Here is a 288,358-nt window from a genome sequence, read left to right as displayed (position 1 = left end):
GTGCTGGTGGATGAAAAGTTGGACGTGAGCCAACAATGTGTGCTTGCAGCCCAGAAGACAAACAGCATACAAAGGCTGCATCAGAAGAAGTATGGCCACCAGGTCAAGAGAAGTGATTCTGCCAATTTATTCTGCTCTGGTGAGACCTCCCCTGGAGTATTGCACCCAGCTCTGTAGCCCTCAACACAGGAGGGACATGGACCATCCAGGAATGGGTCCAGAGCAGGGACACAAAAACAATCAGGGGGTTGGAGCACCTTTGCTAAGAGGACAGGCTGAGGAAACTGAGGTTGTGCAGCATGGAGAAGAGAAGGCTTTGGGGAGACGCAATAGCAGCCTACCAGTACATGAAGGGGTCCTACAAGAAGGCTGCAGAGGGACTGTTTTGAAAGGCCTGCTGTGATAAGACAAAGGACAATGGTTTGAAATTAAAGAAGAGTAGATTTAATTGGATGTTAGGAGCAAGTTCTTTACCATGAAGGTAGTGGAACACTGGAACAGTTTGCCCAAGGAGGTACTTGAGACCAAATCCTTGGAGATACTCAAGGTGAGGCTTGACAAGGCTCTGAGCAACCTGATGTAGCGGAGGATATCCCTGCTCACTGCCAGGAGGTTGGACTACATGACATTTGGAGGTCCCTTTCAACCCAAACCATTCTGTGATTCTATGACCTCTACTATTGGTTGTGTTTTAAATGGTTTCCTATCATTATTGATGTCAGAGAGAAGAGATTTTCAAGTTTCAATTGTCCTTCCTTTGATGGCTCACAGTATCAACATTTATCATCAACACAGAAATAAAATGCTACATTGACACTTGCATTCAAACTGGATCCCTAACGAATTCTAAGTGATTGCTTCCCATACAGCTACAATCTAAGACAGCTCCAGTACCACAGCCATATCACTACAATTGTACCACATCCAGCTCAGACTCACAGCCAAGACAGTATTAGCAGATCCACTCCCTTAGTGGCACAGAGCTCTTCCAGCTCTTTTGAAAAACAACTTTTCAATTACAGGCATTTTACAAAACCTTTAAGCCCTTTTCTTTAAACTGATCTTTCTGACACCAGCTGCCAAGAAGGAAGAAAAACACCCAAAATAATGTTAAAGCTCTGGTTCTTGCTCTCATCTGCTGTGTGGTGACTGGGGCGGTGCACTGGCTGGATAATGCATCTCTAGGCTTGTCATGCATCGTGCATGAGTTCTAGGCACGAGGGCATATGAACCAGCTCTTGGGGAATACATAAGCTACTGTCCTACTCTCAGCTATTTCAGTGAACTCATTTTTCTGATAGTCAGAAGGAGGTGCAAAAGGCATTGCTGCACAGTGTTAGCAGAGCTGTGCATCACTGACAGACTCCCAGCCTGCAGGCTACAAAAGTTCTCAGTCAGTGACAAAGCCTCCAAGTTAATTACACAAGTAGCTGCTTTTTTGTTTGGTTTGTTGTTGTTGGGGTTTTTGTTCATTTTTCAAAGTCCGTTCTAAGAGTGCTTCATAATGAAAACCAAAGGGACAAAGTTTTCTGGTTTTTTTGCAATTTGGTTCCCTTAGATTTGCTAATTCTGCTGAATTTTTCCAGTAAGTGCTTCGCTATTTACCACACAGCAGAGGCCTGATACCTTCCCTGCAGAGAGAAGTAGCTTTGCCTTCTCCTTCAGGCTCTTCGTACTCCTCCAAATTATTCTGATTGATACAGCACTTGATCCATGCTAATTATGCAGAGCTTCTCTTCTAAAGTGCAGTTCCCATGGCAACAGCACTGGGCGAACAGGTGCGTGGAAAGCTGTGATACATGATACGACAGCTACCCTCTGCCTCCGCCACGCAGGCTGCTGGTTGCGGGGTTTATTTATAGCAGGTAGTAATTAAATCCATGTGATTCTCATTTCATTGAGAAGGGGGGAAAAAAGTTAAAATGCACAGAATGATTAGCAAAAGTCCTAATTATCCCCCCTACCTTTCCTACTGCAAATGTTGTCACCATCAGATAACTCCAATATGGAATTGTTGAATTATCATTAGTGTGGAGATGTCACTGTGAGAAACGCTAAGCTGCCACCTGACACACACCTTGGATTCTCATCAGAGACCTGCATTAGTGCTGCTGCAGTGGAGGGAGTCTTTAGCTGGCTTTTCTTGGTGGCCTACAAAACTCTGAGTCAAGCATGAATCAAGTGTTCAGCACAGGTCATCAAAACCTTTGATGGGAATGACAGAAACCAGATTTTTGCCCTGATTCCACCTCCCTCTGTGGCCTGAAGCAAGTCCCTCAGCCTCTCTCTTTCTCAGATAGAACTTCCATAATGCCTTTTTCTGGGACCAAACCCAAACTGTTTGAAAATATTTCAAAGATGAAAAATGAGTTATATGCTGCAAGGTAGGACAAGCTTTGCATTTGAAAAGCAGCACATGTAGTAGATTCATCTGCTCTCTGCCTAGCACAGCCTTGTGCTTTAGAGCTCATTGAGTAACACAGGCGAGCCTGGGAAGCCAGAACTCAACCACAGCATTTCTGTAGCTGCTGAGAGTCATGATTCACACTGTGATGCAATACCAGTGCTACAGGGAGTTCTTGGATCACAACTGTGTCTCAGTTTCCATTCTTTGCTTTTCTCTTGTGTGACTACATGAATAATCATGGATTGCAGAACAGGTATGCACGTGGTGTGTTGTTCCCCCAACACACGAAAGGAATAATGATAGAAAACAAACCAAAAAAAAAAAGAAGGTCAATACACATCTTAGATAGAAATGCACATTCTGGAGCATAAGGTAAGAAAAGATCCCTGCTCTCTGTTGTGGATACCACTATGAATATTTTTACAAGCAAATGTTACCCTCAAAATTACTGCAAAAAACTCTATATTTTCCCACTGGTCTCTAGCTTTTCTAAATAAATAAAAAGAATAAAGCCAGTGGGAAAAGTCAAGTGAGCAGCAGCTATGAGCCAGATCATTCACAGGCAGTACAGCCTGGGCTATCTCTCGCTCTCAGAGTATTCTGAAGCTGCCAGGTAAACAGAGCTACAGATGACAAGAATTAGCAGACAGAAGCTAGTGAGAAGGCTTTTCTCAGCCCTCCAGTCCTAGGTGAAAACTTTGGGAGTACAACAACCTGGAAGTGTTTGAACCTAGAGAGTGATTCCTCTCAAACACCAGCTCCACAAAGCTAATCGCTCCGGAGCAGTGACCAAACAGCCCTTGCAGCAGGACATGCCAGTGCCACTTCAGTCATCAAGTCCACTTGCCAGAACAGCATGGAATTACTGGGGCTATGGGGTCTGAATTTATCAGAGTTCAGTGGACTTTTTGCTATCTTGGAAGTGTCAGCACCTGCTCCTTTTGAAGTTAAGCAGCTGTGGTGTTGGAGACATTGCAGATTTCAGGTTTCACAGAAAGCAATCTAAGACAAGACTCAGATTCACCTGTAGTCCAAGGCAAAACATTGTTCTTGTTTTATCAAATTCAGATTATAACTTTGGAGGCAAGAGCTGAACTTGTAATTCTAAGAGAAAGCAAAAAATCATGACCAGGTAGCAATTATTCACTCCCTGAACAGACCCAGTTAAATCAGAGAATGAAAAATGAAGGCTGCACAAGTATGTGCCTAACCTACTGGGAAATCCTCCCATGATAAAATTCTTCTTGGGAATACAAATATTTCATACAAATGGGTTACACATGGTTTGATAAATCATTGTCTACTCAGACCCAGACCTAGTTCTGGGGCCAAGAACTACATATATGACACTTGCAGAAGGGTCTAGCCAAGCTTAGTTAAGAGGTGATGTTGGCTAGAATGGAATAGTACAAAGGACACAGTTTTGGCTTTTGAGAGACTTAATCCCCTTTTTCCTGTCTCATAATAAAGAGTAGGTACTGAACTCCCCTGCTGTAGCAGATCTAATGTATGTTGAAACTCATTAGTTGATTTTCTATTTATTCTATTCTAGAAAGCACAGTCTCAGAACAATTCAGGTGAATAAATCATTCTTGCACAGCAGATTAACTTTTAGAGCAAATTCTGCTTGTTATAGCTTTCCAGGTCCCCAGGAATATCTGCATCATTCTCAATTATATACCACACCACAAGACCAGGGACAGCTGGAAAACAGGACACAGTAGCCACGTTTCAGAGCATGGTGCAGGTACCATTTATATATGAGTTACACCACTTAAAATTCTGCTCAAGTGGACTATCCCAGCTGAAAAATCCAAGCAGACTTGAGCTCTATTTTACCATCTGAGAAGGAGAGAAAAGCTCAAGCATCTCACATCAGGTTAAGTTTACACTACTATCAAACCTATGCCTTTCAAGTCTTCTGGTTGTCCAAAACTCCAATTGGGACCACATTTGTAAGTGTTCTCTGCCTCCTTCAGGAGCCTAACCCAGATCCTGGATCTGAACTCCCAATGCTTTCCCAAACCTTTTGTAGTCCAGAGATCTATGACAGGATGCAGAAGCCAGCTTAATATTAGAAGCCCAAATCTACTGCATGTCAGTATGTAGCCTCCTGAGCTAGATGCATCCCAGCCACATGACTTAACCTATCTTTCAAAACTGCCTCTTTTGTCATCAAACCCTTAAATAACTGCCAGCAAAGAGGAGGAGAGCTTGTTGGCAAATTCTGAAATTACTTCAGCACAGGCTTGCTCCTGGAAATGAACTGCGGGGAGAGCTGATCTATGCAAACCCACTTTTTTGGTAATCTCTCCCTGGTGCTCCCTGCCACGCTGCGAGTGGAGTCTGGGTTTCAGTTTGACTGAACACTCTCCCAGCAGACATCATCTCTTATGATGTGTTTGTCTAGCACAGTTACAGTACAAGCTGTAGTTAATAATGTATACTTCAGTGCTGATGGAGCTGGGATATGAGGACACAGGAAACAAAGTCTGAACAGAACACCTTTTTGTGTTTTGCTTCAGGGTTTGTTTCTTTTTTCCCCACTTTGATTTGGAGATGTGGAAGAAGCAGATTAATTCTTGTATGTCCAAGAGCTTGCCTACTTTTGCCAGCTCTACCAGTCTGTTTAATAAAAGACAGTGCTTGTATTACCTAACGATTATGTCTTGTGTCAAGAGAGTCTCAGTTAAATTCTATTAAAGCAGGATTTCAAATTAAAGCATGCAACTTCACCCTCTTTACAGTGAGGGACACCTTGTGTGTGCGGAAGAGGGTGGACTGCACAGGTCACTACTAGAACTCATTTTGAAATAGCTGCTGGATTTTTCTCCTCCCATGTCAATGCTGTAAATATTAAAACACTATGCACAGTCTATCGCTAAGTCATCCTCTTTTTTACATCAAGCAGATGAAGCTGTCCAGTTTGAATGCTTCTCCAGGGTCTCCACTGCAAGGAAACATCAAGTAGATCTTATCTTAGAAGACTATAATGACTGTCTTCAGCAAATTCACATTCTGCTCATGATTTATGTCTTGCCTCTTTGGAGGCGCTGTCATGTTTCTATATCCAGTGGACAACAGGAAAACTCTTTTCCACTTACACTAGTTCCAAATGGACTGTTCTTGGAAACTCTTCTCAAAAATTACATTGGACAAAATTATCACAGGATATACTAATAGGAAAACAGAGAGTAAAGAAGAAAAGGGAGCTACTACAACCGGCCACTGTCTAGATGCCAGTAGATGGCTGTGGAAAAACACCAACACACACACACGTATAGCTACAACAGAGTTCAAACTAAACACAGATCTCCCAGACTGTGGAAAACTGTTAATCATCATCCAGCAAGCCTCAGGAGAGATAAGGGGAATTTGGAAGTCTTAGCAATGTCACTAATATCACACAGGAAACTGTCTTTATGAAAAAAATCAGTCTGCCAATGGTTGTCTACACAATTCCTTTTCTAGTGTAAATCATATTGGTTTTGTCATCCAGCCAAGCCTGCAGAGTTTCTCTCCACCTCTCCCCAATACATAACACTTAAAAGAAAGATCCATTTAATTTCTCTCCTTCCCTCAGCCTCAGAAGGAAACTTACCCTTTCCTGAATGAACACACTCCCACTGATATTGCTTTGTAATTCCCACTTCATAGCCTTTATCAAAACTGTCATCTTATCTTCTAAACAAGACTGTACCAAGAGGTGTCTGGGGCATGGCACCAGTGACACCGCGTTGACTGTGGACTTCACTGTCAAATAAGAGCAGTCTGTGGACCCTCACATTAAGTCTGGTACCACAGCAGTATTCTGCTAGATCTTCAAAGCAAACAAGCAACACAACAAAACCTCTGGTAAGAGTGGGAGAGGTGTCACCAGTCAGAGACATCAGGATCATATGATATGATTCATATGATTCACAGATTTATTTCTTGATCAGCTTCACCTTTACCCTGCCTTCCAGATCCCTGCAAAGCACAGCTCCTAAGCTCTGGAAAAGGATGGGGATTCCTAACAAGTATCTTTATCCTGCTTAGATAGTCTCAGCCATACAGTATCTCTGTACTGTACACCCTGAACCACCTAATCTATGACAGAGGAGAGAAAAGACTAAGTCAAATTTCAATGCAGTACTTGCAAGCACTCAAGGCAGCTGATCACACAGGACCAAAATTGTGACAGTTTCAGGCTATGCCTTTAAGAAAGGGGCAGTTGCTGGAACACTCTGGCTGAATGTTTTGGTGTAAAATGAAAACAAGATATTCTAAACGAATTTCATTGGTAGAATGCAACTTTAAATTTTAGTTCAGTTTGAGTCACTGTCAGTTCAGCCTGTCTGTTTCAGTCTGCCAGAGCAGCTGTCTTTCCTCTGTGCTGGCAGGAGCTGACCCTGAGCTAACTAGCTAACGAGATAAGAAACTAATTCTTTCCTTAGCACACGCTTTTAACTAACAGAATTTCCTCTTTAATAATTACCTCTCTCTCTCTAACCCTTTTTGGGAAAAAAGGGAGGAAGGGGAAGAAGGGGGTTTTGGGGGGAGACCCTCCTGGCTGGAGGAGGGAAGGTTTTCTCTGTTACGTTCTTTGCTGTATATTTCTGTATATATTGTAAATATTGTAGGTTGTGTATATACTCATCTGCAGCTCATCCTGCTTGTAAATATAGCTTTAATCCATTTTTGCTTCTCTGGCTGAATTAGCTGTGGTTTCTGTGTGTGTGTGTGTGGGGAGAACTGAACCAACCTCTCACCACCACGAAAGTCTAAAAGAAACAACTAATCAGAGAAACCAAGTGCACAAGTAGTTCGGCAAGGATAGAGTCTTGCACCTGGGAAGGAACAACTCCATGCAACCAGTATAGGTTGGAGATGGACCTGTGGGAAAGCAGTGAGGGTGAAAGGGACCTGGGGGTCCTGGTTGCATGGAAGGATGACCACAAGCCAGCAATGTTCTCTTGTGGCCAGGAAGGCCAATGCCATCCTGAGGTGGATTAGAAGGGGTGTGACCAGTAGGTCAAGAGAGGTTCTTCTCCCCCTCTACACTGCACTGGTGAGGCTGCATATGGAATATTGTGTCCAGTTCTGGGCCCCTCAGGTCAAAAAAGACAATGAGCTGCTTGAAAGTGTCCACCACAGAGCCACGAGGATGATTAGGGGAATGGAACATCTTCCATCCAAAGAGAGACTGAAGCAGCTGAGGCTTTTTAGTGTGGAGGAGAGGAGATTGAGAGGTGACCTCATCATTGTTTATAAATATGTGCAGGACGAGTGCCCAGAGGATGGAACCAGGCTCTGCTGGGTGATACGCAGTGACAGTACAAGGGGCAGTGGGGGACGCTGAGGCATAGGAAGTTCCATGGAAACAGGAGGAAACATATTTTGCCTGTGAGGGTGACAGAACACTCAAAGAGGCTGCCCAAGGGGGTTGTGGAGTCTCCCTCTCTGGAGATATTCAAAACCTGCCTGGATGTGTTCCTGTGTAATCTGCTCTAGGTGATCCTGCTTTGGCAGGGGGGTTGGACTGGATGAGCTTTCAAGGTCTCTTCCAGCTCCTGTGATTCTGTGAAGTATCTCAGGAGACAGAATTACAACAAGCTGGAAGAGTAAAGTATCCTAAAACTTTATTAAATAAGATACTGCATTGATTTTCCTTTTTTATGCTGACATATCAGAAACTTCCAGAGAAGAACTGAGAATTCTTGTACAATTTAGACCTATCATGTTAATCATACTTGAATAGAATAGAACTAACCAGGCTGGAAAACAACTTTGAGATCATCGAGTTCAGCCTATCATCCAACACCATCTAATCAACCAAACCATGGCACCAAGCACCCCACCAAGTCTCTTCCTAAATACCTCCAGTGATGGTGACTCCACCACCTCCCTGGGTAGCACATTTGCCGAGGGTTGAGGGGAAGGCCTCAAGCCTTCTTCCCCCCCCATAAGTAAAGGGAAGAAAATTGAAAGAAAAAAAACCACAGCCGGATTAGCAAAGGATTGTGTGCTGTATTTACAAAGCAGGTTAGGAAATTAAGGTTTATATACAGAATTTACAATATTTACAATATATACACAGAAATATACAACAAAGTAACACAGAATGAGATTCCCTTCCCCCGTCAGGAGGAAGGGTTTTCCCTCCAATACCCCCTTCTCTCCCCCTTTTCCCCAGAGAGGGTTAGAAAGAGAGAAAAGGAATAATTGTTAATTAAAAGCAGTTAGTGCAGGCCTTGCGGTTATTGGTTCCAAGGTCAGTCTGGCCGAAAGCCCAGAAGCTGTGAGCTCCAGAAGAAGGGGGAGAAAGTGCAAGACTGAGTGAGACCAGTCTCACTGGGAATCAAAACTGAAGGCAGTGCTCTGCTTCTCCACCAGTGAAATTAGTTTAGACCTGTCTTGTTTATAAAACATTTGGCCATGGTGTCCCTTTGTTAAAGGCACCGCCTCAAACGGTCACAACATTCCAATGGCCAATCTCTCTTTCTAGGAAGAACTTCTTCCTCACATCCAGCCTAAACCTCCCTGGCACAGCTTGAGACTGTGTCCTCTTGTTCTGGTGCTGGGTGCCTGTGAGAAGAGACCAATCCCCACCTGGCTACAACCTCCCTTCAGGGAATTGTAGAGAGCAAGAAGGTCTCCCCTGAGCCTCCTCTTCTCCAGGCTAAGCAACCCCAGCTCCCTCAGCCTCTCCTCACAGGGTTGTGCTCCAGACCCCTCCTCAGCTTTGTTGCCCTTTTGCTGGAACATGTCCAGAGGTCAGTATCTTTCCTAAACTGAAGAGCCCAGAACTGGACACAGTACTCAAGGTGTGACCTAACCAGTGCTGAGCACAGGGGCAGAATGACCTCCCTGTGCCCACTGGCCACACTGTTCCTGATACAGGCCAGGATGCCATTGGCCCTCTTGGCCACCTGGACACACTGCTGGCTCATGTTCAGCCTACTATAGACCAGTACCCCCAGGTGCCTTTCTGCCTGGCTGTTCTCCAGCCACTCTGACCCCAGCCTGCAGGCCTGTCAAAGGTTTAAAAATGCCTAAGTGATAGGTTTTAAAACACCACCAATGGCAGGGCACTACCTATAGTTCTGCAAAGCTGAGGAAATAAGCTCTAATAGAAGGGAACCTGTTCACTCCATAAAATGTTTCAGTCCTTGGGGTTCTTACTTGAGTTCAGCCTTGTGGGTGAGAGTAGAAGGCAAGAGCACTGATTGAACAGCATTTTTCCTACTGACTGCCAGAAAACACAGGGGTACTTTCTCTCCATTATTCAAACAATTTCACCAGAGAAGAGGCCTCCTGAAACATCCACACAATTTCAAGTGTATTCTAACTCCAGCGTTAGCTCTTTTCCATTCTGTATCTTAGACCAAACCTATCTTAGTTGGGAATTACAGCAGTACAGCCAAGGCAGAAACATTATAGCAATATTGTAATAATCCCTCAAACAAGAGTCATAAAGCTGAAGTCATCCCATTTAAGTGTAAACTGAAAAGAAATTCAAGTGAGAAGTGATGCATGGAAATGCATTATTAAGTCACACAAGTTTTTCCTCTTTGAAAGGTGTAATGGTACTGTTCAGAGTGATGTAGAAGAATATTTATGGTCCTACTAATTCTCCAAGACACCCAAGACCTGAAGGGGTTGGTTGTTGGGAAGGATTTTAGGCGAGACAGGAAAAGTATTGTTTGCTTTTTTATTCTTTACATTGCTAGCTGAAGCTAAGGCTTCTGAAATTTCCTTGCTGTGTATTTCCAGGCTTTTGGCTATGCAGGTCTGGCTTTCTTTTCACTAGTTCTGAACTTCCTGCATTGTAAATGCTTGATTCTGGATATTAGTCTCCTGAACTCTGTTCTTGGCATTCAGCACCAACATTAGTTACTGATTTACTCTTCTTATAACACGAGGCTTTCTTGGATAATTTCTCTTCTTCACCATAAATGAGAACAGCCTGTGCTTTCCCTTCCCCTCCAAATGAGCATGAGAGGACACTCTGCCCTATGAGGAGAGGCTGAGGGACCTGGGGCTGTTTAGACTGGAGAAGAGAAGCCTGAGAGGAGATTTAATAAATGTTTATAAATATCTGAGGGCTGGGGGTCAAGAGGGAGGGGACAGGCTCTGCTCAGTTGCACCCTGTAATACAACAAAGGTTAATGGATATAAACTCCAGCAGAGGAGGTTCCACCTCAACATGAGGAGGAACTTCTTCACTGTGGGGGTCACAGAGCACTGGAGCAGGCTCCTAGAGAGGTTGTGGAGTCTCCTGCTCTGGAGACTTTCAAGACCCATCTGGATGTGTTCCTGTGTGACCTGTGCTGGATTCTATGGTCCTGCTCCGGTGTGGGGGTTGGACTCTATCTCTGGAGGTCCCTTCCAACCCCTAAAATCCTGTGATGTGTGACACCTCTGTGCACAAAAGCCATGCTTCCTGCAGCCTAGGGCAGCAACAGGCAGTTAACTAAACTCAAACAGGAGAATAGTACAATATCAAGCCTAAACTGATACAGAAACATTTAAATGAGTTTTGATCCCTTGTTTGCATGACACCTATTTTGCCAGCACCACCCACCACACAGATGATAACCTGCAGAGAGGGCACAGAATTGCTGGGATGATTTGAGGCAAAGCCATCAGCTGCCAGCTGCCACGGAGCACCTACTATCCACAGTGACCCATTTTCCATTCATTTTATCCCATTAACTGATTTATTCCTGAACTCCTTGGAATACAAATTCTGTGCTCAGACAGCATTTCAGGGAGGACATGAGTTTTGAACTACCACTTGTTACATCTAAAACAATATTAACAGCAGTCACAACTAGCTGCTGCCTGTACTCACTGAAGGGAAAATCCATCTGAGGACATTTCAAACCTGGTATTTTCTAGCTTGCATTGGTGACCTGTCCCCCTCCAGATCTGACCTCACCCAAAATAGTGCCCCTTGTCCACAGGACATTCACTTTATCCCTTTATTGCTTCAGGGTGGTACATGCTGCTGCTGCAGCTCACCTTTCATCACCATCTCTCTATCTCTCTTTTCTCTTTTTTTTTAAAGGTGGTTGCCAGCATTAAGAGAGCATTTGGGATATGGAATAAATTCATACATTATCCTGTGCTAACATGCACCTTTTCAGGGCAAAACTACCAGAGTTGCTCTTCTGATGGAAGGAAATCAGGTTTCCTAATCCCCATTTCTTCACTGGTTTTTCCTCAGGAAACACTCCTGCAGGGCACAGCCCCCAGTGAAGACAGGAGAATAAATGGCCTAGATTTTATCCTCAACTCCATGAGACTCTCACTCACTAAAAACTAAATAAAACCTGAAATAATCACAAGGAAGAAACCTGTTGTCTCTTGCCCTGATCTATTTTTGGGACCTCTGTTAAAGGAGCCCAGAACCATATGCACAAGTTATTTTCAGGAGTGTGTAGAACTCCATTAAATCTACTTAGAAGCTTTTCCAGATAAATCTTCCATAGAGAATGAACTTGGTGAACAAGCTTTTCCATTTCTTTCCTCACCTCATTAATTAATTTGGGAGCGTTAGCTGACTCCCACATACAGATCTGCTGCTAAGCCAGTGTCTCTGGGCCCTTCTGCATATCAAGGCTACTGTCACACATGAACAGATGCTTCCCTCTAGTCTAGTTGTTTGGGTCACTGGCAGAGGGGAAAATGTATCCTAAATTAACCTTTCCTTTAATTTGACAAAGTCCCTCATCAAAGTATCCCATCCCTCCATGGCAAAGATGCACCCTTACCAAAGAGTGACAAAAGGAAGGTTCACATCCTCCTCCCTCTGCACACAAATTGTCCTCCCTGAATTTAGTGCTTCAGTCAGCTTTGACCCCAGCCCTCTTACAATCTGTACAGCATCACCTAGTACTCTCAAGCAGGTACCCTCTAGCAGCAAAGTAGAGCTCTCAAAAGTTATCTTCTACCCTGGTTGTCTCAGGCACAGCAATTTCATTATCCAGTGGCTGAGTATTATGAAACACTGTCATTTCCCTACAAACATTCATCTTCCTTCTCCTACAGTTCTTCCTTTGCATGTTCTCACAGGCATGCCTTTTTCTTAACAGGCAGGTTAGGTTATTCCAGAATTATTTCTAAATCCAAAACCTGAGTGTTTCTGTAGCACCATTCCATTTTCTCCAATAGTCAGGGCAACTGCCAAGGTGTAGGATTCTCTGGCACTGGTGATTTTAACTCCTGTCCTTTGCAGGCCCCCATAAGTATGTGCACAAGCAACTGAGGCAGACATCTACTCCCTTGCTCTCTCAATTGACTTTTCACATATTGTGCGTGAATAAGGATTGGTAGTGCCAGGGGGAAGAACATCTCACTCCAGAGAAGCTACAGGGCACTCAAAACCCAGCTAATACAGAAATATCCTCTTTCATGAGGTGCCATGGTGTCAAAAACTCACTGAAATAGCCCAAGAAATAAGTTTTAACTTACCCTTTTAACCCAAGTAACATCAATAGCTGACTTTCCAGTACGGACCTGCAAGCTGCAGCACCAGGGAGCTGCACTCCTTAGACCAGCTGCACTCCTGCAGACAACACATTGTAGTGGCAAAGCTTCCGAGAAAGGCAGCTAGACTTGTCAGAAAGAAGCAGAAAAGAGAGCACTGTGACAACTGAGTGATGCTAGAAGCCTACAAAGCTTTGGACAATTAGTTTTAATAGTTCTTCTTTTGATAGCATATTTAGTGTTCTTACAACTGAAGAGTTAAAATCATTTAACTTTGGTTACAATGAAATTGGAACAATCCCATGTTAATAAGCATAATCCTATATTCCTGCTAAGTAGAATTAACAGTTCAGGCTATTGTTCCCTCGCAGGCCATAATGGAGAGCATTACACCAGCAATGGACCATCTGGAACAATACACAGCCAGAGCCTTAGAGGATATCTGTTTGCAGACTTTACCTAGTTTTGGAAGGACTGAGATTTTAATAACAGCCCACTTGCATCTACCCAGATATTTCATCTCATTTGAACCATGACTTGGCTATTGGTACTTACTGCTTTACTAGAGCCAAGCGGGCCTGAGCAGTGTCTGTGCAGTTACTACTAAAGAGAAATAAGCAAATTAACAAGCCCATTTTCCATAAAGTTGAGAACTGGAAAAAGAATCAGCTTGTGTTGCATAAATCTCCAGCTAGATATTAAAATATCTGGACTTGGTTTAATTACATTTTTTAATGTTATTCCCCAGTTGGACTCAGTAACCTTTAGGGTTTAATAACTCCAGCTCACTTAACATCCTTTCATTACGTTAGTGCAACAATCCAAGAGCAAGGTTTGGAGACTGAAACCCTGTGCTTCCTCCTGGGCTTTCACATATGTTCACCATCTTCAGTTCAGACTCCCAAGACCCTCATGCCAAGTCTTACAAAATGGTCATAACAGAAAAATGTCTTCTTCCCCTCTAATTTATGCATTTATTCATGTAGGTGAGGGGGAAAAATAATTTACTACTACAAAAAAAAATACTCCGGGTGTTTACAAAAATGCAGCCTCATCTCAGGGAGTAAAGCTAATCCAATCTCCTCATGTGGCCTTAGCAGAAGGTCAGAAAACGTGACAGGGTCCACACCTGAGACTGAAAGCTGTTCTGTGATCTGGGTAGCTATTTATACACAGACCAATTCCCAGTCTGGCAGTAAGCCACACAGTAGGAAGACTTTTGGCAGAAGAATCGCAATAACCTAGGCTGGAAGAGTTCTTTGGAGGTCCCATAATCCAAGCTCTGCTCGAAACAGCACTAACATTCTCTAGGCTTACAACAAAAGGCCCATTTGACACAACACTGCCACAGCACCTCTGCTCCTTCCCTATACATCATGTACATTCAAAAGGATAAAGTTTAGCTTGTCACTTCCAGCACAAGCACAGCATTTGGAAACATCTGGGGACTCCACCTTCGTACTGACCACCAACTCTCATGCAGGGCTTGCAGAAGAGCCCAGCCCTTTGAAGGGCAGCGCTGAAGTCTTGTTAAGTGAGGGCACCCCATGGGAGAAACCACTCACTCTCTGTTGACGCAGCAGGTGGGACACACATCACCAATTTTCCATGTCTACAGAGTTGATGACTGCAGCTCAGCCACCTACTCTCCCTCTAAAAATCAGTGGAAAGAAACCATGCCTGAGAGGCTTATTTATCTGACCTATTTAAGTGCTGCTTTAGGACAGCAGGAATTACACTCCAGACTCTACTGACTGTCCTGATTTGATCTCCACTGACTGTAAAGGAAACTCTGTTGTAGGCAGATGAATCCTACCCTGTGGTTGCTTTGATTCACTGCAGACTTTTTATCCTAGAAATAATGTGTATGTGTGAACAAAGTAAGACCAGATTGCACCTTCTGAAACAAATACTGACAAAGGGATGTTGTAGAGATGGGGATTATATTTTCCTGCAGGGATTATTTTTATGGCTGTCCAAAAGATTATCTAAAGAAGGAAGGAAATACTTCTCAGATTCTTCCAAGTGCAATTTCTGCATCCTCAAGCATCTGCACACCTTCAGCAACAAGAGTGAACACACATTGAAAATCCACTGATTCTGCTCTCCTCGGGAGTAAACCAAATTCCTTCTGCTACTGTCCTGCTGGAAACTTTAAGAAAAAATGCATCAATAGTAAGTAACTATTGCTAATAAACACACATGACAGCAGCTGATGTGCTGAGGAGCCACCAGCCTTATGTTTCTCAGCCATACAGTGAAAATGGCACTTCCTTACATTTCCAAATACTCAAGTCATGAAAGGAAGAAAAGTTAGCACAAAAGTATTCTGCCACAGCTCCTGAAAGATGTCCTGTGAGAACAGAACATCTAACCCAAAGCCCAGGTGCAGACATAAAAGGCATGCAAAACCTTTCCATTCAGAAGTAAGCATAAAGAGACTATTTCAGTTTCCCATGAATCAAATAGAATAGAATAAACCAAGTTGGAAGAGATCTTTGAGAGCGAGTCCAGCCTATCACCCAACACCATCTAATCAACTAAACCACGGCACCAAGTGCCTCATCCAGGCTCTTCCTAAACAAATGGGCCAACACATCCAGAAGAAGGAATGTCTGCAGTGACCTTCATGTTGAGCTCTTCCCAAATATCACATAGCTGTCCAGAGAGCAGAGATGATTGAAATAATGAAGGAGACAGAACTACCCAGCTCATTACCAGTGTCTAGCCTTGCAGGTGACCTCCATAACTACAAACCCCAGTGACTTTAGCTGTTCTCTCATAGTGAAGCTTCCCAAAAGAGCAACCTCAGGCCACGGGGCTTTCAGCTGATGTTGGTTAAATTAGACCCATGAAAAGGCACATAGCAAGATACATACCTTTACAGATTCACAAATATTTTTTCTTACTTGAGGACTTAAAGAGCCTAAGGCTAAGTGGGAGTCTGCACCACTTTCTTTAGCTGCTGCTCATACCTCATTATAGCAAAATTACCGGGGCATTGATGAAGAGCTGTGTTGCTTTCCGGTGACTGCTTCAGGAATCCTGGTCCCTCCCTGCTTCCTCTCTTCACAGCATCATTTTCAAGTTTAATTTAATCCACTTTAAAACTACAAGTACAACACTTCCTTCCAGGAAAGCACAAGAAGAGTGTCCCTTTCAAGAACCACATTAGACATCACAGTTTAGTCTCCAGTGAGAGATTAAAAGATACATGCTGAAGATTAACCAGAACAAACCTTTTCATTATGAGTGGCCACATATAATTCTAAGTGGGTTTAGAAACAAATTGTTAACTTGTCTGGAAATGCACCTACAACAATTACAAGTTTATTACTACTGCTTGGTCTAATGCAAGAGCCCATTAAGAACATTCACCCTGATTCCAGATGAATTTCCTCTTCTCCAAAGAATTTTTCCATAGTACACTAAGAATAATCAAGGCTGCTTCATGGTCAACAATATTATTGAAAATAATAAGTTGTAAAGGACAAATGGCATTCTTCAAACATCAGTTGCACTTGAAGAACTGTATTCTTCAGGCTATAAAGGCTCTATCTCTTTGGATATGTCTGAGCAATAACACACTGCATTCTACACAGTCAAACAAAATCAGTGAACAGGGGAGAAAAGAAAATGGAAACAACCCCACCACTTTTCCACAATGTGGCCATGCAAGTCACTCATTACAAACAGCCCAAAGAACGGGGAAACTCTGATTTCCTGTCACCTATCTACATGATTCACACCTGCTGTGGACATGGTACAATCCAACAGACTTCTGCTTTTGCTTTATTGCAGCCTCACATTCTGTGGCTGCACCAGGGCTTCTCAAAGTTGCTACTAGTCATCTGCAAGTTGGTGTAATGTCATTTTGGTTTGGAAAAAAATGTCTGGCTGCACAATGAAATTAGATTCAATGTGTCCCTACCTTCAAAGGGAAAAGAAATCATACCTTGATTTCATATTTGATCTCTGAAATTATTTATCAGGAAAACCCAAAAGCTTTCTCAGCATGACTCACTTTTTATCAGAGTAAAAACTGTTCCCATTCTCTCTGTCACTCTTATCCTCAAGCTTTTGTAGCAACGTGAAGTACAAACCAAACCTCTGCATGCGATTCTCCTCTTTCACCTCAGGTCACCAGTTACACTTGGTGCTTACTGCCTGCAGATTTAGTTACATTGTACTCCAACTACTTAACCCTGCTACTGGTGATTATATGGAAATTCAGGACTCACTTTCTAATGACTTCAAATTTAAAGGTTATTCTGGGGTTGAGGTTTCTATTTATAGCAACTGCCTATCCTTTACTAACTGGCCAACTAATGCTAGTGTCATATAAGGTACCATCCAAAGGCTGAAAATTATTTGTTGCAATGTTCTGTCACCCTCTGCTTAGCAGGAAGAAAGGGGATGCATTCAACTAATGGATTCTTACTGAGCTGCTAAGTGAACTAAGACCTACCCTCAGGCCCTATTACATGACTGCAAATCTGATTCAAATCATAGAATGTTTTGGGTTGGATGGGACCTCTAAAGGTCATCTAGTCCAAATCCCCTGCAGTAAGCAAGGACATCTTTAACTAGATCAGGTTGCTCAGAGCTCTGTCCAGCCTGACTTGAAGATCATAGAATCATTTGGGCTGGAAAGGGCCTCCAAAGGTCACCCAGTCCAACTCCCTCTGCAGACAGCAGGGACATCCTCAACTAGATCAGGTTTCCCAGAGCCCTGTTGAACTTCACCTTGAATGTCTCCAGTGATGGGGCCTCAACTACCTCCCTGGGCAACCTGTTCCAGTGTTCCACTACCCTCATGGTGCAGAACGTGTTCCTAATATCCAATCTAAATCTACTCTTTTCTAGTTTGAAATCCCTGCTCTTCATCCTATCACTGCAGGATAATGCAGTCAGAAAAGTTTCAATCAAGAGAAGCATACAAGTACATATGGGGTCTTTTAATTTTGTTTCCACGGTGAATGTATCTCCCTTATCACCTACATCACATCATCTTCTGGAAGGAAACAAGCATGAGGACAAAGCCAGATCAGGTTTTGTCACATCAGACAAACACAGAGCGAGCAGCTCTGGCACAGAAGTATGTACAACCAAACAAGCAAAGGGCAAAGACCACAAATTTCAAGAACAAAGCTTATGCTATCTGTGTGTCCTCTCCATGAACCCTGTGCAGCAGTGGGGGTGCACGTGTATGCTCTCCAGCACACAGGATGGGATGCAGCAGTCAGAAGAAGGTCATGGGCCCGACTGCTGACAGCCACACAGCATATGGAGCACAGAGCCCATACACTGAAACCAGGACTCCCCCTCAGGCGTACACCACCCAGCAGTCTCAGTGCTAGCGCTGACGTGGGTCCTGTCAGAAGGAGATGATCCTGCGTAGGCACAGCCTGGGAAACAAATCAAGTGTTGACATCTGTATTTGGAGCACTGTCCAGAAATGTCTTTCTATATAACAAGTCCCTTGCCTGGCTTTCACAGAAGAACCTGAACTATTCATATCTCCATTACTGTTTGACCTTCAACACTGGCTTAATTTCATTAGGCTTCCTGGTGCTAAATATTAACTAAATTCTGCCATTATCTATCTACCTGTTTGTACCAGAGCTCTCAACAGACATTCCTCAGGGCTTCACAAAGGCCAGAATGTGCTCTGAACAGAAGCAATGCATTTTATGATAAGGGAGATGCTGTTCTTTGCATGCTGCACCTCTGAACCCTATGCTCTGGTGACTGTCACAAGGCTGAACTACTCTCTTTAGTCACAACCTTATTAAAACACAAAACAGGGAAAGGCTGAAAAATATTTGTTGCCATGTTCTGTCACCTCTGCTTAGCAGGAAGAAAGAGGCTGCATTCAACTAATGGATTCCTACTAAACTGTTAAGTGAACTAAGACCTACCTTCAGGGAGTTAGGTCTCTGCTCATCTGAAAGCCATGGCTTCCTCCTCGTCACTTACAAGTATCAACAGTGAATTCTCTTCCCTCAGGTCTTTGAGTTCTAGTATGCTATTACACACGCTTCCTTCAAGCCTCTTTTTATACCTAGTAAAGCAGCAGACCCTTACAATTCACCTTTAGCTCTTCCCTCTAGCCTTGAAAAAAAGCAAGTGGGTGCTGCCTACCTGTAAAACTTTTCCAGACTAGAGGCTCCTACTTATTTTCCTATTGCAAAGATGCTGATGCATACATTTTGGTAGTCCTAAATTGCCTACACTGATCAGCAATCCTTATTCATCTGTTCAGCCATTTGTATGGGGTGCAGCAGTTTGCACTCTGACACTGCGATGATTCAGTCACACAGTGTGGCCGTGAACCGCCTGCTCAAGTTCTCTGCAGTGCCAATACACAATCTGCCTCTTAGCTAACATTTAAGTGCTGCTGTTCATTATAGATTCTGCATCTACCTCACACGTTCTGAGAAAAGGCATAAAGCTGTAGGCACCATTTTACTGTGAAATGTAACTAATCTAAGGTTTTGCAAACTCCTGCTCAGTGGCAGGACTCAATTGTCCCTGTGCATGAAGAGGAAAGTCTGGTAACAGCTTTTCCACCAGCAAGCCCAAATGGGCTCGCTTGAAGGAAATGACTTCTAGGCATCTTCATGCCCTGAGTGTAGGATTAAGCACCAGAAATTCCTCATGTCTTTTACACGATTTGCTTGAATGCAAATTCCAAGCTCCTGCTTTAAATATTTCTAGCTGAGGTATAACCCATTGCTGACCAATTGTTTTCAGTGCTTCTCTCCTGATTTGCTCCATAGGAGATGCAGGTCTTTCTACTAGCAGCTGCACTTTTTCCACCTCCAGACATGGATTTGGGCGTGTTTGGCTGAGGGAGGCTCAAATCATTCCAGATGCCAGCTACAAGAACAGATCCCTCAAGGAAAAGGTCTGTGCCCCAAGCTGTGGCCTGCTTTCTGACAAGAGCCCACTAGATGGCTTTGGTGCAGGCAGCGTTTCATGGCTGAAGTGGCATAATGCATACCAGCTCTACATTCCTCTACAGAGGCTTACAAAGTGCCACCGAGCAGAAGTGCAGATCGGTGTATTCTGTATTCGGCAGAGATCAGCGCCTCAGGACAGGCAAGCAGAAACAGTGTTTGGGGAAGGACAGACAAGCAATGGCAGGACAGCACATGAAGAGAAATCCAGACTCTGCAGCAGGCTTGTGCACTGCGTGCCTCTGAAACATCACATTTCCACTTTAGATTTATTTGGAAAGCATACTCTGTCGTTTCAGACCTCGTGTTTCCACACAGATCTGGTCTCACATATTGCTTTAATTAGCTCTGCTGGTCCTTTTTTAACTTGGAAATTAATGATCAAGAAATGCGATCAAAATGCAGCTTCTGATAAACAGAACTTAATATCCACACACAAAGTCAGTTTCTGGCTCGTACTAATGCACCCTTCAGTCTTTGTAATTGATAGGTTCTCTCTCTCCTTCAAAAACATTAGAGGTGTCATCCAGAGACTACAAAGTAGGGTACCAAAGAAATCTCTTCTGCAAAGTAATAGAAAAAGTGATGCTGACTGATGGATAGGAATCAGTAAAACTGATTTCTGGGACACATTATGCATTTTTAAGTCTGAGATTGTGTGCTCACTGAAAGAAGTGTAGAAGGCATATTAAAAACTTTTAAGGGAATAAGAAAAAAAAAAAAAGTTAAACATTCTATTTCAAAGGAACCTACAGAAGGATTAGCACTGAGATCTTTTTATGAACACTAATACCAAGCACTTACATGAAGGATCAGTATAAAAATAGACATCTCCACAGGAATTCCTGCAGGTTATTTTTCATTTTAGAAGACATTGCTGATTTTCACTGCACTTAACAACAACCTTGTGCTATTTCTGAAGCTCTCTTGCCCAGCCCACAGCAAACCTATTAGTTCCAATACTGACCACCAATTATAACACTGTGCTAAAAAGATACCAAAAAATAATCCTCCTGTTAAGCAAGAACACAGCCCCAGAGACTTGAGAAAACGTCTGCACTGAAGGTGGAATCAAACAAGTGGCTACACCAGGGGTCTGAGAGGTGCACACATCCATGTGAGCAGGAAGAGAGGTTTGCATTTCTGAGACCTCAGGCTGGCAAACCATCTCAGTGCTATCTCTACTCTCCTAAGTGACAGGCTGGACAAGTGCAGTTAAAAAAGTTAAGGGGGGCTGGAGAGGGGGAAGAGCCTCTCAGCTCTGAAAAAAACTGGAGCCCTCTCAGGAATTCTTGTAACCAGGCTGTTCTTCCTCTACGTGCTGACTGCAGATGTAGGAATCTAGGAAGAAACTCCCATGTTTTAAAAACTCAGCACCCTTTGAGGTTTGCTTCACTCAGGCAAAACATATTTATGCTGCAGAGTGGTTGTTTTTAATTCCCCATCAAATGCAACAACAACCAGAAAAATGTTTCTTCAGATGCCTAGAGAGTGACCCTGCTGGTACTAACACATTGAAAGCACCAACGGAGGTTAGAATGCAAAATGATTAAGAGAGCTGGAGAACAGCTCTGTGCTGGGGATGCAATACAAAGCTGCACTGAAACCTGTGAACACAGAACATGCTGTTCTGTCAATAAACCCTTACCTTCTCTTCCCTCTTTGTTCCAGCTCAGTCACAAACATGCAGAATGGATGTATCATGGTAGAGTAAGTAATCAAGCTCAGGTTCAGCCATGAAAGCCTCCATGATTCAGTCAATTGGTAAAAGCAGAATGTCATTGTAATGTAGTTGAGTTACCAAACAATCCTCATTTAGGCAGCTGCAGATGCTGTTATTTGCAGCAGTGGGCACAGCACAAACCCACATATTCATTGCAAGTACTGCTGTTCCAAAAGCATCACATAGCTGTGGTCTAGTTTGTGCTGCAAGTTCATCTACAGCCTGCAAAAGATGCATTTGCTAGGAAGCTAGAAGTTAGGCAGCATTAAGATGAAGAGCATGGTGTTGTTTGAATATATCCTCACGTATAACTATGAGCTGGGATAACTAAACAAGAAATTAAGAAATAACATGTAAGGTTCATAAATAATTGAAAAGAGATTGTTCCAAAGTTGTGATGCGCTGGAAAAGCTAAGTTTAGAAGGTGAAGAAATTATTTCAATTAAACAGAACAAATGTCAGCAATGAATACAGAAGCATTTTAATGAATTCATCTGTAAAAGTATGGTGCCTGCTGAGGCACAGAGCCAGTGGGGGGATGCACATACAGACAAGTTACTTGTGACCATAATTTGAGCTGTGGAAGAAACACCTACTCAGACTGGAGAAGAGTTTCTTGAAACAAAAACTGCATGAGCTCCAGAAATGTCTCCAGTACCAAAGCCTGACTGCAGAATTGTGATAGACAAAGATGAAGGAGCAAACAGGTCCAAGCAGCTGGGGAAAAAATCCTTTAACATGATTCCTAATGTATTTAAATCAGTTTTGCAACAGAGCAGTTACAGTGACTTAAATGGCAGCATTTCCTACACTGCAAAAAGAACAAGAACTAAGCTTGCATCCTGCAAAATGACATACTAGGAATGTTCCTAATTAGCTGAAAGACAGCATTCCCCTCTACCAAAAAAATTGAGAGGGCAAAGGAACCATATACTCAAACACATCAGGTAAACAGAGCAGGTACCACAATTATTTCTCCTCAAAACAAAGGCACTCCGGAATACAACAGATCACCCACTGGTTGGCTAACTGCTCTTGAAGCCATCTCTTATTCCATCTCTTTCAACATGCCCAATTCCCTCACCCTTAGCTTACCAAACATTTCAATTAAACACCATGTTTATTGTAGTACTTGGTAAGTAGTAAATCTGTTACATCACTCCTGATCAAACAACTACCTGCAGATACTACACTGACTTTTCTCTCTCAGCACTATCTTCTCCTTGTACAGAGCCATGCAGGTCTTCCACAACCCATGCTTATTCCTTTGATGGATTACTGACATCCTGCTCCTTAACCCTTATTTCACTATCAGACTATCTCTAAAGATCTCTACTAACTCAGTTGTATAATAATCAGATTTGATAATTTTCAACAGCTTCCATTATAATCTACAAACAGTGCCTTAATCAGTGCATAGCTGCACTGACAAAAGCAACACCTTGGTAGCCTTAGGTCAGGCTTAACAGAAAGGACAATGTAAGCAGACACTCAGCATTTGAAAGTCTTAGGGATGCAATCTCTTCTAATCTCTGTACCCTTGGAGTAAGAGGTTCTGAAATGGACCAGCTGTCTGGCCATTTATGGCAATTCCCAGTCTTCTAGGAGTACCAAAATGGATTTTGTCAGTTTGATTCTCCTAACGACAATGTTAAATAAATATATAAATCTATGTATAAGCTTGAAGCCCTTCAGAGGAACTTTTAGCAAAACTATTAAGCCATTGGCAATATTTTCCAGTCAACCCAAAATTTGAGTTTCCATATCACAGAAATAAAGCCTGACTCTCCTGCACCACAAAGCAAGAATTAAACTGGACCATGAAGGTGTATTCAATTTTCAGTAGACCTCACTCTTCCTGTCTTCAAAAAGACTTTTGTATGACTTCCTGATGCGAGAAAGCTCCATTGTCCTCTTCTGTCCTTCAGACACAGCAGGAGAAAAGTCTTCAAATAACAGCTTCCTATTAAATTCTTTGGGCAAGTGAGCAATCTAGCCAGGAACCTCCTCTCATGAAGGTACAGACTTCCCCACTAAGAGACTGTCAGGCGAAATACAACGCATGAAGTCATGGAAACAAGTTTCCCTAGACAAGTTTGAGCCTGTTGGAGGCTTCACATGGGACAATGGAATAATAAAGGCCTGTAGAAGTGACAAAACTAAACTCTGAACACAGAGAAGACTAAAGTAATGACACATAGGGAATGGTGGAAGTGGCTAGGAAGTAATGGAATCATAAAATATTTCGAGTTGGAAAGGACCTTTAGAGGTCATCTAGTCCAACCCCACTGCCGTGAGCAGGAGCATCTTCAACTTGATCAGGTGACTCAGAGTTCTATCTGACCTAACCTGGAATGTTCCCAACAGTGGGGATTCTACCACCTCTCTGGACAACCTGGGCCCTCAGTGTAAAAGCTTTCTTCCCTCTATCTAGTCTGAATCTCACTTTTTTAGTTTCAAGACATCCCCTGTTGTCCTGTCACAAATCAATAAAAACAGAAAGTAAGAAAACACCCTGCAGTCATTCAGCAATTTGTAGGAAATTGGAACTGCTGTCAAAGAATTATTTTGCATCTGGCAGACCACAGATCAAACTCTCATTTCCAAGACTGAAGTGGTGAACAAGTGAGTTATATTTTCTTTTTGGGAAAAACAAAAAGGCAACTAAGCGAAGGAGAGGAAGAAATTGTTATATTTTAAAACAAAGAGCTCTGAGAAGCAGAGAAAACTAAGGGGGGGTGGAAACAAAGGGACACCTTGACAAGTCCAAAGAATAAGGAAACCAAACCAAATAAAATACTTGGAAATTAGGTATTGCAGATATGCAGCTAGAGGTCAAAGAAAAATACATGCTGGAAGTGACATCCACAGGTTATCTAGGCCCATCCCCTGCTCAAACCAAGCCCAACTTCAAAATTAGACCAGGTTGCTCAGAGCCTCAACACATCAAGGTTTAAAAGTCTTAGAGGTTAGATGGTTCATAGCCTCCCTAGGTCCTGTTCCTGTGCTTGAGCACCCCTCTGGGTGAAGAATTTTCCTTTAATCCCATAGGGATTCCTACTGCAGCTACATCTCCCCATTACTTCTGGGAAAACCCCATCTTCTCTACAATCCCCCTTCAGGGAATGGAAAGGCTGCCCGCCTTGGCTATCTCAAAGACTAAACCAACTCATGCCTTTTAGTCTCCCCAGCGGATTTCACAGCCCATCCCATTCCCTGACCATATTAACCAGCCTTGCCCCAGTCTGTCACAATTGAAGGGATGGGGAAACACCAACACTAGGAACTAATAATACAGTTGGATTCCCTTCCAAGGAACAAGGTCAACAAGTGGGAAGGGAAGGGAAACAGCATACCCAGTGATGTCTGTAAATTCATATTTGACTTCCAAGCTGCACTGCCTCGTTGCACAACTGTGCTTTACACAAGGATTTACACATTACAAAGGCAAACTGTGCTCAACTTGGCTGAAAGCCACAAAACCAAGCAGAAATGCTGGTCACTTTTAGGAATACAGAATAAATGAACAATAACTTGCACCTTTTCTCATGCACGATGGGTTCAAATTTTAACCAGACAGAAAAAAAAAACATCTATAGAGGACTTTCTGGGCTGAGTGACATTGTTCTAATTACACTGCACAACCTTGAAGCAAAGAAGTTTTCCAATATAATACCCTGAAGGGATTTAAAGAAAAGAAGAAAGGCACAAATTACCTTAAGAACAGAATCATTCTGAAGATGAGTGATATTTAGCCAAGAAAGACTTCAAAGACACAAAGCATGCTTCCAAAATCCAATTCGCCAAGCCGCCCAGGAACAAGCAGGTTGGTTCTGCTCTACAACTGGCAAAGATACAGATTTCCATATTTATGGCAGTCAAACATGAAGCTGAAGTCAGTAGATTTCCACAGCAATTTCTGTGGAGCTGACTTATCCAGAGGAAAGAAGCAGACTGGTATCTGAACTCCATGAAGAAAACAAAGCTGCACTCTAAGGGTAATCTCGAAAAACCCCTTTCCCAGCAGCCTGCTGCAGGTCACAGGTGTTGTTAGTTGGGGGGGTGGGGGTGGGGGGGTGCCTAATGCTGATGAGTAGCAAACTCCTCCTCCCCTCTGTCCTCAGACACCACCTGCTGAGGCAGCCCATGCAGCTGTGATGAGATGCACCTGGGAGCTCTAGATCTTCTGGAGGATTAGCTCAGGAAGCGAAATTCAGTTCCCTTTCTCAAAGCTGAGAAAACCCATGGGAACAGTACCAAAGCTTTAGTAGTTCTTGGTTACCTTGACACCACCCATAGCACAAGAGAAGTAAAAAGCAAAGAAATAATTGACTTACTGAAATCTGAAAAACAACCGCCCTGTTTCTAATGTTGTGGAGGAGAAGTGAACAGAAATAGAAGTGTGATTCTTCTCTTTTATCCACTCATCCTAGAATCAGATCTAAGAGGGCTTCTCCCTCTTGTTACACAGTTTTAGATGAAACAACCATGTGGCAAAGGCTCTACTCTTTGGTGAAGTCTTCAATCCTCACAGCAGGGAACACGGGCTGTGGAACATGCTTGCTGTGACACTCCATTCCTCTTGCATGGCCTCCATATAGATTCCCTTTCTCACCCTTTCAGACTACTGTCTTTAGCAATAGAATAGAATAGAATAGAATAGAATAGAATAGAATAGAATAGAATAGAATAGACCAGACCAGGTTGGAAGAGACCTTCAAGATCATCACGTCCAACCTATCATCCAACACCACCTAATTAACTAACCCATGCAACCAAGCACCCTGTCAAGTCTCCTCCTGAACACCTCCAGTGATGGTGACTCCACCACCTCCCTGGGCAGCCCATTCCAATGGGCAATCACTCCCTCTGTGTAAAACTTCCTCCTGACCTCCAGCCTGAACCTCCCCTGGTGCAGCCTAAGACTGTGTCCTCTTGTTCTGGTGCTGGCTGCCTGGGAGAAGAGACCAACCTCTGCCTGTCTACAACCCCCCTTCAGGTAGTTGTAGAGAGCAATGAGGTCACCCCTGAGTCTCCTCTTCTCCAGGCTAAGCAGCCCCAGCTCCCTCAGCCTCTCCTCATAGGGCTTGTGTTCCAAGCCCCTCACCAACTTTGTTGCCCTTCTCTGGACACACTCCAGCAAGTCAGCATCCTTCCTAAACTGAGGGGCCCAGACAGAACTGGACACAGGACTCAAGGTGTGGCCTAACCAGTGCAGTGTACAGGGGCAGAATTACCTCCCTGCTCCTGCTGGCCACACTGTTCTTGACGCAGGCCAGGATGCCATTGGCCCTCTTGGCCGCCTGGGCAACTGCAGGCTCATGTTCAGCCTATTAAGGGTGCAGTTTCAGAGGGCATCCCCCACCATCACCTTTTCCTTTCTTCTAATCACCATCCTCACTTGTTTAGGAATGTTTACAGTACAGACTGATGGTATCTCTATGAGAAAGATAGAAAAAGGGAAACAAATAATATTTGCACAGTCAGATTAAAGACTGAAGAAGTTAGGGCTGGATTAAAAGTACTTCTGACCTCCTAAATCTGTTTCACAGCCTACACCAAACATCCTGCTGTTCTGAGCCAGCCAACCAAAAGACAAATTGAGCAGGAGAAGGGAAAAACAAAAAACCCATATTGTCCAATTGCTAAATGGAGGAAAGTTGTAAATACAGCCACAGATTGCCTCTCCAACAATGCAGTTTTATGCAGATAAATTCATTTCCTCTGCACAATAGGGATCAGTGACAATACCTCAAGATAAATACTGCCAATGATCTGCCCCTCTAGGAATAGACCAATACATTAAAAACAGAAAGGATTATTTACATAAAAGAGCCACATTATTTATTATTATTTCATTTGTACAGCAGGTTCCTGAAGACCTCTGAGAAATTAGAACCTCTGCACATTTAAGGGCTGCTCATCTCTTACACCACTGAAAGGCAGCCACCCTGTGATCACTCTGTTACCTCCCTCAGGCTTTTTCACAGTATGTGGCATTCTTCTTAAAGCTATGGATGCAGTTTTCATATTAGAATCATAGAATCAATAAGGTTGGAAGAGACCTCAAAGATCATCAAGTCCAACCTGTCACCCAACACCTCATGACTACAAAACCATGGCACCAAGTGCCATGTCCAATCCCCTCTTGAACACCTCCAGGGATGGTGACTCCACCACCTCCCTGGGTAGCACATCCCAACGGCTAACAACTCTCTCCTCACCTCGAGCCTAAACTTCCCCTGGTGCAGCTTGAGACTGTGTCCTCTTTCTCTGGTGCTGGGTGCCTGCGAGAAGAGACAAACCCCCTCCTGGCTTCAGGCAGCTGTAGAGAGCAAGAAGGTCTCCCCTGAGCCTCCTCTTCTCCAGGCTAAACAATCCCAGCTCCCTCAGCCTCTCCTTGTAGGGCTTGTGCTCAAGGCCTCTCCCCAGCCTTGTTGCCCTTCTCTGGACACAGTCAAGAGTCTCAATGTCCTTCTTAAATTGAGGGGAAGATGAAGAAAAGCCTCTGTCATTCACAAAGTAACAAAAAACTTCAAAAGATGAATGTTTCTAGAAGGAAGAAAAGAACAAATCCAAAAGACCACACCCTTATTTCAGCTGCAGGAGTACAATGGTATAGCATCACCAACAAATGGCAACCGCCTCTTCAGCTGCTTCACCAAGGACCACGCAAGTTAACAAGTCCTGGCTTACAGTGCCAGTACAGCCAGGTACTTCCAGAACAGTTTCATGTGACACCAGCTATCTTCACAGAACAGAAATCATGTTCAAACTGAGTTACAGGGACTACTTCAGCAGGGTCCCTAGAAGAGTTTCCAGTGATGGAAATATCAGTTCTTTATTACAAACCAACTCAGCACTGCCTAAATGCACACACAATGCCAATGTTTCTCATTAATGGGGTTAAGCATCTCCAGCACTGTAAGAAATGCTGGTTTATAGGATGTTGGTCTTAATTCTATTATCTCAGGCTCTGCTGGAAATTAGAGACATGGTACTTTGACACAAAAGTTCTAACTGGGTGCAGCACACAAGCCTGGAGATGGAAATATTGGGCTTTTAGAGAGTTTCTACTGAAATTGCAAAATTCAATGAAAAATAGTACAGATCTTCTTTTTTGATAGGCACGAGGATTATCTTCCATCCCTAGAAAAAGCTATAAAGTGATGTTCTGTGAGAGTACCTTGAATTGATATTTCAAAGGGTCTCTTTTGAAAGAATGATTTATAGATCACAAAGACCAATGGGTCTTTTATCAGAGAAAATTGATTCCTTTTCTGAACCACAAAGAAAAGATTGATGATATCCTAGGCCACATCTCCATTTTTGAGAGCTGTGTAGTGTCAGAAGACAACACTTACAGCTGGTTAGCACTTTACAGTACCACAAATAACTCAAATACTAATTCTTGTGGTGTTTCATGGAGGCTAGAAACCACAATTATAGCACAGGGAAATTCACAATGCAGTTTATTTCATTCCCTCAGTACATATTAAGGATGACAAGAAGGACTTTACGTAATAAGTGCTCATGGCAAAACAGCCAAATGGATACAAATCAGTCAGTGTGTTGGTTTATTTTCTTGCCAGGACTAGGAGGCTGCATATAGGTAAAAGTATGCTCCGTGTATGAATGTAGAGATAATTCCAGCTTGATCGCATCCTTCCCATGACTCAGCAATGAAATTCCTATCAACTCTTTATTTGGAGCACAGCCTGCATGGACAGGTTCTCAAAATTATTGTCCAGCCAAAGCAAAAAACATGCAGGACTTATCACTTTCTGGGGTTTTTAGGAAATCCAAAGAAAGCTACCTTTCTCTTTAAACTGCCTCCATTATTACTGATCTTCCAAAGCAATACTTGCCCAGAGCCAGTACCTAACATATTAAATGACAGATAACATTTATTCAGCCTCAACAAAATATGGAATAGATGTGGTTTTCACACATACAGAGGAAAGGTAAATGCAGGACAGATGCGGGCAATCCGCACTGGCATTTGCTGTTACTTTTGTACGTGCTGCCTTCAGAAGACACGACAGATCTGTGGAGACCGGAAGCAAAGAGCTTCTTAGCTGGATGGGACTTGTGGAGGGCTTCAACTTTCAGTACTCCACAAGGTTAGTAGAATTTACCTAGTTTCATCACTCCATGCCCATCTGCTAAAGCCTTACACCAGAGGTGGGAGATTCCACCATTAGTTGCTAGTAGTCATTTCTTCCATGCCTCAAATCCCCAACCTCTTTCTATACCTTGTGAGCTCATGGCCCAGGCTCAGTCATAACCCTTGGCACTGAACAACAGTAAAAGGTCAGACTTAGCAAGCAAGAAGCAGTAATACATTCCAATACAATAATGTAACCCTGCAAAACACAGCGATTTGGTGAGCTTCATCTGCTAGACATTGCAATGAAGAAAATAAAATTCAGAGTAAATATCTTTCCAAGCCCCTCAGATGCCCAGAGGATTCAAAGCCAATGCTATTCCTCTTTCTCTGCCATTTCCTTTTTTTTTTCTTTTTACTGTTTTGTCCTTACTGTTGTCATCTCTCTGCTTTGTTGTTTTGGGTTAATGTGGCATGTCTCCAACACAACCTTGGAAAATAACTATAATGTGATTTGGGTTTAGTGTCATTAAACCCAGTTAGCAAGAAGTGCTCATGAAAAATCCATAATTACTTCACAAAAAGATTATTTTTTTTTCCCCCAGGAAACTACAAAGAAGTTTGCTTCCATTTAACTAGTCGGGCTACTTGAGAAAAGTTGTTTCAGCATTGTTCTCCCTCTGCAGTTCTCTGTGCCCTGTAAATACCATGAAATACCAAAGTCTGCTGAAAACATCAATCTTCTCTCAGAGCTGATTTCCAATATGAAACAAATATAGAGTATTCAAAGGAAAGGAAAAGCCATAGAGAGCATAATGCACCTTGATTGATGTGCTAGTGCTTTGGGTACAAGACTGGACTCGGTGATTAAGTCTATAATGATAAAACAATTTTCCAGCTGGCGTTGCTGCACTGCTACACCCCATCGAAAACAGGGGTGTTGCAGATGATATTGTCCAGTAGCTTGGGGACTGCCCTCAAACACGCTTCACCGTATTTTTTCTTTCCCTTTATTGGTTTTTGAGAAGAGGAGGATGATGGTCTGAACTTTGTGAACAGAGGCAGACAACTTCAGACACCAATATATGTTCTTCTAAACCATCATTTTCATTTAACATCTAGTAGAGGACAATCTCTGCCTGTAGGTTTTTCAGTCTGTTTTCTGTTGCAAATCAAGCTGAGATCAGCCTTTGACAAATTGCTGCTGGAAAACCTCAGTAAGATGCTGGGAGGAAAAGAGACTTTGTCCCCTACAGCATCCAGAGACGAGTCTGGGGCAGCTCCAGTGCTGTGCTCCATGGGCAATCAGTCCCACAAACCTGTGCCTTAAGCTTTGCCAAGTGCAATGGCATTCTTCTTTGATTTCTCCAGTAATACTGTCACTGGAGAATGAGCTTGCCTGTAGCTGGCATAAGAGCAACTCAGCTTTCCTCTGAGAGCAACGTAAGATGTTCCCAGTCTCTGTAGTTCTGTTCAGAGGCTTGTGTGGTCACAGCCCTGGTTTGAATCCGGTGGGTGTTCATGAGCTAGGAATATCACAGACTTCTTCCCATACAGTTCTCATACCTATAGCCAGAGCTGTGCACACAGGTTAAATATTTTTCCATCTTCTAAGCAGAGACGAAGCAGCAATGCCTGTGCCATTGTTGCATGTTGTGCCCACACTGAGCCCCCTTCAGAAGCTTAAGTGTCATCTGTACCTGAATGACAGTTGGGTGTGACCTGGAAAGCTGCCTTTTAAGTGCTCTAGCATGCAAATATAGAGATGGGGGTGGGAATATGTGCTATAAGATAGTATTTAAGGAACTGTCCAGCTCTAGGCAGTGAAGGTAAAAAGCACTGACAGCCTCAGTAGTAAAATGAAAAACCCAGGAAGTGAACCAAAGTCACCTTCATGGAAGTAAGAAGTAAGTAAGCTCTTTGTTGGTTATGTTAGAAGCAAGTAAAATTCCACTCACACACTTGCCCTCTACAGGCTGTATGGCTATAGTACCTAAATGGCATGGAAGGCTTGACTCTCCTGCACAGATATGTATGCGCAAAGACAACTGATAAAATACCTAGTTAAAATGCTGTGCTCTTCTCCTCCATTCTTGATTAACCCAACAGAAACTGAAATCTGCATACTGCCTTTCTGGCCAGTTTCTGGGTTGCTCCACCAGATCATATGCTTAACAACTGGGTGCCAGGTTACAGCTTAGAATCATAGAATACAGTGAATTAGAAGGACTCTCAGGAATGACAGAGTCTAACTCCATGCAGAGCAACCTAGAAGTCAAACCATCTATCTAAAAGTTTTGTTCAAAAGCTTCTTGAACACTGAGAAGCTCAGAGCTTGTTCCAGTGCTTGAACACCCTCTTGGTAAAGAGCTTTTTCCTAACATCCAACCTGAACTACTTCTGACATAGCTTGAAGTCATTCCCTCTCATCTTATCTGAGCACTAGACAGAAGAAAACAGCACCTTCCCTTGCTCCCCATCACAAAGAAGCTGTAGACAGCATTGAGGCCATACCTCAGCCTCCTTCTTTCTAAGCCATACAGACTTCATATGCTTATAAGTGATGAGCTCCAGACCTTTCACCATCTTTGTTGCCTGCCTTTGGACACACTCTAATATTTTTTATACCTTTATACAATGGAGCTTAAAACTGTGCTCGGTATTCCAGGTGAGGTTGCACCAATGCTGTGTATAGTGGGACAATCACTTGTTTTGACTGGTTTGCTATACTGTGCCTAATGCACCCTAGGACAGGGTTATTCCTGCAGGCCACCAGGACACACTGTAGAGTCAGATTTAACTTACTATCAATTCAAATTCCTCAAATCCCTTTTTGAAGGCCTTCACTCCAGCCTTTTGTTTCCTAGTCTAACCACAACTCTAGAATTCCTCTGTTCCATATGCAGAATCCAGCATTTGTTGATGTTAAACTCCATTCTGTTGGTGATTTGCTAGCACTCTGATCTGTCAAGATCTCTCTGTAAGGCCTGCCTACCCTCAAGGGAATCAATTGCTCCTCCTAATTTACTATTATCCGTGCTTACTGTGCACTCAAATATTAAATGTCACTAAAATGGAGCCCATAGGAACACCACTAGCAACTGTCTTCCAGTCAGATGCTACCACTTTTACTACAATTCTTAAAGCTCAACTCTGCAGCCAATTGCTCTCCCATCATGTTGTGTACATTACTGGCTGTACACTGTGAAACCTGTAAAAAGATTGCAAAGCAGAAGCTCAATCAGGCACTACTTTGCAGTATTAAGGTATTACAAACCTGTAGAGCTTTATCACACCAACTGAGTTGATGGAAACAGCTTTTCCCCTTGCCACTTCCCTGTCATCCAACAGTATTAGAAACAAATGAAAAAAACATCCACTGGATTAACGATGAACAAAGACAAGGGACAGTCTCAATTCAGTAGCAATGGAAAGTTTTAAACAACCTTCAAGTGTCATCAGCAAAGGCAGTGCAGAAATTCTCCCTCTTCGATGGCATCATTCTGTCAATTAGCTGAAAACAGCAATTACCAAGGCCTTTTCTTTAGTATTTGTGAGGAATCAAAGCTTTCCAAGAATGATAAATGGCTCCTCAGAAAACACAATGCTCAGTTCTGCTAAATTTGCACTTTTCTATTGGTTTTCAGTTTGTTTTGTTTTATAAACCATTTTTTCACACAGCTTATTAAAGTCATAGGGATTGCTGGGAAAAGAAAAACAAAAAAAGACACAGGACACATATCAGGGAAGGAAAATGCCAAGGGATGGTTTAAAGGAGAACACAGAGCTTTGCTCGTTTAACTCACTGACCAGGGCAAAGACGTGTTCCCACACCTTCATTCATTAAACAAGAAAGTTAACACGGCTAACAACGTTAGGAAAGAAACCTCATTTGAATGGTTCTGAAACAGCACAGAGCAAAAGCTGATGCATGCAGAGGATGACCTTTGAGAATTCTGGCTTCATTAACATTTCAAACAGCACAGCACAAAATTAAGACAGGAAATAGACTTGCAATGCTATTTGACTGCAAAAATATATCGTTAACATGCCCATAATTAGCTGGATACCAATGCTTGTCCCATTGTCTCTGCTAATAATGGTGTAATATGCAAATGGGATTCCTTCTAACAAAACTGAGGGGGATATTTGAGTTTATTCCATCTCTTAAACATACTGAGTAAAGCCAAACAAGCCCCATTTGGCTCACTCAAAGGGATGACCTCCATGCCTGCCTTCCCAGACTCATATCAAACAACTGCAGAAGGTAGATAAAAGATGCACTGAAGACTGAATCCAGTCACCCTGTCCCACCTTACAATATCAAGCTAAATAGGGAGCTAATGGTAACCACAGTGGTGTTACAGAAAGCAGTTCAGATGCTAACATCACCCTTTCCACACACCACCAACACATTAGTGGATGGCATTCTGAATTTTCCCCAATACATGACAGCAAAATTCTACCTATTTCTAGTTATCCTCCTCTACTCTGTCCTAGTGCAGCCACATCTGGAACACTGTGTCCAGCTCTGGGCTCCCCAGTTTAAGATAAACATGGAACTACTGGAGAAACTCCAATAGAAGACTACAAAGATTCTGAGGGGACTGAAGCATCTCTTGCAAGTTGAGGCTGAGAGACCTGAGGGCGTTTAGCCTGAAGAAGAAGACTGAGAGAAAATCTTAACAATGCCTACCAATATTTAAAGGGCAGGTGTCAAGAGAATGGGGTCAGACTCTTTTCAGTGGTGCCCAGTGACAGGATAAAGGGGAGCTGGGAACAAACTGGGACACAGGAAGTTCTGTCTTCCTTACTCTGAGGGTCACAGAGAACTGGAGCAGGCTGCACAAAGAGGCTGTGGAGTCTCCTCTGCAGAGATTCAAAACCCACTTAGATACTCTACTGTGACACCTGCCCTAGGTAACTCCAGAGACCTTTTCCAAGCCCGACCACCACTCTGTAATTCTGTATTCAAAGTGCTGAGCTCCTGTGATGTTTCATAGCGCCGGCCACATGCCAGAGATGACAACACTGAGTACAATCACATGCCTCTGACACTATCCCACTCCTGTGGGGTAGGTAACAAAGCCTGTTCTTCTAAATACTTCAGGATTTGGCATCTTGGAGCAGAAGAAACAGGGCAGACCACCACTCTGGACTTAATTTACTATGAGAGAACTTCTCTGCAACAGTGTCAGCACACATGAAGTTCAGAGCACAGTCTGGAAATGGACCACTTACCCAGTTGTTCCTTACATTCCTATGAACTTCAGGAATCTTTGTGAAACAGGCTTAGGCCCTTCCTTAGACTGCAATTAATCAACCAGCACTTAATTTGCTGCCCATATAAGGAAGCAAGATGGTTCTGCAGCACATGGCTTCCATCACCGCCAGCTTAGCCTAGGTCCAGATGGTGCATGTTGCCCAGGCAATGCCCATTAATTTCTAGTGGCATGGTACAGCACTTTATTGAGCCCTGCACAAGTTTTGGGGTTTGAATATTCACACAGAGACTGCACATAATAGTATTTCTGCTGCTGTGTTCCCAGGAGTGCTCTGCAGCCCATTAGACCTCACCACTGGGAAATATTGACCTGATATTCAGCTTAGTCCCAGTTTCATCCTGCGTTCCCACGCTAGATCTTCTCACACAATATCCACACTTCTGCTTCCAAGCTGGAACATCTTTAGGCTTCTTGGTCATTACGTGACAGGTTGTAGGACTTTTAATCTCTCTCCTGTCAGATCAGCTTGAAAACCTGATGAGAGCCAATCCTGCCTTATGATAAGAGTGAGATGTTCTTGACAGGGTCCTGTCTCTTCCCAGGGCAGAATGAAAGGTTAGAAGTGACAAATACTTCAAGTGCCACTGCTACTTCCAGAGTTCTGTGATTAAATCAATCTATGTATTTTCAATTGGTTCCCCTACTATCCCTTTTCTATGCAAAGAAGCTGAAGAAACAGGGAATGCAGCTGACTCTTTTAAGGGACTAAGAGGGTTACCTAATCTCCCTCTCTTTGTATTGAGATATCATTTAGATTAGGAGTGTGCTTACAAAGCCACAGAAGAATCAGACACTTAGCTGGGTGATGTTTTGGTCACATAACAAGTATGGACAAAAAAAATTAACATTATCTAGATATTATACAATTACTGCTGTGCCACAGATTATGTCACCAATCTACTAAGGGCTAAGGATATCACAACTGTGAGGTTGTGAGACTTAGTAAAAAGCAGTAGTTCAAGATTTGTCGATTGCAGAAGAAAAGTACAATTAGGATGTGGTATTTCCTGAAGTTTTCAACTCCACCTGCCTTGTTGTTTATCAGTGTTACAAAGGCAATTTATACTTGGCAGTTCTCCAGATCAGCCAGTGTATCTTACATGCAGGTAAGATTAAAACGTCCATCAAAACAAGCTGTCCTTTTCCTGGGTTTATATTATCAAACCCTATTAAGATTAAAATCATAAGAAACTGGATGAAGTACATTAATTTGCTTCAAGTACCGGGGCTTATGAAGGTAGATTCCTACACATCTGTAGTCATCTTCAAGAGATAAAGTAAAACTCCAGAAGTTGCCTCAATGGTAGACTAAATGTTTGAGAAAGGTCATATGCATTTGCAGAACTCACTCATAAACATCATAAAACATGTTCCAAAGATGCCCTAAAATAGCAGACAGTCAGAGAAGAAACGTTTCTGGGGCTGGTCTGTTTAAAGAGGAAAACTACTTACTGCACTTTGCAAGATCTAAGGAAAATTGCTTTGAGCAGCTTTCTCTTCCCCATGTCTCTCACCCAAGCTGTTCTGCACACAGCAGTCAGCATGGTCTGAAGTTTCATAGTTTCATAGTTTCATAGTTTCATTCAGGGTTGGAAGGGACCACAAGGATCATCTAGTTCCAACCCCCCTGCCATGGGCAGGGACACCCCACACTAGATCAGGCTGGACAGAGCCTCATCCAGCCTGCTCTTAAACACCCCAGGGACGGGGCCTCGACCACCTCCCTGGACAACCCATTCCAGGGTTTCACCACTCTCATGGTGAAGAACCTCCTCCTCACATCCAGCCTGAATCCCCCCACCTCCAGCTTCATTCCATTCCCCCTAGTCCTATCACTACCTGATATCCTGAGAAGTCCTTCCCCTGCCTTCCTGTAGGCCCCCTTCAGATACTGGAAGGCGACAATTAGGTCACGTCGGAGCCTTCTCTTCTGCAGACTGTACAGCCCCAACTCCTTCAGTCTGTCCTCATAGGAGAGGAGCTCCAGCCCTCTGATCATCCTCGTGGCCCTTCTCTGGACACGTTCCAGCACCTCCACATCCCTCTTGTAATAGGGGCTCCAGAACTGGACACAGTACTCCAGGTGGGGTCTCACCAGGGCTGAGTAGAGGGGGAGGATCACCTCCCTCGACCTGCTAGCCACACTTCTCCTGATGCAGCCCAGGATCTGATTGGCTTTGCGGGCTGCAAGTGCACACTGAGAGCTCATGTTGAGCTTTTTGTCCACCAGCACCCCCAAGTCTCTCTCCTCAGGGCTATCCTCCAGCCAGTCACTGCCCAGCCTGTATTTGTGCCTGGGATTGCCTCGACCCAGATGCAGGACCCTGCACTTGCTCTTATTGAACTTCATGAGGTTGGCCTGTGCCCACCTCTCCAGCCTGTCAAGGTCCCTCTGGATGGCCTCCCTTCCCTCCAGCGTGTCTGCTGCACCACACAGCTTGGTGTCATCAGCAAACTTGCTGAGGGTGCACTCAATGCCACTGTCCATGTCCCCCACAAAGATGTTGAATAAGATAGGTCCCAGGACTGATCCCTGAGGGACTCCACTTGTCACTGGCCTCCACTGGGACATGGAGCCATTGACAGCCACTCTTTGGGTGCGGCCATCAAGCCAGTTCCTTATCCATCTAGTGGTCCACCAATCAAACCCATGTGTCACCAGTTTGGAGACCAGGATGTGGTGTGGGACAGTGTCGAAGGCTTTGCTCAGGTCCAGGTAAACGACATCAGTTGCTCGCCCCTCATCTATTAATTTTGTCACCTGCTCATAGAAGGCCACCAGGTTGGTCAGGCAGGATTTGCCCTTGGCAAAGCCATGCTGACTGTATGTAAGTTGAGGGGTATTTCAAAATGCTTCACTGCTCCACACACCATCACCCAAAACACTCCACTTTCAACTGAGAGCCATCACTTTACTGTATCAATTACACACAATCAGTCACACTGATGGCAATAGTACATGTGCAAGGTGCTTCTAGATTCATTATTGGTATGCACCTTCAAAGGTGCGAAAACCAAGACAAAACCACTGGATAGTGCAGTCACCCTGTGTTTGTTCTACACTCCAATATTCCTATTCTCCATTCATTTCATTAACACTCTTCGAACTGCACCTATCATGCCAGCCGTAAATCGTCTAGGTCCAGAACAGCTACTCCTCCTGTGACATAATGCTCCCTGTTAATGAGTTGATCTGGAAAAAAAGTCTTTGTGCTTTCCTCTGAGGTTGAAGAGAGACTGTAGAGCCAGGGATGACCAGATTAGCATCTAAAAAAATAACAACATTAGGACTGTCAGCTAGCTCAGTGTAGCCATTGCCTCTTCACAGGCGAGACCAAGCACTCCAAAGGGGTTTGTATCTGTCCAGAAGCAAACTTTTGTGACTTGGTTTCAAGTGGTGTTGAACACCTGGGGTAAATCATCAACATCTGTGCCTTGGAGCAAGCCAGCTACCTACAGGTAAGTTAGTCAGAAGCAGCTAACTGAAGATGCAGAACTCCCTGGGATATCTTGACATCATGACAGTGGGAATAGTCTGAGTGACAAAGGAAAGAATAAATGGCTGCATGCAGAAAACTGCTGCCGGGAGCTCTGCGTGGAGCTCGGTGTCAGAGCCCAGGTACACCCCACTGTTTTATTTACAGTACAAATAAGATATCTCTTTTTCTGTAACCATGCTCAAAAGCAGAGAATTGACCCTTCTGAGCTGAGGGCAGTACAGGGAAAGAAGGCCCTCTAGGATGTCCACATCTTTGTTGTGCTGCCTCGACAGACCAAACTGGGATGCTCACTGACACAAAGCTCTATAAACACACAACTGAAGGAATTTAGGGGACTATTTTTCATAAAGCCTTTACTAGATACCCTTCACCCTTCCTAGACAAAAACACCTTTCTTCTTCTCACTAAAGCCCCCTGCTACTTAAAAAGCAGAACCGCCTCAGGACAGACGTGTCCCTAACAAAGAAGCAGCAGAATACAACCTTTGTGTCCATCTCTTCACTGATGAGTCATGTCCTCAGGGGTGACAGTCAAATGCAGAGGAATTAACAGCTTTCACAGCTCGGAAAACAGAATGAAAGGGCAGAAAAGTGAAAGAGTAAATACTTGCTCCTAAAAGGGCTGATCTTAAAATTCCCTGCTTCACCCATACTAAGCAGTGGCATGAAAACTTGTATAGTATGTTCAGATGCAGCCTGATCTAGTTAAAGACATCCCTGCTCACTTCAGGGGGGTGGACAAGATGACATTGGATGGTCTTTTCTATTCTATGATTCTATGTTTCAGTCAAGAGGAACAGGTGCAGTAATCCAGCAACCAAAAAACTGTTGAGGAGAGGGAGGCATAATTCCTTTGGGTCTTTCAGCCCCTTTCACTGAAGATAAAACTAGCTACACATCGTTACTCAACTCATCATCAGCTTTTGGCTGCAGGGAGGGAAGCCAAACTTGTCCATTTCATAAGCAAATTTGATCCAAGTGAGGATCTAACCCTGTGTTGTTGTGGTGTTATTTTTGTAAAGTGAGGCTTCCAGACAGCATCTAAACATAGGTGTTTCTGCTTTATAAATAGCAAATGTCACTGAATACAGCAACAAACCTCCCCAGGACCAACAAGGTGTTAGGAAGCAGCATGTCTTCATTTTGGCACTGGACACACAGGGGATCACTCCACCAGCAAAATTCAGAGACTACCTGCTTACACCTCATGCAGTGATTGGCATATTCATATTAGTTCATGGAATTCATTCCATATGTAAATCTCCTGCATGCATGTTCATCAGATACTGTGGAGGCACCGTGGTGGTGGTTTGGGGCATCCATCCTCTTCCTCTTGATGGCCTTTAGCTGAAACTCTTTGTGAATGCTCCCTGGGCTGTCTGATACAGTTGAGGAGACTGACTGCAGAATCAGACCAATTTGCCCTTCTTAAATTCTTCCTCAAGCCCACAGTTCCAATTTCTTTTTGTTTCCACAGCTAATGATTCTTAGTTGGCACAATAGATACAACCTTGTAGGATTATATATTCCTGAATATCCCTAAGTTAGTACAGTAACATTTTCCTTCCTTTTCTTTTGAGGATTTGTTGCTACTCCAAAGCTACAATCCTCATCAAATCAACTTAGAGTGACTTTGCCATAGGGTGATACAGCAATTACAGCATAGGAATATTATACGAGCCATTATGCAGACTGTTATGACAAAGATTATTAACACCTGTAGTGGTTCAGCAGACCAGGATTTTACATACACAAAGTCTCTGGGCTGGAATGGATGAGCTGGGGAGTCCTGGTGACAGTGAGTACTGGGAGAACCTTTCCCAGCAACTGGGCCATCCTACTCGTAGGTTGGCTTCCAAAGTCACTGCCAGAGGGCACAGCTTTTATATTGTTGAATGAACAAGTTTACATGATTCTAAATGTGGAAACCTCTGACTTCAACCTCTTCTTGGATTTCCTAGAGCCTGGCCAGGGCCCAGGGCAAAACCAAGGGAGTATCTTTATCTATTTGGCTTTGATCACATACCTCCTCTGAAAGCTGGACATCTGACTTCATGGTGTCAATGGTCTGTCCCTAAACGTTATAGGCATACTGGCCTCTTCTGAGAATTTGTGGCCATAAGTTGTCACCCCTGATTCCAGTGAGGACATTTCAAATCCTTCTGTGGTTCAAGGCTCCTCACCAGAACTGAGCAATTGATCTTCCTGGAGGCATTTGCTCTTTCCTATATGGTCTTGCCTCATGTGACTCTGAGAGCAGGCAATAGGTCTTAGCTTTAGTGTATAGGCCCTACTTGGTTTACTTAGTATTTGATTTTATAGCCAGGATAACTTGCTGTGGTGGTTTAGGCTGGGTGCTGGCCCGGATGACACTGCATAGACCACACCTGGGAGGTCCCAAGGGGTGGGCCCAGCCCAGGGGGTGGTCACAGGCAGGTATCTCAATCCCATAATGCCCTGCTCCCCTATAAAATGTCCATGCAGGGTCTTCACTTCCTCTTTCGTCCCCAGCTGCAGCCTAGGTAAAATGGCGTGAGCCGCCTCCCTTGGGCTTGCCCACGCCCAAGGCTGGGTTGGGGGGGAGGAAAGAGCCTGGGGGGTGTACCCCCAGGTGGGGATGGGATGTTCTTGGGCATGTTCTGGGATTTCTCTCTTTGTCACAGTGCTTGTTGTTCTCTGTAAAGCTTTCATTGTTGTTTGTTTTTAAATTGTTTTTCTATTTAAACTTTCCATCACTTTTGCAATCCCTTTGTCTGAGTTGTTGTTTCTGCCCTGTGGTGGGGAGGGGGTTTGCCCCAACCCATTACACTTGCACAATTAATTAAATCCTCAAGCTGTATTTAAAATGATGGTCAGCATCTTTCACTGCATCTGTAACTGCTGTTACATACTGCAGATCTCGCTTTGGAGGCTTGTTCTATTGCCTGTGGGTATAAATTAAATGTTAAAGTTACATTACGTGTGAGTGTAGCGGTGATTTCTGGGAGTGGTATGCACACAAACACAGCTGGACCCCACATCAGTGATCACAGGCCCATCAGAAATCAAAGGATACATTTTCATATTCACATCTGGCTAAACTTTGTTTTAAACTCATTGAACACTCATATCCTTTAGAATGCAGTTTGCACAGTCTAGTGCCTCCTGCTTGCTGCTGAACCTCCAGGAAGGTGGTTGTATTGCTCTTTCCACTTTTCTCTGAGAGGTTTGTTGCTCCAGTACAAGTCTCCCAGATACCAGGGATGTATTGGAATGTCTAAGGTCACTGGAGAAGCTAAAACAACAAATCTATGCAATGATGAGAGTACCTTTCCCAAATAGACCACTGCAGCAGACAGGTAAATTTAGTCATGCAGGACCTATGAAACAAAATTGTCTGCCATCTAGGTATTCTCTTAAATAACATTGACTGGCAGAGACATATTCTCACTTTTCTTGCCAATGCCTCGAGCATTTTTCCCAGTTCAGGAGGACCACTGGGTTGTTTGGCCTGTATTTTGTCCCTGCTATTGAGGTCAGTATTCATCTGCATCTTTTAAAGTGGGAGAAATTCGAGCTGGGGGTGTGGAAGTTGATTTTCTTGCTGCATCAAACCTCAGTCCACACAGCTGCCAGTTGCAACACGGACCATGAGGGCCACCATCAACAGCTGCAATCAGCTTTGCATTATGAATAATAGACTTTTTTCCTGGCAGGATCCAGCAAAGGGTTCCCACTGCAATCCATGCAATTGCTTTTACACCAAGCATAAACAGAAATGAGGCAAAGTCAAGAAGAGACTCCAATACAAAGTCGTGGAGAGCTGTCACAGGGCAGGGGAACATTGTTAACAGAGAAGCCAATTAACAGTAAATAAGTTCTCCAAATTCTCAGTCATGTCAAATCTGACTAGCAGAGGAATGCTGTAGCAGCAATCCACATCAAATCACAACAGCCAGAGTGCAGGATCCCAGGAAAAACCTCAGACCTCAAGGACTCATGCTTAGAGTGCACTGAAACATATGGCTAATCCTATCTGCCCATCCAACAGTTTTCAGCAACAATCACTCACAGTAGTCAGTCTACCTCTTAGAGTACACAGACAACTACAAGTGAACAAAGACAGGTTTCCAGGAAACACATTCCTAAAAGAAAGCCAGAAGTAATAAAACCCAATAACCACTCAGCCCTGTTGAGAACCAGTCTCCCTGCATAGATGTTAATGGGCAGCAATTAAGAGTTTTCATCCCCACAGACTTCAGGTGTTCAACCTTAATCGAGAATACTTACAGCAACATAGGGAATGGGAAAGAAAAACAAATCCTGCTTTGTGACAGACATCCATAGCACTGTCCCAGTTAGGTTAACAGCTGGACAACCAGCAAAGAAACCAGCTGGGAGGTAGCCAGGCTTGTTATCCAGCAAAGCTGCTGTAATTTAGCAGGCACTGAGATAAATCAGCAAGATTTGAGAGACTCGAGAGACCACAGACATTTTGTGACAAAGGAGGAGAAAAATCCTAATTTCTCAGGTGATGAATGGGAGGGGTAGGAGAGTGGTGCAAACACCTGCAGACATCAGCAGCTCTGCAGTCAGTAGCCCTTCATACCATTTGTGGGAGACACAAATTAATCCACAAGGAATCCATATGCAGGAGCAGTGAATCCACCCTGAGCTCTCCAGCCCTGAAATGAACTGTAAATGACTCATTAAAGGCCAAATAACGTTATCCTGCTTCACACTGCCTGGGATCTTACCCCATGAGTGGTCCCTCTGGCTTCAATTAGTTGCTATCCTGATGGGGGCTGACTAAATAGAAGCCTCGGCAAATTCTGAAATACTGCTTTACTGAGTGAGTTTTCCAACTAGATGCCTCGCTGCTTCTTGCTTTGCCCCTACTTCATTTACTCAAGGGGAGAGATTTCAAAGCTCCTTTTTGCTCCACACCTCCCTTCTTCTTGGAGAAAGTTTTGGTTTCAGTACTGTCCAGTGACAGGATGAGGGGCAATGTGCACAGAGAGGAACACAAGCACTTCTATCAGAACATGAGGATAAACCTTCTTTACATTGAGGGATTCAGAGCACTGGAACTGCCCAGAGAGGCTGTCAAGTCTCTTCTCTGCAGAGATTCAAACCCTGCCCAGATGAGATCCTGTGCAACCTGCTCTAGGAGAACCAGTTTTAGCAGGAGGGTTAGACCAGATATCTCCAGAGGTCCCTTCCAACCCCTACCATTCCGTGAAGCCTCCTATTTTCCTGGAGACAAATCCCGTAAGTGTATATGCACAGATCTCAGCAGAGCCTGGAGGAGCAGCTGGCTCAGGGGCAGCCTAAGCAGAGGGGATGCAGGGAGGGCCTTCCCTCGCTTTCTGATGAGGTGATTTTTAATAGATATGTTTTTTTTAAGCTCACATTGCTAACAAAGAGCCAGCATTTGGACTGTGACATGGGGGAGAAATCGCTTTTTTGCCTTTCAATTTTAACTTTTAAGAGAGGCAGGACAGCTGCCCTAATATCAATTCTGCCTCAGCACAGAGCCTGCTCAGAAGCCTCCAGAATGTTCTAAAGAGGCCTTTTGGAGCTACTTGTCTTACGTATACCTTCTGGATTGGGCTGTGTGAACATCAAACCAAGCCCAAAACAAAAGCATCCAAGGTATTTGTAAGTCCCCGGAAAGCAAAATCCCTAAGAATCAGCTGTTATTCTTTACTGCACAGCTTTGGAGGAACTTCAGCAAGAGGGGAAAGATCTTTATTTTTATTTTTTTTTTTATAAATGGCCTCTAGTAGTGGGTTAAACACAGCCTGGGTGTCTTGTATTTGTTGTGGAGCCATTCCAGCGTGCAAAGGAATAAGACAATGGCTTGCATTTATCCTTTCATCTTCCCCCCTAGTATCTGTATTTATATATGGCGCTGATCTTGCTCCATAGGAAGATTAGATTGACACAACGTTCTATCAAACATAATGCTTCTCAATTTCAGGAGACAACCTTATTACTATTATTTTGTTTTCAGTTTCTCTTCTTCTACCCCCTCCCCAACAGCCAGAAAGGTTTTTCTGTGACACCTGTGAGTGCAGGCCAACAGAAGGTCATCAGGAAAGCAAGCCTGGGGCAACAGCATTACCGGAAAAGTTGAATTATTTGATTAAAAGTTCCTCTTTTCATCTGTAACTTCAAACTGCATTAGTTGCTCAAGATGCTTTTGTCACCTCAGATGACTTTGAGTGTACATCTTCAGTGCCAGAATGCCCAGGATAACCCCAGAGGTCCACATAAATTTCCAGGCAGCACCTCTAAGGCAGGGGAGGGCCAAGTATGCTCCTGGGAGCCACTGCAGAGACCAAGCAGTCACATACAGCTCATTTCATCATTTCCAGCTTTGCCACTAGGCTTATCTGTTGGTTGGGTAAGAGGATTTGTCTGCTCTCTCTAAGTAGGGAAACAACACAGCTCAAGGTACCTAAGTTCTAAATATCTCATGAGCTTTTTCCCTGTAGCTGGTTGTCAGACAAGCAGCAGGTGCCTTTGCTAGCAAGATACACAGGAAAGAGGAAAGCATTGGAGTGAGATAAGGACAAATAAATAAATAAAAATAAGCCTGCCGTATGTGGAAAGGCTGAGAGAATGGGGTTTGGTCAGCCTCAAGCAAAGAAGGCTTAGGGGAGACCTTACCATCATGTTCCAGTATTTAAAGGGTGGCTACAAAGGAAGTGGAGACTCCTGTTCTGCAGAGAGTCCCATGGAAAAGGTAATGGGTACAAGCTATTCTTAAGGAGGTTCTAATTGGACATGAGCAAAATTCTTCACAAGAACAATCAGCCATTGGAATGGTCTCCCTGGGAAAGTGGTGGATTCCTCATTTAAGATTCAGCTGGACAGCGTGCTGGGCCATCATGTCTAGACTGTGCTTTTCCTAAGAAAGGTGAGACCACATGATCCTTGAGGTCCCTTCCAACTTGGGATTTTACAATTCAAACCAGACTTGGCTTACCCCACTCCACATTTCCCTTCCTCAGATCTCACCCAGCTTCAAGCTCACTATCAGAGGCCAGACTGGATCTAAACTAGGGACAGCAGCCCCCCCTGTTTACCATCTCCACCTTGAAGCCAGCAGCCAAGAAATCTCCCAGCAAGGATCTAAAGGTCACATTAGTTACACCATTAGTTACATTAGCTGATTGAAACATTAGATGCGTAGGTGCATCTGCAAAAAAACATTGGAATTTGGGAGCACGGAGGAGTTGAAAACAAATTATTCACAGAACCAGAAACTGCCTAAGCAGCCAGTCATGGAAACAAATGGATCCATTTCAACTCTCAGTCATTTATAATCAAAGAGAATAATCAGCCTTACTACTTTTGAAACCTCTAGACATTGAATCATGACAAACCTCATCATTCTGATAAAAAAAGGAAAAAAAGAAAACAAACCCCAAAAAACTAAAGAGCCAATGGGCTCCTCTCTTCAGCTGATTTCTCCCCAAGCCCTGAAACTTGGTCTGTGCACACACAGCCTGCTTTAGAGCAGTAAGACCTGAAGAGCCTCAGCCACAACAGAGCATCCTCCTTATTCACAGCGGACTTTAGATGACCCAGCAAAGCGCATAAACCAAGGCAGACATCACAAAGTTTTTTGCTAATGAAATGGAAACCATCAAAACTAATTTAAGTTTTTTAAGAAGCGTTAGTGTTTTTATAAAGGGAAGCTGATGCTGTTGAAATGGCTCCTGAGAGGAACATACAGCAGCAAGTTTGCAGCATCCAGAGTATGTTTGTCTACAAGACACTTTGTGATGTATCTATGTACACTTATTAAAAGTGAAAAGATGCACAAGCCTTGGCAGTCTAGACACCTACTGTGGCTTTAACACATACTGCTCCTAAGCCTATTTATTTTCTCACATGCCTTGAGCACCCTCGGTAAAGCCCAGAAGGCTTCAAGCAAAACCTTCCAGGGGGCAATACCGTGCCACAGGCAGAGGTAGAAAATAAATGACTTCAGGTGCTTTGGGAACATTAGTGGTGCTGCAGGCAGAGAGGCAGGCAATAGAAAATAAATACAGCTAAACAGCAGGAAATAGATTACTTTTGCTCTTTCAGGCTTCCTACTGGGGAAGTAGATGGCAAATGCAAGGTTGGAAAGGGCTCTTACAATTTTCAGCACCCCTAAATGAGAAAACTATCCCCTTTCCTTTTAAATTCTTCAGCTCCCCCTTCTAACACTGTGAAAAATTAAACAGCAAGCTGTGGTGGAACCCTGCACTGCTGCTGTGGTCAGCACCTGGGCTGCCTGAGAACAACCAGCACCCAGTAAGGCACCAAGTTAAGATTTCCTTGACTTACAAAGCAAATGCAAGGGGAGTGAGGGCTTACAGATGATTTGTAAGCAGCCAGCCTTACAGGCACTGTTGTTCTGTAGGTGAGAGAGACAAAGCACCCATTTTCCCTCCTCTTCTGCAGGGACTTCTGGACCATTCTCAAAAGGAGATCTCATTTACCTTGCTATATTTCATCCATGGAGACCCCAGAGAGAGAGCTTGTGAGCTTAGCTATCCTTGACTGCTAGCAGCACAACGCTTGCTATTTCAGCCTAAGCAGCACATGGCTGTCAGAGGGACAGGCAGCTCCTGTGTAAATGCATTGCACGGGCATACACAGGCTAAGGCCAACAGAGCAATCAGGCTAACACCACCCATGAAGACAAAGCAGTGCAAATCCCAGAAAAAGGCCTCAAAATACCATGTATCTGGTCAGATTTTCTCACCCTGCCTTGTGAAATGTGTTACCTACCTTTGTTTTCTTCCCATCCTCATAAGGCCTTTGGGTGAATCACAGAACCAACGGACACCAGCAGTTTCTCCATTAAAACCATGAGGAACTTTGAAAGCTGAGGGTTATTTGATATTTAGCCTCATTTATGGGGAGACTTTTGAAATAACTCTGTGAAAACATAGCAAGGAATCTTTAAAAGCAGCTGTTTGCATTATTAACATGCACGAATTTGAAAACTCCAGATTTACTTTTAACTTCTTAGCTTTTCCATTATTAACTTTCCTGTATGCTGTACTTGGTGTAACCTCCTGTAGCAATATGCTGAAGTAATTTAATATGGTGATGGAAAATGCTTGGATAGTTAGAACAAGTTCACATCCATCTGTAGGATAAAAAAAAAAAAGAACGGCCTTACAATATCTTCAACAGCTAGAAAAGAAAGAACATCCCTGCATCCATGCTTATCTGAAGATTTTGGAGCAACTGGGGTCAGGAGGAGCTGCCACAATGACCCAAAAGTCATTGCATCCAGAAGTGCAATGCAGTACAGCCCACCCTCCCAGGAGCAGCCAGCCCCACCTTACTCAGAATAAGGTACATTGCCTTGTGCAGCAGGACAGGCTGGGGAAACGGATGTCTGCAACGGAGAGCTGCACCAGCACAAGGCACTGTGTTTGGGGTTACTGCTCCTCTGGGAGCACCCAGTGGTCTCCTGTCCCAAACTGGTTCTGACTCCAGCTGCCCCTTGCCAGTGAGAGGTGTCAGTTTGGCACCTTCCACAGCCTTGAGGGTCACACCAGTGCACTAGTACAAGCCGTGGGGCGAATCAGCCTGAGTGTCATGTAACTGGTGCCCACTGCTTCCAGTTCATAAGCTGCCCCCAGCTCTGGAGTGAGGTTGGCTGCTGAAAAGTTTAGGCTTCCCACAGGCAGTGTGGTAGCACAGCACAGGCAGGGGAGAAGACAGAGTGGGTGGACAACCAGCAGGGTGCAAGTGAAGAAGACCTTCAGTAACTCAGAAAAATAAGGTTTCTTTGTGCAATGCTGCTAGCACTTAGTAGCAGCAGGGATGGAACAAGCTGTAAGTGTTTAAGGGATGAAAGAGATTTTATTTTGTTATGAAATAGAGACAAAATAATCAATTTATTAAAATGTGACTTTTAAAACTGCCTCTTATCTAGAAGTGGAATATTTAGCAAGCTAAGAGGTAGCTATATTGAAACAAAATGGCCAAGAGTAGGCTGAATTCTTCTGCAGCAGCCAGAAATTGTTTGTTTTCTGGATAAGAGAGGCTTAAAAAACTCCTTCATGTGGAAGCTGGAAGACACAATATTTCCAGCACAAACTGCAGCACAACTGCAGAGAAAAGGGAAAAATAAAAGCATCAAAATAAATGCATAATTAAGCTACCTGAACAGTGAAAAACCAAAAGGCTTGGAAGGTGTAAAAACTCCCCACATTGCAATAGCGTTAAACAAAACCACTCAAAAACAGATTTTATGCTGGTGCTATGCCAAAACAGACAAAACATTAATTCGTGGTTATTCAAGAAGGGTACTCTGAAAATGTTAATTAAAAGGGGCTTTTAATTAACAGAACACAGTTTGTAGGGAGATGCCTAGGAAAAAGTTTAAGCTTTTGCTTTTGGGTTTATTAAGGGCAACGAAGTTGGTGAGGAGTTTGGAACACAAGCCTATGAGAGGAGGCTGAGGGAGCTGGGGTTGCTTAGCCTGGAGAAGAGGACACTCAGGGGTGACCTTCTTGCTCTCTACAACTACCTTAAGGGAGGTTGTGGACAGGCAGATGTTGGTCTCTTCTCCCAGGCAGCCAGCACCAGAACAAGAGGACACAGTCTCAAGCTGCACCAGGGGAGGTTTAGGCTGGATGCTAGGAACAAGTTCTACACAGAGAGAGTGATTGCCCATTGGAATGGGCTGCCCAGGGAGTCACCATCATTGGAGGTGTTCAGGAGGAGACTTGATGGGGTGCTTGGTGCCATGGTTTAATTGATTAGGTAGGTTGGATTGGTTGATAGTTGGACGCAATGAGCTTGAAGGTCTCTTTCAACCTGGTCTATTCTATTCTATTCTATTCTATTCTATTCTATTCTATTCTATTCTATTCTATTGAAACAGTCACAAGGTCTGGTTTCAAAGCCATAATCAGATCATGTTGCTCACTCCTGATCTGCTGGAGCCCTTTTGGGTAGAAAAGGTGATCCAAGCCTTCCAACACCGGAGAGCTTCTGCAGATCCCTGTTCAATAAGACACTGTTCAGCTGAACCTGCAGCCCCCAGTGAGTCCCAGAAGAGAGCAATCAGCATTTACTACTCTGAACACTTTATCTGAGGCAGAAGGGTCATTTGCTTCATGAGGTGCTGACTCCAATCTGAAATACAACCCTGCTCTTCTGCAAAATACATCCTCCCTTCAGCCCTGACATGACTGCAGTATGGTGGTGTTCAGATACCACCGGACTTTATCCAAAAGTGAGTCCATTTGCAGATGAGATGTCATTTGAGAAGTCTCTCATTTGCTGTATGCAACGTGTAGGAGAAAAATACTTTGCAGAGCTAAGTTCAGGCACTGTGAACATGGTACATCTAATATAAGGGAAAACAGGGCAGAGGAAGAGAGCATCTCCTCTCACGGGAAAAGCAGTGTCACTGATGAATAAGATGATTAATAGCTAAAGGAGAGCAGATCAAAGGCTGAATGCTAAATTAAAGTATTAATACAAGTTTCCCAGGCAGGTGCCAAAAGCCTGGAGCCATGGTACACAGAGCGGGGTGGACAGGAATGCAAGCTGTAAGCTAGCTTGCTTTTGACTTCTCTTTAACACGGGAAAAGAAACCTGAAAGTCAGGCTGCCATGCAGGAGGGTGCAGGAAGAATCACTGGCCACAAAGTCAGAGCTAAGCAATTTTGAAACAGTCCTGTCTCTGCCAACCCAGAAAAGTGCCCTGGCTACTCTAGTAAAGGGATTACATGACCTGTCTTCAGGACAAAGAACACTTGAGCCTCAGGACACTGGCACACATGTGCCATGTTCACAATCTTGGGTCTTAGAGCTGATGACCTCCTGAAATAAGCTTTAGGAAGCTTGAGGACTTAACTGGAGAAGGGCATGAAGCTGTCAGCAGAACTTGCACCAGAGGGCACAAAAATCTTTTAAACAATAACACCAATATGCACTAGGCTGTTAATAACAAACACTCATCAGTAACAGAAAACATATCTCCTCAGTACTGCTGGGGCAAAAGGCTCTATGCCTGCCATCAGATGCAAGAACACAGGTTACAATGAAGTGTGCACCCAGTAAGGACAAAATGCAGCAGTATCTTGAAAGGAGAAACATGTTTACACAGCTTTGATGTGTGAAACAAAACTCACCACATAGGTCTTGCTGCTGAAGTTTCACATCACTGTTGGTGCCAGATGCAGCTGCTCAGTGGCCTTGAGTTTTGCACACAAGAGGCACACAAGCAAGAGAAATTGACTTGCCAGGTAAACATCCCTGCTAAGTAACCCTGATTAATCCATCAAATTATGACAGTGCTCTGAAAGGATGAGCAACACTGCAAACTTCACGGTTCAAGGCTTCACAGTTGAAAGAAGTCATCTCTTGTCAGCTTTCTGCAGGCTCAGTCAGATCCACAGGTACTGCAGCACACAGGGTGAAATCCCCTCTCAGCTAACAAATGCCCTTGCAGGCTGGGTCTAGAAGAGTGCCTGGGAAATTTATGAATGAGGTATTCTGTACTGAACGATGCCCTTATGCACAGTACTGCCTTTGAGGGACACTTAGAGAACAGAAGAAAAATATTCCACCTGTTGCAGAAAACAGGAGGTGAAGCTGGAAGGTCCTGGGTGTGGTCTAAGTCAGAAGTGCATGTGATGGGAATCAAAATATCTGCTCGAGGGAGCAGAGAACAGAGCAACAGGACATGTGGAACATGCTTGCAGAGCAAATACCAGTGTCACCTCAGTCTTTCCAGGGTGCTGGGTTTCCTCGCTGCTGGTGCGGCCCAGAGCAGCGGAACTGCCAGCTGAGCTGGTGACTTCAGACTGGGACTGGATAGCCAGGGCAGGAGAAGAAAGCCAGAGGGAAATGTATGAACAGAGACTTTCTAGCTGGGCTATGCAAAACTACAGAGTTTGGAACATGCTAATACAGTCAGGGAAACAGAGTCTGTTTGCATCTCACATCCCCTGTAACCTACACACTTTTTCATTAAGGTTCAGCTCATTGTAACAGTAGCACAGTGTTTGACCAAGCATTTCAGAGCATGGGAAGAGCACTAACAAGAAAGTTGGAGGTTCTTTTCAACAACACGATGACCAACAAATTGTTGAAACCTGCACTCTGACAAAAGCTTTGTTTTTCACAGAGGGAACAACATGACCCCATTGTGACAATATCAATGTTTCCTCATTGTGCCTGGACTGTAGACACCAGAACAGTTTTGCAATAGTGTTTATCTGGGTATCTTTTAGTCCACTGAAGCAAAAGCATCCCAGATTTGTCAGAGTCACTGAAGTTCATGCTGAACAGTCAACAAACCTTGAAGATAAACAAAACTTGGCCTTTTTTTTGTTTCCTGGCAAAGCAAGGGGGGCAAGTTCTTATACCAACATCTTGGAAGTGAAGTCACAGAAGCAAAGCATGACATGTGTAAAGGCAGACTTGACCTGTACTTGAAATTTAATGTTCTGCCAAGGGATTATTTAAGGTTTCTCTAGGACACCATTTGGCAAAGACATTACTGATGCTAGGGGTATAAGATGCATCAAGCTACAGCAAGGTGTTCCCATTAGCTGTACCCTTCAGATAACCCTTAACTGCATCAGGAGAGCGCTGGCCCACCCGAAGAGAGCCGTCTGTCAAAGGCACTCCAGGCTCTCCCCCACACTGGTGATACCTGCAGTTTATCAAGGTGACACACAGAAGACTCAAAGCAGGCTTTGGGTTCTCACTTTTCCTCCTTTCTTGATGGTTAGTTTACAGAGGCTGATTGCATTTACAGCTTTGATGAGCTCTGTGCTTTTGTGAGAGCACAAATTAAATATTGTTTCAGCCTGTGAGGGGATATAAGAAGCCAGCTTGGCACTTTGGTATTTCACACCCACTTCTATCTCGAGGACCACCTTTCCACCCCTCAGATTATTTCCTTTCCCAGATCATATTAGGAGCTCACTCCCAGATCTGTAGTAGCTTGTAACTTGCACATAATGAGAGACATCTGCTCTGACAGCTCTCTCAGATTGAATCTGCTTTAGCCTCCTGCCCCTCGGCCATCCCTCCACAATGATTGTGGGACAAAATGGTCCTATACCAGGCCATACATGCCTCCCCCCCCCCAGTAGAGCACAAAGCATACTCCCTGTTCTCCCATCCTGTTTTAGTGCTGCAGCTCCATACCCCTCCTCTGCAGTTTCACCCACTCAGCCCCTACCCCCTTAGCAATATGCAGAGACCTGCCTGAACCAGAGCACTATACGCCTTGGCAGCAGGACTTCCACCCCAGCTGGGGCATGAGCAGCACTCACTCATGTGGAGAGCCTCCTCCCGCAGCCTGACGGCTACAGATGGCTGGAAAGTACCTTCCTTTGTGTTGTGAGGAGGTCTAATTGCTGCTCTTGTGCTGCAGGGCAGCTGGCAAATGGGCATTGTCTAGAAAGAGGTACCTTAGATGAGGAGAAGCTCTTCTAAAACAAAAGTTATATTAAAAAAAAAAAATGTTAAAACACCTGAGAGATCCCAAAAGTGCAGAAAAGGAGGGGCAAAAAAAATGGGAGCCCAAAGACCACAGTGAGTATGTAAGCTCAGCTCAGTGTGTTGTGGTGAAGGCACATTATGCCCAGATACTGAATCTTGTCCCAGCATGTGGGCAAGTTCCCCCTCCTCCAGGAGGAAGGCAAAAGCCAAGGCATTAGCCAGGCCAGCACGCACCCAGCGCATGCAGCGCTCGTGCTGACACCAAGTATGGGCATAATTCTAGTGTCATGCTTTCTATAGGCTGAAGCCAGTTGTTTATGAGAGTGCCCATTGGTCAAGCCCAGCCTCGAGGAATCTATAAGTATCACCCCAGTTGGTAAACAAGTTGCCCCCCTCATTCACTTTGTCTCTGTGCTTGCTCGAGAGAGTAACTCTCGAGCTGCAGCCTTTGCCATTGAGCTTATTGTTGTTAGCTTCTGTTATACATGCACGCATACTGAAAGCCCCTGCATCGTTAAGAAGCTCAGAGGGAAGACCTTAGCGACGCCTGAGCTCAGCGTCGCTACAGCCAGTCGTACCAACCGGGAGAGCCCACCGTGCCACCAGAGGACTGGACTGACCCCCGAGGGTAAGATCTGCCCAGTTGCCGGGGAGAAGAGTCTTGATCGATACCGAGTCCACATTTGCCTAGCCCCCCGTAGCGGGAGAGGAGCTACCACGTGTGCCGCTCTGAGCCCTGTGAACCTCAGGGAAGACTAAGGCATTGTTCGTGCCTATACTGCACCGAACCCAGGACCACTCTGAGAGTCCCACTGCTCCTTTAAGCTCAGTAAATGAGAATCCGCTGCCTAACACAGCCGCATTCTCTCCCCGAGGCTGTTTGCATGAGCCCCGAGAACCGCCATGGTTGGGCCGACCCCCGTACCTTTGCCTGCTGCCACGTCGTCCGAGCCCACCTACTGGCCACCGTCGTCCCACCCTGCCGTGCAAGCTGACCCCGACCAGGACTGATCCCTGTCGTCTGGAGGGAATCGAATATCTTCCACATGCTTCCCATCCACTAGCACTCAGTTCAAAGTATCCGCGTCTAGCAGAGTAAGCGCTGACGCATAGAAAGATTGTAATATTGCTGTGTATAGCCAGGAGCCACCTGCGTCCTGGCGAGTCGCCATCTAGTGGCCAAGCGGCAGAACTGCACTCTTCATTATATAAATATAGAAATCGTCTGTAACTAGTTCAATTAAGTTATAGTCATAACGCTAAACCACTTGTGGAATCTATTTCACGAACGTGCACTAGAACATGTATATAAGTTGGTGATTCATCGGTTATTAATAGTTTGATAATTAATAAAAATAATATTTTCATAATTCATATTTTGTATTAATAAATTTAATAACCTCTTCACCACATATGTAAGCTCAGTTTTCTTATCACACATGAGCCTCCCATGTTTTGTCAGTAGAGCCTGTAGAATAGAATAGAATAGAATAAAATAGAATAGAATAGACCAGGTTGAAAGAGACCTTCAAGTTCATTGCGTCCAACCTATCAACCAATCCGACCCACCTAATCGATTAAACCATGGCACCAAGCACCCCATCAAGTCTCCTCCTGAACACCTCCAATGATGGTGACTCCACCACCTCCTCGGGCAGCCCATTCCAATGGGCAATCACTCTCTCTGTGTAGAACTTGTTCCTAGCATCCAGCCTAAACCTCCCCTGGTGCAGCTTGAGACTTTGTCCTCTTGTTCTGGTGCTGGCTGCCTGGGAGAAGAGACCAACATCCACCTGTCTACAGCCCCCCTTCAGGTAGTTGTAGAGAGCAAGAAGGTCACCCCTGAGCCTCCTCTTCTCCAGGCTAAGCAACCCCAGCTCCCTCAGCCTCTCCTCACAGGGCTTGTGTACCAAGCCCCTCACCAACTTCGTTGCCCTTCTCTGGACATGTTCCAGCAAGTCAACATCCTTCCTAAACTGAGGGGCCCAGTACCTGCAGCCAGCACAAAGCAAAGCCCCAGAAGTCATCTGCAGTGACACTAGGAACTTCATCACTTGAGTCTGGGTTAGAAGAGGCTTCATAACAATTAAAAAAAAAATAAATAAAGGACAAAAGAAAAATAAAGGGACAAAAGATAAGCGAGAGGCACTTCTGTCACAGCACACCGATGCACTCACAGGTCTCGCCTGAAGCCAAAGCAGCAAGCAAGACTATAGTAGGCAACCTTTTAGAGAGCCTTGGTTTGAAATGTGGTTTCCAGAAAAGGATCTGCCGTGCTCTGGAGTGGGCAGAGTTTACAAGCAACACCATTGGGAAGTTGCTAAAAACCATCTGATGCAACTGCAAACTGCCCACACACCAAAAGGGCGAGCAGCTGCCTCAGCCAGCTATAGTGAGGATTTCACATGACCTTCTCCAACACCAAGCAGGGCTCCCCTTACATTTGGAAGGAGGTGAAGGCATTCTTCCCCTGTATGGCTGAGCCTGAAGCAGTGACACTGCATTTTGCTTACCTTTAAGCTCTGAATCTGCCTCTGGGAACCAGGAAGTTTGTGCTGAGAAATAAAAACATTGGAAGAAGCTTCTGAACTCACATCTAAATATTTGAAAATGTTGATTGGGAAGTGGAGAGCACAGGAGCTCACAGTGCAGCCCCCTTGTCAGAAGTCTTTCAGAGAGAGGTGGATCTGGCAAATTAGTGTTACTGGAATAATAAAATTTGTATGGCACTCATCAGGAAAGGGAAATGGGCCAGTAGCAAAACGGAGATGGGAGAGCACTTCAGTTTCTTGCAATGTTTTCCCACACCTCCATGTCTTTTGATCTTTGTGTCATCCTCTAAGTCAGTGCACAGTGGGCTGTAAGGAGACATGTGGCGCAGAGCAAACCAACCAGCTCACATGCAGACTGCAAGGAGACCGAGATCCAGACTCCAGGGGCCAACACAGCAGGAGTAAAAGGTGCCTAGGCCTTTACTTACTGGTGTCTTGGTGCTGTCCTTCGCACAAAACCTTTGAACCAAAAAGCACTTTTATCTGCATTTAAGGAACACCTGAGCTATGATTTGCCCAGCTTGGAAAGCACCACGTAAACTGATCAGGTATTCAAATCAGCTACTGAAAGACATATTGGCCAAAAAGACAGAGCAGAATCGGAAAGTGGGGATGTTTCAAGGGAGAGAAAACAGCAGCAGCCCACCGACACTATAAGGCCATCTGGAGACAGGAAGAGGTGCTCCAAAACCCACCAATGCTCAGCCATCAGGGGACACTTACACAATGTTTACACCTAATGACAGCATCCCACTGGGAAATCTTGGGTTTAGGGATTTTTTTCCTCTCTCTTTCTCTTTTTTTGTTTTCCTGTTCTTTTATTTGGTAAACCTCAAGCAGTAACAAGCATATGAAAAGTAATTTCCAAGCCTGCTGCACAGCCTTACCTCACCTGCCTAGCCTTTGCCAACCTGTCAGCCCCAACAGGCTGCACAGGTAGTGGTAAGCAAACCATCACTCTCCACCAGCTACTTGTTCTTTTGTGTGCACCGTGAAGGTCTCCTGGGACATGTCTTGTTTGTGAGCTATAACCAATGAAGTAGGCAATCACCTCAGCCTGAAACCCAGACTCCTGTCTGACACCCTGTTTAGTGCTAGCTAACGCAGCTAATGACCCTTATCATGTATTTGGGAAAGGTGAGGAAAACCATAAATCAGGGTAGATGTACAGGAGGATCATTTCACATCTGATCCTGAGTTATAAAGAGTTGCAGTTAGCAGATCCTTGAAACCTTATAAGTTATGCAGGTGCCTGAAGAAATGGCAGCATGCCCTTGTGCAAGCGAGCTGCTGTACTGCCGATCTGGCAGGTGACTTGGCAGCAGACTGACCACTGCCTGAACCTGCTCTGCTGAGGAGCAAGCTTCAGCTGCTATTAACTTTGCCTTCAGCTTTCCACGAAACAGAGCCCTTAAATTCCAGTAGAGCTGCTATAACAAAGAAGAAAGTTCAGATTTTTGCTCAACCCCTTATTCTCCAACATGGCTGTGGGTTCAGACCCAGAGGAGCATGACTGGCTGCAGCGTTCTCTGGGCCCCCCTGCAGCTATGAGCATTCCTGGAAGCCTCTCACAACAGTGCTCAAGAAGAAGGACAGACCTTGTCCAAAATTAACTTGTTTTCTTTAGAATTAAACTAGTCACTTCCATTTAGACATGTTGAACATTTTTGTAGTCAATAGCAAAGGCATTTGAAAATTCACTGCAGATTTAAGTGTTTTAGCACCTTGAAGGTTAGCTCAGTGTGTTCCTCCCAAGGTTTGCTGGTGCAGAACTAACCAGAGCATGTATCTCTTTTACAAGCAGCATCATTTCTGACATCTTCAGAGATAACCACATGGATCAGGAGGATTAGTGTGGCATTAACTGCACTGATTACATTCCCTACAGTTTAATAACAAGAGCAGGGAGGCTGTGGGTGTATCAACAGAGTTTTGGGTTGGTGAGCAAAAAAAGTTGGGGGTTATTAGCAGAATGTGAGAAAAGAAAAGGTCACACACTCAAATGTGTCTCTGAGGACACAGCTGACATATTCTGTGGGGTGTGAAAAGTGATTTGTCACTATAGAATCATGAGTTTTCTGATAAGAAGCAATAGTGACTTTGTTAAGAAAGCTGTAGATCCATCTTGTCACATCCAGAGTGGTTTGGCTGTGAATTTAACCCATAAAAAAATAAGACAACCCCTTTTTGTCATATCTGTCTTTTAAAGCTATTAGCTACAGTGTGTGCATGCTGAACAGTCCTATTTATCTGCTGTTGCCTGCAGCACTGGTTTTGGCTGGGGTAGAGTTAATTTGCTTTGTGGTAGCTGGTATGAGGCTATGGTTTGGATTTGTGCTAAAAAGACTGTTGAAAACACAAGGATGTTCCAGTTAACTGCTGAGCTGTGCTTACACAGGGTCAAGGCCCCTTTAGCTCCTCACACCACCCCACCAGCACATAGGGCATAGGATGGTGGGAGGGGACACACCTGGGACAGCTGACCAAAGGGATATTCCATACCTTACGATATCATGCTCAGTGTATAAAGCTGGGGGAAAAAGGAGGAAACACAGGACAGTGGAAGTGATGGTGTTAGTTACCCATTAGGCTGTTGGAGCCCTGCTCTCCTGAAGATAGCTGAACACCTGCCTGATGACAGAAAGCGGTGAACTGATTTCTCGTTCTGCTTTGCTTGTGCATGTGGCTTTTGCTTTACCTCTTAAACTGTTTTTATCTCAACCTATGAATGTTCTCACCTTCATCTTTCCTATTCTCTTCTCTATCTCTCTGGGAAAACGTAAGTGAGCAGCAGTATGGGGCTGAGTTGCCAGCTGGGGTTAAATCACAATATAATTGCACTAGCTCCTGGATCAGTAAGAAAAACTTCATTTCACTGTAAATAAAAAGGCAGGAAATGGAGTATGAGCAAAATGGTGGCTCTTAAGTGCACTGTTGCTTCTCCTGTCTAATGTTTTCTCCAAGGAAGTATCTTGCCCCCTCTGTGGCAAGTTTTTGGTTGGTTCTTCAGGGAGGAAAGCAGAGACACAGCTGGAGAACCTCATGGCTAAAATTACAAGCTACCAATGAGATTAAATATATTTTTCCCAGGCCCATTTACTGAAGATTATAAGGAAGAAGTTCACAATTCTATTGTTCCAGTTCCCTGCGCTTTTTAAAGTGCAGAAGACAATCTGCAGTTGCTTATTTTGTATCTAAGCAACTGTCAGACTCTATATCTACTAATAAGAAAGGGTATAATTATATGCTGCTACTTTAATTAGCAGCAGATGCCTATGTTTATGAAATAAAATGTAAGATTTTTCCAAAGTGCAGTCTTGCCTATATGCAGATTGCATGAGCACTTTTGTACGCTGCTAAAGACTTTGTTTGGCTGGGGCGGCTTGCCTGGGGCATGGTACCAGGCACGCTCAGCCAGTTGCTGCTGCATGTTAGACCATGGGTTCAGAGCTGTCCTCCCCACCAGTTCAGGAGAGCTGCAGGGCAAGGATAAAGCAGTGTCTACAATGCCTTTCTGATGTTCCCAGTGCTGGCATGAAGCATGTGCTTGTCCCTGATCCAAAGACCAAGCACTGGGAGTGCACGGCCTGCTTGGGGCTGCCCATTTCAGTGCTCCAGGGATGGCTTTCCATGGGATGTGGTCACAGAGCAACCAACATGAGGGAAGAATCCTTAGCATGAATTTCTAATCTCATGGAGGTGCTCCAGCAGCATATAGTGATGCAGTGCAGCATATTCTTCAGAAAGAACAACAGGGGCTACTGCTGAGGGTCCTTTGTGTATAAGAAGAAAAGACAAACAACAAAACAGAATCTGCTGTCTTTCAGAACCCATGAAGGCACACGTAGACAGAGAATATAGAGGAGAATAACCTTGTCCAGAGTAGAAAACACTTGTCAGATGAGTCTCTAATTTCCATTATTCAGTATTTTTAGCTTTGTTTCCATGGAAACAGCACTTGTGCCATGATGCTGTCCTGCAAAGGAGTGAGTGGATGCACACTTGTGCACATACATTTGTATATTCTTCTCCTGGCCTCCAGCACCTTCCAACAAATTTACCACCAATGCTGAGGTACTGAAGATGACTAGATGAAAACAGTTTTGTGAAAGCATAAGGTAAGGGAGAAATGATCTTGTAAGTTCTCCAGCCAAAGAAATACCACTAGACAGGAGAGAGTTTGCATGAGGGGAGAACAAGCCCACCTCTGTAGCTGCCGTGTCTCCAGAAGGTGCCTCAGTAGGAAATACCATGCTTGCTCAGACATCAAACACCATGACACACTGCCTGCCACAAGGCACATATTCATGGGTTTGGAAGCCAAGGCTCCTGTTTAGAAACTGTCAAAATGCAAGACATCCTGCCTGAAGGTTTTGGATGCTAACAGAATAACTCACATCTGTCTTGCCTATTTGTCCCTCTTTTGGGCTGCTTTGCCACCTGCATCCTTCATAAAAACAAAATTAAGTAGTCAGCCATGTTTGGCCCATCTCTTCATTCCCTCAAAACGAGCTACCACACTGCCTCTCACAGCTGAGTACAAACAAGCAAAGACAAGTCAGATCATTGAGCTGAACTGGGGAGAAATTCTCATTCCAGGAAGAGACGAAATCCTTTAGCATATTCTTCTATCCACAGATTTAACAGCCCCCTCTCACTGCTGGTCATCCAATTACCAGAACTAAGTTACACCAGACTGCACCCTAGTAGGCTGCAAGGGCATGTAAGCACACAACTTGAGCCTTTCTCTTCTCTTACTACAACTTGTGATCTCTAACCCACTCCCTGCAAGAGCTGAGAGCCATTGCTCTGCTCGCTGCAGCAGAGGCTGTCAGCAGCGACACACACCAGATGCTTTCCCAGGGAGGCTGATTTTGCTCTCAACCACAGCTCAAGGTCATTCCAACTAGAGATTCCTGTCTGCAGTTGGTCTTCCTGACACACAGCCTTAGTGCCCAGCATGCAAAGCAACGCTTCCACCACAGGTACCACTCAGAGCACAGGTGGAGGCAGGAGGATCTGGTCGAATGAGACAGAAGCTCTCTAGAGCAAAGCTTTAAAGGCTGTGACATTTGTGGCAAAGCCTCATCTCGAATATGCTATAAGAAATCATCCATGCTTAAGGTTAGCTGCATAAACCCTCTCTGACCTGTATTAATAACAGTCTAGAAAAGTAACACTCTGCTTACACCTGCAGTCATTTTCAAAGCAACCTTCATGACTTTTGAGAACTATTCCAAGACTATCCTCCTCACAACAGGGGCTTTGTACCTCCTGCTGCACACAGAGACAGTTTTATTAACCTATGTGCAGGCAACATTCAATAACAGGTTAAAATCTACAGAGTGCTCCCCAAACATCAGCATGTTTTCTGTGCCATGTGGTACAGATATTACTGCAGCTGTGCAGGGAACAAATCTATCTTCCCACACCACTCCAAACAACAGCAAGTACAGCTCCAGGGAGCCATATAGAGAGGCATAAGAAGTTGCTACTTACCTGAGTATCCAGCTCACCCCTACATGCTCCATTCCATGGCAGGTGAGAGGCCACACAAAATGCAACTACCATGAAGCCATAGGAGGTAAAATATAATCCCAGGTAAATTCACCCTGGGACATGCCCTTCCTTTGCCATAACCAGCTCATAATAACATGTGCAATACTTAATGTCCTATTGCCAGAAACTAGTAAGTCTCCAGTAGCAGAGTCACCTCTGGGACACTTTACTTTTGCTACCCAACAACATAAGCAGTTATCCAAACTGCTGGTAAGGAGAGGAGAGGGAGCAAGACTTCTATGTCTGCTATTACCTTCAGTTCAGAGATTAGGAGAATAATAATGGCACCGAAGTTATTACCTGCTCATGTAGGTGATTGCTATCAGTATTTCACTTCGTTAAAAATAACGGGCAGGAGGTGTTATTCCACAGAAAACTGGGGCGGGGGGGGAGGAGGTTGAGTGGCAAGCCCCACTGACAGCCCTGTGGTGAGGTACCACACGCTTAACATAGCCAAAGACCAGGCGGGGGAGTATCATCCCAACTTCTCGGCTATCGTCACTACAATCTCTTTTTGTAGTACAGCAAAACTTTTTCTTCCATCGGCCTGCAGCATTTCATTTTGACCCTTAACAACGCTGTTCAAAATTTTCCACACACACCAAGCTGATGATGCCGCTGAGACGCAGAGATTCAGCAGCAGTGCTGGAGGAGTTGGGTTTATGTCTTTCCACGTAATGCCACCTAGTGCTAAGAAACTGCCAGGCACTCTTGGCTGTTTCTTGACGTTTGGGGATTGGAAGTGCACTGCAAAGTTTTGTTTACTTCAAAGCAACAAACAAAAGTGTTTCAGTGCTGCCACATGATAACACTAGGAGACAGCAATACACCAGGCTGGGTTTTTTCACGAGATCTACATCTGTTTCTGTGCTAGATCACATCCTCCTTTCCTGCTTGTGGAAACCGCTGACTGAATGGCACCTTCACTAACAGCATATGAAATGCCCCTTCACTAATGAAATATAACTTGTGGCAGCAAGAGGCTGAAGTCAGTCAGCTTCCTTACATTTGCTTTGAGATACTCCCATCTACCACCAGTTCTTAGACTCCTGCACCCTGACCTGAGGGCTTTTCTTTCCTTTATAGCATGCAGTATTCGTGTTACCCATTTTTGTCTACAACACTGGAGACTGGCCTGTAAGCACCTGCCTTGATTTCTCCACTCAGATTGGTCACTCCACAGATGATCCTACTAATTTCAAAGACCTTGCTTCCTTTACAGCCAGCCTGTGCCAACATTGTCAGATCCACTGATCTGCTGTGATTTTCCTCATCCCTCCTAAACACTCCCTGACCATCAGCGACCTCTACCTTTCAGCTAGGTCTTTGGATCTTCAGATTCACTGCAAATCATCTTCTGAATTAATTCCCCTTAACACTTTCTGCTCTCACCAGAGGAGGAGGAAAAAATATAGTTATCTTCTCCTTTAAATTCTTTTTCTGAACCCTCTCTCCCTGCCTGTATAGCTAAAGCTCCTTTCCCCCCTTCCCTTTAGTACCATTGCTCTTTGTGCTGCTTCAGTTAATTCTTAAGGCCATCCAACTCCGTTTTCCTTGTATGTTATGATTTATGACTTGATGCTAAGTCCTAAGGCCTTTCTTCCGTGCTTCCTCCTCTTCATAAAATCATTTGACAAACTCCCTATTCCCAAGCCACCAGCTTTCCCTCCATTTTCTCCTTTTCCTTCTCCTCTCTGATCACTTTCACACCTTCCCTCCCTACGTGTCCATCATCTCCCTGGTGCAACATCTGCTGTCACTGCCTGGCTATGGCAGAGCTGTGTCTGCCGACATACTGCCAGCAACACGTGCCCCTCACTTCTGCTCCCCCACACACAGTAGGCCACAGTAACACCCACCCTCCATTCTGCTCCAATCTCACATCACCACAGCAGCACTTGAAGCCAAATCAGGTCACTTTGCACAGCTATCTTAAGCTGCCAGGTGAAGAAGGTGATCTTAAACCACACTGGGTAAATTCAGAGAGACTGTCCAGGTATGCAGATTAAAGGTTGAAAACAGCCGAGAGCTACATAATTCTTGCAGAGCAATAAAGCAGTTTAGGATGACTGTGAAGTCTTACCTATCCCTTCACCTTTGCAGCACATCACTCCCAGGCCAGTTGGCAGCTGGTCAGGATGGAGGACATGGGCATCTGACGAAGCTGTCCCTGTGCTTGGCTGCTGCTGCAGTTCAGGCTCCAGGTCACCGACCACGGAGTGTTTGTGAAATCTACGTGCCCTTAGAATTGGCAATGCTCAATTAAAAGCGAGCCGCTTGTCCTTCCACCACAGGAAATTACTTTTAAAGGTCCCTTCCAATCCCAACCACTTTTTAACTCTGCGGTCTATGAACTCGGGTCTCTGCAGTCACGCCGAGGAGCTCGGGCCGCGCTTCGGCGATTGCAGCCTGCCCTCTGCTGGAGGCTCTGCGCACAGCACCGCGGCGCAGCCTGCTCGCTGTCCGTCCCAGCCAGACCTGCCGCAGAAATACAGAATCACACCAAACAGCTGGTTGGAAGAGACCTCAGAGCTCACCCAGTCCAACCCTCGACCCAGCACTGCAGGCTCAACACTAAACCATGTGCCTCGGTGCCAGGCCCACACGCCGTTTGAGCTGTTCCAGGGATGGTGACTCCAGCTCGGCCCTGGGCAGACCATTCCAGTGTTTGAGAAGTCTCTCTGTGAAGAAATATTTCCTAATACCCAGCCTGAACCTCCCCTGCCACAGCTTGGAACCATTTCCTCTGCTCCTATCCCTTGCCAGCAAGGAGCAGAGGCTGACCTCTCCTCACTCCAACCTCCCTTCAGAGAGCTGTAGAGAGCAATGAGGTCTCCCTCAGCCTCCTCCTCTCCAGCCTGAACATCCCCAGCTCCCTCAGATGCAGTTTAAACCAGCAAAATGTCAAGGTCCGAGAGGGTGTGAGAAGAAGGTGGCTAAAGAATCGTTAGCAGGAACTCCAAAGCAGGGAAGCCAGCCGTGGGGCTATCTGCAAGCACACCGCACGCAGAAGCAGCGCGGGGCCTGGCGCTGCTGGCCAGTGCCGGAAGCCAAGCAGCAGGCACAGGAAGGCACTCTGCACTCTCCGGCCCACTGCCAGAGACAGAGCAGTCTGGCCTCTGGCACAGCACACATCTTAGCGGAGCTCATGATGGCTTCAGAACAGAGCAGGGCTTACCTGGGGTCTAACTTTACTTCACATCACAGGTCAGAAGTTACTTGGGGTCAAAGATCAAAGGATAGGTGAGGCCAAAGGTCAGAGGGTAGAGGTTAATCTAGGTGAACATTTACTTGAGGGCAGAGGACAAAGGTTTATTTACATCAAAGGTTATTCAGTGTCAGTGGACAGATGCCACTTGAGGTCAAATCTCCCTTGCACTCAGAGGACAGATAGTACTCTATGGTAAAAGCTAGGTCTGGTCACAGGACAGAGGCATATGCAAGGTCAAAGGTCACTGAGGTCAGATCTGATGTTGGTGCCCTCACCCACACTAGACGCCAGAACCAAATCTCTTTGGACACTCAGCTGCCATCAGCTATCAAGGTGCACAAGCCATGCCCACAAGCACGGGCCAGGCCCACCTGGAGTGCAGGGCCTGTACCTTGGAACAGGCAACCTTTAACGCAGCAAATGCTCCAGCAGCCTCCTGGCACAGAGAATGGCATGCCAGTGCCCAGCAGCACTGTAACATACAAGTGTAAACGAAGTCAGACATCACCACCCAGAAACATGAATGGATTGAAGGTGAAAAAGCTGAAGCAACTGTCACTACTGATTTATGATGAAGACTTGGTGCTGATTTCACAATGGCAGTTGCCACTTCTCTAGCAGAAACCTTTTCTTTACAACGCGGTTCATGAAATTGTTGACCAACTTGTCCCAAGTTTTTAGAAACATCACACTCTTGAAAAACAAGAGTAACAACTGCATCTCAGCTGTGTATCAGGGACTCCAGCAGAGGGCTGGAGCAACTCTGCTATGAGGATATGTTGGGAAGAGCGCAATGGAGACTATGACAAGCACCAATGTGGTTAAAGCATAGCTCAACTTTATTCTGACATCTCTTGCTGTTATAGGCCTCTAAGGTCAAGCTTGTTTACACAGTGCTCCGCAGAGCTAGTTTCTGTGATTAGCAACTCCTCCTTTCCAAGGTCAGACAGCTGCAGAGCAGCTTTTATTCCATCAGCTGCCAGGTCTTCTTTTCTCAGCTTTCTGTGCTGCTCCCAGGGCAAGTTGCCCACTGCCCCAGCTCCTACACTTCCTCCCAGGCCTGATAGTGTGGATTGTTCATTATTTCCATTAGGTGCCCATGTTCTGCCAAGAAATCCTCCACAAGGACAGGCTGAGGGAGCTGAGGTTGTTCAGCCTGAAGACTCCAGGGGAACCTTAGAACTCCCTTCCAACAGCTGAGGGGATCCTACAGAAAGGCTGGAGAGGGACTTTTCTTAAGGGTGTCTAGCAACAGGACAAGGGGGAATGTTTTTAAGCCAAAGGAGAATAGGTTTAGACTGGATCTTCGGAAGAAGTTCTCCAGTATGAGGGTGGTGAAACTCTGGAATAGGTTGCCCAGAGGTTGTGGATGTCAGGTCCCTGGGGGCATTCAAGGCAACATTAGATGAGGGCTTGAGCACCCATGTCTAGTTGAGAGGTGTGCCTGCACATGGCAGGAAGCTTGAAGTAGATGATCTCTAAGGTCCCTTCCAACCCAAGGCACTCTATGATCCCAGACCTAGACAGCATGGCCCAGATCAATTATACAGCATCATTTGGCACTGAAGTTACTATAGTTCCAAATATGAGTCCAAATCAGAATTATCTCAACCTGAGTCTGGCTATTTTCAGAACATAAAAGCATAAAGAAAACTACTTAGGGTGGCTGAAAACAAAAATGGTCACTTTTAAAATGGAACAGTACTTGTTATGGCAAAGATGATGTCACCTTCAAAAAAAATAAACACTGCCCATTAAATATAGCTTTCAAAAGTCATAATAAACCAAAAAAGCTGAAACAAGTGACCAGTGCTAGTCAAAGGTGACAAGAACAAGAAAGCCCCAAATCCTCCTCACACAGACAAGAGCAATTTTGAGTGCTGTTCTAGTGGAATAGCTCCTCTTCTCAAGAGCTGCAACTTCCAAAAGTTTCTTTTAAACTAAACAGAGTGAAGTCCTAAAAATTCAAGTGTCTTCCTCTAATACTATACAACCAAAACTACAATCACTCAGCTCCGTCTACGTTAATGTTCTGTCAGGATAAACATGATAGAAAAGAGCTTCTGAGATGCAAGAACTAATTCAGAACCCAACACATTCCAAGCAACAAACAAGTGCATCTCTCAGCTGATACAACATTTTGCTTCCAGAAGAACTTTCTGGCCATTTTCAGCTACCGGGCAATAGGTGATGTTGCTTCAGAAGGTCAAGGTCCAAAAACACCCCCAACACACTTTGAAATAGCAAAGGCCTATGTGCAGTGTAACTGAGCCTAGATGGCAGATACCAGGGCTACAAGCACTCAATTCTCCATTTCATGATGATAGTAAGGGACCATCATTAGCTGGCAATGTCACATCAATAGTCAAGAACGGGACACTGCTATTTTTTGCAGTAACTGATGGGCTGAGCCCTCACCACAGCACAAACTTCACTCAGGCCCGTAAGTTGCTTCCATCCTTTCCAAAACAGCCAAAGGACTCAAGAGAATAGCCATGAAATCAGGTTTTCTATCTGATTTTTTTTAATAAACTATAGAAGAACAAGGTAACATTTCAACCAAAGTCATGACAGCTGCAGGTTTCAAAGCAGATACATAGAGATCTCTGGATTTTCTGGTTTCTTTAGGCAAAAAAAGGAAAAGAAAAGGTCATGTGAAAGCTGAACATAAATGCACAGATTTCTATACATATTTTTAAAAAGAGACTAAAGCAAGCAGTAAAACACCTGGGGGAAAAGTGTTTTAACAATGATTCCACAGCTATGAAACCATAAGGAGAAAATTTCAACTCTAGGAATCTTTATGCTGAACCAAGTTAAATTTTTATATAGCTTTAAAGTAAGTTCTGAAGAGGCACCAGAAACAAACTTACACAACAGCTCAAATGCATCTAATGTGTAAGGAAAAAAAAAAGAGAAAGAAATCAAACCTACAGGCCACAGTGTACTAGAAACTTAGAACTTCAAAGGCTGCACTAGGCTTGCACTTGCTCACACTGACACAGTGAAATTAGTGGAAAACTACTGTTTTTCCAGTCAGAGTGAAATCAGGTTCTGATTGTTGCTTCCAGTTGCCTTCCTAGCTTGTTCTCATTGTCCTCACTTGCTTCTTACGTATTCCCATCAGGGGAAAAAAAAAAGGAGAAGTTCCTGAGCCACCCCATTCAGAAATGTTTATAAAGAAAGCAAAGCCCCTGTCCTTATGTAGGGTTTTATCTGTGGTGCTGTATGACCTGGCTTCATCCTGTTGCCCCACATCTCTGAGCTGCTACAGGGTTACTACATTTATTTAGGGACTCCTGTTCTATGAGGGATGCATTTTTTGAGGGGAGTATTAAGGACAAGCAGTCTTCACAAAGTAACTGGAGTGATCAACAGCAAGAAGAACTTGAGATAGTAGGAAAAGAGCTCATATGGATGTATATGCTGTTTTCTGGATGAGAAAGAGTATTCAAGACCCAGTGAGGTTTCCACCCATATGCTACAATAACTGACACCCTCCAAACCCCTAGCATTAAAATATACCTCAATATTTTAATCAGGCACTTAAATAGAAAAACAGAATGCCAGAATATCTTGGATGAAGCACTCAGGAAATTAACTGCCCCTTGGAGTGAAGTTACTCATGCCAAGGGCTAAAGGAATGGAAAGTCTAAATGGCTGAAAAAAGAGGGGGGGTAAAAAAAGACTGCAAGATTGTTGCTAAATATTTGGTAGAAGCCATTAACCACAAACTTACATTCTTTACTAGCTAATGTAAAATGTAGTGCAAGGTTATCATCCCGTGAGAAGATGGATCCAAAAGTAGACATTCAACATGCTTTATTTTACAAGGTAAGAGCATTTTTTTCCCCACAAAAAAAACCCAAAAACGGTTTCTCTGCTGCTAAGAGGCTCCCTGAGGGAATGCATTCATTTTGTTCTGGTGAAAAAGCAATCACTTAAAAACAATCTGAAAAGTTCCAGCAATCACTAGTTGCCCTGTTTTGAGCCACAGCACATTTCTGATCAACATTTCTTTGGAAAATGTAGGTTAGACCATCAGTCACTGGTCCTGAAAGAGGGATCTTGACCTCCCTTCTTTTCAGTAGCATTCTGGAAATGAGAGCAACCGTTCTTTTAAAAGAGTCATGAGCATATTTTAACCCAACGTACTTCAGAGTTAAAGGAAAACACTACCTTCAAGACTCCATTGCCAGCATTTAAATGGTTAAGTATAGATTCTGTCACAAAAATACAGAATTAAGGAGAAAAGGTGGAAACTCAATTGTAAGGCTAACAACTTCACAAGTCATCTTTGTTATACAAGTTAAGGGGCAAATGAATGAAACTACAGACACACAAACCCCATTTTTATGGTAAAGAGAATGCCAAGTGTTTAAACCATTCTTAAAGTAATTTATTTGGTTTTACTGATGATTTACAAGGCCTTGGTTATTAGACAAAATAGCATATTTAAACTAAACTCAAAAAATACAAACCAATAGAGTATAGAAGGAAATGCTATAAGGATCTGTAGAATATATCACACAGTGCACACACTGCTTCATTTTTCTCATCTGAGCCCATTTGTTACTCAGAGGATTTTTGCAAAGAACTCTTTTGGTCTAGCCAACATGTAGTGTACAGTTCCAGACCACTGACTTAGGCTTTAATTCTGGCATTAGTCTACAGTCTAAACCACTGCAGCAGATCTTTTGAAGTCTTTAGTGTAATCAAAAACTGATCTAAGACATTTTGGAGCAGTTAACAATAAACAGGAGTTACAGACTGCATACAGTTCAGTATGGTACATTAACCAAAGCTAAAAGTTTTAGTATGCTTATTGCCAATTTCTCCCAAATTTTAACAAGCAGAGCTTCTCTGCAGATACATTATTGCTGAGGGTAGTAAGGCTGTTGAGGAAAAGGGTATCCAGGTTGCTGAGGTGGCGGATATGGTGCTTGTCCAGGGTTTGGATACACAGGTGAGGGAGCATATGGCAGATTATATTGACCATACATGTATGGATTATACCCCATTGGCATTGGCATCTGGCAATACCTGTGGGGAGGTGGGGAAAAAAGCAAATGTTAGTTGCAAAACACCAATGATGTTAATTTGCAAACAACTTGTTAATAGATACAAAAAGACATGTCACCACAAATGCTTTCCTCCCATTTCCCTTCTTGTGCAGCAGGAAATATGGGAACATTCAAGGATCAAACATTTAGAAAACAAAATCATTATGATGTGTGGAACAGAAATGCAGACAGAAGGTGGAGTAAAAGCCACTTGCTGGAACGAGAACTAATCTAAACGGATTCTCTTTGGTTTAATATAGTTGTACGTATGGTAACATTTGCTGCGCCTGCTACTGGAGGAAAGAGCAAGCTGTCTTCCATTCCTCCTGACTTCAGAAACACAAAGAAAAAGTACAAGAAGAAAGCACAAAACTCAACTGGAATTCTTCATCATCTTTGGCAAGATCCCAAGATTTGAAAAATGAGACATACCAGCACTGCTGAGATAAATAACACCAACTGATCATGCAAAGGCTGGCAAGGGTCCACAGTGCACAGTTAAGAAACCGCAGTCCTATCTTCCTTCTCTTTTTTAAAAGGCCAAGTTACAAAAGTTTAAAATTAATCCTCCCACAAATGGTAGCAGCAAATTATTTCAGTAAGAATTACATGATTAAAAGGAAAAATAATAATAATAATAATATTAAAAAAAAAAAAAATCAATCACTAAAGACTCCAACAATAACTAATTTCAAGATGTCACCACATGCAGCAAACAAGTGCTTTCAGGATAGCAAAGAACTGCTTAAGTACTCCCACAGCTTACCCTGGGTAACCTGGATAGGTTGGGTAAGGAGGTCCCTGTGCCTGTGAAGGTGCAGTGCTTGCTGCAGGTGCACTGGCTCCTGGAGCAGGAAAAGCAGTAGGAGCTGCAGATGTTCCAGAGGGTGCTGATGCAGAAGAGGGACTGCTTGCTGCAGAAATCACTGGTGGTGGTGGCCGTGCTGGTGGCTGTGGTTTAGTCCCCTAAAAAGATAAAGTGAATTAAATTGGCACTTGTTTCTGGAAGCCTTGGAATAAAAAGCTGTGGTTATATGATGAGTTGATTTTTCATTTTAAATAGACATTCTGTATTTAGTCTATACAGCAAATACTGCAAAGCATCTAAAAAGCAGTAAATTTTCCATTTCAAATCTGCACATTATGAACACCGATAGTACCTAACACACCCCTGTGCAAAGCCTTTAGACTTCACCTTCTGTTTTACTTCAACCATTTCCAAATACACCAATGTGTTATGGAGTGACAGAGACAAATCACAGATCAGGTATGGACTTTCTATTTCCAGCCCACTAGTTCCATAGTGCATATTTACCACCATGGTTCTGGGTGCTGGAGTAGGAGTCGATGATGCAGCAGGCTTACTCCCTCCGGCTGCGGTGGTCTGATACGCAGGCAGAGGAATAGAGGGCGCACTGGGTTCCCTAGCAATGCTTTGCTGCAAATCTCTGTTAAAAACAAACAAGGAAACATACAGCTGAAGTTAAGCAAGAATTGCTTGGTTTACACCTCAGCAAGCTAAGCTAAAAAGGTGCAGAGTAAATTTAGTACTTGAAAGCATGATCACTGAGTTAGCTCTAACTGAATTTGGAATACAAATCACTTCCCCAGAAAGCTACCCTCTAGCCAACCCTCTGATTAACAGTTATGTTTATTTCCTAACGTCTTTACATTCCAACTTTCTATTAGGTATGAAACACTGAACTAGCCAAAAGCTATGGGATCAGCAATCTGATAGTAGTCAGAGCATTTAGCAACTTGGAAGCTTTCCTGAGAACCTAAGGAAACTCCAAGGCTATGGGAAAGGAAAACAGTAAATTCTAGCAATTCTGACACATAAAGATCTGCTCAGATAAAGAAGAGAAGCAGCATCACATTGCTTATAGAGTGCCCTTAATTAATACCACATACAAATTATACCTGGGTAAACATAACTACTGAAAAATCCCTGACAAAAGTCTGAATAGCTCGGCACAGCAGCTTCCAGGTTCTCTACTCTGTTACTTCTAGTCTTGGAATTACTCTTGGTAAGATACTTTGATAAAACACAAGGCGGCTTCAGTGTCATGTTGTACTACAAGCTGCCATTGAACAGTGCAATTTACAGTCAGCGTGCCAGGAAAACCCCAAGGAAACAGTTTTAAGTTACACATTCAGAAGCATGTAGTGCATTTCTTAGCACAAAGATTCAGTATTTGAGACTGGGCAGCTTCTTTCGACAGACTTCAGGAAGCATTCAAAATTTCAGACAATTCTGTGTAAAAATGATAGATGATTAATATGTAACAGTGAGAAGTTGAAACCTGGCATTCTGAAACAGGACGAAAACAAGTAGTGACACACTACGGCAGGCTGCTATCATACAGCATGCAAAGGCAAGCTCCAAACAAGAACAAAACTGGCACCTTCTGCAGAAGCTTCTTTGTAGAAAAATCAAAACTGAAAACTTCCAGAAGTCCTTGCAGTAACAAGCAGTGATGGAGGAAAAGCTGGAAGTACTGTCTTGACGCTGTGTTACATACCCATACATATCTCTCAAACTGCTTCTTGCAGATAGTGACCACTCAACACTGCCTTACACTAAAACTAACAAAGCCAAAACTTAGATGATGACAAGAGAGGTGGAAGTAAGAATTTTCTTCTTAAAATCACAATGCAAAGACTGATGGCTTCCAGAACAGTGGTACCATTCAGAGTCAGGTACATTCTGACCACAAAGTGACTGAAGGTATTAAGTGAGAAGTTTAAAATCCTATCAAAACTGATCCCCAGTGGGCAATCATTATGTGGGGTGAAAAAAAATGTATCTAGCTCTAATTGAGAAACCACCTAAACAAATTTATTTTCACTATGTGAAGATGCAGCCCACAGTTGTATTTTATTGTAGTTGGGGAAGATGCAACTTCCCCAACTTGCCCCTAACCCTGACATGGTTTCATGCCAGTGAACAGCTGTCAGTAAAAGACAGCATAGCAAGATTCAGATGGAAAAATTTATCAACACTAAGTCTGTGTTAAGGCTGCAGGATGTTATTAGAGAGGTGAGGTACTCAGACTCAGTTAAAAAGAAGAGTTCTGCTAAGGATGAATTTAGGAAAGGCAAAATTAGAGGGCTGAGCACCCCACTCACAATATGGTACATGCACAGAGCAACTGCAGTTTCACCAACTGAAACTTCAGTAACAACTAGCCCTTTTTAGAAAAGGCTTTGTGCTCTGCTAGAGAACACCAATTACAAGGCAAGCCTCTTCACTCTTAAGAGTCACATCTGAAGCATGCTGTATACTAGCCCTGTCACATGTGAGGGATTATGACAATATCAGACATTTTCTTTCACATGAAGGACAAAAATCTGCTTCTCTCCTTACCACTGTAGGCAACCCACATATCTAAACAATGATGAAACCAGATCATACCATGGAGCAGAGGTGGAATACCAACATTTTTCCCTGCCACCACACTGGGCACATGGAAAGCAATCACATGCTAAAGCATTTATCCAGTTCCTCAAATCAAAATGACAACAGGAGCAAGTTACAGAAATCAGAAGTTCCTCAAAGGAAAGAATAAAATAAGAATACTAACAAACACATGCTAAAAAAACAACTGAGAGAAAAATCATGATGAATTGTATATAGGAACAGCAGAGCATACTTTCCAAGATTTTTTCCCATTTATTTCTATGACTTCCTTAGTTTTTCAGGGAAGAGGAGAGTGAGGTTAATATTCAGGCAAAGAGAAGATAGCCTTAACACACCTATTCTCCCTTTCATTTCATCAAATACCATAAAAAAGAAAGATGAATTTCTCAAATACTTAACCATTTCTACAATGCTTAAAGCACTGAAATCTTACTTGAGCAGTTCATCTCTTTCAGTCTTGCGAGCAAAGACAATATCACTGCATTTGTTCTGAAATTTCAGCAGGATTTCTGTCAGCTCATTGTAAAACTAGGGAAGAATCAAAATGCATAAACATGTTCAGTCAGTAATTTCAGACTCAATATTAGAGTATTTTTACATAGTGATCTGCTTATAGACACTGCAGTATTACAGTGCCCTGAACTCGCCATTCCAGTGAAGTTTGCTAGTGCACTTCAGTCTGCTTCTCAAAACCAAATAGTCAGCTGTTGCCCATCCCTGTAACATGACATTTTGTGGGCTTTTTTCCATATATATAGATTAAGACAACTAGAAAATGCATTCCAACAAGATCATTTCTTGTGATTAACTATTTTATAAGATACTTTTTTCCTTTTAATTTGACTGCTTTCAGTCAGTTCAATGCATTTTGTTTGTATGAACATGAGAGTTTGATTTTCTTTTTCCCTCTAGTGAGTTACCAGTAAAACAGCAAAAAGTACTTAATACAGAAGCAATAAGACACCTTCCAGAAGCCCAGCTCAAAAAAAAACCACCAAACCCAAAACCAACCCAACCTAAAATAAAGTCCTCTTCATCTCCCCTTACATATGCAGTAGCAGTAAATAAACCACAAATTTGCTAAGGTGATTAAATACCACGAGAAAACAGATGAAAGAATTCCTCAGATAAAAGGGCTCATCTGGGTACTTCAGCATCAGTTACTCAGCTGTAATTAACTTTTCCTATTTGAATATAAAGCAATGCTCAGAGAGGAACAAAGCAGCATTTCACAACTGTCAAACCTATCAAAATTCAAGCAACTTGCTGTCCTCTCTTCAGCAGTTAAATTATCAAAATTGTACATTTTTACCTAGCATGTCTGTGAAGTTTATGATGATTTTTGATTCACATGTCATTGTGTAAATAATACAGAAGCATTCTCCTGCTCCCTTCAGCCTTACCATACCTTTGTGCCTTCTTTTAAATTGGACAGAAGTTCCACAAAGTTGTCATTTGCTACAGCTAAGTTCTTCAAAACTTCTTCTCTTAAATTAGATTCATTGTTCGATTGTTTCATCTTTGAGAAATCCTGATGTGCATTCTTAAAAGGAAAAAAGCAGCAGTGAAAATGATGCAAACTAGTCCCATGTAAGATTCTCTGTTGTGGTTTTTCCCCTCTTATTCGTTGCTTCCCTCTGCTTTTCTCAATACCTGCTTCTCCTCACCTTCCATCCGGACCTTGTACTTACTGGTATTTGCTACCTGCCAAGTGCAGTGCGTGTTTCAGAACTGTTACGTATTGTAACTTACTGGCAGTAGGTATCAGCTAACTACCTGTTGTGGGCTACCTTCATCTTACTGTCAAGTTCATACTGCACTCTTTCAATGGCTACACTAATTAGGCTCTCCATTGATATTCATAAAATCATACTGAAAGTTAGTCTTTTTAAGAAGCACTACCTCAAATTTGGTTGACAATGGCAACCTACTGAAAGCCAGGGAAGTGGAAAACTTAATAGAAGGATCACTTCCATCCCATTTCTTTTGGGAAAATAAACAAATGAGCAAACTTAGAGACTATGTCAGCTGCTAGAAGCAGCCAAACTCCAGGACATTCAAAGTAGTATCCATCCAGATTTTTGAAGTATGTCATGGTGAGAGATCCAAATATAAAACGTGGGCTCCACGGTCACAAAGAAACAAAATTTTCCTTTTAGAAAAAGGTCTCTGATTCTTGCAAATCCCAGCTGAAGTCAGAAGCAGCAAGTAATCCTGTGCACAAATGAGTCCCATCATTATGCAAACCACTACTGCCTCCAGGCACCAAAACTTGCTCTTCTAGATGTTTTGGGTACCTGTCTGTACTGTTACTGACAAACTAAGTCTGCCTTCCTAAATAAACTTGGGGATATTCTCATTCACTTTTCCTTTGACAAGCTTTGCACATGCTGGAAGTCAAGCACATTGTAAACAGCAATTAAGAATAAACCAAAATGTACTTCAAAGACCCAAAGCGCCTTCCAGTAGACAGTAAGAACAGGTCTCCTATTATCCCAGAAAGAAATATTACGATGGGATGAGGAGAAAAAAAAACCAAAACAAACCAAAACAAAGCCAAAAACTTTGTAACACACCCTTTTAAGGGCAAATCCCTGCAGAGCTGGGTCAAAAAGAAAAAAAAAAGTCCAGGAGATTTCACAGTGGAGCTCCGGGAATCTGCTTAAAACATACCGCCAACATCTAAAGCACCCCTGTATTTCTCAGTGATCAGAAGAGAAAAGAAGTAAACTGGCCTACAACTGTGTGACAAGCAAAAGAGAGTAGAAAGCGAAGAGAGATTTCTAAAGCACTGGAAAGTTAGAGGAATCATTGTTCCTCAGTTTAAGAGGAAGGACAACATGGGTGATGTTGTACCTGAATGTCTTTGAGAAGTTCTTCCTGCTTTTTTAAGGACTCCTGCACTTTCTGTGTGTAACTTCCATAAAGTCTGTCCAACTCAGTCACAGAGATAGCCTCCTCATTTATAGCACCATCCTGTGCAAGTGCAGTCAGGAATTTGCTTGTCATGTCAAAATTGACAGATTTCAGGTCATTTTCCAGTTGTTCTCTCTCCTTCTTAACTTCATCCAGATTGGCCAGCAAAGTTCTTAAAACATTAACAACCTAAGCAATAAAAATTGTCGTAAGTTAGCACGTTCAAAGTCAGCATGTGGAAGTATACACAGCTGTTTCCATCTTGCATTCCTCACTGATGCCGGCAAGCCTACTGCACAGGCATTTGTTTATAGAGACGTTTAAGGTGAGAAACCAGGACAAAGTGCAACACAACAAAGATCTTCAAGTACTTCTCAAGCTATATGCTCCTGTAAAGATTTGCCTCCACTAACAACACTGAATTGCTAGAGAGATTTTTAAATTTTTCTGATTTTTTTTTTTCAATGGATCACTTCCAACAGGATATTCTACAAATGGCTGTCAAAATACGCTGACTTAAATCATGCTTACGAGAAAGAGAAGCATATTGCTGTAGATAAGTCATGACTCCCTCAGAAAACAAGTTGATGTCATACTAATACTTTAAAGCACTGGGTCATATCTTTTAAAGTGTTTGACTGTCCCAAGAACCCAAGTACTACATTCTACCACCCTACATAACAAAAGTACTCATCAGAAATTGCTCCTTTTATAACAGTTAACCCGTCCTGCTGCCCACAGCAAGGGAATTTGTTTGCATGAAGTGTAACAAAATATGAGCAAGCAGATTTTATACAAAAAGACAATTTATTTTCCAACCGTTACTTACCTCCCAGATCAACTGTGACGGAAACAAGAGCATCTAAGTAAGGATCAGCTTCCACACCAATTCACCTAAGTTTACTTTGTTAGACAAATAGCACTTCTACTGAAAAAGGAGACAAAATTCAAAGCTTCACCTCACTTCCTTGTAACGTTTTTGCCGGGTTAGCAGAAGGAATGGCTGCGTTGAGCTCCGACTCTGGCTTGCAGAGAAGTGCAATGGTATCCCGGTGGGACTGATAGCGCTCCTTCACCTGCCCATCGGCCTGCACAGCTTTATTCAACACGTTATGGTAATTGGCTCCCTCTGGTGATGGGAAGAGGAAAAACAGCTGTTTCATTTCAGAACACTTCACCCAAGCCTTGGAGCAGCATTTTCATGCTTTTCAGCAAGCCTTCATAGAATTTCATGAGCCTGCACTGCAAGAAGTTACTAAAACTTATAAATAAAACATCAGCTTCTAAGCTACGTTGCAAATAATGCATAAACTAGACAAAAAAGCAGACACTGAATCACAGAGAATATCTTGATAGGAAATATTTAAGATGTTACTAAATAAAGATAGACTATTTGAGAGCTAATTGCAAGCAGATTCTTTAGGAAGGCAACTGATTTCCATTGAATATGCTTTCTGAAACGTCTGCATGCATGTGCACTCCGGGGACGCAAAAGCAGCAGCGAATTCCCTACCACATCTCTCAACTCCAAATAATGGTGCAGGTTGTAAGAATATTTTGGCATAACCTCTCTTAAAGTGAAATTTGTATTTTTCAAGACAACATCAGAGCACCAAAAGGTACTTCAATTTACATCATGAAAATGGCCCTTTCTTGAGCACCCCCAGAATCCAATGCGTGAAAGAAGCAGCTTACCTGTCCTTAAAGGCTTATAGAGTTCACTGGAAGGCGTTCGCTGCCAGCGCTCCTTGAATTTTGTTCGCAGGTCACTGTCTGTACTTTCCTCTTCATCTAATAATCTTAGTGACTGCAAGAATGAAACATGACATGTATCACAAGCCATGCTAAACAGGAAACAGCTACAAAACACACAGCTAATGTAGAGAATATGAGGAACATTGAGACGTTCTTTATCAATTTTACTCAGCAAATAAACACTGACTTGAAAAGCACAAACCCCCCAGATTTCTTTAGAATGCCTTTTCCCCCTGCTCCCTCTAACCATTTTAAAAGCAAAACACTTGTTCAGGGAAACATCCACATGCCATGGCACCATTCTTAGAATAGTTTCCGTTGGAAAAGACACTTAAGAACAACTCCAACCGTTAACCTGGCACTGCCAAATCCACCACTACACCATGTTCCTCAACACTGCATCTACAGATGTGGCTGTATGGCCTTAAAGATTAAATGCATATTTATAAAGCGCTATTCAAGTTACAAGTATTTTGGGTATTCATGTACTTTATTGCCGTTTTAAAAGTTCAGTGGTGGTGTTTCTGAAGAATGTCTTTGTGTTAGTGGTTTGCTGAGCTTACTTCATCTAGAATTTCTTTGTTCCTTTGTAGCAGTTCAGGCAGATCTTTGATCAACTGATCAATAGTCTGAACTCCTCCCTGTTCAATCACAGACTTTGACTTGTTCAAAATAGACTGAGGAACGGTATCACCAGACACATCTTCGATGGCAGCAGGAAGATTGAGGGAAGCCAAGACACTGAAAAAGTCAACATGTTAGAGAGCAAGCTGTCTGCAGTATTAGATGGCTCTATCCTGCAAATAACACTGCTATCCAAACTAACAATCACACAGACAGTTGGAAAAGAAAGAGTACAAAGTACTCCCGGAAGGAAATTTCAAACTGAAAACTCTGAATTAATTTCTAGTGCATACCTCGCCTAAAAGATGTTTCAAAGCTCTTAAATGCTAAACCAATTCTAGTCTTTTAGCATTTACAAAATAAGGCAAATATTTTCAGTAGCAGCTATTTGCTACATAGAGAAGCAAATACCTTGAGTTACATCCTTATCTTTCAGCTTGATATAAATCTATTATTATTTCTTTTAAACAACAAGATTTGGGGGGGGAAATATCATGTATTGAGTCACTGGCACAACCAAGCTGACCACTGGAATATGAAAATCCTTCAGATTAATGGAATTGGGACTTTCTCTGAGCAACTGTCATGACTCCTAAAACTGAAGAACAACTGAAGAAAAACAAATACTGTTTTACATATTAGCACTTTAAAACTTAACATCTGCAGAAAAGTAGCAAGGGTATTTAGAACTGTAGCTTAAGTTTGCCAGCCTAGCATGCTGTGGTCTAGATGGCTGCATGCTGCAAGGCAACCAGTCATTCTAGGCTGTCCCAGAACTCTTCTTGTTAAGTCCAAGAAAAAGCCATACTTACCCATTTGCCAGATTTGTGGCTTCTCTCATCTGGGCTATTGACCTGTTCACTAGGTCTGCCTTTCTCTGGTTATAAACACTGACAGACTGCTGAACTTGCAATGGAACCATCTTCTCAAACAGATCTGCAATTAAAGCATTAGAAGTTACTCAAGTTGCACTGTGAAGGTAAAAGGACACAACCATCTTCACAGCTCTTTAGTACAGGTTGTACCACAGAGACCCATCTAAGCAGTTGAAGGTGCTCTTCCCCCACTCCCCAAGATGTCTTAAAAAAATAACAAAAAATAAACCTATTTCTACAGGTCTTTAGATTAGATTCCTGGTGTGAAGACTGAAATCGATTTAGAGCTCACTTAAAGGCACTATATTTTAATTGTAGGCTCACAAATCAGACTTTCCTTATGGTTCAAATTTCTGATTCTGCTTTTTTTGGAGCAAGAAAATGGAAAGAGGAAGACAAGATCATTTTTCGGAACACCAGCCAACAAACTGAGAATTGTCAGCTTTATGGAAGGCCAGCAACTAGGTTAGTTGAGGTTGTACAATTTGATACTTTTCCCTTATATTAGTGTCCCTTCTGAAATTAAGATTGGTTTAATATAGAAAATACAGTTGCTGAAAAAAATCTTTAAGGAAAAGGTATATTACAGATACTGATTTTCAACCTGTGGTTTATTCTCATGGTACTTTTCACTGTCAAATAATAGAACAACAAACTAGAAAAGAAAATGGTGTTTTCAGTGACACTACTGTGTCCTTAGTGCAAGGCAAGAGCAAATGTTAACTTTTTAATGAATAAACTTTGGTGGCTGTATGCTTCACAAAGTAACAACTATCCTGTGAGCTTCACACACCATCAGCTTACCAGTGAATTTCTGACTGAGGGGAACCACCACTGGAGTAGACTTCACAAGACTGGCTTTTCCAATGGACTCTAAATCTTTCAGGTCAGGAACCCGGTCATGGTAAATGAAGTCATTGTCTTTTTTGGCAGCTGTAAGCGCACGGTTGATTTTGTCAACCAGATCCTTAACATTTATATACTCATCATAACGAGATGCTACTGTTTTCACCAAATCTGCTGCATGCTAGAACAAAAAAAAACGAGTTAAAATTAAAATACTAACTTTTGTCTCTTTGATGGACACTTAGGTGAGCTTTTCAGTTAGCCAACAAACTACTGCCAAAGTGTATTATTTCATCAAGAAAATATTCTCCCTTCCACGTATCAAAAAGGAAAAAAGAGATTTTACTCATTAAAATAGTTTAAGCAGGGAAGTAACCAAGTTATTGTCTCACAATAGTTTCACTACAACTTCCCTGAAATCCAAAAGTTTTTAAAGAAAAAAATTATATATATATATATCTATGTCTCAATAGAATACTAAACCTACAGTTTAATTCTGGAAGCTGTGTTTTAGTAACTCTAGAGAAAACAATTTAAGTTTCACCTTACTAAAATGTATTAAAATCACCAAAACTTTACCTATTTGGCCTGAATGGATACTTCCTTGTAACACAACATGAAGACAGGTCACATACCCAAGCCAATTTCTTAGCTAGCTTAACAATGACAGTATCGATATAGCTAGCCCTGCCAAGGGTGCACACTAAAAAGAGGATGCTAATATTCTGTTACAATAGAGTGCTAGAAAAGGAGTCTGCTAGGCAGATCTGAAACTCATGACAAGAGATATGCCCTTGTCTACCACTTAGTAAGGTAGTCATAATACAACTTGCTATTAGATGACCATACAGGTGCTTCATTGCCATGCAAGCATATGAAAAGTTTCAAACTTAGTCCCACTGCAAGTCAAGAAATGCAAGGCAGAAACTTTGAACACGGTCACAGAATCACAGAATGGTTTGGGTGGGAAGGGACCTTAAAGATCATGCAGCTCCAACCCACTGCCACTACTAGCCCAGGATGCTCAAGGCCTCATCCAACCTGGCCTTAAACACCTCTAGAGAGGGAGCATCCCTGAGCAACCCGTTCCAGTGTCTCATCACCATAACTGTGAAGAATTTCTAATTCCCTCTCATTCTATCACTACAAGGCCTTGTAAAAAGTCCCTTCCCGGCTTTCTTGTAGGTCCCCTTCAGGTACTAGATGGCCACTATAAGGTCTCCCCAGAGCCTTCTTCACTCCAGGCTGAACAGCCTTGTGATACAGTCTCTCCTATCAATACATAGGTATTGCACATGGATCCTGGAAATTCAGTCAAAGCAGCACCTTCTTTTTTTGCTCCACAAAGACCAGGGAACCGGAAGAAAGGTTTTTTTCCTATGCCTGACTTCAGACATGAGAAGTCCTCAGTCATTACCAACATCTGAGTCCCTCTACAAATCAGACAAGAGGGCAAAAAAAATATATGAAGATTAAAAATCCAACTGTTTGTATGTTTTTCAAATATGATTTAGATTTAAATCAGGAGAGTAGGAAAGGAGTTAGGTACAGCCAGGCAGATTTTTACTATCTGGGGGTGGGTTTGTTGTTTCTATAGATTTTTGGTTTATGTTTTGGTTTTGTTTTCCAATAAGGTTACTCAGGAGAATTTATTAACATACCTGTTGGATTGGCTATTGTGGCATAAGAAGCCTATGCAAATTAAGATACAGACTTACACTATCAAGCAGTATCAAACTGCCCAAAAATCTTTAAAATATATCTTCACAGAGATCTTCACAGCTACTGATGATTATTATGGGATAAACATGCTCTGTCTTTTTTTAATACACTTCTTTCACAGTTACTTGGGACCCAGCTTTTCAGGATATTTTTCAGAGACGAAAAAAAAGTTACTAACCTGTAACCTCCCAATTTCTTCCCCAAATTTCTTCTGCTGTTTTGCCAGGATAGACTGATGATACTCTGCATTGGCCTGCATTATGCAGTGCTTTGCAGCCAGAACAGGAAACACCTCCTGGAAATAAAAATACTGACCAGGGGAAAGTCCAACCACATTAACCACCACAGACAACATGGGATGCAGGAAGAAAAAAGGAAGAAGAAAAGGAAATTAGAATCACCCAATTAATGGTTTAGATAGGTTAAAACATTAGAGGTAAATGTCAGAGACCACATGACTTTCCATGGATTGAATCCAGTCTTCCTTTCTTCAATTCCTTGTTGCAAAATTCTTAAGTGTCCATTATGACAATTTAAATTGAGCCATGAAGTCACAACATTTACTTCAAAGATTAGAAATGCATGCATATGTTAGAAAGGACAGCTGCAAGAACACACTCAAATGTCCTTGAGACAAAGAGAAGTCAAAGTGTTCTTAAAAGAAGGAGAGAGAGGAAAGACAGGCCTTTCTTATTTTAACATAGCAATTACACATAAAACAGTGGCAGGCCTTTCAGGAAAGCACCTTGAAAATTACAAATGTAAAGAAGAAAGAAAGAACCAATAACTATTGAAAGGGAAAACAATCAAGAAAGATGTAGAAGTAATTTTAGATTTTTCTATAAATACACTTATCTGTGCAGGAGTACCAACCGAGACATGAAGTGAACACTACGCTGCAGCCCATAAGGTGGGTGGTATCTGATTTAACCTTACTGTTTTGCTTCCTAAATGAAGCAGCGCTGTAAAACCAGAGGTGTGTTTTAAAGAACTCAGTATACAAAGACCTGCTTCTTCACAGGTCTGCAGAACTGCTGCCCCCATAGAGATGGGAGGGAAAAAAGAGAGGATAAATTGCTGAGAAAAAGGTGTCTGAAGGCTTTGCAACTGCAATCTGACCCATCAAGTCAACCTCTATTTCACACTCCTAAACATCTAACTGTTCTCAAAAGTTGTGACAACTCTCATGAAACGAGCAAACTTTTATCGTACTCTTTCAGATAATCAATTGACCATTACTGTGCAGCTGGAACAGGGGGCAAATCTATGGCTTAGGAAGGTCCACAACAGACAAAACAATGGCTTCATTATTTTCCTCTGCCTCCTGGAAGTCAACCACAAACACAATACCTAAGTGAAAAGTTGGACCAATCTGTAAAATGCTACAGAATGCATGAGGGGAAATATGTGCACATGTGAAAGAATCTATCAAGTCACAGCCAAGCAGGGTACCAATTAAACTGCAAAATTAAGTCCCTGTCTGGCCTACAAAGGCATTTGTACAAACTACTGCTTAAGAATGGATACTTTGGCTTTAGTACCATAGCCATTACCAGTACAGTTCCTACCGTTACCAAGATTCTATTCTGTATCAGAAAATGGGGAGGGGGGGGGGGGGGGGGTGTTACCTGATTTTTTTTTCCCTGATGGAATTTTAAGTGCCTTCAGCTACTGCATTGCAATTATTTGACTAAGACTGCATATGAAGTTATAGGACCAGACATCAAGCACTTCCATTTGTCACCGGTAAAAACATTCTCAGTAAGTTTTCCAGGGTAGTTTTTGTAAATCCAGTGTATTTCATGTTTTCTTTGTAAAAACAGACCACTGAAAGCTGGAATAGCTAACAGTTTAGTAACTATTAATGGAAATGGACAAGGGATGCCTCCCAGAGACATTCACGACAGCAGCACTATGGAACACAATCTCCTACTTAGCTAGCTATACATTTCAACTTTTACATTTATAACACTGCACAGAAGTTTTCTATTAGTTTAGGATTTGAACCTAACTTGTACTCCTGATACACTGAAAGCTTGCCCATTTTTCAAGGACTTGTTATACAGTATGTATTCCAAGAGCACAACAAAAGATTCTTCTGAAGCCTCTAAATGAGATGAACAGTCAAGAGTAAAGGGAGATAATATACAAGATTTCCCAGTTTACAAGATTGTCTTGGGACTGAGGAGGAAGAGAAGGCATGCTGAAGGACAGAAGACACACACTGAATTCCAACCATATTTTGCATAGTTAAGTGAACAGTACCAGTGTATTCATGCAGTCACCATTCCACAGGAAAACACTGAGATTAGAAAGCAGTTAAGTCCCATTAGAAAGTGTTTGAAAGCCAAACTGAGTAAAGCGTTAAGAAGGCATCCATAAATGCTATTGTAAACGTTTCAAGCTCACTTTAAATGAAACATCTGCAACTAAACACACTTTAGGTAACAAGTTTTCCCTTCTTTAAAAGATCCATGCTATCTTTTGCCTCCTAGATTCTTCACTGCTTTTCAAGTCACACATTTGCCTTACACATAGCAGTGTCAGGTTCCATAACTACAATGTCAATAGTATCAGTTATTCACAGTAACAGTAGATCCAAGATTTCCCTGAGAGTTACTAACCTTGGGCAAAGTATCTTTATACTGACATTGTTTGTAAGCATCGCCATAGTAATCTGCAGCTTGGTTAGCTAGTTTAGCTATGATACCATCTTTCATTTTATCTGTAGGGAAAGAGAGGGGAAAAAAAACACAAAGAAGGAACAGTTCTAAGTATTGTCAGTTTTTACAAGTGAACAGGTAAATAACTCCCATCTTCCAAACAGCCACAACTGCATTCTCTGATTATAGCTTTATCCTATAGCTCAAAGGTGGGATCCCATTCTTCACTCTTGACATCCACCAGCCATTTCCAGATGTTCAACGTCATTTGTGATGCTGAAGGTTCTGTCAGCTGTACAAGAAATCTTTTGGTAGCTGCTGGCATTTATGCAGGATTGAGAGAGATGCTTTACCTCAGACCGATGGCAAGTCCCACAACAGCTTGTTTCCCAGCTCTTCCTGTATGCCAGCACAAGCACTTGTGCAGCCATAGTCAGAGACTTCAACTGAAATATAGTTAGCTAAAAGCAGTTAATTTTCAGCAAGATCTGTTCCCTAACCCAGCTCCATGTCAGGACTCCCAAAAGTTTGCAACAGCGCAACAGAAGAGAAGGGACTGGTCCTTTCTATGGCAGTCCACACCTCTGTTAGCTTACAGTTGAGTACAGAAACACCATTCCTAGACATAAAACACCACAATCCCCCCAGGTGGTATCTGCTACTTCATAACAGAGCCCCATATGCCTAGTGGCAGTGGTATCCCATGCCTCATGTCCTAACCCTGCTCTTGAAGCTGAAACTATTCAAACAGGAACATGCTGCATCTACCTTTTTCTTTAATAATCACCTCTGCCCAGAATTAGAAACTCAGCCTTCTCAGAGAGGGCAGACAATGCAAACGTTGACTGTCCACTCTGAACAGCTGCCTTTACAACCAAGTACCCTCTTGACTTTGATCTCCTGTGTACTGACAGACTGGCAAGCAAAAGTGGGGGAGATGATGTCTGCAGAGTATGCTTCATTGACAGAACTAAATCAAAAAGCATTCCCAAATGGTCTGCTCACTCCAGCATATTGACACATCTACCTACAACACTTAAGGTACAAGCTATGATGACACTTACCTTCTATGAGGTAAATGCATTTAAGACTATTTCATTGTGGAACAGCATATAGATGAGAGAGAGAGAGGACCATAGAAGATCTAGGAAATTATTTCTTGGATAAAATGTTTCCGTCTGAAACACTAAGTATTTAATTAAACCAAAATCAACTCTACCTAGACTGTCCTTCTAGCCCCACCTGGTGTATGGAGTTACATCTTCCTTCATAGAGCTTGAGCTCCAAGAGAAGAAAAAAAAAATCTTGGCATATTAACTACATTTCTGCTAACAAAGGAGGTGTTAGCGGACACTCATTTGCACATGCAGGCAGCTCAGAATAGATTTTTCACCATCAGCAACTTTAGTTTCATTCACATATCTTTAAAACATTGCAGATATAATGCAAGCCTTCAGATGGAATAACTAACATCTGTAGATTTAGAGACAGTTAAAGAAAGCATTTAGAAAGGCTACATGGAGTGAGATTTGACCAACCAGTTTGGGTTCTGCCAAACACTTGCATTTTCTTTCAACTTGTGAATAAATTCAGTTCTATTAGAAACAGCATTACTAGCCAGTAAGCTGCTGAATGGCCTGCCTCACATGAGAAAAACTAGAAAATTGCACAACTAGTCACTGCAGCAAGAAGCTAAATTTGTGTTTTGAGATCAACTTTTGATGGATTCACACTTTAAAAACAGGTTTTGGAAGTTAATCATGTTGCCAAACGTGATTCTTCGAGTAATATCTTTCCTCCAAGGGAAATGAACTTCTCTGTACACCTGGCAAAACCTGCAGCCTCCAGAGTCTGATGATGATTAAGCTTACTGTCCTAACACTGGCAGGCATGTGATTTTGGGAGTAACCACAATAACATGGGCACATGTGGGCACGTGGGGTTTGGATCAATCTTGCTTAATGTTGCTTAATCCTGCTTAAACAAGTAAGCAGGAATCAAGGCAACAGAAAGATCCACTTCCCGCACAAGATGAGGTAGTTGGTGAAGCACCACATTATCTCTAGGTCCTTAGTTCTACTTTTAGGTACCTGTCATTCCTAGAGTCGCAAAGTTCAGCAACAATCAAACAGAATCTGTTTCCCCTAAAACCTTAGGAAATTTCTTTTGTTTCCTATCACAGCCATATCTGTCTTTCTTAATTCTCCTGAAATAGTTTACCAGACATAGGAGAGAAGTAGTGGCAAAACCCCTATGCACCACTTCCAGTACTCTCAGTTCTTTCAGAGAATGATTCTTGTTCTCAGGGAGGAAAAGGGGAAAACACAAACCTGCAAAATCCTTCGTAAAGATGCAGACTAACTGCTTTGGATATGAAAAGAAAGGAAACCTGATAACTGCCATTGTCAGGTGAACCTTAGATGAATTCTTAAGTGACATTTGTAGTTTGTGTTTAATGACCTGCAAGGGGGGGTGTAACCAGTGAAGGCAACAATAAGAACTTCTGAAAGGCCCTTGACAAGCTCTTTGTAATGTCAGCTTCCACTATATTTTGGACTGTAGCTGCATTTCTAAGTTTTTCTGGAAGGTCTCAGGAGCACATAAATACACAATCCAAAACCAAAGGTATACCTCTTGTAGCTTTCAAAAAGAAGACTTCTTGAGCTTGAGCCAACATAATCAGACTGAGAGTTCCTGCTGTGTCTGGAGAGATGTCCACGGTAGGTTCTCGACTCAAGGCTGACAAAACCGTATCTTTGATGTGTTGGAAAGCACCGCTTGCAAACTAAGAAAAACAAAATAATCTATGGTCATTCACGTTTCTTACAGATAACGCATACAACCATTTTAACTTAAAAAAAACAAAGAACTTTTTGGGTATAAGGTCTCCCACTTATTGCTCAGCAACTAGAAACAAGTCATGGTGACTTTTTATTCTTCGAGCTGCTCAGACTGAGGCATTTATCAAGAACTATAAAGAAAGGTATAGTGGCCACATGGCATAAGATGACAGAAACGTTAACACTTTCCACAGAGAAAAAAACTGTTGTTACTCTAACTTCTTAAGACTACAGTTTATACCAGCTAAACTAATGAGACCTTAAACCGAAGGCTGTTACCAACACATTTAGAGGAAGGGGTACAATGAACTGCATGGAATGAAATCCTTCAGAACCAAACCACCTCTGCAATTAAAAGTGGGAAAATATATATACATGCACACGTACATATAGCTTCAAAATGGGAAGATGCTTATTTGACATTTGAAGATTAATAATTTTTAATTCCCAAGCATAAGCCAGAAGCCCCTGTACCTGATAGTGCTTAGCTGCAGCTTTCAGACCTTCATCATTATCTAGATTCTGTTCTGCTGCAATCTGGCTTGCCAGTGCTCCACAGTTGAACAAAACACAGGTCTTCTCATATCCCAAACTTGCCAGAGCTGCAATTAAGACAGACAGTTAGCCACAACATTAAGAAAAATTTCAGTACTCTAGCATCCCACAGATGAGGCCAACACTACTAAAGATATCAAGTTTCAAGTGAGGAAAACCCCCCAAAAGCCAATCACACTGAACTTCTGAAGTCAAAGTCATCTTCACTCTGCAGGCTTAGTCTAATTCAGCACTTTCACAAAATCCTTCTACATGAGAAACTATAGGGTGGCATAAAGCTTAAAAGTGGTAGTATGAAAAGCTACACAACTGAAGTGCAGCTTTTTGAGTCCTAAAGATACAGAAACATACATTACTGAAAGATAATGTGAAATATGAACTTGCACTCATTAGTCACTTGGAGTAACTACCCACATACAAGTTCTTAGTGTATCTTCAACCCAATATTAACTATACTTCTCTGATTGAGGCCAAAAGATCTTACTTGTCTGTTACACCACCTACTGAAATATAGGGAATTTTTCTACTCTCGAAACTATTGTTTCAGATTAAAAATGCTGACAAATATCCGGGTGATACATGTGCTGAAAACAACTAAGGATTTACTTCATTAAAAGTTGTGCTCTCTGGAAAGCACTGTGGCCCATCCAGATTCAACTCCTGTGGTACTTCACAGCCTCAGAGGATGCAGACCACGCTTCCAGAAACAGTAATGCCTGAACATGAACCATTCTGAACCTATAAATTGTTTTCAAAAGGATGTTGGCCACATGCAAGCACTGGAAAAAATCTGAAGACCACAGATACTCACTTCCTACTACTGATAAAAAAGGTCCAGGCATTCCGCCCGGAGAAAACACAACTAGTCAAGTTCAATTTCACAAACCCAGGTACAAATTCCAAGCTATGCTTCAATCAGGAAGGTTACCAGAGTGTCAGATTTGTTTCATTTCCCTAACATCCAGCCTCCTTATACAGCTATGTATTTACCCAATGTATCTCTGAAGTTTCTCTTTTGGCACTCCAACCTGCACTCAATTTTCGGACTGCCGTAAATCTGACACGTCGCTCTATTTCCCTCAGGGAAAAGCGAGTTACACAGTCACTGTATCTCATCAAGATAATAGTCATTTATCTAGCCCATCTCCTGCAGTTCATTTGCCAGAATTTTTCTAAAAGTAAGATCTTGTATGAGATTCAAAAGACTAAAACAAACAAAAAATGAGAGAAAAATATGGCTTTCAAATGCAAGATTACTTTATACTCTGGATTGCATCTCAAGTATGATTTACTACAGTGAGAACAGCACGTCAGCAATATAGATTTGCCTCTGACTCATCAGTTTATAGCTCTACCTATTAACTTAAACCAACATATTTCAGACTGCATGCCATGCAAAATGGGTTACTTTTCAAGCAGACAGTACCTGTCAGCCACCCCTGTGATGAAGACTTGGGATTCAGGGGAAGACAGGAAGAAAAGTTTGTCAGCACACAGGAGTCAGAACCCTGAAGTCAAGTAAGCACTGCACCGAATTTCTATGTGGAGAGAGGATCACCTTCTCTCCAAGGTCAACAGAAATACTGTTCCCTTAGTAACTGAAAAGTCTGCTCTACACCAAGAAACCCCCTTGCTAATTCTGATCTGCTATGAAGAGCTATACACATGCTACAGTTCATCTGGAGATCAGCAGCTGGAAAATCTGTGATAAAGCACACTAAGAGAGTCTTTTTGTTAATCTCTTTCCACTAAGATCCTCTTTCAAGTTTCAAAATAAAATTTACTGCACTGCCTATTAACTGAGGATTACTCACATCTCAGTTCAGAATTTCTTTGATACTTCACATGGAGTGTTGCATAATCTCTGGCCATCCACCATAAGCATGTAATTAACCTGCAGACTAGTAAACTTTCTCAAGGTGCTGTAACATCACATCAATTCAGATTCTCAGGGCAGTCACCAATGTCACGATGCCCAACTCTTTCTCTCAATTACTCCACATCTCCGCTGATTCACAGACTGTGTTTAAATCATGATTAAATATTGTGAACTTTCCTGGGGAACTGGTTCAGTCAAAATGAAATGCTAATCCCAAAGGTGACAGAACCCAACAAATTCTGAGAAAATACAGCATCTTCAGGAAGGTCCCAAATCATCCAGAAGGAGTTGTTACAACAGTTAGGAAACAAAGCACAGACAGGTATGCACCAGGTGCTTATGCAGAGGAATACAGTGCATTGTTACAGAGTTCACACAAGTACAACGTCAGCAGATGTACTCTACTCACAACACAGAAAACTGCAAAGACTTCCAGAAGCTGCCAACAGAGAACTATGTAAAGGGTGCAGAAATCTTTTATAAAAAGTAACTTTTACTTTGAGGCTCGGTCTGGACCTTCAAGATCGCAATAGTCACTTTGAGGTGCTGGTCATGATGAGTACATATGACTGTACAGCTCCTCAGCTCAAAAGCACTTGGCCTCATTTCCTCTGTTGGCAAACGTTACAAATGCATTTAAGGACCCTCAATTTACAGTGCAGAATGGTCCCTACACAACTAAAATAAATCATAGGGTCAAACTCCTTATGTGTGCAGGAAACTTCTTGTTTTCCCCCCCAAGGTGTTCAAACCTCTAAAATTACTTTTTAAAGAAGTGATCAGAAAATCACTTCAGGGCATGGACAGATCCTTCTATTCTCTTGAACAAAATGTTATATCAGACCAGGTTACTGATGCCATCTATTATCAAACTGGTTTTGGAGTAGAACATCTTATGAGGATCTCATTCATTTAGAACAGCAAGAGCTGGCTTACCAAAAAACTACTACTGAACCTTAAAAGTCACCTCGAACAATTTTGATTAATGTCAGTTGGGGTTTCTCCCAGAAAAGTCTGAGGAGCTGAGAGCACAACTATTATCAGACTGCAAATCCATTTATGCTTCTGGAAAATTAATATTGTATCTCAGTCTTATAGAAATTCTTTGCATGGTGCCCAATTGCTCATTACCAACCGTGAAGCAGTTCATCAGTTACCAATTGCAGTTGAACTCATCTGATAGGTACGTTGGGAATACTACAAAGACTGCTAATAAATCAGTTACATAAAAATACTTTCAGAATTTAGTACCAACAATATTTACACTTTCGGTACACTCACATACCCAGTTTGGCAGATCCTCCAAAAAGTGACCCTTTATCAAAAGCATCTTTCCATGTAAATGTTACACAGACCTGAAAGTTGAGGGGAAAAAAATGTAAGAATCTTTATCTCTAAAATGGAATTAGAAATCTTCAGAAAATGTCCTAAATTCATTTATTTATCCTTTTATACTCTAATTGCATAGAGCTTATAATTCACTTAGAACACCATGAACATTCCAGAAGTTTCAGAAACCCATCAAGAATTATTAAAAACTACTGATTTCTTCTACCTTTTTTCCTTCCTGCTGGTTTGCTCAAAACATTCCAAGCAGATAAGTCAGATGCTTTCAAAATAATCTTTCAGCTCTGCTAATTCTAAGTAACAGATAAATTTGTTTCCAAACAAAGATACTCCTCCTACAAGAAGTTTGACAGTCTGGTATAGTCACAGTTAAAGGAAATCACCCAACATGGCAGTTTCCACTGTTCCAAATTACTAGCATATTTGAACACTCCTGTAGTACCAGAATTCAGTCATTTTTATGAGTGACTTGAATATAATGAGAATCAAGAAATGCACTCAGGAAAGAATGCAGGAAAAAACAGCACTTTCACTTTACACTTTACACTTTCAGTATGCATTTCATAGGAAATGCAAATACTTGACAGAGTATGCTTTGAAGTTCCACAATTTAATTCCTTACAAACTGGTTGTAGGCAACTGGTATCCAACCAGAGAAGACAGCAAAATTCCTCACTGCAAAGTGGCTGCAGAGAACAACTTCAGAAAGCACACAGAACGGTTTGATAATGTCTTTTCCTCTCACAGTAACACCAGTTCAGGAAGTTCTGGTCTCAAGCTGATCAGTTCTGCCTCCACCTGGTATTTCTTCCCTTTGATGGAACAGCTGACAGATCTGCAGAACTTGCTCCTTCAGTTTTCCGGTTTTACACGTCTCAGGGTTTGCAATCACCATATCAAAACATCTGTATGCTACAAACCCAAGTGCAGTTCTTGGCTACAAGTGATTGCAACTACATGCAAAGCTTAAATCAGTTTGAACTACATTAAAACATTTAGCCTGGAGAGGAGGTGGCTCAGGGGAGACCTTCTTGCTCTCTACAACTACCTGAAGGGAGGTTGCAGCCAGGTGGGGGTTGGTCTCTTCTCCCAGAAAACCAGCACCAGAACAAGAGGACACAGTCTCAACATGCACCAGGGGAGGTTTAGGCTGAATGTGAGGAAAAAGTTCTTCCCAGAAAGAGAGATTGGCCATTGGAATGTGCTGCCCAGGAAGGTGGTGGAGTCACCATCACTGGAGGTGTTTAGGAGGAGACTGGATGAGGCACTTGGTGCCATGGTTTAGTTGATTAGATGGCATTGGGTGATAGGTTGGAATTGATGATCTCAAAGGTTTTTTCCAACCTGGTTAAATCTTCTATTCTATTCTAAAACTATTCCCTTACTTCTAACCTGCATGCCTGAAAGAAACATTTTCTTTTAATTATAACATTACCATTTACATATGATTTGAGCAGGAAAGAAATGTTAATTCTGTCCTATCTGTATACATTCAGAGAATAATCTACATCTTTTTCCACTAAAATTCAGGAGCCTAAAGGCTTATTCCAGTCTCTATCTGAGGAAGATTTAAAGTGGCAGGAGTAAAGCTGAATTTCTCCTTAAAGACAGGACTCTAAAGAAATATGGTAGAAAAAAAACACACACACAAAACAAAAACCCAGCAGCATTTGCAGATGCAGAGGCAGGAATAGATTGGTAAGCTCTTAAGTGGCTTATTCTGTTTGCTGTTGTGAATTAAATACCCATTCTACTTCAGAGAGCAAATATCATGTACCATCCACTCCTACAGGTTTTCCCATAAAAACTATGTCTTAAAAAGCCTTTAAAACACAGCATGAAACAGAGTTGTTGGAAAAGGGAAGAGGAATCAACATAACACAACTCTGTGACCTTGGCTAGCGGTTACAGCAGTCTAAGTCAAAACATTTCTGAAACAAGTATTTCTGTAAATCAAAGGCAACTATGGCCTCAGGTGAAGTTCCAATATAGACTATGTGTGAGCACTGACTAGAAAATAAACATAGATTAAGAAAATAAGACTCAAAGAGATTAAATGCCTTGGCCAAGAGAAATACTGTTTAGCAGATGAGATACAGGAGTGGAATTTATCCATGGTTGGTGCTATGATTCAGTTTAATAGTTTGGAAGGTCGTCTTACCTGATTTTCAGAGAATGGAAACTTTGGCTCAATTGAACACAGCTGATCATAATATCTACAGGAAAAAAACACAAACAACAAAACCAGACAGCTATTAGACAAATCAAATTAAGAGTTTTGTTTCTTACACTGACATGCAAAGAAAAGGGTGCAAAATTCCACACAAAAACAAGCTGTGAAGCTCCTTCATATCGACAGAGGATTTGTGGGATGGACAGAAATTCTGCCTAAAGGGATGTTTCCCAATAGAGGAACAAGTACAGTAGGAGACAATGTTCTACAGACAACGTAGAAATCTTGTCCCTTTCAGAAGTACAAGAATATCTATTAGAGATGATACTGACCCATTCCACTTTCTGGAGGAGGATGGATTAGAAAAGAAAGCAGTACAGAGGAGTCCCGGTACACATACAGGAAGACAAGGAGTACATTAAGTCATGCTGCAAAAGTCAATTAAATATAGCATCTACCATTAGATAAACAAGCTACACTGCACTTTCTTGAACTGAACAAATCCCACTCCCCTGTTATTTCTGACTCATCTGTTGAAATTTAAATATCTTTGAAATAGATCAGAGGATGTCAGGGGTTGGAAGGGACCTCACTTGCCTTTTGCCTTGCACAGCATCAACTGGAGAACCTAATCCTTGAAAAAATTGTTCAGTTGTAAACTTGGTTTTCATTTGAGTATATTGTAACAGTTGCAGCAAAATAAAATCAGGAGTTTCACTGTGCCAATATTTGGTGTACTCACAGGGGAAGATATTTAGGAAAGCATGCCAGAAAGCTAATAGAGCCAGTATACCATAGTCCCTCCTACAAACTATCCAGGCAGCAGTTAGTAATTATTCCTGAGCTGTATCCTACGCCTGCATCACCTGTTAGAGATGACAGGCTGGACACAGAACAAAAAGCCTTCAACCTTCCAGCTGCTGACAGCATGCAACACATAAAGCCTGTTTCCTAGACTCCTTCTGTGGCACCTGCCATACGGGCACACACCCAACAGTGTATTGGTGAAATTATGTTTTTAAGAATTCATATTCCAAATTAACAAAATACCTTGTAGCAATGAGTTTCATGGTCTGTGAAACAGCACTAACATTGTTCCTGTCTCCTTACATTGCCTTATTAAACGTTAATTACTTGATCCAGATGGGAAGCAGATGTACATGGCCCATGTTCTGCAGGCAGTAAATGTTTAAAAGGTCAAGAAGCAGTTTTAAGTCATATAAAACAAAATCAGTGTTAGCATATTCTTTATCTGCCCCTGTACACACACTACAGGTTTCTGCCTTTGAATGAGCCACTGCAATTTAAGACATGATATATTAGGCCATTCCAAGAGCTACAACAATCTGCGACAGTAACCCAGGACCTTGCTAATCAGTGAAAGAAGTTGCTCTTAAATGACAGTAGTTTAATAAAGATTAATTTTTACTTTTAGTAATTTTCCAAGGATGTGAAAGGTACAGCAAAAAACAAAAAAAAGCCTCCAGCACTGAAGAACACTGCAACCAACACTGACATGTTCTTCCTTTACTGCTTTCAGCTGGTCTCCCCACAAATCCATGCAGTATAACATAGAAAATGAGACTTTCCGTGCCATCTCCTCCCACCTCAGTTCCATTTGCTAACCAAAAGCCAAGTTGCCTTCCCACATTCGACCCACCCTGTCCTCGTCTGCCATGAGGGTAGAGGCAAGATGCAAAGCTTGTGAAATGTCCTAGTGAAGTCAAGTGTGTGAACACCAGCTGCTCACAAACAAACTATTCTTTGGATATTAACAGAACCACCAAGAAAAATAAAATAAGCCGAGGAGGTGTGTACTCCTTACTCCTTCCAAACATGCACATTGCTGCCGTTAACATCCATGAATACCAACACCACAGGGCTTTGGTTGGCTGGCTTAAACACGTTCATCACTTACGTTACTATTTTCTTTACTATTTTAAGTATGTGATGTCATCACTTTTTATTAGAGAACTTGAAATTCTACTCAAGATTTAACAGCTCCTTAGAACTCTGCAGAGCAGAAAACTCGACATGTACTATCACTAGTTTGGTATAGCAGTAGCTAAAGATATATAAAGGTATATATAAACAATACATATAAAAATAGTACACAGCTCGAGAGTAGCAATATACAGACAGAAAATAACTAGCCCAGTAGAGGCCACACCTGATGCACAAGTCAATTACACATTGAAAGATGAAGGCAAAATAAAGGTGCTATTTACAACAAAACTGAGAGTAACCCAACTCTCAGGACACAAAGAACAGTAGTTGCCACTCCACACAGATTTGGCTGTGCCAGAGCAATGAACTGCAGAAAACTGTGCAAACATCAACTGCCAGATTTCCAACTATAGCAATGGCAGGGGCCATAGATGTCAACAGCTCAGATCTAGTTCTCACAAGTGCAACAATCTTTCACCAAAACGGGAATCACACGCTCCTAAATGCTTGTAAAAATTACTTACAGCAGCCAAATGAGTTGAAAAAGAAGGTTTAAATCTGAACTTCATGAAAATACGTGTATTGTATTAAGAACCTCAAATCCAGCTCCTCTTCCACAGAATCATAAAGAAAAATCTCATTCAAGAGAACATTTAAGTACCCAAGATCAGCCTTCACTTTTCTAGTTAAGAACTACAGGCCTGAACTCACAGCTGGAAACCAGAAGTGCAACCTTCAGCTCCCAAAGCATTACACTGTTCAAAATAAAATCACACACACACACCTCTTAGACCTCTCTTTTTAAAAAGAAGTGTAAGAGTTGCTAGCAAAACCAAACCAATTAAACTTGCACCACTATCTCATCCCTCCAGAAAATGGAAACGAAGTCCAGGCTACTTTTGATGTTAGGAGAGGAAACAAGGAACCCCTTGAAGCTATAATTATAGTGGGAGGGTGGGGGGTGGGGAGGTGGACAGGAACCACACCACCACCACCTCCCCCCCAAAAAAAAAACAACACAAAAGAACCCCAAGAAACAACCCACCAAAACAAATCTGCTGTGACAGAACTTAAGGGGAAACCTCTGTACCAAACTCACCTACACCACCTTCAGAGCACCCAGATTCTCACAAAACAAAGAAAACTCAGAAGCAGGCTGAGGTCCTTCCCAGTTATACTGTGCCCCTTTTCACTGGGCACCTCAAACACTTCTCCAAGACAAGCATCTGAGTTCATCAGTCACACCACATTATCAAAGCTTTACTAACCAGCATTTGCCTAGGAAATGGGGCTGCAACTGAGTTCATTTCTTCCAGAAAAGAAAAATACCCACAGCAGCTACTCAGCAAAACAAGCCTCTAAAGATTACAAAACTGTGGGTAAATCTTAGCTTAATTAGCAGATGATTAAGCTCTGATTTCTTAACAGTTAAATGGTCCACACTGCTCTGCCAGGTATTATGGTCTATAAAAAGCCATGAAGAATTATATGTATGCAAAGGATGTCCACATTGTAATTAGCTTTCCCAACCTTACTTCATTAACAACCCCATCTCAAACTCCAACAGAAGTCTTGCTGACATCATTACTAAAAGACTGAGCATGACTCTTAAATAGCAGCAGGAAAATACTGGAAGTGGAGAGGTAAGGGAATTTTCAGAGGAAAGGCAAGGCACTCGGATGCTTGTGATCCTCCCATCATAATCTGAGCTGGATACTCCAAACTTCTGGGTATGTAGACAGTCTGCACCTTGCAGAACATATGTCAGAATTCTTACAGAACAAGAGCACAGAACAACATACTTACAGAATAACAATGACTTGTTTTAGGGCAACTGTATGATGAATAAAAATCATCAGACAGGGACAAACCACTCAAAACCTGTCAGAGGTAAGGGGAAATGTACATCTGATTGGTTTATTTTTTCTAATTTACAGTTAATTCAGATGATCTTACCTTACTCCCACTGTAAAAGGAACAAATAATTCTCAACTGATACAATTTAAAATGCAGGTGTTTTATGAGAGAAGATGTGTGGTAGGGATACCACTTCATGTTCACGTGTAAGGCAACAATGACGGAAAGCCCCATTAAACACCTCGGAGTACTCAACAAAGCCTGGGACAGCTGAAGTCATCTACAGATCCACAGTAGCAAGAGTAGGTCACTGCACACAGAATTGGCTCAAAAGGAAAACTGACGATTATGCAACACAAGTGGTTTCCCTTCATTAATGGGAGAGAAAACCTGCAGTGAAGTTGCATTCTGTAACTTAATGACCTCCTGGCACTAAAAGGAGGTCCTGCTCAGTCCCCTGGCTTTCAGCAGTACTATATCTATCCTCTTTTGTGTCATCTCTGATGTTCATCTGACCTTCCACTGAACTCCTTTAAGTTGCTCACCTGTGAAAAAGCCACATGCACCTTCTGCCTCCAGAAATTACATAAAAGAGGGACAAGAAATGAAGAGAGGGTTTGCCCCTTTTGGCAGTGTAGCACTGTCAGATAGGGTGAAGTCATATACAGTGGCTGGGCCAAACAGGGATTTCACAGAAAAACTAATATCAGAGCTGACTGGTATGACCTGAAAATGAAGCTCAATTCCAATGTTTGAAGGAAAATAATCATACACCTTTCAGTATGGCTAGCAGACTCCTTCTTTCAGTTTATGGATGCTCATTATTTCCCTGATCTTCCAACAGGCACTCAGAGTAGTACCTGCACAAGCACTTACAAACAGGAATAGAACTGGAAACTACAGAGATACTGTAAAACATCTTCAGTACAGTCTAAGCTCTTATAGCCTAAAGATCCAGCGAAGAGTTGATAAGCTCAAAAAACATCAGTGGCTGATTTTACAAATCTTGCTTTCTTTTGGTTAAGTCACTTGTTTCTCTTCCTTTCCTCTTCATTATGTTTATAGATAAGAAGTTCCAGTGACCATGAAATGCATTTCTACTTGACATGTTTCTGTAGTATTGTGAACATGTTGACAAGTTTCATCACTTTTATATCTCCATCATTTCTCCCTATACCAGAAAGCCCCTCTTTTTATCTCTTAAAAAATAAAATTGCTGGCACTATGTAAAAACTCATCTTCTGGTGCTGCAAGTCTTTGGTCCCAGCTTCAGAAATAGATATGCGTACCTAGTATTAACCTAGTGAATGAAAGACAGGGACCTCAGCGAGTAAATAAGCTACAAGTAAGTGGATTCAAAGTATTTCCAACACAGAGAAATAGAGCAACGAAATTACCAGAACAAGGCAATGCTGCAATCCATAACTGTTCTATGGAGACAGGAAAGAGTGAGTGCTTTTGTAGGTGATGGAGCAGTTAGTCCTTGTGGACTTGTCGGGCTGGGCTCGATGATCCTAAAGGTCTTTTCCAACCTAAACGATTCCGAGTCTCAAGCAGGCTTACAAGGTAGAAGCCACAGACTAACCTAGGTTAACTCCAACACACAGGCACTTTCTGATAACTAAACGCATTACGCAGAAATTACAGACGCGACTTGGCAACACGTTAAGCTGCTAAGCACAAAACCGGAAAGAAAACATTAGAGTAAAAAAGAGATAAACCAAAACAGAATTTAAAAGAAAGCTGCCAACTTCTGCAGCAAAATATAACACTGAAACCAAAGACACAGGCGCGCTCCTCCGAGAAGCAAACCAGCCTGTCCTTTCTGCTCCAACCCAGCTGCGACTGCCTCGGTACAAACAGGCGGAGGGGGCACTTGGGTTAAGGCCTCCTCTCCCTGCCTCTCCCGCCAGCCTGCCCTCATACAGCACCCCTCCAGGCCCAACACCGTGCGTGCGGGGGTCCCGAGGATGCTGCTGCAAAGCACCGAGCGCTGGGGCGCCTGACCCCAGCCGCAGGGCCGCGCCGGGGAGACGAGCAGGCAACTCGCAGGCCGCCGGAGCCGGCCCAGCAGCGCCGGCCGCATCCTCCCGGCGAAACCACCAGCAGCCCCGCCCCGCGCGGGCCGCCCACACCTGGTCACGCCGGCACCCCGGGCCCGCAGCTGCCGCCGGGGCTTCTCGGTCACAGAGGGCACCGGGGGAGGCTAATGTACGCGAAAGCAGGAGGAGCGCGGAGGATATGGCGCCAGAGGGGGGCCCTGTAGCCGCGCCGCCGCGGCGCGGCCTTCCCTCCCCTACCTGAGCAGAGTCTCGAGCGCGCTCTCGTGCTTGTCGAGCGGGCGGCCGAGCGCGCTCTTGCGGAGCTTGCTGAGCTCCTCGGCGGCGCGGCAGTGCTCGGCCTGCGCCTCGCCGCCCGGATAGCTCTGCTGAATGAACTTGCACAGCGGCTTGGCCAAGTCCACCTCCGAGGCCTTCTTCAGCTGCACCGAGATGAAGTTCGTCATGGCGGGAAGAAAAAAAGGACAGCGAGCAGGCAAACGCCGCCGTCACCGCAGCTCCGCGCTCCCCTGCCCCACCGAGCGGCCCCGGCCCGCCGCCGTTCCGCCGCGCTTCCGGGATCAGCGCGCCCCGCCCGCCGGCCGCACCCCCTCTCGTGTCGCGCAGCCTCAGAGCCGGCGCCGCCTCAGCGCCAGCGCCGCCTCAGCGCTGCCGCCCTAGGAGAGCGCTGGGAGCGGCTGTCTGCCGGAGCGGGTTCTCATCAACTTCCCCACGGGGCTCGGCAAGTCGGCCTGGGGGTGCGGGGGTGCTGGAGGAGGTCGGGAGCGGGCCGGGGCAGGCAGAGAGCTGCAGTGGTGCTTGTCAGCAGGCGCGGTTTAACCAGAGGTAACAGTGGGGCTTCGCTGCGGTGGGGGAAGCATCGCCCGGTAGTAACAGTGAGGCCTGTGGAAGCCCCGGGTACGGGATGGAAGAGTAGCGAGATGTCAGGATGAGCGCCTTAAGGCGCAGCCAGGGGCCTCACGCTAGCCCACCCTAGGAACCGCTATTGACTGCGTGCAGCGTCCCACAGCAGACGCCGAGATGTCTGCATTGGCAGCGGAAAGTGCAGGCTGGCGTGGTGCTGCACCTGGGATTCTCTCATCCACATCACGCTGGCTTTCTGCTGACTCAGCCCAGCATAGCTCACATAGGTGAAGTAGGCAATCTGCTTGTCTGAGAACCAGCTAGGAATAGTCTACCCGTGTTTTCCTTTCACTCTTTCTTCTGCCACTTGACAGCTAGGCCTTTAGGACTGACATTTTCCTATGACATAAGCCCTGAGGTGATGATGCCTTAAAAAGGAGTGGTAAAAGTCCTTTTAAATTATGTAAAAACAGATCACAGGCTCACAGGATGTTCGGGGTTGGAAGCGACCTCTGAAGATCTTTGAGTCCAACCCCCTTGCCAGAGCAGGACCATGGAATCCAGCACAGGTCACACAGGAACACATTCAGACAGGGCTGGAAGGGCTCCAGAGGAGAAGACTCCACAACATCTCTGGGCAGCCTGTTCCAGTGCTATGTGACCCTCACAGTGAAGAAGTTCCTCCTCATGTTGAGGTGGAACCTCCTGTGCTGGAGTTTATATCCATTGCCCCTTGTCCTATCCCAGGGTGCAAATAAGCAGAGCCTGTCCCCTCCCTCCTGATCCCCAGCCCTCAGATATTTAGAAACATTTATTAAACCCCTTCTCAGTCTCCTCTGGGGCTCTCAGCCTCTCCTCACAGGGCACATGCTACAGTCCCTTCATCATCCTGGTGTTTTCTGCTGGTATCCAGGGAGAAAATTCACTCTTGGAGAATTTTGTTGTTGTTGTTAAAACTTGTTATTTTAATTCAAAAAGCATACATTTTCCTGCCAAGCAAAATTATACTTATGGAAAGTTTTCATTGTAACAGCCACAATTGTGCTTTATTTTATGAAGTATTGGTGGGTTTGTTCTTTTTTCAGGGAGACAAAGCAAACCATGAGCTGCAGTTGTGCATTATGGAAGATTTATGAAAAATAAAGTTATTTTCAAATCCCTTTCTTTCACCACCACCTCTCCTTTCCCACCATATCTGCCCCTTTTCCACTCCACCTGCCCCATTTTTCCCCTCAAATCTCAGAGCACTTGGGCTCTGTTGGAGTCTCCTCCCACCCCAGGTGTGGCCACTTGGCCCTCCCCACCCACTCCCCTTTTTCATCCCACCAGAAAAGGCAGAAGCCCCAAGCTGAGCCTATCTGGGCTGGAGGATCCTCCTCTCATCACCGGTGAGTGCCCCTGCTGCACACTGGGTGGTGGTGACGACAACAAAGGCTGAGGGGGCCTGGTGGCCCCCCAGTTGTTAGGAACAACATTGATTGCTACTCCAATATCATCTGTGTGTGTTGGCTGGGGCTGAGCTCCTCTGTATGGTGTCTTGGCTGGTTGGGGGTCTTGCCCCCAGCTCTGGGATGGGTGCAGGAATGGTGGTGGAGGAGCAGGAGCTGTTTAGGCAGGGTGTAGGATGGTGTAGAGGGAACAGGAGCTGCTGTGGGAAGATGAAGTGGGGTGGCAGTGGTGGTGGAACAGGAGTTCAGATTGCTCAGATCCTTGTCAAGCCTCACCTTGAATATCGCCAGGTATGGGGCCCCAACTATCTCCTTGGGTGACTTTTTGCAGTGTTTCAGCACCCTCACAGTAAAGCATTAAGCTGGGAAGTGGGAAACCTTTGCAACTGTCCTTCTGGAGCAGCTTGCTTAAAGAGGCTCCCAAAACCTTTCCTCAATACCACTTCAACCGAGGATGTTTGTGTGTAGCTGAAGTGCAGGTCCCAAAGGTTTCCCCTCTCTGGCTGTCCATAATTGCCCTTACCTTGAAGGAGTAGGTTGTCCTTGGGGTTTTTTTGGTGTTTTGTGGTTGTTTTTTTGCCAGAGAGTTCGTAATATCCTTCACTTTTAGAAGCTTGCACAGTGATATGTGGGTGGAAATACTGAATTTCTCAATACAAAAATATTTTGCCAGAACTTACATGCTCTGAAAAGCTCAGAAATGTAGGGATTTATAGATTTACTTGTTTGCAAGGCAATGTTGCAAAAACCAAACCAAACAAACAAAAAAAAATTGCTAAGTCAGTAGCTTTGGGGTTTTAAGTTTACAAATAACTAAAAAAAAGGGAGGTGTAGGCTGGATGTTAGGAAGAAGCTCACAGAAAGAGAGATTGGCCATTGGAATGTGCTGCCCAGGGAGGTGGTGGAGTCACCATCACTGGAGGTATTTAAGAAGAGCCTGGATGAGGCACTTGGTGCCATGGTTTAGTTGGTTAGATGGTGTTGGGTGATCGGTTGGACTTGATGATCTCAAAGGTCTTTTCCAACCCGGTTAATTCTACTACTTCTGTTCTAAACTTAAATATCACCTTGCTGCACAGTATCTCTTCAGCATTGCCCACACAAGAATTCATGTGGCATCTGTTTCAACATTCATTGGACTTCCCCTGCTCCTAACTGCAATGTTTCACTTCATACATCGCCAGGAGCCACAGCTGGTTCCAAGTGCAGCTGTTTTCCATTTGAAACTGCTGATAAGGAAAACACACTATCCCATAATAATATCAGGAGAAAAAATCTGAAGCTCACTTTACTTTCGGAATTATGTCTGAAAGAGTACCTAAAGGCCATCTGAAAGGATACTAACAATAGTTGATCAATACCATAAATGGCAAAAATAAAAAGTGCAGATAATTCAATTGCTTTTGTCAAGCGTGCTTTAACAGCTACACTGTGAACAAAAGAGCACTCACAGTCACCACACACTCTGCTGCACTCCTCCTGGCCAGAACCAAGGATTCCAGAATAAAAGCATATAGTCCAAACTAACAGGATCAGTGTCTAGTTAACACAATTACAGATAAAAATGTTTTCTCACTAAAAAGGAGAGAGGAGAAAAGGTAACAGCTGCTGGCTGAGAACAAGGAGAATAAGCCCCGCAGAACACTGAGGCGTTTGCATATTGTCCTGATGGTAGATCGTATTGTTAGAACATTAAGCTTGGTTCAAGAGCCTTTGGGGGAAAACTAAAGTAACAATTACCCAAAATCTGTACATCAAGAACAAACCACAGCTTAGAAATACAAGGTTTTGTGAGATGCCAGAAAGAGTTCAGAAACTTTGCTCCCCTTCCAGAAAACAAGTAGCAGTGAAATCAATGATTTGCAAGTCTAAACCAGTTTGGAATATTCAGAGAACAGAGACACTCCCATTTCAAATTTTCCTGGGTTCTGTGCAAGCAGCCAAGGCCCCTGTTCCCCCTCCATGACAAATGAAGCTTCACAGCTGATCCCACAGAAGTCTAACTTCAGAACTGAGAGTCTGCTCCTAGGTTTTCTTGCAGTGAGCCAGAAAGGCCTTCACATCAGTCTTAAAGGCTCTGAAAAAAGTTGTGTGTGGCTCCAGATAGTTTGACACTCTAGATGTGCAATCTTGCCATAGAGTCTGCAGTCACATCGAAAGGGCAGAATTCAGTTTTAAGAATAGGTGCCCAAAATGAGTAAGTAATGCATAAGTCTCTCGGTCTGGAGAGGGAAAGAGACTCAGCTCTTCTGAATATTCCCCCATTGTGAAATTAGAGGCACAAACGAGGCCAAAATATCAACAGCTAGACTATTTATTACATAAATAAAGTGGATGGATCTGAAGGGGAGAGAGAGAAGAGGAAAGGAATTGTATTACCACACCCCCAGACAGTTTGAGTCTGTGGAGGAAAGGTGCTGCAGGAGATGTTGGGTCTGTGCTGAGGCTTTGGCTGTAGAAGAGAGGTGGTCCTCTGGGCAGCCTCTTCAGCTCCATGAGTTGCAGCACGTGGAACTTAGGGCACGGAGAGGGGGCTCTGCTTCTTCCAGGCTCCATGATGATGTCTCTGTCATTTTTCCTCTCCTGGTATTCTCTCCGTTTTCCTTCTCAGCAGCATTGTCCTTCTCCTGCTGTTTTCTTCATCCGTGTTTTCCTTCTGTGTTTTTGGTTCTCTGTTTTTCTTCTGCTGAGCCAGTAGTTGCTCAAGTCTTTTATACAGTTTTTTAGTCCTTAGCTATGTGTCCAAGTATTGTCCCTCAGGAAATCAGGGGCCAGGTGGTGAATCCATTGTCTCACCATCCTCCCTTTCCGGGGTACTTGATGGGTGGAGATTATCTTGTCTTATGCATATTCCCGAAGAGGGCCTCGGTCCTTGATTTTTATCTTTGTTGAGTCACACCAGGAGAGACATGCTTTTAGTCTCTCACAATAAGTCATCTATTACTCCAGCTTTGTGAGTCAAAGGACTTCAGCACACCAGTATGGCAAACCATATAACACAACTTTGAATAAGCTGATCTTGGCCACTGCATTACTTAGGCAGATGAAAAATAGAGAACAAGTCCCTCACTCTTAAGTGAGGAATGCCTGTTTCCCAGAATTGTAGCACTGAAGTAAATGATGATGAACCAAATTTATACAGCCTGGCAGTGGGAAAAGCATGGAATGATTCATTTCTTTTCTGTCTAATGCTGTTTGTGCTGTTGCTGATTGAAGGTGTCACCTTACGGAAATTTTAACAAATGCACTGCAAGACTTTCCTTCAACTTGATTCATCCTTTCTAAACATAGCAAGCAGAGAACAGCTTGACAACTTGACAGCATACCATTAGCAAACAATGGCAGAAGGTGTGTTATCAATTACACAGGCAAAGTGTCCCGAGCACAAAATCATATATTCTCCCAACCTAGCTAATGCCAAAAATGAGTGAATGGACTCGAAACACACACGGTTATTTCACTTTGGTCTTACTCTTTGTAGACACTCATTCTAAGTCACATCCTTGTTAAGCACCTCAGTGATGCATCTCATTTGGCAGCCAAATCCTTTCCTCTTAGGTTCAACATACCGTGGATTCTGCTTCTACTAAACATACCACCTTTTAACATGTCTTACGTGTGCTCAGCTCAGCTTCCTCTTAAAGATGATTAAGATAAACATTAAAATACTGTTTTAGATTTCTCCTGGCATTGCCAGATACCTTCAGGCAAGACCACTAGTAATAGAAGCCTAGTCAAAGAACATGCCAAGCAGCATCTGACACAAATTGATTTAAATTTAATGTTGCTTCTGAAGACAAAAAAGGACCTTCCAAAAATTCTCAAAACAGTTTTCTAGGGGAAAAGAAAAATCCTACAAAGATTAACAATGTGAGAACTTGAAAGTGAAAAAATTTAAGACTTACTGACATGAGATAGATTGCACACCTTCAGCACAATGAATCACTTGTCCATCAATCAGTTTGAGCTCTTTCAAATATTGCCTCAGCTGTCTGCTCTTATTAAGACTCTTGTAATCATGTATTCTTTGGGGGGGAAGAGGAAGTGTGTGCATGTGGCTGTTTGATCTCATGTTGTAGCAGCCCACGAGCTTTGATGTAAAGTCAGATGAAGTACTGGAAGTGTCCTGCACTGAGCAGAGCCATCTGTATTGTCATCTGAGGCAAGTCTGAAGTGGAGCCAGGAGAGACAAGGGCCAAACCTGGGAAATTGTTATTACCTGCTCCAGTGGCAGCTGGGAGGGGCAGCTCCTCCAGTGTCAACCATCCCAGTGTACAATCCAGAGAAACAGTGGAAACAGTGGCTGGCACAGGCATCATGAAAGTGGTGATGGAGTTGTCCTCATGTTACTGCTTCCAATCATCCTTGGTGAGGCCAAAGTGGCTAGCCTTCAGAGCCCTGCTAGGCTGCTTCCATTAGAAACCTTTGTTGTCTTCAGAAAAAAAGTGAAGGTATATTTCAAGAGTTTCTTGGTGCACTCCTGCCTCCCTGTGCTGAGTAAACATCCAGATCAATTCCTCATAGTTTAATCAAAACCAAACAGAATATGACTTGGTTTTACATTTTTTTTAAATTAAACCAAACATATCCTATAATAAACAGAGAAAGTAAGCAGTCCTGCTATATTAATCTCTGGGTATGTGAGTTCCTTGCTATGTTGGTTTTTCCCCCAGGTGTTACTGTACACATACACCTTTAAATGTTTGTTCTCTACGCCTGAGTCATCCTTGCATGATTGCACTTCCCTGTACCAGGGAACAGTTCCACCCTCACAGGCTTAGACTCTGATCCAAAGATAAAGTCAGCTGGGCAGTTTCCTCCCTTTGCTTCTAAGGTCAAGACTTTATGGAGTATAGTTTGCCTACACATCATTACAAGATACATGGCTGTCTATGTATGGAAGGTGGAAGCCATCAATACCTTCCAGCGTAGCAGTCATAAACATGGCAAGGGTGTGAACAAGGAAGGGCAAAAACTGCAGCTATGAGATCATAGTTCTACTTTGGAGCTGGGGTGACCTTTAGATGGCTATTGCTTAACAAATGCAACAACTGATACTTTGCATTCCTAAAATGTCCACCAACACAGAGCAGAAGTTTCACTTTGTCATAAAACAAGCTATCAGAACTTCAAACGTACAGGTGATTTGTTTCTTTCCCACAGATTTCTTAGTAAGACTTGGTTCTGATTATTACAATTATAATATTATGAGCTGTAATGATTTGTCTCCTTGTTACCTCTGACTAATTCAGTGCTATTTCCCAATTTAGAGATGAGGAAGCTACATAGTCAGTGGTTATCAGTGAAGGGGCATAATCTACATCTTCTGACTCAGAGTCCTGTGCTTTAAACATCAGACTGTATTTCCTCCTTCAACAGATTTATGGTAGCATTCAAGGAAAACACACATTTCCCATAAAATGCTTGAAGTAATGTGGCATAAACAAGTTATGGTCACATTTAGGCATCACCAGGGTCTCATTTATTTAGCTTCACTGGAGACAGATCATTATGTGTCCCAAATTCTTCTCTTTTCCCTGGACAACCCTTATGTACATGTAGAGCACCACAGTTTTGCTAAAGCATTTTTAGGAGGTAGATTTGGTTTCAGTATGCAGACTGGCTTTTTGGAATGCTTCATGGGGTTTGTCTACCATTTTTAGACAGGTACCTTATCATTGAACTCTGTTTTGTTTTGTTTGCTTGTTGTTCCCAGATTCTGTGTACAGATGCTTCATTGGTGCAAGGTTTTATGCTGTCTTTGCTGTATTTTCTTCCATGGATTTACGCCATTTTATCCACAGCATGAGAGCTGCCCTGTAGCAATTGCATTCATTGGCATATGGATGCTCTACTAAAATAAAAGACCAGCAAAAGGGAGTGATAAGAGACCTAAGTTTTCATTTCATTAAATGTGATGTCACTCTTACCTAAAGCTTCACTTAATCTCTCAGATTTAAACCCATTTTGGCACTCCTAATACAGTCTTTTGGTGAAAAGACTAAGACTGAGTCATTTACCACTATTCTCTTTTGACCATAAGTTTCTGGAGTGATTTTCATCAGTTACCAAAATTAGGAAATGTGGAAAACAAGTTGTATGTCAGAAGCAGCTCTGACTGGATCCAAGTAAGTCATCTAGTCCTACTGCCCATTTAGAAGGAAAGGTAAAATTCTCATGACCCATGAATAGAATTTCTCCTGAACAGCCCATAATCAAACGCACCATTTCTTTCAAATTCAAAACCCTTTGCTTTAAAATTTAGAGAACTATTAATCTCTTTTTTCTCAATTTTAATTTATATTTCTTTACATTTTGTATTTCTCGTAGGTGATGAGGGACCTGAAGCACAAGTTACATTGGTAGAGCAAATTTAGCTGGGCAAGGGCCATGCTTATTCTGTGTGCTTGTAAAGCTGAGATTGATACACTCTCTTCCTGCTGTTCCAACACTAAAGAAAAATACATCTTCAGTCTGAATTCCAGCTGTGATAGAGGTCAAGATGAAGAAATGAGAGCCTAGAGAAGGGGACAAATAGGTCTAAATCAATATTGTCGGTGCACTTACTCAGGACAGATACTGGTATATAGTGGTAATCACAACAAAGTTGCCTTTCAGCCCCAAGCTAAATAAGAGTATGCCTGATGTTTACTTGAGTGCTGGCAGATTGGTCTAGAATTAAGGCATCAGATGCATAGCTAGTGGCACAGAAAAACTGCTTGTAGATTAAATAGATGCCAATCAGGAGAGGGCTAAAGAGAAGACAGAAAAGAAGCAATGCAAACTTTGGTGAGGTATGAGAGGTTATGCAAGGCCTGGAAATGGTTGACCTAGGTAAATAATTTTACCCACTGTGTTGTAGATGGACTGGAGCAGAGCAGACAGGGACTAATTCAGCTGCCATTAGTGCAACATTTTCCAGAAGTATTTACAAGAATATTAGGGCAATTAGAGCAAGGCTTAGAATTTTCCTCAAGTGTCAGCAGACGTCAGGAATATGCCTGTGCTGTTACTCAAATACACCACATCAGCAAGAAGAAACAGCTCTCTACCATCCCACATCCTGGTTTGTAGTAGTGGGTCTTCATAGCAAGCACCAGAAGCATTGCTAAAGCATGTTCATAGGTCCTATTGAAAATCTGTGGTAAAATCATGTCCCACTCCAAAGGATGTATATGATTTTTTTAAATGTTCTTATTTTTACTGGTAATACCATTCATAGCACTGTGGTTCTCAAAGGCTTACAAAGCAGAAAAGCTTGTATAAGTCAACAGCAACTTTCAGATCAGTAAGAAAGAGCTATTAAAACATGTTTGCTAAAAGCTGAAGGTCAGAATTAGTGCAGGATGTATAAATACAAACATGCATTGAATAAAACTGTTTGATCTTTATCTATACTACCACAGTCCTGTATACCATATAGGAGGACACAGTCCTGTTCTGCCTCCAGATAACAAGCTCTCTGCTTAAAAAGAGGCCAAAGAGGCAGTGTTTCCATAGGTAATCATCCTGATGCCAAACAAAGCTTAAGTGTGCAGCATACAAGTTGGGTGATCAGTAGCCCCCCAGTGGCCACTGCTACTTGGACTAGGAGTGTTTGTGAGGCATACATTTATACCCTAGTTCCCATCAGTTGGTTACGGAGCAGCTGTGCATAAGAAGAGGCAGATGTAACGGAGTCATTGTCAATTAGTCCCAGGCAGAGTGCACAGCTGTTTGCTGAATCTGACCTTGCATATAAGTTTCTTAAAACTCCCAACTCATGCATGAGTATTTGACTTCCATCTTGGCATGAAAACTCTCCAACTGATACATTTTGGTTCAGCATTAATGGTGCGTGGTTTGAAACGTGTTCAGAGCTTTCTTCTGGAAGTTCATTGAAAGGGAAGAGCTTTGTTCTACCTTTGTTCAGTTTTGAACCACTGGTGTTACTTAGGAATCATTAATTCTACTTTACCTCTCTAAATAGTGGTGTTTAAAATTATTTTTACCCTGAGAAATGGAAAACAAAGTACCAGCCATACTGCCTCAGAAGCAGATGGAAAACACACGTCTGCTCTCTGTGATGATGGACAAAATTTTGCCTTATGCTCTGCTTATTCTGGCTATGAACATCTCCTTGAACCAGCACAGGGTTTCACAAGCCCCAGGAGGACATGGGGAGTGTTCTAATGTTATCATACCTTTAATTAAAAGAAGAAAGGACTAATGACCTTGAAACACAAGTGTTCTGCAATATATCCATCCCTTACCTGTGTTGTGCTTTACTGCTTCTAATCTTAAAACAACAAACTGAAGCTCAAATGTGTGACTCTTTGTTCATTCCAAAAGGGAGAAGAGAGGGTTTTATTTTACAAATTGGTCTCACAAGCTTGGCTAATTAAGCTACCCCTTAAGATCTGAAAGTCTGGCATTTTTCTCTTACATGACTGAATAATGCAAATATATCAGTAATGGAAAGTAACAAAATAGATGAGAAATAACTGGGTAACTTTGAATTTCTTGACTGCTACAATATGGAATAGACTCCCTTGAGAGCATTGCTTTCCTGATTTAAAGCATTGTATTTCACATCTTGTGAATAATGTTTGCGAAATATGTCATCAATTCAATCCAAATACCTTTTGAACCAAAGGACAGAGTAACCTTCAAAGAAGCAGAAATGAAGGTTTGTCCTTTGTGCCTATTTTGCAATACATAATTACATTTTATGTTGCTTTTGCCTCTATATACAATGCAAGAAAAATACCTTTTCCTGTTCATCACGTTACAATTGCAAAGCTTGACTGGAAAATTCCAGGTATGCTTTGAAGACTTCCAAGTTTTTTACATTAAGAAATTAAATCTGGTTAATTGAGGAACATCCTCCATAAGTCATTGCTGACTTAGCATTTATTTCAGTAGTATTTTCTGTTTGGAGTGGGTTTTATCCTGAAATATCCCATAAAATATTCAAATGGAAGTAATTTCCCATAGCTTGAATTAGGTCCTAATGGAAATCTAGAATTAGGTAGTCAGTCATTATACAGCATAATGCTTGCTTTTGTAGAGGCATCCTTTCATGCTACATGGAACAAGCAGAAGGGGAAATAAGGTCCCAAAAGAAACTTGGTAAAATTCACTGCAAACCCTGCTGAAATCCAGATCTGTCATTCTACAGACTTCTTACAGCAAGTGAGAGGTTTGTGTTGAGGAATGGCTTGAATTTCAGGGACATGGTTCTATGGAACAACTGTTTGATCAGAGTGTATAGGCCAGACTCCATCTTGCTGTTTACTGCTCACAGCTTAGCTGGTATGCTGATGTAGCAAGGTCACCACAGCCCTGTGACTGTGCTTGCAGTTTCTCATAAGATAGCACCATGTGAAATAGTTACTTATAAGATAGTAGTATGTGAAACAAAGACCTACTGAGGAAGGAGATTGTGGAGTTGCACGTAGGCCTAACCGCAAGTAGGCTGGATATTCTGATGTAACCCTGGACTAATAGCTAATACACTAATGACACGTATGTATATTTAGCTGCTGAATATACTATATAAGCTGTGTTTTCGAACAATAAAGTTGAAGCCTGATTACCAATCATTGATTGTCTGCGCGATGCTTCCTACCACAACAGGTTTGTACCTCCAAGTAATCCTCTCTGTTGACAGTGAAGTTTGTGTTTTTCCTGCTTTTCAGACGGAGAGGAGCTTGTGGTGAGGCACAGCTCAAAAGTCTAGAACTCCCTTACTGCACAAAGCAGTCCTATTTTTTGAGAAGACAGTAATAAACGTTGTCCCTCATATGGGATGTGTGCATGTGCCCCAACAGAAACAAGCTGGTTGCTTGTGTGTGAGGTGGGAAGCATCTGGCTGGGGATATGTGGCTCTGCTCGCATTCCTGTGGTTGCCCAAACACGCAGTTCAGCGCTTGTCTCGTTGCTAGGTTCTCTGCCACCTACTCTCTAGTTCAGATAAACAATGGGGCGTGCTTTGCCTACTCAGTAAAGTGACACTGAGGGGGCTTGAAACAAGGTGAATCAAAAGCCAGCCTGCTGAGCACGTTCATACGGGCCCACCTTTTGTCTCCTGTCTGTGCTGTCATTCTCACTGTTTGGACGGAATCCGTTACAGCAAAGCGTCTGACAGTGAAGGCAATAATTTGCCATGATGCGCTGGAAAGAGCAGCATCACACTGCTGGAGCAGCCCTGGGAGACAACAGCAAGGGCCAAAGCCTAGTTTTAAATCCAAGGCAGGAGACAAGCATGTAAAGAGGAAAGCAAGGACCTGATTTAAAAGCTGGAAGTTCAAGGTTTCTCCTTCTAATGCAGGAATTGAGTGACTCGTTCCCTAGGAGTGCAGTCCAGGAAGAAAAGCTGTGGTCCTTATTCTCTGGAAACAAGTGCACTCCTTCTCCAGCACGCAGCAGGCTGAGACCTTAGGGGAAAATGGAAAGGGCAAGCAAAAGGCAGAAGGCCCTGAGATCAGGGTTGTTTCCTGATCTCTTCAGGGAGGGGTTTATGACTTTTCCCAGTTCAAAGCATCTCCTTAACACACATGCTGATGGGCTCACAAAGAGCTATCTCCAATAACAATACAGGGAACCCACTTCTAAAAGCAGCAAAGATCCTCTTATCCTGCAACTTATCCATTACATGAGGGTTTTATACTAGGTGTTCCAAACACAATGAATCAGAAGAAAGTTTCTCTGTTATGTAGTGTAACAAATGCCAGCATAGGAGCTGTTTTGCAAAGTTGGTCCCGGCCCCTTTGCAAAAAATGTGTGGGTAAAGACAGACAGGACTTGCCAACAGCAGACACTGTCAGAGGACTCCTCCTAGAAATGCTTGCTTTGCAATCTTCAAAGGCAAAAATGATAGACAAACTTGCACTGAAGCAGTCTACAGAATATGAGATGCAACAAATGTGGTTTAATCTTCTGTTTCATCATTCTCCTGCCTGTATATGAGTGTATGTTGTGCAAGAAGGCAACAAAATCCATCCCTGGCAGTGCAATTTTGCACCTGAAAAAAGAGAAGGAGAGGATAATTTGTTCAAGGCCATTTTTACAGTACATGCCTTTCACTAATGTTGTGGGTGTTTGGGTTTTTTTTTATCAAAGGAGATAACTGTGGCTCAGTTTGCTTTTAATTGTGGTAGGGCATCCATAGGACATCAGAGAGTCTGACTCAGACATTAAAGGGGAGAGTTTGGGAAACACTTGATGAGCCAGTTTGTGTTTTGAGACTGCACTGGAGTTGACACCTTTGCAGAAGTTACATGAATTAGGACAGATCTCAGTGCACTATTTGTCATATATGATTCATCCCAACATGAAGTATCTGGACATGGCCTAACTAATGCCAGTACTTGAAATGTCACTGTAAGGAATTTAACACGCAAATTATGTCCTACAAGCTCAGCAGATTATCTCTAATACTTACTTCATGAATTCTCAGGTTGCTCTGCCTGACACTGCCTCTCAAGTTCCAGGTAGTTCTTCCTGTCATAATATAGACAGGAATTTTTGTCACAAGTCACTTAGAAAAGAAACAAAGATCCATGCTTTTAAGTGATGTTTCATGCTGCAGAATCACTCAGCTCATTTGTATGTGCAGCACTTCCTGCATTCCCATTGACTGGTACAAACTTTCATGTCACATTGCTTTCATACTAGTAGACTCTAGCAACCTAACACTGCTTTCTCTCCTTTCAGATACAGAGTTGTCGACATACACAAATAGGATATTTCAAGGAACACAAGACAGTGTATTCCTGCTTCAAACACTAGGTTTAAATGGGTGCTTAATTACTGGCCATTCTCCAGGCAGGCACTGACAGGCTTAGCAACAGTCACTTTTGCAATCAGCTGGTGCTACCTACAAGCTACTTAGCTAGGAGTTCCTCAGTGACTGAGCATAACCGACATTAAATTGTCCTTGAATTCACTCTAGGACAGCAAGTGAATTTCACTAAGTAAAAAGCAAAGACTAGCCAATTCATTACCCACCAAATCCTTCCTGCTTCTGGGACTCCACTAACACCAATGTGCATCTGTCTGTTGACTATCAGGCTTGTGAGCTTGTGTCCTTTCTATATCCCTGTATCCACATTTGTTTCTAGCATCTGCTTCCCCCACTCTTCACGGGGTTCAAAGAATGTGCTTCAGACTGGTTAGCTAGCTGGGAGTCGTCAGAGCAGGTCCATTCATTTTCCCATGGTGTGTTTTGTTCCATCTCACCACTGTAATTTTTCCCACTTCAATCTTACTGGTGTTACCTGCTTGGCATGTCAGGTTATCAGTGACTAATGAGGTACTTATTTCCAGGGATGAAGCAGCTAAAGAATTTTTTCTTTACTATAGAGATGATTCCATATGACTTTTCATTCAGCAAACCTACTGCTTATGTGCTCATTATCCCAGTTTTCTATTTTATAAGCCAGAAATATATGCAGTGATTCAACGGCAAGCATCACTGTTTGTACAAAGCTCACATCAAGGCTAAACACAGGCACATGAAAATGCATGCCCAAAAGACAGCTCACAGAGAGAAGGGAGATTTTACTTGTGATATATTGTTGTTCAGAGCAAGAATGAAAATCAAGGATGAAAACGTAAGGCTCACCAGAGATTTGTGTCGGAAATGTGATATAGCTGTACCCAGTCATTTGCATGCTTGGGTTGCGGCAAGAGGCTGCCTCCGTATCTCATCACTGAGGAACAATAGTTTGCTCCAGCTCATTTGCCCTCCTGTTTCCTCATGTACTCACATGGCATAACAAACCACATTTGAGAATGGCAGGTTAGCCAGTGATACGGAGGAATTAAGAGTGGTGACTCTTTAGGAAATGGAAAAGGGAATGCTGTGAGGAATGGAGAACTGTGGGCAATTATTGCAATTAGACTGGGGGAAAAGTATTAAGCTCAGGGTGTCCCTTACTTTTAAGTTAAATGCAAAATTTTTAAGGTCTTTTACACATTGAATAGGAAAGAAAGGGAGTATGGCATTATTCAGCACAATGCCTAGTAAGTAACTCTAGGTGCATGCAAGGGCCTTGGCAAAGATTTAGGAACACTTCGTAAATGTTAATGAAGTTGGACAAGAGTTGAAGCAATCATATATACATATTTATATATATATTTATCTTAGATATAGCAGAGAAGTTTTTGCCAGAAGTCTCATGCCAAGCCCAGAAGAAGAACCAGGGATTTCCATTTTAGCAGAATTCATTAACACATCATGGCCCTTCGCTGTCCCTGTCTCCCCTTTCACTTATCTTCAGTCTCAAGATACCTATACCAAAAGAGCTCTTCCCAAAACACAAAGAAATCACTGGGCTGGTAGCATTTACTGAAGAGCTTTCTCTGTGTGATCCAGCAGGAAAGCGATCTGAGGTGTGGCCTCGGTGTTCTTCAGTACTTGTCATGCATAGTGCTGAGAAGTCCTGTGGGAAACACAACAATTATGGTACAAGTTAGAACAACTCTCAGGGTAGCTGGAATTTTTCCAGGGAGCAAACTGGCCTGTGGCAGCTTCAGAATGGAGATAAGTTTGTATTTCTTGCATTTATTGTCTGCTCAGTATGACACCTGAAAGGAGCTAAGCTGACTCTTTTCTCCTGTTGTCAGTGTGGCTGTGCTGCGGAGGAAGAATGCAACTGCAAGAAGTACTGTACAAGCAAATAAAAAACATGCTGACTGAAACAGCGTAGAGCCATGGAGTGCTAACAGATGAAGAGAGGTGGAAATGTACCAGGTTAGTTACCTAGCACAGTGCAGAGATTCCTGATGTAGCCCCACCAGAACTCCTCAAAGCAGAAGCCTCTAGAAGCACTGCCCCAAGCCTGTGAGCTCTGTATCACAGCACAAAGGTAGCTGTCACCTCAGACTATACAACACCCAATGTTGTTACTGTCAAGGGGGAAAAGGCACTTTCCCCCTCCTATCTTAAAAAATTCACTCACAGAAGCAATGAGAGAACTTGAAAAAACATTTGCCATGTAAATCACATTTCCACCCTTACCCTCCACACTGCCTAAAGAAGCAGGGGATACTGATAGAAATGATAGGGAGATCGTTTTCTGTAGCTACAAGATAAAGCTAGAAGTAATAATATCCGTGTCATGCTTTTGACTGACCTCCGAAGAGAAGCAGGGTATCTCTGGAATCTGCTACTAACTGTAAATGCCACGCTGACAAAACCCATCTTGGTGTCGAAAGATTACACTGCACAAAGCTATTATGTATTACTTTAATATCAGAGTTGCTCCTTGTGGCAAGATCAGCTCTCTGCTTTATGACTACTGACAGGTGAAATAAAATGCAGTGAGCAGAAGGCATGTGAAATTAAGTCAGATTTTATTGTATAATGGACTTCTATCAGAATGGGAGAAAAACAGGACTCATAAGACCTACTGCTAGTTAGTGGTTATGGAAAGAAAGTCAATCTGCAATTAAACTATAGTGGTGATAAATTCAATAGGAGTGAGTAATGGTAGCTAAACTTAATTAAAACTGGAAATATATAACATGTCACTAACAGTCTTTTGCTGAAACCATCTGACAGTTTGGGCTAGGTTGCTCCTAGAAGGCTCACTACTGTACTTCAGGCAAAAGACCTGCTGAGATCTATATCCTCACAGAGATTATAGACACAGCTTAAAGCTGATAGGACTGTCTGGATTCAAGCAATGATTACATGGCCATTGCCCAGCTCTGAGATACAGCTTACATGACCTTGAGAAGAGATGTGCCTCTTTGAAGAAAAACACTTCTTGGATGAAACATTGGTTTACAGGGACTACTGCTGGGTGCAGTTATTGCTTGGGAAAGCATTTTGTGATAACTGGGTTCTTACATTTTCATGTAATGATCGTGTCTGAGCATGGAAGGTACAGAGTATACCGCGACTGTTTTGTGATGTAGGTTCTGTGACCTCAGCTGCATTGCCTTATTGGGCTGTATGCTGCTGGAGGCCAGAAACTCTGACTGTCCACTGTTAATTATTTATGCACGCTCCAAGGCACTGAGAGAGTAACCTAGTTAAGCTGAAGAGGATCCTCCTGATGTGCCCACCAGTAGGCGCAATGAGGAGGTAGGTGTGGGCTGACCCGCTCTGGAGAACTGCTGTAGAACCAGCGGGTCACAGCACAGGCTCCACCGCCGGTGCTTGCCTTCCCGTGATGTGCTGCTTCGGATACTCTGCAGCACAGGCAGGGCACTGGGCTGCCTTGTTTGCTAGGGTGACTGCACCATCACACCACACACACTCCTGAAGGGCGAAGTGCTGTTGGAGCCAGAGACTGCCTTTCACCTGAAATGACATCAAAATGCAGTGCTCAGAGCAGGCAGGCACAGCCGCAGCAGCGGTACTTAGGTTTTCGCTTTGTCTTTTGCCTGCAGCTGCAGACCTTCCTCCAGCAATGCCAGACAAACACCAAACCCTGGGATGCCAAGCACTGCCTGGCAAGACTTTCTGGAGCTGACTGTGACAGGCTCTGGCTACAATTTGTGTCAGTATGAAAGCAAAAAAATATCTTGTATTGAATAGCACCTTTTGAGTAAAATTCCCTGCCTGGCCAGGCACGTGGTCATGTAACCGTAAAAATACCACGCTTTGGAGGCATGACCCACATCTTTAAACACAGCAGTATGCACCAAAACCTGCTCTCCAAGACAAAAGCTCTGGTTTCTTCTTCTGCCATAACTGCAGGTGTAGCTTGGAAGCACCTCACAATCTGCAGTGTGAGCATGGATAGAGTAATCTCAAATGCAGCATGGACATAGGCATCTTATCTGCTTCACTCTCTAGGCTCAAGTTAGCATTCCTTGAAGCTGCATCAAGGTATTGATTACATTGCAGTGAGGAAGGAAAACTTTGCCGGTCCAAGCTGTCCAGAGAAACCCGGAGAGCACAGGTTTTGTGAAGCTTCCAGGATCCCAGGGCAAGAAAAGAAGTGCTGCAAAATGTCAGGAATGTTGCTGCTTCTCTGAAAGTATTCTCAGCCAGAAAAAATTGTCTGAAGTGTTTGCTTGGAGTAATAAAATGGATGGTAGGGGAGCACTTTCCTTCCATCATGCACAGGGCAGAAAAATGAGCCTGGGAAAAGAATACATCCTTATCCTCTGCTGAACATCTCAACAGTTGCCTCCAAAGAGACATAACTGGGTGCTAGCTCTGAAAATGTCATCATGCCCCAGGATTGCTGTCATAAATGTGAGGCATTGCAGCCACTGCCAAGATGTGCTTCACTCCTATTTTGGGGCATATTTCGGAAGTGAAGCAACATTCACTGCACTCAAGGGAAATTATGCTTAGGTGAGGACTGACACTGAGCTTCATCATAACAGGATTTTCTGGATTTCTGAATCCCAGCCCAAGTCTACAGCTAAAGTTTCAAAACTAGTCCTTAGATTCATAATGGTCCACAGCAAAACCACAGAGATGAATAAAGTGAACTGTGGGTGGAAAATCAAATTCCATGGTGAAATTTCAGATGCTGTCATTCTGGTCCATCTCAAATTTAAATCTGTGGATCAGATGGACTGGTTCTACTGCTCTTACTGCTCCTTCCTGTGGCAATGCCAGCGATGAGCAGTGTGAGCAATCTGGCTGTGCAGGCCTAGAGCCTGACATGGTGGTAGGCCATGCTCAGCATAAGTGCAGAGCCAGCTAGCAGTGTAGCAAAACAGTGCTGTGTCTGGAGTAACTAAAACAGGGCACTGATAGCTATAAACATAGAAAGTTATCCTGGAACAACAGGACATGCACCTGCATCAACAAACCTTGCATGTCGTTAGTAGTTGGACCAATAATCTGTAATAGTGCGATGTGTGGTCACTCAGAGGGAACCAATGGAGCCATGCCAACGAGGCACTCCGAGTTTATACAAGTTGTAGAAGTTCCCTTCCTATGTGCTTCTGCCTTTCCTTTCTCTTCTTCTTCTACACTTTATTTTACTGTGCTATACTCGCACCATAGGCCTGCACCATCAGCCTGCAACACTGGAACAAGAAAGGAACAATAGTCGATCATATTGGTCAGCTGTATTGACTCCAATCTCCGTCGTCTATACCTTCCTCCTGTAGCTTTGTGAGAGAAGCAGGATACAAGTTCTCCTGCCTTCAGTACCAGATGTTTAAAGCATGTCAGGGAAAGGAATGCTGCCACTCTCATCCACACAAAGAAATGTCTGGTTTACTTTTCAGAAAATGGGAGACTACACATGGAGGTAGGAAATTAATTTATTCTAATTGCAACCAGACCACAAATATATCCTTAAATCCACAATATCAGGCCCTCAGCAGAGGTCTGAGTGCCTGTGCTGGAGGCCAGTATGGATGTGGTGTAGCTGTGTCACCTTGGATCAGATGCTTGTGAAAAGCTAGTGGGTGAGAAAGATCTGCAAGAAGCCCTGTTGGATGCCACCCACTGCTTGGGAGCTGCATTTGAGCTCCAGCTCTTGCCCTGGGCCCCTGCCTGAGGTACGTTGTGGCAGTGCCTGTACCCAGATCATGCCCCTCAATGAGGCAAACACCTGGCTTGACCTGGGACCAACATCTGGCAGCCACTGAGCTGACCCTGGACACTGCCAGGGGACCACAGTTCTCACCTTGCTCCACAACATGGCAAAAGGGGGCCTCTGCCCTGGCTTGCCTTGTTGTCACCCTCGGCTGCTGGCCTTGCCATAGGAATTCCCCATGGTTCACAGGATCTGATGTGAAGTTAGAACATCTGCTTGATGCCAGGATTCTTAAATAAAAGTTGCATTGTTGAGATCTAAGAATGAAGAATACTGTTTTACAAACCCAAACAAGCTACTGGTCATTATTATTTTAGCTGAGGTTGCATTGTCTTTTCCCTCTGGAAGGACTGGGCTATAGACTGGCTTTTAAACTAGCTTAAAATCAGACAAGATGTGTAACATAAGCAGGTGTCTAAACTAAATGCTATGTCCTTGATTTCCTATGAGTGCCTGGCATGACCAATCTGATCTCCTTCTATGCCCACGTGGCCGCCTGGTGGATGTGGGGCAGGCTGTAGATGCAGTCTGCCTGGACTTCAGCAAGGTCTTTAACACCATCCCCCACAGCAAACTCCTGGCCAAGCTGTCAGCCCCTGGCTTGGACAGCAGCACTCTGAGCTGGGTTAGGAACTGGCTGGAGGCTGAGCCCAGAGAGTGGTGGTGAATGGTGCCACATCCAGCTGGCAGCCAGGCACTAGTGTGTGTGTCCCCGGGATCAGTGCTGGGCCCCGTCCTGTTCAATATCTTCATTGATGATCTGGATCGGGGGATTGAGTCCATCATCAGTAAGTTTGCAGATGACACCAAGCTGGGGGCAGGAGTTGATCTGTTAGAGGGTAGGAAAGCTCTGCAGAGGGACCTTGACCAGGCAGACAGATGGGCAGAGTCCAACAGGATGGCATTCAACAAGTCCAAGTGCCAGGTTCTACACATTGGCCACAGCAATCCCAGGCAGTGCTACAGGCTGGGGTCAGAGTGGCTGGAGAAAAGCCAGGCAGAAAGGGACCTGGGGGTACTGGTTGATAGCAGCTGAATATGAGCCAGCAGTTTGCCCAGGTGGCCAAGAAGGCCAGTGGCATTCTGGCCTGCATCAGGAATAGTGTGGCCAGCAGGAGTAGGGAAGTCATTGTGCCCTGTGCTCAGCACTGGTTAGGCCGCACCTTGAGTCCTGTATCCAGTTCTGGGCTCCTCAGTTTAAGAAGGACATTGAGACTCTTGAACGTGTCCAGAGAAGGGCAACAAAGCTGGGGAGGGGTCTGGAGCACAGCCCTGTGAGGAGAGGCTTAGGGAGCTGGGGTTGTTTAGCCTGGAGAAGAGGAGGCTCAGGGGAGACCTCATTGCTCTTTACAACTCCCTGAAGGGAGGTTGTAGCCAGGGGGGAGTTGGTCTCTTCTCTCAGGCACCCAGCACCAGAACAAGAGGACACAGTCTCAAGCTGCACCAGGGGAAGTTTAGGCTGGAGGTGAGGAGAAAGTTCTTCCCAGCAAGAGTAATTGCCCATTGGAATGTGCTGCCCAGGGAGGTGGTGGAGTCACCATCCCTGGAGGTGTTCAAGAGGGGATTGGATGTGGCACTTGGAGCCAGGGTTTAGTTGTCTGGAGGTGTTGGGTGATCGGTTGGACTTGATGGTCTCTGAGGTCTTTTCCAACCTTATTGATTCTATGATTCTATGACAGTTGGTGTGAGTGGAGGAGTAGATTCAGACAGCCACTGCAAAGGTGGCCATGTGCCCTGCTGGGGCTAGGGCTTCACATCTGTCCTCACCTTGAGCACCAACACCCTTGCTGGCTTCTGCCTGGGGCAGATGTTCTGGAAAATTCCCTAGCACAGGGCATAGTTGTGTGCTTAAATACCCAAGTGCAAAAATGTTTATTCCAGTAGGAATTTACTTGTAAATAGGCTGCTTATTGTCTTTAAATGCTGGCAATGAATACAAGGATATTTCTGCTTTGAGTCATTCAATATTAAATAAAAAATAGAGACTTCATCACTGAGGCCCCACAGGCACTATGGTTACTCAGTTAAAGGCAAATGAAAGAGAGCCCACTGCTGCTGCCAGAAGGCTGCAGAGTATTTCTTGGGATTTTCGAGGGAAAAAAATAAATCAAATTTTATATTGTTGCCTACATAACAACTTAGTTCTCTTCATTTGTCTATTGTGACACAGTCTCCCAGACCTGCAGTGTGGCTGAGTGAGCTCTCTCAGTGGAAAGACAGGGGCTCCAAAAGGGGAACAAAGCCCCTGTTGATAACGTGCCCCTGAGAAGTTTTGTTTGTTCAAAGTGACCCTTTGTATCTTGCTTTCCATTGTGGAATGTAGAAAGGGTTAAGCAACTAAAATGTTTACTAATGCACTGCTGAACTGGCACCTAAGTGTTGTTTTGTGGAAGTCCTGCCTGCAATGTTATGGATTAAACCAATAGCAATTTCCTTATAAATGTGTGTCAAAAGGCATCTACAAACATTAAATAAATTAGCAGCTGTAGTATTTGCTGGGAAAGAAACTGAAGCTCTACAGGAGTTCAATAAATACCAACAATTACATCTGAATCATAAGAAACTTCTACTCATTTTTATTATTTCAATGACTTGTTGTTCCACATGTTTCCTTTGAAAGATTCCATCAGTGCACATCATGCTAGTACCGCAACCTCCTCCTGCAATTACAGAGCAAAATGGCAACCCCCATCCCTGATACTGGCCAGGTCCATGGGATCTGAACCCAACCTTAGCTTTAAAACATTGCTTGAACTTGAGATTCTTGGATTCACGTGAGCTTGTTTCTTGTTTCCCAGTTAGATAATGATACATGACCAAATGCTCTATTTTCTTGACAGTGAGCTATCTGTTGATCATTAAAACAAAATGAGTCCAGCTATGCTGAACTTAAACAGTCCACCTCCACAACACACATGCACAGAACCAACCTCACTGTCTTCATCCATTATCCATCCTACTTTTCCCACTGTTTTACTCGCTTTACAGCACTATTATTTTCAGAGCTGTATTTATGAGCATTAGCCCATTCCAGTTTTCACTCTAAAAGTGTCTCATTCATAACTGCTTGGAAGATCTGGACAAGTCATCACTTCAGCCAAATGGGGAGAATCAGTGCACCCTCTGCCTCCTTAAAAGCAACCTTCCCGTTCCCTTGCCTTGGCTGGTGCAGGGGTACCAAAAAGCATGACTCAGCTTCTCTCACAGGAGACACCAAGAGCCAGTGGCAATGACTCCACAGCGTTGCACAAGAGGTTTGCGGCATTTCTGGCTGCTGCTTCAGTCTCTGATGCTGCAGACACAGATCTTTTCCCAGGTGAGGCACAGGAGGTCAAGACTTGGAGGGGGGAAGGGAGAATGTTTGACCTTCTTTTTCCAAGCTATTAGTGGCACACCTTCACTGATTGGCCAACAAGCTGAGTTCTGAATGGCAAATCAAAGTAAAACCACATCCTTGTAAAGCATGAGAGCTTGTAAACTATAAGAGCAGGTACACAGTCAAAGCTGCTGTTGGCTGTAGTAAGTGCAGCCTGTTTTAATCTACTGTTTAATTCAGGAGCGCTAACCCAGATACAAGTGACAGACAAGGACAGTATTTTCTTCTCTTTAGGGTACAAAAAAACAAAATAATCATCCATGACTTGTTGGTTGTTGTTGTTGTTGTTCCCCCCCCCCCCCCCCCCCCCCCCGAACATAAATCATTACTTAGAGCTTTTTCGTATGCATACTCATTTACAGAAAATCACTCCAACTACCAGCCGGTATTTATACCTATACCAAACCGGCAGGCTTCTGGGTGAGAAGTGTGGTCAGCCAGGAAAAGAATATGATCTGCAACAACTTCGAGCTCGGCTTCGCTCCTTTGCTGCAGAGCGTTACCAGAGGTCGGTAAGGCAGGAACGGTTCACGCTACGTGCCCTTGGACAGGAATACTTGCGGAGCCCAGCCAGGAGAGCGTGGCCACCAGAGGGAGCTCTCCAGCAGCCAGACAAGATTCTTTCCCACACAGGAGGAAAAGCACATCAAAACTGAGCAGCAGCCAAAAAACTCAGCCAGATTCAGCTAATTAAAACATGTAAATGCATACAATTATTTGGGGGAGAGGGGGCGCGGCATTTTAAACTATATGTATTCAACTTTATGTATTCATTAAAGTATTTTTAGGAAGAACCCTGCAGCTGCTTCAAACCTGAGAAAACTTTTCTTGATCAATACTTGTAGTGTAGGAGTTAAGTAATGAAGGACTGCTGATTCTGATCCTACTTACAGCAAGCTTTGCATTACAGAAAGAGAAAGCAAGCCACCAGACACCAGCCAACCAAATCCCACATTTCACCCCTTCCTTTCTGATAGCCATGCAGTGAGAAGTTCTTCACCATGACAGTGGTGAAGCACTGGAATGGGTTGTGCAGGGAGGTGGTTGAGGCCCCGTCCCTGGAGGTGTTTAAGACCAGGCTGGATGAGGCTCTGGCCATCCTGATCTAATGTGGGGTGTCCCTGCCCATGGCAAGGGGTTGGAACTAGATGATCCTTGTGGTCCCTTCCAACCCTGACTGATACTATAAGTGGCTTACCTTACGCAAATGTGGGCAGGGTCACTGCACCAGTGTTGCTGGGATGAGTATCAACACCCCACCTGCTCTGGAAGGCTGTTTCTGTGGGATGAGCCTTACTGGGCTGTGCTGTATGGGCTGCCACATTCTTTGGAGCATTCACTGTGAGCTCCCTGCAGGTAATGGAAATGCCCTGACTTGTTTTGCAAGAGCAGAGGTTTTGCCAGTCCAGGGCCAAGATGCACCTCCCTTGACACTGCTGTGCACTGCGCTGCGTGCTCACTAGTTTCTACTTCTCAGGTCACCTGAATCAAGGATTTTGGAACCTGTTCTTCCCTACTCTGTTCCCAACAGGATGAATGTTTCAGGATGAATTATTTAAGTCTCTACACGTTAAACCAAATTTGCCAATAAGGAATAAATGAACGCCTTGGAGGAACCCAGTAACTGGGTATTAGTCTGATCCCCCTCACATCCCATTTTGGCAATTGAATTGGCTCAGTGCCTACAACAAAAATACCACAGCACTAGTTTCAACTTCTGACTGCTTTACAAACAAGATCTATAGCAAGTGGTATAAATTCAAGAACATCCATGGCAAGAGTCAAAATGAAGCAGTAGTAACTGATGACATCTTTAAGACAGCTACATCTGATTTCATCTTCAAGGCCTTCTCAGAAAAATGGGTAGCATTTCAACTAGCTTGCTACATCTATTGCAAGATCATCAGAACTTTTCTTTGTGAATTAATTGCTTTATATTCAGAAGATATTTATTACTTCAATATTCTGATGTTCTTAATCTCAGAGGAATTCAAGTTATTCTTAACAGTTATCAATAGTGATAAATTCAGCTTAAAAAGCTTCTACAATTAATGTAAGAAGGATGTGAAATAAATATCCTTGTGTCATGGATAACAAAAATATGCCTGATTTCTACTTAAAACAGCACAATATGACAGTATTCCACCTCCTGGCACAACTAAGAAAAACTTTGATGTGCTGATCTCCAACCTATAACCATACAAAAGGCTCTGGTTATTGCAGAATCCATTAAAAGGAAGTGGAATGTGACTGAAGGACACCACATCCAAGCCACAATCTGAACATTTGCTTCAAGCCACCCAGGGTGGAACTCCATGCAGAAGCACAGCCCCAGCTACTGAGGAATCCAACAGGAATGTAAGGATAACTTTCTCATAGATTTCTTCAGTGTCAACTTAGGCTACATCAAGAGACATTTACAGGAACTTTCTGAGTGACTCATGTTTAAATTCAGTCTGTTTTTATTAGCATGGCCTGTGCTTGCTATTTGTGATGGAGACCTTTTAATCAGAGAGTTTTAAAGGGACTTTTATGGTTCATTCAGTGATGGGATTACACACTCTGTATTGGAAGGATTTTTCAGAAGGGGAAGTCAGTCTGTGGAAGCAGTTTTTCTGCTGGAACAAAGATCAGTAAGTGGACTGCATGAGTTCTCAGCCTGTGGAAGCTACTGCTGAGAAAGGAAAGAGGGTAGAAACAGAGCCTGAAACACAGCACATGCTTTCCCATCAGCCAAAGAGTCCTGTGTCCAGTTCTGGGCTCCTCAGTTTAGGAAAGATACTGACCTCTGGACATGTTCCAGCAAAAGGGCAACAAAGCTGGGGAGGGGTCTGGAGCACAACCCTGTGAGGAGAGGCTGAGGGAGCTGGGGTTGCTTAGCCTGGAGAAGAGGAGGCTCAGGGGAGACCTTCTTGCTCTCTACAACTACCTGAAGGGGATTGGTCTCTTCTCCCAGGCAACCAGCACCAGAACAAGAGGACATGGTCTCAAGCTGCACCAGGGGAGGTTTAGGCTGGATGTTAGGAAGAAGTTTTTCCCAGAAAGAGAGATTGGCCATTGGAATGTGCTGCCCAGGGAGGTGGTGGAGTCACCATCCCTGGAGGTGTTTAGGAAGAGCCTGGGTGAGGCACTTGGTGCCATGGTTTAGCTGATTAGATGGTGTTGGGTGATAGTTGGACTTGATGATCTCAAAGGTCTTTTCCAACCTGGTTAATCCCCTCCTCTCCCCTCCTCACCTCTCCCCTCCCCTCCCCTCCCCTTCCCACCCCTGTACCACTGTTGCCTGTTTGTGAACGGGACACTGCATGGGGCAACTGTGCAGCATGGGATGGGGGTGTAGAAAGAGGCTGGGGGGGCAGCCCAGCTTGGGGACACACCTGGCTGCATTAGCTCTGCTTACCTCACCTCCTGCTCTAATCACCCTGGTTGTTAACAAGTCACATTCAGAAATTTGGATTCTTTGTTCATTTATGGGGCTTAATTGCTCTACAAATTATGATGCATTGTACAAATACACAAGAGTGGTGGATTTATACTCACATGCTTGTATATCAAATAGAAGACTGCATTCCAAAGGCAGCAATCTCCTTAACTGAGAATAAGACGCTTTAAAGCATCTCCAGCTTGAATGAAAATGCCTTCTTTTTGGGGCCCAGTTGGCATACCTAGGTACAAAGCCTGGTAGGACTTTGAGAGAACACCTACCAACAGAGCTGTGTACTTTGACCAAGCTGGGGGACTGCTCTAAATTCAACTAGAGTGCTACTCTCGCCTTGCTGGAAAAATAAATGAATATCCAGGAGCTGGCTTTGCCAAATCAAAATGCTATTTGTTTGCAGAGGAAGAAATGAACCAACATGTATAGATTTCAAAGACAAAAGAGAATTCTTTTCAGGGCCAGGACTGCAAAGGAAATTGCCTTGACCTTATCAGAACACCTCAGTGATGAAAACTCCCAATTTTCTAGTGTTATATCAATGACCATGCAGTACAGAGGCACTGGTGCTGGCAGGTAGTAACAGGGTGAGGTACATTAGTCTAACCCTCTGATTTTACAGCCAGGCAATCATTTTCTCCTGTGTTTTCTAAGAAAATATTTCATGAACTAGAAGGAAAAAACAAACCCAGTTATCCCAGCATGGGGTTTTGCCCTTAGCATAGCTTCACGATGTTGTCTTTGGGTTGACAGAAGAGTTTGGGCATTTCAAGTGTATATGTTATTATTCTCTACCCTTCTCCCCAGCATCAGTGCTATTCACAGCAGTTAGGTTACCTCCTCAGTACATTTGCTTTGAAGCAAGAGAAATTCAGAAAAGCTTGTGCCACGAGCCTGATGCTCTCTTTTTCCTGTCTAAGGAAACTGACAGTAATTTGGACCATGACAAAAGGGGAATTTGGTTTTTTTTTTTCAGAAAGTCTATTGCACTAAAACTGTTTACAGTTCTTGGGACTCCAGGAGTCCAGTGTCACCTGCTCAGTTTTTTTCTATTTAGCCACTCTTATCAGATCAACAGTTATTTTTACAACTATCACATCAAGAAATTTACTTTTTAAACTTGCAACACCCGTGGATCAGGTTCTAGCACACTGAAAAAACATAGCAATGCTGATAGTTATATATAGAATAATTTATACATAAATCATAATAAACCATATACTGTAGAGAATGAGATATATTACATATAACTGTATAGTGTTATACATATAATATACATAACTACATATAAAACCAATTCTGATATTTGTTTTTTCAATCTCCATCAGTTTCTTCACTCTTGTTTTCAATAACAGTGATTCCATACCGAGTTTTTATAACCTATCTTCATAAGTGGCATTGCATACACAGGAGAAGAACTATTCAGCTCCATCCAAAATTACAGTTCCTGTGCACAGGGAAATCCATTGTAAAAACAGGAGTTCATAATATTTTTGTACAATGCATACATTTCTGGTTGAAAGGCATCTCCAATGTTTTGAATCATCTCATCATTGTAATGCCTTGGACCTGATCAAGCACAGGATCCCGAATTTACCACATTGCACCCCGACCAACAAAAGGCCAGATCCATTCCCTGAAGCAGCCCTCTGCAGCAACATACTAATGTCAGTGCCTGGGACGGAAGTGCCAGAACTCCTGAAAGTGAGGTTTGTGAGAAGCAGGCAAGTAGCACCACTGTAGCACAAGTGTGATTTGGTCTCCACTGTTGTGAAGCTGCAATTTGCAGGTGTGGTTCCTCGGTCACTTTATACCTGTCTAGATCCTGCAGCCAAATGAAGGGAGTACCTCACTTTCCTGCAATCACCCAGCAAGTGACAGCCAGACTGTGCTGTCCCGAAACTAACGTCAGCTTTCATGACACAGCAGCTCCCAAGGGGTCCCTCCAGTCCTGTCTCCACTCCTTCATCTAGCTTCTGTCATCTGCTTCCACTTTCCCTGCTCCAACTTTGGCACTTGCTTAACTCAAGTGAGGCAATTTAGGAATCTGAATCAGCAAAAAGTTAATTTGGGGTGGGAGGAGGAGAGAAAAAAAGAGAAAAGAAAAAAAATGGTGATTTTTTTGCATGAAGTCAAATGAACAGCAGCTCTGGTGTAGGAAGGGGAAGAACTGCATACCTAACAGCAGGGCAAGCAAAGGACAGCAGCAGTTCAATGTAAGACGAATCCTCCCAGTACCAAAAGGAAGGCAGAACAGCAGCACCGCTGCTTTCATGGGGGATGTTACACTTTCTACCTCGAGTCCTGCGCTTCTTGTCCTTAGGTCCTGTGAGCCAGCCCAACTCACTGGCACCAACGCTAGCATCTAGTCCATTAAATCACCCCTAGCTGGTCAGCGAGTGCAGAACCTGGCACACGGGACACGACCTGGTGCAAGCAGAGCAGCTTGGGCGAGGGGAGGGAGAACACGAACTCTTCTCCTTTCCTTTGCACGCGTGTGGAAATCGCAATCGTGTTTTCGAGAAGCCACACGAACACCCCGCTAGGACTAGGTGAAGAGAGAGAGCAGGTCCGACTTCTCTCCATTCTAATGTTCAGGGGATTTGGGACAGTTTAAAGGCTCCTTGTGAAACTCCTCCTCACGTCGCAGTACTAAGTGTTTTAAATAAGGTCCGTTCCGGGTAGCCTGCAGGTGGGTCAGTAACAGCGCTCCGTGTACCGAGCTGGGTCCCGGGCCATCTCCCCACCTTCAATCACAGCAGAGGGTAGGGCGAAAGCCGAGCACAGCTCGACCCAGTCGGGACAGCGCTGGTGGCAGTAGCTTCCTTTCCCGCCTCTGCAGCGAGGCTCTTGCGTTTTACCGTCCCACAGAACTCTGCTTCTCTCGCTGCTCACTCTCGCACATCTTCCGTCCCCCTACCCTTCACCGAGCTGGGACGAGCCTAGGTAAAACCAGCCGGGGCAGGCACAGGAGCGCGGCGAGGCACAAGAGCCAGCCCTGGATGCCCGCCGAGACAGCTGCTCCCTCACGGCTCCTCAGCGCCGGGGCTGGGGAAGAGCTGAAGCCCCAGCACCGCCTTGCTGCCCTCCCTCTGCGGGCCGCGCGGGGCACACTGCGCACGCGCCTCCTGCTGCCACGGGCCACAGCCCACGGGCAGCGAGAGCCCACGGGCAGCGAGAGCCCGCGACAGTGCGCGATTCCATCAGGCCCGCCGCAGCGCGGGGCGGGACCTCGCGGGAGCGCGCTGCTGGAGGCGGGAGAGACGCGGCTGGAGGGGGCGTGGTCGCTAGAAGACACGCCCAGTGTGGCTGGCACCGGGTGGGGAGGCTCGCGGCGGGGCGGGGGAGTAACTTCCATGGGACGGAGAGAGGTGAGCGGTTCTGCGGGGGCTCGCCTGATCCTGTCCCGCCGTGAAGCTGACGGGAAAGGAAAGACAGAGTGGTACTGAGACTCACCGGGGCCAACTTTTCGAAGCTCCCCTGCGGGCGAGCACAGGAGAGGCGGGAGGCCGCGGTATCAGGAGCGTGAGAGGTCCCTCTCGGCCTCACCAGTGCTGCGTCCGTGGGAGAACGGGTCGCTGCCCACGGCGGTGAAAGGAGGCCGAGAGATCGATCCGCGGCGCCTGCGGGCAGGAGGAGAGCGAGAGGAGGCGACGGCGACGGCAGTTCCCGCGGGGACCCCCCTTAGCCCGCGGCTGCGCGTCCTCCGCTGAAGTGCCAGCGAGCTCCCCCCGTCCTTCAGGGCGAGCTTCAACGCTTGTTCTCGCTTTCAGTTTTCCTTCTGGGCGGGGGAAGAGCAGGGGCGGCGGCGAGGAGCCCTCCCGGGATCCCCAGGGACGACGCGGAGGCGCCTGGAAAGCCCCGAGCCCGTGGAGGAGGAGGCGGCGGCTCCCTCTTGACCCTTCCGCCTGCTGCAGTCTCCAAGCTCCGCGTGTGAGCCCGCGTCTCCCCTTCGTACCTGCGGCTTAAACTCGGGGAGGAGGCCGGAGGCGTGCGGAGCGTGTGCACATGGAGGCGGCGGGCGCGGGGCCGGAGCGGAGAGGGCGAGGAGAGGCTTCATGAGGGCAGCGGCCCTCCCGGGGACCGCCGCCTCGCCGGGCGTTTCCCTCCCGCCGCCGTCCCCCGCCCTGCCCTGGCTGCGCTCCCGACCCTGAGCCGGTCGGTGCTTCTCCGAAAGAACTTTGGTGCAGCGCCCGAGGATGGAGATGGCCGGTATGGATTATTTCTGCGACCAGGTGCAGCAGAAGGACGTGGGCCGCAGGATGCAGGTCGGCCAGGAGCTGTTGGAATACCTGGGCGACCCGGTGAGGTCCACCGATCTGGAGCAGGACCAGCAACGCCTTGATAAAGTGATCGACGAATTGACAGCATGGGTCAACTCTAGTAATTTTAAGGTAAGGCTGGGCGGCGAGGTACAGGAAGGCCATGATTCATCATGGTAGGAAGGTACAGAGCGCCGGGTTACTTTTTAATCAGACGCGAGAAGAAATAAAACTGCGTTTAGACCAGTTTGTGTCCCTCCCACCCACAAAGGGGAATTCGGAAATTTGGGGAGGGGTTGGTTAGCAGTTTCTTGTTCCTCTCCCGCTGTCCTGAAAGAAGCAGTAATGGGGTTCTTAGTTTTGCTTTTATCGTTGGTTGAAGGTTTTTGTACATAGTGACAAAAAGAAAACCCCCACAAATACTTAACAGACTAGGCTTCTGCTTCTTATTCTGAAACAAGATGGGTAGTGATGGGCTTTTTTTCTTTATTTAACTACCTTTCCCATGCCATGGTCTGCACTGGGCTGTAGTGTTTCATGGGATTGCTATTATGGTCTCTAGGCCGTAAGGAGCGCGGCTTCGCCAGGTCTGTAGCACACCGGTTGTGTTTTATGTGATTTAATCCATCATTTGCTTCTTGGGGCTCCCATTGTAAGTTTAAAGCTGTTTATATCGTCTTTAGGTGACTTTGCTGTAGGTGGGAAGTTAGAGAGTATCCCTGCAGCAGCCCAGTGATGACTCACGTTTGCTTCTTTTCCCTTTTTTTCTTTTTCGGTGAATCTTAGGCAGAGCTGCAGGGAAGCAGTGATTGCTCCTGCACACACCTCGTGCTGTAGGTGTGCGCCTTTCAGGCGTTGGCCAGCCGATAACACGATGACAACGTAGCTTTATGATCAAGGGCAATCGTGTTGTGGTGGTTTTTTTTTGTTTTTTAATAAATGAATTCCTTTCCGGTGTGCAGCCGGGACAGGTCCTTGCTGCCGTCGTGCGGTGGCAGTGTGGGTCTGCGCTGCTGAGATCCGCCCTCCAGCTGCGCTGCTTTCTGTACCTCCCCGTCACGCCTGGTCGGAGCCTCGGCTTGCGCTTTGGGCCTTTAAACTTAGTGCGGTGGCCTTAGCGTAGTTTTTATTCTGTTTGCTTACAGTCGGGAGGCAGGCGGAGGAGCACCTCGTGAGGGCACTATGAGACGTTTTGGGTTCTTTTTCACCTTAGACTGCTGTCTGTTTGCCGGTGTTGGCACTTGGCACTTCTGAGTTTGAGGTATGAAAACAATACGGCTTAACTCTATTTGTGTTTATGCTTTTTCTTTTTTTGGAGACGTATTTGTCCACAAAGCTTAAGCTAGCTTGAGGAAATACCTCGGACAAGTGCAGTTTATTTGCCTGTATATTCTTCATCCGAGGGCAGTTGTTAGTGATAATCGATTACTGTGAAGTCTAAACAGGTCTAAAAAAGTAACCTTTTTAGGTACAGAGAACTAGATACTTGTTTATCTCCTCAGGGCAATGTAGAAGTTTCTCCCTGGACTTCCAAATTGACAAATTTGGGCATTAATACTTGAAATTTGGTTTTCAAGGTGCATTTTTCATAACACAAGGCATTTCTGCTGCTGATGTAAGGTGACAGAACTTCTTGGCTGTCAGGACTGCAGGACAAACGAGGGATATGTAGTAGTCCTGGTCACAAGTCAGGAAAAACAACACCGAGAGTATTACAAATACTAAGAGTGTTTAAAATAGCTTGCTTAATAAATAAAATTTATTTGCTTTATGTTCTCTGCTTCCACTTACTGATAGCTGTTTATACACACAAACACTGTATTGAAAAGTAATGTCATCACTGTACTTGTTATAATTTGTTGGTTCCCCTTTCCTCTGCTAAAGAATGGGTACGTGGAGCACTTACATAGTTCTACTTATCTCTTCTTGTGTCCTACTTGCGGGTCTTCAGTGTCCCAAAGGAATTGATCCCTCCCTGCTGATGTGGCTATTTAACTGAGCAGTGATAATGACTGGCAATTTATGAGAACTGCTGAGCTAGATAAATTGGAGTGACAAGTGAGGAGTACTACAGGAAATTTGAGGGGGAGCATTATTTCCAGTGCAGGTGACTGATGTGAATAATGAAGGAACAATTGATGTAAATGACCCTGAATCATTCCTTTTGTCCGAAAATTCAGTCCTTGCATGCAGTGCACTCTCTTGATCATAGTGAAAGAGAAGATTGATGATCCCAGAGCTCTGTGATCAACTCTCTCTAAAGGTAAAACTTTCTATGCAATTCCACGCTAGAAAGTTTTTGCCTCATACAACCAAAAGGGAAGGAATCTGTAGGGAATAGGTGGTTTGGTTTGGCAGGCTTGATCATATAATCAGTCAGGGTTGGAAGGGACCACAAGGATCATCTAGTTCCAACCCCCCCTGCCATGGGCAGGGACACCCCACACTACATCAGGCTGGCCAGAGCCTCATCCAGCCTGGGCTTAAACACCTCCAGGGACAGGGCTTCAACCACCTCCCTGGACAACCCATTCCAGGGCTTCACCACTCTCATGGGGAAGAACTTCCTCCTCACATCCAGCCTGAATCTCCCCACCTCCAGCTTCATTCCATTCCCCCTAGTCCTATCACTACCTGAGATCCTGACAAGTCCCTCCCCAGCCTTCTTGTAGGCCTCCTTCAGCTACTGGAAGGCCACAATGAGGTCACCTCAGAGCCTTCTCTTCTCCAGACTGAACAGCCCCAACTCCTTCAGTCTGTCCTCACAGGAGAGGTGCTCCAGCCCTCTGCTCATCCTCGTGGCCCTTCTGTGGAAACCTTCCAGCACCTCCAGATCCCTCTTGCAATAGGGGCTCCAGAATTGGAGGCAGTACTCCAGGTGGGGTCTCACCAGAGCTGAGTAGAGGGGGAGAATCACCTCCCTTGGCCTGCTGGCCACACTTCTCCTGATGCAGCCCAGGATCTGATTGGCTTTGCGGGCTGCAAGTGCACACTGAGAGCTCCTGTTGAGCTTATCCTCCACCAGCACCCCCAAGTCTCTCTTCTCAGGGCTGCTTTCCAGCCAGTTACTGCCCAGCCTGTATTTGTGCCTGGGATTGCCTCGACCCAGATGCAGGACCCTGCACTTGGTCTTGTTGATAATGAGTGAGGAAAAAGAATGGGTGTTCAGTAAACAAGTATACATCTGTTATCAGCGAGGTTGACTTAACTTCTCTCCAAGATTTTGCTTTTCTGGAATTTGCAACAGTTTATAGTGGTTTAATAAGCAGTCTGGCAGTTCCTAACTAAGAAATCAGATGGGAACATTTTTTAGTTCATCTGGCTGGTTGAAGTGGAAAATGCAGTTGCCAGTTTTTAGTTACTGATAAATGAAAAAGACGAGAGGAAGAATGTTTTGAGTCCTGTGCAAATGGTACAGAGCTGTAGTGAAAGCTGGTTGCAGAACACTGGAAAGGACCAGGCAAAGAGATGAGTCATCTTTCAAGGCTGACTTCAATGGTGTATCATTGACAATGCAGTCATTGATAAATTGGCTTCCACAGACTGTGGCCAACTTTACAACACCGGGGAGTACCCAGATAATGTAAATAGTTTAAACTTTTATTTTGCAGCTCATTAGAGTTTGAGTCTATCCCCGCAGTGAAAATTGTTTACTTAGTCTCCTGGATCTGGTTTATTTCATATTGGTTGGGACTTACCTCTCTTCCCACACTACAAAGCCGTGGAGTTTGGTTTGTGGTGGGTTCTGGGGTATTTTGTGTGGTTTTTCTTTGTTAGTTTTTGGGGGGGTTGGTGTTTTTGTTTGTTTGGTTTTTTGTGGGTTTTTTGCTTGTGGTTTTGTCTGGGATTTGTTTGTTTGGTTTTTGGGTGTTTTTTTTGGTTGCTTGCTTTTTTGGGGGAGCAGGGTGTGGATTGTGTGTCTGTGGATGTACTAGTAGTAGTAGTATTTTTCCCCCAAATGATGCTTTTCTCAAGGCTGTAAGAGATAATGGATTAAAAAATAAGGGCAGTGAATTCTGAAATCTTTTTTGAGAGGGTAGGTTAGATACAACTAAAGAATTGGGTGATGGCATTATCCTGCTGATATTTGTTCTCCTCAAAGTGAAATATTTGGCAGTCTCAGAAAATTGGAACAGTGCTAATGTTTGCGCTCAGACTCTCAGGAGACCTTCAAGCAGTGAATTAATTCCCCATTCTGAGAGTATTGCTATTGATAGATCCATTCTGTGATTTGGTGGCCTTACTAGGCTTACCTGGGTTTTAATTAACACCTCTTCTGTCTCTCTTGTACTCAGTAGTCACTTGAAGTAATTATAAGATTAACTTTGTACAGGCTGGTGGCTCAAACTCTTCTATGTCTGACTTCAAAACAGATTTGCAGATTACTTGCCAAACTTCTGCTGGAAGCAGAAATGTCACTCTTCAAGCAGAGCTTTGCAAGCCCTACCCTTGGCTGTGACCATGTTGAGCTTTGGTGGTTTGTTTTTTTTAACCCCACCAAAATTGAGTAACTACCCTCAGAAAATGTATCTTTTGAAGCAGGGAAGCTGTCTTTTGCTTCTCTATGCAAACTGCACCTGATCAGCAGTGATAAAAACCTATGACTGAAATTCTCATGGTTGCCAAATGTAATTTTATAAGGGAAAAGTAATCAGTAACGTTTGACTGAGTTACCTTTGCATTTCTTACCTTAGTAGTTGATATTTTAGCATGTTTTGTTCCTGAGCAGCAGGAGAAAATACCAGCTCTTTTCATGTCAGAGCAGTAGATTGTCACAAAAAGAATCCCAGAAGCACAGAATGTTAGGGGGTTAGAAGAGACCACTAGAGATGGAGTCCAACATCCCCTACCAAAGCAGGGTCACCTAGGGCACCCTGCACAGGAACACATCCAGGCTGGTTTTGCAAGTTTCTAGACAAGGAGACTCCGTCAACCTCTCTGGGCAGCCTATTCCAGTGCTCCATCACCCTCACCATGCAGAAGTGTCCGTCCTGTGTTCCAGCTTGTATCCATTGTTCCTTGTCCTGTCACTTGGCACCACCCAAAAAGAACCTGGCACCTTGATCCTGACAGCCACCCCTCAGATATTGATAGACATTGACCAGATCCCCTCTCAGCCTTCTCTCCAGACTAAACAGCCACAGGACTCTCAGACTTTCCTCACAGGAGAGATATTCAAGTCCCCCAGTCATCCTTGTAGCTCTCTGGACTCTCTCCAGCAGATCCCTGTCTGTCATGAATCGGGGAACCCAAAATTTGACACAGTGTTCCAGGTGTGACCTCACTGGGTCACAGTGGAGGGGGAAGATGATGATCAGTTCCTTACCCTCTATTGAAGATAGCATGGGTAGGCAAATCTGGGGTTGTCTTTTGTTCTAAGCTTGCTGAAGAGTGAGATTTTTTTCATAGCTTAGTTTCAACACCAAATACTGAAAGACACCAGTGAAGTTATTGCTGCATTTTTGCATTTCCTTGGTTTGGCAAGTACTTATTTTGAGTTCAGCAGAAGCCCAGCAGGAGGAGCTTTTGGTTTCCAGAAAGGAAGGGGAGATTTTCAACTGTAAATTTGCAAATAGGTACAAGAGTGGCTGGGATCTCTGTCGGAGGCACGTGCAAAGAGGTAGCAGCAGTTATAATTTCCTTGGTGGCATGGTGGTGTGTGAAGTGGAAGGTGGGATTTAAAATTACTTGAACAACATGGAGATACTGTAGTCTGATAAGAGAGAAGTTCAGAAACAAAAAATGTGAGGTCCTGAAGTTCAGTAAGAATAATTGAATGCACAAATGCAGGGTGTGGGGCATTTGATTAAGTAGCAGTGCTTAGGAAGAATATGTGTGGGTTAGTTTGGATGTGAAGTTGACCACAAGCCAGCGTATGCTACACAAGGCAAGTGCTGTAGTGAGTTGTAGGGCTAACTTGCAGCACAGAAGAGTGGAATTAAGGACCACCCACCTCAACCTTTATTTTCCAGTTTCTCTGAGTTTTGGTGTTTTCTTGGTCTCTGTTATTTAAATTACCTCTATTTGCTGTCTTTACTGAATTTCATTATTACTACTTCAAGTCATTTCATCTTGGCTATGTGGGAGCTACTTTCCTTTATGTGTAATGAGGACATGACTCAACCTGTCCTTATATGAATCCAGTTTTAGTTTTCAAGCTCAATTATTTGATTAATTTTTTTCCTTGACCAATAATTGCTATTTTTTCATGTATTATTTATGTTCTATTCACAGAATGTGAAATAAACTATAGAATGTTAGCCAAATCAAACACAACTCCAGAAGTGTTGGGAAACTTGCAAGAAGTTTTAATTATTTTGAGTTTAATTAAAACTAATTTTGTCCAGCCTTTAATTAGGAATGTGGAATATATAGTTTCAACTTCTTAGGCCTGTCCTTCAGTTGGAATTGACAGTTCTCAACTGTTCTGAAGCTTCAGTTTGTGTAATCCAGTTTGTGGTCCCTGTATAAACAGCAGCTCAGCTTCTCCTGTGGCCAAGTGTTCTCACTTGAGGCAGTTACCTGTTGTGGACGTTGGATTACTTTTCCAGCACTGCACCAAGCTGGTCTGGCTGATGTGACAGGAGATGGAAATACACCAAATCTAGTACACCTGTGAGAGAGAACTCCTTAGCCTGAAATTTGATTTGGATGTGAATAGAGACCCTTCCAAGCTGTGTGCAGTGTGGAGAGGAGAGAGGCATCCTTCAGAAGAGAATTCACAGCAGCCAAGGCCGTGAGCCACACCAGGCATTTCTAGCAGCCTTGCTGAGGGAAGCAGTTTCTCTCCCTGGCTGCTGAGTTGGGATGGTGCAATGTGCCTTCCCTGCTCTGATGGGAGTGCTTGTGGGGCTGGGGGAGGAGAGCTGGCTCAAAAAATGCTTTCTCTTGTTCATTTTTTGGACTTATTTCCTCATGTGGGTTCCTACTTGGCTGCATGAATACTTGTCCCTTGCAGCAGTGGAGCTGGTGCAGCACTAGGAGTAAGAAATCTGGAGTAGGAGTTGCTGTATATTTAATACAATTTAAGAGGAAATGGGGAAGAGAATGAGAGACCTTGGACACAAAAACTATCCTTTTTGGAAGTACTATGTTCTAAAATAAAGTATTCCTTTGGTTTGCTCCATGAACATGCTTAGAAATGCTTTCAAGCCTGTTTCATTTGTCTTCCCCCAAACACTTCACTGCTTGTTTTAATTACGTACTCCAAAGAGAAATACCATACAAGTCATTGTCTTCTCACAGAGCCCTGCTTTTGAAGAGGCTCTGTCTTCAGACTTCTCCTACTGCAGCACAAGAAATTTAAGCCAGACAATCTCAAAGGAAGTGACTTGAAATGTCAGGTGTTGCTGTATCACAGGTTGCCCTGGGAGGTGGTGGAAGCCTCATCACTGGAGGTTTCTAAGGCCAGGCTGGATGTGGCTCTGGGAAACCTGATGTGGTGTGAGGTGTCCCTGCCCATGGCAGGGGGGTTGGAACTGGATGATCCTTAATGTGCCTTACAGCCCTGACAGTTCTGTGGTCATGTAAGTTTGTTTTATGGTCAGTGTTTTTGGAACAACATCTATGAAAAATGTATGGGAGTGGTGGAGGGAGGAACATTTGATAGGCATATGTAGCAAACTTCAGGTACTCCTGTAATGGCTCAAGCTGGAGCCACTGTGCGACACATTCTGGAGCAGCCACTGTTGGATTGTCCACAGAGTACAAAACAATTTGGAGGTTGCACTTTCAGTCTGAACTTGCATCAGTTTGAAAATCAGGAAATGTTTTTGTTTCATATTCAGCTACTTCAGAGGTACTTGAGATTATCCCAGTGATGAGAAAGTAAACCTCGGGGCTTGGATGACAATGCTTAAACACGACAAAACTCAACTGATACTCTTGCATGAATCTTGCTCCAGCACTGCAGTGCTGGAGCAATGCTTGTTCCAGCAGGGCGTAGTTATTTGGCAGGGTGTTTTGTGTTTGCTGGTCAATTGTTAGCTGGTACCGCAGCTGTCCCCATGCTGACAGGAAGGCCAGTGCCTTACCTTCGTCCTTTGGGTGTTCCAGATAATGGCCTCCATAATTCTCCCATTAGGTTCTCAGGGCTAGTTTGCAGATGGGCATATGCAGAATCTGTAGAGCTCCTATGACCAAATGCAGTGACATTCGTATTAAGGCTGTTTGGCAGCTTAGGTAACTAGAGATGGTTTCCTGGCCCTAGGGGTCCCCTACAGGGATGAGAAATGACACGATCATACTGAGAATAGTAGTAGCATGCATGGTTACCCAGGTGTGGTTTAAAGAACAGTGTATGTGTACTTGAATAGCATTAACCAGGTTGGAAAAGACCTTCAAGACCATAGAGTCCAACCTATTACCCAACACCATCTCATCGACTAAACCATGGCACCAAGTGCCTCATCCAGTCTCTTCCTAAATACCTCCAGTGATGGTGACTTCACCACCTCCCTGGGCAGCACATTCCAATGGCCAATCTCTCTTGCTGGGAAGAACTTCTTCCTAACATCCAGCCTAAACTTCCCCTGGCACAGCTTGAGACTGTGTCCTCTTGTTCTGGTGCTGGTTGCCTGGGAGAAGAGACCAACCCCCACCTGGCTACAACCTCCCTTCAGGGAGTTGTAGAGAGCAAGAAGGTGTCCCCTGAGCCTCCTCTTCTCCAGGCTAAGCAACCCCAGCTCCCTCAGCCTCTTCTCACAGGGCTGTGCTCCAAACCCCTCCCCAGCTTTGTTGCACTTCTCTGGACACATTCTAACATCTCAGCATCTTTCCTAAACTGAGGGACCCAGAACTGGACACAGGACTCAAAGTGTGGCCTAACGGCTGCTGAGCGCAGGGCAGAGTGACCTCCCTGCTCCTGCTGGTTCATGTTCAGCTGCTATCAACCAGTACCCCCTGGTCCCTTTCTGCCTGGCTTTTCTCCAGCCACTCTGACCCCAGCCTGTAGCACTGCCTGGGGTTGCTGTGGCCAATGTGTAGAACCTGGCACTTGGACTTGTTGAATGCCATCCTGTTGGACTCTGCCCATCTGTCTGCCTGGTCAAGGTCCCTCTGCAGAGCTTTCCTACCCTCTAACAGATCAACTCCTGCCCCCAGCTTGGTGTCATCTGCAAACTTACTGGTGATGGACTCAATCCCCCGATCCAGATCATCAATAAAGATATTGAACAGGATGGGGCCCAGCACTGATCCCGGGGACACACACACTAGTGCCTGGCTGCCAGCTGTATGTGGCACCATTCACCACCACTCTCTGGGCTCAGCCTCCAGCCAGTTCCTAACCCAGCTCAGAGTGCTGCTGTCCAAGCCAGGGGCTGACAGCTTGGCCAGGAGTTTGCTGTGGGGGATGGTGTTAAAGACCTTGCTGAAGTCCAGGCAGACTGCATCTACAGCCCTCCCCACATCCACCAGGCAATCACCTGAGCAGAGAAGGAGATCAGGTTGGTCAGGTGCCTGGAAGATGCTCACAGTGGAGCAATAGTAGTGTGGAAGGAGAGATGGTCAAGGAACACACTGCAGAGTGAGAAATAGGCTCAGTTCTTAATCAGTGGTCAATCCATAATTCCATTTTGGTTGGAACATATTGAATTTGTTAAAGAGGCTGGTCCTTTCTAGAACAGGTTGGACTCCATGATCTTTGAGGTCTCTTCCAACCTTGGTGATACTGTGATACTGTAACAGATAAGTATTTCTTAGTTAGGTTCTTTTGTGATCCAAGAAGTCAAGAATGCTCCTGAACACTAGCTTGTTGAAAAGTATCTCACCAGCTAACCAACTTCAGTTCCAGTAGGCTGAAATTCCCACTGCAAGTCTTAACAATCGGTATTTAAATGCATCAAACAATAGTGAGCTGATGACTCAAGCTCAATATACAAAGGCTCTTTCTAGGCAGCAGGCAAAAGGCTTAATGACTGCAGAATAAGAAATATCCAATGATTTTAATCCTGTAAGAAATACATCCCTCATTGAAGCTGATGAGGAAAGAGCCATAATGCTGATGAGAGGTTGTTCTGTTGACAGTGAAGAGCCTGTGTTGCTGCCTGGGTCCCCACCCTATCTGAGAGCTTGGAACCCCCACTTTTTTTTAAGACCAATGCTGCTCCTGTGAGCCCATATGAATTGTTAGGGACTCCTACCAAAAGGCTGCTTGAATAGTTCATGGCTGATAGCTACTAGGAGATGCTGAAACTCAGACCCTTGTGTATCCAAGCAGACACAATGACGGATGTGCAAAACTAATACAAGGTTGTTTATTTGCTATACTCTGCAGTGGTGTGCATCTGCTGGCTTGGTTTGAAATGTGAGATGAGAGCCGATTTTGCAGCTAGAGCAGCTTCCCATTACCTCCAGCCTGTGGTCGCATCATACTTTCTCACTCTGCAGATGCTGTGACATTTCATACCTATTATGTTTTCAAGGTTGTAGACTATAAAGGACTTTGTATGAGCTAAAGAATAGCCATCATGATGTAGGTAAAGGATTGCTGCTTTAAAAATGATACTAACCTGTTCCCTTACTTCTTACCTTTAAAGCTTTTTGTTCAGTACCTGTTAAAGATGAGAATTTCCCAGCAGTGTGAGTTGCTTTTGCATGTCTTAAATGCTTGGTTAGTCTCGTCTCTTCATTATATGCAGTATGAACTACGCATTTTCATACAAGGACACAAGACAAAACTATCATCAGGATATTCAATTTTATAGTATTTATAGTTACAGTAGAGGCTTTTGCACACTAATTAGTGAAGCAGACTTCTTATTGCATTCATTAAGCAAATCTTTGTTGGACAGTTGCAAAGGGTCAACACCACACTGACAGCTGCTTGAATGATGAGTCAAGATAAATGTGGCTTGCATCATCAGGGGTGGTTAAACTGTCCCCATTCACAGGGAGGGATACATAACTGTAGAATACGCAGGTGTTATATCAGTGGGTGCTTCCACATACATGAAATACAAGTGAGCAGATTCGTTGTTGGCAGTAGCAGTCATGGTAGAATAAATAGCTGGCAGTTATCAAGTCTCTGAGCCATAGGTATGTGGAGCTTCAGATATTCCACATGGCCACCATTTTTACCAGGTAAGACTTTAAAAACAAGCAGTCCTCACCCTTGCCTGATCAAAACTAACCACCAAAGGCAAAATGAATGCCACAAAACCCGTCTCTGAACACCAGAGGCTAAGCACTGGAGGAAGTAATCAAGAAGCAGCTCATCAAGAAATGCTCTCCATCTTACTCGGAACTCTTTTTTGGGATGAGTAAAGAGTAGATCTGTAGTTAAAAAGCAGTTGTGTGCTTTACTTTGTAAATCCCTGAGCTTGCTCTTCTTCAGAATCTCTCTTCAGGAGAGATTTTTGAAAGAGAAAAATCTTTTGAAAGATTTTGGCCAAGAGAGGCTCTCTGGAAGTTACAATTACAGAGCAGGAAGGGCTGTAGTTTGTGTGTTAGACCCCAATATCACAGAATGTCAGGGGTTGGAAGGGACCTCGAGAGATGAATTCCAACCCCTCTGCCAAAGCATGACCGCCTGGGGCAGACTGCACAGGGATGCATCCAGGTGGCTTTTGAATGTCTCCAGAGAAAGAGACTCTACAACCTCTCTGGGCAGCCTGTTCCAGTGCTCTGTCACCCTCATTATACAGAAGTGTCCCCTCATGTTGAGGTACTACCTCCTGTGTTCAAGCTTGTACCCTCTGTTCCTTGTCCTATCATTTGGCATTGGAAGGGTATTTTAAAAGTAACTACTGGAAGGACAAGTCTAAGGTGGGACTTACAGTCTGGAAACAGAAGCTTAGAAAAACCATGTATATCCCAATTGAATTTCTTATTTCAGGCATCTCTTTTCAGATGGAGATTTTGTCTTAAATCTCATGTAGTTTGACAATCTGGTAAAAAAATGAAAAGAAAGGGCTTTTGGAAAGCCTTGATTTTACCGTAAACACTGACTGACTTTTTCTAAGTTATCAGTTACAATATTCTGTGTTCTCATCTGCAGCTGCAGATGCACTCATTTGTTGGCAATACATTAATTTAAGCCAGTGAGGCCATCCATTGAAATTTGCTGTTCTGTTTTAGTATGTAATAAAATGATCTAAACTTCCAGGTAAGTTGTACTAATTTGTAACTGAGCTTTGCACCTCCTGTTTAGAAGGAGATCTAGTGTACTAATACTGAATTTACTACGATCTGCTGAACTGTGCAGCTGCTTCATGTTGTAGAGTTTATGGGGACCTTACCTCATTTCCAGTGGAAGCAGGGCTCACGTGATCCTGTGTACATGGGCCTTGTGCAGTCTGCTGGGTTTTGTCTCTTGTCTGGTCTGGACAGCTGTGACAGGTAGGGATTGGAAGGAAATGGAGTTGTCCAAGAAAATGTGTTTCTAGGTTTGATGAAAATAAATAGCTAATAGAGGGCAATAATTCTGCTCATCTCTCAATGGGGAAACATTTGCAGTGCCTGCCTTACCTAGAGAGGGAGAGAAGGAAAAACTTAGGAATGCCCAAGCTTCATCAGGTCCTAAAAGGACTCTTACAGGAAATAGAAGTATTGGAACAGTGTGCAGGATAGTTAAGTGTAGAAAAACTGTTCTGTCCTGTCAAAATAATTCAGTTAGATCATTTCTGATCATGAGTTTGTTTCTTTATTAGCAGATACTGTCCTCTCATGTAGTTTTGGTTAATGGAGCTGCCTCACAATCCCAGTAATGTTTTGAACTTCCTTTTTTGTTCTGATTATTTTTGTTATTGTTGCTTTGGTTTTGTTTTTAACAAGAGCCAGCAAAGAGAAACAGAACTTGCCCAGCTTCACAAGCAGGTGGAGAAATGCTGTGGTCTGAACTGCTGAGGACCATATTAACTTCTCTAAGTTGTTTTCTTTTGGGTGTTTGGAAAACGATGTAATAAACTTAGTGGATCAGCCAAGTAGGCAGATTGGAATAAGCTCTTAGCATCTGGGAAATAGCTTGAACCATGGTTGGGGGTGGTTTTTGGTGTGTGGTCTTTTTGCTTTGGGTTTTGTGTTATTTCCCCCCCCCGCCGTCTGTGTTAGTGCTTATGTTGGGGGCTTAGCTAGTTTGGCATTTCAAGTTGTCTGCTGTTTCTGTGACTGGTAACTGCACATTTGTTGTTGTTGTTAAGGAATTACCTCCTGTTTCTTTCACTAGCTTTGAAACTTGGTAGAGGAAGTAAGGCCTAAAGCCTTACACAAGTACCTGTTTCAAAGGAAATTTGAAATACTGACTTAGAGCTCTAGAGTCATCTTTTAAAGAAAGTGAGGGACAGAACTGCAGACCTAACATATGATCAGGAGGGGAGAAAAAATGTATGATCCAGACAGGAGCTTATTCCAGCCCCTTAATACTCTCAATTATTAATTAGAATAATTTGTAGTTAGAAACATTAGAACATTGGATTTCTAAACTTTATTTCATTTCTTTAAGAGAAGTACTGAAAAATCTGAAGTGCTTTGGCATGTGTAAATAGACTCAATCCCTTCCAAACATTCTGATAACTTTGGCTCAATGAAAGTTTTCAAGGTATCCTCAGCTCTCCAAGTGGAGCTTCAATTTATCTTTAGGTTAAGATAGAGTATTTCTGCATGCTTACATATATATATGCACTTAATTTCTTTAAAATAGATTCTAAAGAACTCTGTAGTGATCCATTTTGTACATCTAATGCTTTTGTTTCAACAGGTAGCATTACTGGGATTAGATGTTTTAGGTGCCTTGGTCGACAGACTGTCAGGACGCTTTAAATCCTATATAGGAACTGGTAAGTGAAATACAGTTTTCTTTCTCATAAGACCAAAAAGAAAAAGACACTTCACCCTTCCAGCAGCTGAAGGGGAACATATTGAAAGCTTTCTGAGCTAATTGTAATGCATTAGTGAGGCATCTTATTGCTATTGTTGGAATTGAAATAATTTTATGTTGACTTTGTCATGCAGTCGCTGATTTCTAGATGGTGTAAGGGTTCCAGGAATATCTTGTCTGCAGTTAGTTTCATGCTGTTTAGTTGCTTTCCACTCCCCTGCTGTGTACATGCCTTACCACTTCCAAAGGCTGTCATCTAAAAACTGCATTGGAACATGCTACCTTTTAACTCGTGTTAAAGATGGGAAGTTGTATTTGCAGATGACTTTAATTAGAGCCTTATGTCAGCTGAAGCCTGTGGTCTGAGAACTGTATGGTCTACCTCCTGTTAGATAACTGGACTGTAGAGCTTTTGGTAGTCTAAACTTTTAATGAGTTTAAAAGAAAGCACTGTTATTCTTGTGTGAAATGTTTACTCAAATGAATTTGAGATGAGTGGATCTGCATGTGAAACAGTTTTCTGGGAGGTACAAGCAACCTCTACTGCTCAACTAATTTTGCTGCTGCCCTTGAGAAGAGATGGTGATAGTAAAGCATTAGTGGTGGGGTTACATCACTGGCTGTTTTTAACAGGAGTTTCTGGTTTTCCAAAAATTATGTGCAATATTTTTCTGCTTGCTCCCACATCCTCAGCTATCTTAAATGGTCTGACAAAATGCTGGCCTTCGTCTTCTTCACATGTCATCTTTTGTATTGAAGAAATCATCAGACTTGGAGAGTTTACAAATATGAATTATGGTTTATGGCAAGTTTCAGAACTCCTTGGAAAGACGTTTCAGGGTGCTGTAGAACCACTGCAGAAGAGTGCTACAGAATGTAAATCTGTTTTTCTTTGGCTGGTTAGTTTTGTATTGGAGCAGTGTAAGGGAACTAGAGGTATATTGTGCTATGCAAAATAGTGATGTCTTAATAGCCTCTCCATGTCACTACAAACAGTGGTTAGGTTCCATGAGTTTTACAGTGTTCTGATTCACCTTCTAGTAGTGCAGAGAACTTAAAATTACAGCAGCTTAAAGCTTTTTTTTAAGTTGTGGTGGGTTTTTGTTTGTTCTTTGTTTTGTTTGTTTTTCAAGTGTGAACTGTTTGAGAATAGAATCATAGAGTCATAGAATGGTTTGGGTTGGAAGGGACCTTCAAATGTTATCTAGTCCAGCAGGGATATCCTCCACTAGATCAGGTTGCTTAAAGCCTTCTCAGGCCTGACCTTAAATATCTCCAGGGATGAGGCCTCAACTGCTTCCCTGGGCAACCTGTTCCAGTGTTCCATCACCCTCACAGTAAACAACTTGCTCCCAATGTGCAATTGAAATTACTTTGTTGAATTTCAGATGATTGTCTGTTGTCCCATCACTGTGAGCCTTTGTAAAAAGTCCCTCTGCAGCCTCCTTGTAGGCCTTTGCAGGTTTAGTTTTTTTTGTTTAGTTTTTTTTGGTCACAATATTTCAGTGGTTTATGCTTACGAGAAAATCAAAGTTTTCAGTTTTCAGTAGTCAGTAATATTTATACTGAGGAAAAAAGAGAGTACTAGCACTGAGTAGTTTAACATCAGTAGACATCTGAAGGTATATGTTCCAGAACTACCTTTCAGAAAAGCTGCAGTGCCTTCATCTGAAATTGGTCTTCTGTGTGTCTCCAGAATCAAGACCTGTAGAGAGCATTATGCTGGATCTGCAGGTCACAGCTGTGCAGGATCAGCTTCTGTGCAAGTTTAACAGACACTGAAATGTCAGCCTCGGTAGAGGCAGAAAACATCTTAATTTTAAATTACTTTTAAAAAAAGAGTGATTTATAGTATGAGACCTCTTCAGCTGGTAGCTGTCTCTCTGCATCTGAAAACAGGGGTTGGATCAGTTTCAGTGTTTTTTGGTGAAACAGTATTACAAGGACTTTATTGTACGTGTCTGGGAGTGTGGGTAGTCCAGGGTTTGTGAGAGTAGTTAAAAGCACGCTAGTGTGCAAGAGAACAGCTTTCTTCAACGAAGTGTAAGGAACCAGCAGTTTCCCAAATCATGTTGTGTCGACTTGGCAGGTTTGGCTTCTAATGTAATATGAGAGTAATCCCTATGCAGAGGGCTGAGAAGAAAGCAAGGCCAGGACAGACAGGCGGTGATAACCCCTTCAGTATGACCCCTTGGCTGTCAGCAAGCTGGCAGTTCAGGGCCAGATAAAGCAGATGGTGTCCTCAGTGTCTCCTCTGTCATTCTCTTTTCCCCACAGCTTATCTGGTTAGGTTTTGAACCCACACAGACCTCTGGCCTCAGTGTTCTGTAGCAAGGCTTAATTATGCAAAACTCCTTTTGTACTGGCTTCCAGATACCATGGTGCTTGCTAGGTCTGGTATTGAAGAGGTGAGCCATCATTTCTAACCTTCTTGACTGCCAGTCTTCATGTTACAGATCTCTTCTAGGATGCTCCTCTGCTACCCTTTCTCCCTCCCCAGCCTGGGCAGGAGTCCCAGTTTCATTGTTTCTGGCATACACATGGTTCCATGGGTTTTATTGTTCTTGTTTCCCCTTACAATGCCTTTCTGTTTAGGGCTTTTGAGCTGAGGAAGCTGTAACAGCACAGATGCAGTGTGTGTTTATAGTAGCATAATTCTGTTTTGGTTGTATTATGCCAACTATTACTTTCATAATTACTGATAATCTATTTCTTTGTTACATCACTGCTTCTGAAAATTGACTTAACATATTAGAATAATAGAATAGAATAATAGAATAAACCAGGTTGGAAGAGACCTTCAAGATCATAGTGTCCAACCTATCATCCAACACCACCTAATCAACTAAACCATGCAACCAAGCACCCTGTCAAGTCTCCTCCTGAACACCTCCAGTGATGGCGACTCCACCACCTCCCCGGGCAGCCCATTCCAATGGGCAATCACTCTCTCTGTGTAAAACTTCTGCCTGAACCTCCCCTGGCACAGCCTGAGACTGTGTCCTCTTGTTCTGGTGCTGGCTGCCTGGGAGAAGAGGCCAACCTCTGCCTGTCTACAACCCCCCTTCAGGTAGTTGTAGAGAGCAATAAGGTCACACCTGAGTCTCCTCCAGGCTAAGCAGCCCCAGCTCCCTCAGCCTCTCCTCATAGGGCTTGTGTTCCAAGCCCCTCACCAACTTTGTTGTCCTTCTCTGGACACACTCCAGCAAGTCAACCTCCTTCCTAAACTGAGGGGCCCAGAACTGGACACAGTACTCGAGGTGTGGCCTAACCAGTGCAGTGTACAGGGGCAGAATGACCTCCCTGTTCCTAGTGGCCACACTGTTCTTGATGCAGGCCAGGATGCCATTGGCCCTCCTGGCCGCCTGGGCACACTGCAGGCTCATGTTCAGCCTACCATCAACCAGCACCCCCAGGTCCCTCTCTGCCTGGCTGCTCTCCAGCCACTGTGACCCCAGCCTGTAGCACTGCATGGGGTTGTTGTGGCCGATGTGCAGAACCTGGCACTTGGATGTGTTCAATCTCATGCCGTTGGACTCTGCCCATCTGTCCAGCCTGTCGAGGTCTCTCTGCAGAGCCTCTCTACCCTCCAGCAGATCAACTCCTGTCCCCAGCTTGGTGTCGTCAGCAAATTTACTGATGATCGACTCAATGCCCTCATCCAGATCATCAATAAAGATGTTAAAGAGCATGGGGCCCAGCACTGATCCCTGGGGCACACCACTAGTGACTGGCCACCAGCTGGCTGTGGCACCATTCACCACCACTCTCTGGGCTCAGCCCTCCAGCCAGTTCCTAACCCATTGCAGTGTGCTCCTGTCCAAGCCATGGGCTGACAGCTTGGCCAGGAGTTTGCTGTGGGGGACAGTGTCAAAGGCCTTGCTGAAGTCCAGGTACACTACATCCACAGGGCTCCCCACATCCACCAGGCAGGTCACCTGATCATAGAAGGAGATCAGGTTGGTCAGGCAGGACCTGCCCTTCCTAAATCCATGCTGGCTGGGCCTGATCCCTTGGCCATCCTGTAAGTGCTGTGTGATTGCACTCAGGATGACCTGTTCCATGATCTTGCCTGGCACTGAGGTCAGGCTGACAGGCCTATAATTCCCTGGCTCATCCAACCAGCCCTTCTTGTGGATGGGCACAACGTTGGCCAGCTTCCAGTCCTCTGGACATCTCCAGTGAGCCAGGACTGCTGAAAAATGATGGAGAGTGGCTTGGCCAGCTCCTCTGACAGCTCTCTCAGCACCCTAGGATGGATCCCATCCGGTCCCATGGACTTGTGGGGATCCAAGCGGCTGAGCAGATCACCAACTACCCCATTCTGGAACAGAGGAAAACTGTGCTGCTCCCTGGCTCCTTCTGCCAGCTCTGCAGGCCAGCTGTCTGGAAGACATTCAGTCCTGCTAGTAAAAATTGAGGCAAAGAAGGTGTTAAGTATCTCTGCCTTTTCCTCGTCCTTTGTTACAACGTTCCCCTCCATGTCCACCAAGGAGTGGAGGTTGTCTCTGCCCTTCCTCTTGCTATTAATGTATTTATAGAAGGACTTTTTGTTGTCCTTCACAGCAGAGGCCAGGCTAAGCTCCAAATGTGCTTTTGCCTTCCTAATTTTCTTCCTACAAGACCTAGCAACATCCTTGAATTTTTCATGGGTTGCCTCCCCTCTCTTCCAAAGGTGATACACCCTCTTTTTTTCCCTTAGTTCCATTAAAAGTTCATTAACCATCCAGGCTGGCCGCCTGCCCCGGCAGCTCATCTTCTGGCACATTGGCACAGCCTGTCCCTGCGCCTTCAACGATTCTTCCTTGAAGTAGGTCCAGCTCTCCTGGACCCTTTTGTTTTTAAGGGCTTTATCCCAAGGAACCCTCTGAATTAGTTCCTTGAGTAGCCTGAAGTCCGCCTTCTAGAAATCCAGAGTGGAGGTCTTCTTGCTGCCCCTCTTTAGCTTGACCAAATACTGAAAATTCAGTTATCTCATGGTCACTGGCCCCTAAACACCCTCCGACCACCACATCACCCACCAGCCCTTCCCTGTTGGTGAAGAGGAGGCCAAGCATAGCCTTGCCCCTGGTAGGCTCACGCAGCACCTGGGATAAGAAGCTGTCCTCCATGCATTCTAAGAACCTCCTAGATTGCCTCCTCTCTGCTGTGTTAAGATCCCAGCAGATATCAGGCAAGTTGAAGTCACCCATGAGAACAAGGTCAGGCGATCTTGAGACAGCCTTAAGCTACCTATAGAATGACTCATCAACATCTTCCTCCTGGTTGGGTGGTCTGTAACAGACTCCAACCAGGATGTCAGCCCTGTTGGCCTTCCCTCTAATTCTCACCCACAGGTACTCAACCTGATGGTCCCTGATCTCCAGCTCAATGGCATCTAGTGCCTTCCTGATGTAAAGGGCCACCCCTCCACCCCTTCTTCCTTGCCTGCCTCTCTCATGAGACTGTCCACCATAACAACCTGTTTCCGGTGCAGTGACAGTGTATTGGGGGTCCGCTCTTCAGGGTGGGGGTCTCTTCCTTCATGACTTCATGGTGTCTTCTTTTCTGTAAGACTTCCTCTTGAACTAATCAGAAATTTAGCTGCACTCAGTAAGCTGAGTTGCCTCTGAGACAGCTGTTCTGCAGAGAACTCTTGACAACTTTGTGAAGTACCTCTGGTTTTTATAAAAGCCGTATTGTCTCTTCAGTGCTGACTGTGTACTACCCCTATCTGAAGTGAGCTCTTTGGGGATGCCAGAAGAGAATGGAATCACTTAGATTAGAAAACAGTCTTAAGATCATCAGGTCCAATTGTTAACGCAGCACTGCCGAGGCAACCACTAAACCATGTCCCTCAGCACTACAGCTCCATGCTTCAGGGATGGTCACTCCACTGCTTCCCTGGGCAGCCTGTTTGTGGTGGGGTGGAAGGGTAAGGCCAAGAAGCCTCCTCCCTTCCCCCTTGCAAGGTAAAGGGAAAGAAAATTGAAGGGAAAGGGAAAAAAAACTCACAAGCTGAATTAGCAAAGCAGTGGAGCTTTATATTTACAAAGCAATGTAGGGTATGCAGGGGAATATTTACAAATTTACAATATCTACAATATATACAAAGATATACAACAGAGTAACACAGAAATGAGAGTAACCCCCCTTGCCGAGGGGTTCCCCACCTTCGCTCTCCCCTCTCTCCCCCCCTTTCCCCAGAGTAGGTCAGAAAAGGGAGAAAGAAGAAAGAAAGAAGTTAAAAGCAGTTTTGTGTTAATTGGCAGCAGTTAATACAGGCCTTATCAGGTCTGTCAGTTTGAAGGCCGGAGCCTTGGCAGAAAGCCCAGCACAGAAAGCTGCTGCCTGAAGAAGAGGCGGAAGCAAGACTGCAGATAGAAGTGCTGGAATGCCCAGTTCACTCCCAGTTCAGGAGGTGCTTCCTCCCACTTCACCAATGAAATAGTTTAGATTATTCTTTCCGTTTACCAACTTCCGTCCACCATATTCCCTTTCTTAAGGGGACAACATCAACCGGCCACACCTGTTCCAGTGCTTTACTGGAGGAATGAATAAATGCTGGTTTTTCCAGGCCAAGTTTCACTTTTATAGCTGTGTTTTGTCATAAATTACCTGGAACCTCAGATGTGTTTTTATCTGAATAAAGAATGCTCTGTTTTAGTGACCAGGGGTGTTTCATGTGTGATTCAGAACTTCCTAAATGATGGCAATATAACAGTGTATTACCCAGCTATAACAGGGAAAAAGTGTTGGGGGGTGTGTGTGTGTTTATATTATTTTGTTCTTTCCCTCTGTTTAATTTCCTGTTCACTTAAGATGGGGATAGATTTAAGGACAGAGTAAAATCACTGACTGAATATTAGTCCCCATAAGCATTACAGGCCTTTTGCAAAGAAATAAGACCATAAACATTTTGTTACTATTTCAGTCTCGACAGCCTACATATGCCATAAATGAGATTTGGACAGAATCAGTACCATAGTTTCAGGACAGATGCTTTCCACTATTCTGAAGAGCATGTTGGTGATCTTTCTATTGAAGTATAATGGCTGATAAGAGACTTAATTCAGTTTCCTAGGCAACAATCTCATGTTGCAGTAACTTTCCTCCAAGGTGTTGTCCTTTGGTGATTAAGCACAGTGCATGCTCCCTGCAGTTGGGAATTCAGACATACAAATTCAGAATCTCTTTCTTTGGTATTTCCGGTGAAGATGCTTGAGAATACTTTGCAAGCAGTACATATCAGGGTCTGTGTTAGCTCATAAATCTAGGTGGTTCTGTTCTGGAAAAAGTAACTCAGACTAAGGGGTGTTTGTGTGTTGCATCTTTCAGCACTTAAAACTGCTGCTTGTTCTGTGATTAAAAGAGATTATGTGAGAGTATGTAATTACCCTGTCATACTCTCTTCCTGGGTGATGGCATTAATTGTTAAAATATTAGATCTGAAAGAGTATCAGAATTATGAGCAAATGTGCCTGATAGTTTGTGGGAAAAGTCTCTACTAATACTCGTGGCTTCATTTCTAAAGGAGGGAATGTTGTTTTGCCCTCTTAAAATGATAGAATAACCAAGGCTGGAGCATACCTTTAAGATCATTGAGCCCAACCATAACCCAATAATTTGAACACCTCCAGGGATGGTGACTCCACTGCCTCCCTGGGCAGCCTGTTCTGATGCCTCACCACTCTCTCAGTAAAGAAGTTTTTCCTAGTGTCCAAGCTATACCTCCTCTCTCATCCTGTCACTGGTTGCTTGAGTGAAGAGACCCACACCAGTCTCAACTACAACCTCCTTTCAGGTAGCAAGAAATAAGATTTTCCCTTAGTCTTCTCCAAACTGAACAACTCCAGCTCCCTCAGCTGCTCCTCGTAGGACATCCTCCAAGCCCCTCACCAGCCTCCAGGACCTCAAAGTCTTCCTGTTCTGTGGTGCCCAGACTTGAACACAGCACTCACGCTGTGGCCTCACCGGTGCCGAGTACAGGGGCAGGATCCCTTCCCTACTCCTGCTGGATGCACTGGTTTTGATCCAGGCCAGGAATGCATTAGCCTTCTTGTCCGCCTGGGCACACTGCTCGCTCATCTTCAGCTGGCCATCCAGCAGCACCCCACAGGGATGCCTTTCAGCAGCTCTGCCTCCAGCCTGTAGTGTTTCTTGGGATTGTTGTGACCAAAGTGCAGGACCTGGCACTTGGTCGTCTTAAACTTCCTCCTGTTTACCTCAGCACATCAATTTAACCTGTCCAGATCTCTGCAGTGCCTTCCTCTTGTTAATGTCAAAGGAATGAGAAAGTAGAAAGTATGTTTTAATGTGATGTTACATCATGACATTTTTCTGCATATATCAAGCTGTCCATTTGGCCATGAAACAATTAGACTTTCATATACAACCATACAAGATGTTGGAAAGTATATTTTAGTACCTGCAAGTGAAAGGAGAGATACGTGACACACACAAAAGAGCCAACACAGGTACATGTTATATACGCACACGTATGTAACAGTCTGGATATAGATGCAGTTATTACATACAGCCCCCTCCCCCCCATGCAAGTGTGTGTGTGTGACAGCACTTCATGTTCTTCTTGCTGTAAAAAGAAACCAGTGGGCAAAACATAATTTTGGGAGGTACTAATAGTGCCATATGCTAAGACACAAAACCAATTAGAAGTGTTTATATTCCTTCCCAGGTGGCTTTTGTAAGTGATGGAAGAACCTTTACATGAGACTCTTCAGAATGTTTTAAATGCTCTTTCAAATGTGATGTCCTAATTAAGCATGCAAATTAGTTGCATGATTTATTTTAAACTAGTTGTAAGGACTTCCAGTGTGCATTTCTGGAGTGAATTTGAGTTAAAAGCATTTGATATAAAAAATGGGGAATATTTGAGTAAGACTGCATTTAGTGATACCCAAAGTCTTAATTTTTGGCTTTCTCTCCTGCTTAATGATTGGAGGTTTGATGGGGGAAAGTGCAGCTTAGTTAAGACGTGACTCTTCAAGAAGTGCTTTTAATGATGTATGGAGAAGTGCTTTCCTGAACAGCAAGAAATCCTAGCTACCATGGATATTAAGCATGTAGAAAATCAGAGATTTTAGAGGTTCCAGGGAATGATTTTTATTCATTTTTTTCATTTTCATTACTTGTATTTAAATGTTGAGACCTATAGTACAGCCTGCTGTAGGATGCTTGCACAAAACCTGGGATAATTGGGGTTGGAAAATCACAGAATCACCAAGGTTGGAAGAGGCCTCAAAGATCATCAAGTCCAACCTGTCACCACAGACCTCATGGCTAGACCATGGCACCAAGTGCCACGTCCAATCCCGTCTTGAGCACCTCCAGGGACGGTGACTCCATCACTTCCCTGGGCAGCCCATTCCAATAGCAAATTACTCTCTCAGTGAAGAACTTTCTCCTCACCTTGAGCCTAAACTTCCCCTGGCACAGCTTGAGACTGTGTCCCCTTGTTCTGGTGCTTGAAAGAAGAGACCAACCCCTTCCTGGCTACAACCACCCTTAAGGTAGTTGTAGACAGCAATAAGGTCTCCCTGAGCCTCTTCTTCTCCAGGCTAAACAATCCCAGCTCCCTCAGCCTCTCCTCACAGGGCTGTGCTCAAGGCCTCTCTCCAGCCTTGTTGCCCTTCTCTGGACATGTTCAAGTGTCTTGATGTCCTTCCTAAACTGAGGGACCCAGAACTGGATACTGTACTCAAGGTATGGCCTAACCAGTGCAGAGTACAGGGGCACAATGACTTCCCTGCTCTTGCTGGTCATATTATTCTTGATGCAGGCCAGGATGCCATTGGCCTTCTTGGCCACACTGCTGGCTCATGTTTAGGCAGCTGTCAGTCAGCACCCCCAGGTCCCTCTCTGTTCGGCATCTCTCCAGCCACTCTGACCCCAGCCTGTAGCTCTGCATGGGGTTGTTGTGGCCAAAGTGCAGCACCTGGCACTTGGATTTGCTGAATGCCATCCTGTTGGACTCTGCCCATCTGTCCAGTCAGTTGAGGTCCCTCTGCAGAGCCCTTCTTTGAAGATCATCTAGCCCACATCTTTGCTTCAAGTATGGCCAACCTGAGATGTTTGGAATTAAAATCAAATGCTTCAAGAAAGGTAATTACTCAGAAAACGTAATGCAAGTGTGGTGGTTTGAGTCTTTACTGGGAGTTAAGAGCTCAGATGGGGGCAAGGCTGAGAATCTCCTCCCCCAACTCCCCCTTCCTCCCTCCCAACAGAGAGGGGAAAAAAAAAGGAAGGAGCAAATCCACCAAACAATAATTTGAAGTTGGCTTGGAAGTAGAGAGGTAAAAAATTTTCTTATATGTATATATATAAACAATATATATATACATCCAATAACAGGTAAGGTTTACAAGGGCAAGGAACAAGGATGGATAGGAGTGGGACAAAAAAAGAATAATGCTACAAAACCAGTCTCTCTCTGAAGAGGCATGGAAGCAGCAGGGAGAAGGATCAGGTCCAACCACATGGCAGAGGAGCAGGAGGGCAGCTGCAGTAGCTCTCATCCAGGAGAGGCAGGAGTCAAAAAGAGGGCTAATAGCTGCAATGCTCTGCTTTTTATACCCTAGCTGGGCAGGGAGGGGGGAGTGGAACAGACTCAGCTTCCCAGGGCCGGGGGGGGGGGTGGGGAGGGGGACATGCCCTGCAGGGAGTGCAAAGTACCTGCAAGCCCTCCCCCCTGCCTTGATTTTGTTTTCAGAATGGGCATTAACCCACCACAGCAAGCTTTTCTATGTGAGAGAAGCCTTGTCTCAAAGGTACCTTACTGCACCACAATGCAAGGTAGGTATTTCGTCTGGTATTGCCCTTGGGTTTTATTGCCTGCTGCCCTCAGGGAAAGCTGTGTTGGCTATGTTTTGGGTGTTTCTTGAACAACAAAATTCTGGCTATTTCAGACTTCTTTTGAGAAAAAGCTCTTAGAGCAGACCCTATTATTTATATTGTTTTCAGAGCAGATGCTTTGCTTTTATGTCTTCAAATGTAACAAAAGGATCGACTTCCTGCAACACCTCCAAATCCTTACATTTTGGTTGGTTCCTTCTACAGTTCGTTGCCACAGCTCATAGTCGTAACTGTGGCTTATTTCACCTTGATGACAGGTTCTCTAGAGCTTTAAAGAAAACATTAAATACATAAAAATCTGTGCAGCTTTTCAAAGCTTTTTTTTGTTCTAACTGACTGACACTGGAGTTTATCAGTAGCTGAAATGAGTTCTACCTCAATGATGGGCTGTGATGTAGAGTGCTACCTGCTTGCTGTCTCTGGCCACTTCACTGCGTGACACCTAGAAATGCACTGCCGATAGGAGCCAGGGAAATCCTACCTTTCTTTGCTTTCTCTTTGGTTCTGATTAGTCCTAGTTCTGTAGAAACCTAGCCTGAAGCTAAACAATTCCAGAATATAACTGGAATGTTTGTTCTCTACCTTCTGTTTTTCTTTCTGCTCTAATGTACCTCTCGAAACTCTTCAGATTTGAAGGCTCTCTTCTCATGTTTCCGAGACTTGAGACCCTGATAGATTCATGGGTACATGATATTAGAGTGTGCTTGGTTTTTTATCTGCACTGCTGTTGAAGAGTACATTTTAATATTTCCATTAATGCTTTTCTTTTTTGGTTCCTGGAGAGACCTAGAGAAGTGCATTAATGTCTGAGGTGGCTTTGGATAAAACCTAAGAGTTGACTGGGTTTTATCTGGAGCAGGGGAGCAGTGAGGCCCTCTCTGAACACCCACTACTGATTCATTGCTTAGAAGCAGAGATCCTGACTGTGTGGGTCTGTCAGATCAGCCCTGTTGCTGGCCTGTTAGGATTCTCTGGGGGATTCCTTTCACTCCCATCCATCTTGCCCGGAAGAAGTCTGCTCTGACTGCAAAGGCAACCCCTTTCCCTCCCTCCTTTCTAATGGCAGCTGTTTAATGCTGTTGTCAGAGCTGGCAAGGTTTCTGAGAAAACAAAGAAGATATTTCTGCTTAGGTTTGTTTCTGTCCTCAGAGCATTTTCTTTTCATGTCCAACAAAAGAAGTTAGACTTTTCAGTATTTTTTGTTAACACTGATGCTGTTTCCTTGCTAAAGATTCTTAGCTGCTGAATGCTTTAAGTCCTCACAGTAGAGCCGACACAGAGTACCAGAAGTCTGCGGCAGAAATGGGTAGGTGTGAGAGGGTGTATGCAAAATGGATACTGACAAAGAGTAGGGAGAGGTGGTCAGGAAGGAAGCAACAGAGAGGGAGCTGTGAGCTGTAATGCAAACTGAAAAGCTCAGTTTCTGCATCATGACAAGGAACTCTTGTTGGAGTTTAACAAATGGTGCTATCTGTGGCATTCTTTGCTGAAGGGGTTTGTACAATGTAAGCAGCTCAGGATTCAAGAAGTACACTGAGTGCCATTCTAGGCGCTGGCTTCTGTGCTTGACTTGTTTATCCTCTTCAGTCCCAGCAGAGAAAACACGCGGTCTCACTAGGGTGTTACTCTGACTCTCTAGGCTAGTTTTGGCCTTAACTTTTGCATCTATTGCTCAACTAGTGGTTGTGAATGTGTATGAAGGACAATTGGTAGAGGTTTACTGAGCTAAGAGAAGGACAAATGATGGAAAAGAAGTGAATGGGATAATAAACTTTGCTAAGGATATAATAGAAAGGAAAAAGGCATAAATAGCAGCTCAGATGTAAATTGCTGGTCACTTTCAGATAGATCTGGTAAAATTTCATGTGTGCTATGGAATGTTTTTACTGACAGTTTTGGTATAACAATGTAGTAATCTTAACAGGAAAAGCTAAGGAGTAGCTGATAGTGGTAGGAAACTTTGACAACATGGTAAAATGTGATGCAAAAGCAATGGGATATCATGCTTCCTGGCTCTGTAACAAATAACCAGCAACTACAGAGGGAACCAGTGTTTCCTAAATACAGTTTAATGTTTCTCTTTGTGTCAGAACAGATAAATAAAAGGAAAAAGGTTGCCCAGGGTTGTTAGATTTTCCAAAATCCCTTTAAAATAATTGAAGAAATGAAACAACAGAACAAGATAGGTACAGTTACTGTAAAACAGTAGGAATGTGTGAATTCATACTGAGTATGACAAATTGTATACTTCACTGCTTGTTAGGAGACTACTACTTGGAATGGTGCCTTCATGTATGGCCCTGCTTCTCCTTCCTCACCTCTCTTTAACATTTCTTTGTAATTTGTTCGCAGACTGGTGCCAGAACAACCAAGTGCATATGTTGGCATGGCAGCATAAAAAAATACAGCAATTTAATGTTGCTGATGGTAGAACACAGAACTGAAAGGACAACTATCATCCAATCTGATTGCTCAGTTGTATTTGGAATGAAGTTGGGGGGAGGAAAAAAGTGTTGCTCTTAGTGCTGTGTTTTCTGGTCTTTGGGCTGTGGTTGTGCAGGGAGGTGGTAGAAACCCCATCCCTGGATTTTTTTAATGCCAGGCTGGACGTGGCTCTGGACAAGCTGATGTAGTGGAAAGTGTCCCTGCCCATGGCAGGGGGCTTGGGATTAGATGATCCTTGAGGTCACTTCCAACCCTGACAATTCTTTGGTTCTGTGATTGTTACCAAGGAGGACAGACTGACACTCACCTTGCCATAACCTCCTTTCATGTAGGTGTAGAGACCTTTCTCTCCAAACTAAACAATCCCGGTTGCCTCAGCCACCCTTTATAAGCCCTGTTCTCCAGACCCTTCTTCACCAGATTCCCTGCCCTTCTCTGGACCTGCTCCCGACCTCAATCATATAATATGTATCATGTCTTACAAAACTTGAGATTCAAGGGGAAAAGTCCAGCTTGCAGCCATTTGGACCCTTAACCCGCTCCCACAGAGGGCTGTCGGTGGTGGAGCTCAGCGAGGGACAAAGGCTGGTGTGTTCTGTGGCTGCACAGAGAGCTCTGCAGGCTGCATCATCGCTTGGTTTAACTCAGTGACCTCATCCCTGAGCCGCTTCTGGGAGCTGTTCTCTGTTAGTGGTTTGAGTGGAGCCCTGGTATCTGCAGCTCTGTCAACTGACTGTGGCTGCTAATTAGTCACAAAGGAGCCGTGTCCCTGCAGAACTGGCCCTGGCTGTGCTCCCCTCCACTGCAACAGCTTCTCAGTGCCTGGGGTTTGTTTTCCTTCCTACAAAGCTGGGGCTGCCTTCAGCTACCCAACAGTCAGCTCAGCATAGCAGACCTCACTAGCAACATGTGGTATGGGTAAAAGGTGTGTTTAGAAGTGCTGAGAAGAATCATGAAAGTACTTTTAGGAAGAAAAATGTAATCAGTAAGTATATGACTGATAGGAAATTTATGACATGGGCCAGCTCTGTACTTCCAAAAATCGCTTCTTGAGTTCTGGATGATTCTTGTGTTTACAAAATGGAACAAAATCCTCAAGCACAACAAGCTCAAGCCATCTTAAGGAAACAAACACCTCCTTTAAAAAAAGCCAGACCAGAAAACCCAATCCCAACACCCCACACCAACAAAACAACCAAGCCAAACAAAACAACCAAGCCCAACAAAACCCAAACCTTTCTCTTCAGACTGTAAAACTGAAGTAGCTGTGATAGTTTGTTCAGAGGAGAAAAGGAAGAGAGATGAAAAACTCTAAAACTTTGATAATGGTATTGAAAGATTCTAGTGGAGTATCCAGAGCCAATAAAAGTAAATATTGAGGTGAGGACAATTAGAAAGTATGCAGCTACAGCAGGAGGGGAAATTCAGACTTCAGCAGTGTGTATGCCCAGTACTAATCATGGTATAGAAGTGACTGTTGGTTTTAGTGTAGGAGCAGAGGACTGAGGAGACCACCCAAGTTACTGACTCTGTTCCCTTTCTCTTGCTGGCAGCTGTGTTGTTTGGTTGTTACTATAGAATTAAGTACAGATAAAATTCTTTCGATCTCCCTTTCAGAACACAGGGTGATGCAGTTATTTCTATGCTGAGTAGAACAGGAAAATTAATTGCATAGCAGTCAGCAGCTGAGAGAGATCAGGCAGCAATGGGGCAATACCATCAGGTGTTCAGAGGTGTAACACCAAATGCAGTAAAAGTGATTTTAGCTGCCACTATTTGGTTTGCTCTTGAAATATGAACCAAAGTCTCCAACAACTCCAGACAAATGTGATAGTTTTAGATGCTTGGAATAAATGCCATGGTAATGGCAAACTGAGCCCCAGCATGTGTGCAGGCACCAGATAGAGAAATGGGAACTAGTACAGCAGGGATGTATTGTGTAGGGCTGATCTGAAGCTTCATTCAAATAACTTCCCTCTGTAATGTAACACTAATTTGCGTATCAGATGTGATTACAGATGTTTCTCTGGATAAGAAGTCAGAAAGAATTGGTAAGTAAGAATAGTGAAGAGGTGATTTGGAACAGTCAGCATGGCTTCACCAAGGGCAAATCCTGCCTGACAAACCTGGTGGCCTTCTATGATCAGGTGACAACATCAAGAGCTGAGGGGCGAGCAACTGATGTTGTTTACCTGGGCCTGAGCAAAGCCTTCGACACTGTCCCGCACCGCATCCTGGTCTCCAAGCTGGTGACACATGGGTGTGATGGGTAGACGACTAGATGGATAAGGAACTGGCTTGATGGCCCAGTGGAGGCAAGCAGAGTCCCTCAGGGATCAGTCCTGGGACCAGGCTTGTTCAACATCTTTGTGGGGGACATGGACAGTGGCATTGAGTGCACCCTCAGCAAGTTTGCTGATGACACCAAGCTGTGTGGTGCAGCAGACAGGCTGGAGGGAAGGGAGACCATCCAGAGGGACCTTGACAGGCTGGAGAGGTGGGCACAAGCCAACCTCATGAGGTTCAATGAGAGCAAGTGCAGGGTCCTGCATCTGGGTTGAGGCAATCCCAGGCACAAATCCAGGCTGGGCAGTGACTGGGTGGAAAGCAGCCCTGAGGAGAGAGACTTGGGGGTGCTGGTGGAGGATAAGCTCAACATGAGCTCTCAGTGTGCACTTGCAGCCCACAAAGCCAATCAGATCCTGGGCTGTATCAGGAGAAGTGTGGCCAGCAGGTCAAGGGAGGTGATCCTCCCCCTCTACTCAGTTCTGGTGAGACCCCACCTGGAGTACTGCCTCCAATTCTGGAGCCCCTATTGCAAGAGGGATGTGGAGGTGCTGGAAGGTGTCCAGAGAAGGGCCAGGAGGATGATCAGAGGGCTGGAGCACCTCTCCTGTGAGGACAGACTGAAGGAGTTGGGGCTGTTCAGTCTGGAGAAGAGAAGGCTCCAAGGTGACCTAATTGTGGCCTTCCAGTATCTGAAGGGGGCCTACAGGAAGGCTGGGGAGGGACTTGTCAGGATCTCAGGTAGTGACAGGACTAGGGGGAATGGAATGAAGCTGGAGGTGGGGAGATTCAGGCTGGATGTGAGGAGGAAGCTCTTCCCCATGAGAGTGGTGAAGCCCTGGAATGGGTTGTCCAGGGAGGTGGTTGAGGCCCTGTCCCTGGAGATGTTTAAGCCCAGGCTGGATGAGGCTCTGGCCAGCCTGATCTAGTGTGGGGTGTCCCTGCCCATGGCAGGGGGGTTGGAACTAGATGATCCTTGTGGTCCCTTCCAACCCTGACTGATTATATGATTCTAAGTTATTTCATTTTGAGTGAGTTCTCATTTTTAGGCTGTGAAATCATCACAGAATGGTCTGGTCTGGAAGGGACCTCCAAAGGTCATCCAGTCCAACCCCTCTGCAGTCAGCAGGGACATCCCCAACTAGATCACGTTGCCCAGAGCCTTGTCCAGCCTCCCCTTGTATATCTCCAGGGATGGGGCCTCAGCCACCTCCCTGGGCAATCTGTTCCAATGTTCCACTACCTTCATGGTGTAGAACTTGTTTCTAATATCCAATCTAAATCTGCCCTTCTCTAGTTTCAAGCCCTTGCTCCTCACCCTGTCCTTGCAGGCCTTTGCAAATAGTCTCTCTCCACCCTTCTTGTAGACCTTCTTGTAGATCAGCTACCATCCACTGTTATTATTTGAGTACACTTGTTCCTTTTACCAGTGCATTGGCTGAAGTGAGGCTGGGTTCCCAGATGATATGCTGTGTCTTGCAATACACCAGTGAAATGCCATTCATTTCAAAGTAGGTTTTGTTTCTGTTTTCCTCTGACTCAATTCTTTCCCAGGCTAGCATTATTTGTCAGAAGAGCCAGACGTTCAGCAGCTCTTGGCACATTTCAAGGATTGAATGAAGTCACTTGTACAGTTTTTAAGATGGGAAGCTTGCTTTCTTTTTAACCTGTTGAGAGAGAGCTTTTCTCCATTTCAGTGCAGTGCTTTTGTTGCTTGCTACATACTCAAACACATTTGAGACCTTAAAGTGTTTTGAGACCAACTTCAAGTCAGCTTTTAGTTTTGAAGGAGGTGCGTTTTAAATCTGTTTCAGCAAATCCTGATGTGTTAGAGATTCTTCATTTGATGTTTAATCTTTTTTTCTTTTTCCTTCTTTCTTGCAGTTCTCCTGCCTTTGGTAGATCGTATGGGAGATGCCAAGGACCAGGTTCGAGAGCAAGCACAGAATCTTATAGTGAAATTGATGGACAAAGCAGCCCCGCCCATGGTATGATTGCTTACTGTAGATTGGATGTGGGCCTCCAGTGAGTTTATGACTTGTGCATGACCTTGCCTTGGAATGTTGTGTCACAGTGTTACGGTGTCTGTTAATGGTGTAAATGTTAAAGATACTATTAATGGATTGACAGGTAAAGATAAAAATCTGGCACGGAGAGAAGCTGCAGTTTTTGTGTATCCTAGCTAAATTCTGGGGAGATGTTTTCATGTCATGGGTTTGAGTTTGCATAATGGGATTAAATAAGTTTATTCATCAAGCTCCTGCATTTGGAGTGGTGCTTTCTGACTTAAAAAATTTGGCCTCTAGATCTGTGACAAACATGATGTGTGAACTTTGGTCAAACTGAAATGTGGTTAGGTTGCCCTCTGAGTCATCATCTTAGGTTAGAGTTAAGCCAAGTGGCTTCCAAGTCCTAAACCTTGAATTTCTGCTGTGTGAGAGTCTGAAAACTGTTGTGTTGTTCAGTGGGATGATACTGTTTGAGTTAAGATGTTCCTTGGAGCTCTGGTTGTCAATAGGAACTTACTCTTTGAGTTCTGAATTAAAACAGTTCCTGAGATTTTAAGTGAAGAAGTTACTAGAGAATGCCTTGGGGGGTTTGTGAATGAAAAATAGGTTATTTTGCATGCTAATTCATGACTTCTGATTATTCATAGATAGAGGTTTGAATGTTTGTGTGCAGGGAACAATAATCTGCAGTGAAAAAAATACTCCTAGTTGCTTGGTTTTGCCTGATGGGAAACACAGGTAACACGTTAGGCAACTGTAGAAACATATTTATCTCCCTTCCAACATGAGGCATTTTCTTACATGATTTGATCATGGATCTGACTGGGGTTTAGGCATCAGAGTCTGTTAGTGTCATCCACAGAGACATGCCTTTACCTTTCTGGGAAATCTGGTTTTGGTTGTATCCGTTGGCAAAGAGAAACTGCAGCACTTCATCATGCCTAAGTGCAAATAGTTCCTGAGTGACATATTCCTGGTCCCAGGATGCTGTCAAGTGCCTGTCATGCAGACCCAAATGTGCACCTGCCTCTATGGTAGCATTTGGATAAGTGCGCATCTTGGTGACACCTTAATTTGAACAATTGCCAATAAAGAATGTGGCAATTCCTGCTAGGCCCTCCTCTTGAAAGACTACTACCCTATTACTCCATCCTCCAGTTCCTGAAGAGTTGTTAGGCTGTACACTGAGGTGATTGAAAGCCTCCGTCCCCTTTGAAGGTTGCTTGCCAAATCAGAGACAACAAAGGTTCATGAGGTCAGAGGAACACACTGAGAGGTCTGGCTCTTCTGCAGCTCCCTTAGGGCTGGAGAAACCTGACTTCATCTGGCTGCTCTAGGACAGCTTGTGTGTCATTTAAAGCATCAGTCATCCTCCCAGCAGGGACCACAACTACAGAAGTGTGCCTTGTGCCTTCAACACTGAAGTACAGATTCTTACACTCCCTTTGCTGCAGGGAAACATCTCTTTGGAAGAGATGAGTAGATGTAATTATTTTTTTGGAGAAAAGTCCTGTAAGTTCCCTTCCAATCGACTCATTTTGGGTGTTGTAGTGTGTTGCTGGATATTATTTAATTTGTTTTGTGGGATTTTTCTTTATGAGCAAGAATTGAGATATAGCTGGTGATGGGCAGGGAAGCATAAAAATAAGAGCATAGGTGTGGTATAAACGCTTGAGTGGGACAAATGGAGGTGGACAATGTTGCTAGTGAGTCCTGAGAGTTGAACTTTCTAAGCAGACATCTGACTTCCTCTTTTTAGAGGAATTTAGTTCTTTAAGTGAGGTTGATTTAGGGGAAGAGTACATTCCTGTTAAGTCTGCTTTGCTTGTCTCAGTAGTGTACAGTTCCCTCTCTATCTGTTCAGTTTTATGGTTGGTTGGTTTGGTTTGTTGTTTGTTAGGCTTTTTTTTGTTCTATGTTGCTTTGCTTTTACACCTAGCAAGGAGATTTCCTTTCCCCCCATGTCTGTCCCGGACAGTGGGTTCATGGGAGTGTTTTCTTCCATAAAACCCTGTTCTTTGTTGTTAAACTATGCAGATTTGGCAAGGCATATCCTGCTTGTCTAAGGCTTGTTTCAATGTAATTAAATATAGAACAAATAAACAAGAAACCCCAGGTGGGAGAAAATAAGAAAGGCTGTAATTGGAAAACGCTACCTCTGCTCTCAAGTGCTGCATCATCATTAATGAAGGAGCTGCAGCCGTTCCCGTTCTGATGCTGTTCTGTCGATCAGTAATTGTCGGTGAAGGGTTTGTCTGGAGAAGTGACCACAGCTGTGATAATTTGTATCTAACGCCCTGAGCAGTTTGGTCTGGAGCCGCTGCACGTTGCAATTGCAGCACTTCGGGGGTGGTGCCAGGCTGCAGAGTGTGCTATTGCCAGTGTGCAGCCATCGCTAGGCAACGCTCCCCGCGGGTGCTGGCAAGGCTGTAATGGCAGCATTGCAGCTGGGGGAGTTCCAGCTGGAGGCTCTGCATCTGCTCCGCAACACTCCGGAGAATCCCCATGCTCCCTGAGCTTCCTGGTTACGCTTCCTACGCCCTAATGTTCAGCTAGAGGACGGCAAGGAGATGGAAAGGTAAAAAAGGAGAAGAACTGAGGAGGGGAAGACTAAAGGCGGGCAGAGAAAAATGAGTGTGCAGGAAGGGAACTGAGGGTTTAGTGAGCCAGGGAACTGTACTACAGCAAGCAGCACCGGCACAAAAGGAGACAGGAAAGCAGGACAGAAATTGAAGCAAAGGAATTGCAACAAATTGGGAAGAAATAAATAATGAAGAAAAATAAAAGTAGGGGAGAAGTGGGCAGCAGGAGTATGGATAAGGACAAGCTAAAATAGATGAGAGGAGATTTTGACAGGGGAACAACATGAAGCAAAAAAAATAGCAACTTCTGCTTGAGTCAGTAGTTTGTCATGTTAGCGTTCATTTTGTGTGTGTATTTAAGAGCTGCTTCTCAAATAATAAAAATACTCAGTTTTTCTGTAGAGTGTTTTTGAGAAATTGATTTTGGCATAGGAATAGGCTGTGCTCTATTCTGTGCATTTTATAACTCAATTTCCTTGGGGAAGGGCCTTTATTTTCCCAGTGGACCAGTCTTCTGGGGGACTTTTGTGACTATTACAAATGTCGTTTTAAAATACGGATAGAATTATGTCGTGCTGTGCTCCTGCTAATCAAAGACAATGACTTCTGTCTTCGTAGTACATCTGGGAACGCCTTGCTGTTGGGTTTAAACACAAGAACTACCGATCCCGAGAAGGAGTGTGTTTGTGCCTCATTGCTACCCTAAACATGTAAGCTTTTGGTTTCTATGGAGACCTAACAGTTCTGTCCTCCTTTTGAATGCCATTTGTCTCTAACACTAACCATTTAGGAAGTCTGATTCAGTTAAACTAACAAATAGGAGCAATCAACTTAACTTGTGAGCTTTCTGAAGGAAGGACTAAAGGTAGTAGTATTTTTTTTCTTCCTTAAACACAGACAAAAGGCTGGTAAGGGAGAGATACAGTTTGCTGTAAACTTGTATTTTACCAATACTAAGCTAAAAGTTGACTTCTGCATAAAGTATTTCCTGGTTTTCTGTTATAAACCCCCGACAAACATGTTAACTGTTGTTTGGGTTCTTTTTTTTCAGTTATGGTGCACAACCATTAGTCCTCAGCAAGCTGGTACCACATCTGTGCACAGCATTTGGTGACTCCAATAGTCAGGTGAGGATTTTGTTGCTTACTGGTGCTTCAGCAGCTGTGCTTTGATGGAGGAGTGAAAGCAAAATAAATGGAGGCATTTAAGGAAAGCCAATAGGCTGGCTTGTATACAACAGATCATTATTTTCTCGCATGAGAAACAATAAACCCATTTTCTTCTGAGTCAGTCCATCCATTGGAAGATGAAGGTGGCGTTGCAAAGGCAGCAGTGTTGCAATACAGCAACTCCTTTAGGTTTGTCTTCAGAGCTTCTAACCAGTCAGTACTGAAAATAGTTGTTTCTTATAGGGCATGTTGAAAAAAAGGAGGAAAAAAAATAAAAGAGGAGGCATTTTCTCCAGGAGCCCTTACATGAGACCTGTAATAGTCTGCCAGATTTGCTAAAGAGAACATTATCAGATGTAATAATTTCCTACATAGAATCCAAATGACATTTGAGCACATGCAAGGACTGTAGTTAAAGTTGATCAGTTAAGCAAAAACACCTGCAGGGAAAATAAAGTTGTTGATTATTAGTAAAGATGCAGTTCATGTTTTGATAGAGCAATTGTGGGCTTAGTTTGAACTCCTACAAAAAACAATAAAGCCATTCCAGTAATTCCTTCTAGAGGAGAACAGTGTTCACTGACATGCATTTGGGGCAGTTTTCATTGCAGTGACTATGGTTTAATTTTTTCTAAGAGACACTTCTGCTTGTTCTTAATGTTCCTTCCCCTCTTCCGTTTGCTCTTTTTTGTTTGTGGTGTCACATACTATTTGCTGAAGGCAGTGAGGAAAAACACTGATCACTTTGGCCTGCTTCCCTGGGCATTCAGGTCCTTAGTTTTCCAGAAGGGCCTCACTGGGTTAAGAAACAGATGAGAGCAATATGATGTGTCAGTACTGAGTACATGGACTAACTTTTGGAAGCACTGCATACTGTGATAGAGTCCTAAATACTGTGATAGAGTCCTAAATGAACCACTTCCCCCCCCCCCTCCCTTCCCCCTCCAAAATACTATGTCAGTCCCAGAAATTCTGTCTAGAGCTGTTATTTCTAAGATGTTTCATTCACCATCTGGAGATGCTCTAATTTGGAACAAATACCATCTTGTCTTTCCTTTCCCTTCCATCCTCAATGTTTCAGTGTTTTGTGAAAGGCTTACAGGTTGATAGAAACCGGATGATTAGTGGGTTGTCGGCAAATGTTGTTTTGGTTTCTGTGACCCTGAAATTAACCATTGAACCTGTGTTTGCAGGTGAGAGATGCTGCCATACTGGCCATTGTAGAGATTTATAGACATGTGGGAGAGAAAGTACGAGTAGACCTGACAAAGAGAGGAATTCCACCTGGAAGGTGAGTTAGCTCTTGTGATTTTGTAATCCTGAGATGTTCTGTGTCACTGTTCTTAAAATTACTGCAATTTTCACAGTATCACTTAGGTTGGAAAGGACCTCGGGGATCATCGAGTCCAACCTATCAACACAGACCCCATGACTAGACCATGGCACCAAGTGCCACGTCCAATCTCCCCTTGAACGCCTCCAGGGTCGATGACTCAACCACCTCCCTGGGCAGCACATTCCAATGACGAATGACTCGCTCGGTGAAGAACTTCCTCCTCACCTCGAGTCTGAACCTCCCCTGGCGCAGCTTGAGACTGTGTCCTCTTGTTCTGGTGCTGGTTGCCTGGGAGAAGAGGCCAACCCCTTCCTGGCTACAACCACCCTTCAGGTAGTTGTAGAGGGCAATGAGGTCATCCCTGAGCCTCCTCTTCTCCAGGCTAAACAATCCCAGCTCCCTCAGCCTCTCCTCATAGGGCTTGTGTTCAAGGCCTCTCACCAGCCTTGTTGCCCTTCTCTGGACACGCTCAAGTGTTTCGATGTCCTTCTTAAACTGAGGGGCCCAGAACTGGACACAGGACTCAAGGTGCAGCCTAACCAAAGCAGAGTACAGGGGCACTATGACCTCCCTGCTCCTGCTGGCCACACTATTCCTAATGCAGGCCAGGATGCCATTGGCCCTCTTGGCCACCTGGGCACACTGCTGGCTCATATTCAGGTGGCTGTCGATCAGCACCCCCAGGTCCCTCTCTGTTTGGGAGCTCTCAGCCACTCCAACCCCAGCCTATAGCTCTGCATGGGATTGCCGTAGCCAAAGTGCAGCACTCGGCACTTGGACTTGTTGAATGCCATCCCATTGGACTCTGCCCATCTGTCCAGTCGGTCGAGGTCCCTCTGCAGAGCCTTTCTACCCTCTAACTGACTAACATCTGCCCCTAACTTTGTGTCATCTGCAAACTTGCTGATGACTGACTCGACCCCCTCATCCAGATCATCGATGAAGATGTTGAAGAGGACAGGGCCCAGCACTGATCCCTGGGGGACACCACTGGTGACTGGCCTCCAGCTGGATGTGGCACCGTTCACTACCACTCTCTGGGCCCGGCCCTCCAGCCAGTTCCTAACCCAGCACAGAGTGTAATGGTCCAACCCACGGGCTGACAGCTTAGCCAGCAGTTTGCTGTGGGGGACGGTGTCAAAGGCCTTGCTGAAGTCCAGGTAGACCACATCCACAGGCCTCCCCACATCCACCAGAGGGGTCACCTGATCATAGAAAGAGATCAGGTTGGAGAGGCAGGATCTGCCCTTCCTAAATCCATGTTGGCTGGACCTGAGCCCTTGGCCATCCTTCAGGTGCGCAGTTATTGCCGCCAGGATAATCTGCTCCATCACTTTCCCTGGCACTGAGGTTTTTCTAGTTAGCTTTGCTTCCATTGGGATGTTACAACACTTCTTTGTAGTGATCTTTTCTTTGTGGCAGAGGCGTTCATGTGTGTGATGAAAAGCAGCCTTACATGCTCCAACTAAAATCCCCTGACTTTAAGAGAAGTTGAGAGTTGGACTGCAGTAGAAAAACGTTTCAAAAATGAAGCAAATACATGCTGAGTGCAGTGAACAAATAGTTAGAAAATACTTGAATAGCTAGATCTTGTTCCTTATTCTAGAGCTGCTGTTTAGCCTCAGTGTAGAAGAGTCTCAAGCAAAGCTCTGAAATCCATACTTCCCTTATATTGTGCATGTGCCAGAAGGTCTCTGTGTGTGTATGTGTGTGAATGTGCAATGGAAGTGTGGAAAATCAACAAGCTTCTACTTTCTTGAAGGTAGTTACACTGAAAAACTTGTCTTCCCTTGCTTCTTGCTAATTACACTGGACCAGTCCTTTCCAGTTCTGGGGTCTAGTGGGGAGGTAGTACTCGGAAAGCAAGTTCACTGGTCTGTTAGACTTGCCATCACAAGACACCGGATGATTCTTGCAAAAGGTGCAAAGTAGTTTTGAGAATCCATACTTGATTTGGTCCTTTGTCTTCCTAAAAAACAATTCTGATGTTTAAAGGCTGGTCTGTGTTGTGTGTAGCTCAGTTTATATGAAAGTAGTCACTGTTTTGTTGCTACCTAAGTAAGTATTGGCTCAATTAAGAAAGGCAGACAAAGTTTGAGATGGTACTTAGTGGGAGAGACTGTTTATAGAGTAAAAATCTTTCAAATGCCTTATTAAAGCACATTAGACTAAATAAAATAGTGTTAACCTCTTATCAGCTCAATCTGAGTCTTCCTGATTTCTCTGAGAGAGAATGTCAGAATGGATGCTGTGCCCCAAAAGACCCTTCTAAAACATTATCAGTCTGAGTTTTTAATGATGATTTTTGGGGGTATCAAAACATCACTGCAGAGTGGTGTTGAATTAATTGTTTCAAATTCCAGGCAGAGTTCAGTATGTTTGGACAAAAGCTTACCCCGTCTATGGGAATGGGAAGTTGTAAACATTCTCTTCTATTTAATGGCTGTCACAATTTCAGACTACTAAGGGATCATATGGTTATCACAGAAGTTCAAGCCACATTATTCCTACAATTCTAGCAACTTGAGTTTCATAGAGTTAATTGGAACATACCAGAGAAGATTCTCCTGGCATTAAGACAGGGTCTTGGACATCTTTTGGAATAGAAAATAAGAGCAAAAGAATGCAGATAACAGCCTTTGTTTGTTCTATGAATGTTGGGTCTGCCTGTAATTTGGGTTCAGCATTCAGCCTGTTCACATTTCTCTGTGACACAATCTGAGTAAATCTTGGGATCCAAATAGGATTAAACACCATAGGAGCTTTGCATCCTCAGGCCAATCAACAGCTTCTAATTTAGTTGCAGTGGGTGCCAGATTGTTATTCCTACTGCCTGAGTCAGACGAATACAAAATTCAAGCACAGTTGTACCCTTTACGCTGACAAAGAGGCAAGGCTCCTTGTCCTGCATGTTAAACAGCTTATTGCTACCAAACTAGACCAGTTATGCACCTGACAGTCAAGGTTAGTGTGAAATAATACATGAGCTGAATCTCAGTGCTGTCCTCTGCAGTAGTTTCCAGGTTGAGATGAAGGCGGAGCGATGATTTACTTGAGTTGAGTGTGGGGCTGCTAGTCTCCCATCCATTGCTGACAGAAAGCAGAGTTCCTGTAGTCTTTTCTTACTCCTTCATTCGCCTAACAGGGCAGTTGACAAAGGACAGGAAAGACAGATTAGCTCAGTGGTAGCGCAGGCTGTTCCTTCTGAGGCAGACCTAATTAAAGATGCTTCTCCAGTGCTTGTCAGGAACTTTCCCTTCACTTAGACACAGTCAAAGTTTCGTGTGGTTATACAGGAGCTATGATCTGTGGAAAAAGCCCTTTGACAGAGTATCTTCTTGTCATTGTTGGGGGGGAATCTGTACTGGTATCTGTGTGTCTGGGTAGGTTTTAAAGGTTTTAAGTATTGTGGCTAATCTGTAGTTCAGACACGGCTGCTGTCAGTCCTTGAGTTCAGCCTTACAGAACTGCACTGCAGCTCCTTCGCTGTGTGATGCTGCATTAGAAATGGCCTGTAAACATAAATATGAGCAGAAAAACCTTAATACTGCAGGATTTGGTGCACAGGTGACTAATAGAATGTAGGTTTGGTTAGTTTACATACCAAATCACACATTGGAGAGCTGTATGTTGCTGCTTGAACCTACTCTGCACTGAAGCACTCAGTTAGCTCCTGCCTGCTGAGAGGAAAGCAGGAAAGTTAATCAAGCACTGTTTTGAGAAATTTTTCTACTTCCTTAAACAGTATATACATGTTGTGTCTATATAAAGCCAAATGTAGTTAGTAATTTATTAGTAGTAGGCTTTAAAGGTCTTGTAATCTGCACCTGGTAGGCTCAACTTTGTGGAAAGTACTGGATTTTCTAGAGAAGGTTATTGGAGCTGTTGGAGTCTAGGTAGTGAAGAAAAGAAAGTGGCATCTTACTGTTGCAGTTCAATGATACTTGCTACTACTGCATTTTTATTCAGTGCACTTTCATTCTTTACAGAGACTAATTTGTCATTTAGTTTCTATTAAAAAAAGTAGCAAGTTCCTCTTTCTGTTTGTTATTGCTAAGCTTACAAACCTCAGAATAATACTGTGTCTTTTACCTAAAGCACATTCCTGTTTCAGAAAAATGACTATCAACTCCGTGGCCAGAAATCTGGAGGTTTGCCCTTTCGTTCAAGTTGCTGCCAACGTGGTTTGACACTCTTTGGTACTGGGCACATAAATATTAGTGTTAATACATCTGTGAGTACTGAAAGTGGATGTTATGTTTCTTGTTGTGTGAGCCAAGAAGTGTGAACAGATTTTACTCTGTAAGAGCCAAAAGTGAGCTTGTTACAGTATGGCTGATCCCCCCTGGATGGAAATAGTCTGTGTGGCTCTGGGTAGGTAGCAGTTGCTTAGTCTTTTGTTTTAAGCCTTTAAAGATCTTTCAGGAAGTCTTCTGACAACTTTTCCCAGTGTCACCTGAGAAACATGAATATCGGTTCTTTGTTTAGTTCTTGTATCCAGGGCAGCAGCTTCATATCCTGAAGTGTTAAAGCATGTTGCAGTGTACATTTCTGAATACTGCATGTTATGTAGTATGCACAGGCCATTCATCTCTCTGGTTCATGTGGTAGATGAGGCCCGTCTGCTGTGTCCAGATGTGGGCACGTCTGATGTCAATGCAAGATCCCGTTTGCTTTTTTGGAAGGGAGGAGTAGGGGGGAAAAAGTGTAAGGCTTCATATGGTCCATTTCCTGCCTTAGACGCGCTTTGGACATGAAAAACAGGCTAGTCACCAGCTTTCTTCTTCTTTAGCCTTCTGCTGTTGACAGGGGAGTGGTGATTTCTTTGCTTCTTCATCACAAGATCCAAACTTTAGGTATTCCCCGCTCTGCCTGTCATGCAAACAGTTGAACTCCCTCAAGCATGGTCACATATAGCAGCTGTTCAGTCGAGAAGCGCAGTGTGTGTTCTTTGCTAGCACGCACATTTCCATGAGCATGCACGTCAGCTCAAGCTGTGTCTTGGGCTTGAATGTAATCACCACGGTATGTGAATCTTTTGATAGGGACATGTCACCTGCCGCAGGAGAGTTAGCAGAGAGCCAGGACCACTATTTGAAGTGCTGTAACCTCACACATTCATTTGTTCCTTCACTGAGACAGCAACGACAGTCCAACTTGTGCAGAAGTGGCCTGAGCATGTGTTGTTTGGGGGTTGCTTATGTCTTGGGGTTTGTCCCTCTGTATGGGAAGTTGCAGAAGATGTGTCTGTGCATTTTTGGAGGGAGAAGGTATTTCTATTTGCTGCTGACATAGTATTTCTACTGATTGATGACTTCTTCACTGCCATATCCAGACTTGGGCTTGCAAATATGAGATCAAGGAGTTATAATGCTGTCTTCTCATGGAATGGTGCTTGCTGCTGACACTGCAACCAGTGTTGACCCAGCCCTCTCAACTTCCTTGGATTCCTTGGCCTGCCTATCTTTTGCTGGGAGCTGACCTCCTGTGAACATTCTTAAACTCACTGTGGTTGCAATAATTTTAGAGACCTTAGCCTACACTGCCTTGCTGCCCGTGGCTGTGTGAAAACAATGTCAAATGGGTGGCATGAAGAGCTGGGAGGGAGGAGAGAGAGGAAGAAACGTTTTGTGAGAGTCTTTGCAAAGTAGTAGTTACAGTTTCTGTAAGCTGTACTAAAGAGAGGGTTGGATCCGCAGTAGCGCTTGGCTGCCTTGTGAGCTGTGTTTTACTGGATTGTTTGGGGGTTTTAAAATTGTGATGAAATACTTCAGAGTGTACCTCTGCTCATAAAGACATGCTTTGAAAGCTTTAGCAGTGGCAGCACTGTGGTGCCCTCCAGCCTGTGCCACTGGCTGCATAGCATCCAGTGCTGAGAAACACATCAGCACTCACAGCTAGTACTTTACTAGATGTTATGCCCTGAGAGGCAATGTGTGTATAATTACAGTGTATTTATAAGGAAGCATTTGGGTTTTTCTTCTGTTTAAAATGCTCAGGAAAGCATTTCTGAAAACTAAGTTGAAAAGAGCAGGAATTTAATTTTCTTTCTTAATTCTTTTCGATGTTCTAAAATAGGTGTGCCAGATGCATCACGGCAGCCTAACAGAACATAACATTTGAAGTGCAATTTCAAAGGGAATCTGCTAATCTCTCTAGTTTTCCTGTTCAGTTTCTCTCAGGATGACAGTTTCAGCCTTTCAGATGTAGTGTTAAGTCCTCCTTTTTAAGTAGGTGAACTGTTAATGCAGTGTGCAGTATGGACTCCAGCAGTGTGGAGGGGAACTCGTAACCGCTGGTAAGCAATAGAAATGCTTCCTATGGTACTTCTGAAGCAAATGCATTGACTTGCTGTTAGGAAAGCAAGATGACCTAATGCATGGCTGTGTTTATTGATTGTTGTGTGAACTTTCCACTGCGTACATTTGGATGCACAAAGTATGGTAATGGGATTCCACGTGTCACTAGTGAACAGCAGTACCCAAACAGCATTTCAGATAATTGTAGCCATTCTTTTTCAGGTTTTACTGACAGCCTCTACTTTGCAATTTGACCTTTTCATTTAAAAAAACAAAAAGGCTTTAATCTTAAAGCAGTGTAGTCTGACATGAGTGAGTTGTGGCCTTTTCAGACATTTTGGGGTGGCTGCAGTGGTCATAAATGTGATGGTGGTGGGGAGGAAAATGTGCTCTGGGGAGCAGACACCCAGCTGAGTTAGGGGAAGGTTAGGTAAACTACTGCTGAGCTACATCTAGTTTTGAGATAAGATGAAATGGTAGAGTGACTGCTGGGTTGTGTTAGGGCTTATTGACTTAACCCATTAAAGCTTTCTTTTGGTTCTGCTTTCTTAGATGCTTGCAGTAGGGTAGAACTTCTTGTGGAATTGTCAGCTGAATCTGTGTAGTTTGAGTGCTGGGCCTGTTAAGTGCAGGACAGATGCACTCTGTAGCAGGTTGCTTTGAAGTATTTGGAAAGTACATTGAGAGTCCTAAATTATTGTGAAGTGTTGTGTGGGGGTAAAGAATCAGACTTTTTATACTGCCATCTGGGTGTGTATCATGGTTTTATCACTTCCTTCATTATTAGATAAATGGCCAGTGGATGAACAGGGTGTCAGTCTGTCAGAGAAGGGACAGTGTGCACAGCCTCTCTGCATGGATCATTCAGTAAAAGTGATGTATGCTTAAGGAGATGTTGAAGTGAAATCTTGGTGTGCCCTTGACGTAGTTCCTTTATGTATGGTGAAAATTTACATATCCAAGCACTGTTCTTAGCCATTTTTCTTGGTTTGTCTTAAAATGGTTTGGATTGTGAGTTGCAAACAGAGCCTTTCAGTATGTGCTCTTTAAGGAAATTTTGAATTGGGTAAGATTGTCTCTAGTACTGCAAATGCAGCTGAGCTGTGTCTGGGGTGTTTCGGAGCCCTGTGTAGTTCACAACTCCGTGCATTTGAGGTCAGGATTCAGTCCTGCTAGCCTTGTAGCTAAAAATTCACGTCTATGTTAGATATTACCATAATCTGAATAGTCTTAAGTGCAGAAAAATCTTTGGAGAAACATAAGAAAATGTTCTCAATTGTTTGCAGCTGAACAGTGTATTACTATAGCAGTACAAACCTAGGACTAATGCGTGGGTCACTTGTTTCCTGTGAGATACTTCTACTGCTTCTATTAAGCTTTCTGCAGAAATGACGAGAAATGGCTGTTGCAATGTTTTGCCAGCTTTTATTGCTTGAATAACCCTTTCTGCCTTATGGGACTAGATTACATATCTGGAGGTTTTTTGGGGTTGGCTTTTTTTGGCTGTTTGCATAGAAGCAAGCATTTGCAGAGTGTTTTCTGTTGTGAGGGTTTAAATCCTGGTGTGCGTGTTGAACATCACTAAAGGGGTTACTGTACCTTAAATTTAGGAGAAAGCATTTAAGTTGTTGCTGTAAGAAGTGCTAACTGCTATGAAAGTATTTTCATTACAAAACTGAGGAAATTTTGAGGAATAAAGATTTTGAGGAAAATTAGTGGTTGTCTCAGAACAAATAAAATCCTTCTCCCCCTAAACATTTCATTGCTCCAGTTGTTGCCTTTAGTGTTGTGTATGAATAGAGCACTATCCCAGTCATCTGAACTCAATAAATGTTACTACCTGAAACTGAGTTTGTTTTTTTTCCTTGTAATCTTGCCACTAATTATGCTCAGTTTTGGTTTTGCAAAAGATAACTTCGTCTTTGCATTTGTGTGAAGATGCTCAACTAAAAAGGAGTCCTTTAGGAATTGTTACTTGATGCTCTTAATCCCTTGTGTATTCTGTATTACTCTTTTATGTATGGTAATAAACAGATTGCTGGTTTTAACAGTGACTTGGGAGATTTCAGGGATATAAAAGTGTTTTTTTGTTGTGTTTTACAGATTGCAAACAATCTTTGCCAAATTTGATGAAGTAAGAAACTCTGGAAATATGATTTTGAGTAGCGTCAGTGGTGAGTATGAAAGACGCTATGTTTTTATTCAGCTTTAGGTTAATACAAGATACATGTCTAAATGCTGGCATCGTCAGTGTGAGATGGATGGCTAGAAACAGATGCAAACAGTAAGAAAATGAGACACAGTGAAAGAAACTTTTACTGAAAGTATTTGCTGGACGGCAGTCAGAACACAGTTGGAAAAGGTGTTGAAACTGCATGGAAACAAGCAGTGAATCTTTAACAAGTTACATGCGAGGATAGAGGAATGCTGCAAAGTAGTCATGCATGGGGAAAAAAGATCAGAGAAAGGTTTGTCGTATCTGACTGTTTCTAAATCAGAATTGTTTAGTGGTGGGTGTGTTTATTTCTTTACAGCTGAAGTGACGAATAATGTTTGTATTACGTGGAGTTTCAAATGACAGAAATAGGTGACATGGAGACACATGTTGAAGAAACTCTCTACTGAGTTTGAACTCTTATTTTTGATGTATTTCATGAAAAGAACCTGTTGTACAGAGAATCTGTGTTAACTGTTAATCCTTCATGTAGCATTTCATAGTATGCAAGTGCAAAGTTGGAGTGAAAGTTAGATTGTGCATTGTAGAAGGGTTGTACACATTTAAATACAGTTGGATAGGTTTGAGAGGCTCAGAGATGCGTTTTACATGTATTTTTGGTGCGTTAATAGTTCTTAGAGAAAGTTACAAAAGGGAATGTAAGTGCATTGAAATTAAATATGCTGGACCAGTTTACAGTAGCTCTTCTGAGCTGTCTGTCTCTGTTTTAAGAGATTTGATGAGGTTTGGTTTTCTTTAAGTCATGTTGATCTGATCTGTAACGTGGATAATAGCGCTGGTCTACAGATGTATAAAACATTTATTTGTAGGTGGCAATTACTGTGCAACAGTGCCTCTGACTCTGTCTTGGTTCCATAGAGACAAAATTCCTCTAGTATGTTGGATTCAGTACTTGTCCTTGAACCAAGTTTATCTCTCACATCCATCTTGGCTTTTTTTTTTTAGTGTTGATGAAAAGATACTCTTCCATTGTTAGTCTTTTAGCTTGGCTTTGTTGTTCATTTTTCTCTGAAGGACAATATGTGTTTACTTGTTTCATGTGCATATTGAAAGTTACTGTTGAATTCCTGTAGCCTTGTTACCAACATTTCTTTCAGGAGCTTTATCAAACATCTCTGGATAAAGGCCACATTGTAATGTCTAAATACATCTGTTACAGTGTTGAGGACTTGGTAGTGCTTTGGATATTTCAGAGCAGGGTTTGGGAAGGTAGTGGGGAATAGGGTTATGTTTCCAGCCAGGGGAGGGGGAAGAAAACCTCTCCAACAGGCTTTGATGTAATTAGACTGACACGGTTCTGTAGTGGACCTTTTTACCAACAAAAGGAAGGGCTTTTTGCCAGATTGAGTTACTTTGTCAAATAAGCTAACAGTACTGATGAGGGTTCTCTTCAGTGTGTGTTATTAGCAAAGGGCTTTCCAGTACAACTGTGGACCGTGTCAGTTTCTTCACTGACCTGAGTGACATTGCTGTAGGAGTAAATCTTTGTTAGTTTGACCTAGTTTCTGAGGACCAGAGATGTGACTATTTACCAAATAATACTGATGTCAGTTGTTCAGTGTCTTTTATTCAGCATGTACTTAGGAGCTACACAAAAAAAAAGATGACGACAACCCACTCAAAACTCACAGCTTTAAACAGCCTGAATACAGGAAGGGTTTCGGTAGTGTGTTTGGTTTTTGAGAATGCTTGTACTAATATGTTCAGGCACATGAGAGGTTTGGAAAACTTGGTGTGTTTAGGGATGTGAGGGGAGGAAAAGATGTCTGCGGTCCCATGCGCGCAGGTAGATTTACTGTCTTGATATCTCTGTGGTTGTGTTAGACTGGACCTAGTGTGAGCAATCCCCTTAGTCCTGTGTTAGCGTTGTCCTGTGTTGAAACTGTAAAGAGGAGGAGGGCAATGGAGACTGACAGATCCTCTTAGAGAGTAGAGGAGGTGAAAAGCATATTGAAGCAAGCATGGCTGGAATAATTGGGGCAGGTTGTAGCAAGGAGTATCAAAAGCTGACAGATGAGAGGGCACCATGTCTAACAAGGGGGCTGGACAAGAGTCTTAGTGCTTTTGTCTGATCAGTGTGACTTAAAGGCTCAGTCACATGGCTAACTCGCCTCTCCAGCTGACCTTGGATTTCTTTTTTGTTTGTTTTTGTTTTTCTTAGATTACTCTCTCCCCCATCTCCCCTTGCCCTCAGGTGCAGATAGTGAAACCAGATATAATTTCTTTCAGTATAAATCATGTGAATGAATTAGCTGCTATGAAACCCTTGGGGTTTGTGTGCACTCATAATGATGTTGCGCGAGGACAATCCTATCAGGATGTTTGCTTCTTCAGCAAAATCTGACATGTGCTGCAAGGTTTGTCCTTTCACTCTACCAGGAATACATGTGTGCCTGCTAACTGGAGAAGGCTCTTTAAAGCACCTCCCCGTTTCTCAGCAAACCAATGTTCATTTCTATGGAAACCAAACCATCAGCCAATCTCAAAGCTGCAAAAGCACTTGTTTCTGCTGCCTGAGGTTTGTAAATGCTGTTTTCTCTAAGAGAATTCAAGCAGACTTGTGTCAGGTAGTAGTGTAAATTTTGAGGTAGGAAATAGAGAAGAGGGAAAGTAACAATATTGAGCTCTCTGCTTCATTCATCCGACAGGATGATTTATACTGAATATAAATGGTCCATGCAGGTTTTACCCATTTGATGATAGCATGCCTGGTAGCGCTGGCTTTACAGATACAAAATGTGACAGGTAGTAACCAGTGCTGCTAGTGTGGCCTGTGTCGGGGAGCTGTGCTGTGGGTCATAAAGACGTAGTCAAGGCACACGTCTGAAAGACAAGGCAAACAAAAATCCGTAGCACGAGCATGTACCTGTTTGCCCACGTTACTCTCTTGGTTTTTATTTTCCTTTGCTGTTTTCTTTTTGGAAATACAGTTACTATGGAGACAATGACGACATCGTCTGACAGAGCTCACCAGTGCGGCTGGCACACGATGAATGTGTATCGCTTGGGAAAGAGGGAAACAGGGGAGAGCTGCCATGGCTGTTCTGTAGGGGTTTCAGCTTTTCTTTCACTTGCTCAATGCCAACGGCCAGAACAGAGGCACGATTTAAAAGTTCAGCTCTTTATCATTTTACATAGGAAAGTTCACTCACTGGTGAAGCCTAATGGTCAGCATAAACCTTGTGGAAGTGAAGGGCCACAGCAGCCTGCTGCTTCCCGTTTTTTAAAGACCTTGGATGAGTTTCTGAGTTATTACTGCAGGGAACTGTGTCTTGGCTTCTGGAGATGTGTGCGCAGCCTGTTGTGTGTTACGGCTGTGCCTCTGCCTGCATTTTAAACTTTTCCTGAGGCGAGACCGAGCGAACTGGAGCCGCTTCTGTATTTAAAACAATGCTTTTGGATCACGCTTTATGCATTGCCTCTGTCACTTCAAACACCGCTTTGGGAATAAACTGTTCAGGGTTTGAGTTACGTTTTCATGACGATTTGCATACCCCTGCAAAACACTCTCCAGCATCTGCTGCATTCACAAGATGCTTCACAGACCTGTTTCACTTCAAGTGGCAAGGGGATTTTGAGCGCGGTTCTTGGGGCTATCTCCTGCTGCTTGCGGATTGCTTTCACTACGGGAACGGATCTGATTCTTCGATTGACTGACTTGTTTGGGAGGCCTGTCCGGACCAGTGCCGCGGGGCAGAAGGGGCTGAGGCGCTGCCCTACTTGCCCGCGGGGATGAGCGCACCTCGGGGTGACGCTTCCCCTGCGGGCTGCGCGGGGGCTGCCTCGCCAGCGGGCGGGGCTGGATCTCGCAGGCACGTGACCGCGGCGGCAGGGGCGGAGCGCAGTAAAAGTCCCCGGTGGGACGGGGCGGGGCCAGGCGCGGCGGCGGGAGGGAGGCGGGCGCCGCGGCGCTCCCGCGCGAGGCGGGACTGCTATTTTGAAGCGAGGCGGCGGTGTCTGCGGCAGGCGGCCGGCACCGGCGCGGCATGATGGCTGTGGGGGACGGTGAGTGCGCGCCTCGGGGCGCCGCGGTGCTGAGGGAGGGCGCGGGTCGCTCGGAGCCCGGCGGAGGCGCGGGGCTGCCCGCGGAGCGGTGCACGGTCTCCGGCGAGGCGTGCAGGTCGGTCGGGGCGCTCGGTGGCTGGAGGGGCCCGCGGGGGCCGGGCCATGTCCTCCGGGGAAGGAAGGCGGGCCGCTGGGCTCCGCTCCGCATCTTCCGCCTCTCAGAGCAAGGGTTGGCTGTATGGAGCGTGAAGGCTGATGTGCGGCAGGCTGGCGGCTGGTCCTGATGCAGTGGATGCTGCCGCTCACGGCGGTGCCGCCGGCGGAGGGTACCTGGGGCACCAGGAGCAGCAGCTCCGGGCCTTTGATCCGTGCGGGGCTTTCCGGGATGCTCGCGGATCTTAATTATTCACCACGCTGGTAGTTTCTACTCTGCCTTTTTATGCAGGCATTCCGTTTACTCCTTTCGTCTCGGCGTTACTTGTAGCAAGAGATGGATTTTGCTCTACTGCTTTGTAAACAGTTCATCTGCGCTGTTTTGTGAAGAAATGTGTAGTAATGCAGTGCAGCCCTTACAGAAGCGCCTTGCTTCTAGGGATAGGAATATATGTTTAATAAAGACATGGGATGTTACTCGGGTTCCTTCACTGCGCGATGTATTGTTATACAAACCAAGGGAAAGTAGGTCAGTAAAGCAACACAGATTATATTACTGTGTTTTGGTTAAAAACTGGACGTGTGTTCTGTCACATCTCATGGTTTTCCATGACACCCAGGTTCTTTGAGCTTCATACCTTGATGACTTTCTGTATAGGCGTTTTTATTTTCAGAGAAACTTGAGAGGTGCTCATTAGACTTGCAGCAAGTTCAGGAATATATAGTCGAAGGGGTGTGCTTCTACAAATGATTGCGGGCTTAAGTAACGTTGAGGAAGGCAGTCTTGTAAAGATCACATGCTTAGATTAAGGTGAATCTTTTACCTGAATTTGCTAAAAAATTTAGTAGTGAGAGCCCTGAGAAAGGACACCTTAAGAAATTACCTGCAATGTGTGTTACTCGCTGTGTTCTTTGGTAGCTGGAGGCTGAAAAAGATCATCACTGTAACCAAAGCAGTGAAATTAAGGCCGGACTGTATAGTTTAATCAGGCAGTTCTCTGGTGTTTATAATTTAGTTGGTCAGCTGCAGCATGCAAGGGCAGTTACGCTCTTTGTGGAGCTGAACACGTAGTTAGCTCTTTTTTGTCGAGAATCTTTTCTAGGAATGTTGTTGTTTGTTTTTTTTTTCCTTTCGTTTTTGTTTCCTTCCTGTGAAGCAACACAGTTCTCTGGTGTAAACATGGATTGTGGTAACTGGCACATGGAAAATGCAAGTTCTAGGACGTTAAATAGTAACTGTTCCCTCGGCAAAGCCATGGGATTTTTGTGACTCTGTAATGGTCGAAGTTTATAAAGTGAGGGTGGTTGTGGGGCTCTCTTCTCTGTAATTTAATTTGTTATTAACAAAGGCACTAAGAACAAAGTACTGTTCAGGCAGTCAGCTGACATTCTGTGTAGGAGCTTTGAGCAATAATGCCAGCTACAATTAACAGTGTGTAGGATGATTGTGGAGCTGTTGGTCTCTCTTAAAATTGCTGCTTACCACATTTACAAGGAATTCAGGCTTCTGACGTTGTGTTATGAAACTGCTAGGGAAAACAAAACCTTGGTTACTATTAAAAGTTTTTAATCTCTTTTTTTCTGAATTGAGTGTAAGGTTTGCCATGGTCTTTTGTTTTTGTAAATAGTCTGTACATCCTTCTAATATGTGCAACACAGAAGAAGCAAATCTGGTGTAAGGTTAGTGATTGTGTATCCTTCGAGAAATGTCCTGTCTTGACAAAATGTTGCTTTCTTGAGGTCAGCGTGTATAACTCTTGTGTGTGTGGCTGTGCTGGGTTTCTGAGGGGTGTTGTGCAGATACTCCAGATAACAGATTTCTAAATTTATTTGAACTGCTTTGCTCACTGACACAGTTTAGATAGGTTGCAAAATTCCACAGAGTGTTTTTGGAAATGATATACAGAGGTGGTAATTCCTGCACTTTATCCTGAGTGCAAGACACTGGCTTACTGTAAACTTCTGGGCATTGTTTTCAGTTTTCATGAGGAGCACCACAAATGTACACAAAATGTAGTGCTTAACAGTTGCATCTTAAGCTGATTTCTCCAATGAAGATTAAAGGGAAGAGCCAGATTCCTTCTTTGCGCTCATGTTAACTGTCTCAAGCTCTCCAATCTTTTGTTGAAAGAATGTAGGGGGGGGAAATCAGCACTGTGTCTGTGGCCCAGAAAGCAGTTGGACTGTTCCTTCTACTGTACTGAATGTGTGCCAGTGGGAAAGCATGCACCATCTCGGTCTTAAAGGCACTTTACATACTTGGGTTGAATGTAGGGCTGTGTTTGACCTGCAGGTTGTTCTCAGGCTGCTGAGGAAAACCAGTCAGGAACCATTCCTGGCTCTGGATTTCTTGTTCCTTGCAGAGGATAATGCATTTTTGCCCTTATCCGTTGATAACCAGATTAGGGTGGTGCGGAAGCTGCTAACAGGACTGCAGAGCAACACATCACGTTGTTCTCTTCAGGGCTTGTAGTTCAGTGGCTCCCATCAGTGCTTTCTCACCTTGTTGTCAGCCTGTGCTGGACTGTTTTGCTATTTCAGAAGGAAGGGGCTGTCTTGCTCCCAGTTGAATGTGCTAATAACGAGAGAATTACCTGCTAAAAACTCTTGAGATGCCATGAAGGGAAGGTCAGACACAGGTTTTCATGAGGTGTGCTAAACATATTGCAGTAGTAGACATGAGGTATTTGAGGACTATCTAAAAGCATATAATCAGCTTTGTAAGTGGACATATGTGGTGCATGCATTTGTTGCAGTAGTATATACTAAGTATGCTATTTTGAAGCATGTAATGAATTAGAGAAACCTTTTTATTAGTGGGTTTTTATTTAAATGACATACAATGTGACTGGTTTATGAATAAGAATTACCCTTATATTTTTCTACATATGCATATCAAATGAGGGGTTTTGCCTTCATTCAAAATACTGCATTAATGTATGGATGGTCCTAGAGCATGAGCACAATTCCCCTTCATTCCCTGATGTTCTTCTGAGGGAAGGCTGTCTTCCTAAGTCTTTAATCTCATTAGTAGTGTCTGTAAAATGCAGGTGCTGTACAGCTTTCATGTTTTACTTCTGACCGCAGAAACGATTGAGCACGCTAAAGGCATAGAGGCTATAGTGATGTTTGAGACATCAGCTTGATTTTAAATGCATTATGTATATATAATTGTGGTGCATATGCATTTCTGTTGCATATTCCTGATTTTCCTTTCCACTGTTGGAAGGGAAGAGGCTTTTTAAACCAACAGAATCCTGCAAATTATGGTAGTAAAGCAATCACTACATCAGTCTAGGAATTGGGCAGGGTGCTAACTGTGGTGCTTTGCACCAATCAGAGCCATTTCCTAGAAAGAAAAGAACAATAGAATTCCAGATAGCAGCAGGAGTTTGGGTTGGTTTTTTTTTTTGGTCTAGGGAATCAAAATGCATTGCTTGTTCCCTTTTCTGTTTTCCTCTTGGGCCTGTTTTCTCTTAACATGCCGACTGCGCCTGCCCTGGCTCCTTTCCCTGTAGTTGCTCTGCACTCCTGCTCTTCCCTTGTTAGCAGTTGGTGGGCACGTTGGTTTGGGAGCTGGCTTTACTGACTGTGCCTGCGAGAGGAAGGACAGATGCTGTGAGCTGGAATTCGATTGCTGTTCTGAACCAAGCCAGAGCAGAGCTGCTTTTCGCAGTAAGGTCATATGCTACTCCCAGTGGTTAACGTAGATCCTGAGTGGTGTTTTGTCCAGGAAGTACATGTACCGTTGCTAATATCAGTGAAAGAACAGTGGGACAGTGAAACGAGCAAGTGGGAGAGGCAGGCAACGTGTAAACAAGCCAAGGCCAATATGAAGAGACAGTTTCTACCCAGAGAGTGGATGAGTACAGCAGGTTAAATGCTGGTGTGACTGGACAAAAATCAAATTCAAGGAGCATTTGGGGAGCATTTCTTAGTTAAGAAAGCTGCAAACATATGGCAGAGAGAATTACTTTCTCAAAGGCACCACAGATCACAGAATGATAACACTGCTTGATTTTTCATTTTTTAAAATGTTTTAAAATAATGACTACAAGTCTGTCTTGCCTTCCTGTTTCAAAATGATGTTTTTTAAAGTGTCAAGCATTTTGAGTGTTCAGTTCTGGGAAGGTGGTGTGGTTTCTAATGGAATGTGAAACACCAGTCCAATGAAGAGATTTCTGGATGCCAGATTAGACATATCTGGAAGAGTTGGTTGCTTTTGGAGTCTATTTCCATTTGTTCTTAAGAACAAGCTACCTAAGGAAGAATAACATCCTTTCATGTTTCATGGACATCCTTATTTGTTTTGAAACACCCTGGATTGTTCAGGCTGTGGCTAATAGTATGTTTTGGTTTATTTTTAAAATAGTTTCTTGTGTGGGTTTTTGTTTGGTGGGCTTGGGGTTTTTTCATTGCTTTTTGGCTGGTTTTCTCTTTGTTTTGTTTGTTCAGGTTTTTTTTATAAAAAGGTGTCTTCTGAAATAAGAATTGGAATTGCCAACAGCTCAAGGAGAAATTCAGTCTAGTAAGGATTTTCTTTGACAGATACGGCAAGACTCTTTCACATGACTTAACTGCGTATTTGTCTTGCAGCATTAATTTTCATCTTCATTATCTATCAAATATGAGGAGGTTTTCTTTACTGTTATGTTACTTTTAATAAAGTCTTATAGTAGTGAATCCTGATGAGCCAAGTAAGGTATGGTTGAATCATTTCAGGTGTCTGAAATGCCTTCAGGGGTGACGATTCTGCTGTAGTGTTCACCTGAATCAGAAATGTCACTCTGTGTTGTATGCATAAAAGCACCTTAGTTTTAAATATTTTTTGGTGGGGTTTTCTTTGCCCAATTCATTCATCAAAATGCACTTCTGTAGGGACAGCAGGAAAGAGCAGTGCTTAAGTGGAGCAAGCCTTTTGAAAAACAGCTGTGCCCATAGGTTCTTACAACAGGTAACTGCAGTTTAGAACTCCACTCAGATGAGTTTCACAGCCATATGGAGGGTAGGCAGCAGATTTTCATGGCTACTAGCTTAAAGTTTTTCAGGTACAGCTGTCCATGTATTTAATTGATGGGAAAATTCTTCCTTTAACTAAGAAACACTTCAAAGCCTGCAAAATTCTGGATAGTTGGAGCCTGATGAGAGGTGAGGAGAAAAACGAGAGGGTGTAGAACAGAGCTTTTAACAGTCTGCAGAAGAAACATGCTTTCTTCAGAGTGGCTATTTTTCGCCTTCATCAAATGTCCAAGCTCCATGAGATTCCATGGTCACTTAAACTATGATCAGGAGGTGCCTTTTTGAGAAAACAGCCTTTTATCATTATGGATTGTTTGAGTGTTGACCTCCTTTGGTCAACAAGTTTACATAGTATGAGATTCGCCGTTGTACTTAAAGGCATTTCTGTGTAGATTTCTTTGGGCTATGGGGTTGATTTTCTGCAGACTGTTTAGCAATACCAAGAGAGGCAGCCAGCATGCATTTTTCTGGGCTTGGATGATGTTCTCACAAAAGGAGAAATGGCTGCCTAGCTCTCTAACCAGACATTTCAGATTTTTCAGATCTGATGAGAGTTTTGTAGTTTCTTATCTGAAGCCCAATGTGAGGGGAGTCTTAAAACTGCATGTTTTGTCATCCACAGTGAAGTTGCAGCATTGAGAGTAAATGGCCATAATTTCTTAATCTCCATTCCTGAATGTCAGTGAGCTCAAAGACCATTAACAGCCTCATTTATTCTGTGCCACTGCATGCTCGTTTGTGTGTTCAGAGGTGAATATTACTTCTGAATTCCTAGACTACAGGGATTTGAGGTAAATTCAGAAAGATGTGTGCTTTATGTTCATATTCACTTTCTTCTTGTAAGACCTACGTTGTATTTGTGAACCTGCCTTGCAATTTTACACTTCAACACACAAATCAGGTTAAATGCACAGAAATTTGCTGCACCAAAAGGCAGTACAGGTGTTGCTGCTAACATGGTGTCTTTGATGATAAATTTGTCATGTCAGCCTCTAAGAGTAAATCACAATTCCAGCTCAGTTTGTAAACCTCCTTACTGATAGTACATGATACTTGTGGCATGGTCCTCTGCTGTTGCCTACATTTAGCCTGTATCTAGGGCTAAACTGATGGCCCCTTCCCAGCTGAGAAGAGGAATTGAGCTAAGACAACTCATGGCTTGAAATGAAAATGGATTTAAGGAAACGGTTTAACTCTGATGCTAATGCCAACATAAGGTATAAGAAGTTATACTCAACCCAGTGAAGGTGTGGCAGTCACAGTAAATGGGAAAGCAGTCCTGAGGAGCAGGAGGCTTCCCTCTTCTCAGCAAACTTCCCCATTTATGCTGAGTGTTATGTTTATGGTCAGGGATACATCTGAGAGCCAACCCAGGTCAGTTGCCCTGGCTGACTCAAAACTCCTCAATGGGTATCCATTGTTGTATTGATTTATCTACAGATACTCAAATGCTGATCCTTTTTGCTTGCTTCCTGAACTTAAATACCTCCATAATGCTATCCATATTACTGTAATTTATGAATAGTGGATTCTAAATACAATGTTTTCGTTGATTTAAAAATAAGTCCACTGAAGAAAATACTGGTGCTCCTGAGAGCAGATACTTCCCTGGTGTACCAGCCAAGGAAATCTATGAAGAAGGCGAGTGACTTCGGGAGCCTAGGTAATGAGGACAGTTAGTAATGAAACCAGGCCTACCTAGCAAAGACTAGCTGTTGAGTTACAAAATGCTTTCAAGGTGAGTAGAGGGGTTTGTACTTCAAGGAAATATTTCAATTGGTAGCTTTTTTTAGAGGACAAGGCAGACAACAGAGTGAGGTGTTGGGTCAGAAACAAGGCGTGAATTTGGACAGGCTGAAAGAGTTAAATAAACAGACAGTAACTTCTAATAGGAATGATGGGTCTCTTTGTGGCTCTCAGATTTACCAAGCATCAAGTGAAAATTCTCTCCCAAGTCTTTTTAAATTATTCTAAGTGAACTACTTAATTTAATTTTAATCAGTGTCTGGCTGAGGAGACTCTATAGGAGTCCTCATTCATTTATCAGAGGGCTTGAAGTCTGCTTCAAAAGTTACTGCCCTTCTCAGCTTTACTCCCAACATTTCATAGGGGAGCAAAACGCTTGCTGAGGTAGGCATTTTACTTTGTGCTAAAATAGAGGAGTATTCCCATCAGTTTTTTGAACCAACTCGTGTTACTTAGCAACTTTTGTCATAGGTTTTTTGTTGTTGTTGTTGTTGTTTTCTCTTTTTTTGGTCATCACCCCAAGGTTACAGCAGAAGAAGGAGATTTGTATTTGCAGGAGTTTGCGATTTCACTGATGATGAATGTGTTGTACAGAACATGAGAACTCTTTGCTATCATCGAATTGTAGATACAGGTGCCTCCTTCAGGAATATAAAGAGAAACAGAGGAGGAGGTACCATGAAGTTAAGTCAAATCTATCAGTAAATGACTTCATGTTACATCTGTCACTACACTCTGTTGTCTTGTGAAGAGCAAACTCCCTCATTGTGGGAGGCAAAATGGTTTTTGGTTTTGATTTGATTATTTGTGTTGTAATGATTCAAGGTCTGTCTGCCTGCTGTGTGAAAGGGAGATTGCCTAGAATTATGCCTTTACAATACATCTAAAAGATGTGAGGTGCCTTGCAGTATCCATGCTAGCCATACACAAACCTGACCAAAGACCTGTAAGAATGAGATCTGTTCCCTTCTGCAGTGTTGACTAGGGGCCAGATGGGATACCCAGGACTGTCTAAACTGGTTTTGGATGACTTGGCTTAGGCAAATGAATTCTCTCCTTTGTGTCAGGACAAGCAGATCAGGGTTGTATGGAATGCGTGATATGTAAGGGAGGGAGTGCTCATGAAGTGATGTGGGGCATTGGCTTGACGTATGGATTAGAAGGATCAACTAACCTTGGTGCATCTGTAGTGCTTGCAGATGCATTTTCATGCTTGAGAGAAATTGTTGTAGGCTGCACCAGTTCATCTGGAATTGAGCTAATGAGCCAGTCCCAGATGTTCCCAGTAACTGATGCAGCCTGTATTTGTAAATGACTAAAGAGACACTGGCAGTTGGTGTCTAGGTAGGTGCAGGATATGGGAGTGACTTGGGATATGCAAGGAGTTTGTCTGCCTGTTGCTGTTTCGCTTGGGCACAATTCAGCAGTCATGTTGCTATAAGTGATTTATGGTATGGAAGAGGAGGTGTTAGCAGTGGTTCCAAACAGCTGGTATCTGTTACCAATAGTTAAAGAAGGATAGCGAAAGTGCATTTTTAAAAAACAAAAGTCAAAGCTTAAAAGCAGTGTCATTGAAGTGACTGTGTTCCTAGGTTTGACTATTACCAGCCTGCTGTGAAATACTGCAAGGTGGTACTTAGGACCGTAGTACTGTTAGATGTGAATGTCAGCTGATACGGTGTTGAGATTTGCCAGTTTTACTTAGGTGTCACTGCAGGGAATCCAGGGTTTTTCCCCCCAGTGGTGTTACTTGGGGACCTGCTTTAAGATCAGTTAACTTGGTTGGCTGCTTCTGAGTAGCATAAGTAGAATACAGATCTTCAGTTTCTACAGATGATGCTCTATGATGCTCTGTTTCTTTCTTCCGTTATTGACTATGACTTACAAAATGTTAGATATTAAATGCCACATTAATTCTATGAATCTTAAGATCAGCTAAGGTAAAGGCTTGAATTAGAGTAATTGTAACTATATTTTAATTTCATTTTCTTGAGACATGAAACATTTTTCTCTTTGTAGATGCGAAAAATGTTTCAGAGACTCTTGTGCCTGGATCCGCATGTTATTAGCCTCACTGCTCTATAGCCCAATCCCAGTAAACAGGTTGGTTGGTAGTTTGTAGTATTGGCAGTGATGGAAAGTTTTGAGTATCAAATCTGATACATTCACATTTCTCTTAGGAAACTTCTAATGCTTGGAAGCTGAGTATTGTGTTTCTAGATGTCTGACTGTAAGGAGAACCTTTTCTTGAATTTGCTTTTCCCCCCCCTGCTTCAAAGTAATTTATCAGGAAGAGAACTTGTTCCGGAGAGAGAGTATTTGCTGCTTGTTGGTTTTCTTCAGGAGCTTTTGGCAGTACTAGATGCCAAACTTCTCTCTGAGCTGTGCTTACCTCAAACTCTTCTTGCCCATTGTGATTTAAAATTAAGATAATAAATGTTCTTTAATGGTGTTTTTTCACTTAAGATGTTCTGTACACTTTAGCAATTCATACAGGTTTCTGTAACTGCTTTTTGTAGTTTAGAACTCTGTTGGAAAATGTTTGGATAGTGCTTTCTGAGCTGTCAGCTGTACTTGTGCATGTAAAACCGAAAACGCTGAAAGTATTTGGCCTTCAGTATTAACTAGAATGAAGACTGTCTAGCCACCATAGAATGAAAAAATGTGTGCATTCTTTAGATAGATTTGTTTTGAAATATCAATTATATGTTGGCTTTTATGACCCCTGCTGTAGAACTTTAGTAGCGTTGGCAGACTGCATGAAAGTAATGTTACATTAGCTGTTGGATACTGCCATCGCACTGCACACTGGCAGTCAGGAGCTCCAACCCTGATCCAATGGCTGGAGGAAGGCATGGCTAAACAAGTTTGACTCAACTGGATTGAGCAGAACGGCACCTTGATTATACCCTGTGAACTAGCAGTTGCACCTTGAGTTGGGATTCTGTCTGCTGAAATACACGGACAAACTTTCAGAATAACTAGAAATGGATGTATGGTTGTGCATTAGGGAAAGCACATCCTGCTGGAACCTGATACAATGCTTTTGTTTCATTAACTGCCATAAATACAGACCTGGGGGCCAGATCTTCTCAAATAATCTTAAGTACCGTCCTGAAAAAGGAGTGTCCCCAAAGATCAGTGGGGGTTATGTTGTTAATAGAGCTTAGGGAATGAAAAGTGTGAAGGCCCAGAAGGGTGGAGCAAACTCCCAGATTCTGTAAAACATGCTACAAAACGTTTCTGCTTATCTTTATTTAAAAGCAACCAACCAACCCCACAACAAAAAAGCCTGAGAGACATTATTGCTCTGGATTTAAAGGAATTAGGAAAGATCCATTTCACCTGTTAATCCTACATATTTATGGTACAGTGTCACAGTTTTCGAATACTTTTCATGCCTGTACTTAAGTTTTTAACTTACTGTAACATAAATCATTAAGAGTCCCCAAGTATTAATGGCTAAGATCAGTTCTGTGTTTCTCAAACATACTTAAAACAGTTAGCAGGTGTTTGTGTTTTTGTTAATGGTTATGTGGGCTAAGAAGCAGTATAAACCTACTGCTCAGTATAGTGGGTTTAGTCCAACATTTTAAATGTATGAAGAAAATGCTCTTTAACTAGGCTAAGTAATTTGACTATGTTACCAAGATCATTGTTTAACACAGTGTTCTGTAATTCACACATGTCAGTAGCTGGGAACATTTGGCTTTGCTTTTTCCTGAATTTCTATTTCTTCAATTTGGGCCTGAGCAGTGACTTCCATAGTGCTCCATCTTCAGTACTCCATATAATGAATAGCAGGGGAAGAAAAAAAATTAATTTATCTGAGCCACTGGTTCACAAAGGCTACTACTGGTTCCTGATGTTCAGGTTTTTCTTGATCGGGAGGTTTTGCATAAATGAGCAGAATAATCACTGTTTTTAAAATAGTACTGCAAGTAACTTTTTGTTCACTGAGGCTTCCTGTGCAGTATTTGTGTATCAGCACTGCATTGTAGTGCTGTTAGATAGTGACAGGGAAGTCTAGCCTGGTTCATGCTCAACCACCCCCAGAAAATGCAGCAACAAAACCATTTTTATTTGAAAACGGCGATTTCACTTTGAGTTCTCATGCTAACCTACTTGTGTGTCAGTGGTGATCTCTCTGCATCTTCAGCATGGGCAAGGGATTTCTTAATGCGACTTTACAATTACCTGTGAAGCTGCAGGGAGATACTTACATTTGTTACAGTTTATGTGTTAATTGTAGTGTTTATTTCATTTGCCTTCCTCTGGCATTTGGGTTAGTGGTTTTCCCTGATCAAAGATCTTGATGTCTGGTTCTGTTGAAGACACTAAAAGGAGCTGGAATCAAAATGTATTCTGCCTCCACCCGGATGCTAAGCGGGAGTGCTGTTTCCATGGCAACACAGAGGATAGTGGGGGGGGAGGCTGGTTTCTTTTCCCTGTTTGGAGAGTTTGCACATCCGAACAATTATTCTTAGCAAGATTCTCTTAAAAATCAGTGTTTGTAGGAGAGAAGGAAATGGCATTAGTGAAAATTGTCAATATGCATCCAGATGTTTGTTGTGGTGGTTTTGTCTTGAATCATAATGATTTCTTAGTGCAACACAGAGCTTTTGGCCAATGCTAGAAAATAAGTACTAATTATAGCAGCAGTGATCTTGGACATGTTAAATACGGGGTATCCTAATGTTTGGTGCTGCAAACACAGTTGGACAAAATCTTGCTTTACCCTTCTAATGTAAGCTGCCTTCCTTTGGGAGGCTGCATTATTCCGTGCAGTTGACATTTCACTGGGAGCAAGCTCTGCATAAGCAAAGGGTAAATAGTCACCATTTCAGGGATAGCAAAGCTTTGCAGTTAATTCAGGTTTTTTAGGTAATGACAGATTTTAGAGCAGGTAGCATGTTAAATTGGTCTTCCATTACTGTAGTGCAGCTGTGTCTCAGCCTCGCCCATTTTGTTTACTGTAGGAACCGTAGGCTGGTATGTTCTCTGTGCTCCTGCTTAGAGATAAATCCTTCTTCCTCGAGGGGACTAAAACTATTGCATTCTCCTGTTGGAGGAAGCTGAGGGTTGGTTTGGAGCTTTTTTGAAGGTTGAATATTTTATTCTTGGACTAGAAATTAATTTAGTTGTTGATTAAAATGTTGCAAACCTGAAATTACAGGAAAGAGGAGTTCAGACCTCAGAGTATTGTCTGCCTTAAATTTCTATTTTAATGCAGGGTTGGAATAGCGGCAAATGCTGTGTGTGGGAATGAATCTATTTGCATGGAGGATTTTCACCTTTTCCTCTGGTGGTGGCTCCCAGAAGATGATGTCACCTTGCAGCTCATTGGTTGTGCGGCACCTAGTGCAGGGAAGGGAGAGAAAGATGCCGGCACAAATCTCAGTGGTGGATCTAGGGTGTTTGCGAGCAGTTTTGGATAGAATCTTTGATTAGTACTGCCAATTTACTGCGTGTGGCCATGTGAGGTGCTGGGTCTGTCCTAGGGTGAGGGGATTTGAAGAGCTATCAGAGGAATGAGGCGACTGATCTGCAAGAGGATCTGTGATTGTAAGTTGAAAAATCTGGGTGGAAGGAAAGAGACAGGGAGCGCTGCTGGTTAGACACATTGTGGGAGGATGTGTAGCAGAAAATGCATGCATGAGTAAAGGAAGAGAAGGGAGAAACGTTGGCCTTTGGGAGACTGGAATGATAAAAATGATATTAAGGGCTGTCTTTGGGGGAGAATATTCAGAAATGAGCAAAAAATATTCTGTCTCTGCAAGGGTATTTTCCCTTTGTGAGAATCAATTGTAGGATTTATTTTCATGTTCAGTTTTATGCTGGCTTATTATGAAGGTAAAATCTGATTTTCTAAGAACGTGTAGAAAATGCTGTTTATCTCTCATTGTCATTTTCTTCCTAGGTCAGAGAGAGAGGACAAAGTGATAAATACTTGTTTTTATTTATGTTTTGTGAATTGCTATGAAATGTGAAATAAATATACATCCATTCTAATAGCTGTATTTTTATTTAATGTATCCTTTCCTAGACAAAAGCTTTGATGATGAAGAGTCAGTGGATGGAAATAGGCCATCATCAGCTGCTTCAGCCTTCAAGGTTCCGGCACCTAAAAAGCCAGGAAATCCTCCCAACAGTACAAGAAAGCCAGGATCGGCTGGTGGGCCTAAGGTTGGAGGTAATGTAAAGCTATTCACATTCTAATCGGGGCTCCCATAAACCTTGCCAGGGCAGGCACAAACTAGAGAACTTTGGAAGGTGATGTTTAATTCATGACTGCAGTATTTTTTTGCAGAGCTGAAAACAGTAAGGGGCTCTGGTTTATGTAGTTATTCCTATGTAGAGGTGTTTGCATGCCTGCCTGGTTTTGTGAATGCACATCAGCTTGCAGAGGCCTCTCACGTTATAAATTAACATCTGGAGATAGCAGTTGTGCTGATGAAACATGTCTGGTTGTCTCTGATAGAATCCACGTCTTACTGTGTATAGAAATACACTGAAATTCTGTAGCAGATCTGTGTAGATGACATTTTCACTGGAGGTCTGCACTGTTTCACATGGCTAAAAGGGAGCAGCCATCAACCACATAGCTCACCAGAGGTGTCTTAGACCTGCATGACTTTTATTGTTGTTCTTTAAACTGTCAGAGGATTATGAAATTGATTGTGAAAGATAAAAACAGAGGGCCGGTACCCCTGCCAGGGTTTTTTTGCATGGTAGACTTGGAGGCAGTGTAGTGATGATGCTTACTAATTATAATCTTTGAGTAGGGAAATCTGCATTTTTTTTTTTAGGGCGGAGGTGATCTAACAAAAGGAACTGTTTGCTGTTAAGGAAGTAAGGGCTTTTTTGATGGTTCAATTGGGTGGAAATAAATCATGCTTCGGGTATGGCTTTTTATGAATAAGTGATTCTTTCAATAAGGGATTTTTGTGAGAGTCAGTGGTTTTTTCCCTTGTTCCTGTAACATTCTCTTATGTGTACTGCAAGGCAAAGATAAAATTTGAAAGAAAATGAATGTGCCTAACAAGCTGCCTTGAGAATTTTCATGTGAATAAGATACAGCTAATGTTTTGATAATTCATTGGTTTTGTAATGTCATCTTCAGAATTCCTGATGCATTGAAAAGATTCCTCTAGGGCCAGATCCACACTGCCACAGTATAAATGAAAATTGATAGTATGTATATTGATAGTGGGAATCCAAAAGGAAGTTAGCTGTTGAAATTGTCTCTTAATAGCTATTATTATTATTACACAAATAAGTAACAATAATGATAAATTTAACCTGAAGCATGGTGGCTTTTGCATGCAAGACTCACATGCATAGTACCACAACTCAAGATTCCTGTTCCTTTCAGTACATACCATGTACTCTTTTAACAGTATTTAATAAAATACAGATATGCTTAAATGTAAAATTGTTTTTGCATGCAGATTTTCATTGTATGTGCTCTGCAGCAAAAACATGGAGGCAGGAAAGCAGGGAAAGGGAAATTAGAATAACCATTTGACTAATCTTTCCAATTTAGCTAAAAATTCAGCAGTAAAGGAGGTTAGAAAGCCAAACATTATATTATTTTCCCTCCTTTTCCTATATTGCCCAACTTCAAAACAATAAAATGAAGTAGTACATGGAATGGTACAGAGTTTAAGCAGGCCAGAAATAGAGCACTTTGGTCATTCCTTGCTTTTTACCATCTTCTTTCAACTCTGGAAAACACAGAGGAGTGTTCACAGATGCATCTGTTGCCCCTCTTTTTACTCTGTCAGTGTGTCTGTAGTCCCAACATTGAAATTTCTGGATTAAATGTTGTACTGTCATTTATTATGTTGACTAAATTGTTCTTTGGATGCTTGTCTGTACATGTATCTGTGGTGTGGTTGTGCAAACTTCCACAAGATGCTAAGGCAAAAATTCTACTGAGCAAAGATGTCATGCCTTGGATTCTTCACCAAATGGCTAGAAGGTGGAAGTCTGTCTCCCTGCCTTCAGTTGTTCTCAATTCCCTCTTCTTTTTCCCTCTTGCTGTCTACCAGGGAGAAACTTTTACAAGTCTGTTAATTTGCTTGTGCACATATTTCTTTCATTACATGTAATTATGTGCCTCAGTTTAATTCTTCTTCAGTGGTTTTGTCCCTTTCACTTTACCTTGAGTTGACCCCCAGTCTTTTTAGCCTTTCCCTGTGTCAGCGTTCATCAATAAGGCTGTTACTGATGTCTCCATTTTTAGCAGGTTCAGTTTACTCCTGCTGCTCATTATTGATATCTTTCTGGTTTACTCTGTCTCCCTTTTTCAGAGGTTACCAATGTTTAAACTACTTCTGCCTTGCTAGCAGGTGGGAATGTTAAATGTCTGTGCTGAGAGAGCCTCACCCTTTTGCATAGTACGTACAAATCCTGCATCTTCTAGCCTAGTAAAGAATGTTAGTGCAGATGCCAAGTGGATTTATTAAACAAGTCAGTCAGGTCCTAGTCTCTTCTGGAAGTGAGGAATTGGCCCTTACATTATTCCCACAAACAAGGATGCTAGATCAGAAAAGAGGTCTGTGTAGTCTCCTGTCCTGTCTGACAGTAGTCAGAAGTGACTACAACAGAAATGTACGTGAGCAGGGCAAGTGTCCAGAAGCACCCTGCCAATGTAGGGCAAAATGCTGGGTTTAGAGAGCTTTGCTCACAGGAAACCACAGATTTTGAAGAGTCCAATTAGGGCATCTTGTTGTGCTTCAGACTTCATGAATCTTTATAGCTACAAACAACTCTTGATGCTCTCTTGCATCCATTTTCCATAGAGTTTGCGTTGCAGATGCTGACAAGTATACCTGAGTCTGTTCTGCAACCTCAAAATTGCCACCCTTGAAGCAAATCTATGGTTCAGGAAGTTGCCTGCTCTTGCTGATTCATTAGGGCTGCTATATCCTGCAGTCCCAGGTCTTTCTGCTCACTGCTTCATTCCAAGACTGTAATCAGTAGGCACAACTTTTCTCACCTTTCCTTCATAAGCAGGGGCTACAGGTATTTCAGGCTTGTAACTGCTTACCTCACTGTTCTGCCACCTGTTGGTCCTGCCTGCATAAGTTCTTCCTGACTTTCATCTGTGCATGTATATGTACCAAGAAACTGCAGTTCACCCTTAGAGGAAAAAACAGCAGCTCCATTAAATGTGTTGCTTTTTCTTTCCTTTTTACACAAAGCTCCAAGCACATGTCAGTGACCTGCAGCTGAAGCAGGTCCTTCATTGCAGTTTCTTCTCTTCAGGCTTCTGTGACCAGGCAAAATGGCTAGGAGAAACTGTTGAGCATAGGCTGTGATTACTGCAAGTTCCATTCATTTAAACTGCCTTTTACATTCCAGAGATCCTCTTCCTAGGATACTGCTTTAGAAGCCTTTTCCAATCAACTGCAGATGACAATAAAGAAAGTACAGCTTATTTCTGGTTCCGGGAGGGAGTGGAAGCTATCCTGCCTTGAGGCTAAGAAAATTAAACCTCTTAGCCATGCTGCTCACTTTCTTTTATGTTTGTGTCTGTTGAATTATACCTCAGATGCATTTGTGCTTGGCTTTTCATTGTATATTCCCTGTAGATATTTCTTACTGAAGAACTGGATAGTTCCACCACTAGGCAGATAGTCTCTTTAAGTGAAAGGACCCATCCAATATGGTGAAAGATTCTTTTCACTGTGGTGGACACTTTTATGTGGGAAATGCATTTTGGTGGCACAGGAAATGCTAAGTCACTGTCTAGGAAGGCAGGTGAAGGAGGTACTTATAATAGCAATAGTTATGTCCTGCTTGGGCTGGAAATCTCTCTCCTTGTGCTGGGGATGACTCTGCAAGTTTTTTTCGTGTCAGCAGTGGGAATGGGACAGCTTACAGAACTTGTGCTTTTGCTGACAGGTGTGATCAAGCCTGTAGAAGACAGCAGGCAGCCTCAGCTGTGTACTGCTCTGAGAATAAGCATTCCAGCAGTCTGTTTGCCCTGTGAGTTCACTGCATGAAGGTGTTCAGACAGTGACCTTCTTGCCTCAAATGAATGAGAAGAGATCAGTCTTCAACTTAATGGAGCGGTATTTTGTTTGGCATATTTCTTATTCCATGGTCAGTACACTCCCTTGAGTTATCCCTTTGCCAGGCAATGCACAGCTGATCTACTGACTTCTGACAGACTTGCTTTCAGCTCTTCATTCCAGTGGCAGAGCCTCTGAAAAACGCCTCTTTGCTGTAAGGCCTTCTCGCTGAGAACATGCACCATGTGTGTTCTGCTGCTCAGAAATGGAGACTCAGGCTTGCTCTTGGCAGCATGGCAAGCAGCTATTCCATTGTAAGGGACACCATAATTTACAGCAGAAAAAGGCTGGAGTGTGTTAGCCAAATGAGCTATATTCTTGTCCATTTACTGTTCAAGATCTCTTTCAGGTCTTTGGCAAGTTCTCTTGCAGCTGCGAGCTCCCTGTTCCAAATCTTCTAGGGAATGGTTTGCTAGTATACTCTTCAGAAGTTTTTTGTATTCTAGATCTTGGTAGGAAGCCTCAGTCTGTACCTCAGCAAGATGACTTCTTTCTTTTCCCAGAATGTCACTTTAAGTTCCTAATCTTTGAAGTGGATTAAATGTGGGAATGGTGCTATTCAGTAGAGCCATGTGGAAGAAAAACATGCTCATGAAACTTGCTAATGACACAAGTTTATGTTCACTTTCTCTTGTATGGTAAGATCCTCTGTAGGGCTGGAACATTATTCTTCATGCTGTAATGTGAAACGAGGTAGAGTATCCACTTGTTGGTTTCAGTGGGGCAACACACATCCTGCACTCCTGCCTGCAATCCCCAGTGTGTTGGCCCGCTGGCACCATTCTGCATTGCTGGTTTCAGCAGGGAGGCACACATCCTGCACTCCTGCCTGTGATCCCTAGTGTGTTGGCCCCCTGGCACCATTCTGCATTGCTGGTTTCAGCAGGGAGGCACACATCCTGCACTCCTGCCTGCAATCCCCAGTGTGTTGGCCTGCTGGCACCATTCTGCATTGCTGGTTTCAGCAGGGAGGCACACATCCTGCACTCCTGCCTGTGATCCCTAGTGTGTTGGCCCGCTGGCACCATTCTGCATTGCTGGTTTCAGCAGGGAGGCACACATCCTGCACTCCTGCCTGTGATCCCCAGTGTGTTGGCCCGCTGGCACCATTCTGCATTGCTGGTTTCAGCAGGGAGGCACACATCCTGCACTCCTGCCTGTGATCCCTAGTGTGTTGGCCCGCTGGCTCCATTCTGCATTGCTGGTTTCAGCAGGGAGGCACACATCCTGCACTCCTGCCTGTGATCCCCAGTGTGTTGGCCCGCTGGCACCATTCTGCATTGCTGGTTTCAGCAGGGAGGCACACATCCTGCACTCCTGCCTGTGATCCCTAGTGTGTTGGCCCGCTGGCACCATTCTGCATTGCTGGTTGTTCAACACTAAGAAATGTTGCTGTGCTTTTTGAAGCAACCTGTGTTGCTTTAGGTTAAATGATCCAGTATCAAACCAGCAAAGGGAATGTTACTTATTTGGAGGTCAGAATTACTGTAACTGGTATTTCAAAAGATACTGTGGAGTAAGAATCCTCAGAACAGTGTCTCCCTGGAGAAACTGGCTGCTCCCGGCCTGGATGAGTGTATTCTTTACTGGGTTAAAAACTGGATGAGTGGCCAGGCCCAAACGGTGGTGCTGAATGCTGTTAACTCCAGCGGGGGGTTGATCACAAATGAGGTTTCCTAGGGCTCGGTTTTGTGGCCAGTCTCTTCAAAATATTTATCAATGATCTGGACAAGGGGATTGAGTGCTCCCTCAGGAGATTTGCAGATGACATCGTGTTGGGCAGTAGTGTTGAGCTGCTTGAAAAAGGCTTTACAGAGGGAACTGGACAGGCTGGGTCAATGGGCTAAAGCCAGTAGTATGAGGTTCAACAAAGTAAAGTGCCAGGCCCTGCACTTGCATCACAACAAGCCCATGCAGGCTTAGGGCAGAGTGACTGGAAAGCTGCTGAGGGAAGAAGGATCTGGGAGTGTTGTTTGGCAGCAGGCTGAATATGAGGCAGCAGTGGGCCCAGGTGGCCAGGAGGGCCAACAGCATCCTGGCCTGTCTCAGGAACAGTGTGGTTAGCAGAACTATGGAGACATGATAGTACCTCTTTACATCCACACTGATGAGTACACACATTGAGTACTGTTTATTTTTGGGGGTCCTCACTAAAAGTAAGGTGTTGAGGTGCTGGGCCATTTTTAAAGGACAACAAAGCTGGTGAAGGGTTTTTAGAGAAGAGGCTGATGGAACTGGGGTTTTTCAGCCTGGAGACTCAGGTGAGACCTTATTGCTCTCTACAGCTACCTGAAAAGAAGGTTGTAGTGACATGGGTATTAGTCTGTACATAGAATCAATAAGTTTGGAAAAGACCTCAGAGATCATCAAGTCCAACCTATCACCCAGCACCTCATGACTAAACCACAGCTCCAAGTGCTACATTCAATCCCCTCTTGAGCACCACCAGGGATGGTGACTCCACCACCTCCCTGGGCAGCACATTCCAATGGCCAATCTCTCTTGCTGGGAAGAGCTGCTTCCTCACATCCAGCCTAAACTTGCCCTGGTGCAGGTTGAGACTGTGTCTTCTTGTTCTGGTGTTGGTTGCCTGGGAAAAGAGACCAACCCCCAGCTGGCTACAACCTACCTTCAGGTAGTTGTAGATAGCAAGAAGGTCTCCCCTGAGCCTCCTCTCCTCCAGGCTAAGCAACCCCAGCTCCCTCAGCCTCTTCTCACAGGGCTGTGCTCCAAACCCCTCCCCAGCCTCGTTGCCCTTCTCTGGACATGTTTGCGTCCCTCGATATCCTTCTGGACGCAGTACTCAAGCTGTGACCTAACCAGTGCTGAGCACAGGGCAGAATGACCTCCCTACTCCTGCTGGCCACACTGTTCCTGATACAGGCCAGGATGGCATTGGCCTTCTTGGCCACCTGGGCACACTGCAGGCTCATGTTCAGTTGCTATCAACCAGTACCCCCAGGTCCCTTTCTACCTGGCTGCTCTCCAGCCACTCTGACCCCAGCCTGTTGCACTGCCTGGGGTTGCTGTGGCCAATGTGTAGAACCTGGCACTCAGATGTGTTAAATCTCATGCCCTTGGACTCTGCCCATCTGTCCAGCCTGGCAAGGTCCCTCTGCAGCGCTCTCCTACTCTCTAACAGATCAACTCCTGCCCCCAGCTTGGTGTCATCTGCAAATTTACTGATGATGGACTTAATCCCCTTGTGCAGCTCATCAATAAAGCTGTTAAAGAGCATGGGGCCCAGCACTGATCCCTGAGGCACACCACTGGTGCCTGGCTGCCAGCTGGATGTGGCACCATTCACCACCACTCTCTGGGCTCAGCCTCCAGCCAGTTCCTAATCCAGCTCAGAGTGCTGCTGTCCAAGCCATGGGCTGACAGCTTGGCCAGGAGTTTGCTGTGGGGGATGGTGTCAAAGGCCTTGCTGCAGTCCAGACAGACTCCATCCCCAGCCTGCCCCACATCCACCAGGCAGTCATCTGGGCATACGAGGAGATCAGGTTGGTGAGGCAGGACCTGCCCCTCCAAAATCCATGCTGACTGGGCCTGATCCCTTGGCCATCCTGCAGGTGCTCTGTGCTTGCCCCCAAGCAACAAGTGATAGGATGAGAGGAATGGCCTCAAGTTGCACCAGGGTAGGTTTGGATTGGACATTAGGAAAAAATGTCTTCGCTGAAAACGTTGCCAAGCCCTGGCATAGGCTTCTGAAGGAAGTGGTTGAATCATCATCCCTGGAAGTATTTAAGAAATATCTAGACTGGATGCTTTTAACTGTAGGAATCTGTTCTCAACTTCAGGAAATGAGAGTTGTGCGCCTGTCTACAGTATGTTTTGTGAGCATCAGAATGCTTTCCCCCTGCTTCTTAATAATAGTAGTACAGTTCTTTGTTGAGGGAAGTGTTAAAATGGTGCTGATGGCCTTTTTTTAGCTGTTTTTCCTCACAGAAAACATTTTGAAGTGTTTGGAAGCTTTAGTAGGAAACAACTTAAATAGGAGGGCTCTGCATAAAACAAATGGAGTACAGAAAAATAGACCCATGCCTTCTGAAATCTTAGCCAGGCGAAGTTAACGTCATTAAAACTACACACTGTACTTAGGAAATGTTGTTTGCTTCCCTGAAGTGAACTTCCAAAGAGGGTTTCCTTGCAGATGATCAGTGGTCTGATCTCCTTGGCCATTACAAATTCTTGTCCAGACACTGGAGTTACTGTTCCTCTAATAGATAGTTCCCTTTTTAGCTAGCCTCAGCAGGTGGATTGGAAAATGAACCTTAATGAGTAAGTGGAATGGAAATAAACATGATGAATTACATGTATGTAAGCACACCTATACCTATGCTTTCAAGTGGGAATACCTTACTGCAGCCTTTCAGTACTTAAAGGGGGCCTCTTGCAAGAGGACAAAGGATGATGGTTTTAAACTAAAAGAGGAGAAATTCAGACTGGATATCAGGAAGAAATTTTTTGCACTGAGGGTAGTGAAACACGGACACAGGTTGCGCAGTGAAGTGTTAGATGCCCCACCCCTGGAAACATTCAAGGTCAGGTTTGCTGAGGCACTGAGCAACCTGATCTAGTTGAAGATGCCCCTGCTCACTGCAGGGAAGTTTCATTACCTTTGGAGGTCCCTTCCAAGTCAAAGCATTCTGTGATTCTCTGTCTTCATGATTACTGTTAATTAGTCTCTAGTTTGTGTGCATCATCCAAGGACAGCTGTCGGAGTTCAAATTACCTTAGTTTATTTTGCACTAATTTCTAGATGCCTCAATTAGTAGAATTTACTATGCCGGTGTAAGTGGACTGTACCCAATAAGACATCTCTAAAGAGGATCATAACCTAGGAGTCAATTTAGAAGTGGATAAAACAGGAAGGGGGTAAGAACAGAGCAGAAATTAGGAGGTCAGGAGAGAGGAGGTCACCACATTGTGTAAACGCTTTTTCAGCATCTTTACCCTGTGTTGTAGTCCCAAATGTCTTACTAGCAATCACCGTAGTACCAGCCAGTGGTGAGGGTGAGGGAGACAGCTCACCTCGTGTTTAGATTGCTGAGTGCTGATTTATTTCCCCAAGCATGAGAAGGGGAAAGCCATTTTTGTTGAGAATTTCATATGGGTAACTGCAAAAGGGAAAGAGGAGGTGGGGAGGAGGAAGCTGTGCTGGCATCAGCCGACCCTACTGCTTTGGGTCAGGAATCACAGAATCATTTGGGTGGGAAGGGACCTCTAAAGGTTACCTGGTCCATGCCCTGCAGAGCAGGAACATCCACCACTAGGTCGGCTTGCTCAGAGCCTGTTTGAGCCTGACCATAGTCCTTATGGACTATGGCTGTGTTACAGAGGAGGCAGAGAACCATTCCAAAACATTGCTGCTTTGCCAAGCTTTTATCAGGTGTGATACCTTTTTGGGGGTGGTGGGGCAGAAGTGTCTTAAATCTGTTCAGTTTCTTTGAACATTTTGTGTACCCTCAAACAGAGAAGCAGGGAATGTAGAAGCATCAGGTGCAAATTCATTTTGGAATTTGAGTGGAAAATTTTCACCAAGGCTGCAGACATAACTTGCAACAAATAAATGAAATACCCTTAAGAATACAGGATAAAACCAGTACATTAGAATTGAAGCTTTTTGACCTTCTGTCTTGCACTAGTGAACTTCTAGAAGTAAAAGATAGAAATGTGTCGTTTAAAATGTGTCAAAACTGTAGTTGTGTAGTTTGCAGTGACAGGCAGTGTTTGCTGTCATTGTTCTCAGCATGGTATCTGTTGAAGCTGTTGAAGAGAAGAATGCACAGTTGAAGAGAAATGACAACAATAACAAAAATACCATTTCCCTGAAACTGGTACTTCATAAAAACTCCACAGAATCCTAGTACCTTGAACCAGTCCATTTGGCAACAGCAACTGTAGATGGTGCAAACAAACAATTTGTGTTTCTGGTTGTTCTCATCAGTTCCTGCAATTGAAAATAATTACTGTAATTTCCTCTATTCAGGTGTAAAACTAGGAGCAAATTCAAGTAAAGTGTTAGTATTTGGCTATTAGGAAGCTGTATTGAAAGCTGAAAATAAGACTAATGCTGTCACTTATAAAATTAGCATAAGTTTAAAATTCACCTGTTGAAACTCGATGTATGAGCCAGGGTCTCCAGTGTGTGTTCTAATTATTTTGGGAAAATGAGTGCTGCTGAAGACAAGAAAGCCTATGGCATCCTGGCATGTATTAGAAGGGGTGTACTTAGTAGGTTGAGAGAAGTTCTCCTCCCCCTCTACTCTGCCCTGGTGAGGTGGCATCTGCAGTATTGTGTCCTGTTCTGGGGTTCTCAATTAAAGAAGGACCTCAGGAAACTGCTTAAAAGTCTCTATCACAGAGCCACAAAGATGCTGAAGGGAGTGGAACACCTCCTCTAGAAGGAAAGGCTGAGGGAGCTGTGGCTCTTGAGCTTGGAGCAGAGGATCCTGAGGGTGGCCTCGTTCATGTTGATAAAGATGTGCAGGGTAGTGTTGGGAGCATGGAGCAAGGATCTGCTCAGGGATCTCCAATGATAAGACGGGGCAAGGGGTGCAGGCTGAGGCAGAGGGTTTCCCCATGAACATGAAGAAAAACTTCTTCACTCTGAGGGTGACAGAGCCCTGGAACAGGCTGCCCAGAGAGGTTGTGGAGTTGTCTTCTCTGGAGACATTCAAAACTCACCTGGATGCATTTCTGTGTGACCTGCCCTAGGTGATTCTGCTCTGGCAAGGGGGCTGGACTGGATGAGCTTTTGAGGTCCCTTTCCAGCCCTAACATTCTGTGATAAGGGATTTGAAAGATTACTTTGCAGGCATCAGTGTTGTATGCGAGTTGAAAGATGACTGTGAGCTTCCAGTTAAGTAGAATCAGACATTAACCAATGGTGAGATAAGCCTGAAAGAAATCAGATGTCTCTATTCTTGCTGCCCATGGAACTGCTGCTTGTTCCCCATGTCCTGGGTTTGGTCTTTGTATGCTGTCCAAACATGGTACTAAGTACAGCACTTTTAATTTCTTTGATCTTCTGCATGCTTTACAAATGCTTTTGAGTTGAATCAATTTCCATATCATTCATGTTAAAATAAGAGATAGTATGTCTAGTCTTTTATACCTGTGAAGCTGTGCTGCACAAGAATTGAGGCTGAAGTAGTGGAAATGGCGCGTTCAGTATTAGAATCAGCTTCAAATCCTATTGACTAAATTTCTCAGGGATTGGAATGTTTAGTGCACGATTCCAAAGGAATGTTCATGCCCCAGAGCATCTCCAGGTTTTAAGCATGTATACTGGGGCAGTGATGTTCATTGTCTTCAGAATTATTTTGTGCTTCTTCTTTGTGCCCGAGTCCTGTGCTCCTGACTGATGTGCCATGTCTCAAGGATTGAGACTTGCTCTCCTAGCAGTTAAACACCTTGCACCACTGCCTTTCCTGTAAAGATAGCTCCTAATTTATTCTTGTTCTTCCTGCTCCTGTTCCTTCCTGGAGTGAGGAATTGTGTGGAGAGATCTGTTTAGCATCTCACTCCTCAGAGGCAGCACACTCACTAGCTGGGTGGAAACTTTATATGCAGTATCTTTGGCATGTAGGAGGAATGTTTTAGTGAAGCAAGTGTGCTCCAGGTGGGATCTGAAGGGAAGATAACTAACCATATTTCTAATGTAGGCAGATAAAGTAAAGGAACAGAAGGTACTATGAAGGTATTTTGCTATTTTGCTCAGTTTGTGCAGCTGTTTCAGCTTGAATTATTTTCTGGGTGCCTCAGGGACAATGACTTCTAGCTCTGGAGGAGCTGAGGTGGACAGGTCAGTTCAGAATGAATGCCAGTCACTGGGGTTGAACATGACAGAATTAGTCTGTCAATTTCCTTAAAGTGGGCTTTCTGACAAGGCTTTTCTGCTCTGCTGAGTCACTTGGTTATAACTTGAATTGTATTCTAAGCCAGTTTGAAACAATGTGAAAGCTTTGTCAGTTGAACTTCTGCTGAAAAAAACCACCACCAAACCCTTCCAAAGGCTTCTTTGGGTTTAGTGTTGGATCTGCTGGTTTAAAATATTTCTTATATCTGAAACTTCATTTCAAAGCAATAACCTCTGGTGGCTTGCATTAGAACAACTGAATAGGTTTCCTGATTCTAGTTGTCTGCCCCATGTCTTGGTGAAAGGCAGTTCAGCTTAAGGTATTTTAGCTTAGGTTAATGAATGAATGCAGTGGCTTAAGAGACTGGTGCGTGTTCCTTCTGCTGCTTCTCTCTCCTTGTGCAGGTAATTACCATCTGACAGATCTGTTAACCCAGTAAGGTAATCTGGTGGCTTCCTAAATTTTATTTGTCAGGTTTCTCTGGTAGGCAAAGTGTGTACTTGCAGGAGCACTAGGAATATAGAGAGGTTCGTCATAGCAGAGAGGTTTTTGAGGATGAGGAGATAAATTGTTTTGAGATGCAATTGTGTTGAGGTTTGTTGCTGATTTGGTTTCCTTTTGGTTTGTTGTTTGGTGTGTTTGTTTTTCATCAGCAAAAGGATACAAGGCAGCTCTAGTTGTGTCAGTGCACATTTTTCTCTAAACTGGGGCCACTACAGCTTGTCCTGGTTTGATCTGCTGGCAGAATTGTGACGATTCACAGTGTGCTCTGTTTCTTAGCTTGCATAGCAAAGCCTGCAAGTGCTGCAAACAGTTACACTGAGTACCTTGGCTGGTGCAGCTTGTGCTGTGAGTAGAACTTGAGACAAGTTATTACACTAACATAATTTTATTTAAATTAGTCTAATTATATCCATCCTGTAGGACTTAGCAGAGTAGCTATCTAGAGGTAGATCTGCCTTGTTTACAAAAACCACCTTGTCTAATGTTGATCAAAGTTGGTTTTTGCTGGAGCAAGTGCTATTTCTTTGTTGCTCTCAAATATTTTTCTAGCTTAAGCAGGTAATTTGGAGGCATCTATACTAATTGACTCTCATTCACCTGATGAAAGAACATCTTTGTGCTTTTTCCAAGTAGTTGAGACGGAAGAATATTTCTTTGCTTGTCTTAGAGGAGGTTTTCATTCAGGTTTTTCAATTAAAATCCAAAGATCAGTCTTTCAAACATGGAAATAAAAATGTTTAGAACATTGATAGGATCAAGGCAGGACCTCCAGTGTTTCCTGTGTTCTGCTGACGTCAAGGTGTGTGTACACAGTATATCAGATGGTTTTAGATGACCCAGTAATTTAAAGCATGAAGGGAGTTTTTAGAAATTTCAGTCTCCAGCTATTTTTCCAGACATTTACTTGATGTTTTACAGAGCAATACTGTCAAGAGTGCATCTGACATGATGTTTTTCTGGACTGTTTTATTAACTGTAGCACTATTCTTGTGGCACCTGGAAATATAAAGAGATTCCTGACTGATTTACTGAGATTCCCTGTGCAGAATCTCTGTCTTAAAATGCACCTTTGCTGTCTCGGAGGTTGTGGCGGATTTTCATTAACATTCCAAAACATTCAGCCATAGTGTTCCAGCACTGTCTTTTTCTTAAAGGCACAGCCTCAAACGGTCACAGTGATGATAATTCAGATCATGAAGTACTGTTAACTTTCTTCCTGGCCCCCCAACAGATAGGATTTTTAAAGTAAGCTGTCAGTTTTCTCAAACACTAATAAGAGCTGAACCAAGGTTAAACAAGTAGTCTGTGCAAAGACTGAGAGAGCTATAGAAGAATAACCAAAAAAAAGACCAGTTTCAGAGACAAACAGCAAAATGTGTATTCGGAGAAAGAATTAGACATGACCTTTGCAAGATCTACCCAGTGGGCCTGGGAACAGAGTTTGGTTATTGAGCACTGTCTCTGTCTATTGCAAGTACCATGCTAAAAACCTCTGCCTGCAAAAAGTGCTGTAGTCTGTTCCTTTACTTGTAGCTTCTCTCAACGCATTTGCCTTTTTTTTGGGGGGTGGTGGGCAGGCCTTTTTTTCCTCTTTTTCAATCTGCACTTCCATTAATTTTTGGTGGCTTTTTTCCCCCTTTTGTTTAGTGAGATAGCCTCCATTCCACTAGGTTGGTTTTGCACTTGTCCTTCCTTGTGTTAGTTTTGAGTATTGCTCCACTCCCTTCAGCCTATACTTAGAATTTGAGCAGCTGTGTTGGTTAAGCAGCCTGGAGTAATTTCCTTCCCTATCCCCACTGTTGCATACCCCAAGTCCTCCATTGTGCTGTCATGGCATTTGTTTCAAGTGGTGAAGCTGACCAGGGAGCTTGCTCATTGAAGCTGTTTCTCTTGGCCAGTTTATTTTGTTCTCAACTTAGCTGTTGTGATTCACTACTCTAGTGCTAGAATGAGGGAGGTTGGTAGGAGTGCGAGTGGGAGTTGCCAGTTAACCTGTTGTGATGGGTTGAGGCCAACCCCCTTCCCACCACTGGCAAAAAATGAGACTCAGACAAATGGATTGCAAAAGTGGTGGAAAGTTTAAATGGAAAGTGATGAATGTTTACAGAGAGACAGAAACACAGTGACAAAAGAGATCCCACAGCACACCCAGAAACATCCCATCCCCACCTGAGGGTACACCCAAGACCCCCTAGGGCTTTTTCTTCCCCCCCCATCCCCACTGCTAGGCTAATCTCAGCTGGCCAGGTCTGAGATTGCCCATCCCCCCAGCCTTGGGCCTAGCTGGTCCAAAAGGCTGGGAGAAAACCTCCCCCCAGTTACTGGGTAGTGGCGAGGGAAGAAAAGAGGAAGTGCCAGGACCCCCACTGAGATCTTATAGGGGAGCAGGGCATTTTGGGATGAAATACCTGGCTTCCTGTGTCCACCCACTGAGCTGGACTTCTTTGGGACACAGGGAGCGTCCCTCATATGAACAGAGCAGAGGGCACCTAGCCCAAATTTCTACACCTGTTACACAAAAAGCTAAGTAGGTGCCTCAGCTTATCCTGTCCACTTACCCTACACTGAGCTGAAGCTGCTGTCAGGTCCTAATTTATAGCTGATTGTTTATTATCCTACAAAGCCAAATGGGTAACTGCTTTCTTTTCCTTTTTTTATCTTTAAATCCCAAATGATCTGCATCATATCTTCAGCCTCTGATAGACAAGAAGCGAAGCTTTTGAATTAGTTGAACTGTCAGAGTACATCTAGGTTTTCTGGGTTTTTTTGTTTCTTTCAGGGAAAAAGTCTGTAATCTGCATCATGCTTTCGATGTGTTTCTCTCTAAGACACTGTTACTGTTTGCAGCTGGAGATTTCTGAAGGATAACAGGTGTTTGTATAATAACAGACTTCTCAAAGTTTGCCTATGTTTTACTTACGATGCTTTTGGTATTGGAAATTGCAGCTTTTTAGGGAAGTGTTTAAGAAAGCCATTAAAGATCAAAAAGTGATACAATTTTAGAGTTTCAGTTACTCCTAAGTTTCTGTATGAGTTATGAAATTCCTTCTTTTTGGTCATAAATTTTTGTGTCAAAAGACCCACAAAAGTAGAAAACACCTGCATTGGACATGCTGCCAAATAAAAGATGAGCAGTTTGGAGTATTTTTAGACCAGCAGTTGTATGTTGGGATCAGACAGTTCTGCTTTTCAAAACCAAATTCTAGGCCAGGATCACTCTCATGACATCTTTTTTCTCCCATCTAATGTTGTCTTATTGTTTTGTCATCCCATGATGTACAGCTCTGTAGATAGAAGTGGGGAGAGCATCAAGACGGTAGAGCGAGTGATCAGTCCCAAGTCATTGTGATAGGATGGAATGATTTCAAATGCTTCCGTCAGCAGAGAGACAACATTCGACTGCAGGAATGTGGGTGCCAAGCTAATTCTGTGAAAGACTGGCTAATTTTTCACTTGCCACCAGTACCCTTTCTAGTGTTGAGCTCTTAAAAATGCTGACCTTAAGGCCTTGTGACTGGGAAAAACCTAATTAAGAAGAACTCGATTTCTAGGGCCTCACAACCTGTTGGAAATTCTTACATTTAATTTGGGAACGTGTCTCAGTAGTCTGCAGGAAATAAGGGTTTGATTGCCGTTTTCCTCCATTGCCAGACACTGCACTGCCCTTCAGTTAAAAAGCCCAAGGGTCCTGTGGAACTTAGAGGTACTTAAACAGCTTATTTGTTATATTCAGTCCATTCTCATTTCCTCAAGTGGAACTTAGCCTTCCAGATCTGTCTGTGAGTCTAATCAGGGTGTTTAAAAGTTAAGAACAAGTTAATTATGAATGAAAGCTAACAAATAAGGTAGAGAACACACCACATAAGACATTTCTCCATCTTCTTCAGATGCATGTGTCTTCTGGATCTCATCTGGGGGAGGCCCACTTGGATTCAAAGGCAGGGAAACATAGATTGCAGTAATGTAAGAAAAAGCTGGTTGGTGAGGCCCTGGATTTCAGTTATCTGCTAGGCACTTAAAGGATCATGTGTTCTGTGGGTGAAGTTGAGAATGGAAGGCATTGACACTCGAGAGATACTTACCTCTAAGAAATGTATAATCACCTCTTGGTCTGAGAAGGTAAGCAACAAGAGCAGCAAAAGAGCTTATAGGAGTATGCATGCTCTGTCAGTTCTGAGTCTGAAGGCAGCACTGTCTGAAGTGGGGATCTGTAAAGCTCTGCTCAAGCTTTTGTGGAGGACAGTCAATCCTTACAAAGGATTCTTTGAAGGTATCTACATGCTTGTGACTACTACCTATCTTGTTAGCACAGTAGGAGATTTTCTTAACTGGGCAACAGTGGGTTGAGTTCTGCCATTTTTTGCTTGGTCTCTACAGAAATAGTGACTGAGTGAATTATACCTACCAAGAGATCAGGAAAAGGTGGGAAGGGTTCAGGTGTTCCTTCTCTTGAATGCTAGGCTTGGACTCGTGTGCAATGTAAAGAGGAGATAGTTACTTTTTTTGTCTGAAGGTGTGGTATTGCAATAGAGGAGGAGAGAGATTAGCGACCTGCTAGTAAATGTGCTTTTAGAGATAAGGATGTTTTTTGAAGGGTCACCTGCCAAAAAACACATAACCTTTTCTATTGCCAGGCAAAGAGGCACTCAAACCATTTTCAGGGAATACTAATTAAAAGTGGTCTGTGGAAGTGTACTTGTTGTTAAGACCAGGATGGTGGGAAATGATATGTCCCTAGGCTATGTCGGATGTTTTATTAACAGTAGTAACAACTCTCTTCTTTCTGTTAGCAAAGGCTACTTCATCCTCTTCTAGTCACGACATTGTACAAGAGTGTACTAAAAATACTGGAAATGCTTTCTATGTTTTTGTATTCATGGCCTCTCTATGTCCATTTCTGATACTTGATTTCTGTAAATTTATTCTCTTGGCAGAAAAATAAGCTATGGATGGGAATGCAAAGTACTTCAGCTCCAGATCTGTATAAACTCTTAATTGTAGGGTTTTTTTCTGTTTCCTGTGACAGAAGTGAAGTAGTTATTTATCATGTTGCAAAGAATTGTGTAGTGTGAGCTTCTGGAGGTTTACTGTGGTGTGACTAACACAATGGTTTAGGTTTGACCAAAACAGTCTGGACAAGAACAGAAACCCTCTAAGAACTGTTTTAAAAAATGAAGTCTTTGCCTGTATGGAAACGATTTTAACCTTGATGAAGTAAGTTTACTGTTAACCTTTTGGCCACATAAGCTTTCTGTTCCGTTTACTTTTCCTAAGTATTATTTTGGTATTATGAGACTTTCTTAAATGTTGGAGTATTTGGGGAAGGACAAATGAGGTTATAAATGGAGCATCCAGGCTGCAGTTTGTACCACCTAGCTTAGCGTGGCAGCCCTGTGCCAAATAATTTCATTTAAAGGGTCCACAAAAAATCTGCTCTGAGCAGGGTATCCTCCCTGGGAGGGGCTGTACTAGTTTGTGTGGCACTTCGGCAGTTGTGACAGATGGTGTTGGAGATACACATGCAGAGCTCTGTTGCATACAGCATCACTTTACAGGATCCTTCAACTCAGGTTGTCAAAATCTGTTAGATGTTCCTGTGCCACACTGCAGGCACCACATCCAAATTTTGCTGGCTATCACTTCAGTGGTTTTTTACACTAAGTAGCCACAAAGGCATGTGAGAGGTGATGAAATCTAATAAATTAATGCCAAATTTATAGTAGTAGCAGACTCTCCTGTTTCCTAACTGCATGAGTATACAAACACAGCAGATGGAATTCTCTGCTCTATAAGCAACTCTAAATCATGGAAGGGTTTTTAAGAGTGCAGTCACCAAGAGCCAGATTGCCCAGGAAGTCCTAGGTTTTCATTTCAGTTGACCACTCCATCTTAGCTGCTTCTTTCCTTACGGTTTTCACTTGTTCTGTAGTTAGTAAAACACGTCTTCTCTGCCTGATGCTTCCATTTCAGCTGTGTTCCACAGGTTAGGGAGTACATTCTGCTCTCTTGTCTGACTCTGAAAGAGCTGAGACAAGACCCTTGTTCCCGTGTGTTTGCTCTAAGGTATTTTTGGGTTTGTGTGTTGGTTGCTTTTTAATCCTTTCAAGAAGGAAGTGTTCTGCTGGACTGATTACCTACATGCAGTTAACCTGTCATTTCATATGATCTGCATGATTTGATTATTCAAGATACTTAAGGATACTTGAGGTTTTGGGCTTGTAGTGCAGTCTGAACCTGGTGGCCTTGTTCTTCTGTTTGATAGCAAACTTGAGTTTGTTCCTGTACACAAAGGGGCTGTCGTGCTAGCACTCCTACCTGTGAGAGACTGAAAGCAAGTCACTGGTTTTAAATGTCTTTCTTTTTTAGAGTTCCCTCAAGTTTTTGCCCAAGATCTTAATCCATTTTGGGACCTGTGTGCCAGTCTGAAACCACCAGGTTACCTGTTAGTATTCTTCCCCAATCCCTTTGCTTGGAATTTGGGGCATCTTTGCCTGCTGTGCAAGAATAGGTTCATCATTTACCTTGCACAAAAGTAACTGTCCTCCTGCTTACGTGACTGTTGTGGAAGCTCTTGGTGAGAAAACATTCTTGCTATGATAGTTCTTTAGTAATGTGTCTGGAAGGTTCTTGGGAACTTCCTTCAGAGAACATTATCCTAACAGTTGTGCAGGTGAGCACTCTGAGAGGAAGGCTGTCAATCAGTGGAGTTTGGATTTTGCTCTAATGCAAATTTCCTTCATGTGACCGTTATTTGTTCAAGTTCTTGGAGCTTCGGGACAGAGAAATCCACCTCACTTCATAGTTCTCTTGAGATTACTGGGAAGCACAAGGTGAATGAATCACTTAGGGCTACCATGCAACATAAAATAAATAAATAAAAAGACCCCCAGACTTCTGGGGCTGATTGCTTGTGGTACATGTGTTAAGGTGAGCATTCATCCTGAGGAATTGCATTCCCGGGAGGCAGGTCTGATAATTCTATGCATACAACTACTAGAGGATTGTTAGCTAAACATATTTCTGGTTCCAACACAAATATAGTGGAACAAAGCCACTAACTTTGTCAAATTGGAAATTGCTGAGAATTGGTCGTTTTTTAAAATAAACTAAAAGAAAAGTTCATCTTGGCTTTTACTCGTGGTGACATCCAGGTTCAGAGGCTTTCAGTTTTCCGTGTGGTGGATATTCAGGATTTTTGCAAGTTCTATTTGGTGTTTGCAAGTAGGTACTGTGAGAGCCGCTTATGCCAGTTTGAAACCCTTGAAGTGGATTGCACACATTTAACAGTAGTTTGCATTTCTGTAGGTTCCTCAAAAGAAGGAGGAGCTGGAGCTGTGGATGAGGATGATTTTATTAAGGCATTTACAGATGTTCCTACTGTACAGGTAAGATACTGTGTGTACTCAGGCTTGTTTTAAGAAAGATGCCATTTGCAATAGTATGTGTTAGCCTGCTTTTAAAACTTAGGTAACTTTACAGTCTTCTAAGCAAGTGTCTTTGCTTCTTCTCCTCTCTGAATTTATGGTCTCTATGGGAAGCTCTTTACTTTTTCCAGGTTACCGAACCCCCCACCTTTTCTTTGCTGTCCTACTAGTTACTGTCACACAGTATTTCAACTAAAATCCGTTGTTGCTTTCCTTAATCTTTTCCAGGGAGCTACTGAAAATAATTGTATATTTTAATACAAAAAAAGATTTCCAAATGTAGGACTGCAGTTTCAAGGGATAATTGAGTAAGAATAATGGGGGCAAATAATGTAAAAAGTAGGAATTGTATTTTCAAATGTACCTGAATTGTAATGATACATTTCTGGCATACGTGGCATCATCTCCAGCAAAACATCAAGAAAAAAATACTCTAGTGCCTTATTTGAATACTAGTGTTGGATTCTGAGTTCTTAGTTGAAAGAGGAGATTTTAATTTTCATTCTTTAGCTGGGGAGTTGCACCTGTTTAGTACTTCCACACAGCTGAGTCTTGAATATGCTTGTGTCTTCCTAGATCTAATTTGACTAAGCTTTTCTTGAATGAGGAGCTGAAGTGTGGAAGGCAACTCAAAATGCAGTAAGACATAGCTCCAAACACAAAAGAAGGGTTTTGTGTGGCTCCCTTTTCCTGTTAGATAGTTTGATTCTATTGTTGTTTCACAGGGTGGCAGTGTAATTACTCATTAGATCTCCTTCTGTAGGCACAAGTACCATTTGCTTTTATGAAGGAGCATCCTGCCTCAATGGCACCTGCCACGTCAAGGCAATCTGCCTCACCCTGCAAGAGCTTAGTTTCAGTGCCTCTCTGAACTGTTCAGAATTCTTCAGAGGGCAAAACCACAGAGCCCTTACTTATCCCCATCATGTTGAACAGAGCCATCTTCCACAGCACAGAAATTGTGTTGCTTGTAGTTCAGTGCCTCAATTTTTGCAGTTGTCTACTCACTCAGGTTGCAGGAAAGGTGAGGTGAGTGTGTGTTCCTTGCCCGGCGCATGCTGCATGACCTAGTAGAGTGGGTAATTTCTTAACTTCAGAGGGTGGAGGTCAAAGACACACTCATCCTCATTAATCTCCTATCTCACCTGTCTTGAGAGGAAGAGGTAGGGGGAGAAATGTGTAACTGATCCCAAATAACCAATTTGTTTTATCAATGAGAATGTAAGAAAAACCTGCTGGCCAGGCAAGAAAGAAAGGGAAAAAACCCAAAGGTTATTTTATTTAGTGTTCTCGGGAATATTGACTTCCTGCTGTCTAACTTCATCCTTCTGGCTGTGGACAATTTGTGATCTTTAAACAAAACTAAATCCCACATTCTGAGACCACATTAATTGCTATGGGATGGAAGCTTCTGTACTGGACCTGGTGAAGAGCAAATCTTTGTGAGCTGTGATTGTGAGTATGAAAACAAAAGTGAATTGTGATAACAGATTATAGTGAATTAACTTGGTTTTTAGATGGAGTTATGAAAACTCTGAGTATAATGACCTCATCAGTGTTGATTCTTCAGAGGTTTTTATTTTACTGAATTTTCACTACTCTGATACCCTCAAAGACTCACTTAAAATGCCCTTTTATACCTCTTAGTTACCTGGAACATTTGGGGCTAGATTTTCAGAACTGTAATTGGATTTTCAGTCTTTTAAAGCTGCTTTCCGTCATCAGGTTACCTGGGACATTAACAACATAAGTTTTGGGTTTTTTTAATCCTTCAGATCTATTCTAGTCGAGAACTTGAAGAAACACTGAACAAAATCAGGGAAATTCTCTCAGATGACAAACATGATTGGGATCAGCGGACTAATGCGGTAAACTTTTTATTTGGCTTTGGGGGTTCTGTTGCATAAAGCACAGGCAGTGAGACACTGTAAAATGTTTTCTTCTTAATGTAAATACGCTGCAGATAATTGAACAAATGTTGTTTAATTTTTAAAATTTAAAAAGAAGTTTGACTATTTAAAAAAGGCTGAAATAATTTCTGCTAATATTTATGTGGAAGCATTCCCAAAAGCCATCATACGTGTTTCAATTGGCCTTTATGCAAAGATACATATTCTGCATGTAAACTGCTAGAATTAGTCCCCCTTGCAGGTGGCACTTCTTCAGTGTGAGGGTGATGAGACCATGGAACAGAGTGCCCAGAGAGCTTGTGGATGCCCCCTTCCTGGAGGTGTTTAAGGCCAGGTTGGACAGGGCAACCTGGTCTAGTGGAAGGTGTCCCTGCCCATGGCAGTGGGGTTGTAACTGGATGATCTTTCAAGCTCCCTTCCAACCTAAGCCATTATGTGGTGATGGGTTCTACCTAGGGGCTTAAAATGTTTGTGTGAATCTAGCATTTGTATTTTTTTGTCACATTTGTGGTGTCTTAGTGTTTGAAGACAAGTAAGAGAAGAGAGTTACATCTTTGTAGACTGGGATCTGAGAATTTTTAATTTGCTATGTAAGGGATAGAATTTCTTCACAACTTTTGAAATTGCTGCCATGCATCTCAAAATGCTGTTTGGCTTTACAGACACGATTATGTGTGTTTCTGCAGTGAGGTGGTTACTCTTTCCTTTTGGAACGCATTCTGTAGTGTCCTAAATTTGGTGCCTTGAATTCTTTAGCTGAAGAAAGTCCGGTCACTGCTTGTTGCTGGAGCTGCACAGTATGATGGCTTTTTCCAGCACTTGCGGTTGCTGGATGGTGCTTTCAAGCTGTCAGCCAAGGATCTCCGCTCCCAGGTGGTCAGAGAAGCCTGCATTACTGTAGCGTAAGTATGCTTGTGCCTTCGTGTGCATCGCCAGGCTTGAGCAGGAGCCTAAAGATGCTTTATCAGTGTTGCAGGGAAGATTGTCTTGGACTGCTGTATGCTATGACTGATAAGAGTCAAATCAGCCTTAAACACGAAGAAACATTCAAAGTAACTGATAACTGTAACGCCTTGTATGTGCAAAACAAGTCACTCACAAGTTACACTGAGTACTTAGCACAAATGAATGCAAACTGCATCTTAAGTACTACTCTACTGCTAGAGCATTTAGGCTTGGGTGCTTGGCGCAGGACGTCATTGCAACTATCTGCAATAATAAAGTGAGCTGCCTTCCGGTGGTTTGAACATTGCTTTGGTAAGGTAGCATCTTTCATGTCAATGACAACTTGCAAAGCTGTGGCTAAACAGGAGAAGGGTCTTCACCCTTCTCAATTTGGAGACACTAATTAAATTCAGGGGCAGGGGGAAAAGCCTTACTTTTACACCAGAGCAGCCTTTCCCACATGCATGTTGTCCATGGTTTTTTTTTTCCTCTGCTGAGACATTAATATAACCACTGATTTTCCCTGGCCGTCTGGAACAGATATGCCCCAGGGTTCACCCTTGCTATTCTGATCCCCTGATTGAACAGGACAGGGAGACCTATTGCAGTTTGTGACTGTCTAAGGACAGTTGGAAAAATGAAGCTTTTGGAAAATAGTGCTGGCCTTTCCTAAGGTGAAGTCAGGTGTGGTGTAGAAGTACTGTGTAAGTCTCCTCATTCGGGCCGAAGAGCCGGGAATTATTCTTGATCCCTAAAACTTAGATGTATTTCATGTCATTTGCTGCTGCCTGCCAGTTCTTTTTGTACAGTGTCTCTGCACGGAGGAAGTGTTTGTTCCCACCACTAAACAGTTCAATTGCTTTGTGCTCTACGTGTTTGTGTATTTGTTAAAATGGAAACCATAGCCTTCAATGAGCAGGGGAGCTGGATTTCACACTTGGCTAATACCTGATAAACTCAGTAGTTTTGCCTGCATTCAAATGGAAAAAAACCTAAATAAAAACCTTCAAAGCTTCAAATTTCCATGAGATTTTTAGGTTTATATACTCTGAAAGTGTGGCAAAAAGTAGAAATATAACAGTACTTGATGTGTACATGAGAATCTTAGCCTTTGCATTGTAGTGTTTGCTCTTCATTAGAAGATAAAGTTGCTAGTGTTCGGCTTACTAATGTGTCTGCTAAGTGAGAAAAATGTGCCTCAAATCCCACCTTTCTAATGAGACAAGGGCTTGGAAATCATCAGATTGAAAGTGAAATCTTTAAAATGTCCAGTGAACTTTGTTATTTGAAGACTCAAGGTACTAAATCTTTGTTAACCAGTTTTATTTCTCTTTCCTGAATAGCCATCTTTCAACTGTTCTGGGAAACAAGTTTGATCATGGCGCTGAAGCTATCGTGCCTACTCTTTTTAATCTGGTTCCCAACAGCGCCAAAGTGATGGCAACTTCTGGGTGTGCAGCCATTAGATTCATTATTCGGGTAGGTGTTCCTCTCTCACTTCACTTGCTGGGAGTGTTCAGGTAGTCCCTTTTAGCAGAGACACTTAAAATTCTGAGCTGCAGGATTAGAAATCATTCTGTAATGGGGAAGGTGTTTTTCTCAAAAATGGACCAGTGTTAAATCAAATTTGCAGCATTACTGCTGTAAAGATGGTGAGACACTGGAACAGGTTGCCCTGGGAGGTGGTAGAAGCCTGATCCTGGAAATTTTTAAGGCCAGGCTGGATGGGGCTCTGAGCAGCCTGATCTAGTGGAAAGCATCCATGCCCATGAGAGGGGCTTGGAACTGGATGATCCTCAAGGTCCCTTCCAACTCTTGACAGTTCTGTGACTCTATAAATAGGTGTGTAAAGCAAGTGTATTTTCATCATTTTTTTGGCAATGTAGTAATGGTAAAAGAACAAGTTTATTTAACTGCCTTTTTGGAAAGGACAGTCAAACTAGTTGGTCAAGGACCTGCTGACTCAGACTTTCAGGTGCTTTAAATTGCTCGCAAACTGGAGATGTATGACATCAGGTTTCACCTTGCTTCTGACCAAAATTAGCCTGGCTGTTTCACACGCGGCCATGCTGGTGTTCAGGCAAGGCAGGAAGGAGGGGTTAGACATGTGTCTGTCCTTCATTTGCAACTCCTGGGAATCAGTCTTTCATTTCCACTTCAGGTGTCTCTGATTTCAGAATGTAGTGACTCTTAATGTTCAAGAGAGTGAAACCACCAAAATACTCTTTCATGCAGTTTGTCCTTGGTGCAGAGAGCTGTGGTGCTCTTAATGCTAGACACTTAACTGCTTGTCACTATGCTCTCATCTGTGGTTTTAACTTTGTACATTGTTGGAAACCTGAGTGGTTTAATGTCTTGCACCTTTTTTTGCCATTCTCAGTATGTTTTGGTATCATAGCCATGCCTCTGAGAACATGCTCCAACTTCTGCATTACCTTTACATCAGCACTTGGTTGAAGATCTGTCATCATTTTGTTCCCCAGACTTAGAGTGTACTGTGAGATGGCTAATGGCACACTGCCCCTTACACAGGATGATGACAGTTGTAAGAGGAGAACATAATTTGCAGTAGTTTTAGATGAGCTCAGGCATGTAAGAAACTAACCCTGCCTTTTTGTTTGCAGGAGACAAAACCCAGAAAAGGTAGCCTGAGATAAAAATTCAGCAATGACATCATTAAATTTGCTTTATGGGTTCAGTTCAGAGACAAGCCTACATACTGGGTATAGCTATCCTGACTTTCTTTAAACTTCTCTTGATCTCAGTTTGCAGGTATAGAAGTGAGGAAATGCTGTCCATAGTGTTCAAATACACAATCAGTGGTGGCTTATACAAGGTGTTCTGCTGAAAAAAAAACAACGGGTTACAGTGGAAAAAGCAATACCCGAGTCAAAGTGCAGAATTCCTTTGGACTTCTGTCCTTCAGACTAAATAGGGATTGTGTAATTGGTTGACTGTTTAGAGCCTAAGCCATCACAGCTTTTGGAGTCAGCATTTTACCCAAAAACTCCTGCTAGCATCCACCAACAGACAGCTCACATCATGGTACTTGACTATTTAATGGCTGTGAGAGTGAGCTTGTGTGAAGAGGGAAACTCTAATACACCAATGATCTTGAAGAGCTCCAGCTCATCTTTATGCCTTTATTGTATTTCAGAGTTCTTCTCCAGTTAGTTCTTATGCTGCAGGCTGATTTCTCGCTCTTGACTGCTAGTAAATCAAGAAACAAGTTTGTTTTTTAAAGATAAAAAAAAGGGAAGGGGGTGTGTGTAATTGTGGGATGGCATTGTGGCAAAAAATCTTTTCCAGAGGGAGGGGGAATTGAGGTTTGGTGACTGACCTGTACCTACCATTACAGCTTCAAAGGGGTGCCAGATGAAATGTGCAGTCTTAGAGCTGAATGAAAGCAAGCCTGAGGCTTTGATTCCTTTGCAAAACACTTTCTAGAAATTACTCTGTCAGTAGCTCCAAAGACTTGGAACATACAGGTTTCTCCATCTGTAAAATTGCTTTATTCTTTCCCCTGATGTTGCTTATTGTTCCCTTTCTGGCAGTCATGTGCCACTTTTCAAATTGAAAACTACACAAAGCACAAACAACCCCCCTAAAATCCTGTGTAAAAAGTGTAGCAGTACAAACAGATGCAACTGTGAAGCTCTTCCAGATTTTCATATTAATTCCCTCCAAATTCAGAAGTTAGCAGTACTCTTAGAGCTGATAATTATCTCTCTGCTTTTTTGGTGATTTGTGTTGTCATACCCTGCCACAATAACCTAAGGAGAAAGTCTGAGTCATGCTAAAAATTGTTCAGTACTGTACTTCAGAAGCAGGCTTTTGTTATAGGCTACAGCTTCACACTGTACTGAGGACCAGTTGAGAAGTTTTATGTCTAATAGAGAAAGGAATGAAGACATAGAGTGAAAGTGGGTTTTTCAAACCATGTTACCCATACTTGGAATTAAAATGTTAATACTTTGTGACTATGCTGAAGTAAGTCTCCTTTAATTCTGAACTGAAGTATTGCATTTGGATTTCCTGTAGTTTGTCTTACCCACTTTCAGTGGGAGTTCAAGAGTTTTCTTTTCCCATGAGGATGTTAGGTGTTTCCATGTTGTGTGTTATGCTTCTGTTATGTTATTGATGTGGTTTGTATTAAAGGGAATTTGCCCTTTGTACCACTGGTCATGTTGACTGCCCTCTAAATGAATGGCCGTAGCTGATTTTTAAGACTGCGTGTCTATTGCTTTTTTTCTTCTGGCAAAACTAACATAACATCAGCTTACAATTCCTTTGAGGAGATAGTTATATTTAAGCCTTTCTAGATGACTCCTGACAGCTAAATATGACACACCATGATGTGAGTATTGATGGCATGGCAAGTGCTTTTTGCTTGACATTTTGGAGAAAAATGGGTTTAATCAATGGGTGTGCTAGCATCAGTCTTAGTAATATTGCACATTTTGGTTCAGCAAGCATTTTAAATGATTGCACTTTTTATTTTGTTGCTAATTCTGTTTGACTTTAATTAGCACAGTACAGATTCAAGAATTCTGTTGTCATTAACAGCTTTGTCTGTTTCCTTTTTCTTTGTTTTTTCTCTCCAGCATACCCATGTACCACGACTCATACCTTTAATAACAAGCAACTGTACCTCAAAATCAGTTGCAGTTCGAAGGTGAGTAAATTATGAAGAGCTAATTATTAAAGGTGTTGCTCTTTAAAATTTGGTGATCATATGTTGAAACTAAACAGATTTGAAGTTTGTGGCTGTGAACTGTTATCCAGTAAACTACAAAAAACTGAATCAGTGAATTTCAGATGATACTGGGGATTGGTGCTTCCTACCGGGTATTTTGAGTGGTGGTACTTTCCTTTGGGGGATGCCCATGGATCCTTCTGCTTATTTATTCTAATGTAAAATATTTCTCACACTTGTTGGAAAAAATACCTGCAGATTTAAAACCAGAAGGGAGGGAAAAAAAACCCAAAACTGTAGCTGAAGCAGTGTTGCTCAGTCTAATGGGAGCAAACACCACTGGTGTTGACAGTACACAGAAGGTGTGTGTCTTTGTGAAGGACCAGCCTGAGCCTATTAGTTACTGTGAGGGCCAGACCTGACAGGCCTGGTGAGGTTAGCTCGTCTGCTGCATACAGTGTGTGCCAACATCTTGCTCTCTTGGTGCCAGGAGGACTTAGTAACCTCTGTGCAGTGCAGTCTGAATGCATGGAATTACGTTGTCTGACACTGTGCCCATAATACTAAACCTACCATGGTGGGACCTATGAGGTTGAGGCAGTGACTGCTGCCGTAGATAGGATGTGCTGTATCAATGTGTTGTCATGTTTAACCGCTTCATCTTGCTGTTTGTCTAAGAACATGATATTTGAACACTTGGACTGGCTTTTGACAAGATGAATTGGTTTCTGATTAATGGTGTAACTGTCTGCACAGAATCTTAGGGAAGCAGGTAATGCTGTTCCTGGACCCACGCTAGCCCTGAGCTGTATGTATATAAGGAATAGCTTGGGTATGTGAACTATTTGCTCTGAGTTTAAGCTCTCTTTGCATCCAGAACAAGTAGTATCTCGACCCAGATTGTACTCACCTGTTCTAACATCTGGTTTGACTGCAGAACAATTTACAGGGCTCCAGTGTTTCCACTTAACCACAGCTTTGCTTGGGAACATCAGGCTGTAGGTAACTTTGGTACTTGCAGTACCAAGTGGGGAGAATCTGTCTGAACAGCACAGATAAAAGATGCACCAAACCCCAAAAAATGTACAGTTGTAGGCAACAGAGTGCACTTTTTACATTTTATTTATTTTTTTTTTAAGACTTGTCATCTACACCTTTCTAATCCATGTTGCTTTGATTTGTTCACTGGGCCGTAGCTTCAGACATATTTTGAAGTACACCCTTTCCTAGTGGCTGTGTGCTAAATTGTCAGGAGTTCTGGATTACTGAATACAGTTACATAACTTGGTTTGAGCAGTGCCAGCAAATCATTAGGAGTGCTTTCTATATGCAGAGACCTGTGCTAATGGTCTCTAATGGTATGCTGCATACTCAGTAATGATAGATGAAAGGGTGGGAATAATGTTTGGGGCACTGTGCAGAAATAGACCACCATAGAAATGTCATGTTGTGACTCAGCAGATTAATTTTTTTATATATATATATTAAAATTCTATGCTTTATACAATTTTTAAGTTTTCCTGATTTCTGTCTGTTACTTAGGGCAGGTAAAACTCATGTAGCTTATGTGTAACAACATGACCTGAGCAGCAGATGATTCTTTGAACCACATGGATGTTTTTTTCAGGTTTAGGATTGGTTATGTCTTTATGGTTGCTTTCTCTGCAGAATATTTTAACTTTGAAATAGGGTGACCAATGTCCTTACTTGACAGGTAAACATGCTTTTATGTATTCATTTCCTTCAGGGGTAAGAATAAGGCTGCTGTCTATACAGCAAGCACATTAGAGAAATTAATATTAATTGTAAGTCTTTGTTCTGTCTTTTTAGGCGTTCCTTTGAATTTTTAGACCTGTTGTTACAAGAGTGGCAGACACATTCATTGGAAAGGTAGGGGCCACTGTTCTTTTCCCCAGAGAATAAACTGCTAATGAGTTTTTAGAGAGAAATCTTTTCACTGAATCCTTTTAATTGACTTAGGCTGTTCACTGTTGGCCAGCCTTCCTAGCATAGACAACTTTTCCAGCACAGCAGGTCACACGGCTCGTTGGAATGCCAGAGAGGAGTAAAGTTGTATGCCTCAGCCTGTATTTCGTGTTGCCTTCTTTCCTCGCTCTCTGTCTTTTCCTGTATCACATGAGCAGTGCACACCAGAGTTTCACTTGTATCACATATTCTGTGCATCAAAAGATCTGTTCTCTCCTGGAAGGAGAAAATGTTTGCTGTAAAAGAGGGCAAGTTGGACAGGCTGGAGGACTTTTCCTGGTAATAGTTAAGAGCACGATGTACCTTCTCTGGAAAGACTGAACAACAGTAGACACATCAGCTCTGCAGAATATATAATGTAAGCACAGAATCAGAGCAAAGAGACTGCAGGGCATCCAGAGAAGGCTCTGAAATGTTCATCCAGATCCAGTCACCTGAAGGAACTCCCGAGAAAGGGAATAATGTGACATCACTTGATTTGTCTGTGTGTGTGTGTATTGAAAAAACACAACTCAAACAAAAAACCCAAACATCAAAACCCCAAACATCAAAACCCCAAAAAACACTTTCTCCTCCAGGAAAACAAAACAAACATCACAAACCAAAAACCAAGCAATCTTTGGTTGTTCTAATGGAGGTCTTGCTGCTCTTTGAGCACATGCTGATGTTCAGACCTCCTAAGCCAAAAGATTCTGGAGGTGAATTTTCAGGGAAGCGAGCTTACTGTTCTTAAGTATTTTCTTAACATGAATATAGTAGGGGAAATGGTTTTTCCATTTCATTAAAGTAGATGGCTTTAAAAAGATGCTTTTAAGTGCAACAGGTCTTCTGGTCTTTCAGGTGGGTAGTGACGATGTAACAATGAGAGACTCGCAATCTATAAAGACTTCAGAACCTTAGGGCAAATGCTAAAGGGACCAGGGGCTCAAGTCGTGTTCTCTACTATCCCTCTAACGTCAGCAATGGCTGAGGAAACATTGAGGAAGAGCTGACAGGTCAATTCATGGCTCAGGGGCTGGTGCCATTGACAGGGCTTTGGGTTCCACAATCATGGATTGGTTTTCAAGGCACCAGAGCTGAAAACAACTTATGGGACACACTTGTCCCAGAGGGGGAAAAGAATCCTGGGGCAGGAATTGGCAGGGCTCATTGATAGGGCTTTAAACTAGATTTGAAGGGGGAAGGGGTTAATAGTCTCCTGCTGGCTGGTGACAAACAGAGGGGCAGCTCACCAGCAGCAGAGAGATGGAGAGCTAGTAAGGGCTCTCAATTTGCTGCCCTGAGGCAAGCCACGAATGACCCACCAGGACATTCTGTGGAAACTGAGGGGAATTGGCACAAGAGGAGGACAGGGCCAGCCCAGCTGAAGTGCTTCTATGCGAATGCGCGCAGCTTGGGCAACAAACAGGATGAGTTAAGTGCCACTGTGCTGCTGGGATGCCACAACATAGTGGCTGTTACTGAAACTTGGTGGGATGATTCCCATGACTGGAATGTAGGGATAGATGGGTATATGGATTGTTTAGCCTGGAGAAGAGGAGGCTCAGGGGTGACCTCATTGCCCTCTACAACTACCTGAAAGGTGGTTGTAGCCGGGAAGGGGTTGGTCTCTTCTCCCAGGCAACCAGCACCAGAACAAGGGGACACAGTCTCAAGCTGCACCAGGGGAGGTTTAGACTCGAGGTGAGGAGGAAGTTCTTCACCGAGCGAGTCATTCGGCATTGGAACGGGTTGCCCAGGGAGGTGGTTGAGTCATCGTCCCTGGAGGCGTTCAAGGGGAGATTGGACGTGGCACTTGGTGCCATGGTCTAGTCATGGGGTCTGTGTTGATAGGTTGGACTCGATGATCCTCAAGGTCCTTTCCAACCTAAGTGATACTGTGATACTTGGGGGTGCTGGTGGCCAAAAGCTCAACATGAGCTCTCAGTGTGCACTTGCAGCCCACAAAGCCAATCAGATCCTGGGCTGCATCAGGAGAAGTGTGGCCAGCAGGTCACGGGAGGTGATCCTCCCCCTCTACTCAGCTCTGGTGAGGCCCCACCTGGAGTACTGTGTCCAGTTCTGGAGCCCCTATTACAAGAGGGATCTGGAGGTGCTGGAAGGTGTCCAGAGAAGGGCCACGAGGATGAGCAGCGGGCTGGAGCACCTCTCCTATGAGGACAGACTGAAGGAGTTGGGGCTGTTCAGTCTGCAGAAGAGAAGGCTCCGAGGTGACCTAATTGTGGCCTTCCAGTATCTGAAGGGGGCCTACAGGAAGGCTGGGGAAGGACTTCTCAGGATCTCAGGTAGTGATAGGACTAGGGGGAATGGAATAAAGCTGGAGGTGGGGAGATTCAGGCTGGATGTGAGGAGGAAGTTCTTCCCCATGAGAGTGGTGAAGCCCTGGAATGGGTTGTCCAGGGAGGTGGTCGAGGCCCCGTCCCTGGAGGTGTTTAAGCCCAGGCTGGATGAGGCTCTGGCCAGCCTGATGTAGTGTGGGGTGTCCCTGCCCATGGCAGGGGGGTTGGAACTAGATGATCCTTGTGGGTCCCTTCCAACCCTGACTGATACTATGATATATAAAGTAGATTATAGTTCTTGTAGACTGAAAGTGTAAGCTTACCTAAAGCTTCACAGAAGTGTCGTGAGTGTGTTTAAGTGCGTGTTTACTTCGTGTCTGAGATGTTTGACATAGAGGAATGTTTGAGGGTAGGAACGGCCTTGCTGCTTAAAATGGAACTTGGAGTACCAAAATGGCATGAAGAATGTCTGTTTTCTAGGCATGCAGCTGTCCTGGTTGAAACAATCAAGAAGGGCATTCATGATGCTGATGCGGAAGCAAGAGTGGAGGCCAGAAAGTGAGTTTTGACTCCCTTTTACTCTGACAAAATTGTGTGTTTTACATGGATTGGTAGAAGCCTCTAATGAGAGGTGAGTGGCCAGCCCTGGCTGAAGAAGATGACACAAGTGAGGTCAAAATTTGATGTTGCGATGCTCAGAGTCCTGAACTAAGATCTCACTTCTTTTGGAGAAGACATTCTGTAAGTTGAGGCAGTTAATACCATCAGCCAGCATTTAAGGCTTCTGCTGAGAGAGGAGCCGTAAAGGTTTATACTGCTGCACAGTCATTCTTAGCCACTCCTTAAGTCAGTAAACACCACTGAAACACCAATTTGACTACAGAATGGGCTAGAGAATACTTTGTCTCACTTGCCTACAGAATCAGTAAGTGAATGTGACAGTTTCAGAGAATAGATTTATCTTATATTGAATAGATTCATTCGTTGTGGCTGGTTCTTTACTTCCTGACTCCACACTTTGAAGAAAACATAGAGCTACTACCTGTGGTTATTCTGTTCTTTTGCAGGGCTTATCTGGGTCTTAGAAATCACTTTCCTAGTGAAGCTGAGTCTCTGTACAATTCTCTCGAGCCACCCTATCAAAGAAGCCTCCAGACCTACTTGAAGAATTCTGGCAGTATAGCATCTCTCCCTCAGTCAGACAGGTCGTCCTCCAGCTCACAGGAGAGCCTCAAGTAAGAGTCATTTAAACTATTTCTGAGCATGTAAACTAAAACTGTTTTTCCAAAGCCACTCAGGCAGACTTCTGTGGTGTTCACAAAAGCTGCCCTTCTATTTTGTCACAGTTAATTTTTTAAAATCAAATCCTGTATTACGTTTTGCTCTAAGGCAGTACTCCCTCAGCCAGGTGAGAAGGAAGGCAGGCATTAACTGGATTTCAGCAGGCTCTTCTCATTCGTATGTTTACTTCTTGATAGCCTTTAATATGGTAACATATCTTCAAAGTTCACATATTAATGTCCAGCAGACTGGTGCAATGAATGAGTCTAGGAAAAAGAAGTCGTGGTGTTACTCTCTAGTCTGGAACACCTGAACTTTGTGTTAGCAAAGCGTGCCTATTGGTAACCAAAGGGTTCGTGTTTTGGCATGATGTAATTGAATAAAATACACAAGATGAAGTGTATCATTCAGAGTCTGCATTTAATAGCTCTGTATTCAATTTATCTGAAATTTGCTGAGATGCTTGAAGGGGAGAGAAGAACCAAATATTTATTTTATTTTTCTCCTTCTCTCTTATTTTGGCCTTTTGGATCTGGTACATGAGTCTTAATTGGTTTATTGATTTATTTTATGTATTGTTTTTTTCCAGTCGGCCTCTATCTTCCAAATGGTCTGCAGCCAGCTCATCAAGCCTTGCAGGCAGAGGTAAGGTGGCTGCAGCATAGCGTACACCAATTCTCTTTCGTGTTCTTTGAGTTAAAAGTTTTAAAGGCAGCTTAAAATTTTACTGAAGCATTAACTCTTGTTTCCAAGTCACTGCAAACTGCAGCTGGAGCTAAGATGGCCTCCTGCTCACTTCAGTTTGTGCATTTCAGTTGTGCGAGTATAACACGTCATTTGCTGGGTACTGGTGTCCATTAATGGATCAGTCTCGGTGTTTTGTCTTGGAACAGTAACTCAATGAAACAAAACATTATTTTCTGGTCTAGGCTTACAGCAGCTGAAACAGTCCCTTTCATCTATTGCTGTGTAGTTGCTGCTCTTTATAAAAACCCCCAAACCAACAACAACATAACCACAGCTTTGTAATTCAAAGACTTCAATTTTCTCATGAGTTTTCAGAGTTAAATGTTTTAATTTTCTTTTCACATAATATCTTTATAAGCCTTGTCGTGTAAATCCAGGAACTGCATTTTGCAAGTGGCCAGTAACTGAGAGTCCCTGGTTTTTGGATACTGAAACTAGTCAGGTGGAGTCAAGTTTCAAAGACACAGACCAATGGTTAAAATTGAGGCAAATAGTTAAACGTTGGGTAAATAATAGGAGGTGAATATGAGAATACAGCAGTAAAGCAGACCCTAAAGCGATTCTCAAAGTATGTGTTCAGCTTGCCTCTGGCATTATCTTAGCTACTAAATGTGGGAAAATTACATTCATCACCAGGGATGCTGTGAGTTACCATAGGTTTGTGAAGTATTCGGTAATGTAATAGATGACATCAACAATGAGAATGGTGCTGGTGGTCCTAGGGTGAGAGCTCACAATTTGTACTAGAATGCTAATATTTCATGCAGAATGAAGATAATTGTGAAATAAACTGTTACCTGAATTTCACAGCAACACCAGCTCCAGTTTATTTCTTAACCTCAGTAGTATTTTATTTAATACTAATTTGACCTACACTTTTTTACATTCTTTTCTGTGCTTTCTGCAGGTATGATGCAGTAGTAGGGAATGTGTCTCTTTTGAACAGTTACTTGCTTTCTTTCCCAACTGATTCTGTAATTCTGTTGTATTTGTGGTAGTTTCCGGAGTCAGCAAGGGTGTGGCGAGCCCAGGCACTCTGCAGAGGTCTCGCAGTGACATCGATGTGAATGCTGCGGCCGGTGCCAAAGCTCGCCATGCTGCTGGGCAGGCAGCTGGAGCTGGGCGCTTCTCAGCAGCTGGCCTGCCCCCGGGCTCCTACGCTTCACTAGGTAAGGGAAACCTCTTCGTGGTACTGTCCAACAACTTGATCAGAAAGTTAGGACGAAATACTTACACATTGGAACAATCCTTTGGTTTGGTAGTGTTGGAGTATTGCAGAAAGGCAGGTGTCTGAAGTAACTTAACCAGCTTTGTTGTGTTGTTTTGTGCTGGAAGAATGCTGATGCAAAGAATGTGTCTGTACTGTGCTCTTTAGATGCATTAACCAGGAATTAATATCCAGCATTGGAAGGGGCAGTACCTTCACTTAAAAGTAGGTGGTGAACATAGCTTTTTTGTTCCCAGAACTAACAGGGAAATTAGTGTTTGGACTCTTGGATTTTCTTTTTTTCTCAGCTCTTTAGCTGACTACTTTACAACACTGAAGTGACATCCTGGCAGTTAAGTGGTGGCATGTTTGTGTAACACAAGTGCTTTCTACAGTAATACACAACACTGATTTCAAAGGTTCTCCCCAAGCATGTTGATGGAACTACACATATGTTGTTAACTAGTTGAGTCTTTGCTGGTGGCAATACTTGCTCTTAGATATAGAAAGTGCCACAAATTATAGTAGTGCAGAAAAGTGTGTGGTGGTGGTGGTAGAACCTCCAGTAAGTGGAGAGGAATATGGGCACATTCTTGTTCCTTTTGGGTTATCTATACAGTAGGGATAGCAATGGGGGGAGTGAGGTTCTGTGTTTACAGAACTTAGGGATTATTTTTACCTTATGTGCCAGCTGGATCACCAAGGAGGCGCGTCTTCAGTATTGCTGAAAATCACAGGAGAGGCAGAGAAAGAATACTGTTCTTGAAGTTTTCAAGATTTAGCTCATGTTTGGAGACATGCTAGGATACACTTAAGTTGTTGTTTTCATAGTTTTTGGTTGTGGTCTTTTTAATATAGAAATTTGAGTGCGAAACTATTTTGAATTCGTTGATTCCTTTGTTCTCGGGGCCTACTTGAAGCAGTTTGGACGCCGTTGATAGTAGGATAAAGTGTGGAGTGCGAGCAGTGCTGAGTGACAGGAGGCTTTGCTACGTGAAAGAGTAATTGCGGGTGTGAGCTCCCTCTAGTGCCCAGAGCGGGAAGAACCTGCTGAATAGTAGCGGGACACCAAAGTTGGGCTGCTCGAATCTGCTTGCTGGAGATCTGCTTGTGATCATCACTTCAAGAGCTAACTCAATACCTACAAGCCGGAAACACGTGGGATGATTATTCTCCAAGACCACGTTAGTGCTTGGTCTGGTTTGGTGTGCAACAGGGCATATTCTGAATCTCAAGACAAAGCTGGAGATCAGCTCTTGTGAGAAATGAAAGTGATGCAGAGCATGGTGGTAGAAGGAAATACATCTCAAATGGAAGACAAAGACACCCCTCTCTGTTAACTTAGGGTCTTCATGCTGCTGAAGCGAAGGGACTGTTCGGTTTTAAGAGTTTGAAAGAAAATTATCTCGTGATTGGAGCATTGGTTTGTTTTCAGAACATGTTAAGCAATGTGTGATGTGTGCCCTGAATTTTATAATCAAAGATTGAGAAGGGTTCAGAGATTCTTCAGGGAAATAAACAGTGGTGAGTTTATGCAGGGGAAAAATAGAAATGAAGAAGAGCTTACTTCCTTTTGTAGTTGATAGGTTTGGTGAGTGGGGATGATGAAAAGGCAGTAAGTCCAGCCATATTCTTTTGAAGGTTTTAAGGAAGTGGAAAGTTTTGCCTCGCTATAGCAGATGCAGTCACTTGTGGAGAAGAATACAATAGTAGTTGGAAATGGCAAAAATAATGTGACACTAGAAGTGTATAGTAAAGTCACATCCTATTGCAGGTGGTATAAGGGCAGCCAAGGAGACTAAGGTTTGCTTACAGTTACACAAAAGGTTAGTTGATCTTGACTCACATGACAGTTCTTGGATAGCTGTAGGGTAATTTAAATGACACATTCCTGTCCGCTTTTACTAATGTAGAGAGTGACTGTCATGCGTTAGGCTACAGATTGATCAGGGAGTCCACTTCAAAATACCGTTTGCTCTTGGTTTTCGAAAGGTAAGCATGAAAAGTAATGGAATGTGAACCCAAACAAGTACCAGGTGTCAGAAAATGCTTCTTAACTTCCTGCTCTGCCCCCTTAAGGGGCTTGTTCATAGGAAATCCAAATGCGGCAACTGAATGACAGATTTGTCGCGGCAATGCTGCTTGGAGTACTAAAATGCCTGGAAAATGCTTTTCACAGCACAGGTGTTGCAGTCAGAAAATGAGCAACATTGTCTCTTCTGGAACCTCCCTTGGCTTCCATTTTCACCCTTCCTTACAGTGAACATCCCCTTTTTGGCTTAAACACCTGCAAATGTAGATCTTGAGGCATCAGAAGAAGTTCATGAGCACAGTGATCAGTAGTGGTCTCTCCTTGTCTCTCCCCATTCTGTTCTTCATAGAAGAACTCGTACTGGTCTGTTTTTCAGGGTGTTTTTAAAAAGGTGGCTCTAGAAGCATGAGGACTGTCTCTGCTTACTCTATATGTTGATTGTCTTTGATGTCCTTAAGTATTAATGTCCTTTTTGAGGAGATTTGAGCTCTAATAATATATGTCTCATGATGAATAGTTTGATTTTGAATGTTACTCTGAATATGTGTACACTGGCTTCCAGCTGAACCAGTAAATCTTTAATTCTTTTGGATCAGGACTTTCTCCTGTTTGTCATCTGTCCTTATCTTGAGGTCTTTTTCCTTCCTGTCCTTTACCCAGGTGGAGCTTGATGCTCATTAGCAAATGTTATTAATGAATAGCAATATTGTGATTCAGTAATGATAAAAATATGTCCTGATACCTCGGTGACTGACACCAAGAATGAGATGGTTTATCAATATTTTGCTGTCAGGATTGGCTCAAATCTGCATAATAGGGAGAGATTCAGCATGTCTCTGCAGAGTACTTGTAGCCTCTGGTGTAATTTTGTACCTTGCCCTGAGAGAAACCAACCTTACTTAAGGTAGCCTATACATGCATGAATTAGATAAACATGTCTGCTGTATTTAATATTAATGTATTTTCCTTAATTAATGTTTTATGACTGCTGTGAACACCTTTATTCTAACACACTAAGTTTTCCATGTTTCTTTGCCTGCTTTTTCAACAAAGAGGATACTTCTGACAAGATGGATGGTAAGAAATTGTTTAGTCTGTCCTGTAATTCTGTTACACATTTAATACTATGTCTTTTATGTAAAATTGTTTAATATATTTGTTTATTAACAAAATACGATGCTGTTTTCATTAACCTCTGTGTAATCTTGATGTCTTCACATATGTGCTGTTATTGCTGTTCTTGTCAATGTTTCTGATGAATGGTTTGTAGGAGCAACAGAAACTTCATCAGGAGTTGGATGTGACTCCTGGTTTTTTTATAAAAGCTCTATTAATGACAGAGCAATTCCATAATCAATACATGCCTGGGTTTTTTAACTAGCTCTAGTTCCATTGTGTTTCATAGCTCTACCTATAAGGTAAAATGTTGACTTCTTGGTAGCAAATTGGAGAGCAGAAGATATTTAACCTCATTACTAAGGATTAAAAAAAAAAAGTATTTAAAATCTTCTTTCAAATGCACTCTATCAAAATCTTGTCTAGCTGTATCACTTGAAGAGCCTATAAGTCCTGTAACACTCTGTATTTCTATTAAAGAATAGTTTAAGGAGGACCTACCATGTAAAATAGCCTCCCGAGTATTCTTTCAGTTGTAGTGCTTACTTTCTCTTAATTCAGTGTATTAGACATGTGGAGGGAATGTTTATCCCAACTGCAAAGCAGATGAGAATTGGGCTTCTCATAGCAGATGTCTGGTTCAGGTGTGTGTTAAGTAATGCTTCCCATATCATAAAATGACGGAGTCCCAGCTTGATACTTGATAATTCTAATGGATTACTGTTCCTGGGGAGTAGTTGACCTAGCCAGTTATGTTTGCTTCTTACTTGAGCATTGCTGCGACGTGCTTAGTAACAGTACGTGCTTTGAAGAATTAGTAGTTTACTGGAAGCAAAGCAGGCAGTGTTTTTCATGGAAATGAAGATCTCTGGATCTCCAAAGCCCAGAATCCTTAACATAGATCCTTCAGATGGGAGAGACTGAGCCAGTTTTGAGTGTTGCAGATGGTAAGCCAACCTCAAATGAGGGGAGTTGTAGGCATTGTCTGTCTTATTTCCATATCAGATTTTGTTACGCTGCAGAGAATAGAATTTATTTATACCTCTGTGCTGAACCCTTCATCTTGAGCTTTTTCGCCTTGTCACCAGCAGCAAAGGTTCTTAGGGTCATGTGTACAGGCTGCTTCTTTCATTCAGATCAGCAGGCACAACTAATGGTGTCTGTTCAAGAAAAGTAGGGGAGATGCTAACACAACTGATCAAAATGAGGGGTTCTAAAGGCTACCCGTAGGGATGACGTGTGGGACAGTGAACACAGCTTGGATCTTTAGCTATGGTTATGAGATAGAATTACTCTGATCTAACCACCACCAGGAGGAACTAGTCCTTTTTCCTTTCCAAGTCGCTAATGTTGGCCAGATGTTTTTACGATTTCTTTCACTAGTAACTTGTAATACTCCATTATCGATCACAGTAAGTCAAACTCCTGAAAACTGGTAAGCTGGAAATAAGTAGTGTTCTATTATTTAGCTTTTGGAGCTGACAGTGACCCTTCAGCTATCCAATCTAAATGGGCATTCCATGGCAGAGAGGAAGGAGAAGCAGAACCACCACTTCCAGTTGTAGCTAGCTGTTAGCCTGATGTAGTTGTTGCATAGAACCCGCCCTCCAAGATTGACTTCTGGGAGAATGTTGGATCTGGAGGGGTAGGTTAGGCTTGGCATGGTGTGTTGTTACTTGTGGGGTTTTGTGGTTGCTGGGGGTTTTTTATTTGGTTGGTTGGTGGTGTTTTGATTTGTGTAGAGGTTTTTTGGTTTTTTTTTAATAAACTGGCAAATCTTACCTGGGAAACTTTTAAGCACTCCTACCTACATATGAGTGTGACTGGGTTTTGAGAAGAAGCATTCAAATTTGAACTGAATTAATTTTTTAGAGTGAGAGTTTTTAAAAATAGTGCCTTGAAGGTAGTGTAACATAGAAAGCCATGGCTGGATTAATTAATTAGGTTCGGGCTAGCCAAAGGCACTAACAGACATTTTACTCATTGTAGGTCTCTTGCAAGCAGAAATGGCAGAGTTAAAACAACAAGGAAAATACCCTTTGATATTGTATTTTTTACATTGAACATTTTTATCACTACTAATATATGGTTTATTCCATAATCATATTTGTTTCAAAGGAACATAGACAGAGGAAGCACTGCTGTTCAGATAGCTTCCCATCAGTTCCTAGGTACTGATGGCAGTAAAAAGATTCATCCAATTCCTATTTTACCAGAATCAAGCCTTGTTAATCTTGGCATACCTGTTCAAGTGTGGTCTGGTTTCAGGAAGGTTGTATTACTCCCACTTCACTGAGCAAAACTTGATCTTGTGCATGTAGATATTCAGAATAATCATGGATTAAATCCAGAAAAAACCATCCATGCTGGCAGTTCCCATTGTGTTTGCACCGTCCATGTGGGAAACGCTGTCACGGTGCTTCTTTCTGAGATAATTTATAACAATATGGTTTATAATTTCAGAAGAGCTTACACTACAATGTTTTCCATCTCTGTTTTGATCTATCCATATCATCTTGTTGACTTAGATTTATTTTTCTGTTGATTTTGGTGTATGATTTTGTAACACGTTTGGAAGGCAGTGCTCTACATGTTACGTTCTTGTACATCGCTAACAGCATAGTTTGGATGTTTCTTGATAATTTTGCTTCAGTTCAGTAATGGGTTTGCAACAGAAACTTAGACTTCTTGACCTGATGATTTGTCAAGATCAATCTCAAAAAGGAATGGGAGACACACAGCATTGTTTGGAATATCATGTATTTTATTATTTTTTCTGTTTAGGCACAGCTTCTGAAGATGGTAAGAAAATATTTTGTTAGAAGTGCTAATATTTTCAGCTTCATCATTTCATTGATATGAGTTAAGCTTTAAAAGTAGTGTGGTCTTTCTCTGGGGCTTTGTGGAGGTTCATAATTCCAGATATCTTATGCATCTAATACTTGGTTGTCATGTAGTGTTTTTTAAGTTCTTTTGCTTTTATTTTAATCCTCAAGTTCTCCTCTGCAGTAGGTGTCATTGCTTTAACATTTGTAGTGTGGAAGTACAGGAGCTTTATAATTTTGCATTAGTTTTTAAAGCAAATCTTGTCACCAAGTACTTCATCAAACATGTTCATGCTCTGGGGAAGCAGGTGCTACTATTACTCATCTCTTTCATGCTGGGAAATTAATTTTCAATGTGCCATTAACATTTAAACCTGTCATTAGCGGATGGATGCTGAGACTCCAAGTGAGTTAGCAGTTGGTTTGCCTCACAACTACAGTATTTCACCTTGATAAAATTAAACCACGTTCCATGCAATAATTTAACATAGTATTGAAATGGTGGCACTCTGTATTCCTAAGGTTTTGGCCCAAATTCTGAACGCCGTTGTATACCTTGCAGTCTCACAGCACTGCCATTGCACGGGGATAACTAGTAGAGTTTGGACTATCTAACAATTCTTGCTAGGATATTGGTTTCTATTAGTTTAGTGAATAACCTTCTTTGTCCTGATTCTCTTCTTATAGACTCTCATCTATGGCTATTCCCTCTACTTGGATGAATAATATTAACTTGGTTGGTCTCCAAATTCTGCTGTGGAAAGCCTAAAGAGGCTAGAACTAAATAACAGTCTGTGTACCTAATTTTTCTGGGTCCACTACTGATTAAAGATGCCTAGAAAGTACTTCAATTATGCTTTTTGTAGGAGTGGATTACTCATTAAGCTAGATCCACCCTGCACAAGCTTTTGGGTTTTGCTCTTGCAACTTGCAAGAATTGTGGTCAGCATGATTTGGGGTTTTGTTTAATTTTTCTGTTCTTTAAGAGGTTGTCTTAGGAAATGTAGTACAGAACTCTATCATTTCCCTTTGAGTAATCTTTCAGTTACCTACAATTCATCCAGATGGGTCTTCCTTTCTTTTGGAATTCCATTGTGCGCTCTGGATGGTGAGAGGAGCGTGGATAAATGCAGGAGGTTGTAACCCAAACCCAAAACAATTTGGTGTTCTAGGGAGAAGAGAATCTGTTGTTTTACCGGGAGATAGTCAGTTTAATCTTTTTCTCAGTTCTTCTCATTGTTGAGGAGAGCAGCATTTCCCTATATTATTTTGTCACTGAGAAGTACTTAAGTGTACTTAGGCTCGGCAAAATGCCATAACAGGCTTGGGAAACCCTGTAGAAGTTTGTATGACTGTGGCCAGGAAAACAGCATAATCTTCAGTAATAGGAAAGCTAGTGTTTAGATTTCTAAAAGTAGAAGTGAGGTTAGGAAGAAGCTTCAGACCCTGCCCAAAAAGAGAGTCAACATCAGTTCTATACTTTTATGACAGCATAAGCAGAATTACAGCAACAAGTAATCACAAGAAGACTGCACCTGATAAAGCAACTTTAGCATATATATTGTTAATAACAAAGTTCCATCTGATCAGCTTGTGTAGGAGTCGAGCTAGCTAACTAGTTCAAGGTATTTAAGTGCTAGTGTGGAAGCTAGTTACTGAACCATAAGCATCAGTGGAGAAGTATTTTGATTGTTCAAGTATTAAATCCTTCAAGGTGTTCAAATTTCTACTAATTATCCCAAGCGAATTTCCACCAATTGAGTTACGTTATTCTGCTTCATTCCCTGCAAAAACTTCAGCGAACGCTCGTAGGTTCTCCTGGGGCTTTGCTTTCTGCAGCACTGGGAGGCGCCGATTTAATGCCCTTTCTCTTTTGTAGGCCGTATACGAAGCAAGCTTTCAACACCTTCTGTTGGGATTGGAAATTCTAAAGCGGATTCCCGAGGACGGAGTAGAACCAAAGTGGTGTCACAGTCTCAGCGTATGTATTTTCTGTTCATCAGTAATACCTGATAAGAGAGGCCAAATGCTTAAGCATCTATTCATTGACCAATGGCTACAGTCAAAGTTAATTCTAAACCAAAAAAGCTACATACTGAGTTGTTGTTCTGTGCCTTAGGTTCATCATCGCCAGAGAAAAACGAAGGTATTTTTTTCAGTGTTTTGGGTCAGTGGTATTTGCATGCTTTTCTGATTCATGTTGTTTTTCTCTGGACAAAACAATGAGGTTAGTTCCTAGTTCTCCAAATTACATCATGCAACAGGAAATTAAATATACCCTTAAATTCTGTCTTCAATTATGACTTCTCAACATTCTTTTCCCCCCCTTTCTGACCTCCCCAACATGAAAAATAGTGAGCTCTTACGTCAGTTCTGTACGATGCATGGACTAATAATACGGAAGCATGGGTAGACTGAGCGGTGCCCTCAATGTTAACAGCAGAACTCAATTGATCGTTTTCCAAAAAGTTTAATTTTTGACCCATAAATAGCTGTTTTCATTTGAAGTTAGGCTCTACTCTTGGGTATATGCTCCTTTTTTTGTTGTTCATATTGCAGCTGCTACCTTAATTCTTCTTTTAAGTAAAAATACTAAGCCCTACATTCAAAACCAGTTACTTGCCTTGAATCAGAGGGTTGAGGCCAGCGATTTGCTGTATGACAGCTAACTGACAGTCTTTTCCCTGTGTGTTTAGATACCTAAGCTAATGTAAAATTTCCCATCTAGCTGAGCATTCTGTCATTAATTAGAGAGGTAATTACGTCACATTCTTTGGCGCTAGCTAACCCACAGCAATTTACTCACACATCTGATGTCTCCAGCAGACATCTGACTTAGCTCTGTAGTGCTTTCACATTCTCATCTTTGTCTAATTAAGTGAAATGCAGTGAAATTAATGAAAGGAAGACAAATTTAACAGTAAAATTGTAATAACCAGTCCTGTAGTTTGTCAAGTCTAATGTTACAAACCTAGTAAATGACACAGGATTTGAATTTTCCAGTACAATTATTTTGCTATCAGTACCTATATGCACTTTTCTTTCAGTCAAACACAGAATTATAGGGGTTAATGGCAGAATTGGTGTTAATAGCAGTTACTGCATTTATCATAAACGGAATGATCGCAGAGCATAGGCAGAGGAGTCTCAGGGCTCTTTTCCTGTTAGAGTGCTTCCCATTCAGTTTTGCATTACTTTTTCCAGCAAACACAGCTGGATCAAACCTGATCCAGTGCTTCCAGCTTTTGTAAATAAAACTTGTAAAAAATTGCAGCAGGGAAATACAATAAAATCCGGTAACATAGGTTTTCTTTGGTCATTATTTGCTTTTACAGTGTTCTAATACCACAAGTTTTTGTGGGATGAGAGCTTGAAAATAGAATCCAGTTCTTGCAAGTGACAAAGGTTGTGCAAAACTTACTGCACGTTTTGAGTGTGAAGGAGACACTTCAATATCATAAGCAAAACCGATTTGGATTAATAATTGAAGGTGGAGGAGAGGTAACAGTCCTATCAAATAACTTTGTCACTTGGTGACAAGCTGTAAGCAGTACCTTTTTTTAATGTCAGCAGAGTTCTGAAATAAGCTTTATGAAAATACCTTCATGCTTTGAACAGTTTTAGTAAATTCTTTTAAAGTTAGTTTGGGGTAAACTCTTTGGGGGAGGGGTTAAATTTAGGTAGCAATATAAGACTTTTGTGATGATTGTTGGCATATGTTAATTAAACTGTGTATTTGGGGAAGCATACTGAAGCTTTTACAGTTGCTTTTTATTAATAATGACAACATCTTTCCAAGAGAATTCATTTTTGCACAGGATTTATGTCTAAAGACATAAGTTGAATTGATACTGAAATAACTAGATTTGTCTGCATGTGATGTGTGAAAATAAATGCACAAAGGCATCTTTACAGCCTTTTATTACTGCTGCTCAGAACTAATGGCTGCAGATAGCTCATAATAACCTGTCAGTGGGGGAGAACAAGAATTCTGAGATGTTTTAAGGAAGATAAGCAGGGCCAATGCAAATGGTCAGGTGGAGAATTGTCAGCCACCGTATGCCAGCTATTTGGGTGATGCTGCCTTATGTGACTGAAAGTGTTCACAGCATCATGGGGAATGAGGTGTTTGATATTTCCATGCAGGGGATTTAGTTCCCCAGCTTATAATGGGAGAACAGCTTCATATTAGAACTAAGCTTTTATTTTAACCTCCCCACATTTTAGCACAGATGCTTTTGTAAATTCAGGGTTGCAAGTATTTAGCACTTCTGTTCAAGGATCATTTTATGAAAGACTTGCAAATTTGAATGCTTTTACAAAAGATACATTTTCTTAGGGTTTGACAAGCCCTTTGCTCTTCCTCTTCTATTTTAAAATTGTGACATAAAATATAAAATCTATAGCTCATTATTCTCACCTATGGAAAAAATGATTTGGTTTTTTCCTTTCCAGTGTTCAGGTAATTCAGCAAGGTGTGCTGAAATTACATTCCAGTCTTCATTCAGAGAAAAAGAATTCAATTTCTGAATGGAAACCAATTCTTAATTCAGAGAAATGTCAAAGAGGAAACTTGAAATTCTGTGCAAGTCATTTCAGTTGTGCCATCGTGAGGTGGTTTGTTTTATTTCCTTCCTTTTTGTCATCCGCCGCACCTGCAGCTCAGTTCCTTTGCTGTCTTGTCTCGAAAGAAAAATAATTATGTTTTGGCCTTGCGTGTGATTTTTGTTCAGCTCTTGAACTCCTTCAACCTTTTTGGCTATGTCATATTCTTCTGAAGTAATATGAAGGCTACAGTTTCACGTTTAATTGAAATGTAATTCTTCAGTGTTACCCAGTTGTTGCTTAGAAAGCTGAAGAATTGTAATTTGCTTGTGCAGCTTTGCTTCATCTGCTTTGTACATAGAGCATTTGAGTTTAGTTCAACTGTGGAAGCTACTTAAAAGCACTGCTTTAGCATAACCCCCTTGTGGCTTTTTTCCCTTGTGAAATGACTAAAGCTTTCTTATTTCCATTTGCCATGCATTTTTAAATCTGCTCTGCTCCCTCCCTCTTCATGGATTATAAACCCCTACCCTAATCCTGCCTTTACACTTGCTCAGGATCACAGTCTGCTAACCCCATTGGTGGTAAGAGTCTACAGAATTTGTGTATACGTCATTGTTTGATCACCTGTTTGACATAGTCTCATTTAAGGACCCTATTCAGCAGAAACTGGATCTTTCTTCCATGTGCTGCACTTACCTAATTGGACTCAATCTTTCAGGAGGTGGCAGAAATGGGAATGTTTTGCCTTTTTGTAATACTTGTTCAGTAATACCCTTTCATTCTGCTTGTTATGAGTGGTAGAACTAACAGCAGTAAGCTAATTCTCTTATTAGCAGAATATTTTCAGCATATGAAGCTTCATTTGGTTTATTTATGCTATAGTGGTACACTTTTTGCAGGTCAGATAACAGAAAGACAAAGTATTAGAATAAGAGGTGGCATTTCTTCTGTATATTCTGAAAAGATGGTTTTTCATGTTTCTGACCTATTGAAGAAAGTCTTCATAAAGTCTCCAGTACCATGAAAATTTACACTGTTTTCATTGTTTCAAAGAGATGTCAGGTGCTAGCGGCTAGGAAGTAAACACAGTAATACCAGGTCTAAGCTGAAATGTTGTGAAGAAACTACCAAACCTTTAGTTTTTTGCAGATCACAGCAATTTCCTGGGTTTCTTGTTTTATTTATTTTTTTTCTTGCTGTAGAGGTTACGCTTCCCCCCCTGCCCCCAGGCTGTGTAATACTTGATTGAACATTTCTGCTGAATAGGTCCTTAATTTGGCAAAGGGATTTTGCTAAATACTCATTTCAAGTTCGAATTCAAACAATGAATCTGGAAGTATATGCATGGTGCATCGTTTCAGTTTTCTCTATTCCACCCAGCATACATTTTGTTTGGGGTTTTGTTTCTTTTCCCATGTAGTTAAGCTTTAATCAACTCGTTTCTTTTGTCACGTGTGCCTCATAAGAAGTAACCCATGAAACTCACTTGAGATGTTGCATGTAAAGTCTACAGATCCAGTAGCGTAGCTGCGGTCATACAGTTACCTGGTTATTTCTAAAGGATGAATGAAGGGTTCATATCTGTGTGTAGTTGACCTGTGGTTGAAATTGTATTCTTACCTGATCAGACTTCTTGAATCCTACAGCTGGGAAAAAACATGCATCAACTGGTGGTATAAGTTTCTTATAACTAAAGAATGGATTCTTTGTAAGGGCTTAGAACTTGGAACTGAAATATCAAAACTGGGAATCAGTGACCAGTTTCTGGTCGTGAATACTTTGTGGTGTACAGTTGGGGTTAATGTGGGTTGGGTTATGTATCGCTGAAACTTTTTTAGCTTGTTTAAAGCTAACTGAAGAGTTTGTTTTTAATTTCTGGGGTAACCTCCACAGAAATGAGTATGAATGAATACTTTAATTGTCTTCAGTCACATTTACTTAGCTTCTCAGAGAATAGAGCTTGAACATCCCATGCTCTTAAAAGCAAAGGAAAGAAGTTTAAATATGAGAGAAATGATATTTCCTTATAACACTGGTTGTATTGGAAGAGCTGGGATAATTCTCAACTTACTGGCTTAAAGCTGTTCTCTCTGGCTTCCCAGCAGTTCTTTTGGTTTTGTTTCATTTTTCATAGGTGATTAGTGAGACCCCGTAGCTTAAATACCAAATACACCAGTATTCATGGTAGTGATATTAGAACTGTTGGGGAAGACTAGAAATACTATTTCTGGTTTCTTGAGCATATCTGCCAGTAAATGCCACACCCAGTGCTTCGTTGCATCAGTCATTGTATCTATGATGTATGTAATGTTATAAGAACTTTGACCAGGATTTTGTGTTTCACATTTTCTCTTGTAAGTTTTTCCAGCCCATTTCAATCTACTGCCAAGTAACTACTAACTTTAAGCGTTCTTTTTCTTTCAAACCATGGTCATTTTATCTTCTGTGCTGTTCCTTATATTTCTTTATTTTGCCTTCAGCTGGCAGTAGATCTGGGTCTCCTGGAAGAGTTTTGACAACAACCACACTTTCCACTCTGAACACGGGAGTTCAGAGAGTGCTAGTGAATCCTGCAACTGCACAAAAAAGAAGCAAAATCCCACGAAGTCAGGGGTGCAGTAGAGAAGCTAGTCCTTCTAGATTGTCAGTAGGTAAGAATCACTGAGTAACTCCTAGTTTCTTCTGTAGCCTTTCTTACTTTAAGTTCTGAATATCTACAGCTTGCTTTTAGTTTTAGATACATGATCAAATTAGAAAATGTATCAATCAAACCTGCAATGTGCCTGTTTCCTGAGGCTGCCTCTTGATAAACAGAACGGTTTTAAGCTTGACCGGAAAGTTTCATTTCTGGTTGTCAGAGTGCAGGAGTTATTTTCCTCATCTTCCCTTTTTATCTCTTTCCCTTTTCTTCTTATTCCCACACCCAAAACGCTCACATCTGTTGAAAGAAGGTGTGACACCATTTGGAAAAGATTCTTTTCTTAATTTTCTGTGTGTCTCTTCTGTTTGTGAATGGTGCATACGTTGCTTCTGTGGTACAAAAGTCAATGTCAGATGTCTTAAACCTCAGAGGATCTGTTACTTACTGTGGTCTATTACAAAGTATATTGTAGAAAAATACCAGTTGATGTTATTGATGCTCTCCTTTTGTGTTTTGATTTTCACATTAGCTGTATTAACATCAGATTTGCCTTCTTTAAAAAGCTGTGGGCTTTGTCATTTGTGTTACTGTTGGTTAACTTGAACTTGAGTACAAACTCTGCATTGATACCCTGTTATTTTTTATTGCTTGTTTTCTCTCCATCCGCTTCAAGAGATTTTTCACCCATTCTGTGAAGAGTTGGTAAATCCCCTTTTTTAGCTATGCAAAGAAATAATTTCTTTGAACTGGCTGCTCGTAGTGTAATACAGCACAAACTAGAAAGTGTGGCAGCAGTTAGGACTTGGAATACAACATTAATCGTCAGTGTCTCTTCTTAGCAATAGGTCTTTGATCTTATTGCAAAACAGAAATGCATTAAAATTGCAACTTTTCTTATGTCTTCTCCCTTCTGTGCTGCTGTTTGTCTGTACCCTGAATCATACTAGCACGAGGCAGCCGCATTCCTCGGCCTAGTGTGAGTCAGGGGTGCAGTCGGGAGGCCAGCCGTGAAAGTAGCAGGGACACAAGCCCTGTCCGCTCTTTTCCACCCCTTGGTAAGTACTCAGAGCCCTTGTTGTGCATGGCTGCTCCTGCCCTTGTGATTTGCACTTAACGAATCCGTGCCTCCTTCATTTAGCTTGTAGCCCACCACCATTATTTCCCCCTCCTTTGGCTGGCTCACCACTTCCTTTGATGGAGAACTGACCAATGTGTGAATGGGTTGCATACTCTAAAAGCAGTGGCTTTGCTGATGTCAGTTTTGCCTTAAATACCAAGTCGGGAAAGGTATGCGGTAGGTAGTGTCTAGGTGCTGTTTTTGAAAGGGCAATCCTGCTTTTGGAAAGCTCGGTGAAATACTACATTTCACTCTCTATTGCAGGAATCTTTGCTTGGGTGCAGTTAGATAAGCTGGTTTTCACTGACCAGCTAGAGTAGAGAAGAGTGTGCAGTTGTCACCTCCAACTTTCCCTGTAGCAGCAGCCAGAGCCTGCTCTTACTCAAACTTGCTCCTGGGTCAGTGAATCACTTTGGAATACAGGAAGGAGATATGCTTCATCTTATGTCTCCTTACCTATGTTGTTGTCAGATGTGAAAAAATTAAAACTTCAGTTTTTAGTTATGAAAGCAAATAAATGTGGTGGTGCAGCTGAGGGACCAATTACTGAAGCAGAAGCACATTCTGAGGCTGCTTTCCATTTCCTGAAAACGAACAAGGCAAGTAGTGAAGTCCTTTTAGGAGCAGACGAACAAAGTATAGTTCTGAAGTTTACTTTTAACCTGTGTAGAATGAGTGATAAGTAGTCAAAGTAGCGGCTCATTCCGTAGGGAAGAAGAGGAATTGACAACTTTGAACATTCACACGGGCACATCTACGCTCACTCCTCGTTTCTAGAGCTGCTATAACCAAAACTTTGTTCTCACTTAGTTTTTTAATTTATTGGCCTGACACTGAAAGGGTTTTGCAGGATTGGCAAGCTGTTGGCTGTTGCTGAAATGTCACTAAGGCACAGGAACGTTAACTGCTTACTGCAGCAACATGGTCTTCACTTCTTGTGAAGCTGGTAGTAAACTTTTATTAAAGTCTTTAAATGTCGTTGTTTTGGGTATTTTTTTTTTTTGTTGTTGTTAGCTAATCCAAAACTGTCTCCATAAAATTGTATCTGAAACTGACCTTTGGTGTTATTTTTGTTGGAGTTAGTCTTCAGAACGTATCCATCTTTTGTTTGTTCAAGTGTGGCTTACAGATAAGGACTGTAATACTAGCTCTTAAATATAGTCTGAAAATTGTGATCTCTGGTTTCCACACCTGGCTGTACTCCTGAGTTATCATTCGAGGTCTGTTGTGATCTGTTAAGGCAGTGTGCTTCCTGTCAGCCCTGGGTTTATTGGGAAAGTATCAGATAATTGGATGAAAGTACTTTCAGTAACTTATGCTAATTTGACCAGGTACTGTTTAATTAGGGAAATATATGAAAACTAGACTTCATCCTTCAGTAAACTTAAGCTTATACTGAAACACAGCTGGCAGACAGTGTGGTAGTACACATCAACCTGCTCTTTCGAAAACAAGGGTATTTTCCAGGTCATCTTGCGCTGCTTTTGCTGCCTTACAGCCTGACTTCAGTTGCATGCATGCAAGATCTGAGGTACATTTTATATTTGGTCAAATGCTTGTTACCATAAGGACCCTTACCATAAGATGGGCCGTAAGGATAGATGCAGCTTGAGGTTTTGTTTTCATTGATAGAGGTTAATTTTTAGTATTTGGGTCTCAAAGCCATGCACCAAATAGGATAGATAGAACTTTATGACAGCACAGAGAACGCTAAGCAGCATGTATGGGAATACAGTGCTGTTTAAAGAAATAATAACAAGCAGACCAACAACACTAAAAAAACTCAAAGCAAACCAGAAAAGCCTACACAAACAAAAAACAAAACACCACAAAACCAAACAAAAATGCCCAAAACCAAAAGGGCAGCTCTATTTGGAATAAATGAGAATTCCAAGGATTCCTTTAGTGTGACTTCTACTGAGTGACTTGGAATGTAATTCATTGTTGTTTTGGACCAGTTCTGTCTTATGGGATGCTAGAAACTTCTGTCCAAAATAATAATGTTTTTCAAGGGTACAAGATGAAGTAAGGTCAATTCAGGTCTGTGTTTGTAGCTAGAGACAGTTTAGTCTGGAGTTGGAGGGGGAAATGTAATCGGTAGTGCAACTGGTTCTCAGCACAGAAGTTTTTTGCTTAGAAATGTGGAGTCCTTAAAAGCATAAAATTACCCAAATGCTGTATCACTGCCACTCTGCATCCGTTGGTATGAAGTGTTTATGTAATCACAGTGTAAGGTTATAAACTGGGAGATCAACAGCCACCCTGAGAAGCAAATGGTTTGCAATTTACATGGAAGTGCCCAGTTGCATTCAGTTACTTATTAAATGGTAAGAACATATCTGGGGTCTCTATCACAGTTGGTGGACATGTGAATTCAGGTTAAACTTGTCAAACACAGATTTGTTAATGTGGCTATAAAATTCTAGCTTAGACTGAAATGAAGAAAAAATGTGAATTTAAGATTACTTGGCTCAAGACAGAAAATAGTAGCAATAGTGATCCAGCTTCTTTAGAGTCTCTGAAAGACCAGTTTTATGCAAGTGCCAGGAGTAGGAGGGTATTCAGTTTTGTTCCAGCGTCCATAAGGATCTTTGTTTCCCACTTTAACATTCTTTAATGTAGTGGAAATTGTTACAGTGACTAACATGAGAGTTTCAGCTCTGACATGTTATGTAAGAAAGCAATACAAAGGTGATATATTTATTGCATTAAATGATTTTAAACTTTCGATTAAAATGGAACAGTTCTGTCTTTCATCACTGTATTGGTGAGTTCTGTCTGAGGGTGATTAATCTGCACATAGGTAAGAATTCAAGTTTGTACAAATGACTAGCTTACAGCACAGCGAGTTTGTGCAGCTACTTGGTACCTGAGTGTGTAGAGTTGAGTTAACTCTGCAATGGAAGAGCAGGATCAGTGGAACTTTTCAGCTGTTTCTGAGAATTCTGTGTGTGTGTGTTTGTGTGTTTTCTCTTCTTTGAACTTCAGCATACTTGCTTTTGATCTGCTATGCATGAAATGCCCACTGTAAATAAACCTATATAATCATATTCTCTGTAAATCTACATGATTAAACATAAACATTTTCTGTATAATCAACTCCTCTGAAGCATTTCCCTTCTCTGTAGGACTCAATTACTTGTACTAAAGCTGAATCCTTTTAATCAGTACTCTCTTGTTTGTGTAAGCAGCGCTTTGATCCCGTGGTAATAGATAGGGTTTATGTGATCCTGTTATTACAGCTTCCAGGCATCACTCCAGATCCACTGGTGCCCTCTACACTCCTGATGTTTATGGGGCTGCAGGTGAAGGATGAGTACAATTTGCTGTCATCTGTGCAGTCATCCTGGATTCTTTTTTCCCACCCACTTGGTTATCCTCATAGTTCAGTTTTAAAAAACATTATTTGTATTAATTTTGAGTTTTGTGGTTTCAGCCATCCAGGTAGATGTGTTTTATGTTGATAGATTTTTGTCTGCATCTCCACCCTTCCAGTGTTAATCCTTTTCATCCTTAACAATAGCTTTATTTTTACTTCCAGAAAAGCTTTTTAGTTTTCTTGTTTTGGTTATCCATTTTTCAGTATTTGTAGAGCATTCTTTATGCATGTAGTCTTCTAATCTTAGAGTCTTCCTGTTGTATTTGCTTTCTTTTGAAATGGAAACAAAAACCCAAAATGAAGAACACATAAATTTAAGGAAAGAGGAAAAAAGAAAAAAAGGAAGGCTTCTTTCAGTTAAAACCATTGTTTGGTGATTTTCTGTATATTTGAATAGAATGTTTGTATATGACTCTGTTTTTTAAGTTCATTTCTTACTTTTCTCTACACTACTAAAGACTTTGGAATGAAAATAACCAGTGTTTTAGCCACTACATACTTGATTAGAAATGCTGAGCCAATGGTTTTCTTCTGCTTGGGTTTTTTTTAAGTGAATGTGCTGTTAAGGTCCCACATGACCTTTCTGATTAAATTCCTTCTGTTCATTTTTGCTGTTGTTACAGCAGGTACGGGCTTTGGAATCAGCCAGTCGAGTAGGTTGTCGTCATCAGTTAGTGCGATGCGAGTGCTCAACACCGGCTCAGATGTGGAAGAGGCAGTAGCAGATGCCCTGGTAAGAATCTTGCCCTTACCTCTGAAGGATACAGACTCTTGAAGTGTTTGGTACCTGTACGTTGAGTTACGCAAGGGAGCTTGTCATTGGTTATATTGTGGACTTCTCGGTGGGGAAAAGCGCGATACTGGATTGCTGGAGCTGCCAAGTATTGGGCATTTTGTTTCCCACAGGAGACTTGTTTGAGAAGTGTTTTTTGACTTTTTGAGAAATGCAGATTTTTCCATGACTGGCAGGAAACAGTCTGGATGGAACTCTTCTGTTGGAGTGGCCCAAGGAATCCCTTGAGTAGATAGCACTAACCAGCATCTTCTCAAAACAGCCAGTCCAAGCTCTGGCGAAGCGCAAGGCTTGTCTGAGCTGGGGATGACGGCAGCTAAAGCACTCTACTTACTGTAAGCCTGGGTTGCATTTGAAGTTGTTCCTGACACAGAAGAGAGAAATGATGACTGAGCAGGCAGCATTTCATAGGGTTAGGTTTGGGGTATTTTTGTTTTGAAATTGTTACACTGAATTTTAAACTGGTTATGCTGTTCTCCTTTTTAACCTCTACTGTTCTTTAAAAGGGTAGATTTGGTGCCTCTACCTCCCAGGCCCAGTTAGTCAAACTGGATCTGTCATGTATTTTGATCTTCTGACATGCACATCAAGCTGAAATCATCAAATAATTTAAAGTGCTGACACTATGAACTGGATAAATTTTTACCAATGATTGTGTGCTGTTTGCATATCAGTAATTGCATAGCAGGTATTTACAAATACTTACAAGAGTGTACTGAATAATTCCTTCTTACTCTGTTTTAGTGAAAAGATTGTTTGGAATGTTAGTGAAACACTCTATGTGCTGGGCTGAAAAAATTCGTTATAGCCAGCAGGACTGGATAGAGGAAGAGCAAATTAATAGGGAAAAAAGTCTTCACAACTGTCATGTTCTTAGTCTGGAAGTTTGTTTGGTTTGGTTTGGTTTTTTAATTTTTGGCTAAAAGTTTGAAATTGATGTGCCTGCACTGGCACAGATGTCAGGATTGCTGTAAAATCTTGCCTAAGAGGTCCTGGTGAGATGGAACGATTTCCCTCCCCCACCTGCTGATACTGCAAGCTTACCAAAAGTGTTCAGCATTAATGGGGAATTCTGGAAATGTTAGAGGGAAATTAGCCTGTAGTGACAGAGTGTGGCTAAGGTACACAAAGAAGAATCGCGAATGGCAGTAGTGTGGTACGCCGGCATTTGCGTGCCTGCTTGTCTGCCATGCTCTAAACGTGCAGGTTGTCCTGCACAAATTATTCCATTCAGCTGGAAATCTGGTTATGGTCATCCTTCTTTTGTAGACTGAAGTCTCCTCTGCTAGCAGTGTTTTCAAAAAGTAGAATGTAGAGTCCTGACAGAGGTACTAGAAAAACCAAAATGTTCTGGATTGTGTTGCTGCTTTTATGGTCTGAAGAGCACTCAGACAGTTCAAATACTGCTCAAGCTGGAGGGGTACCAGACTTCTGGCTAACATCTGGTTTGAACACAAGAAATGCCGCAAAATGGGCGTCTGTGCATATTTTTATACCTTTTACTTTAGCCTAGTCCTTGACATTTTATCTAATGTTTCTTTAATTTACTTTGTCTTTAATGTACTGGTGACCCTTTTCAAAAAGGCTCATGTCTTTGGGATTTTCTCCTTCCTTCAGTCACTTACACATGTATCCAGGCTTGGTCTGTTGGCAATAAGCTTACTTGTTACATGATGTACTGATTAGTTTGTATTGTGATACGCTTCAAGTTACTCCACAGTCACAAATGAAATCGTTGTGCAAATGGCAGTGGTAATCAAGAGAGAGAAAATCACTCTCTCTACCTCCTCTTCGAGTAGGTCTTGAAACCCAAAGTTTTAACTGCTAGGGTCAACTCCAAAGTTGGAATGGCAGAGTATTTTACAAAAATTTGTGTTTTTCCTTTAGGATAAACAGCATCTTGGTAGGTTGCTGGGTTTGTGTGGTGTTTTCTTTTTTCCCTCTGGCCTTTGGCATGTATTGTTGGCTTGCTTTTGTTTTTAAGAGATTTTGGATTTTGCATTATGCAATTCATCTTTTTGTAGGACATTGACATCTCATAGAAATGGCAAACTTTAGATGTTGGAAGGAAGTTAAAGAGGTGGAGAGGTCGATGGGAAAATAGAATTTAAATGAAGGTTTCATACCTAGCAATTGACTGCAGCGTTGAGTCTCCACGCTAAGCTACCACTGCCTAAAGTGCAGAGGCTCTGACAGAGAAGTCTCTGTGACCAGCCAGCAGGTGCCATGTGTTATTTCCCTGGAAATGGAAGCTTAGCAAGCTACTTTGTAGCAATGCATGATACACTACTGATGGGATACAGAGAGGGAAGAATAGCATTTACAATGAGTTGATGTGTTTTCCAGTGGCGGATACTTTCATAGTCACAGTGCTGCTATGCTTTACCTTCCTGTTCTCAATTTCTGTTTCTTTTTAATAATTTACTGCTAACAGCTCTTAGGAGACATACGGACCAAGGTAGAGAAACCGTTTTCCTTCCTCAATAGTTTAATATTTTGCTATTAACATACAAAATAAGTTGAAATGACAGAATATGTGGGTATAGACCTGAATGTTAAATTCTGTAGCATATATAAAGCTATTAAACAAAAGAACTAACTTTCAAGACAGCTTAATGTCACCCTATCATGCAATTCTGTGGGTTTTTTTCTTTAAGTAAACCTTAAGATGAATGTTTGATCAAATGTGTGTCTTCTCTACATTGCTTTACTTTCCTATTTAGAATACTGCATAAGGCATACTTGTATCAAATAGTGCCATGAATTTGGTTTCACCTGCTCTGACCAGTTGGGGCTGTTGGTCACTGCAGGTAGTTGGGGTCACACTGATTTGAACTGTTGGTGTTTTGCTGGGTGTGCATGCTGTCCTGTGGTGCATCTCGGTTAACGTGGTGTTTCTGTGCAACAGAAGAAGCCTGTGCGAAGAAGATATGAGTCCTATGGGATGTACTCAGATGATGATGCCAACAGTGATGCATCAAGTGCCTGTTCAGAGAGGTCCTACAGCTCTAGGAATGGAAGCATACCAACATATATGAGACAGACAGAAGATGTGGCTGAAGTCTTAAACCGCTGTGCCAGCACCAACTGGTCAGAGAGAAAAGAAGGCCTTCTAGGCCTGCAAAACTTACTGAAGAATCAGAGAACTTTAAGGTGAGAAGACATGTTAATAGGAAAACACTGGATTTCATAGTTGAAGCTGGGAAATAGGAAAAGAGACTAATACAGTATTTGAAAGAGCACAAAGTTGGGGAAAGGGAAAGAGAGTAAGATGGAGGAAGGAGCATCAAGCTGTTGTAACTTCTGACCACTAGGGTGTAAGACCTGTTTAAAAAGCTCAGTTTAAGAACTGGATTTTAAAACCAAGGGAGTGCTTGCAGTGCAAAGGATCACTAAGGCATTTTTATTGATGCAAGATCTGTATTTTTATTTATCTTACAATTTATTTGCCTGTTCTTGATGTGTATGAAGAAGAAACTGTTCACTACTGGCTACTGGGATTACTTTTTCCCCATTATTTGCTCTGTTAAAATAGTCAGGAATGATGTAATGTATGAATTGAAGAAACACTTCCTAGTTTGAAGGTCCCATTGTAGACAATTTATTGCATTTTCATCTATGTCTTAAAATGGTTTTCTGTTTTGTTTACTAGATGTTTTTGATTCAGTGTTTACAGTTGTTTTCACTGGTTTCTATGCATTAGCATTCTGGGAATAGTAGCAGAGGAGCTGACTAATGTATTGTTGTCCCTTTGACAGTCGTGTTGAGTTGAAAAGGTTGTGTGAAATCTTCACGAGAATGTTTGCTGATCCTCACAGTAAGGTATGTTTAAGTTTTTCTTACTCTCAATAAATGTTTGGAAACATAAATCAGTGGCAAGCCAGGTGCATGTGTAAGAATCTGACAAGCTGTGTTCTGCAAGCACGTAATGGGATCAGAGCTCAATCAGCTTAACTGGCAATTTTGAACGAATGGTTTTTCAGGGTATTTGAAATAGAGGCTAGTTTCATCTGAAATGCACTGAAGTAGTCCAGTAGTTTGTGCTCAAAATCTGTAGGTATTTTTACAAAGTCAGGGGGCTTACAGAGGCCATTTTAACATGAGTAATGGAGTTTTTCTCAATTAGAACCAAATGGCTGCAGTAGTTCAAATTATATAGCAATCATACATGACAAGTGAACTATACCATCTGTGTCGAGACCTGTTTTGCATGGGGTTTTTTATCATAGCTTAGGATGTTTTCCTCGAATGTCATAGATAGGGCTGGCAGTTGAGACTGGTGAACAATATTTCCATTATGGTTGGTATTCAGTAAGGTGGAGACGATATTTCAGTGTGAAGGTAAATGTGATGTTTATTCACTTTTACCTAGGTAAAGACCCAATATGGATCAGGAAGAGTGATCCTTGTTTTCTAAGACCATTACAGTCTCTTTAACTGAGTTACTTCATAGAGTTTGTACAGTGAGCTTCATAGGTGCAGTTACTGCCTATAGCAAAAGAACTTCAGGTCCTGATAAAGGAGCTGATAAACTGACAATATTATCATGTTAAAAACACGCAGTTTCTAATTTTGCTTGAATTTTAGGCTTACTTGGAAGGAAATGGTATCTTTTCTGTTGAGTATAACATGTCCCACCTTGTGTCCATATTTCAGAACTGAAAAAATGATAACCCAGAAAAATTCAAAGCAGTTACTTCAGAAGTATTTTCTTTTTCCCAGCAGAATTCTGAAAAGCTATTTTGATTCTGGCAATACTTTTTACGTGTTGTCGAGTCTTCCGTATTGCTGCAATGGAAAACTAAATACAAAGTGAGGTGTTAGGGCAAATTAACATAGAGTTTATCTGTCCTTATTTTTACCTTCTGGAAAAAGTGTCTTAGCTGCTATCTGTGACACCATGTATTTTGGAAGAAACTTGCATGGCACATAGGAACATCACAGCCAAGCTGTTCACACACTGCAGAAACCTAGAAGAAAAGGTTAAAGCCAAGCAGTGCAACTGAAGAAAACATTACATAAAAAGAACAGTTAAGTCAGAGGAGGGGAAGGACAATTAAGTGTTGAAATATTATCAAGTTTAAATGGAATGGTGGAAAAAAATGTGAACAGCAGCTTTGTTTATTTAGCTTGCTCTTGTGTTGCAGCTATGCATATATCACAACTACCCTGGAGATTGCTTTGTAGTGGTGGAGCCACGAAATGATAACGTACATGTTCCAGAATGGATTTGTGTGTCAGAAGAGCATACTCTGTTTCCTTAAAGCCTTTTGGAGTGTTATGTTTAATTACTATAGTTGATTGTTTTCTTTACTGGGCATTCTTATACCTAAAGTAATGTTGCTTTGCCTGCAGCTGTGGTGCACCTGTTCTCATCACTGAAACCTTGCCCGCTTTTTGGTGTGGCCAAACTATTGAGAGGTGTTGTAGTATTGAGAGCATCCTTGAAGTGTTAATAATTCATGAGCTGTGAATTTCTTATCACATACGTATGGCTGCACAACTCTCCCCTTAGATTCGTTTTCAAGTATCTATAGCAATTATTCTGTCATCTCCTTTTGTTTCTTTTTCAAAGTTTCCTTTAACATGATTGCTGGATTTAGGGAATTGCTTATTAAACAAGAGTAATATTATTTGGAGGAAAGAACAGGAGAAGGATTTGAAGGGCATGCCAAGTTCATTCTTCTACATACATTTGGTATCCCAATAAAATTAGTGAAGTTATCATAAAAGTTTTAAAATACCTTTTTTGTTTTGTTTTGTTTTATATTCCATACAGGAACTTTGTATTGATGGCCACTAATTTGTGTGTTTTTATCTTTTTTCCCTTTTGTTGTTTTGTTTTGTTTTGTTTTTCTTTCATTTTGCATGCTGTCCCTGTGTTGGAACTCTCTTTAGAGAGTAAGTTGGTTCAATATTCGTTGGAAGCCTAACCTTACTTGCATGAATGTGCAATTAACCCTTTTCCTCTATTTTTCTTGCCCCCAACAAATTCATGCAGTGTCAAGCCTTTTGCAATCATGAAATGCTATATACAATTATGTCAATTGTGTGGTAAAGTTCCAAGATGTGCTTTATCTACTAATGAACTGACATTGTTTGGTTATGCATTCCTGCTTTATATTGTGGTGGTTGGCACATCTGCAATAACTCACTTCAAAAGTAGATAGGTCACCTGTAGGTTTTTTCACATCTCTTTTGTTTTTTCCACTATCAAATTATTAAAAACTTCAACTTCAGGTGCTTGACTTCAGAATTTCAATTTACATCATGAATACAGAAGCTGCAAAAGTTGCAGTACCACAGACCTCATTCAACATAGAGGGGATCGAGTTCCATTTTCCATTCCAAAGTCATCCTGTACCTTCAGTGCTCTTACAGCCACCTGAAATTCTTCATGCTTTGACAAAACAGTACAATTCCTTTATTTTTCTAGAAAAAGAGAAATGCAACAAAATGACTCAACTTCCTTGAGGTTTTTTCCGACGTTCTGTCGTAATCCTAAAATCAGACAAAGCTTGAAAATCAAATCGAGTCCTCCTTTATATTCCATTTTAATAACTAAATCACTGGCCCAGGTTCTTTGAAGGACTCTTGCCGTAGTGAGTCACAATTCACTTCATAACGGTTCCAGTTTAAACTGCTTTATGTGTTTTGTCATAAGAAGTCCACATTACTCCCTATGGTAAGGCTTTAGCTGGTTTGTTCAGCTTGCACGTGTTAATGAGCAAGAAGCGTGTGTCAGTGTCTGCAGACTCGAAGGAGCAGGTACAGTTTCCATTGTCTGCTGAGCTGTATTGTTTAATTTGGAGCGGTTTAAAGAACAATTGTAAGACCTCCAGTGTAATAATCTCCATGGCACCAGAGCTATTTTTGTTGTTTGCCCAAGGCCAGTTGATTTTTCACCTTATTTTAAGTCTTGCAAATCCAAGACTTACCACTTTACTACGCAGAAAGAACCCTTTGGTTTAGTTTTTTTCTAGGTCTTACAGCATATCCGCAAAACAGTACATTGTCTCAGTTCAGCCAAGCACGGAAGGCATAAAAGTATCTTCCTCTGAGGCAAGGGAAATTTTTAAACCTCAGTCTTGAGCACAGATCAAGACAGTAGAGGAGGTAAAAGTTTTTATTTCTTTTTTTACAATTTTCACTGTAGTTTTAACTTCCCCAAAGGGAAGCTAATTCAAGTAGCTCGTCGTGATGGGCCTTACATTGAATAGGATTTGTATTGTTTGGTTTCTAACACAGCTTTTTAGTGTTTAAGATGTCTGTTAAAAGATTCTCCATGGTCTTGAAAGAATCATAGATTACCAGGTTGGAAGTGACTTCAAGGATCATCTGGTACAGCCATTACTCGCAAAAATAGTGGGATTTAATTTTTGATTTCTAATGTAAGCTTTGAGGCATTTCTTTTAAAGACACCTGTGTGGATTTTTCTACTTTATGGTGTAAATTAGCTTTCCATGGCTTGAGTAACATGAACAGAGATCTGCTCTCATCCGTGATGAAGGCATGCATCAGTGTGTCAGCTCCGTGCTTGATCAGTGTTGTGCAGCGAAGTCCATTTCTGTGGACTGGGTTCTGTGCTGTGTGAGGTATGATCACTGTTTGGGATCATCTGCTTTCACAGACAGTAGCAGAATGTGGCCTTGTGCCAAGCTAGGTCAGCCACAGGGGAATACGAAGTTCCAGCCCTTCCTCTGCGGTAACTCTTTTCACCCTTGTACCCATGTCGTAAATACTGAGGAGGCAATATCTCTCCAAGCCATTTTAGTTGATAACAATACTTCTGCTTCCAAACCCAGCTATATACTGGAGCTGAGGTGCCTATCTATTGTGAAGGGAGTGGTTTCAGCCCAGGCACCCATTTTTATTGTCAGAGGAATGGGAAACCCACAGGCCACGCTGGTACAGGGCATATGCATCCAGATTTAACCATAAGCTTTGAAAAAACACCCACAAAGTTACTGAGATACTAAGAAGGCCATTTCAGCAGAGTTTCCTATTTGTCATGCCCTGCTTTACCCCTTCCCTCCAAAATGTTCACCTTCCTGGCCTAACTGCTGAGGTTACTACAAAGACACCAACAGACATAATTTTCTTGCTGAATGCAGGCTTTTCAGCATCACTGGTATTTATTGTATTCAGCCTTATTTGTTGAACACAATGGGTAAATTCTTTTTGGAGAGACAGAAGTACTCTCCTGAGTTGTAAACAGCTGCCAATCTGAGATGTGTCGTGGCTTTATGCCCTACGTGGTTGCGTCATTTTGTGTTTGGATACCTGCCCGCAGCAGGGGAGCCTTGTTCTGTTCCACAGATGTTTTGCGTGAAGGGACTGACCAGCTGTCATGGCTCTGCAGTCTTGCAGAGTCTGCAGTAATGCAGATACTTGCAGTGATTCTTTTGGTTTTACGGAGGAAGTGGTGGTTTTTTAGTCTTCAAGGAATATGTCAAATCGACTCAATGATAAAGCTTAAAAGGCTACAAAGTAAAGATTTACTGAGCAAATTGAGGCTGCGCCAGCCATCACAGTAAGCATTTCTTTTCTTGACGAAACTGCATGGAATAGCTAACTATCCAACTTTACAGAAGTCGGCTAACATTTCCAATACTCTTCTATCAAAATGCAATGAAAAAGCAAGACAGATTTCTTTTTTTCCTCTTTTTTTTTTTTCCTCCTGCTTGGCTGCAAAGCACTGCCTTTCTCTGCCTCTGAATCCCTTATTGCTTTCTTCTTTGTTTGTAAGTTCAGTATACGTCAGTGTCGTTTCCTCTTTTGCCCCATCCTACCCTCTTTCCATCTTCTGCCTTTTAGGTGTTCAGTATGTTTTTGGAGACGCTGGTGGACTTCGTCCAGGTCCATAAAGAAGATCTGCAGGACTGGCTGTTTGTGTTGCTGACACAGCTGTTGAAAAAAATGGGTGCTGATTTGCTTGGGTCTGTACAAGCAAAAGTTCAGAAGGCACTCGATGTCACCAGGTAATGAGCTCCAAAATACAACAAATAAGCAGCAATACTCACAAAGCCCAAACCCTCAGGCTCCTTCCAAGTTTGGATTTTTTTTGCAGTATCAGATTTGTGGTTAAGTGCAGAGCTGAAAATGAGTCATGAAACTTGTAATCCTCACTACTCAAACATTTTGGTTTGCTAAATGGCTCTGAGATGAAAGGGTTTGAGTCCCTTAATGATGAACAGTTAGTATGATAGAGATTCCAAAATGTTTATCTGAGCCAGGATGCCTTGCATGTGTTTGAACTTGTTTGTTTTGGTGTAAAAATACTCTTGCAATATTGAACTCTGTGTCAGCAGGCATTAAGGAGTTATGGCAGTAGTGAGTTTTTCTGTCTTCTCTTGGCTTTTTCCAGACTTCACTAATAGCCTGCTTCCAAAATGATCTTAAGTGATTTTGGTGACTGTCAGAGCTGGCCATCCCTGAACAGTCTCATTTCCAAATGAAAGCTAGATTTTTGAATGGAGAGAGAGGGGCTGTGGCATCTCCTTCTCATCCTCCGTTCTCTGAAGTACAGGGCAGTGTAAATGATCTAGGCCTCTGCTGGACCTATTTGTGTGGCAGATGTGCTGTGAAGTCTGGGGAAGAGCATGTTCATTGTGGCAGGGAGAGAGGAAGCATCATCTACTGCACTTCGGCTTTCATTGCTGCAGCAGAGTCCTCAAAGGTTATCCCTGGGTTGTTTGGTGTGGCAGAGCAGAGGGAGCCCAGAATGGAAGAGGAGGATTCAGAGAAGTGGGCAGAGTGGTGTGGTGTATACCTTTAGCTGTGCTACTGCATGGGAATTAGGATAGCATCAATGTAGAATCAGAATGCTGCCCCATCATTCTGTCATTCCTTATTACTTGCATTATCTGTTCTAGCTATAATTGCTTCAAAGAAGGAATTTCCTAGCAGTTGTCCTTTAAGTGCTAGGTGATAGTTTCTGCAAGTCAGATATAACATCAACAACAGTGGTAGACATTTTTTTCTGTCAGAAGTACTAAATCTTTTCTTCACTGAGGAGAGGAAGGGTTTCTTCAGTGCCTCACGTAGTGTAACACGATTTGATTTGTTTCTTTTACAGGGAGTCTTTTCCAAATGACCTCCAATTCAGTATTTTAATGAGATTTACTGTTGACCAGACCCAAACACCTAGCCTGAAGGTAAGAATTTGCAGTGCAAACCGAAATTTTCATTGGTGGACATTGGCTTGTCTTAGTATTTTAATTTAACTTGTTTATTTTTGTTTATTGGTTGTTTGGGGTTTTTTTATTTGGTTTTTTGGCTTTGGTTTTGTGTTTGGTTTTTTTTAATTGCACAAAAAGGAAAAAAAGGTTTTCAATTGGTGGATTTTGTTTTTGTAAACTTTCAGACAGTCAAGCCAGCACTACAGGACCAGCTTCGCTCTTTTTGGAGCTCAAAGGTTTTTGTCTGAGTTATTGTCTTTTTTCTTAACCCTGTTGCAAACTCTTACAGTGTTTCCAATAATTTTTATTTGAATGTATTCATATGCTGCTACTAACCTCTGCAAGAAACTTGAAGCATGCAGATGTTCAGCCTTAAAACATGACACTAGCATAAAAACGTTTGCTGCAAGAGAGATCTAATCAACCCACAGCACGGTAAAAATGAGCAGCAAAAACGTGGCCGCCTAACATCAAGCTGGTTATGCAAACTCACTCTATCAAGTCTTTTCTAATTTTATGTTTGTGATTTCCCAAGTGTTTCCTAGTTTGTTTGGGGGTTTTGTGGTGTGGTTTTTATTCTGAGTTTAGCCTGGCAGGTTGTGAATTTATTAGAATTACCTTCGTATGAACTTCAGTTTCTATAGTACAAATCAGCTCCCTTTCGGTAGATGCACTTGTGAAAGCAGCATCTTGCTTTGTAGTCACACACATGCTTGCATAAGAATCTGTAGCCCATAAACCTGGCAGCATAACTGAAAAGTAAAAATGTATTCTCTAGTACATTTGCAGTTACAAAGAGAGTTGATTTTAGGATAAATGCATCAAATCCTAAGAAGAGTTACAAGTGATGTGAATGGGGAAATAACAAGCATGTGGTAACTGGCATTTTCTGCTCTATCCTGCATGAAATGTTTTGACATGGTTTGATACTGTGTAAGTCTTCCCAAGTTATGTTGAACCTCAAGTCACATGAATGTGCCTTTTTTTGTCTACAATATAGTAAAATTTAACATTTTTAAGCTTTTGAGGACAGCTGATATGTTGGCCACTGTTGCTTCGTAGAGCCGTATTAAAAGGGGACTACTGTAATTTATTGAGACAGTAAATGAGGCAGTGAAGATTAGGGGCTTTCTTAAATAAATCCTTGGAGCAAATTTGACTCAGTTTTGGTTTACTTGATTTTCCTCCCCAGGAAGGTGAATTTGATGGAGGAGATGTTCTTTTATTCCATACAGTAGTATACCTGCCTACAGACAGATCCATGTTGATCATGTTTCACAGTTGAGAGTGTAGATTTGGAGTGAGATATGGAGTCCTGCTAGGATGAGTTCAAGGATATTCACAGTGCCACCTAGAAGGAATTAAGAAATCATAGACACTCGAGAGGGAGACATCCTGAAAAGAATTGCCAGTATTGTAGAGAGACTTCTGACAGCAAGATGTTGGCAAAAACTACTGTGGTAGAAGAACACCTGTTAGGCTGAAATAAAATCAAGGATAATTAAAATGGATTTTGTAGCTAGTAAGGAAGTTTGTATTTTTTCTGAATGAAGTGGCATCTCTCCCCTACTTCCATCTTCATGAAGTAACTACAGCTCCAGGATTGAGACAGTAAAGTTATTGAACATAAACTGGAAAATTTTGTATTTAGCTTGAATATTTTTTTGTCTCAGTCTCATCCTCCGTGCACCCAGCTGTCCAATAGATCAATTTGTAATTCTAGGGCACGACTCTGTATCTTGAAGTCTTCAGCTTTTGTTTGATGGCTGGCTCACTGGAGAGGTCCCAGATGACTGGAAGTGGGCCAGCGTGGTGCCCATCCACAAGAAGGGCTGGTTGGATGAGCCAGGGAATTCCAGGCCTGTCAGCCTGACCTCAGTGCCAGGCAAGATCATGGAACAGGTCATCTTGAGTGCAATCACACAGCACTTACAGGAGGGCCAAGAAATCAGGCCCAGTCAGCATGGATTTAGGAGGGGCAGGTCCTGCCTGACCAACCTGATCTCCTATGCCCAGGTGACCCACCTGGTGGATGTGGGGCAGGCTGGGGATGGAGTCTGCCTGGACTTCAGCAAGGCTTTTGACACCGTCCCCCACAGCAAACTCCTGGCCAAGCTGTCAGCCCCTGGCTTGGACAGCAGCACTCTGAGCTGGATTAGGAACTGGCTGGAGGCTGAGCCCAGAGAGTGGTGGTGAATGGTGCCACATCCAGCTGGCAGCCAGGCACTAGTGGTGTGCCATAGGGATCAGTGCTGGGCCCCATGCTCTTTACCATCTTTATTGATGATCTGGATCGGGGGATTGAGTCCATCATCAGTAAGTTTGCAGATGACACCAAGCTGGGGGCAGGAGTTGATCTGTTAGAGGGAGGTCATTCTGCCCTGTGTTCAGCACTAGTTAGGCCACACCTTCAGTCCTGTGTCCAGTTCTGGGCTCCTCAGTTTAGGAAAGGTGTTGACCTCTGGACATGTTCCAGCAAAACGGGCTCCCCTGCATGCCGTGGCAGTTTAAAAGCCCGCGGCAGCTTCTGTTTCAGCGGTAAGCTCCACCGGCAACACACCGAGACCAGGAGCCTTGGAAAAGCACAAACTGCTGCCTTTTCAACCTGTGGGACCCGCGCGGAATCTCTGCGCTTGGCAAGGATCGGCTCTCGCCATTTCTCCCCGTGTTTGGGATCGTTCGGGCTCCCCTGCATACCGCGGCAGTTTAAAAGCTCGCGGCAGCTTCTGTTTCAGTTTCCCTGTGGCAAAACAGCCTAAGGTTAAACAGCCTTCCCCCGGCATCAGGACTTGCTCCCTTAAAAAAAAGAGGAGGGTGGTTGTTGTTGGCGATTCCCTCCTGAGGGGAACGGAGGGCCCCATATGTCGGCCAGACCCTACTCACAGGGAGGTTTGTTGCCTTCCAGGAGCTATGGTTGGAGATGTTACCAGAAGACTGCCTGGTATGGTGCAGCCCTCTGACTATTATCCCTTGACAGTTATGCAGTTAGGGAATGATGATGTTGCAACCAGAACTCCCAGGGCTATCAAAGATGACTTCAGGGCCCTGGGAGATCTGGTTGAGGGGTCAGGGGCACGAATAATTTTTTCATCTATACCCTTAGTTGTTGGAGGGAATACCATAAGGAACAGGTCAGCAGCTGCAGTCAACAAGTGGCTTAGAGGCTGGTGCAGTCAAAAGAATTTTGGGGTTTTCGATCTTGAAAAACTTTCTACTGCACCAGGCCAGCTGGCAACAGATGGAGCACATCTGTCCCAGAGGAGGGGTAAGATCAGAGTGTACGAGAATGGCCTATCCCCAAAAGGGAAAAAGATTATAGGAAGGGAATTGGCAGATCTCATAGATAGGGCTTTAAACTAGTTTTGAAGGGGGAAGGGGCTGAAACCAGTCCCCCCAGGCAGGAGTCTGGGGGTGATAAGCCAGAGGTGAAACCAGCAGCCCGGCTGAAGTGCATGTACACTAATGCACGAAGCATGGGCAACAAACAAGAGGAGCTGGAAGCCTTGCTGCAGCAGGAAAGTTATGATGTAGTTGCCATCACAGAGACGTGGTGGGATGACTCACATGACTGGAGTGCTGCAATTGACGGCTACAGGCTCTTCAGGAGAGACAGGCAAGGAAGAAGGGGTGGAGGGGTGGCCCTTTACATCAGGAAGGCACTAGATACCATTGAGCTGGAGATCAGGGACCATCAGGTTGAGTACCTGTGGGTGAGAATTAGAGGGAAGGCCAACAGGGCTGACATCCTGGTTGGAGTCTGTTACAGACCACCCAACCAGGAGGAAGATGTTGATGAGTCATTCTATAGGCAGCTTAAGGCTGTCTCAAGATCACCTGACCTTGTTCTCATGGGCAACTTCAACCTGCCTGACATCTGCTGGGATCTTAACACAGCAGAGAAGAGGCAATCTAGGAGGTTCTTAGAATGCATGGAGGACAGCTTCTTATCCCAGGTGCTGCGTGAGCCTACCAGGGGCAAGGCTATGCTTGACCTCCTCTTCACCAACAGGGAAGGGCTGGTGGGCAACATGGTGGTCAGAGGGTGTTTAGGGGCCAGTGACCATGAGATAATTGAATTTTCAGTATTTGGTCAAGCGAAGAGGGGTAGCAAGAAGACCTCCACTATGGATTTCTAGAAGGCAGACTTCAGGCTACTCAAGGAACTAATTCAGAGGGTTCCTTGGGATAAAGCCCTTAAAAACAAAGGGGTCCAGGAGAGCTGGACCTACTTCAAGGAAGAACTGTTGAAGGCTCAGGGACAGGCTGTGCCAATGTACCGGAAGATGAGCCGCCGGGGCAGGCGGCCAGCATGGATGGTTAATGAACTTTTAATACAACTAAGGAAAAAAAAGAGGGTGTATCATCTTTGGAAGAAAGGGGAGGCAACCCATGAAAAATTTAAGGATGTTGCTAGGTCTTGTAGGAAGAAAATTAGGGAGGCAAAAGTACATTTGGAGCTTAGCCTGGCCTCTGCTGTGAAGGACAACAAAAAGTCCTTCTATAAATACATTAATAGCAAGAGGAAGGGCAAGGACAACCTCCACTCCTTGGTGGACACGGAGGGGAACGTTGTAACAAAGGACGAGGAAAAGGCAGAGATACTTAACACCTTCTTTGCCTCAATGACTGAATGTCTTCCAGACAGCTGACCTGCAGAGCTGGCAGAAGGAGCCAGGGAGCAGCACAGTTTTCCTCTGTTCCAGAATGGGGTAGTTGGTGATCTGCTCAGCCACTGGGATCCCCACAAGTCCATGGGACCGGATGGGATCCATCCTAGGGTGCTGAGAGAGCTGGCAGAGGAGCTGGCCAAGCCACTCTCCATCATTTTTCAGCAGTCCTGGCTCACTGGAGATGTCCAGAGGACTGGAAGCTGGCCAACGTTGTGCCCATCCACAAGAAGGGCCGGTTGGATGAGCCAGGGAATTATAGGCCTGTCAGCCTGACCTCAGTGCCAGGCAAGATTATGGAATAGGTCATCCTGAGTGCAATCACACAGCACTTACAGGATGGCCAAGGGATCAGGCCCAGCCAGCATGGTTTTAGGAAGGGCAGGTCCTGCCTGACCAACCTGATCTCTTTCTATGATCAGGTGACCTGCCTGGTGGATGTGGGGAGGCCTGTGGTTGTAGTCTACCTGGACTTCAGCAAGAAGGCTGAGGGAGCTGGGGCTGCTTAGCCTGGAGAAGAGGAGACTCAGGGGTGACCTCATTGCTCTCTACAACTACCTGAAGGGGGGTTGTGGACAGGCAGAGGTTGGTCTCTTCTCCCAGGCAGCCAGCACCAGAACAAGAGGACACAGTCTCCGGCTGCACCAGGGGAGGTTCAGGCTGGAGGTCAGGAGGAAGTTTTACACAGAGAGAGTGATTGCCCATTGGAATGGACTGCCTGGGGAGGTGGTGGAGTCACCATCACTGGGGATGTTCAGGGGGAGATTTGACAGGGTGCTTGGTTGCATGGGTTAGTTGATTAGGTGGTGTTGGATGGTAGGTTGAACATGATGATCTTTGAAGGTCTCTTCCAACCTGGTCTTGTCTGGTTCGGTTCTGTTCTGTTGTATTCTGTTCTGTTCTATTCTATCAACAAAGCTGGGGAGGGGTTTGGAGCACAGCCCTGTGAGGAGAGGCTGAGGGAGCTGGGGTTGCTTAGCCTGGAGAAGAGGAGGCTCAGGAGAGACTTTCTTGCTCTCTATAACTACCTGAAGGGAGGTTGTAGCCAGCTGGAGGTTGGTCTCTTCTCCCAGGCAACCAGCACCAGAACAAGAGGACACAGTCTCAAGCTGTGCCAGGGGAGGTTTAGGCTGGATATGAGGAAGGAATTCTTCATAGAAAGAGAGATTGGCCATTGGAATGTGCTGCCCAGGGAGGTGGTGGCGTCACTGTCCCTGGAGGTGTTCTGAAGAGGGGATTGGACGTGGCGCTTGGTGCCATGGTCTAGTCATGATGTCTGTGGTGACAGGTTGGACTCGATCTTTGAGGTCTCTTCCAACCTTGGTGATACCGTGTGATACCATGTTGTCCTGAAATACATTTCACAGAGTCACAGAATGTGAGGGGTTGGAAGAGACCTCAAAAGATCATTCAATCCAACCCCCCTGCCATAAGCAGGAGCACCTAGAGCAAGTCTCACAGGAATGTGTCCAGGTGGGTTTTGAATGTCTTCAGAGAGGGAAACCCAACAACCCTGCTGGGAAGCCTGTTGGCAGTGTTCTGTCACCCTCATGGTGAAAAATTTCTTTCTCATGTTTCCATAGAACTTCCTATGCCTCATCTTCCACTGTTGCCCCTTCTGCTGTCATTGGGCATCACCCAGCAGAGCCTGGCTCCATTCTTGTGGCACTCACCCTGCATGTCTTTATCAACATGAATGAGGTCGTAAACATTAATGAGGTCCAAATCATAACTTCAGTTTCCTTGGGTGGACTATCAAATAGTTGCCACTCAATAAGGAATCGATTTCAGCATTGTGACTGAAGTTCATTCCAAGCTCCTGAATCTTCTTTTCTTAGAAGATACCAATTTGTTGGCAGTTTGCTGCAGTTGATCAGAGGATTGTATTTTTTCTAAGTTGATATCAAAATTAATGAATTTTAAAAGCCACTTGGCCAAAGATGCAGCTTCAGAGATGAGAGATGCCTTCAGAATTCATCTGTAGTGTCTTAGTGTCTATTTCAGTCCTGTGGTTAAGTAAAGGCAGAGGCAGTTCTTAAGTGTCCAGCAACAAGGACAGGCTACTGGGATGTGGCAATCTGAAAGTCCTGAGAGCCTCCATCTTTACAGAAGTCTGTGTGACTTACTCTCTGGGAATAGCAGTAGTTTAAACAATACTTTGCTCTCGGATACAGTACTGCAGAATTTTCCTTGGAAGAGATGCCTCTGGGTGTTCTTAGTGTTACAGTTCTTAGGAGTTATGTTTTTGAAGGTGTGATATTCTGTATTTTCAACTTGTGAACAGTGAAACATAGTGCTGGCATAATGGTTTCAATTGCTTGTCTAGACATTGCACTTCATATTTGGAAAACCATGTAGCCTAAGGTGTTTTGTTGTGGAGGTGTTAGTGGATTTTTTTCCCTTCAAAATAATTTAGCAAATAGTGTGGGGTTATTGCGTTTGTCGATAGTGATCTGCATAAGCTGCTGCTTGTTGTGTAACATAGGAGAGGCTGAGCTTCAACAGCTGTGGAAATGCAGTATTCATTATTAATCTGCCTGTATCAGCTATCACTAAGGGGTATGGCAGTGTAACATTTGGTTTTGGTGGCTTGCAAGTTTTCATGATCAAGGGAAATTACTAAATAGCTTTGCTCAGAGCCATTGTACTATAAGCCATGAGCAATGAAGAATCATGGAATGGTTTGGGTTGGAAGAGACCTCCGGAGGTCATCTAGTCCAATGCCTCTGAAGTCACCAAGGACATTCTCCATTAGATCAGGTTGTCTGAAGCCCTGTCAAGCCTGACCTTGGATATTTTTAAGGATGGGGCCTCAACTACCTCCCTAGGCAAGCTGTTTGGTGTTCCACCACTCTCATGATAAGGAACTTCCTAATGTCCACCCTCAATCTAATTTCAAACCACTGCCCCTTGTCCTGTCACTACAGGCCTTGGTAAACAGTCCCTTTCCAGCCTTCTTGTAGGCACCATTCAGGTACTGGAACACACCCAGAATTGTCTTTCTGGTTATGATGGACATAGGTGTCTCTCTCCTGGATAGGTATTTGTGGTTCACTGCTTTTATTAGTGGAATGGTGCAACTTTGGAGAAAGTAGAGAGAGGCAGCAGCCTAGGATGTGCAAAAGAGATTCTGCATAAGGAGTAGAGGGAGTTAGCAGAAGTAGCAGCAGTAGGAGGAGGATTATCAGAGGGTGTAGAGCAGCTTTTCTGTCCTCCTGGTAAATCCCCATCACCATCTCCTGATTACTTCCAAAGGAAAAGTGTGCAGGTGACTACTTCAAAGTCTTCTGTAGAAGTTCTTTTCCATACCCTTTCAGCATGTAATAGAAAGATTTGTGTGGCTCATCCCAAGAGATAGCGAGCGTTGACTCAGGTGGTGAATAAAGGAGTGCTGACAGTGAGCTACATAGTAGGAACTTACAGGAAGTGATTAGTGGTTCATCAGATGATGTTCAGTTTTTGTTTCAGCTCTTGGAAAACGTTCTTAATAACTCTTTAAAGTCATGATTATTCTTAAATTCTCTGGGTTTGTGTGTGCTGTTCTTTTGATAAATACAAGCTCCTGCAATGTGTAGTGATTTGTGTATCTTTTAGTTGCTACCAGTGAAGTCTAAGATTCCTCTTAACATTTGCATTTCTGTGAGTAGGAAATACTATATCCATTTGTAAATTGATTTATTATGTGAAGTTCTATGTCAGTTCTGAAAACATTTCTAGTTTGAGTAGAGGGGGAAAATAATTTTTTTGAGGGGACTGTACACTCTGTGAACACGTTTGCTCTGACAGCACACCGTTTTCAGTGTCCTCCTGACCCTCTTTCTCTCTGCAGGTCAAGGTTGCAATCCTTAAATACATCGAGACTCTTGTACAGCAGATGGACCCCGGAGATTTTGTAAACTCAAGTGAAACTAGGTTAGCAGTGTCTCGAATCATCACCTGGACCACAGAGCCGAAGAGCTCAGATGTTAGAAAGGTATGCTTGGCTTCCAATTGCAGTAGGTTCCAAGTCTTCTGACACACCACAGAAGCTATCATTTCTTGCTTAAAAAACAAACCAAAATAAGTGTCTTTAAAAATAAACGGATTTTTTAATTGATAAAACATACCTCTGTATTCTTCTTGGCAAACACACCTCATTTGTCTGCAGCAAGTATTGGAAGTGACAGGATGCCACTTTGCCAAATATTGCATATTTAAGTAAAATTAGCACATCCGAAACCTCTCCATGAGGCCTGTATTTTCATGTATGTTAATATGTTGAGGTTATCTTCCATAGTGCACGGAATGACTTTGTTTCAAGCACTGTCTGATATTGAAATCTGTTCAATGAGCATTTTCCATGCAGTTTAAATTCAGAGACCTCTTCCTGTGGTTCTGATAGTGCAGGAATGGTTTTGTAGCAAACTCAGTTCAGTCTCTGTTGGATCTTCAGCCCTCTCTTTAACAATAGCTCAGCAAATACTTGTTGATGCTTAGACAGAAAATCTGTGCTTTTATAAGGTATGAAAGGTATACTGCCTTTTCAGTGCAAAACTCCCCTTTACACAGAACTACTGTGAGCAGTCATTAGGTGAGAGCTGGGTTAGATCTACCAGAGATACAGAGTAACCATGAGAAACGGACAAATTACTCCTTCCAATTACAGAAACCAGAATCTTTCCATTTTGTTGGCATTTTGATGTTCTGATTGTCACCAGCCATTCTGTCTTAGCTGCCATTACCAGCTTGCTAACACTTTTTCAGTGCTAAATAAGCATATTTATCTTATAGCTGACAACTAACTCTTCTGTTTCTTTGCTTATTTCTGCAGTTTGAAGAGTTGCAACAATCTTTTTTTTTTTTAGATTCTTTTTGAAGTTATGGTTTGAGTTTGGGTAACTTCATCATTTGAAGTAGGTAGTATGAAGGGAACAAAATTAAAAGTAGCTTCCATGACTTCTTGATACCTGGAATGTGTTCAGTGTGCACTAAAAGCACGTAGGAGAGTTTATATTGCAGAGAGCATTTCTGTCTTTCATTTCTTGCATAATTTTATGAGTACAAAAAAAGTAATAGGTTATATCCTATGGACTGCTCTTGCCTAGTACCATGTTCAAGTGCTATGTGTAAGACCATAAAACAGGAGAAGAACTGAAGCAGCACTATCTTCTGAATCAGTAAAGGTTTAGTACTGAGGCACGTGGCAAGCTGTCTTACCTCATGCTCCATATCTCTAATAAGCATTTTTATGTCAATAAGTAACTGAATCACGGAAAGATTTGCTAGTGAGCTAAATCATGTGGAACCTTAATTACACAAAGTTTTCTCATTTTATTTTTCCTTCCCCTAACACAACTATTAGAGGCAACTAGCTGCCAAGAGCCTTTAGTAGCTCTTTAAAACAAAATTTCACTAGTATGTAGTCAAAAGAATTACTCTGACATAAAATGTTTTGTTCTCCTAACAGGGCTTCCAGCCTGCTATCCACAAGCTTCTTTATTTATAAGCATACAGCATTTAGTGTGGTTTCTTTAAAACGATCTTGCCAAGTATACTTCTGTGTGATTGATGGCTCTGGGGTTGGTTTTTAGGTTTGTTTTGTTCTTTGGTAAATCATTTCCATTACTAAGTAGTACAAAAAATCCTTTGTTATTTCATTAGTCTGAAATCGGGCACACTCCTGGTGCAGTTCACTGACATGGGACTTCCTTTTGCGTGGTCAAACTCTGTGTTGCAGAGCTTAGATTTATTCCAAGGTTAGAATTCTCTTGGAAAGAATTGGAGTGTTCTTAAACTTCTAAGAGTGGAGCAACCCAAAAAATAAGACTTTTAAAGCTGCTATCTCTATGACTGGACTAGTGAGAGCTTGTGCTGAGAAGGAAAACCTCCAAATACTCTGAAATGCTGCCTTTTTTGTTTCCCCTTTGTGAAGGGAGAAAGAGAAAGCAGATGGTTGAATAGTTGAAAACCTTGTGTGAGCAAATATCCATTTGGATACTTTAGGTTGAGCTTTATTCTGGGCAGATGTGATGGTACCAGTTTCTTTCCTAAGGTGACCTTGGACTGCCTGCTGTGTTGTTTTATGAGTGTCTTAAATATGCACAGAGGTTCAGAGTGGAGACAGTGGTAACTCCTGAGCCCTTGCTCAGGTACTGGATTTGTTTTGGTTTGCTTTGTGTCAGTTTCAAGATAAACTGTGGCTATCTAACATGCTAGCATTTTTGGCACTAAACTTCATACTGACATGTGTACTGGTATGTGTGCTCATACCTTGGCCTTCCACTTCTAATTGGAAAATGCTACAGTTCATTGCTCTGGAAGCAAAAATAGGGGAATAAATGTCTAAAAGAATTTTCTAAACAACTGCCTTGAAGTATATGGCTGCTTAAGGAAGCTGTCTGTTGTTCATGCCTACCGTGAAGCACTGGTTCTCTCCAGTGTACAGCAGACCTTGATAGTGAGCTGTATAACCTAGCCATACTTGGTTAATATTGGGATCAGAGCTTTGTACTACAAAGAAGCTATTAAGCTGTTCTGGAGAACTTAATCTCTAGCCCTTCATTGCACATGTTAGTTTAGCTGCTATGCTGACAGGATTGTTAGTGAATATTCAGCAAAGTGCAGACACTACCAAGTCGTGTACCAAGTGTTGCTTTACTAGAGGGAACCCAACCATAGTGTAACTTACTGTGTTGCTTTGTCAGGAAAGAGATTAGTTTTTGATCAGATAAAAAGTACATAGTAACACGTGCTGTAGGATGAGAATAACATTGATGAGCTGCTGAAATGGACATCTACATCTATTAGGCTATGAACTCCAGTACTTTACAGTTTTTATGATATGTTGACAGCTAAATCATTCCTCACGTTGCTTGCCTGTCATCTGAAATGATCACGCAAGCAGAGTGGGAAGATGGAGAAAGGTTGATGAACTAGTTTGGCCATATGATAAGTTACAAAGAATATTAAATGCTGTGATCACAACTCAAAATCAAGCCTGTGTCGTTCAGATGATCTGCTTGTTTGTTTTGGGGAGGTTCTTTTTCTTTCATTGTTTTTGTTTTGTTTTGTTTTTTAATTTCTAAAGTGCTAAGTGTGTTCATAATCCGTCTGTAATTACCACTTCCAGGAACAGGAATTGCAGACTTGTTCCTGCCTGGTGTCTTCCATTCTTCTTTTCAAATCTGTTCAATGTGCCAAACTCAGTAAAAGTACTGAAGGAATTTACAAAATGGCTTTTAAGAAGTAAGGACCTGTGCTTAGGGGTGTGAATAGCACACTTCTGCCAGACTGATCATTAAAATGATTGTGTAAAGTGTAATCTCATTGTTTTATGCCTGGATTTATGAAGCTCTGAACTTTCAGCTTTCCAACAGATGCAGACTGGGTTTGTTCACATCTGTTAACATCTTTCTTTAAGCTTAATCAAGACTTAAGTTGCATTTTGTGATTACCACTCATTATAGCATCCCTTGCTGATACAATTTCTTTAGCAACTGTCTTCAATCCGTTTTCTTCTTCCAGGCTGCACAGTCAGTGCTGATTTCCCTTTTTGAACTCAATACTCCAGAGTTTACGATGCTATTGGGTGCTTTACCAAAAACATTTCAGGATGGAGCCACAAAGCTTCTCCATAATCATCTCCGTAACACAGGCAACAGTGGTCAGGTATCTACACTTCTTATTCTTGCTGAAGTTATTGGTGTTTTGAACTCAAACTGAAATTTAGTAGATACTTGTGAGACAAAGAAAGTTAGTGGTGGGGAGAGAACCCAAATCAAGTGTAGAATTCTGTCCCAGTAGCAGATATCACTTTATAGAATGGCTTTTCTTTTTCCACCAAAGAATGGTAATTTCTATGTTGCTTCCAAGTGACTTAATAAGTTTGAATGTATTTTTAAAGAGTAGTTTATCTTTACTCATTTCGGTGTTATACCTCATTGAAGTTACTAGTAATTGGCTAGCTAGTCCAAGAGATTAAATAGAAGCTCTTTGAATACATCTGGGCAATAGAAAGTTAATACAGTAATAAGTTGAAAGGGAAGCTGAAGTACTACTTTTCGCCTCTCCTCCTCCAGGGATCGATGGGAAGTCCTCTAACAAGACCTACTCCACGTTCCCCAGCAAGTTGGTCAAGTCCTCTCACTTCCCCAACCAATACATCACAGAACACTTTGTCACCAAGGTAATGTATGCTTGCCACTACAGTTCTGTGTCTAGGGCTTCACCCCACGTTATCCAAAACTGTAACCCCACCAGCAAAAGCCTGGAGTGAATTTTGCATTGAGAGATCCTGAAAAAGAATCCCTCCCTTCTTCCCTGGAGTGCAGTGCAGTGAACTGCTGGCTTCCCTCAAGGCTCTGACGATGGCCAGGGCTTACACAAAGTGGGAAGGGCTGCAGCCCTGTTATGGGTTTAGGACCCATAGGTGGACGCAGCATATTGCACACTTGAGTTCATCCCATTGTGCTGCATCTCCCAGTATGAAGGGAGCTCACAGTCTGTTCTCCCTCTTTTCCTCCCTGCTCTCTTCTCCCAGCGCAACACCACTCTTATCCCTGTGGTTCCTGGGGCAGTTTACGCTTTCTGCAGCGTTGGGCAGGCTTAGCTCTTGCTACAGAATTTCTGCCTGGTGCAGGGGGGCAGAGAGGCCTGATCCAGCCTTGGTATGGAAGTGAGGCCTGCTGAGGCTGGGGGTGTAGGTTTTTGGAAGGTTTTGGCCTGGTAGGCCCAGGTGAGCCTAATTTGTGTATATATTATTTTTCCCTGAATGCTTGTTGTGTTTCTGTATATACTTGTAAACAGCATTTGCATTTAACCTCCAGTTAGTGCATTGAGTGCTTTTTATTTTACCCCTTTCTGTCCTTTTGGCCTGGGCAGCTGATGGCCCAAACTGAGGACAGGCACTTTGAACTGAAAATAGATTAGCAGGACAAGGAACTAAATGTTCATCTCTAGCAAGTGTTAGGTCAGCTGGGCCATCAAATCGGACTTGATGTTGGCTAGACACAAACAGCAGTGATGCATAAATGTGCTGGTCTGCAGCTTTGTGGTACCAATGTTGCCAGCAAAGCAGTCTTCATAACTTTGCTTTTACCAATCCACTTCCTGTGGAAACTGTTGAGTTCTATTGGTCCTCCTTATTCTGGAACGTCTTTAAGAAGGAAAGAATGGTATAAGGATCCCAGTTTCATACCCATCAGAGTGAAAAGGAGCAGACAGAGTTTGTTTCTTTGGACCGGCAGTGCTGTGTTCATAGCCTTTCCCTTGGTTAGCTACTCCCCAGCTTTCTCTCAGTGGTATCGCACCTACTAAGATCACACAGTATCACCAAGGTTGGAAGAGACTTCAAAGATCATTGAGTCCAACCTGTCACCACAGACCTCATGACTAGACCATGGCACCAAGTGCCACATCCAGTCCCCTCTTGAACGCCTCCAGGGATGGTGACTCCACCACCTCCCTGGGCAGCCTATTCCAGTGACGAACGACTCTCTCAGTGAAGAACTTTCTCCTCACCTCGAGCCTAAACTTCCCCTGGCACAGCTTGAGACTGTGTCCTCTTGTTCTGGTGCTGGTTGCCAGAGAGAAGAGTCCAACCCCTTCCTGTCTACAACCACTTTTCAGGTAGTTGTAGAGGGCAATGAGGTCACCTCTGAGCCTCCTCTTCTCCAGGCTAAACAAGCCCAGCTCCCTCAGCCTCTCCTCATAGGGCTGTGCTCAAGACCTCTCCCCAGCCTTGTTGCCCTTCTCTGGACACATTTAAGTGTCTCGATGTCCTTCCTAAACTGAGGGGCCCAGAACTGGACACAGTACTGTAACACACATCTGTTATGAGGACAGCCACTTTTCTGCCTTAATTGGTTTCCAGAAAGAAAAAAAATCAACTATTTTATCAGTATGTCTTGACTTTCTTTAACTCTGTGCTTATGTTAATTAAAAATAAATTCTGAATTCCTATGTCTTTCTCTGTGGCCCACAGTGCATTTGACTATGACACTGAAAATATGAATTCTGAAGAGATTTACAGCTCTCTGCGTGGAGTTAGTGAAGCCATCCAGAATTTCAGTTTTCGTAGTCAGGAAGATATGAATGAGCCTGTGAAACGAGAGTCCAAGAAAGATGATGGTGATTTGGTGAGTACTTCAACTCAGTGCAGCTTGGCACTGGCACACCAAGCCAACCATTGGCCCATTACACAAAGCCAAATGCCTCTTCCAGTAGGTTCATATGTTACAACTTCTGAAATGGGATGTTTCTCCTAATTACTTCAGAGCTTCAGGAATGGATGTTCTACACTTTGAACCACACTTTGGAATAAGTGCTTGTTCTAAGTAGCACTAGCTATTTATTTATTGAAACTGCTAGCAATTTAAAAACAGGTCATGTTGCAAAACAACTGGAGTTCAGTTTTTGAGAGGTCTGAAGTAACTATTCATTATTTTCCAAAGTTTTTCTTCTATTCTGTACAAATCCTGTGGGGTTATCAGTGCTACCTACAGTGTTTTAAACTTCTGTTTGCATGGAACTTTTTCTTTCAGATGTGTTGAGCTTGAAAAATACCCTTAAATGTGTTTTAAATTACTTAGCATCAAAGTTGTGAGATACAGTACAGAAAAAGGTCTATACAGTCCAAATAATTAATGAAGTAGCAACAGTTGGGAGTGTTTTAAAGAAAGGGAAGTTTAAGGAACTGTTTCTAAGATTCCTTATTAGATGGCTAGTTGGAATACTTGAGATTTGTAATATTTTTGAAACTTGTGTGATTTTATTATATCTAGATGAGATAATGTAGTCAGTTGCAAAGGGTGTAATTCATAGTCTCTCATGAGGTTTCTCTTCCTGCAGATTTGCAGTGCTTCTGGCATAGTTGACCTACGAGCAGGAAGCGGTGTGAGCGATACAGGCCGAACAGCTCTCGATAACAAAACATCGTTACTCAACACAATGCCTCCCCACTCTTCGCCACGCTCACGAGATTATAACCCATACAATTACTCTGATGGTATCAGCTCATTTAATAAGTCTGCTTTGAAAGAAGCCATGTTTGATGATGATGCAGAGCAGTTTCCCGATGGTAAGCTTCAGAGTGTGTTCTGTGTGCTGGAAGGTAAATGGTGAGATTTTTCTGTCTTGAGGTGGAGTTTCTGAATGTGTTGTTAGCAATACACGTATCACCAGTGCCACTCCTTCGAGAGGTTTTACAAATACTGAGTGGGGAACTACTGGTTAGTATTCTTTTGAGTGACATGGTTATGCTACTTGCCATTTGTAGAAATTAAGATAAAAAATGAGATGAATACTGAACAATGTTGTATACCTCTGGTAGCACATCCTGTAGCAGCATTGCCCATGTAAATTTACTTGAAAATAGTATTTACAATGAGGAAGTAAAACTGTATCAAGCCAGTTTGGAAGTTAGGTGAAAGGCTAAGTATTTTTTTGGTAATATATTTGCATTTGAAACATGACATTGGCACTTTCTATTGACTAAACATTCTCTTGAAAACAAAGCAAAGCAACCCAGCTTTAAGCAGGAAGGTTGCTCATTTAGCCCATCTAAATCTTGGAACTTGGTCTGTTGTTTTGTAAGCTTCTAGAGCTGCTTTTTAGGATTTCTCAGTGTTATCTTGGGAAGATTGCAAAGTGTCACTACTGTCATTATTTTAAAATGTAGTAGGTGGCTTCCATAGTCTGCTTTCCATTTTTGTTGATGTTTCACTTGTAGTTACAGATGAAAATCAGACTTTAAGTAAAGAAATTTCTTAATATTGAGGGACAAATGAACTTTCTCTCTTCTGGCTCTTTTGCTTCTGTCATACAGCAAGATGTGTTATAGAAACCTTCAATTTAATCAAAAGTAGAATCCAGAGACATCTCATAATGACTACTGTCTGGGTTTAACAGCCTTGGTTTGCTTCCATTTTCAGTTCTTTCATTTTAAGCACCATTCTTGTGCATTTCTTTTCCCCCGTTTGTGTGAACAGCCTCGATACTGCTGTGGAACTGCAGCTTACAAAAGTAAACAATTCTGTAATACTAACAAAGAAAAGCTAAATTTATCATTTTGGATGGAAGGGGCATACGGAAAAGGTGGCATTCTATGTACAGATCAGATTTGAAGGGATCACTTTGGGGACTGCAAGCGTAAAAACTCTTGCAGTAAACTAGCTTGTTGGGTTTTTTCTAATAGCATTGTAGGGGGGTTTGGATGAGTGTAAGCTTGTTCAGCAGTGTTGGCTGCATTGAAAATGTAGCAGCCAAACTGCAGTTTTTGCAGACAAATTTGAAGTTCAGAATAAACAATAACAACAGCAAAACGACCAACCAAAACACCAAAAGCATGCTAGGAAGCCAGGTAGCCATCCTGGAAAGTTGGGTGTAGAGCAGGCAGTAGTACTTACTTGCCCTGACTTGAGAACCGTGTTGGTGTATTTCTTCATGACAGAGCCTGCCATGGACCATTCTGATCTGGTTGCAGAGTTACTGAAAGAGTTATCAAACCACAATGAGAGAGTTGAGGAAAGAAAGGCTGCCCTGTATGAGCTCATGAAGTTAACTCAGGAAGAGTCTTTTGGTGTTTGGGATGAGCACTTCAAAACAATATTACTTTTGCTGCTTGAAACACTTGGAGATAAAGAGGTAAAGTCAGATGAATCCAGTTAAGAATGTCAACAAAGCACATGGTTTACTTTCAGTTCCTTTGAAATCTGTCTGGCTTGTAGGAAAAACACTTGAAAAACAAAGCAACTTTATAAATGCAAGAATGTCATGAAGTCTGAGTGCCCTGAGAGTGAAGAGTGTAACTAGTACCTTCCCAAGCGTTCTTACTAGTCAATTCCCCGTACGTTAAATGAAACATTTTTCACCAGGATCCAAGCTTATCTGTTCATAGGGTGGAGTCTAGACTATCAAAACATGTGGCAAAGCATTTAAAAGCAGTAATGCCTATTGTGAAGAGACTGAGTGCTATGTAAGTGTCCTCTGCAAGGGCTAAGTGCTTGAAACCACTGAGGATCCCAATGACAGAGTTTTGATGAAGAGAAAAATGAAAAGGCTGAAGAAGTTTTCAGCAATGTATTTGTGTGATGTGATGCCAAAGATTTGTTCACCATTGTGATGAGTAAAATAATTTGCACCTTCTGGGTAGCATAAGTAACTCAGGTTAACAGGATGCTTATGATATGCCACCTGAATTATCTGCAAAAAGAGAGATTGAGACGAGGAAGTAAAGATGTTTTTTCAGCTTTATTTGTTTGCAGTGTGAACCCATGGTTTAATATGCATGGAGTGTAATGTGGTATTCTTCCGTTATCAAAGACACTTCCAGTTGGTGAGCAAATGTTAAGATGTATGGCTGTATAAAGATACATAACTAACTTATTTTAATATTAAATCTTTAGCATGCAATTAGAGCTTTGGCATTGAAAGTTCTAAGAGAAATTCTAAGAAACCAGCCAGCAAGGTTCAAGAATTATGCAGAGCTCACAATCATGAAGACGTTAGAAGCTCATAAGGATCCTCATAAGGAGGTTAGTAATCAGTTCCTTTATTTCTTCACTGCTGTGACAAGTTACTGCAAAAAGAAACAGCTGTCTAAAAAATGTGAGAAGTCGGTCTGATCTTACTAATTTGTTAAATACCAAGCATTCAGCTGTTGTTAGTTAACATGGGTAGGCAAGGAAAAAATCCCAAAACTGCAGTTTTGTAGGCTCTCAAATGCTTAACAGCAGCTCTAGCAATTGCATCAAGTGCTGTCCAAGAGGACATGGTATCCAATGATGTGTTGTTAGAGATCTGCAAGGAGCAGCTGAAGATTTTAACTTTTATGACGTTAGGTCATATACAGGTGGCCTAGATCTCTACAACAAGCTTCCAGATTTCATGAAGGTTGAGAGATGGGACTGAATGTGGCAAGGAGTTGTCAAGCCTTTCCATTTTTAGCCAGCTCTGCACTATTTGAGAGTATGGCTTCGGATGTTGTTAGGATTGAGCACCCAGGAATGTGTTGAAGGGAGAAGCTGGTTGTGTCCAAGAATAGGCAGAGGATCAGAAGTAGAAGGATAACTGCTCTTGCTTAGAAGTATTTGTGATGCCCACATTTACACAATAAAGGATAAGTCATGTAGGTGTAAGAAATACCAATACAGTAACCACCCCTATATTAATCAGTTCTCATCAGTGTCACTAGTGCTGTAGAGAAAATTATCAAATGAGTAGATCTCCATACCAGTGACTCTTGTCACTCTTCTGGTACTCCTCTTTTCCCTGCACCCTCTTGATTGGTTTCATATACTGTATTTATTACAGTGTCTTGTCCCCATCTCTCCTTTTCTGTTGCCATGCATTTTGTCTCTTAGCTTTGTGTAAAGGAGGGAGAGAGGAGAGGGGACAAGAATGGAGAGAGTTACAGAGGTTTTTGTACATCATTGACATACAAACCGTGGATTTTGTAACAATAGCTTGTCTCACTAGATAGCAGGTGCCGCAGGTGCCACAGCTGCACTGTTAGGAAGATCACAGAATCAGATGCAAAATTTTCTGTTTCCCATGTTATATCCTGAGCTTCTGTACCTATTTAGTCGCTACCTAATTACTCTGGTTCTGCATATTCTTCAGTCTTAAAATACTCCCATGTCGTAGTCTGTTTCAAACTCAGAGGGGAGGAAAACCAGCTGGATTGATTTCTAGGGCCTGTTATCTAGACATGCCATTAAACACGTTTTTGAGATGAATGTGAAAACAGACCTAACAAGCAGTAACAAAAGACAACAGAACAGCTCACAGGTTTACAAGGTGGTGACAGTTCAGTATGTAGCTGGAAGGCACTGCAGACTAGAGATGATCCTGAGCATAAAAATCCCCTACCAAGAGCTCTACAACGTTGTAGAAACACGGGGGGGAAGAGTCTTGAAAATCTGTTGACAAGATTCCAGCTGTTGGGCACACTGCTAGATAATCAGACCGTAGTCAATGAGCTCTAGGAAATTATTTGTCCACGTCTTTCACTTCTTCTTTCAATAGGTCGTGAGATCTGCTGAAGAAGCTGCTTCCATGCTGGCCACTTCCATTAGCCCAGATCAGTGCATCAAAGTTCTTTGTCCAATTATCCAAACTGCAGATTACCCCATTAATCTGGCTGCAATCAAAATGCAGACAAAGGTCATAGAAAGAGTATCAAAAGAAGCCCTTACTCAACTGTTACCAGAGATTGTGCCAGGTCTCATACAGGTAAGTTCTGTACAAACCAAACTGTCTACAGAAGAATGGCAAAGAATTTCTTTTTGTTTGAAGTAGCATTGTTTGGCTGTTATGAAGGATTTGATTTGTCTCATAGCTGATGGCTGCTTTGACCCAAGATAACTCAGATAGTGGGAACAAGCTCTTGGATTGGCAGCTAGCTAATTAGAACTGTGGTTAGGACTCCACAGAAATTGCAGCAGGATACAGAGTACTGGGTCCTAGTGAAGCTTGGTAGAGTCTTTTAGTTAATTTTTCATTGTATTTTGTGGTGGTTTCTTTTTCCAAGCTGTCATCATTGTGAGGGTGTAAGACCACTGGGACAGGCTGCCTCAGGGGGTTGTGGAGTCTCCCTGGAGATACCCACAACCTGTCTGGATGTGTTCCTGTGTGATTTGCTCTAGGTGATCGTGCTCTGGCAGGGGGGCTGGACTGGGTGAGCTTTCAAGATCCCTTCCAGCCCTTAACAGTCTGTGATCACTTGATCTGAAATTGACCATGTTGTATTTGTGTATAATTGTAGGGGTTTATCCCTTGGGATTTAGGGGAGGCAGGAGGAAAGCAGTAGTTGATTTGAGACATTTTACTAAAACTAGAAAGACACAATTGTTTGTCTTCCTTTTCCTTTAAAAATAAATCCTTTCCCAGCTTCTCAAGAGCTGAGATGCATTGGTTTGCATGTGATGGGTAAAGATTTTGAAAATACCAACAGCTGCATTTTGCAGATCCTCATCTTTATGGGTGTGATTGATCATAGATCTGTAGGAAGGGAGAGGCAGAAACAGGGCCATCTGAGAAGGGCTGTGTGTGATGCACGGGGTAGCGGAAAAGTAGCAATGAAACCCCAAAGCGTTAAGGAGCAAGATGGAAATTCACCAAAAAGAACCTTTGGCTGTTAAGAAAATACTTCTTTCAGAGTAGCAAAGCTCTGAACTGAGGTGTCTTTGCTTTAAGTAAATGTCTGTGTAACCTGGAACACTTCCTCTTACATACCCTCTTGCATGGCAGCAGCTCTGTTTTCAGTGTGATTTATGACCAGGATTGTGTGGGGTTTAATTTTGATCTGGAAAATGATTATCAATGGGAATTAATAAGCAGCCTGCTCTTTAAGTGCATGCTTTGGTTTTGCCTGTTTGTTTTGTTGTTGGAATGCTTCTCTGGGCTACCTGAGCATTAATTTACTGTGGACTTCAGTGTTGATTTTTTTATAGTAAAGACATAAACAGCTTTGTGGGGCTTTCAATCATTAACTGACAAGGTATTAATGTTAATTTTATTGCTTTCTAGGGTTATGATAATTCAGAGAGCAGTGTTCGTAAGGCATGTGTTTTCTGCCTTGTAGCCATTCATGCAGTAATTGGTGACGAACTAAAACCACATCTCAGTCAACTCACTGGCAGTAAAGTAAGTAATAGATACCACTTTAGAGGAATCTTGGTTCCTAAATGCATGCATGCATTTGCATTTTGGTTGCAGTTGCTGAAGGTTTCATAAAGGTGTGTAGTGGGATGAGAATATCAGGGATACTTCATCATAAAATGTTCAGAACTGTAAATCTGTAGAGCTTCATGCAGGTGTATGAACTTCAGCATTAAGGTAAAAACTAATTTGTGTTTCTTACTACTCTTTAATGGATTTAGTTACTGCTTGTACTCACCCTGGCTTCTCTTAATCAGTATTTCGTGTCTTGATTTTCACTCAAGTTCCTATTGGAAAGATACCTTACTCTCCCTTCTTCTTATTTTGCTTTCATCAGTCCTTTCAGCACCTCTGATTGGAAATAATAATAGTAGTAATCAGTTTGTGGTTCCGTTTGGTTCAGGGTGTTTATGATTTTATTGACATCTCTCAGGTACAATTACTGGTTTATATCTTTGCCTGAGACATTTCTATCTTAAAAATACTCTGTCAGTGATAGTGTTGGTTGTGATTCCAGACAGTATTGGAAGCTTTAGTGAGTAGCAGCATTGGTAACTGTTAACTAGAGGCTTAAAACTGCAACATTAACTTAGAAGATAAAAAACAACCTACCTACCGTGTTGTAATTTAAAGAAAATACCCCGCCTGTCTTCATCTTTCTATTTCAGATTATTCTCTTCTTTACATCCCTAAGGAAGCTTTCAGCTTCCTTGTGACAAATTTTGCTGTGTTTCATGTTCTTGTTGGCAAGTATATTACCTTTGCATCAACTGTGTAAAATGCAGATTTGCTCTGGGGGAGAAGAGAAGGGTTTAATGTCTGCTTTGTACCATTTCTGTAGTCCGTACAGTTTGCAAATTTCTAAACAAAGTGAATTTCTGGCTTCAATTTGCAGATGAAATTACTGAACCTTTACATCAAACGTGCACAGACAGGCTCTGGACCAGGAGATGCAGCAGCTGATCTGTCTGGACACAGCTAATGAAGCAGACAAGAGTTCACCAGGTCTCCTAAAGCAAGGGCAAGGCCCTCTTCAGTGAAAGGAAAATCCTTACATACAATTTTTGGAACTTATTTCCTTGTGTATTTTCCCCCTACTTTCTGTTGTTTGTTTTGTTGATACTTTCTGTTGGGTTTTTGTTGTTTTTTTTCCTTTAACCAACGGCTGTCCTCAGCCTGCATGTGACTGTTGCAATAGAATTATTCTACATCCAAGGAAAAGCAGTATTGACACCAGTTGATCAAAGCAGAATCAAATTCTAAGAGAATCTAATCCATCAGCTATCCTGTTCACAAGCCTCTGTGTCTTCCCATTAACTTCTGCCAGTGTTACTGTATTAAAAAAAGGATTATTATTTTTTTTAATGGTAATTAAAAAGGAATGCTTTAAGCTTCAGAAGTTAAACTCTTAAGTTCTGTTGCTTTTATTCAGCTGCAGATAACATTATTTTCTTTATTGCTGTTTTGTTTGAGTATCATGTCCTTCGCTAGAATCAAGAAGCAATGTGAAACCAGGCTGAACTAGTCTGAACTACAGTGAGACTTGTTCACTCTGGTGGTGGTTCATCATCTTATTTACAGCTTGCTTGGGATATTCTGGAGATTGAGAAATATGCCCATAAAAGAAAAGCTGGATTGATCCAGTTCTGTAAAAGTATATTGTTCATTGGTTGTATGTTTGTTGCATAAATAAGAATTTAGTGTGTGCAGTAGAGGGCTGGTACAAGCAGTACCTCTTGATGTGAAAGACAGTCCTTGCAGGGTAGCACTGCTGACCTGCTGACAGTGTGGCAGTCTGCTTTTTGGCAGCAGAGTTAATGGTCTCTTGATGGACGTGAACCATCCTTGTCACTTTTCCTTCTTCAAGCAGGATGCTTCAGAATGGAGTGCTCTGCCCAAGCATGCTCAGTATGTATTTATCTTTATCACTAGAATGTTTCCTCTCAACCTAATTGCTGGAACAAGTAGTCTTGTATTGTAAGTCACATGGGATTTTATGGCAACAGTGCAGAAGAATATTCATTTGTTACCTTCCTAAAAGCACCAAGATTTTCTGCATTGAATCTGGGGGGGTGGGAGGGAGAACAGTCACAAATGCTATGGATCTTGCCACCTTTTAATTAACAAAAAAAAAAGATAGATATATATATATATATTTTGGATGAGTTGGGAAAGCATTACCAAATTCCTTGCATGGTTTTCTTGAATAGCATCCTCAAGACCCATCTGGATTAAGGTGTGGAAATGTTTCCAGGGTTTGTTTTTCCTTTTTTGAAAGAGAGTTAGTTTATTGTGAATAATGGTTCTTTGTATTTATGACCTTAATGATGGAAAGAGAGAACTAAGATTAAGTAAATGTATCCCTAAATGTTGTCTTTTTCTTTTTGCCTTTATTTTCTTTTTCCCCTGTTCTCTTTGGGTCTTGGATGTAAGCAGCAGGTTTATGAAGTGAGAGCTGGGATGAAGCAGTGCCCTTCTCCAGACTGAGGGAATTTGTTTTCTTTTCCCTTTGTGATATTGTCTAGTTGTAGGAAGTGTATCCTGATAAGAGAGAAAATAGCAGTGCCAAGGATGATTATCTGTGCTAGGCTGAAATTCTCTCTACCTCTTCAGGGTGACTAATTTTTGACTGAGCTACTGCATATAGCACCCAGTGGAAGAACCATCTACAAAAAGACTTTCTTTTTTCCACCTTCCATTTCCACCCCCCAGTTATCACTTAATGTGTATTCAAAACTGTGTTCTTCAACATTGCAGCCAAATGTCACAAAAAACTCCTTATACACTTTACTTGCTAGCAACCCTGAAAAGCAAAATTGAATCCAAGTCAGTCATATGCTCGTAGTTCCACGGAGGGTTGTTTTCACTTTAGTTTGAAGTGAATGCAATAGAAAGAGCTGAAATGTGGTGGTTCAAGAAGCAGTGACATTGCAGAGAGTTACTTGGAGGAAAAGTTGTAGAAATACATGTAAAGACTTAAACCCAAGAGTGTCATAACTCATGACTAGCCTTTTTTAGCAGCTACACCAAGAAAATAGTCTCTCCTCTTTCTTTCCTTTGTTACATGTAACATCCTTGTTGTTTTCTACCGTTTAATTACATGGTGTATTTATAGTTCTATGCTTACCATTGTGCATATACTGGCAATAAAATGTACATAACATTACTTAAAAAATCAGCAATGTATACATTCTGCTTTCCTGTTTGATTTGATCACATGCTGGAAGACAAATTATAAATTGTGATTGATCCAGCGTTGGTTTAAAAAAAGAAACTCTCTTAACCTTCATGTTTTGTGTGTCCAAATAATGTTTCTTCCCATACTCTTGTTACTGAATCTGACCTGGCATTTGAGATCTTGCTGTGCTATAAATATGCTAGACAGAAGTGGGGTTTGGAGATGGAATAGAATCTTCTATGAATACCCAGTTTGCTTCATCTGGGCAGGTTTCTTGTTTACTGTTCCATTTATTTGTAAATTGTTCGCATTTTATTTTTTTTAATTCAAAAACATTTTTCAGTCTGCAACCCTGTAGCTTACAAAAGTCACTTCAAAGAAATCACTCAAATTCTAAGCTGGGTGGTTCCGTATTACGTTACTCTTGCTTTTTGTACAGGTAATACTGATTTTTCAGAGGATCATTTCAAGATGCCTGCTGTTTGTCATCTTCTTGAAGATGCTGTTTCATACTGAAAAAAAAGTTATTGAAACAGAGGTTATATATTCCTAACTTTTTTATGTGTACACAAAAGTCAGTAAAAAGAAATGGGTTTGATTCCTGAAATGACTGAAAAATTTTGCTTCAGGTGGGGTGGGAGGCAGATATTTACACAAAGTTTGTCTGTCAGTTTTGCTTCTAAGCCATCTTCAAACGTTCTGATTGCGGCTATCCCATGTGTTAAAAGTCCAAATGCAGTATGTTTAAATGAACATTGTATTTACACTACAGCTAGTTCTGTTTCAAACACAGGTTGGGCTGCTAGAGTGGATCAGAATCTGTTTATATGACACTGATCCCACAGAATGGATTTTCAATGCAATTATTCCCATGGGGGCCCGTACTCAGATTCACTGCACTGCTTTTTACCTTCATTTCCTATAGGATAAACAGGAATTAGCTCAGTTGAATTTGAGCAGTGATTATTCATGTCTTATGTTCCTGCTGAAGGTGGCTTCTCTAACGGATTACATAAAGATCTGTGAAAAATTGGGACAATTGTAAGTTGCTGTTGTTTCAGAAAGGGTTTCTTTATGTTCTTATGTAAAAACAGGTCATTGAAGTCATCTGAATATTGAAATGTAATGTTTGGGCTACAAAAAATGGAGGAAGAAGGAAAGAAAGCTCCATGCAGAATCAGGATAGGAAATGTGAATTCTGGATGTCTCAGACTTGGATGTCATTTGCTTTAGAGATATTTGAGTAACACGTTATGTTCAGCTGAAGCCTTAGCAAGGAAGTTGGGATAGTGAATGTAAACTGGAAGGAGAGCTGACGATGTAAGTTTTGCTGAGTTGGGTTGCTTGTTTGTTTTCCAAGATAAAGGTTGGAACAGATTGACTTGTGTTCGTTATTTGCGGTCTGAGTCCCAGAGCAAGAACCATTTGTATCCTGAAACACCGACAAGCTCTTACTAGTCTCTGTGAAGGTTTAAACACTGGAGTGCATTCACAAATACACCCATGTAAAAAGCTTATTGAGAATACAGGCCCAAACTGCTCAAGTTTAATTTTCAGCAGAAGAATTCAGATTCGGAATGTGACATCACATTGGAAGCAATCATTAGACAGTTTCAAGGCCCACCTTGACAGGCTGGTAGACCATCTCATTTCAACTACATTCTTACTGTGAAAGGCTGGCCTAGATGGTCCTTGAGGTCCCTTCCAAGCTGGTATTCTATGAATCTATGAAAAAATCATCTTCAGGAATAAATTTGTTGAGTTATGCTGCAGTTATTCCCTATCATAGGTTAGCAAGAATGGGTCAGCTGGTTGTGGAAATATGCTGTCTCAGCGTGGGACTTGGCAACACAGAACACAGTTGACTTAAGTATGATGGGGATACTTGTGCAGCTTGGGAACTGGAGCATTATCTAGAGAAGGGAAGCTGACTCTTTTCTCCCAGTTTAAACAGACAATGATCAGTTTTGCAGTTGCAGTCTGCTCCCAGGTAAGACAAAAGTCAATATTCGTGTTACACTCTCTAGAGAAAAATTCTTCCATTTCCCCATAGGTGTTTTGTGATTGTCTCCCAGCTCTTCAGTAGCACTTACTTCAAAGGCTGCATTTGTATGTTATAAATGTTCTCTCAAATCAGTTTCTGCTTTGTAGAAACATTGAAGTAATGTGGGAAGTATGAGAAAAAAAGGGTAGTCTGTTAAGTGGGAAAAAAAGTCAAACTTGATTTATTTTTTTTCTAAGTTGTGTATGTGTTTAAGTACATCTCAAGACCTCTGGGTTCCCAAGCTGTGCAGCTACAGAGTTCCTTCATTTGCTGATAGGATTTTAGCATAAGTAGCACATTTACCAGGAAGTTCCCTACTGAGGAAAATTTCCTGAAGGTAATTTCTGCTGGGACAGAATCACAAGGATGTTTGTGAATCGCTGTTTAACAGTAACTCCTGGAAACTTCAAAACTCTCTTTTGCAAGCAGGCCTGAATACTGTAGGATTTCTCTCATAAATTCCAATTCTTGATGTATTTTAGGTAGTCAGAACTGATCCTAATGAAGCGTATTTTGAGGGAGTGAGTTTGGAAACAAATGGTGGGTAGCAAAACGTGGAAAATACTTTTGTTCAGTGGAAAACCAACATGCCTGCATATAACTGAGATCCAGACTTGTACCATTGGCAGCAGGTAGAAAGATAACTAAAAATTCATCTTGGCCATCAAACTTGAGCAAGTTTTCTGTTTTAGCATGTTTCCTTTCCTAGATCCTAAACTCCAACTGATGTCATTACCAGAGACAGTGCTGTTACTTGTGTATAAGGCTAGATTCAAAGGTAGTGCCTGACCAGCCAAGGAAGACAGAAAGCAATAAAAACAAACAGATTGGAGCTGTGCTGTAGGCAAACACTCTCAAAAGTAAGCCAGCCTGGTTAGGTGTTCCCTCTCTATCCATTCACCTCTGCCTGTGACAGAGCCAGCAGAGTACCTGGTGGGAGCTCTCCTGCCCTACTCCAGAAAAGTCACATTGGGGAACAATCTCAGACCGGATCAGAAACTTTGCCAGATGTGCTGGCAAAAGTGAACATCTGTCCTGAGCTTTGAGGCTTTGTCTGTATGAAGGGAAGAAAAAGCCCAAACCCCCACAAAAACCCAACCCTGTATTTCTTAGCACAGTTTGTTTAGCCTGAGCATATGTAGCTCCTGTTAAAACACCAGGGAAGATGAGGAAGCTGTAATTTCAGCAAGGTGCAAACGGCTGGCGTGCAAGCCTGTGGGGGAGCTGTATGTGGCTGCTCCAATTACAACTGCGGATTAGCATGTTTTAAGTTCCTTAATTATCTGCTAATTTGAAATAATATCTTTGAAATGTTACTGTAATGGTATGCAAGTCTAAAAAGCCTCTTACCTGGTAAAATGGGAATTTCTGGCCTATTAGCTCTTTGTCCTTCCATCGCAACTTAAAGTGATGTGGATAAAGCATTTACATTATACTAAATATCCTTTACAGATGCTTGTTTTACACAGAGAGTTTAAGAGGTGTTAGATAGTTTTTGATCTTTCAGATGAAAGCTGTGGCCATGCTGGCCAACTGTTCTGAACTATTCTACCCAGAGGAAATTTCTGTTTTCCCTAAGGAGTTTCCCCCTCTTTATTTATATAGCCTGTATTTGCCTAAGAGGAGGAATATTTATTGGATGTTACCTGATTGTTCAGAAGTTGTCAGAAGTTTCTAAAACCTTCCTTACAAATAACTCCTGTGGTATCAGAAACCTGCTAATGAGCCACTGCTTCAGGAACTGGGTAAGAACAATGTCTACTCTGCTCAGGAAGTGGAAAACAACAAGGTTTTGTTAAAAAGTACGAGAAGAGAGCCATGGTGCATACTCTTATTTTAACTCCCTGTGAGTTGCAACTCTTGCTTGTAAAAATTTCAGCAGTCCCATGTGTGTTGTAATGTTTTTAGGAAGGATATTTTCTTGGAGTACAGAACATCTTGTTTGCTGCACTGGGAATTAAGAGGAAAACACTGATGTTGGAGGATTTTGTCCATAAAGCCAAGGCAACCCAATGCTAGAAAGTGCTAGAGCTGGCAGGGTACTAAAGCTGCCTGAGAGGCTGCAGTAAAAGGGGCTCTGTCCATTACGAAGAGGAGGAGCGCAGCTGCCTGCTTGTGTCAGAAGATGCAGGACGCCTACACTGCTGCAGCAGACTGGCAATCCAGACACTTGAATTTTGGGCTAACAAATACACAGCATAGCAGAAAATGAACACCTGAACTTGTCCATCTTAGCGGACTGTTGACTGTTAGTAGTACAGGTTGGGAGGTGATCTGTTGGAGAGCAGCCCTGTGGAGAGAGACCTGGGAGTCCTGGTGGACAACATGAGATAGCAATATGCCCTGGTTGTCAAGAAGGCCAGCGGGGTCCTGGGGTGCATTAAGACGAGTGTGTCCAGTAGATCTAGGGAGGTTCTCCTCCACCTCTACTCTGCCTTGGTGACACCTCGTCGTGAGTCCTGCGTTCAGTTTTGGGCTCCCCAGTTTAAGAGGGACAGGGATCTGCTGGGGTCCAGCAGAGGGCTATGAGGATGATTAGGGGACTGGAGCACTGCCTGGTGAAGAGAGGCTGAGGGACCTGGGGCAGTTTAGTCTGCAGAGGAGAAGACTAAGAGGGGATTTAATAAATGTTTATCAATATCTGAGGGCTGGGGGTCAGGAGGGAGGGGACAGGCTCTGCTCACTTGCTCCCTGTGATAGGACAAGGAGCAATGGATGTAAGCTGCAGCACTGGAGGTTCACCTCAAGATGAGGGGGAACTTCTTTACTGTAAGGGTCCCAGAGCCCTGGAGCAGGCTGCCCAGAGAGATTGTGGAGTCTCCTTCTCTGGAGACTTTCAAGCCCTGTCTGGATGCGTTCCTGTGTGACCTGAGCTAGACTGTATGATCCTGCTCTGGCAGGGGGGTTGGACCTGATGATCTCTTTAGGGGGTGGAAAGGACCCGACATCCTGTGATCCTGTGGATCGTCCATACAAAAATCCCCAAACAACTTCATCCTTTGCCACAGCAGTATAAACCTGGTAAGTTTTGATTTGGGTATGATGTGATGGATTAAATCAAATCTTTCTCTGCTCTCTAAATCACTTGATGCCTCCAGATGATCTCCATGTGACAGGTTCCTTTGCAGCCCTTGCAGTCTTCCTAAAAGGGAGCAGAAGAAAGCAAAGGTAATAGCTACCGTGTCTCTATCCCGTTAGATACAAAGTCATTAAGACATTTATTCCTCAGCTCAAACTTGGCACTTGAATCACATTCTCCTGGATTCAGAAGTGATTTATCTGAGGAATATGACTGGAGGGAATAACTAGAGAGCAGGAGCATCTTGCAGGGGACACTTTAAGCATTTTTAAAAAGAGGGTGCATCCTTTAAGGAAAGGAGCATGCCCTGCATGCCTCAAAATAAGCCCAAGTGCTTTGTTTTGTTTTGTTGGTTTGTTGGTGGGTTGGTGTGTTTTGGTTTTTTTTTTCAAACTGCCACTTGATCATTGGAAGCAATCCATACTTCACTTCTACATGTAGAGGTAGTTCTTAGAGTGCCTTATATCAAGGAGACATTGAAGCAAGTCCAAGTGCACAGTCTGCTATATACCTAACGTATTTTATCAGGTGAATTATGAGGAACTGTTGAAGTAGTCAGTGTTCTAAGCACAGTTAGACATCAAGTAGAGAGACATTCTGGTCAGGTATCTCATGATGTGCAGCCTTGTCTGTGCTGTTAGCACCCTACGACTTCTGTTGCCGTTTAGGAAGTTTAAAAACATTCTTCGTGGCTTTTCCCATTTCTTCTTTCCTCTCACTGTCGCTCCTGCTTCCCAAGAGTTCCTCTGTGTCACAAAGGACTGGTAAACACAGCAGACCTTACAGTGCTTCAGCATTAAGCAGGTCAAGATTGGGATGCCTTAACACCACCCAGTGCTCCAGAATGAAGGTGGCAGGTGGATATAGAGAACAGGCAGGTGTTGCAGCAATCCCTTACTGCACTTTGCAGACATGGTGTCTTGATGTTCACAGACTGGGCTTTGGCCACCTTTCACATGACCAGACAATGTGACTGGGCTGGGCCAGTTATTATGGTGGGAGACCTGTGGAGAACAGTGATAAGTCACATGCAGAAGTGATTGTTACCTGTGTTGATTATAGTAGTGGCAATGAATACAGTCCCACTAACGATGTATGTAGGTGAGTCACTGTTGTTTGTAGAGTAAGTTTTACTTGCTAAAAAGGAAGAGCAAAGTTGACATACTGTGTACATAGCCAATTACAATACCGCTATTTCAGGTCATTTGTTGCAGTTCTCAGAGGGGGAATCAGAAATTGAAGTGAGGAATCTGATCACTATACAAAAGATTAACTCCTTGGTGCCTTAGGCAACCTCACTGTTTTGGACCTTGCTCACGGAAACATCCAACCAAGTTTTCAGGCACCATATGTTAAAGGCCTTTGGTGCAGATCCACCCATCAGCAAAGTATGAGCCTCTCCACCTTCAATTTCAGGTTGGACTTTGCATGCCATACACAAGCCTTAGAGCAAGAAATGTTTTAAATAAATAATGCCTTGTTGGTTGTGTATACAGTTCTTCTTTGCTGAGATCTGTTTAGTACTTACTGGGCAGATCATAAAGCAAGAAACAAAAATAGCCCTTTAACAATAAACAGTGCAAGGTGAAAAGCTCACCTTATTTGTCCCCAAACTTGCAAGACTCTGTAACCACATACCTTTATGTCTAGAGGTTAGTCAAGGGCAGCAGGCATGGGTGTGGTGAATATACAGCGCTTCATGAGGCCAAACAGCAGAATTCAATAGAACCTGGGAGGTTTATCCTCATTTAAACTACTAAGGTATACTGTACTAAATTTTTCCTATATGCTGTTTGCACCAAAGATCAGTCAAAACAGGACTGTAAAAAGAAGACAAAATACTGGTTTTGGGGTTTTTGGTAGTGTTTATTTTCAGTTTGAATAATGACATATTTTACATGGTCTGTCTAGCCCTTTCCATACAAGGAACTCAGAGCTGCTGTGAGTCAACCCTTGGAGGGGAAGAGAGATTTTTCCTCTTCCACAGTGTCTTTGCATTGAAGTTCTTAAGATCTGGGTTTGCTTTGCTTCTCTTTCACTCTCAGTAACAGTGGTCACAGTGCAACATGATGGTTTGTGGCAGCAGCTTTTGTGGCTGTGGCTCAAGTGTTGAAATAGTTTGCAGGGGAACCTGTAGCAAGGGCCATAAAGCCTTCATCATTTCACCTTTCTCTGCTAACAGACACCTGATCTGTTCAGGGCAGTAGCATGAACATAACACTTAAAGAACTGAAGGTAGGAGATTGAATGGGCACATTCCCTGTGGTGCTCCTGTGTTTTATCAGGACCTCCTACTGCAGTCAGTAGAGTCAAAGCTTTGTTAACAGCTAGGCAAGTTAATGACAGAGACGACTGAAATCACAACTCAAGCACTGAGGCCTTATGGCTCTTGCTCACCATCCACCCTTGAAACATAGCAAGTAGCCCCAGGCCAGCAGCCTAATTGGCACCTGCTTGCCTGGGCTCCCCTGGGATGGTTATCTTCAGCAACAGCAACTTGTCTTGACATCAGAATAAATCTAGGACTTCTGAAATGTTGTTTTACTTAAAGGTATAAAAATCAGTTCTAAAAGGGCTAGTGGCAGAATTTGCTGTGCTAAAGAGGAAACCCAGGAGTACAGTTTCTTAGCATGCACGTGCAGCTGTACACGTGTGTGTGCACAGAGAACATGGATTTGTCTGGGCATTTCAGCTGCTTTTGCTCACAAGTTCTCTGCTGGACGTCACAAAAATGGGCTGATCAAAGTGCAGTGTTCCCACCTGCCCTTTGACAAACCAGCATCTCTAGAAGCAACAGGCCACCTGGGGGAGGGAACATTTAAAGCCACAGAGTCTATGTGGGATACACACAGAGGTGGGAGCCATTCTCTGCTAGGGACTGAAAGCTCAAGTGAAAGGGAGTCTGTGGTTTTACTCTTTCCACTTACTAGAAATACAAGTCAGGGAACAAAACAGAAGCCTACCCTCCATGTGAGATTCTCATGGCAGCCCCAAGACTGGAAGTGGTCTGAGGGATATGTAGTCCTTTTCTTGAGAACAATCACTGCAAAGGGAAATGGGGCTTCCAAATGCACCATCCTCTGCACGTTTGTCTTTGCCCAAGTTAAGGCTGGAGAAGGGATGATTTTTACTGTAGAGCCTGCCAGTAGATGGAGCAGACTGGGTAACAGGAAGGATGCATTCTTCTTCCAGTTACTGAGACCAGACTGGTTTAAAATGCAGCAGTGATCACTGGAATCCTGCTACAAGGGTGCCTATTACGAGTGTACAGCTATATACAGACATGTAATGGGAGAATGAACCTTGAAAAGAGTCCCCCATCCAGATCCTTGCTGGAGCAAAGACCAATCCACATACACAAGCAGGTCTGTTATGACAGCCCTCCTTGAGGTACTTAGGTGCCTGCTGGAAGAGAAGAATCACTGAGAACCACTACACCAGCAGTCACAATTCTTGTCTGCCTTTCCAGACAAGATTGTTGTGGGGGTGTGTTGCTTTACCCATCGGTACAGTTCCTCTTCTATTACTACACTGCCTTTTGCTTTCTTGTTTCTGTTGTTTGATGCTGAGTAAGAATGGTA

At 42.9% G+C, this 288,358-nt stretch overlaps 2 protein-coding genes and 1 long non-coding RNA gene across 43 annotated transcripts; 2 read left to right on the top strand and 1 right to left on the bottom strand.

The window, feature by feature from the left end:
* Positions 1-66,750: 66,750 nt before the first annotated feature.
* On the bottom strand, positions 66,751-99,348 carry PDCD6IP (programmed cell death 6 interacting protein). 2 transcript variants are annotated; one of them, XM_068152692.1, is made up of 18 exons: positions 99,033-99,348; positions 92,917-92,971; positions 90,694-90,763; positions 87,449-87,576; positions 86,766-86,919; positions 84,096-84,196; positions 81,650-81,781; positions 79,708-79,930; positions 78,841-78,964; positions 77,968-78,145; positions 77,345-77,456; positions 76,609-76,778; positions 75,590-75,838; positions 74,142-74,276; positions 73,167-73,261; positions 70,628-70,760; positions 70,079-70,278; positions 66,751-69,292 (listed from the first exon to the last, which is right to left on the bottom strand). In XM_068152692.1, exons 1-18 carry the CDS (start codon positions 99,236-99,238, stop codon positions 69,124-69,126), a joined length of 2,634 nt encoding a protein of 877 aa, XP_068008793.1. In that variant the 5' UTR covers positions 99,239-99,348; the 3' UTR covers positions 66,751-69,123. The 2 variants fall into 2 exon arrangements, with proteins under 2 accessions (XP_068008793.1, XP_068008794.1); XM_068152693.1 differs by having other exon boundaries at positions 81,650-81,766.
* A 126-nt stretch (positions 99,349-99,474) lies between these two features.
* On the top strand, positions 99,475-122,749 carry LOC137448420 (uncharacterized). Its single transcript, XR_010989083.1, has 4 exons — positions 99,475-99,617; positions 114,695-114,821; positions 121,795-121,903; positions 122,326-122,749. It is a non-coding gene; the product is annotated as an uncharacterized lncRNA (long non-coding RNA).
* Positions 122,750-128,708: 5,959 nt separating this feature from the next.
* CLASP2 (cytoplasmic linker associated protein 2) lies at positions 128,709-281,032 on the top strand. Of its 40 annotated transcripts, none has more exons than XM_068152642.1 (41): positions 128,709-129,793; positions 143,358-143,436; positions 160,944-161,047; positions 164,269-164,360; positions 164,702-164,777; positions 166,013-166,110; positions 174,558-174,628; positions 191,660-191,806; positions 211,370-211,449; positions 213,264-213,356; positions 214,155-214,300; positions 215,687-215,822; positions 218,948-219,018; positions 220,870-220,929; positions 223,785-223,862; positions 224,372-224,539; positions 225,175-225,230; positions 226,331-226,501; positions 229,625-229,648; positions 232,472-232,489; positions 234,392-234,493; positions 239,541-239,711; positions 240,649-240,756; positions 244,061-244,123; positions 244,824-244,930; positions 247,425-247,448; positions 247,902-248,143; positions 248,749-248,812; positions 253,808-253,971; positions 255,069-255,147; positions 255,357-255,407; positions 263,668-263,811; positions 267,342-267,485; positions 267,896-268,002; positions 269,800-269,953; positions 270,666-270,894; positions 272,266-272,459; positions 273,221-273,349; positions 274,842-275,048; positions 276,345-276,461; positions 277,372-281,032. In XM_068152642.1, exons 1-41 carry the CDS (start codon positions 129,599-129,601, stop codon positions 277,456-277,458), a joined length of 4,650 nt encoding a protein of 1,549 aa, XP_068008743.1. In that variant the 5' UTR covers positions 128,709-129,598; the 3' UTR covers positions 277,459-281,032. The 40 variants fall into 40 exon arrangements, with proteins under 40 accessions (XP_068008743.1, XP_068008741.1, XP_068008742.1 ...); XM_068152640.1 differs by having other exon boundaries at positions 247,899-248,143; XM_068152641.1 differs by having other exon boundaries at positions 244,821-244,930.
* The last annotated feature ends 7,326 nt before the right edge of the window (positions 281,033-288,358 follow it).

Source organism: Melanerpes formicivorus, unplaced genomic scaffold (genome assembly GCF_026170545.1).
Source record: "Melanerpes formicivorus ecotype bairdi unplaced genomic scaffold, bMelFor1.0.p_v2 SCAF_24, whole genome shotgun sequence".
Lineage (NCBI taxonomy): Eukaryota > Metazoa > Chordata > Aves > Piciformes > Picidae > Melanerpes > Melanerpes formicivorus.
The sequence above is the reverse complement of the archived record's forward strand: the minus strand, read 5'-3'. Positions and strand labels throughout refer to the sequence as shown.

What these genes read in the sequence shown, in the direction of transcription:
- PDCD6IP (XM_068152692.1), bottom strand. Translation starts at nt 99,238, where the DNA reads ATGACGAACTTCATCTCGGTGCAGCTGAAGAAGGCCTCGGAGGTGGAC. An exon ending in AAGAAATTGGGAGGTTACAG is followed by an intron (nt 79,931 to 81,649) that starts GTTAGTAACTTT and finishes TTTTTGTTCTAG; the next exon opens with CATGCAGCAGATTTGGTGAA. An exon ending in AAACGTTACAAGGAAGTGAG is followed by an intron (nt 75,839 to 76,608) that starts GTGAAGCTTTGA and finishes TTTATTGCTTAG; the next exon opens with GTTGTTAATGTTTTAAGAAC.
- CLASP2 (XM_068152639.1), top strand. Translation starts at nt 129,599, where the DNA reads ATGGAGATGGCCGGTATGGATTATTTCTGCGACCAGGTGCAGCAGAAG. An exon ending in GGGCTCCTACGCTTCACTAG is followed by an intron (nt 226,502 to 229,624) that starts GTAAGGGAAACC and finishes TTTTCAACAAAG; the next exon opens with AGGATACTTCTGACAAGATG. An exon ending in TTGTGCCAGGTCTCATACAG is followed by an intron (nt 275,049 to 276,344) that starts GTAAGTTCTGTA and finishes ATTGCTTTCTAG; the next exon opens with GGTTATGATAATTCAGAGAG.